At 39.9% G+C, this 288,358-nt stretch overlaps 3 protein-coding genes across 8 annotated transcripts; 2 read left to right on the top strand and 1 right to left on the bottom strand.

The window, feature by feature from the left end:
* Nucleotides 1–46,449: 46,449 nt before the first annotated feature.
* ttc36 (tetratricopeptide repeat domain 36) lies at nt 46,450–53,163 on the top strand. Of its 4 annotated transcripts, none has more exons than XM_030067102.1 (4): nt 46,450–46,504; nt 50,984–51,093; nt 51,323–51,511; nt 52,806–53,163. In XM_030067102.1, exons 2-4 carry the CDS (start codon nt 50,988–50,990, stop codon nt 53,072–53,074), a joined length of 564 nt encoding a protein of 187 aa, XP_029922962.1. In that variant the 5' UTR covers nt 46,450–46,504; nt 50,984–50,987; the 3' UTR covers nt 53,075–53,163. The 4 variants fall into 4 exon arrangements, with proteins under 4 accessions (XP_029922962.1, XP_029922961.1, XP_029922963.1 ...); XM_030067101.1 differs by lacking the exon at nt 46,450–46,504 and adding an exon at nt 46,673–46,801; XM_030067103.1 differs by lacking the exon at nt 46,450–46,504 and adding an exon at nt 46,847–46,867.
* A 249-nt stretch (nt 53,164–53,412) lies between these two features.
* Nucleotides 53,413–58,128, bottom strand: LOC115369767 (F-box only protein 40). Its single transcript, XM_030066434.1, has 3 exons — nt 58,123–58,128; nt 56,065–57,948; nt 53,413–54,611 (listed from the first exon to the last, which is right to left on the bottom strand). The coding sequence occupies exons 1-3, from the start codon at nt 58,126–58,128 to the stop codon at nt 54,432–54,434; spliced, it is 2,070 nt and encodes a 689-aa protein (XP_029922294.1). The 3' UTR covers nt 53,413–54,431.
* Nucleotides 58,129–134,576: 76,448 nt separating this feature from the next.
* cntn5 (contactin 5) lies at nt 134,577–272,954 on the top strand. 3 transcript variants are annotated; one of them, XM_030067794.1, is made up of 24 exons: nt 134,577–135,154; nt 176,150–176,268; nt 196,457–196,666; nt 208,026–208,149; nt 208,240–208,415; nt 216,287–216,382; nt 222,108–222,311; nt 230,026–230,128; nt 236,602–236,783; nt 240,911–241,047; nt 241,214–241,343; nt 244,139–244,283; nt 249,272–249,399; nt 249,807–249,982; nt 253,277–253,397; nt 255,446–255,604; nt 258,468–258,617; nt 259,310–259,380; nt 267,509–267,743; nt 267,880–267,989; nt 268,142–268,328; nt 268,502–268,614; nt 271,371–271,539; nt 272,077–272,954. In XM_030067794.1, the coding sequence occupies exons 2-24, from the start codon at nt 176,214–176,216 to the stop codon at nt 272,178–272,180; spliced, it is 3,285 nt and encodes a 1,094-aa protein (XP_029923654.1). In that variant the 5' UTR covers nt 134,577–135,154; nt 176,150–176,213; the 3' UTR covers nt 272,181–272,954. The 3 variants fall into 3 exon arrangements, with proteins under 3 accessions (XP_029923654.1, XP_029923653.1, XP_029923652.1); XM_030067793.1 differs by having other exon boundaries at nt 249,807–249,994; XM_030067792.1 differs by having other exon boundaries at nt 249,807–250,006.
* Nucleotides 272,955–288,358: the final 15,404 nt, after the last annotated feature.

Genomic DNA, 288,358 nt, shown 5'->3' with positions numbered 1-288,358 from the left:
ATTGTCCTTATGAATATTCAACAGTATGATACTGTGTGTATTCACCTAAAACTGAGTCTGACTAAACTGTCAATCTGCCATTTTCATGTCCTGAGTTTTCTTCAGTGTGTATAACAACTGAACCAGAAACATACCATATACTATATCTGAGACTTCTGAAATTGCTCCCAGCACTGTTTCAGTTTTTATGAACCAACCGACAGTGGTGAACATTTTAATTAGTTTCCTTAAGGTTTTTATCACCAAGCAGTTTGTGTCTTGTTCCATGTCTTTGGTATTTATTAGGATTAACCTCTTATTTTACATCATGAAACCAAACTGAGTGCTAGATCTGCTGTAGGGTTTTAGGTATGTAAGAAAAGGTGCAAACAAATGGACTTGCAGTAAATATCTGTCAATTGTAATGTGAGGGATGAAGAGATTTTTGATTTACATATTTACATATTTATATTATGCACCACCTCAAGTGTGCATCCTCTAGGCCACGCACAGGTTTGGGGTTGGTATCAATGCATGTTGCCGTGCATGTAAAAACAAGGAATTAAAGAATAATTCTTGAAATTTTGAACCTTATTGATCATAGAAATTGTCCTTACTTATCCAGTTTTTGTCATCATCATATTTTAAGTTTTAATTGATTTTTGGTTTTGACTATAGCAGACTGTCTTGGCTCTGTGAGTATGTGCTAGAGAGGAACACTTCTGGCAAATCGAAAGTACTTAGAGCCCTAAAGTGAAATAAATGATGAAATTTTGCACACAGTCAATAATCATGATGGCAAAAATTGGGAAAATATGACCCAGGTAGAGAATAAGTGGTACTTTAAAGCTGCATTAGAAATGATTTTTATGTACAAACACACCCTGTTAGGAATCAAGGGTTTAAAATGTTCTTGGCAGAGCAGTAAAGATCTACCCAAAACAAAATGGCTTCGCAAGGATGCTTTGTTGGTTATAAATAGTGCCCTTTTTGGAAGAGGGAGTTCTTCACAAATTCTTTGCAAAGTGAAAGAAGATGCGATTGACCAAAAAAAAAAAATCAGTCATTGTCATTTTCTACTCTGCTGTCTGTTGACTTCATTTTGAGAGCAACCTGTAAATGTCAACACCAGCCATTAGAACAAGGCTGCGCCTTCTGACATGTGTGAATTTCTACAGCTTAATGGAAAATATAATGTGTTTTTATTCAATGCATCACGGGGCATTTAAAATACTGACCTTCAACAGGTATTGACCTCTGACCCTGAACAGCGAAAATGCCAACTGAGCCACACTGACCAGCTGAAGGTGATGTAGTGGGTGCAGTGGTTTTGGCATTTTAACTTGAGCAATGGCTAATGGCAGCACATGAGCTAAAAAAAAAAAAAAAAAAAAAAAAAAAAAAAAAGTGCTTTAAATAGAAAATGACTCCCTTTCTTATTTCTCACACTTTCTCTTACTCTAGTTTTACATCACAGTGCACTACCATGTGCTGCTGTGCATATTAAAATAGCCTGTCATGTAGCCTGAGTTTGTAAGTATCAAAGCTCTATTTCTACAAATCAGACTTCATGCAGGATTCATCTGTAGATCGCTATTAGGGAGTCCTCTGTAATACATATATCATGGCAGAGAGATCAGGAGCACTGGAGCTCACATGGGATCCAAAACTCTCACAGCACAGAGGTTATGATGGTTTTGGAAAACATGCGCTCTAGCTACATGACCTGCCTGTCTCAAGGTTTGAGGAATGCAAGAACAATATTGTGGTCAACATATTTCCTCCTCCACCAAGTATGTGGGGCATGTAACCAATCAGAGGAGAAATTTTGATCCGCCACATGTATGAATACTATTAGAGCCGGGAAACTAGATCTGCCAAAGGAGGAAAAGAGAGAAACAAGGTGAGTTTAATCTAACATGACATTTCAAGCTAGAGTCCGACAAAAGAGTGGCTTTTAGAGAGGACTGCTGTTGACTGATAAGTGATTATTTTTTGTACAAATGTCAGTTTTTTAGTCTCTTCTAATGTGACTGCACAACATAAGGTGCATATTCTTTTACCATTCATCTTAAGTCCCTTTCTTGTTCATACATGGTAGGAGCTTAGACACCCTCACCTGGTGTGCTCAGGACGTCAGCGTGCAGCCACTAACCATCTTTTTCTGCCCCTCTTTGCCATTACAGGTGACTTGTTGAAATCCCCAGATGAAGAGGATCTGATGTGCAGGTTAGATTGCTGCTTTAGCTGCTCTTGCACTATGACATAATGAGGAGTGTCAGAAGTTTCCAGAAAATCTAAAGAGCCACTCTGATCCAGTTGGATCACCATGAGAGAATCTCACCACCGTCTTTGTCTTTTCTCAGACTCCATAATAAAAAGACACCTCAGTAACATTGATTTTGGCTGTACTATTGGAAATTGCTACACAGATTTTGTAAAAAACATAAAATATGGAGCAGATCTTGAAAGAATCTTTATACCAACCTTTTACAAATAAAATATACACTAGATCGACTTAATCTGAGAATATTGAAGGTGCATGTATGCAAAATTGCCTGGCAAAAAATATGAAAGAGGCATGTAATTTATCAGTGAGTCAGACTCATAATTAGAACCATGTGGACTCTGCCACTAAATTTGATGCTTATTCCCTGTTGTTGTTGTTTTTTGTTTTTTTTTTCTCAGTTAAGTGTAAACGGTTCCCCACGTCATTCGAACCTGCACAGTTTTACACAGTGCACCCAAAGGGCTTGAAATCTCACAGCTGTAACACAAAATCATCAATTCCCAGTCAAAAATGAGGAAAGAAATGTTGCCTTTCCTTTGCTATCTCGACAGAATTCAAGGTTTTATTGTTTAAAAATACTATTACTTATTGACAGACATTGTTGCCCAAAGCTGTGGACTTCCAATACGGCTGCCAGGGATTGTTTTACGTAATTGGAAAGCCCTATATTGGAAAAACAAAAAAAGGCCAATACAGTGTATTCTCTCTGCATATTGTTGCCAAATGTAGTCTTCTGGATTTAGATTGTTCTACAAGAGGAAGATCACAGTCATTTCTAAAACATCTAAGAACCCTCCACCAGGCTGTGATAGCACAGATGCTAAGACGGGCTGCGACTGGTCATGGAGTGTCACTCATACTCTATTTCCAAGTGCCCAAGTGCACTCAGTCCAAAATCCACTCCAATCATTTTTCTTATTTTATCTCCATCTCCTCATACCTGGGCTGTCTGAAATTCTAAAGGCAGGCCTTTAAAAACCTTGACCTTCAGGATGCCTGTTATCACTGTACAGAGATGTGGGTGCACTAATTGAGTTTTCGGTACACCTCAAGGTTTACAAAAGTTAGTAAGGAGACTGTACGAAAAACTTGAATGAGAGATTCTCTAAATGTATTGTAAAAATGTGTTATAATAATGACCACTGGACCTATTTCATGAAGCTTGTTCTCAGTGTTGGCTTTCAATATTTTCCCTTCCAAATGTTTAATCATGTCCCCATGTCACAATTTGTCATATGTGACTTGCCAGTCTACCAGCAGGATTTTGACACCTTTCTGTGCTAGCATTAGAAAATGTTTTTTTGTTCACTAGTGAATACTGAAGTCTTTGTGCTGGTGTGGAGAGCTGTGTGAAAGCCTGTGTGATGTTGAAGAAAACTTTTCTTATCGCAGTCCTTTAGAGGAATGATACTGGAGAGGACATTCTTTACTGTGATTATGGGTCTGACAGTGATGCTGTGAGGTATGATGTGCTTGTTCTGACTGCATCAGCATCGCCGCTGCAGTAAAGGACTTCACCAAGGATATATAGCTTTTATGCAAAGGCTATCGATGCATGTGCGCTGGCTGAAAAAGTTTTCTGCTATGTTGCGTATGCATAAAAATATAATCATAGCAGAAACCCAGAGAGGTGGAACACTAACTGATTATTCAAGATAGGTTAGCAAATGACCAGGTTGGATTTGTTTAAATGATGGTAGCCGTGCTGCATATAGTAGCTATTACCCTCAGCTAATACACTTTGTTTGAAATGGAGGGGCATTATATGGAATGCTCATGTTTTTGTAAGGAAAAATGAATGAGGGGCATGGTGCTAAGCATTCTTCATACAGAAGTAATTTCCCTCTGCACAACGCATTTAGAATACATAACATCCCAGCCTAAACAGATTGTAGATGATGTCTGCAGCCAGGCATAGCCAGCAGTGCCGTCTCTTCATTGTTAAATGGGGGGAGGATGCATGATCCCTCATGTGATGTGGGGAAGTAATACAATAGCAGGTACAGTACACCCCAAAACTGCATGGATGATGATGCTGCATATTTGATGCTGAATATTTGATGTGGACTTGTGGGGGCAGGATGGCAAGGATGAAAAGCCATGTCCATGCCTGGAACCTGGAATTTGATCATCTTATTAATGCATAATGGTGATTATACTTTGTCTGCAATACCTCAAGGCCGGACAGTTAATGAAAAAAAAAAAAAAAGAAAAAAAAAAAAAAGACTGACCTTCCAGCCAAGCAGAATCAGGGTTTTTTTTGTTTTTTTTTAAACCAAAAAATTTAAAGTTCCATATCAGCATTCAATCTTAAAATAAAGTCCCATTCATTTACATAATTAGAATTAGGATCACTAAAGAAGTCCACCCATGCACTCTACTTTTCACGTGCTGCAGGACATCTGAAACCTCCATAGAGGACAAGTGCGAGGTATTTTAAAAGGGAGATGAGGCACCATGCTGCAAAAGGACTTAAATATGACTTCAAACCAAAAGCATACACTTTTCTGGTGAGAATAGCTGATTTAATATAGCTACTGGGGAGAATTTACTGTCTACCCCTCGCTGTATATAACTGCTGTATAATTTACCTGTCCTTATCTACCCATGTAGCACATGCTGATCTCAGATAATGACAGTGTTTGATGAGACGACCAAGAGAGTAGACCATTGAGATGTAAAGTACATCCTTCAAAGACAGAAATATGGGGGACAGGGCTCTTTTGCATCAGGGGACAATGCGGAGAGAAATTGCATTAATAATTTGTATCCATTGTTTGCTTATACTGTATCTCTGAAATATAATTTGGATTTGTGAATTATGGACTTGCATTAATCATAAACCACATGTCTGAGTAGATGGAATGGAAATAGGTGCACCTCCTCCTCACCCCGAGGAATACTGTGCAGCAAAGTAAATCATGTACCAAACCACCAGTTAAGGCAGGTACAATGATTGTGCTGTGTGTAACCCTAAAAAATACATATACTACAGATATTATGAGCTATGAGTTACAGTTGCACAAGAAGTGAGGCGTGTCATATTAAAATGGAGAACAGCAGGGTGATCTAAGCGCTTTTCCCCAGCTTTATTTTGATGTCAATTTATGCAAATTAGAGTCACTCCACCTTTCCAAAGATATAAATGGAATTAATGAATTTCTGAGAGATAGCCATATGGCTGTTGAAATAACACCCGGTACACAATTCATCATTCCATTAAAAGTGCACAGAATTCAGGGCAGATGTTATCAAGCAAAGTTGAAAAAAAAAAAGATGATGTAAATCAACCCAGATTGATTTTATGAAACCCTTTCACTCCAGCATACCACTGGGTCAGCATCATTTTTGTTCCCTCATGCCTCATGTTGTAGCCTTTCACTGTTGCACAGAGTGAAACGGTGCGTCATGCTTAAGAAAACATTCAACCAGATAAATCATACATTTGATAAAAAGAAAACTCATTAGGAAGGGAATTTCGCAGCATAATGGTCTTGTAAAACACATGCAGAATATTATTGCCCTGTTATGAGTGATTGCATCTGTAATACTGATATGGCCTACTGAACTAAAGAGATAACAGCTGCATTTCAATACAGACTCACTGGAATGCTGAGGTGAAGACAGTCGATTTGGTGGTACCACTTTGATACAAGTGAGAGAGACAGAAATTACAACAATGCTTCACTTTCTAAAAAGGAATTAGGGCCTCTTTTCTAATATTCCCAAGCAGTGCCCAAAGCACTGAAAATATCACATTGACAGCAGGGTGGGTATTGGTGCGATATAAAAGGAATTTTCTAAACTGGGTACAACATTTCCAATTCCATTCTGTCACTGTTATCAGGAGTTTGTCATATTTGTGTATCATGTTCCAATACTCTTTAAGCCCTTGTGACAAGGTCTGCAAAATGTACTTCTTTACTTTTTCCTCTTATTTCTTGAAAGCGGCACACGCTGAGAGCAAGGAGCACAAACTGTGACTCACATGTACTGGCATTAGATGTGGGCCTTTCATTTATTGCAAGTTCTCTGCTCTACCCGAGCCTTGAGACTGACAGACTCAAAGTGGGGAAAAAATATCTTGAAGATTTTGTTCTATTTAGTTTTGGTATCTTAAATTACAGTGTCAGGAAAGTTTCGATGTTTTCAAACATTTGAGCTATCATTTTTATTTCAGTGTAGGATATTTTGACAAAGGGTGTGATGGGCAGATTATTATCATGGTGCAAGAAGCACAAAAGTGTGGGTTAAAAAAAACACACACCAGCTTTATTTGGGGGTTAAAGAGCTAAACATGATGGAAATGCTCAACCATTCCAATCCAAATGAAATGACTGTCACTATACCCTGTAGATATTTACTGGTGTATTATTTTTGGGAGGGTGAGGTTTCATTCATGGACCAAAAAAGCAGAGAAATCGTGAACTGTTGGACTTGGCAAGAATGACTAATGTCCCAGACAGTTAGAGAGGTAACCAGCACTTTAAAATGCAGGCTAATGAATAATGACTACCATCTAAACTACAGAGTTCATTTTATCAAACTGCAAACAGACTTACCTTTCCAACTGGAAGGAACAGCTGACCAGCCTGGTCACATCAATCTGTGTACAAATAACACAACTTTTACACTTTGAAATTACGGGCAGTGCATATGCAAAAGTCCAATTTTACATGCTCTTGACATGCCAGTCCTTCCCATTAAATTGATATGAACAGCAGATGAGCAATATTTGCATATGTGCCAATATTAGCTCATTAGCTCAATTAACTGAACTTAATTACACGGTTAAGTTCCGAAAAAAAGGTTGGGGTTATGGTTCGGAAAATGTTATGGTTAGGGTTAGGCAAAGGGTTAGGGTTAGTGTTATAGGGTATGACCTCCACCTAAAATTGGACTTTTGCGTAAGCTATGCACTGAAATTTCAAAGTGTAAAAGTTGTGTTATTTGTATACAGATTGAAAAGACTGGGCTAAGCTAACAAACTAACTTTTGTGCTAACTCATACCACATGAACCGACTGTTCAATTGAAACTGCATCACCATTGATCAAAAAGTAAATTAACTTCAAGTCATTCACTGTATGTGTTGCCGGTTAATTTAATTATACATGAACAGTTGGTAGGCCTGTATCTACGATAGATCTGGCTCACTTCATTTCTTCATTCGGAGACAAAACAAATGATCAGATCATAAGTCTGCCGTCTGCAACGTCTCACCGCTCTGGATGCTTCCTGAAGTTTTGCCCCCAGTGTTGACTGTAAGGCAGCACTGCCTCCCAGGCTGTGGTTAGGGTGAGGGTTAGGAAGTGTTGCTTTACAGGCAACTTTCAGGGTAAAGACAGACTACACTCCACCACTCTGTATGGTTCAAAGGGGATGATGCTCAACTGGAATTAACTGGAATAGACAGGGGTTTGATTACACCCAACAGAATTCTTCATTGGAGTCACGTTTTTAGAATGAAAAAAAAAACAAACAAAAAAACTTGTTTGTACTGCCATTGCAATTGAATTGTGCAATCCAGTTTTATTTTTTTGTGCAGAAAATTTTAAAAGGGTGCATATGCCCCCCTTGGTTTGAATGGACATGACACCACTGGTTCTATAGCAAAGTAGGGGTGGAATACATATGACAGTTTGTGCCGAGAAGGGAAATATCCCACCACACTCACATACACGCAAATGGAGCACAAAGTGTTGCTGAAGTGTCATTTCAAGTGTCACATCTAAAGAGCTGTGTTTCTTTAAAGAATTTACAGTGCACAAGATTTCCAAATCTTGAAGGTGCAGACAGTATTCCCATTTTTAGGAGAAACACATGGAAGCAAAGAAACCAAAGGGCTTTGCAGCTGGTCTGAGAAGATGAATCTGTTTCATCCAGCAAAACAATCCCTGGCTGTGTACAAAGTGAGACTGGATGTTCCCAGATATCTCGTGTGTTTGGGTTCCACTATTCATCACTTCAAACACGTCCTCAGCTCACTGCCAATACGCTGCCTCATCCCCAATGCAGCTCAACAGTGTGACTGCCACCGGTGCTCTCAGCCCCGGAGCCACAGCCAGTGATTTACTATCTAGCTGTATTTTGTCTCACTTGGGTGCACACCGCTAGCCACACTGTTGCCCTGTCACAAGCTGCCTCGTCATATTTGTAATTCTGTGTAAAGCAGTACCTTTGATGGTATCTCCATAGCATTCATCAGAGGACGCTCTAATCTGGTCCTGTCTGCACTCTGCCTCTGCTACAATGAGCAAGATGAGTGTTATGAGGCAGAACCAACAGAAAAAATATTTTACATCCAGCTGATCCGATAAAGCATTCCAATTACCTGCCAGGGAAGTTGTCTCAGTGATTTAAGCTGTTGTTGGTCCTTTTACAACCTAAAGAGATTTAATCACAGATGAAAGTAAGATGGTTTTTACTTGATGGTGGACGTTGGCACAGAATGGTCAGAACCATGACAAATGTGCAATTGACTAGATAGAAACATCAAATAGATTATCCCTTTAGACATGATAAAAGTAGCCTGAATATCGCAGGGTTTGAGATATTTATGGAAAGGAATTGATGTGTGTGTCTTTTCGCATGTCTGCAGCAGTGGAGGAATTTCGTCATTTCAGGAACAAGGCCATATGGCCTTGATTGCCATCAGATTTCCAAGGGCACAAAAACCACATGCCAGCGCAAGAAGGCCATTAAGTCAAATATGACAATCATGAATCCAAGGGTAGAGATAATCATATTTTAACTGTCAGGGGATAAAACATTATGTAGTATTTACCATTAATTCTTCATTTGATTCCTGTCCTACACTGAAAGCAGGACACAGTAGCCTTGATTTTCTATGTTCCACCATTTCCTGAAAAAAAAAAAAAAAAAAAAAAAAAAAAAAATCAGAGTAACTTAAAATTTAATTGTTATTTTTTTCCTGATAATTCACTGGGAACCTCTCTGCCCAACTCATAAATAACAAATGGGGCAAGGCAAGGCAGAAAGGTAAAACTAGAAGATGGCCTAAATTATGGATTTCTGAAAGGCTTTTAACGTGTGAAAAATTGCAGGAAAATACAGAGGATAAGGAAATGGACACATTAAACACAATAAACACACCATGTACAATGCTAAAGGAGAGTAAAAAAAATCTCACTGTCTGTTTTGACATGGTCATAGTAAATTGCTTTTTAATGATTTTATGTCAACATTACCACTGGTGAAAACTGAATGAAATGAAAAACACATCTGCCACAATTGCCCTTTATTCTAGACCAACTAAAGCAATTGTGGAACTTCAGCAAATAGATCCCATGTTATGTTGTTGTGTGAAGTGTGGTGTTTTTGACGTACCCCTCACACAGTCAGTCATGACTCTAGTGTAGAGTGAGTTATTGTTGGGTTTTTTTTTTCCAGACAGTAGAGGGGCCGAATGAAAAAGCCCAATTGCAGGACACAGGGCGGTGCAGGCAGCAAGGTCACCATGGCTGCAAGGTGTATTATTTTTAAGGGGCGCTACGTTCAAACTGAAGGGCAATAGCGGTCGTGACCATTGAGGCCACCATTAAATTCCACCCCATTGCACAGTACGTGATCTGCTTTTTGTCATCTCTCAACCCTTCATCGTGTTATGTCTCCTTTTCTTTTTTATGGTAATTGGTAGCCTGAGCAAATATACAAATGAATGCATAATGGAGGTGCCACCACCTGTTTCTGGAAGGTAAATGTTTTTTTTTGCACTCCAAATTGCAACAACAGATTTGAAAATTCCATTTTGTGCATGAATTTATTGTATGTGCATTTGGTTAGTGGCTTATTTAAACCTGCAAAACAATTCCAACATACAAAGGAACAAGAAGAAGAACAAGAAGTTCCCTTATAAAGGAGCACTTCCTGGCTCCTTTATAAGGGATGGTTTTATTTTGCTTGAAAGTTTCTATTCACGTCCTGTAGCTGCAGAGGTGACCATACAATCACCAGAAAATTATATTTGATCAAAATGGGCAAATTTCACAGAGGCCCAATTATGGGAGCTGGGACACTCTCCTGTATTGCAGTCCAACAGTGTCATTTAGTCTGTCAAGATGGGTGCACACTTAGATCTAGATGGGCAATCTAGAGCCGTGAAAGGTTCTTTGACACAGGAGAATCCCTTTGGCTCCAGGTAAAACCATTTTTGAAGGTTAAACTAAACACTCTCATAGCCATAATGCATGCTTCTAACAAGAATTCAGAGTAAATTGTTACATCTGGAACTATGGAGAGTCCATCAAAGACCTTTCATGTGTGTTTCAGGTTCTAACAACAATCATCCCTTTGGGTTCATTTCAGGACTCTAGTTAGTCTGTAATGGGAGTATTCCTACAGTAGAGTCCATCCACGTACCTCTATACAGAACCCCAGTTTATTCAGTAATTCAATTTGGAACTTTTTCTAGGAGATTTCAGATCCTATTTATGCTCTCGAAGTTCCTCTCAGAACCTCCTGGGGCTTCTGTATGCCTATACTCTATTATTTTTTACAAGTTCCTCTTTGAATACTTGTTTGCGATTCTATCAAAATCCCTGTCACATTTTGTTTTGTTTTACATAATCTGTGCACCAATTACCAGTAATACAGTCAAAATCAATTTTACTGAGGTGTTTGTTTTATTATGAAGACTGAGCAATGACAAAGAAGGTTGAGAGATTCTCTGAAAATGAGCCAACTGGATCAGAGTGCCTCCTTAGATCTTTTGGAAACTTCTGACACTCCTCATTATGTTGTAAATAAGCACAGGAGCAGCTAAAGCAACAATCTAACTGGCACATCACATCCTCCTCATCTAGGGACTTCAAACAGTCCCCTGTAATGGCCTATGCACCAACAAAGAAAGAGCAGGAGTTTAATGTGAAGAATATTCACATTATGCTGCCCAATGACAGCAGAATAGAAAAAAAGAAAAAAAAAGAAAAATTAAATCTGACATTTCTGTGGTGCAAAAAAAAAACTCTAAAAACAAACAAACAAACAAACAAAAAACAATAATTTAAATAGACTGTGCTGTTTGAACACACTCCTTTACTAGACTCAAGCTTGGAGTTTGATAGAGCTCATGTTTCTCTCTTTTCCTCTCACTGGAAATCCAGTTTCTGACTGTACGTGGATAATTAAAAATTTTCCCTCTGATCGGTTACATGCCCCACATACTTGGTGGAGGAGGAAATATGTTGACCACAATATTGTTCTTGCATTCCTCAAACCTTGAGACAGGCAGGTCATGTAGCTAGAGCGCATGTTTTCCAAAACCATCATAACCTCTGTGCTGTGAGAGTTTTGAATCCCATGTGAGCTCCAGTGCTGCTGATCTCTCTGCCATGATATATGTATTACAGAGGACTCCCTAATAGCGATCTACAGATGAATCCTGCATGAAGTCTGATTTGTAGAAATAGAGCTTTGATACTTACAAACTCAGGCTACATGACAGGCTATTTTAATATGCACAGCAGCACATGGTAGTGCACCGTAAGAGAAAGTGAAATAAGAAGGGGAATCATTTTCTGTTCTCCCTGTTCCAGCTGAGGCTTTTTTGGGGGGACTTTTGCCTGCTATGTGGGTTAGGTCAGGGGGTGTCCTCCTGTTTTATTAGTTGAACTTGTGGGCCTGTAAAGCCCTTTGAGAATGTAAACAGTGATTGAGGTTTTTTCGAAATAAACTTAAACTTGAAACTTGAACTTGAACTGTGAAAATATTTAGGGAACCTTTTTTTTTTTTTTTTTTTTTTTAGCTCATGTGCTGCCATTAGCCATTGCTCAAGTTAAAATGCCAAAACCACTGCACCCACTACATCACCTTCAGCTGGTCAGTGTGGCTCAGTTGGCATTTTCGATGTTCAGGGTCAGAGGTCAATACCTGTTGAAGGTCAGTATTTTAAATGCCCCGTGATGCATTGAATAAAAACACATTATATTTTCCATTAAGTTGTAGAAATTCACACATGTCAGAAGGCGCAGCCTTGTTCTAATAGCTGGTGTTGACATTTACAGGTTGCTCTCAAAATGAAGTCAACAGACAGCAGAGCAGAAAATGACAATGACTGATTTTTTTTTTTTTTTTGGGTCAGTCTCGGCTGACTGAGCTTTCTGTCAATCTCATCTTATTCCACTCTCCGAAGAGTTTCTTAAAAGGGTTCTAAATATAACTCTCAAAGTAAGAACCCTCAAGGAACCCTCTCAACAAAAGGGTTCTTCAGAGATAAATGGTTGTCAGTAGATCTTAACCCTCTTCCAATAATTCTTTGTACCTCTGATTTCCAACTGTGTGCAGTGCAGCTTTGAAGCATTGCTGTTTCTGATGGTTATTTTCATCAGGGCCTTATTTTCCTTTCCTTTGCCATTATGACTAATGGCTGCATTCACAATTTAGTCATTTACTTCCTTGAAAAGCTTTGTACACTTCCAGTTCAGCTGGAATGTTGCTCTCCAGTTCACAACAAAACAGCGATTAAAAAAAAACATCAAATGGCAAACCCTGAATCAATAAGGCCTATAAAAAATAGATTTGCTATGTTCTTTTACATTTGATATTCTTTTCTATTTTGTTGGTATATTTTTATTCAGTATGCAATTTATTTGAAATACTGTGCACTATGTATTTTAATTCAGTACCTGAATTTGCACTCACATTTTCACTAAGGCACTGGATCCTTTTGAATGTTTTTTATATGTTTTTAATAGGAGAGATACTTTATTTTTCCCCGTGCAAGGGTGGATATTCCAATTCCAATTGTTGGAACTGTTTTCCAAAGTTACAAAGAAAATTACATCACTACAGTCATTTCACAATCAGTGAGAAAATAAGAATATACCTATAAACTATTTATGTGACGTAACTCTTATAAACTGTAGAATTGTTACTGCTACCATTTATAAAACAGAGTATTTTGGTATGAAAACAAAGCAAACTGCTTGAAAATTGGCCAAGAATTGAAGGAGTTGTAAGGACGTCACACAATTCAAATACACACAGTGAACTGTACATCAGCCAAGAAAATTGTTTGATTGCTGTGTGTTTTGTTGCCTGTTTGAACTGACAGTGTGCTTCTGCAAACATGTCCGAACCGGTGAATAAGAAAAAAAAATACTGTCACACAAAATTGAACTTCATGAAGAATGTCGGGATTCCCAACAGGCAGTGAACGCCCCACAAGGTCTCGCGATGCTGTTGTCACCGGCGCGCAGTGCTTTCGGCTGGCAGCGAAGGGGGAGATCTGCCATATGAAAAGACTTTCTAACTTGATATTTGAGGAAACAAACGTTATATTAACTGGGAAACCAACACCTGACCTTTAATCCAAAGGAAGGGACAAAAAATTTGAGGACTTTTCAAACGGATTGGTACAAAAAGAAAGAGCAGGTTGTGTGGATGTAGTCAAGGTAGCAAGCTGTTGTGCTTTCCGAGTCTCCTTTTCTTGGCGGGTAGCGGCAGTGTCTGGCTGAGATGCCCCTTTTCCACCAAAGAGGTTCCAGGGCTGGTTCGGTGCCAGTGCCTGACTCACCGGTTCTTTGTTTTTCCACCGCCCAATCACTCTCGCAGGTACCTCACTGAAGTAAGAAGTGATAGTAAACAAGTTCACCGGTTCCGCCATTGTCTTTTGTTTTGAGTATCTGTCAGAGCGTTTGGACCCGGAAATAGTATTTTGAAAGGGTGTTACATCACACTTAAAGACCGAATAACTATATTTTTGACAGCAGCGACTTGATTGACCTTGCAGTGGTTTTAATATTGAGGTCTACGAAATATATACATTTACTATGCGATTTAAGCTGTGGCTGATCCTGCCTACCCAGCCACACACACATCCACACAACACCTTGCACAGGTAAAGATAAAAACAGAAAAGAAACATGGGAACCATGGTTAGCATAGGGGCAAAGTCCTACCCAGACCAGCTGGCCATCCTGCTTAATTAGTTACACTTAATGCCTGTTTAAAAATGTAATGGCTTGTGGGATACGTGAAAATTTTGATCTGTTTTCAGTGAATAGCAATATTGGGGACAATATTGTCATTCAGATGGCAACAGTTCAAATGCAGAGGAGACAAGACGATGCCTGTTGTCGCCCACAACGTCGTTTTCATAAATCTGTCTCTGTGGATGCATTCTGTACTTGATAACGTGAGCCCTAACAGTTTACTGGGCATTGTAACCATTTTTCTAACAGACTTTCTCTGTGTCATAGTGGCATTTTTAATGTATGTTTCGCTCTCTGGATTTTCAGAGAAATGTAATGTCGCTCAGCTGTATCTGTATTCATAAATGGATATGGTTTGAATGACAAAATACATTTGAATCTGAATCCAAATCTAAGCGTAAAGGTGAAAATTACTGGAAATTTTCTCTCAGTGCTTTTCAGTGGTGTCTAGGTTTTTTCTGTGAACGCCACCATGCACTGATTCCAACATTAGACCAGTTTATGGCCCACAAGATGCACACTTGAGGTAGGACTTATGTAATAATGTAATTCTGTAAACATTTAAATATATGAATTAAGGGCCTTCTACCCTCACATTACACTTAATGGATGATTTCTTCCTTTGTTTCTTTATTTAACTTAAGTGCACTTGTGTGCTTAGAATAGAATAGAATGAAATCATAGGAAAAGACAACACTCTGTGAAAAATCAACAAGCACAACAAGGAGCAATGTCTTGCGTTTGAGCAGTTGTCATTAACCCCTCACCATTGCAGCCCTTTTTTGGACCCATTTTAGTGCGTGGGCAGGGGCTCTTCAGGAGGAAATAGAAGGTCAACAGTAGATGCCCCATAGAAGTTGTATACATTGTGAAAACTGGGTATCTAATGGTTTATTTGAGATGCAGCTAAGCACTGTGTGTCAAGTTATTATAGTCAGAAATCTGTAATAAACATGTTAATAAACATGTTTTGGTTAGATTCCTATTTATTTATTTATTTATTTATTATTTATTGAGAGTGTATTAGGGTTAGAACATTATGATAGGAGTATATGATGGCCATTCCCATGTTCAGTTTCAGTTCAGAAATTTTTGAGTTGATAGCCATTGTTACACAGATTTAGTGCAAAATGTAATCATTTTTGACCATTTGAGAGTTTTAAAAAATTGAAAATAATCCCTCTGAAGTTCTGCATTTGGATATCAAGACCTTAATGAACACGACAGAAAAAAATCATGCTGTGATTTGGTGTCAAAAACTTTTGACATTTGGAGACTTCTGTAAGAACCGCATTTTTCGGCAATTGGATGGCGAACGTTGTGTTCTGCAAATTGCTTAGAAGCTGCCCTTTATTGACAATATATCTGGAAAACCAGACATCCCCCGAATGCCCTCGCTGTCTAGTTTGTGGCTGTAAAGTTTCATGAGGCTGTGATTATCCTAGAGGTCACTGTAGGTCATTTATACATTGATGTCAAGCTCCAAAAAATGGTCTAATTACAATGAAAGGGCTGCTATGGGGGCGAACATCATCACACATGAATCAAATGTGGCTCATTGAATCTACAAGAGTCTCAGCTTTCCAGTCAAACCCAATTTATTCAACTCCCAAACTGTTTGCAAAAATATACCATTTTAGAATAGGGGGAAAAAAACACATTTGTACTGCATGCAAAAGCTTGTATGGGATTAGCATAAGGTGGGCATGTCTGCAAAGGAGTGACCTGCGGTGCCCATAGAGCCCATTTTCATTCAGATATGTGGAAGTCAGAGGTCAAGGGATCACTTAGAAAATAGCCATGCTAGTTTTTCCCTTGCCAAAATTTTGCCTACCTTTGCAGCAAGATGTAGCCTGCTGGCTGACAACCCAGCATAAAATACTTGACTTCAGTCAATTGCTTAGGTTGTCTAGTTTCATATGATACCAGTATCTTCTCTCTAGCTTTAAAAGCTTTAAAAGCCCTCTACAGCCTCTGGACGACAGTAAGTTGGCCGGGCCCACCAGCAGGCAAATTACGGCCCAGCAAAAAATCATTCCAGATTTTGTAATGTAGATTTTATGACATTGATATTCATGTAATATCCCATGGGCATGTTACAAATTCATTTTTTTTGTGTGTGTGTGTGCTGTTGTCCTATGCAAAAGTGAACTAAAGGCACACTGTATCCAAAGGCAATGCCTCAGCCAAAATACATGAAAAGGAGTAAAGCCCATGGCCCTATTTTTTCACCTTACCAAAGGGAAGGATAAAGAGATTTTGAATAAGCATCTGTGCAAGTAAGGGCAAGCCTAAAACACTGCAGCAGCTGTCTGTCTATCTGTCTCTCTGACTGACTGACAGACTGTCTGTCTCTCTCTCTGTCTCTCTCTCTCTCTCTCCCTCTCATATGTTAACCTAGGACATATGCACTTTATCGTTTCCATATTATATGTATTTTCTTCATCATCAGTGAAGTGTATTGAATTGAACTGAACTGAGCTGAACCGAACTGAATTTAACTGAATTGAACTTAATTTAACTGAATACAATATAACTAAAATACAAATAGTCAAAGTCTATGGAACTGTGTGCCAGAAAAAAAGACTTAAACTTAAACTACTTAAACTTACACCATATAAATAGCCTAATCTAGCATCTGATTTGAACAGATCCATATTAAATATTATTCAGTGCGTCACATGCTTATTTTAACAAGGGACATCTGAGCAAAAACTACATTTCTGACACATCTGTGGGTAAAATGCATGATTTGAAACTTTCCAAGAACATTTTATTTCAGCTGAGGTTAGCCAGGCTTTTTGGAGTCACTGAGGGGATTCCCAGGAGTCCAAGTGAAATGTGGTATACATTATTTTTCACAGTAGTGTAATACAGTTGAAACTAATAACAAAGACAATTCTTATCACACCCTCGCACCCAGTGCTATTAACTCTGCAAAGTACAAGGCAGGGACATATACTATTCATTACATAATTTAAATAAATAATAAAAAAAAACCTTCCAATACGAGCCCCTGAGACAAAATGTGAACTAACAGCGTGTCTGGTTTAATGTACATCAGGTGAGAAGTTCTTAATTTTTTGAGAGCACTTTCTTCCATTACCAGCCAACATAGAAATATAGCCACTGTGTTTCTCTCCAAAGACTTTATATTATCATGGATGCATTTTTTTGTCAGACATTATATTATAATGCATATAAACGAGCTCTGAATTATAACAGGCTGTATATCTTCAGCTGTAGAGATATAAGTCTGCTAAGTGGTACAAACTCTGTGAAGAATTAGCCCCAGTGCCAGGAAGAGAGCATCCTTGTATCCTTTCCCAGAGGAAGCAGTGGATATTAATAATAATAATGATAATAATAGTCGAAGTAATAGCTCTAATGCTAGCTTTATTCATGTGGTGAAAATGGTTAGTGTAGACCTTTGAATACGTCTGATTGTGCGAGTCATATAATAACTATTCTTTTAGACAGGATCCTCCACCACAAGAAATATATTCTCTTTTCACCGCCTCGTTGCATAGCATGACACTGAATGTCTCTTTTTTTTCACAGTGAAGGATTCATGATGAATTTCATGATGAGGGGTTCAGACAACACAGGCCAGTGCCACTGGGTGCACAAGTGGCTTCCTGTGGATAGGTAGTGCACAATAAGTGTTTCAGAAAACAGTATTCATCCTTGCTAAACTGAGGAGGAATTGCTGTCTACTGTGCTGCACAAAAGTCAAAGTTGAGATTTGTGGAATGTATCTTAATGATTTATAGCCTTTGTAGTTGTTTTAAATGCACAAGGTCTTCCATATGAAAAGCTTTCCTTTCAATGTTTTTTTTTTTTTTTTTTTTTAAATAATTAACTCGAGTTGAAATGTACATCAAATACAGAGACTTCAAAAGCTTGACATGGCACATGGCTAAGACTTTAAATCATTTCTGCTGAATTGCCAGAATTCAATAAAGGGCATAAAGTGACAAGGTAGACACAAATTAATTCTCTGCAGAGTAACCTCATAGGACATTTTGATGAAATTCAGTAAAATCAGCAACATGTTTAAAAAAAAAAACAAAAAAAAAAAAACTGCAAAACCACATATTGCATTTCCCAATTATATTAATAACTTCACTGGTTCATAGTCGATTCAAAATTCAAGCTTGCCTCTCCAGATAATCTCAGAGAGAGCCCAACTGTTTGAACTGATAGGAGCCAAAAACCACCAGGGTGTCCTTGAATAACTGCAGCTTGCTGTATTAGCAACTGTCTTCCTTCATTAACAGGTTATCACACACACACACACACACACACACACACACACACACACACGCATGAATGTTAGCAGAGTAAAATGGGCATTCAAAGAATTTTGAAAACAAAATATCTGTTGGCCAATTTAGGCAAGCTGAAGGAAGGAAGTAAGGAGAGAGGAGAAAGAGGGGGAGAGATTGTTTTTCTTTGTAGTTAGTTTTGAAAAGCTCCAGGGTCAACTGCCACTAGGTAAAGAGACACTGGGACTAGCATTCAAGTATTGCCAAGCGTGTTTCAAGCTTCTGAGGATGGTGCATCGGGTGCGAGCAGCTCCTCTCCAAATTCTCCTGAGAGCTTATATAATTTTCAAAATGCTGACGTGCAGCTCTTGCTTTCACGGTTACAGATGGCCTGGGATATTAAAATGAACACTTCCATCCTGAAATCTATTTACTGGCTGCTGATCTAACGCAGTCCCACGACTGAAATGAATGTGTTCCCGCACCTTCAGGAAGATTCAGCACAATGGCATTAAGTGTCACGTCCCTCTGTTTGACCCCTTCTGGTAAAAAATGACGGCGGCATGCCAGCAAGTTCCTGCAGAGATGCAGGGGCTTTGTAATAAAGGTTCACTTTGCTCTGCATCATCCAGGGACCTAAACTCGGCACTCAGTGTTGGTCTGCTCTCATGATTTTACTTTACTTGCTGAAGAAACTTTGATATTTGTGACTCACTTCTGTCATTTCCTCTTTTCTCCTCCTCTCCCTCTCTCCTGGTTTACCAAGCATGAGGAGCTCCTCTGCAATCTCTCTTGAGAGCTTATATAATTGCTCCACTACGTTAAGTCGAGCTTGTTTTACCGAGCGGTCGAAACATGTCTGTGGGGTGCACACCTCAGGTTTCTGACACCATTTCTATCACCTCACAATTTTACAACCTTCCCCGTGTTCTGTGTCTTCAATGACCTTTTAGGAGCGTGACAAACAGTGACCTAATTACATTCTAATTTCATGCGCCCTATTCTGATTAGACACAATGATAATGAAATACATGATGCATTAGATTGTATTGACACAGATATTCAAAGAGAGAAAACCGATTCATTGGTGTATTGTATATCCTGCTTGGGAAATTACTCACAGTCTCAGCCCTGATCTGATACAGAGCTGCGGAGTTAAAGTGCCCTGACGAGGTCACACATGAGCGAAATGCACATTCGCCGCCAATTCGCTTCCGTCCTGCACAGGAAAAACAAAAGCGTGTTAAAAGTTTGTGGTCCTAAAAAGCATAAGTGAGTTAGTATTTTTGAGCAGGCACACCTCCAGGGATCTTGGGATTTGAAAAGACATATCAGTCAGGCCCCGCCTCCCCAGGCCACACCTCAAGAACCCAGTTGACCCATTCAAAGTTTTAAATCGCCTAACTCTACCTTTGCAGGCTTGCAACAGGGACTGCTGATTTAGTATGAATAACTTGCTGAAAGTTGTCTGCATTGATTAAATGTTAACAGAAAGATGGGCTAAATGTAAAGATGCTGTAAAAAGTGACTAATGTTAGGAAAGCAAAAGGTCAGTCGAGAGGCTCTCTGAGTTTTATGTCTTTGCTGAAAAGAAAAAAAGAAATTTTCAGTTTTACTAGTGAAATATTCTATAATTAATGAAAGGTTAATAATTTAAAACTGAAAAATTAACCCTAACCTGACATTCAAATAATTTTTTAGGGTCCCTGTCAGCCACGGTCCTTGGAAGCGTCATAACTCCCACCGCCTCTCCTGGATGGATTTCTAATGTTATTTTGTTTTTTTAAATAATTCACGCAGACACTCCGCTGTCAACATCAGCTTAACAGAGTTTGACGTTTTAATATATGATAAAACTTACATCCATCAACACCTCAGTTGCAAATTTTTGAGCTGTTATATGCTTTAAAAAAAAGTAAATTGCTTTCAAGTTGCTATACTGAGACTACAACAGCTGTTTCATCAACACAGTAACTCGCACTCTTGCTCTGCTTTCCTCCATGTAAAGTGTTTTTCACCCACGAAAACAATCTTTTGGTCATCTTTAACAAAACAAACGTACACTCTACTCTCTGGTGACACAGGCATGACCAGCTGGTAAAGGTATACAGTACAGGTTTGTGGATTAGAAAACACAACTTATTGTCTTAAAGTTTTGAAAAACCGATGGGAAAAGAAAAAGTTGAACTGGTACAATTTCACATCAGCAGGATGGCAGAGGCAGCTCAGTCCGGTAAGTTTCACAAAAGCCCTGCTCGCAAGTTTGTGTGCAAATGAAACCAATGAAAGGCTAATTAAAACTGCAAGACTCGCTGTTGTGGGCATAATAGACTAATAATGGCTAAGCTCGCATGCGCTCCAACACTATGTAATTTATTGTTAATTTCTCTAACTAGTTTTGCACATCAATACTTTGTTGAGCTAAAAAAACATTGGATGAGTTGTAATGGACTGCCTGCGAACATACAGGCTATTATAAGCAACCACCACAATTCGTTTTGTGGGTTCTGATTCAAGGACTCCTATTTATTCATGCAGCTTCCTCATTTAAGTTTTGCATTGTGTAGTCTCTTGGCTTTGGCATCAGGCTTGCCACGTTCAAAGATTAAACATTCCACTATAGGCAGCAACAGAGTGTCGATTAATGGCAGCTGAAGAGTCGACTCCAGTGCCTTCCGACCTTGGAGTCAGAGGGCCCTATCTTGTACCACCCGCTACCCGCTGTCACTACCCGCTACCCGCAAATTGCGGATTTAGGAACTTCCGCTATCCCTAAACGGTATCTTGCGCCACCCGCTACCCGCTATCCGTTATGCCGACTCCATCATTTGCGCCTGGAGGTGTGTCCGTGGGCGTGTTTCATGCGCTATCCCTAAAGTTGCTATCTTGCGCACACGACGGAGCCTCGCCACGCACACGGTCGGACTGATACCAGGACGCCGCCGGAATGGACTGAGCATATTACTCATATAGACTGTTTAGAGGAAAGACTGTTTTAATTGGACACTTACGCCAGCACGTTTTATTGTCTTATCATAAGCCAGCAGCTGCGCTATATTTTTATTTTTAATATTTTATTTGCCCAATCTACCTTGTCAATAAATTAGTTTACACATAGTTCCACCTCTGCCTCTTGTGTGTGTGTGGTGTGACCCGGGGATTTTACTCAATCAGTACAACCTTGTGACACGTCCACTTGGACACATGTGGCTCCATCTCCCGAATTAACTCGCCTATAATATAATATATAATATGTATATAAAGCCAACTTGCTTTAGCCTCAGTAGAACCCCTGAGAAAATCTACCTCCCTCTCTCCATCGCGGGTTTAGGATTTAGGATTTAGGATAGCGCATCCTGCCCTTAAAGGCAATGGCACCTGGCACACTGATTGGTTTAATTGGCGTAACGCCCAAAACACGCCTATGCATAATATAGCGGGTAGCGCAGGTGTTTTGCGGATAGCGGGAGGTGCACAAGATAGCAACTGTTACGGGGGAACGCCTCTTGCGCAACCCTAAATCCACAAATAACGGGTTTAGGGAGTCTGGCGCAAGATAGGGCCCAGAGTCTTGGAGGCTTTTACTCTGAAAATCTCACTCACTAGAGCCAGCAAGGTTGCTCTGTGGCTAGGAAAGTGAAGAACGAGTGTCTTCACTAGATGAGATTTTTCACTTTTTCATATTGGCACAAAACTTGAAGCAGTGAAATCATACTCTCAACCAATGAGAGAAGAGGAAGAAGTGGGGTAGCTGAACGCATTTGGTTGTAGTTTTCAAATACAGACTCATCATGGAAAACCTCTTAGAGTTAGCAGTGTCTACAGCCCGTCTTGCACTGTGTAACACAGCCTCCTCCTGCCCACGAGAAATCTTTTTTTTTCCTTTTTTTCTTTCCCCCTTACCAACAAAAAACGCCAAACTCCCTGTCTAATCTTTAGAAAACATTGAGAAATCATGGCAAAAACAGCAACAATTCAAGCAGACTACAAACCATCAGACTGTTTTCCGTGCATGTCCCATCCTGGAACGCCCACGTTCACCACTCCAGGAAACAAATTTCATCTTGGCAGGCGATGCACATTCGCCTGCATCCACTCATTTGTGACCACATCTTCAGGCCTTGATCAGACAGGGTGTGCTTTTAGCAGCAGGATGCACATTTTCCTAATTGTTTTTCGACGAGTTTGAAGCGTTTCACACATTGTTGTTGTGCCCCAGCCTTAGACTAGACTTAGGATTTAGGAACTCTACTATTAGACAGTGACCTCATATTAACCATGACTGCAACACTAACATGGAGATTTCATTTCATATGCTAAGAGTGTGTTTGCAGGGTCAAGAAACCAACTGAACATAAACATTAATTATATAGGAATGATGGGTTTGGGTGTAACAGCAAGTTGAAAATCTGTTAAGTGCTGGCAGAGGTTTACATCTCCGGCTGCCTTCATGCTGTCGGATTGACCCGAAAGATGAAAAGACATATATGTAAACACTCATTACAAGCAGAGGCAGCAGCAAAGCGCTTCTCTGTCTTCATTGTCTATGGCCTGCTGAGCAAAAGGCAATTTCTTTTCTTCTTTTTTTTCTGCTCTCAGGTGTAGCTCGATACTATATTGCCTCACAGCGATGCTGCTCATGGACAAAAAAAAAAAAAAAAAAAAAAAAATGAGTGCCAGATAGAAAATGAGATCTTGTAGACACTGAACTGTAACATTCTCATTACCCTCCTCCTCTATTTCCATATACAAAATACAAGCAGAATTTGTTTTAAGACAATAAAAACACTGTGAGGTAGACATGTCCATTCCAACTAAACCCCACTGGAAATTGCAGCGAATGGTCAAATGCCCAAAGAGGTCACAACATGGTAGAATGGTAGACACCCGGGGGGGGGGAGAAAGTGCTTTTGCAATTACTTTCCCACAAACCTTGTTAATCAGGGAAATTGGGAGCAACGCTGCATTAGCTTAGTGCCTCTGGAATTTGAAAACAACAGCTATACAGAACATAGATCATTGTTTCATAAGAAAAAAAACGGTTTAATACAATACACTATATAATGTAATGCTGCCATTTTTAAACTTTTGAATTAAAGTATTAAAGTATTTTGTGCACATCTAGCAACTGTATTTTTTCATCATTTGGTCTTTTTTTTTTTTTTTTTTTTTTTTTTGCGATCCCACTCACACACTCAAATTTGCCACACTGACACAATCGTGGAAATGAGAGCTGACAATGCTGAAAATGGAAAGAGATGAAAATTAGCAAAACATCTAAGAATGCACTTTCATCATGGAAACATTGCTTTAATCTCAGAAGAGAGGATGTTTACGGTAGCTATGCCTCGAACCACTTTTCATCTTATTAACTCAAATGGAAAATTCTGAAAGCGAGATCTGAGAGAGGGTTCCCACAGAAAGATGGCAAAACATTGCACATCAAAAGAACAAAAATGACAACGCGGCGATTATTTCACGACGAGTCGTCCAGGTAACAGCGCACGACGCCGCCGCCGCCGACTTCCACCGGGATGCTGAGAGGCAGCGGTTTGTACAGGAGGCACGCACATTTTCAAACTCCGGTCATCATCTTTTTAAAAGCATATTGTGTCTTTGTACCAAACACTGTAGCCTGCAAACATTCACTGGCGAGGCGCTTATTTACGACAGGTGACAGCACCGCACGGCATTTTTTTTTTTTTTTTCAAATCAGGTTTGATGGCTGCGTTTTGTCGCCTGAAAATGTGCTCAGGGGAAACACGGTTGGTTCAAGATTCAAAATTTATTCGTCACATGCATGAATGTACAGGTACAGCAGCAGTGAAATGTAATTGCAACAACTCCAGCACTGTGCAAGTAAAAAATAAAAATAAAAAAATAGAAATAATAACAATAATAACGATAATAATAATAATAATAATAAAATAAAATAAAATAAAATAAAATAAAATAAAATAAAATAAAATAAAATAAAAATAAAGATAAAATAGAAAGAATATATGACATTCCTATATACAATGAACAACCTGTATGCAATATACAACAATATACAAAAAGTACAAATAAGTAGAGGGTTACATCAGTTTCATGTGTCACAAAAAAAAAAAAAAAAAAAAAAAAAAACTGCCTGCTATGATCTCTTAACTTTTTAAATTGTATTTCATTGTAGTTCATTGTATGTATGTGTCGCTCTGATTGCAAATCTAGAGCCGTTTAATTTGTTCTTGTCATCTGTCATCCCATCTCTCACGGCTCACTCCGATCGGGTGCTGGAAACGTTGTGGAACTTAATCTGCTCCCTTCGTTTGTCAGTGTTTCGAATTAGACTTGCAAATCTTCATTGTCTGTTAAATGTGCTATATGTATGCTTGGAGGATGTGAGACCGGAGAGGAAAAGTTAACATTCACAGATGAGGGCCCACTATTGTTCACATTTTCAAATTCACCACGAGAGCGCTCAGATAAGCCTTCCCAAAAAATATATGCCTGAGATATTAAGGGAGCAAATGTGCCCTCTTGGATTGGAAAGTAGAAAGCAAAAAAAAAAAAAAAAAAACTTATTTCAAATAACCTTTATCTTTCACTGTCAAAACTGAGACACAGTCAGTCCTTTGAAGTGTAAAATTTCCCTTAGAGTGTAAACAACTCTCTCCCATCCATGACGTTTACCTCTCCTCTTTGTGCTCGCAATTTTCTACATGAATAAAGAAGCTGCTCCTTTCTCCCACTGGCTAGACCCTGACTGGAGTGCAATCTGTTATAATATCAACTCAAGCCCCCATTGGCAAGCATCATTAGCCTCCGTTCCTTCTTGCATATTTAGTGCCGGCACAATCCATGTGGCAATAGACGGCATTACAATTGATTCTGCACACTAAGATGATTAGCGCTTCAGAGTATGATACTGTTCTGCATTTTCCACTCCCATCCCAAACCGAAAAATGAAATAATCGGTGCAAGGATCTTTTCTGCTTATTAATAAATACCGAACCTCACTTTTTGCTCTTGCTGTTTTCTCAAAGCAAAGCACTGACACACGGCTGTTTTTGACATTTTGATCATACAGGAACGGTTATTCCCTTTAATAAACTCGCACAACGTCGCAGAAGAAGAACGCTATGACAACGTATAAAAGCGAAACACCTCTCCTCTGCCGTGCGGCTTACTGCCCCTGATATCACTGATGGTGGTGTTGCACGCGCTACTGTGTAGTTAGGGGTTTTGAGGAGAGGCTGGTTTAAGATTTCACACACATCCCTGTCATGAAAGATTGAGCATGTGGGAGTCATTGAAATGTATTCATGCTCACAATGTAGAGGAAGCACGGGGCCACAGTAATGGTTGTCAGGGGCTGGTATGCCTCAGTGAACTGAAGACGACATTTTCTGTCTCACTGGCTGCAGGGATGTTTGAGTTATATAACCCTGCAGGAAGCCACAGATGAGAATGTCACATGTGAGCCATAATATAATGCTACATTTACTATGTGTGCCATGGAGGAGCCACACATCGTCTTTGTGATTAAATAAAAGCTGCGTTTTTTTTTAAATGTAATTTGTGAGGGAGCATGCTCTTTGTGTATAGCACTACACCTGGCGTAATTTTACCGTGGCTCCTCACAGGCTATTAACTCGTGTCTGTTTGTGAAGCTAAATCGATATGATGCTGGTTAAAGCTTAGAAAAAGGCACAATACAGAATGTTTAGAAATTGGGCATATTATTGTAAAATGTCAGCGGGAGTCTGGACAAGTTTTGACCTTGAGGGGAGCGTTTGAGACTATGAAAGCCCATTTGAAGTCTGTTTTCTTCCAGGACCAGTCCTCTTTAGTTTGCGAGTGCGAACAAGGTCTCCGATAACGCTCATCTTATCATTTGCAGGATTCCACAAAATTGCCGCTTGGGTTAGGGTGTCCTTTTCAGAGATGCAAATGTTGTGAAAATGAGATGGATGCGTCTCTGCGCGCTCCAATTACATTAATGAGGAAGAAAAAGGCAAGCAATGTCAATGGAAAGTTTGTTGTGAAGCCTGGATGAAGGAAACTGTCCACCGTCCCGCTGCACCGCACAGATGTTATGCAGCTTGGTTAGGGAGGAAGTGCCAATGCGCTCACATTGTTTCACAATAACCAGGGCAGATTTTCTGTGCAACTGATATTTGATTAAACATTGCATAGGTGTTCTGCATTATCACTACTGGTGTATTAGAGGTGCACTGTGCAAAATTGAGGGTCGATTCAAGTGAGGACCACTAAGCCTCAACTCACAAAAACTGTGGAATAAACACATAAATTATCAGTGAGTCAGGCCAGATAAACGAAGAATCATATAAAATCAACCATCAAATTTTGCACTTAGTCCACATCTTTTTGTCTGTGAATTTTAAACAGTCCTCATTTCAATCAAACCCTGGCAATTTAGCATAATGCACCTTTAATAAGAGCGGTTGTGGTCCTGGGGACACACAGCTAAATATGGATTAATAATATCATTCACTTTGTCTGCGAGTCTGGCACAATAAAAGTGGCTGTTAAAAATAAAAAATGGACAAGAAAAGCCACTAACTTGCTGTGCCTGCTCTTGCAAAAGAGGATGAGGAGCCGTTTCCAAGGTAGAAAACAGAGCACAGAGACTTTTATCATCTCAACCAAGAGCTGGGCATCTCCTGTTTCAAGTGCTATTTTTTGCTCTGCCTGGCTAAAGTTGAGACGTGTTCACCTAAGAGCACTCTGCTCAGCGCCCCAAAACACGCTGCGTCCAAAACACCGCCACATCGTTTGGAGGAGCGTCTCTACTTGGATGTCCTTGACATGAAAAAGTTTAGGAACCCTTGATATACCCGTGGGAGATACCATTATAAGCTGTTTTCTTCAAAGCCTCAAACACTGTCTGGTATCTAGGGTGAGCAAGAGCCCTGAAACTCAGTATGTGATATGAATGTCATTTCACTTGAGGAACAGTTTTACAGTCTGCATAAGGTCCGCAATTGGCTCTGGAAAGCCTTTTAAGGGAAAAAAAAAAAAAAAAAGACTTCCCAATAAATGTAAGTCCAAATGATGCAGAAGTTCTGCTGCAGCATGAACTCAAAATGTTTAAAAAGTGACAAATTTCTTGACATTTTTGCTCAGTGCACTTATCTCTTTGGATTTCAGCTGAGAACGTGAGGCTGAGTATATGGAAGTCAACTTCAATGTAAGGGCATTTTCATCCATACTGCAAGAACAGTTAAAGATCTACCACATTTTATTTGCATGGCGCTTCTATTTAAAGTTGTCAAAAATATGTGCACGGAATCAGTTTCTTGGATTTGTGTGTTATTCTCTTTGCCTAAGACAGTCCAATTAATAATATTGATTCACAAAAGTCACAAAATTATATATTCAGAGGCTGAGAATTCCAGTGGAAGCCACACAACAAACCCACAGCTTTAGGGACTTTATTGTTTAAAATCTGCATTATTTTGATACTGCTAAATATTTGAACACTCTGTCTTTTCTACTTTCCTACATTTTCTTGTACCTTTATTAAATATTTCAGTGCTTGTCGAACCAAGGTTTACAGTTAACCTGCCTTTACGTTTTTCAAAATCTCTAAAATCGATCCAGCATTGGAAATCTTCATCTGAGATAAAGACATAGGTTGAAGGAAAGTGGATGCGCCTCAGTGACAGGTTGAAAATCTATACCACTCAGGAAACCCACAAACAATCTTGTTTTGCTGAACATGTGACAAAATGAAGTGACTTTGTTTTCGCAAGTTTGTGTCAACTGCTGTAAAACAGAAATGTACCTTTTCTATTTCCAGTTGCTCTGAGGCATTACAGGCAGCACTTTTCTGCTGGGTTGTTGAAGTACAAATGTATTACACTGCTGTATGTTATTTTGGTGCAAAGAGCCAATATTGTACAAGGCAGAGCTGCAACATGATCCAAATCAATGCAATAACTGCTGGTGCTGAGGCCACACTGATCCCACTCTCATTCTCATTGTTCAAAATGCAGTACAGAGATCAAATAAAAAGGCCAGCCTGCTCTGGGACTCAAACAGGGCAAACAGTTGAAACTAAAGCTATATGCGAGCAGCAGAGCTGAAGTGTGGTGATTCCCAGGCGAAAAAAGACAATATCAAATCCATTAGCTTTCACACTAACTGCTGGACACCACGGACACAAAATGACAAGGTAATAAAGATCAGCAGATTTACAAAAAGAGTCGTGTTACCCTTTTAAATATTGTACATTTGACAATATTAATTAAATGTTACCTGCTGCCCCAAAAGGTTAATTAGAACACTTTTTTTTCATTATTTAATCCTAATTTCCTTATTTCCAAACCTCTCATTTTGCATCACATTATATTTGTCAGTCTTAGTCAAAACAATTTCACTAGGAATAAGAATTAATTACAATAGAAGAGATGGAATGAGTGAATAAATAATTGAATGACTGACTGAAAGAATGAACGATTGAATGAATGAATGAATGAATGAGCTGCTTCCTTTTTGACCAACATTAATTGCTTTTATTTATAAGACACTGTGTCTGGCTTTGGACTTTTTCATATTACATTCAGTGATGCCATAATTTCATAGATTTTGTAATTACGGCCACATTCACTGACTATAAAGCCGAAAAAAGGGTGGAAATAAATTACAGCTCTCATCATTTCTGTTCTCTTGCGTCATCCAGAATGTATGTTGGATAGGGGGAATTCACTGGGAAAAGGTTAAGGAATATTCAAATGGAGCAAAGCGCAGGAGGGTTTCACTGAGGCTGGAGCGGGCTCTCAAACTAATTTCTGCGTGTTACATTTCCTCTCCCAAATGATGACTCCACTAAACTGTCTGAGCAGAGGAACTATTGATTTGCGTTCACCATCCAAAAGGATTTAAATCTTTAATTAGCTCAGTGGCATGTGGCCAAATGTAAATTAGATATCTGACTCGTTATCATGTCAATATGGTGATTAAAGGTTCTGACATTGGCTTATAGTAGAAACAGTATTGTCTATGGTGAAAATAAATCTGATTACCCTAATTGAATTGTAGATGTGTGTGTGTGTGTGTGTGTGTATGTGTGAAGGCGTGGCAGCCAAAAAGATGCATCGTTTTGGTACCAAGTCTCGACAAATTAACAGGGGAACATTGCTGCGCTGGTTGGACCCAAAACACATTAATGCAAATCCAATTCCTCTAAAAGCTCAGATTAATTTGTTGATCAACTCGGTTGTAATTTGTACAATTTGACTATACTATCGACTTGAAGATTTTACATTTTATTCCCAAAAAGTGAAAGAGCGGTTCACACAAAATACATAAAAAGGTATTTTCCAACTTATTGGCAAACCATTTCTATCCACCCCAAATGAGTTTATATTCAAAATTGATTCAGTGCAGTTTAGCAGTGCTAAACTGCACAGGAAATTGTTCCCAGCAAAACTCTTCACCCCTGAAATTTGTGGATAATGCTGAGTATTTATGTTACTGTTTTGGGAAAGAGTTTGCGAGTTTTTCATATCTAAAAATTTTGATGGTTTGAGCTCCACAAACAAAAACCCACCCAGCCCCACCGTGCCTGAGTGAAGGCAGACAGGGAAGGCAGAGGCAGAGTGGAAACCTCAACAGGAAACACAGAAATGATCTGGATGGACAGGTTGCACTGGGGATAAGTGGGAAAATATCTTTAGGAGAAACGACTCCATAGGTCGCTTGCACAGCAGCTTATTACAACCTATAGCGTCATTTTAAAGTTAAGCGACCTCTAGCAGACTTGGAAATAATGATGCAGGGACCAACCATGTTGCAGGAACAAGCCACAGTAATATAACTGCAAAAACACAGAACACAAAAAATATTTCCAGGTTTCAGGTCACATGTGCACATAAGTGTGTTTATGGAAATGTGACCATGTATGCAACAGTTAACTTAATTCTCAGGCTTTTTTTCCCTCATAATTAACTGATTTTTTTAAGCACCGCAAGACCCTTCAAACTGAGTTTGTTGTGAGGAATGCCAACACCGCTTCCTGCCCCTCCACAGAGACAGCAGCTGGTGACAGACTGACAAGAGAGAACTGACAAACAAATGTTACCTGACACACTATTAAAGGACTTTACAGAACTAAGTGTTGTTTTGACACGAGAACGGCTGGACCCCAGCCGCTCAGCCCATTTTAATCAAACCCCAAACCCTCACAGGCTTAATAAATGTCCCTGCCAGGTTTCATAAATGGAGGATCAATTATAATTGATTTCATAGTCTGATACATTTATTAAAGTGACATCCATTTATGTACGTGCTTACCTGTTTTGCCATCAGCTCCTGGTTCCAGTCGCTGAGAGAATGAGCTCACCGGTTAGTACCACATACTTTGTTGGAAGCATCGCCTTTATATTTCCGTTACAATGAAAATAATTGCAAGACCTCTGAGACATATTTGTTATGTATGGAGCGAGCACTTCATTTTTCACACTGGTCAGCCTACAGACGTCTCCATAATTTGTTAACTACGTGACGTGTGTTACTGTATGTGCAACAGACAGACAAGAAATGGAATTTCTCTTAAGAGCATAAATTAGTTCCACGGTGTCACCCCCTGTCACATTAGGTGACGTCCCCTGCAGATGAAACCTGCCACTCAGCAGAGCAGGAAACCAGCGGTGATTATCTTGTCTCACCATCGATGTCGCCAACACGCTGCGACAAGTGATGAGGAAGGGGCCCCTCTTTGGTTGACTGGTAGATGTTTGCTTCCTTATGTCCTCCAACTTTTTTCTATTGCCTAAGGTCAAAGAGTACATGAATGTGTGTGTGTGTGTGTGTGTGTGTGTGTGTGTGTACTACGTGTGTATCTTTGGGTGTGTGGAGGAGGTGGGCATCGATAAAGCAGCACAGCCAGCAGCCATGTGAACGTCTGCAAATATTTACCTCAGCTGGGCAGAGACGGCTTTGACCAGTCGAATGAAGGAACAAAGTTTTTTTTTTTTTTTTTTTTTAAGCCGTTGAACTTGTTGATTTTCCCTTAAATATCCCTTTAAAAACCTGTTTTTTTCTATTTCAAAAAACAATGCCACTTCCATATTCTATTTATATTGTGTATCATTTGTACACATTTCCCTGTAATGTCCCTCCAGGACATATTTGGTACTTTGGAAATCTTGGGATCTCCAGGAGAATGTAAAATACAGTTCTGCAGGTTTGAGCATGCCTTTGCAATGACAAATAGTTGAAGAAGTTAAAGGGTCATGCCATTAATTGGCCTGTTCTGCATGGAATTACAAGACTCCTTCAAAACACATGATAAGAAACAAAACACATTCATTTATACAAAAGCAAACAGCTTGGGGCTGCGCCGGTGGCTCCTCTGGTAGAGCACAAACCACGTTTCAAAGCTAATCCATTAATCAATTTGCAAGCCTAAAAATCTCATTTCAGTGATAATGATGATGACGATGATGCTGACGATGATGATGATGATGATGAGAGGTATTTTAATGCTGACAATAGTCATTAGCATTGACTATCAATGCAGGATAGTCCAAAATGAAACCAAAATGATGAGTAACTTGTAAAAAAGAATCACCCCTTACATTTCAAATATGATTGTTTGTAGTCATTCCTGACAAACTGCAAATTGCCCCCCTCCCACCCCCCTTCAAACTTTGATCGACAGAATATGATTGCTTGATACAGAAGCAATGTTTCCATAGCTGAAGCAAATTTAAATCAGCAGTGACTAAGCTCCTGCAGATAAGCATACATTGTCAAAGATTGAAAACTGAGCTTTCCCATTACCAAGAAGTGAAGCAGAGCACAATGCAATGCTTCACTGATTTCCAGATCAGTTTTCTGTTTGACAGTATACATTTCTCTACTCTACACATGTCCGACTGAATTTTCATTTTCTCCCTTTTCCCAATTACTGTACGCAAGACAATTGTGAACGAGATATTTTGCCCAGAAATTTGTAGATATTTGTATGTGAAGACCTTCAAGAAGTGGACTTATGACAGGAAGGATTTTGCTTTGAATTCACAAAAAGCTTTGAGATAAATGAGAGCTCTGCAAAAGAATATCCACAATAACAAGTCATTTTATCTTGTATTTAGTCTTCAAAACTAATTTTCTTACACAAAGTGAAAAAATGGGATGAGATGATCCCACTGTTTCCAATACAGTTTCGCTTGTTTCATTTTTCTTGGAAAGAGCATGAATGTGTTTAAACAAGGCAGACTGAGGCAAATCAGCTCACTAGTATCAAGAAAATGACACTTGATTGAGGAAAATTAAGGAAACAAAATGATTTGCATTAGAAACAAGTGGGACTTCATTCCACTGGCATTTTTTTTTCTCTTGTTCTAAGAAAAAAAATAAATGACTTGTTAAGAGTTTTTTGCAGGGAAATGGACTCACATCCCTCAATAACCATTGTCTAGGTGCTCATGAGCAAGGCGTTGATAACTGCTCACTGCTCAGTTGTGTTGGGCAACTCCAAGTTTGAATGTGTGCAATTGCATGACAATGTTTTGTAAGTGGTGGGCGGACAAAAAAAAAAAAAAAAAAAAAAAGTATGCATGCTCAGTCAAACCTACACAGGTGAAAAGACAAAAGACAGTGGAGCTGCTGAAACAGGAAACAGGATGGAGTCAGGTAGGGATGCTGGCTCGCTACAGTAAAATGGACAGAGGTGTTGAGGGAAGAGCAAAGACGGATTGCATGAAAGCTGGGGGTTCCCTCTCCCAGGTCTAGCCTGTGCCATTTATGAACCTCTCACTCCTGTAAGGTTAATGGTGTGGGACGTTGCACTGCTCTGCTGATTAATTAGAGCTGGACCGAGGTCACTGCCTCCAACCTTTAGCTGAGACTGCAGCTCATAACAAACAACTGTATTTACATGGGAGCATTGAGGGGGCGGAACGCTATAGCAAGACCTGAGCCAGATAAAAACAGAGCTGCCTCAAGATATAAATGTGATGAGTCACCGAGGAAAGAGGCCAGTAAATTCACCGTAAATGTTTTTCCATGTTGTTTCTATTAATACGTTGTTGACCTATATTGACGGAAAGTGCCTCGGAGTTCTCAGTTAGAGACATTGCTCTAAGTGATGAGCGCTCGACGTGGCTCAAAAGAAAAAGAAATCAGATGCAAGTTTGGTCAAGACAGTGATGAGATGAAATGGTGATGCTGTTGTACCGCTAAGGGCATGTGAGGGGTATCATGTTTTATTTAATGTTCACGCTTGAACCTCACAGAGCAAGAATCCCTTCGAGTGACCTCCAGGACAAGAAAGCTCTGTCTTTGGGCTCCATCCTTTGGTCAATATGCATAACTACATCAGCAAATATGCTAGTTGGGTTTTGCTCCTGGATGGTACACAGCAAAAAGCATCTTGTGTTTTGTGGTTGCTTCTTTCTCTTATACATTGTATTTGTCAGAGCCCTTTTCACAGCTCTGCAGAGGAGATGAAAAGTGAACAACACCTCTTTGTAATGAGATCCTCTTTTATGCAAAACAAATTTTAGTCTCTTACACATTTATGCATAGTCCCTCAAACAATCCAGCCTGAGACATTAACCAACCACTTTTGCACTCGGCGGACTGTCTGACAAGAGGTAATGTACAAACCATACAATATTGCGGCCGATTAGATCTCACACATCACTCTAAGGGACTTTTCATTTTCCAAATGAGTTATCCCGCCTGCACAAATGATGTAGCCGCATGACATCAAGTGTTAAATAAGCTTTGGACCAAGGCTATCCATTCTAGTTTGTGGCTGAATTGTAATGTCTGCTCCACCGTAAAAATCTTATTTTCTATCCAATGCAGGTAAACGATCTCCAGGGATATTCATGTGCTCATTTAACTTTCTAATATATGACTTTAAAGACATGCAGATAGCTTCTCACAAAGACCAGATAGGCCCTCTCAAGTGCATCCTGGCATGAGAACAGTTGACTCTAAAAAATGCATGAGAAATGTGCTGGTAGGTGGATGCGTGCTTTCCAGGGATGAATGCAAGTGGGCCAGCATTTCATATTTCCTCTCCTCCTCTGCTGGTGCATTTATGATGTAATACGTTGCAGATAATAACTGATGGTAATTCATCTGATTATTTGCGTTCGATTATTTGCCAGATTGCCAACGGTCGAAACTAATCTGACACCTTGACGTCTGAACCACGAGCTTCTCCACCGCCGCTGAATGCAACTGAGAATTAGTGGACTGACAGTAGATGTAATTGTGCTGCAGCACCCTGACACCCTGTGTATTTCAGGGTGCTTTCAGTTTTACACCAGAAAGAGCGGCTCTGTCTCCCAAGGTTATAGTGAATACTGTCCGAAAAGTGAGTTGCTCCTTCATCCTCCAAGGGGCATTTTGATGTTTTCCTTCAGAATGACATTTCGTATTAGTCATGTCTTTCTTTTGGCGTGCTGTGGGAGAGTTTTACTCATGCTCATAAATCCAGACAGAGTGGTCGGTTGACCAGACAAACAACACAGCTGTGGGACTTCTGTTTCAGGAAATGTGTGTGTATGTGTGTGTGTGTCTGTGGTTGTCTGTGTGTTTGTGTGCTATCAACTCGGAGCTAAAAGATTAAGCTCAGCTCTATGACACACACATATCGTAGAGGAAATCAGAGCTGAGGGACATTTTCCACTAACCCACCTGATACCACGCAGCTTATAATTTTAGTGACTGTGATGTTGTGCTGTTGTGAACGGGGCTGGGCTGGGTAGAGAAATAAAATATAGGTGTGTAATGTGTCCTTAAGTATACACTATGTACTATGTACAGTGTACTGGGCATAGAAATGTACACTATGCCATGTGCAACTATGTAAATCATGTGCATTGTGTACAATGTCCAATGTGCACTGTAACTGCTGCAACAACATAATGTCCCTTTCTGGAGATCAGTAATGTGCTTTATCTATCTATCTATCTATCTATCTATCTATCTATGTCTATCTATTTAACATTCTCATTGAGTTTTATTACAACAGCATTAGCATGAGGCACTGAGTTAACAGTGCACTAAAATGTAACTGTCTTTATATGAAAGTGATGCATATAAGCAATATATATTGATACAACGGGTAGAGGAATCAATGCTATATTGCAAAAAGTAATATTGTAGTACTGCTTGGGATCAGTTATTATTATTTTATTTATTTCTTTATTTTTGCACAGGTACAGTTGGAAAGGCTGTGACAACCACACTGGCATCAATAACATCAACATCTCTGACAACTATACTTTACCTTACATCATTATGCAACAAGAAACAATGCGGCAGAAACAACAACAACATCATCAATAATTTCAACACATAGACCAATACTGGTGCTGAGGATGATATACGGTACTGGAGTTCAGAATAGAGTACAGTATGGAATGTTTTAAATAATGCAATTAATTCGTAAGTATATCGAGAATAATATCACATATGAATAAAACATCTTTGATGCCAAGTGTACAGGCTAGAGTATGCATTGTTAGCGGCTCATTTTGTACTCATACTACTACCCGTATTCATTTTTTTTGAATAGACAAATGGTAATGGTACTGTTCTGTGAAACAAGCTGCCCTGCAAAGCCCCAGTAGCTGATATGATATGTAGCCCCTGCAGGTTCCACATGCAGGAGTATTACCTCGGATCAATGTTAACAAGTTTTAGAGTACAGGCCTTGCCAAAGTAAGCGCTGGCAGCCAGCTTAACACACTCGTATGTGTTGTTAGAGCCAAGCACTCTGGGTATTGTCTTTTCCATTGATTTGAAGAGGAAAGCCTCCTTGGGAACAAGTGGTGGCATCTCTGGCCCAGATGGATGAATTTTGAATTTACTTTTTCCACTCGTTTCCTTGAAGTTTTTTCAATATTAGGAGAAAGAGGAAGAGAGCAGTGTGCATACAGTGCACTGTACAAACATTTATTTTGGCACTGATAGGACAGCAGTGCCTAAAACAACATATAACATATCGCCTCACAGAATGCACATTCCATCTCACTACAGATACAATCTGCTGCTCTCTGCCAAACAGTAGTCTGAGAGTAAAAGGCTTTGTTCCATAAACCATTTGATATTGCCAGCTTTATTGGGATCAGACTCCGTCATAACTGTTATGGTTATTAATGTTTTTGATTTCTGCTACAGGAAAACATAGATAAAGCATAACCTAAACATAGATGATAACTTTACCCAAATCGCAATTTGATCTCAGTAACATAGTTTTTATTTGTTCTGCATGTCCAGAGGATTCATGGATACATGTGCATCATCAAGAAAAAAAAATCTGTTTTAATAATGGAATAGATGTGAATGTGTCATCCCTTTGTGCACAGTGCTAGGTGCAGATGACAATGTATGACGACCAGCAAGGCCAGCATGGAAATGTCCCAACCTGCTGAGTTTGAGCAGGCGTGTTAGCGATGGGCAGATACATGGTCAGAAAATTGATTCAGACATGCCAGTTTATTTTCCAACAAACAGTTTTGTGGAAAAATGTGTGATTTGTCTGTCTGATTTGCCTTGAACTGAAGTCGAATGCTGCCTGTCTGGCATAACAATGGTCATGATTTTATGAGATATGAAAAATAAGTTATTAACCTCACCTAAAAACCCACCAATGGCTTATGACTGTTGCTCCTCCCACCCCACCGCATAAATCAGATTTCACTCAACAGTTCAACACCGACAAAGCAAACTCTAAAAGGCCCCAGATGTGCATTAGCCTGGGGAAATCTATAAAACAGTTTGCCTCACCAGTTTTAGTCTTGTTCTAGCCTTTTTGGCATGTTGTTCTCTATCAGCCAGGGACTAAAAAAAAAAAAACAGCTCCACTTAAATTTCTATGTTTTGTCCAAGTAAATCATAAATCATCCATGGCTCATTATGACAGTTCAGGCCACGCACCACCACTTTACTTTAGGAAAACATCGCAGTTACATGTCCAGATATCCCAAATCCTAAAATTGCTATTGGGTCTGTTTTGTTTCTCCTCAGTGCTTTGGCTGAAGCAATCATGGTTTTAATCACTGTTGGCTGGAAAAGCTGCTTGAGTGAGTGAGCGTGTGTGTGTGTGTGTGTGTGTGTGTGTGTGTGTGTGTGTGTGTGTGCACTGTATATTTAGCAAGCTGAAGTGGTAGAGTCACACAAACATTTTTCAAAGGCAGACCTGCTCTGGAGGCAGAAATAATCTTATTGGTTATGTTAAACTTCAAATAGCCGCAGCTTTTCAAAATGGAAGTTAGCTACTAAAAGATGAATAATGCAGAAACCAGTGACTTTTTATCATTCATTCATAACCATGACCATGTAATGTCAGCAGGCTAGCTCACTAACTTACCTTGACAAGCAGAGATTGTGATAATAGAGACAGACGGCACACTCAGATGCCATCTTGGGAATGCCCTCAGACAGTAGGATCAAGACCAACTAAGACTAAGAGCCTGTTAATATGGAGTTGTGGTGTGTGTTTTATCTTTTGCCTTTCATATTTAGAGACATTGTCAAATTGTGCACAAAATGGAGTCATAAAATTTGTTCAGAAGGACATTAGTGTCACACAGCATGACTATGACATTCTGTGTGGCGGCAGCTCCTGTCATCGGCATGTTAACTGTAAGCAGCCGTGTCAGGTCAAGCCACAGAGACTCTCTTAAAAACACATACATGCACGTTTTACCTGTATCGATTCCACACTCGGGCCAATCGTTTTCTTGTCAGGGTTTGTCTAAGTTTGCAGCGTTGAACTCTTGTCCTCCACTTGTGCGATCTGTCCTGTATATTGGAGCTGTGTCAGCGGCGCCACCATCTTCAGCATTTCAGATTTTCACATCAGAAACTGAGGGAGTGCACTGTGTCCTCGTAAGAACTGCCTCCGCTACAAACCTCAGTGGCTCTGGTTTGAATTTGAAAGGTCAGTGGGTTAGCCAGCTGACCAAGACAACATAATATGCACTATGAAACCAGACAACCAGAAACAGCCTTAATTATACCTTAATCTACGACTGAAATCATACCAGACCCCTTAATCTAAATTAAGTGCACCTTAAAAACACACATCCAATGAGACCAATAATTTGAAAGGACAAACCCGGGATGCATTAATTTTAAAGTCCTCATGTATCAAATTAAGTAGTTGTTAAGGGGCACACAGAGTTTTCCTTTAATTATACCTTAATTTGAAAATTTTGAAAAACAACAAATAAAGAAATAAATATCAGTTTAAGCATTATGAAGGGGTGCATTTTCAATTTATCATACCTTAATTTGAACTGGATATTAAAAAAAAACAACTTAATTAAAGGTTTAATCAGTTATTAAAGACTAAATGCAGTTTTCAGTCATATCAGTCATAGAAGTATCAGGTCATATGAACTCTTGTAAACCCAACTTAAAGGATATACTGAATTAATAAGGGCGCTTTAAGCTATCCCTGGAACATAATTTCAGATTCATTATTTTTTAGACTATTCCATATTAGATAATATATGGATGAAGTGCATTTTTTTTCAGTTAGTTAACAAGTATGCATTCACTGTGCTTCTGTCTAAATGGGCTGCCAATGTCACATTCAGGTCATATCATGATATTTGCGATGAGTGCCATTTTATGATTTGAAGTGTTTACGTCAACATCCAACTGGTAATTATGACTAGAGGTCTCCTAATTTTCTGGAAGTCCTGACATAAATAACGTGGAAGAGTCTGGAAGGTGATGTCCTGACATTCATATCCCGGCATGGGAATGGTAAATAAAACCCACTTTAACACAGGTTTTATCGGTCATTTTCTTTGGTAAATCACAGGGTTGCCAGGTGTACGATAATTATCGTATTTGTACGATAATTTGGCCCTCTGTACGGTGTACGATCAATAATCCCCAAAAAGGCCAAATGTACGATAATTTGACCATTACAAATTATTGCCTGCCGTAACTATCTGTCGGAGAGTTTTTTTTTTGTTTTTTTTTAAACCCTGAAGGCATCTATCCCCATGTGACATGTTTCCAGCCAATCGTGCTTTGCTGAGTGTGAGATACGAGTGACGTCTATGCGTTTGTCTCAGAACAGCAAATTTAGTTCCCTCGTCCTTGCACAGGTGTACGATAATTTCCCTCAAAATACGATAATTTTGAGTCTCTGGTGCGATAATCCTACATTTCCCACCTGGCAACACTGGTAAATCATGTTCAGTTTTCCAACTGATGCAAGCATTTGCAAGTCATAGTGATGGAAAACGTTCCCACGTTCCTTCCAAATAGCAATGTGAGATTAAACAAAGAAACAGCAGCTCTGTTGCCCCGCCCTTTGATGTTTAACTCAGCCAATGAAATGACATCTAGCTCTAGCAGCGACGTCTCAAGAATATTTGTGAAAGTAAGACTTAAGCTTGTGTATATGTCTTTTGGTGTGTATCTGCATTTGAGGCGCTATTGTGAGAGAGATAGAAAGTTGTAGTTGCGGTGCTGCAGCTAGGAGGGTGTTGCCAAAGATTTCCCATAAAAGGAGCGCATTGTTTATTTGCTTAACCTCTGGCACCTCTGCTGTTATTCCCTGTCTCTCCACAGAGCGGATTACTTTGTTCTAATCCAGCTCAAAGTGCCCCCGCACAGCACGCGATAGTCCCTCGTCATCGTAACGGGCCAGGTATCGACACACGCGCCCCTGTTTACCTCCGCAGGGCAGAAGGATTAGGAGCCCAAGCTTTGATGTCAGATTCACAGACAGCAGCGAGGCAAAGCCAAAGCCTCTCAGGGTTATTATGATATCCAAGTCCCTTTCTTCACCAGACGTTATGAAGCAACGCTGCAGCCGGGAAAAGAGAGAAAAAAGGGAAACATGGAGGGTCATCGACAGTAGCCTCAATTTCATTATTTATCGTGTAATCTTTTTATATACATACGATTCTGATGTGTTATTTATTATGTCTGCAGTAGTGATAATCACCGCCATTTTCAAACTTGACTTTGTGTTGATTAATAAAAAGAGAAAAATAATCAAACCTAAATTTCTCTCTATTGTTTAATACCAGCCCTTTAAAAAAAAAAATTCTAGAGGATGTCTGCCTCCAAAACAGCTAATGAGTAATTATCTTGTCTCATTCACTGTTAGCAGTTCAGTAAATGCTGTTCCATTATTTAAACTCTGCTGTTGCAGTCAGATTTAATCTATCTAGGGTCCCAGCTTGTAAACGCCTAAAGGAAACACAAAAGAATGTCTTTGTTATTATATGTGTATGGTTTTAAGCTCTACAGCACTACTAACACAGAGGTCAACTATTCTTGATTATCCATTAATTTCCCCCTTGGCCTACAACAGAAACTACTCCATCCATTCAGCTCTTGGTTTTGGATTCTGTGAACATTGCCTCTGTTTCCCTATTGACATAATCAGGTTGAGTGGTGCTGATGCAGTGACATTTGCAGTAATGGGAGACTGATAATCCTCACACAATTGCTTCTCCAGTTTTACACTATAGGGGTGGCCATGGGGGACACACTGTGCTTCTGCAGAAAATCTGCTGCTTACTGAGTGACCGTGAACATGATAGCCTAGCCCTCACTCTTTAACTCTTATTACCCTGTGGAAAATGGGAGTCCTGCAGGATCAAACTGTCTGTGCTGACATGGTGAATAGGGAAGAGGGGCTTTGGCAGAAATGAAAGTGGTGAGAGCTCTCTCAAGTGGTGGTAAAGAAAACTTCTCCCTACCCAGCAATCATGAAGCTCTATTTTAATCCTCTCGGATTTTTATCATCCAAGCAAATAACCATTCTGTCTAAGTTTTTAATTGCCTTTTTAAAACCTTGCAGTAATTTGTCCAGATCAGATTTTCTTCTCACAGCTAAATTAGGTCTGGGCATGGCGACAGAATACAGAATTTGCAGCTGCACAGCAGCAGACATTTAAATTAAATACCTCAAACTTGCAGAATTAGTCAAGCAGGTGTCATTAGCATGGGTTACAGCTTCCATACAGAATGAGATTCTATAATATCAAACTCACAAATCCTGAACATGCTGCGCAACAAATGAGCCATTTCAAAGACTGATTTTCAGTTGGATGAGGCAAGAAACTCCTCGCAGTTCCTCACATAAACTCATATCACATATTGCACCAGTGACTCCTGCTGAGGAACTTTGACCAGAATGTGATCCAGGTCCAGACACCAGTGTTGCAGGTGTCATTCATGCTATTAAGGACTAGAGTCTTCTCGTTGGGGGCATATTTTTCCCAACTTGAAGCCACAAGTACTGTCATAGGTCTTGAAAGACCAAAGTAATCCAACTCCAATTAAACCATTTGCTCTACACCGGCTTTTTGGGAGTTATGCCCATTACTCACCTTATGCAATACCTGGCAAAAGGATTTGCAACAATCATGTCCTTGTCTCCAATAGGGAGTTCTGTTCATTGCATGCTAATGTGTGTATGTTAAGTAATTGTACCAACATATTACTAGCAATTTTATGAAGAAAAGAGTTTGTATGTGTTTTGTCCTGGAGATTTGTAATAGCATTGGGACATAGTGTAAATCCTCCTATCAACCCCCACTATGACAAATATTGCCCATCCCCAATGTATTCACGCATGCCCCGGATAGAGGATTTACAGTCTAGCAGGAAGGAAAGAAACCTTTGAGTATATTTTCTGAATCAGCCATTTAAAACAACTGTGTTAAGCAAGGTGGTAGTGGCTGACAAACGTAGATAATAAATGACACGCTAAATCGAGGTTCATTGTTTAATATGCAAGGCTCAATAAACGTATACAGTTGTCCCTCGCTATAACGTGGTTCACCTTTCGCGGCCTCGCAGTTTCCCGGATTTTTTTAGTGCAATTTTGCATGCTTTTTTTTTTTTTTTTTTTTTTTACAGCGCATTGTCTTCTGCGTCCTGATTGGCTAAGGGACTGTAGACCATTGTCAATCAATCTCCTCCGTGCCGCCGTGCCGTGTCTCCTGTACAGTACAGAATGCGTTCATTCTATAATACTGGACTTATTTTTCTACCAAGGTTTGAACTTCGAGAGTTTAAACAAGAGAGAAAAGAGAGAAAATGTTAATGCCTGTCTGAGAAAAGTGTATAAAGTGTGTAGTGAGGGGTTTTACAGCCTTAAAACATCTATAACACTGGTCAACAACAAATTTATTGTTTAAGTTTTTTGAGCTGATTTAGGATAATTTTGGTGTGCTGAATCCAAAAATCACATTGGTTTTGCTCAATCAGGTCAACTTTCTGAACTATGCTACATATTGACTTTTTAACATTTTTGCTTACATTTATGGGCATTTTCACGTCATATGATACAAAATTCTTTCATATTTCTTGCAATAAACAAATTCTGAAGATTTTACTTTTGCCAATTTATGATTAATGTTTTTTTTAATATTACGAAGTGGAACTGGAAGCATGGAAGGCTTTTGTTCTGGTCGTGAAGAACTTTCTTGGCAACAACAAGGCCAGGAACTATGCAGACCTTGTCACCAATATGCTGACTGCTTTCAGAAACCTTGGATGCAACATGAGCATCAAAATACATTACTTATTCTCACATATGGATCGGTTTCCTGAGAATCTGGGATCAATGAGTGATGAGTAGGGAGAGAGACTCCATCAGGACATAAAAGAGATGGAGGCCAGGTATCAGGGACACTGGGATGCAGTCATGATGGCTGATTACTGCTGGACTCTGAAGAGAGACATCCCTGCTGCTGAGCATTCGAGGGGTTCGAAGAAACGAAAGTTCATGCCCTGAATTTTGCTCAATGACGACTTAATGTTCAATTTACATGTACTTACCTTTATCAGTGTCTATTATTCAATTTACAGGAATTAAAGTTTGTAACACTTAATAAATACATCCTGTTAGAAAATGATTTTTTTTCTCTTAAAACCTACTTTGGGTGAGAACTATATAAAAAATCAACTGATAAAGTCACAAAAATGTAATCAATTTTGTGAGAAGATCAAATTTTTCAAAATCAAATTAGCAAAAAAATCTGACCTGATTGAGAAAAATAGATGTCATTTTTGGATTTAGTGGTGCAAAATGGTCCTAATTCAGTTGAAAAAACCTAGACAACTTGCAAAAAAATTTTTTTGTAACCCAGTGTAATAATTGTAAAAAATAAAGCTGACTACTTCGCGGATTTCACCTATTGCGGGTTATTTTTAGAACGTAACTCCCGCGATAAATGAGGGACCACTGTATATCAATAATATATACAAGAAGGAAGGTACTGAAAATCATTATTTGTGTGATGATGATGTAAGGTCATGACAGAAATAATTTGTTCTACTAAGTGAGCAAAATTCCAACATTTCTATCTGATAATTCTGATATTATGTACAGTATGTAACATTAGTTGAAGCTGTTAAAAATGTCTCACACATTGTGATATTCTTCCAAATTGTCCTATACTGGAAATAATGTCGTTTTGTCCATCAGATACTGCAGTCAGACCCTGTGTTCGTCATGGCTTTGGTTATAATAAAACTAAGAGCATAATTAATAAAGAAGATTTGGGTTTATAAGGGTTTGACAGTTGTGGCCGGGTGTGTTTTTGCCAGAGAAGATCTTGTGTTAGGCCACATCTGGAATTGCCAAATAATTTATATTGGCAGATACTGGCATGGAAATTTGTGTTAAACCACATCTGAAACTGCCAAATAATTTGTATTGGAAAATGCTGGCAAGGAAATATTCCAATGACCCAACCATAATTCATATTCCTGTAACTTCTGAAAACAAAATCTGAATCTTTAGTATTAGTATTAGTCTGTAAGAGTGCAAAAACATCAGTCATCTGCCTAACTTTGCTCACTTCATCTGTAAAACAAAACAAGACATGAGGGAAGTAATTATCTTATCTTATCTTATCTTATCTTATCTTATCTCATCAAGTCTTGAGGTAAGACGGAAAATCTGCCATTGAAAACAGTTCCCAAAAAATGCATTCTTTTTACTGAATTTTGTTTATTTTCACCGATACCCCAACAAAACCTTACAGTTTTAGATGCGTCCCTAAAAACTGTCTGCTAAACATTAAGTCCAGCAGACAGAATTTTTGGAGCTTTTGCTGATAGCGAGACAGTTCCTACAATGTGTTTGTTATTGTCACACGGTTCATTTCTTCACCCCTCCTTCACGATCCCCATGTGGATGTTGCACTAGGTTGTGAAAGATGACGTGTTGATTGAACGGGGCCTTTCCCAGCCAAGACATGATAAGACAAGACCATCAAGATAAACAGGAATCTTATCCTGTTTTGACCCATGTTTCCAGGAGCTTTATAGTCTTATTTTCTAAATTCACTGACTTTTTTCAGTTAAATACCCACACAGTCTCCTTGACACTAAAGTAGTGCCCTAAATTGATTGTACCTTAGCTCATATCTGTCAGATTTCTAATCTACAGCTAAGAGTGCAGCTTGTCTTTCCATATCGGAGCCACTCATCTCAGACCAAGTCAGACATACTCGCCCTAATCTAGAATACCGTCCCCCCAGGCGTATGTTGATATGATTAGCAGATAAGTGACACTTGCTTTTTGTTTTCCTCTGTCAAGTGGCTATCCTAGGTGTTCAAAATGTTGGCTTGAACAAGTTTCAAAAAAATAGAAGAGATTTCTGCCAGGTGTATCTCCCCTTTTCCAGACAATAGGCTACCTTATTTGCTGAGCAAAACGTAGGAGAGTCTGAGCAGCCAATTGACCCATTCTAAGTGCCACCGCCCGCCAAATGCAAACCAGTTGAATGTAGCTTAGTAGTTGAGGCTCAGACACTAGATGGAAAATGTGTTGGACTGCCTACACATTACACTAATAAGAGCTTATCTGACATCCCATTCTACATCCATAGACATTAATGTGGAGTTGGTCCCACCTTTGCAGCTGGAACAGCTTCCACCCTTCTGGGAGGCTTTCTACCAGATGTTGGAGAGTGTCTGTGGGAATTTCTGCCCGTTCATCCAGAAGAGCATTTCTGAGGTGAGACACTGATGTTGGACCAGAGGGCCCGGCTCACAGTCTCTGTTCTAGTTCATCCCAAAGGTGCTGGATGGGGTCAAGGTCAGGGCTCTGTGCGGGCCGCTCAAGTTCTTGCACACCAAACTCACCGAACCATGGAGCTGCTTTGTGCACTGGGGCTCAGCCATGCTGGGACAGAAAAGAGCCTTCCTCAAAATTTTCCCACAAAGTTGGAAGCAAAGAATTGTCCAAAATGTCTCGGTGAGCTGAAGCATCAAAATTTATCACTGTTAAGCAGTTTCTGCTTATTGCTTTAAAAGTGCTCTGGGAACAACAACAACAACAACAACCATCATCATCATCATCATCATCATCATTATTATTATTATCATTATTATTATTATTATTGTTTCCCTTCATTGGAACTGAGGGGCCGAGGCCAACCGCAGAAAAAACAGCCCATAGTGTTATCCCTCCTCCAGCAAACTGCACAGTCGGCACAATGCAGTCAAGCAGGGAACGTTCTCCTGGCGTTCCCCAAACCCAGACTCGTCCATTAGACCGCCAGATAGAGAAGTGTGATTGGTCGCTCCACAGAACACGTTTCCACCGCTCCAGAGTCCGGCGGCGCCGTGCTTTACATCGCTCCATCTGATGCCTGGTGTTGTGCTCGGTGATGTGAGGCCTGCATGCGGCTGTTCGGCCATGGAAACCCATGTCATGAAGCTCCTGGTGCTCAGTTTCTGTGCTGATGTTGATGCCAGAGGAGGTTTGGAGCTCTGCAGTTACTGAGGCGGCAGAGCGTTGGCCACTTTTACGCACTATGCACCTCAGTGCTTGGTGACCTTGCTCTATAACTTGACGTGGTGCTGCCCCCTGGTGGCTGAGTCGCTGTGGTTCCTAAACACTTCCTAAACGCTTCCACTTTGCAATAACCCACTTCCAGTTGATGGTGGAATATCTAGGAGGGAAGAAACTTCAGCAGCTGACTTGTTGCAATGGTGGCATTCTATTACATTACTATTCCAGTACCATGCTCAGATTCAGAAAGTTCTTTATAATGAGCCATTCGTTCACAAATGTTTGTAAAGGCAGACTGCATGGATAGGAGTTTGATTTGATACACCTGTGGCAATGGGACTGAATGAAACACCTGAATTCAGTTATTAAAAGGTGTGGCCCAACACGTTTGTCCATATAGTGTACATCTGTCTCCATAGACATGAATTAAGTTTCTCTAGATGTTGAGGTGTTTTCAGAGGTTTATGCTGCTGCCTTTCAAAAAAAAAAAAAATCCCTGATGTTGTGCCTGGGGTTCCTGGGGTCCTCTCCTCTGGATACACGTGAGTGTCCCACCACACAGACTCATGAATATTAATTAAGAATAGCAAGCACTAGTTGAAGGTAAGGTGTTTTGGATTCATAAAACCACCGAGCCAAGGGTTAACTTTACAGTTGGAGACTGAACTGGACTGAAGCCCTGCCATACTAGCTAACTGGATAGCAGGACAGCTAATTTAGCATAGCATAGCCAAGGTGACGTCGACGACCTCCTGCAGACGTATGGTAAAAAGAAGTGCAGTTGCTTTGACCATGACATGTTTAGATTCAGCAGAAGATGCTGATAATTTTGATGTATAACATCACATTTTTGATTGAAACTGGGATCGAACACAGAAAGAAAGAACCATTTAAAGTGTGTGTGTGAGTGTGTGTGTGTGTCTTTGACATGGTGGAGCCTTTTTGAAGGTCGGCCTGTTAAAAAATTTGTTGCCAAATTGCCCTACGACTCAGCCATGAGATGGTTAGACTGAGCAGAAAACACTGAAATTATAGCATGTGTATATATATATATTTTAACTGCAGGAACAAACACACTGAGTAGCCTATCACTGAACTTTCTCCGTGGCTGAGCGCATAAACCTTGTCTGACCAAGCAACAGCAACTGAGAGAGGCAGGATTTAAGATTAATCATTTTTATTGTCAGTGGCTACAAATGAAATTACTTTAAATAATTCAAATTGCCCTATAATACAGTACAATATAGAAAATATATCGTAAAACTCTCTCTGCATGTATTTTACCTCATCACACACATTATACCAGCGGTTGGAAATGATTACTAAAGGTCTCTCTCTCTCTCTCTCTCTCTCTCTCTCTCTCTCTCTCTCTTGCTATCTCTCCCACAAACACACACATACAAATTAGAGGCAGAGAGTGTGCTGACATATGAAACATGCCATGTCTGGATGTTTTATATGTCATTTTCACAGTCTTGACACATGTTGCCTAATTTGACTGTCGCTCTGAGACTGTCAGCATGTTTGCATGTCAGTCCCGTGTGCACATCCTGGATTTTTTCACCCACGATTGGAGCAAACATGGCCACGATAGAATTAAAAAAAACATAACAAAAAAAAAAAAAAAAAGAGAGAGTGAGGGAGTGATGTGTTAAGCCAGGAGTGTGAGAAGAGAAAGAGGGGAAGAGAATAGCAGTGGTCAAGCAAGCTAAACTGTGAGAGAGAGAGAGAGAGAGAGACAGACAGACAGACAGACAGACAGACAGAGAGACGATTTTGAGTCAACATTTCTGAATCACTGTAACCACAAGAGGTTCTTCATCATACTGTCATAACTAGGCACAAAAAATTTTGGCTGATAGACCCAGGAGTTTGCAAGCTGCGGACAGACAGACACACACACACACACACACACACACACACACACACACACACACAGAGTCAGACAAGCACAACTAAATACATGATGTCCTCTAGGTAGGAGATAATAAAAAAACAAAAATTGTAAAGTAAATAATGTGCTTGTGATAGGAACTATAGTAAAATTAAAATATGTTTTGTTTATTACTATTAGTAGTAGTAGTAGCAGTACTATAATTATTGTATCAGCGACCATGCGGACAAGAACAACCATGTAGATCCATGCATTAAATTACATGTTTATTCTGGGGATCAGCTGAGTCTGAACAGTCCTCATGCAAATGTCCCTCAGCAAATTTGGTTTACTGCAGCTTTAAGTTTACATTAGCTGATGATGTCTTTAAAAATGAACTAAAATACAGGAGAAAATTCAAGAAAAAGAAATTAAAATTCACTGTTTGCATTGCACAATAACAACTGTACCATACATATACTAAATATGTGTTTGAATATCTACCAACCCTGCCAAAAATACTAAAACAGGAACTATACAGTGGTGGAAAAAAGTTTTCGGACACCCCATGCATTTGTGAAATATTGCTTTGAGAATCACTCTTAGGTCTTCAAGTGCAATTTCTTTTAGTACAGTCACAGCCAAAATACTCAACAAATCCTAAAAAAGCCATTAAAAACTTCAAATTGGTCGGTTCCATAAAAATACATAAGAAATTTTGAGTATTGGGTCATTTTGGTACCAGTGATGAAGGTCGTTCTTTTTATTAAAAGACACAATTTTTGTTGCCAAGCTTCATGTCTATATAAAGCCAGCACATCTGAAAGTTCTTCAGACACAAAAATGGCTAAAACAAGGAACCTAACGCAGGAAACACGCCTGAAGAGAAAGATTCTCAGCCAGGAAGGGTACAGCTGCCGCCAGATAGCCAGGAACAGATGCAGTCCTTCAGCAGTTGGATCCACTCTGCAGAAATACAGACGAACCAACAGCTTGGAAGACAAACCAAGATCTGGGCGTCCAAGGGTTTCTTCAGCAAGAAATGACCGCATCCTGATCCGCATGTGCAGGCAAAACCGCCGAATGGCATCACAGGAGCTTCAGCAGCAGTGGTCAAACCAAACTGGTGTCCAGTGTTCCACCCGCACTGCACGTGACCGACTTTTAGATCATGGCTTAAGGTCCTACAAGGCTATCAAGAAGCCCCTGATCAATGAGAGACAGAGGTTAGCCCGGCGTCGTTGGGCCCAGGCACAAGAACTGGACAGCCAGGAACTGGAAGAAGATTCTGTGGTCAGATAAGTCCAGTTTCCAGCTTTAGTTTTGTTAGTTCTTCTTGTAAACAAGAAACAAAAAAAATATAATTTGTATTTGTTTGTATCTGTCTAATGCAGCCACACCTTTTGAAACACAAAAAAGAGTTTTCCACAAATATTTCATGATAATATTTGAGATTGTGTAAAAATTTTAAGGGTGTCCGAAAACTTTTTTCCACCACTAAATCAAACTGAAGTGAAAACGAATCCCTCTAAAATAAACAAGTAAATAGCAAAAACAAAATGCAACACATACAAACTTGGCTATAATATCCCTGTACTCAACAAACTTTGAATTTTAACTACTACCTTCACTAGATGTGCCTCATTTTTCTAAAAAGTCCCCAAAGCCCATACCTCTGTGAGCCGATGCTTGTTCCAGATCGCTGCTTCCAGCAACTGGAATGAGCTGAAAAAGGCTTTGACTTGGAACAATTTTTTTTTTATCTCTGTGACTCACTTACACATATTTCCTTGAGATGCTTCTCTTGAACCCAGTGACAGCTCTGACAACCCACTGTCTCCATGTTGTATCTCAGTGTTTTGATCAATCTTACCTGTATTTATATCGCTCACTATGGCTGCTATCTGTTTGTCCTTGCGGTGATATCTGTTGTTTTTTTCCCCACTTTTATCTGCCTAATGTTAAATGTACGTGCAGTGCTTTCAGAAGCCATGATTATTATTATGTATGGCCTTATGTCTGAGTGTGTTCCACATAGATGCCCTTCATTTTACCATTGTAACACTCTCTGTCTTTGGTTTATTGTGGAGCAGCTTTGTCCTGATTCTTTAATGTCCTCTTTATTTATCTTTATCTTTATTTCATTCACGTCTACCAGGCTTCCCAAAACATATTTTGTCAGGTAGTCATATTGCATCAGCACCCCCACCCCACACACACACACACACACACAAATAACGTGCCTGATGTTATACCAAATGAAACAATCCTTCCATATGGGATTGAAATAGTTAAGCCAGCTGTGTAAAGCACTTCAGAGCAGGACACTATAATGAGCTATGATGCAGATGCCACCTTGAACTGCAAAATTGACTGAATTAGTGTCACTGTGACAGTATAGAAATATGGAGATGAAATCAGATGCTGGATGTTGGATAGATTTATCTCCTACAGGGCACATGTACTCCATATGACCCACTCATTTGTCATATGCAGCAATTGCATCAGGCAGGAATGATCCTATCAAACATCTCTCCTGCAATATTCCCTCTCCCTCTCTCTCCCTGTCTCTCTCTCTCTCTCTCTCTCTCTCTCTCTCTCTCTCGCTGTCACTCTGTGAATGTAACAGCAGATTCCCAGCCTCCTTCCCTGGCCTGCATTTTTGAGTTAACCAAATACAGATGTGCTCAAAGCAGAGAAATCTCAAAGTCCACTCCCGCTTCCACCCCCTACTCTGATTGGCTAAAAAATATGTAAGAAGTAAGGGGGAGGAATTTTCCACCACGCTGTAACTTGGATGTAATGGTTTTCCTTATGTGCCTTCTTTGTTCTTTTTCTGCGTAAACATCAGCGAGATGGCCTCGGCACATGACAGAGCTGTTCTCCAGGCTATATTCAACCCCAACAGCCCTTTTGGAGACATCCCTGGCCTGAACCAAGAGGAGGAATTAACTGATGACGGTGAGCGTGAGCTTCTGACTTGATGTGTCTCTACATATCATGTCAGAGCTTTTAAGTTTATCATTTCATAGCATATTGAATTTATTTGAACACATTCCATTCCTGGTCTAAAAAAACATGACATTTTAATCCAAGTTGAGTTCTGGGTGACATTTCTGTGTTTTCCTTGCCACGGTACCTGTCAATTGAGTTTGAGTGCTTTTTCAACCTGTTTATCTCCTTCTGCCAGACAGTGGCTTTGACACAGAGTTGCTGAAGCAAGTGAAAGAGTTGGAGATGCAGGGTGTCTCAGCGGCAGAGGCTGGGGATTTGCAAACTGCACTTCAACAGTTCAGCCAGGCAATCCAGATACTGCCTCAGCGAGCCTCAGCCTATAACAACCGGGCACAGGCCCGGCGGCTCCAAGGGAACACAGCAGGTACATGCCACAAATTCCATAATAACCCTCACTTTAGACTCACCATCACATCTAACAAGGACTCCAACGATGATCGCTATCCATAGACTCTGCAGTGTGCCGTCACATCAGACCGTGATGTCTGAGGCCAACACAGTGCCGCACATCACGGCTTTGTCTCGCTGATGCAGGTTGTCAGGACTCTTACTGTATTTGTGATGTTGTTTGCTGCTGGCGCTGAGCTAGCCTTGTTTTTGATTCTCCTACCTGCCTGTTATACAACGCTTGGGGAGTACAGAGGATTTCATACATTCTGAAAGGCCAAAAGTATGTGGGACATCTCTCTGATGTTGAGTAACACACACCTTTTGCACGATCCTTGTCTCAGCTGTCTCAAATCTTAAAAATCCCTCATCTGCTTCTCTTCATCTTATCCTTTGTAACTGGTAGCCTCTTGATTTAGTGAGGGAAGCTAGTTAAGAGGCAACAGCTTTTACCTGGAATCACCTCATCAGTGTGTACGTAATATTTTGTACAGTCAAAAATGAATTACAGTATTCTCAGTACAGAAAATATCACAGCAGTTACAGCCAACGTACAGTTAATCAGTTAGGATGTTGCAGTGGTAATCCATGAAATTTGTATTGCTTTGAGTTTGGCGACATCTTTGGTGCCAAGTGCTCATTGCTGTGGATTTTGCACTCCACTTCTCCAAACATGACTGTCAGTCAATCAGTGTGAATAGAATGTAGTTTCTTTTTTTTTCTGAGGGTTTTCTGCTAATTAAACAAACCACCATTGTTGCCTCTGGTAATAAAAATGCAACACGTCCTGTGGGCATTGTTTACAGGAGTGATTAACCTGACAGTGTTTTAAATGTTAAATGAACTTATTATAGTTTAAATTGCTGCCATGCTGGATCAATCAAGAGACAGTGGCCAAACAGATTTTTATTCATATGAAGATGTCATAATTTAGGGCATTATTTGGAAAATATGTGCTTTCCTAACCTCAAAAGTAACTGAAGGGAATTAAATTCCATTTTTTTCCCCACCCTTTTCAATTTATTTAGTCATTATTTAACCAGAGGAGCTTCACTGAGATTAAAAATCTGTTTTGCAGCACTGTCCTGGCCAAGATCAGCAGTATATTATTACTAACAATAAGACACAAGACAACTACAAGACAGAAGTGATGACTGAGATTGAATATAGCTAGTTACTGATCAGAATTTTAAGTATGGAATATGTAGTTATAAAAAAAAAGCATTGTGAAGATCAGCTTTCCAATCACGTTTGCCCCTCTCTTCTCTCAGGTGCCCTTGAAGACCTGGAGCGTGCCATCACTCTGAGCGGTGGCACTGGGCGAACTGCCTGCCAGGCACTGGTGCAAAGGGGCCTTTTACTCAGGCTGAAATGCCAGGATGATGAAGCCAGAGCGGATTTTGAGAAGGCAGCTGCGCTTGGTAGTGAATTTGCCCGACAACAGGCTATAGTACTTAATCCGTATGCCGCCCTGTGCAACCGAATGCTGTCAGAGGTGATCAACAAACTGCGCAATCCTGAGGTGGCAGAGATGCAATAGTTAGATAATCTGATGTAACAAAGCTTTTCCTTGCACACATTTTCTGTTCTGAACTTTCAGTCAATAAAAGAAATGTTATTTTAATGTTATTTTTATCCCATGTGCTTGTGTGTTGCAGTATGTGTAAAAGTTAATCACATCTATCACAACCGGTAGGATGGCTGCAACAGAGATCAGAGTTTTCTCATTTACCTGATCAAAGAGACTGTCTATGTTAGAAAAGTGGCTTTCTGTATGGCCATTATAGAGCATGTATTTCTGCAAGGTATCTATCATAATCTATTTGTAATACAAGATCAAGTTTAACACTCATGGACCAATTACATTTTATTGTGTGAGGTTAATAGTCAGCACTCAGGCACTTCATTTTTTCTCCAATAGATGTCAGCAGTGGTATTTTGAAAACGAGAAACAATGTATATCAGCAACATTTCTTCTAATGGGTATGTTATTGTAGTACATTAAAACACTTTTTGTTACCACAACAACCAACTATATGTTGGAAAACACAGAGATATGCATGTTATATATAACACAAAGAAAATGAGTTCATATTGGTAATTATAATGACCTTGTTTTCCCTCAAACATGGCAATCAATTCATTTGTAAATACCAAATTTCTCTCTAGGGATTATTAATATTTCATCATCTGTATCTTATCTCATCAACACTCTCTCAGAACTTCACAAATATATAGACCAATAAGTGCATAATTTAAATAGGCTTCAACAAATTAACTACCAGCTAAGGAGAAACACATTCCTATAAATGGACTCATTTGTTACTGTTCATAACTCTAACTTTGACCAAATTGCTTTGCATGCCTAAGCCTAATTGATCTCTTTTATGCATGTAAAAAGTTTACCAAGTCTCTGATAATGATTTGAGCAAATGCAACTGACAATCAACTAATGGGGAGTTGACATAGATTAGATAGTCTGTCGAACAGTTGCTGAGAGTCAACTAAAAATACCAGATAGTCTGTCAAAATAATTTTTTTTGGCAGTCAGAAGACAAATTGTTTATACATCTGCTGATACACTGTTAAGAGTCAACAGTGGACTGTTAACAAGAAGTGATACCAAAGAGATTTCATTCACAAGTGACATTACAGGTTAAATACAAGCTGAGCAAATCACTCAGTAACTCACTCATTAAATCGAATTAAATCAAATCAAAGCACACACAAACTGCTGTTTATGTCAAAGTGAATTTGTCACACATATAATAACTATTTTGTGCTGAGGCTTTATCTGCTTTACACGGCTATGGGTGCATACAAGTCTCATCCCTGTGGCTCCTACCATGATGCTGTCAGTGTTGCAGTCTGCCCACTGAGCTATAAGACCATGGGCTTTATCTGTTCTGCTTTACTGTTCCATTCTCTGTGGCCTCTCTTAAGCAAGGCAAAGCCACCGGCTCGCTGTGTTCTTCTCTCTGGTAGAAAGAGCAGGCTTTCAGGTGCTCTGACATGGAGGGGGCGTTGCGGAAGCTCCATCTGTCCACAGTGGAAAACAGACAGCTGAACTCCCATACCTGGAAAAGACAGAGAAAGAGTTGAAGTAGGAGTGAAGTGCTGCGGCTGCTGTCATGGCATCTATATAAATTTATGCTGTGCCTAATGTAGACAATGGTTACATCATGATGACACATTGGTAATAATGATGGACTCTCCTAGATCTAGAACACAACATCTTAGATTTACAACACAGGAGTGTGTGATGTTATTTCCGCATGTATCCATTACAAAATTATACAAATGATACCTTTCACTGGGGAACAAATGCCTAGCTGTCACCCACAGTGTTATCAACATCCTGTGTTTCTGTGAATGATGGCATATCCAGCTTGTTTTGGTACGTCTATGATTACTGGCAGCAAGGCCTTAGTGGCATTCCAGATCACTGATATCATCGGCATGTTATTTGCCCCATGATGAATGCGTGCAGCACAGAGATTGTCATTGTTAAACTAGTGCTGTCTGTATTTATACTGCATCTATGCTGCAGTTGTTGTTGTTGTTGTTGTTGTTTAATGTTATACTGTAAAGGGAAATAGATATGTTGCAACACGAAATTCTAGTGTTTTTGAACCTGCTAGTTACCAAACCATTTCCCTGTGTCCCCAGTGTTAGTGGAAAAAAAATAGGTGTTTTCCAAACAATTTCTCATGGTGATGGATCCAAAGATTGACAGGTTTTTTGATGATGCTGCAGTGCAAAGCCAGAAATCTACAGTGGCTGCAGATCTGTAGGTACTGTACACATTTGTTGATGCCAGTGTGGCTACCATACAGTTTAAAATATTGTAAGAGGAGACTATTGAGAGTGAGGAGGCTGTTTACAATGCAACAGCTGTCATGCTGCATGAATGAATGAAATTTTCCAATGACAGCTTCCAGAATGCTGCCAGATACCAAAGGGGAACTGATGTAGCAGTTTGGCATGATGGTAAATTTGTCTTTACCAGGTTTTAGCTGTACTATATGTTGAGAAGTAATAGATTTGATGAGAAGAGGGAAAAATGGTTATTTTACACAACATCAAGTAAAGTGGCAACATTCTCCCTCCAAATAACAGTGTGCCAAATAGATTAAATCATTTGTTCCCAAAAGAAACATAAATCAGATTATGTTACTGAGTTGGATTAATTATGTTAATGAGAAATTACATGACTGATTAACAGTACTGATTAAACTGGGAATCAGTAATTTCATTACTAGTTACAGTTTTGAGCAAGTAATAACAAATTTGTAATGGATTATATTTTGAAAGTAATCTCCCAAACCTGTATGGCCTATTTGCAGTTTAATTAAAATGACTCCTGATGCTCAGTAATGCATGAGCTCTTATCAGCTCAGTTAACATAAATCAAAAGGTTTAGCATGGAAGCTGATCCAAACAATCAAGCCAAACAATCAAGCCAAAACTCCTCACTTCCAGAGTAGCAAGACACAAAACAACACTGAAAGAATTTAAAAGGTTACTTGCTTTCTTTCGACATTTCCAGGAGGTTCCCCCATGGGAATATGTCTTTTTCTCCCACTTGAGAGAGACCATCCCTCTCTCCTGTAGCAATGTGCCACACACCTCTCTCATCAAATGGGAGACCTGGGATAGCTGGGATAATGTAAAACTGTCAAGGTAACCAGCAATGTGCCGAAGGATCTCAAAGGGCAGTCTGCTCAGGGGATCTAGATTACGTGCACCATTTTGCTGAGGGCTGAAGGCTCTCGCAGCTTCAAAAAGGGATGAAGGCACCATTGGCTGGAGGGCAAAGGTGCTGAGATCTCGGCAGTATTTGATTGTAGCTTGGTGACCAGCGGGTTGGAATCTTGTCTGGCTAAAGGTGCATCCCAGGTAAGCTAAAGGGCACCGTTCTTCAAACCAGCCATTCAGACATGCCTGTATGTCTGAATGCACATTCTTAAAGTGAGAGTGGTACTCATCACGGCGAAAGAAGTGGCCACAGCTGTAATTGAAAGCCGAACTTGTTTTATTGTGTCTTCTGGTGACAGATTCTGCTTGAATATGTACATGGAGATTGCAGGATTTGTCTCCTATGATGTCAGAAAGTGTTGCATCGGTCTTGAACGGAGCAGAGGCAAAGTTATAGGTCTGCGTCCCTACATCTATGTAGAGGCCATCCGTTCCCACGCTCTCCGAGATCAGATGCCCTTTCAGTTCCTTTTCTAAACAGCATAACAATGTTGCATTCACCTCATCACTCTTTGGAAGATCCTCAGCTGACACACCTAAGTCTGCAGTGTCAACACTTTGGTGTATACTTTTGATTTTTCTTGTGGGGTCCTTCAGGTGATGTCGTTTTGCCCGGTAGCTGGTGGGAACGTTGAATGATCGGATAGTTTGAACCTCAATGGGCTCCAGATTACCATAAACAAAATCCTTCTCTCTTGGGGTGCAAGCAGCAAGTTGGCCAAAATTAATTAACATTGCCCCATTGTGCACCAAATACATGTTATATTCGCCAATGTTTAACTCCTTGCCTACTCTCTCCATGACCCCATCATGCCATGGTGCAAGACCAGTTGCACCGTTCATACTTGCAGTTGCAGCATTCTCCTGAAACTGGTGTGGGTCTCTCATCTCTCTGTGACTATTTGATGATGCTTGCTCTTCCTTCACACCAGAGGAACCTGCTTGTTTATCCAGGCTTTTGACAGTCTGCTTGCATGCCTCCATCTCCTTCCTGAATATTCCCTCCCAGGAACTGTAATTCTGAATACTCTCTAAGTTCCTGTTCTTGGCCAAAGCATCCCTTTCCTCTTGACTCAGCTCATTTTCCACCAACCTCATGCAGCCATTTTCTGTAAATTCACCACAATCAAAAGAACCGGCAGCTCCATCTGCGAGACCGGTGCCCGCAACAGCCATATCTTGAAGAGCAGGTTCCTCGATTACCTCCATCAGTTCAGGAAAAATGTTCTTCATTTTGATGGACCTGAATAGCAGCTCTTGGTCCCTGAGAGCCATCGCGACATCTAAGTGTTCTTGAATCTGTGAGGCTCCTGACACATTTCTGTAGAAGTCCAGGTCAGTGTCTGAGATAGGCCATCGGTTCCAGTCCTGAGAGCAGTTGACCACACTGGCAGGACAGACCTCCAGGTGCTTGGCAAGCCTGTGGCGGAGCATGGTGAAGGGACATCCATAGTCAGCATTGAGGCAGTGGACCTTCTCATTGGGACAGAGAAGCAGGTGCTCCTCTTCCTTGCACTTATGCAAAACGGCACCACAGTTTTTACGGCACTTAACAACCATGCAGGAGACAGAGATCTGCACTGGGACTTGACAATGAACATTGTGACACTTATTACAATGCTCATGCTGTCCCATTGGGGTCTTCCTGCTCTTCACCTTCAGAGAGAAAGAATGACCCAACCAAAAGTTTGAAATGCCACTTGACTTAGTATAACTAAAAAAGCTATGATGAGACACTAACAGTATTTGTAAAGAAGGCAAAAAATATATTTTATATTAAATGTTGAAATAATTTTGTTTACCTTAAATTCAAAATAGAGGAGCACTTACCATCATGGCTCATAGGCAGAGTCTATGACCATCTGGAAAGAGTTTCATGCCACAAACACTGTTATAGGACATTTACCAGTTTTGCATTTCTACACAAATAAGTATAAGATTAAGATAAATATTTAATCAAGGAATGATATCATATTACATGTCTGAAAAATAATTAAAATTAAAAAGGGCTAACTGGTGAAAATTTGCTGTGGCATACAGTATTCAGAATTTAGAAAAAAGTAATAAACCTTTATTATCTACATTACCTGGAACAAATAGAGAGGAATTACATATCCACTAGATCAAGTAAGAGCCTCTGAAAAAAGCTGAAACCTGTCTGTTGTCGCAGAAAACAGAAAAGTCAACACAAGGATCAACACCAAAAATTTCTCACCCTTTGTTCCACTGTTGCTGTCACCTTGTGTTTGCTCGCACCCCTGAATAACCTCTGCACTGTGTCTGGATATTATAAATAGACACAACAAAAGGGGGCAGACAGGCCAGTGGGACGGGGCACCATTGTCACACAGCCATTAAGAGGCAAGGTCAAGTTACAGCCTCCACTATCACTGGATTTGGAGTGTGTGGTGATAATATGACATGCATTGTAATCAAGGTCATCAACAATTTAATTTGGGTTCAAATAACTTGTAGCACTCCTACATTTCCTTTTATACAGGTACATATGTAATATTTACTACATCATTTAGGTTTTGTTTTTCCTTTAAAATAATTTCCACATAGGTTTGAGTGATTTCCTTCCAAAACTGTGCAGTCACTGTTTGAGAATAAAGGCACTTTGACTGAAAAAAAAAAAAAAAAAAAAAAAAGTTTGTGCATATTAGTGCATTTTATTGCATTTAAATTTATTTTCCCAACAAGCTCCTGTTTTGTTGGATTGCATTTATAAAGATTTTAAATTATGAACTTGCTTCATTGTTTTATTTGTGTTGAATCACACTTTCCACTAGATGTCAGTGGCAGACTTTAAAAAAAAAAAAAAAAAGCCTGTAGCAAGCCCCTGCTCTTCCAGCAGGTGTCTCTGTTGTCAGGAGATGGTTATTACCGTGATTTGTTTAAACTGAGGCAAGAGAGTTTGGTCAAGGTGAAGGGTTTGGGGCTAGACAAACTTGGAAATAAGCCTAAGCATCTGTAGAGCATCTATAAGTTGTTGTTTTTTTTTTTTTGTGTGTTTGTTTGTTTGTTTGTTTGTTTGTTTGTTTGTTTGTTTGTTTTGTTTTGGTGGGAGGAGCAGCTTGTTGTGTGGACATCATATTAAAGTGGCTTGCACAGTGGCTACTGCACAACAAGCCAAATCATCTGATAGTCTTCATGCGAGTGTTTTTTTTCCCCCTTCACCTGGCACAGATTACAAAGAACAGCTTGTCAGAGGCAGCTGTTTTGCTTTCTATAGGCTCTGTAATCAGCATACATTTCATCAAGAGACAATGATTTCAGGGAAGAAAAAAAATCTTGCTACTTGAAATGCCTCGTTACCATACAACAGCAGTACAGCTGAGACTGGGGAATTCCACTGTTTGGGGTTAGATTAGTGGTGTGCTGCTTTCAAACTGCCTTCAAGCAGGTGTGCTGATTATAAGACATTTCGGCAAAACAGCTTTGTTTATTTTGTACTATTGTTGTCATATTTACCAATACCCTATTTACTAAACTTATGTTTCACTTAATTGGCTGGTAATGCTTTTGTTTGCGATTGGTTTGTTTCCAAATCTTCAATACTTAAAATTTCCATAAGATCTAATTAACTTAAATTGGTTTTATTCATACTGTAAGGGCAAACCACCATTTTTGTACAGTTTGTACTTCTGTACAAATACAGTTGGAATATTATTAATCAAGGTTTATTGAATCTACAGCAAGATACTTAACAGACAGATTTCTTTATTAGAGTATAACCTTGTAAGGTGTTATAGTGGAGTTTTGCAAAATAACAACATGTTTAAGAGAATAAGGCGACCTCATTCACTGAAACCTCAGTTTGAACTCTTACACAACCTGGCATTGAAAAAGAGAGTAATTATAGCTTGTCCAGTTTCTGTACCAGAGATGTGAACACTTCAGAGGGCTACAGGTTAATGATTCATGCAATCTCCAGTATATTAGTATGTTATGTGTCATTTAATTCCATTTTTGTGTTAAAAATGTGACCAGAAAATGTCACATAGAGAAGAAAAAAGTGAAATGTGATTAATATCCCTTCAAAAACTGTGAGCACACAGCAAGACTAATACAACACATTGTGGTTGAATTCCAACTTTATTTTGAAAGTGCCTCAGCGCCTCAGTACACTAATGCAAAAGGTACAGTACATCCTCAGATCCTACTAACACTGCACACCATAAATCTCACCCAATTTTCTCCGAGATTTTCCATAATATTGTCATTCCTTTTAAGGATCACCCCTATTTTTGGATTTCCATTCACATCTAGTTTGGCTGGCACAAACATACTTATAAGCACAAATCGTGGGGATGATATACAGAAGAATGTAGTGCTGCCAAAAAAAAAAAAAAAGAAAAGAAAAAAACATAGGAAAACAGCATCACGGCAATTGTGTTTATTAGAAAGTTTTGCCCAGTGTGGTCCTATAAATAAGCTTTTGAAAGCTATGAAAATGTATGTTATGAAAATGTACTAAACCCGCAGAAAGCCCAGAAAGCTGTGCTTGATCAACAATTAACTTTTAACCGATTCACTTTTAGGCTGATAAGGCAAAGACTGCATCTTTATTACAGCTGATTGTATTCTTTGGCAGGTAAAAGCAGTGGTAAAAACAAACAAACTTTCAGTCCTCAGAAAGCCTGTCCAGGAATGTATTGCAAATGTAATTTTTTTTTTTTTTTTTTTGGCTTGTCTTACTTCTTAGCAGGAATCTTAATAACTAAACTCATTCAAAACCAGAAACCACAAAATCACCCTCAAGGCATTAAAGCCCACATAAGTTGTGGCTGCAAATGACCCCGTAACTACAGGATATGTTTTACATTATATGCCTTTGGGTTGGTGTGATACCGCTGGCCCCTTCTGGACAGCACATTTTAACATATGGTCAGGCAAAAAATGCCTGTCCACAGTTTCTCTCCTAACTTTAGTTTTCACCAGTTTTCCTCATTATACATAACCATCAGGCATTTTCTCCCTCCCTCCATTTAATTAAGAAGGTGTCATACACATTTTCTTTTAAATCCCTGTGCAGTTCCACTCTTCTAGCCTCTTGGAGGACCTGATTGAGGACGGGGATTTAGGCTTACTAACCTAGCCAATGAACTGCAAATGTTTATGGGCATATCAATTTACCTTCCAGCCTTTCTGAACCCAATATTCTGCTTTTAATTACAAGGACTAATTAAAACTACCTTGTAATGATGTCTTTATAAGTCCCTCCAGGGCAGGGTCTCAGTTTGCAACATTAATGAAGAATACATTGACGAATGACAGAATCTCAAAAATTCTAAATGAGGCATTTGACTTAACTTGTTTTCTTAATGGCAGGGGCTCATGGCTTCTGAAAGAAGGAATACTTAGTAAAAGAAAAGTTGCCAGCACCATGTCATTCCATGGCCAGAAAACAGCCATAAAAAATGATAGATCATATAAAATTCATGAAAGTAGTAAAACAGCTTGTTGTAGACAAGTTAAATAATAAAGTGCCACCAAAGCCATTTATCAGGTCTCTCTCTTGTCCCAGAAGGAGAACCTTTATTATGTGCAGTGTAGCACTTTTGTTCAGGGGTCTCAAATGCAGTAGAGATGAAAAATAAAACATCTAAAATGTGTGTGTTCGCTAAACCTCAACAAGGTTTGACTTACTGCTGGTTTCATGTCCAGTCCAAAACCCAGTGGCCTGGGTTTATGTCAGTGTGTGTGTGTGTGTGCGTGTGCGTGTGCGCGTGTGTGTGTGTCTATTTGTTGAGTGTAAGCTGCATCTGTCTGACTTTGACAGCGCTCTGCCATATAAACATCAACAGCCTAGAGGTATGCAGGCATCGAGATGAAATGTGGGAGGAAACCTGTTGAATATTTGTCATCGTCTTATTTCATATTTTATCATTTTGAATACTTTTTGTTTGCTGGCCGGGGATTTGCTTTGAGTGCCTACTTTTTTGGTGACATTTGATTGTTATATGCTATATTATAGTTAGGCCACAAATCCCCTTACAACCACCAGGGTCAGTAATGCCCAAACATGAAACCAGACAATAAAAGAGACATATGTGAAAAAGACGGTCTTATAAAGTTAGATTTTCTTCCAAAGTTAATGTGAAACTGTCTTGTCTTTAGCCCTAATTTCTGATCCAAAGCAACGTATGCAAAGAGCAAATGTAAGAGACCAGCAGGCTAATTTTACCAAGCAGTGCTGATATTTCTGTAGCCAGTGCAAACACTAGATTCCACTGAGATCCATCCGATGTTCCTTCACTGTATTTCTTCCAAACTGAAAACAACCCAATGTTTCCTTAACCCTATATTTTCCCAACAAAAAATGAACTGTAATTCCCAAACAACTGTGATAGCAAAAATGCATAATGGTGATGGTGTTTATTCAGTAAATAATATTTGATATGTGTGTTTATGGTCAAGCTGCCCCCCAAAATAATCTCTTACACAAACACAGGTTTTTAATTAACATTATAAAATATTACCAAAGTTGGCACTTGTATTAGCATGATCATTAGCCACATACAGAGCAATACAATACAACCCTATGTTTTGTCAGCATAAAAATAAGAAGACTAATGTCTGTAATGCCCATGTCCCCTAGTGTATTAACAAAATGCTTAATCTGACAGTAAGTTCAATAAATAATACTGAAAATGTTTTTGGAAAATGGTGTGTGAAACATTATTGTTGAGGGAATATACAGGAGGGCCCTGGGAATACACACTCTGCCTCTTCTACACAACTTGTGTGCAAATCAGATGCTACAGTAAGATAGTGATGGTTAGCTGAGATACTATGATACGCTGAGCCGACAAACTCAGAAAAATCTATCAGCGGCAATCAATTACCAGTCAAAAAAAAAGTCAGCACAATTATATACTTCTTGAATTTGCTTGAGACGGCAGGCTCTGTGTTCAGAGACACATCAGCTATTCTCAGCCATTGTTGTCTAGGAACTGAAGAGGATGTGTCACATCACCTGCAAGCCCTGTATATGGGCCCATGTGGTGACTCAGTGGTGTGACCAATATGGAGGCAGTTTCCTGATGAAAGGATATAAATGCAGGATTCAGTCTAACATCTAATTCTGCATCCCAGTGTGAACTTTGTATATGCGTTATTGTGTATTTGTATGCAAATAACTCTTTTGTCACTGCCGAGTTCCAACTTACTCCCTCTCAGTTTCTGTTGCTTGTCTATAATAATGCATAATTTTATCTGGGATTGGCAAAAAAGCAGCAGAATGCCATACAACAGACACAGATAAAGATAATTTTTTCTCTGGTGGCGAAGCTAAAATAGTCTCTGTGTGTTTCTGCTGTTGTGGGGCTAGGTGATAAGGACCAGACACTGATAAGAGACCTCAACAGAACAGCGGGATATCACTCCCATGGCTACCCTTGCACTACTTTCCCAACAAGTTTAGTAATGCATCTCACAGGTGTGTGTTGTGCGTCTGTGTGTGTCTGTGTGTTTGCTCATATACACAATACATGTGTTGATTTTATCATATTGAAAGGACAAATGATTTATATGTTGCATTTGTAGCATTTTTGTGCTTGTCCCAACTGTGACACTGGTAAGATAGTTAAATACAGCAGTGAAATATCTAATTCTGTATATCAGTATTTCAACTGGTTTGACATTTCCCTATGTACGTCGACTGTCTTTACAAACCAAAACAGGCAGTAAACTCACACATAGGGATGAAAATGAAGCAAACAAGTGCGGATGAAATAGGAAAAGACATGCTTTAATGTCTTTAATGGGTGGCTAATGATATTGATTCAGTCTAATTGCAAATACATGACTAATGGCACTTGTGTAGACAATTGAGTTGCACTTAATCGGAAACTGCAAAGTGGACAAGAAAAGATAGTTGGGTCAGTGCCATGGAAGCAAGCCTCTGTAGTCACCTGCATCCGCATATGCAACTCTTGCCTAAAAAAAAATATATTCAGCAATTAAATCTTTTTATGTTAATATAAAATGCATGTGGAGATTAAGTGTCATGGAGGGGGACTCATTAAATTCTATATGAAAATTTCAAAAACCGTTCTTCCTTTTCAACTCAAAAACAACACTGCCAGGATGAGCCGCAGGGATCAGGAAAGTACAAACCACCCCGCTGTGGCTCTCCAATTACTGCCACCAATGTTTACCCCTCTCTTGGCCTAGGTTTTCACAGCATGCCCTCTTGGTCTTGGTCTCTCAGAAGTGATCCCTACAGCTGCTTTCCAAACGGGGGCGTGACTCAGCTACACAACTCCGGAGGAACTGCCACTCTCATGCTCCATTAGCTGCCGCATCCCCAGTGGATGAAGAAAAATGTATTCACTACTGGAATAGTGCTACCGCAGACATCTAAATAGCAACCATTTGTCCTTTCCGTTGCGTCCCAAGTGCTGAGGATGACCTCATAGCAGGAAGCACACTTGTGGTTAAGTCAGCAGAGAGGGGAGAAAGTTTGGAATCACAGCGTGTGAGGATCACAGGTGGGCACTGATTCTTTTACTTTTAAGCTCAAAGATTTACCGTGCAGGATTCTGCCAAGCACAAATGACTAAAGTTGTGCCCTCACCTCTATATAACAAACATGCAACTGAACTCATCTTTACAACAAAGTAAAGAAACAGCCTTCAGAAATACAGGACTTTGGAGGGATTTACCGCAGGAGTCAAAGTGATGCCGGTGTCAGTGACTATGTAGATGCAGAAGTAGCCCTATAAACCCTGTGGATTAGCCATGGCTAAATCCAGGGGGAAATCATGGAGTTGTCTCTGTCAGCCAACCCTCTACTTCTAAATGGGATGAATCACAGAGCAAACGCTCAGGTCACTGCTGCAATATTGATTACCAATGGAAGATGTCTGATTCTCTTTCTCAACCCTCACTCTTACACCCCTCCATCCCAACCACCCAGTCTCTCTCCCTCCCTCTCTTTCTCTCTCGCTTACACACACACCCACACATGCAAACGCACACACACACGCACACACACACACACACTAAAATGCACATGCCCACATCTTCCCTAGATGTTATCTCTTGTCGATTACTCATCCCCTGCATCAAATTGTAATCACTAGCAAATTCCACTGGAATGCTCAGACTCATTACTCTGATTAATCTGATTGTTTTCACTTACTTTTTGATTGCTAGACCTCTGAAATTAGCACTTATTCCAATTAATAATTATGTTGGTGCGTGTTGTAATGTCACAATCTAGATATCCTTTCCTTTCCACCTTGTTAATGCCCCATTTTAGCTGTTCAGATGATGGCTGATCAGTATCTGTGATCTGACTACAAGATGTTTTCTCTCTACTTTTTTGTCAACAAATTGTTACACTACATCTAACTCCAATTTGTTGTAATAAAAAAAAAAAACCCTAACATGTTACTATATTTTATTTTACTATTGGATTGCTGTAATCATTTGTATTTGTGTCTGATTGCTATTTTCTCTCAATCATTTTATTAACAAATTGTAACAATTCACAGTTATACAATCAATTGTAGTGTGTTAGTATACACTTAATATACAATTATCATTGTATTTTGTTACTACTGGATTACTGTAATCCATATACATGCAATTTTATTCAAAGTAAAAGCTATCGAGGTTACATGAACTGGTTTGACATTGGTTTGATATATATATATATATATATATATATATATATATATATATATATATATATGTATCTATATTTATATCTATCTATCTATCTATCTATCTATATATATATATATAGATATAGATATATACATAGATATAGATATAGATATAGAGATAGATAGATAGATAGATAGATAGATAGATAGATATACACACACATCAAACCAATATCTATCTATCTATCTATCTATCTATATCTATATCTATATCTATCTATCTATATCTATATCTATATCTATATATATATATATATATATACATACACACACACACACACACACATATATACATATATATATGTATATGTATATATATATATATATATATATATATATATATATATATATATATATATGTATATATAAATGAACAGCAACAAACAGCAGCATTACAAGCTTTCATGCTTTCTTTTTCACCTGAATTCAGCATTTGGACATCACATGGGTGTATCCCAAAGTATTTAAGATATGGACAAGCTGCTAAAACTGGCTAAAACATATCCAGTAAATGTTACGTGCATTCCCATGTATGTGCATACATGACCACTGCTTGTACAGGTTCATTTATAATTTACAGTGGAAGTGTTTTTCACTGGGAATTTGTTCAACATACAGTATCATTCATTGTGCAGACATTATGTTTGAAGGCTTGGTAGGGTGCTTATTGAAGTGCTGACCCCATCCTCCGCTCATTAAATTGATTCATGAATTCAATAAGTGGGGCACAGGCAGCAGGTGTGCATGTCGGTGTGCGCAAAAGGCTCACATGCATCCATCACACTGATCAGGTATCTTTAACTCTGACTCCTTTCAGCGCTCTCACAAGACCCCAGCAGATGTTGCTGGCTTGCAACCTGGCCAAACTCACCATATATGCACAAACATACATGAGAACACACCTACACACTCACACAGAGACACACATGCAGATGCAGACACACAGAGATACAATAACACACATATTTACACACCCGATGCTTTTGCTCGTTCAGGCCAAATGCCAATTTGGGTCAAGCTGCCTTTAGAAAAGAAATCATTCATGTTACAAGAGACACTAAATATCCTGTCCACTGGTCCTCAACTGAAACACAACATGTGACTGACGGCACTTGATTGACACAAAAAAAATTTAACACTTATGTGAGTATTTAACGTACCATTATGGTTAGCTTTCACCCATGATATTGTAATCAGAGTACAACCGATGTGAATTTAGACAAATTGAAGTTTAATACTAGAGTTACAAGGATTTCCACAATGTCTCATCTGTAATGTCATGTCGATGTAATGCTCCATTGAGAGTGAAATGGAAAAGATTGAAAACGTGACCTGGACAAAATTATTTGAGGGAAAATTAGCACAGTGCCAGGCAGTTGTATTATATTGCCTCTCTGGTCAGATAGTGAATAATCTAAAGCATTTATACTGAAATCAGTACTTTCTCCTACTCTATTTTACTAGTAAAAAAAAATAACCCATACCATAGACACTGTACCACGAGCTTGCTCTATTTTTGACTCATTAGCTTTGCAAAAAAACAAAGGTTTTTGGCTTGCACCATCTGTTCCCTTGTAAATACCTGAGGCTCTGACTCATGCCTGAAAAAAATCATTCAAATCCCTCAATTAACACAGGCTTCTTATGTGGTTGTAATATTGTTTTACCACCTGGCAAATAAGGGTCTTATTAACAGTCTTATTATCAGCATGTCAACGTACTCACATTCCAGTGGGGTTGTGCTAACAAGCCTTGCTGTCACTGTCATTGTCTATAATTTGTGTAAACTGTGTAAAATGACAATGGTATGTTACTTTCTCCTAACCATGTCACTATCTCCTCACTAGGTCCTCACACTATGTGCAGACAGAATGAAAATAAATAAATAAATAAATAAAACATCAATGTAGTGTAAATAGAAGCAAAGTGACATGGATGCAACGTCGCTCAATCTGAGGCAAAACAGCATCTGCTCTGGTTTTTCAACCTGAGCAAGAAACTTGCCTGACACAGCAAAGTGTAAGGCAATCAACTTCAGCTACTTCTTTCCAAAACGGGCAAAGCTTACTGAAGCAGCATGTGGTCTCCCTGCAATCTATAGCACAACATTATTTACAGAGACGAAAACAAAAAGGAGAGGGCACGGCGAAAGGTCTACAAAATGGTTCTTTCTAAAACTGACAAAGCTCACTGTAGCGACGTATGGTCTCTTTGCACTCCATGACACAATTTTATATAGAGAGACAAAAACAAAAGGCAGAGGGCACGGCAGAGGGCCAGTAAAATGGTTGCAGTATACTGTAGCTATTAAAAATAACCTTTTGGGTTTGAATATCTCACTCAGTACAAGCATAATATAGCATCAGTGAACCACTGGAAGCATTTGTGTAACCTTGTACATTTGTACATTTTTTACTTTCAAGCTATTTCAATGAAAATTTAAGTGGCAATTCTGAGTATAAGACAAGAAAGATGTCAGTCAAAACCACTAATCATAGTGGCAGCAGTTTTAACCATGGCTGTTTTAAATGTCAAGTGGTCCTCCAGTGTGCTTGTGTGTCATCATGTTAGTTTTTTGGACTATGTTTCAAATCAAGAAATCAAAATTATATAAAGCATTGCATCTCATTTTCTCTCCTTTCATGCCATAAGAGCCAGCGCCACAACAAACGGTGTGATCCCAAACTTGTTATCTGGCTCAGGCTGCAGAGATTATGACAAGTGGCAAATCCCACAACTAATTCTTGTAAAATCACATCCTCCGTGTTCTGTGTTGTTTTGTTGTGTTGCCTTGCACTCCACAGACATATGACTAACTAATTAAACCATTTTATGCTTCTGTTTCGACATGTCTGCATGTTCACTGTTGAGCTTGTGCATGCTAGTTACCAGCAAGCTTTACTGCTATTGTGCTCTTGTGTTTATACTTTGGCGCAGTGATGGTTTGTATTAAAAGATATTCAAATTTATTTTCATCTCTAGTTTTTTTTTTCTAACACACAGACACAATGAGTCAGTTCAAGGTCTTGAAAGTAAAGTCTGTTTAAAGAAGCAATGGGGGACATATAAACAAAGAAATTAAAACTCTTACCCTGACCTCCAAAGCATGATGGAAATCCATGCCTTGTGAGTCCTCTCATTCATGTTGGGCTGCCAACTTCACCAGAAATGATATTCTGCTCCTCGACATGGGGACTCTACCGCACTTGGGAAGCCCTGCACACATAAGATGGATCTCAAGCCCCTATTTTCTGTATCCTCGACTCCATGGTTCTTCGTCCTCCTGCTTGCGACCTGGAAATCAATCTCTGCCCGACATTTTTAAGGACGTTTCAATTCACTTAATGTCCTCTGAGGAGAGAGGAGCCCTCCAAAATGAGCCTTGAACGTGGAGGACACACAAGTATATCCTCAGTGAGGCCTCTGGGGAAGTCTTTCTTTTTTTTCCAGAGGGAATGAAGACAGTTTGAAATCCTATTTGAGTAACCAGATCCGATTTTCAAAAACTGCATTTCATGTGATTTTTGGCCATCTACACTCTCTAAAATCGGTCTAGATATGCCAAAAACAGAGTTGGGCCTGGCAGCCTGAGCAAGGCCTTACACTCCCTTGCGTTAATCATGGTTGAGATCCGAGACTAAGAGAGCACATATAATGGGGATCTTATGGTCAGCTCCCCGGAGCATACCTGAGGAGAAGCTATGGAGAGTGCTTGCTCCACAAAGAATAAGTGGACAATGCAAAAACCACAGCACAGCAACATCATTGCACACAACTTTAGGCAGGCAACTAACTTCAGCAAAGTCCCTGAGAGTGCATAAAACACACATGCTAAGAGTTTAAATTTTCCAAAAGTGCAAATGTGTGGTGTCCTGGTCGCACTCCACGACAGGATTGATGCCAAGACCGAGCTGCCCTCCGCCAAGGCAAAGCTACAGTCAATTAAGAGGAGAGATATGTGAGTTATTGAATTGTCAGCTGTGATTAGGCTCATGGGGAGACTTGCTGTGGCCAATGGGAGCTGATAGCTCTTCATACAGAACTGATCCAGTCAGCCTACCCAAGAGAGGAAATGGCGCACAGTCAGCTGTGGTGAAGATGAGGCCAAATCCTTCTCTACTTTTTGACTAAGTTGTGGAGGACCCTCTCCCACTCAACAGTTTTGTGGTACTAGAAAGACATGATTATAGCAAAGACTACATCTATCTCAGTGGACATATGAGCTCCCACCCCCAGCTTGGAGCCAGCCCAAACAACAGTTTAAAGGAGACTGTATAAAGTGCATTCTCACCATCTGCCCAGCACTGTTGCTGTCAAAACTGTAGTATACTTCCTAACTTCTCAGTGGTGGATCTACAAATGGCAGCACAGACTCTCCAGGGCTATTGGAAACACCATCACTGGCAATGTAGGACTCTGCCTAGACGTCACCTTTTGTTTACTGAGAGCAAATGTTTTTGATCCAAATGAACAGTTTTTGCCAGAAATCTTAGACACTTCTTGATTGTTCACAAACTAAATTTGGCACAGCAGTCACAATCTGTGCAACATGATATTTCCTGAATATTGCCCAGATCATTTTAAGATCTTTGTGCGATAAGACTTTTATCCTGAAAAACATTTTGTTTCTCATGGAGCAGACTCCTTTTCATGACAAAAAAAAAAAAAAAAAAGCTTGAGGTAAGTATCCCACTGTGCCCTGCATATTACAGCTGTTGCCAGGCTCTAGTGGAGGCCTGGTTGTCACATTCAGTGTTTGTTTCTGTTGTCATCTAGTGCATGTTGTTCCTGTCTCCAAACTGTACGCGCAGATGCTTAGATTCAGACCTACCAAGTCAGTGCTGTGCATTTTGATCTACTCTCCTCTTTGCACAAACATTGCCTTTCTCAGGCAGCAATCACACTGCAGTTATGAAAGGGTCAGCCAGCAGGGGTGGGTCGAGTTCCAGATAGTTGTACTTAAGAGAATAAGACTACAGCTACTCATCTGAAAACATACTTGAATATGAGTAAAAAGCGACTCTGTGGGAAAACTGCTCTAGTGAGAGTAAAAGACTGTTCACTAAAAAAAAATTACTTTGAGTAGCACTTGAGTTCTAGTTACATTTTTAGTTTGGTGTATTTTCATGTCATATGAAAATAGTGATGTTTCTAGTTTGAATCAGTTACTATTGCATTTTTTTATGTCATGGAAACAGAGCATCATTAAATCAAGATACTTTTACACATGATAAAAGCCATGTCGAAAAGTTTGTTTTGGTGTATAGCTAAAGAGTAACGTGTGGCTGTCATCTCACAGTATGAAACTCATAAGCTTTCTTTTAAAGCATCACAAAGGGAGAAACGATTGCAAGGTAACTTATTTTGTGAAATTTAACAAGAAAAAGAGCAGATTAACGGTCTAAAAAATTATTTGAGTAAGCGTAATAATTACAAGCCACAGAAAATATCGAGAGTATTTGTTCCTAAAAAATGGTACTGATTTGTGTGAGTCCACACACAGATACTGACACCCACATCCAATTTGCCCCTAAAGCTGCGTTCGAACTGACAGTTTCAATGGGAGCAGTGTATATCTCACTCTGGTTATTAGTTAACAAGTGGCTCATCACCATTAAAGGAACAGTGTGTAGGATTTAGCAGCATCTAATGGTTACATGGCAGAATACAACAAAACAGCTGTAACCTCCACCCCTCCCCTTTCCAAACATGTCCCCCAAGGCTACGGTGGCTTGCAGAGTCCACCTTTCTCAATTATGGTAAATCAATACATTGCAATCTGAGATGACAATTTTATTTGGCATTTTACAAAGTTATTTAGGTTATCTCTTTTGGTCTAAGTCCTACTTATCTGAAAGAACACAGTGTGTGTGCTATAATAATATTACATCTAAATTCTCTGATGTTAAATATGGTGTACCTCGGGGCTCGATTCTTGGTATTTCTCTCTTCATATTTTGCCTCTACGCCAAATTATATGCAGTCATGGAATTAATTTTCATTGCTATGCAGATGATAATCAGCTGTATGTGCCTATAAGGGCTGATGATCATACTCAAATTGCTAAATTAGATGCCTGGATGGCTGCTGTAAAAAACTTGGATGTCACTAAATTTCCTGCTTTTAACCTCGGATAAATCTGAGATGGTGGTTGTTATCCTGCTAAATACAGACACCAGTCTGATAAAGTCACAGTAACACTCGACAACTGTGTGATTTCACCAAGTGTGGCAGCCAAAAATCCTGTGTTAGATTCTCCTTTGCTACGCACATTAAAGAAACCACCACAACTGCCTTCACTTACACAAGCCTATCACTTACATAACATTGCTAAAATTCCAGTCTTTCCTGTTAATGGCTGATGCAGAGCCTCTAATACATGCACTTGTTTCATCCAATCTCGATAACTGTAATATTCTGTTGTCAGGTCTGCCACGTGCTGGTTCTAAAAGTCTTCTGATGGTTCAAAACACTGCACCTACAATCCTAAAGAAAGTAAAAAAAAAAAAAAAAAGAAGACCATATTACACCAATTCTTGCCTCCCTTCATTGGCTTCCTACCCATGTTAGATCAGACTTTAAGGTGCTTCTGCATCTGACTTTGAAAATCCTAAATGGGCTTGCCCCATCATATCTTCCTGATCTCCTTAAACCTTATATGCCATTTGAAGCTCTCTATTCTCAAAATGCAGGGCTCCTGTGTGTACCAAAAGTTAAAAAGAAGCCAGCAGGTGGCCGGGCCTTATCCTATCGGGCCCCGCTCTCATGGAATAACCTCCCTGCTGCCATCAGACAATCAGTCTGAGTCTGTTGAGTCCTTTAAATCCAAACTTAAAGCTCACATTTTTGCCTGAACCTAGAATTAGTTGCCTTTCAGCTGAGCACTTCATGACCTTGTATTGCGTGGCGGTCAGTTTCTGTCTCAATGAATTTACCAAGTGCTGTCCTGCTGATGAAACTTCAGAGTATGGGTTGCTGATTATTGCAACTTTCCTCTTCTCTCTCATGTGTTTCTCTCTATGTGTGACGTCTTTATCCTGCTCTCTCCTTTGTGAATAATGTTTTTTTTTTTTTCTAATCTCTTCTCCCTTGTGTGTGAATGGTGTGATATGAGTCTCCCCTGTGTGTATGTGTCCTCCTGACCGGTCTCCATGGTGATAGTGGTCGCGTGGCTCAGGTCCTGAACTGTTCCAGTGGCTCCTGGACACCACTTGGCATCCTCTTCATCACATTCCTTATAAATCTTACATATGCATTAAATGATCATTTTGTCATCCTTTTTCAGGAGATCAGGTTATCCTGTGGCTCAGCCTGAGGTTTTTACCTATTTTTTTTCTCCCTGTTCAAGAGGTTTTTTTTTTTTTGCAACCAGCTGGCATGTTAGCAACACCCGTTTCTATTAGCCACTCACATGACAAAAATGTATTTGTCACAAAGTGTACTTTGCGTTAGTTTGTCCTGTCTGAGCCACTGTAGACACTTTTCATACACTAATTAAAAGCATATCTATGACTATTTTATTCCATATCTGTCTTCGATTCAGTTTAAATCGTACACACTGCACCTTTAACTTGAGCTGCCCCTCAAGACATTGCTCACATGTGCTAAGTCCCTCCCTAACAGATTCTGAAACCCACTTTTGCATTTTTGAAGAAGATTCTGGCATTCATCAACGTTTTCTTATTTGACATTTCTTCTTGGGTAAGAACAGAATCTACACACACACTCAAGAGCTCTCTTATGCACATTTGAGTGCTGACATGTTTGTGCAAAATAACTGGCTGTTGTGTTTTCTTCAATTCTATAGATGCATAAAAATCTAGGATTTAACTTACAATAACATTAACAATTATTTTCATTATATTACAAAGCATTTTGGTCTGTAAAAATAAACACAACACAAAGACTTGTCTTCACTTGGTTTGGAATCACATTCTTGCACAATAAAAAAAAAAAAAATACATGACAGGTTGTTTGGTGTTCACTTCCTGCCGCAGTACGTCCATTTCAGAGCTTTTATTTTTTAATGTCTGTTCAATGTCTGGTGCTGAACCCTCTTTACACTTGTGTTTGGGCGTTCTTGACTTCTCTCAACTTGATCAGGTTCTGTGTGTGATTTGTGTGTGTGCGCACAGCCCTGCAGTCTCATGCCCTTTCATGGGGACTGGTTATCTGTGCTAATTAGGGTCAACTGGCACACACTTTCAGTTTAGAGAGGCAGTGGGATTCATCAGTGTCAGAACACAGGTGCAAACAATTCTGCGGTTTAAGAACACGTCATGAATCCCATGCAGACCTTTCCTCGAATCTTTCTTAAGAAGAAATTTAAGAAAAAACTTAGGAAGGTACTGGGGAGTGAGGCCTGTTGACATCAACAGACGTCCCCTTTTGAATTTTAAGTTGAACCAAATTCAAGTGGAGGCTTCATGGAATCAACACGCCACTCTCAGCTCTGCTAAGGAATGTTTGTGTGATCAGCCACACTGCTCTGAGGCCGTAAATAACAATGGGAAAAATGGCACTGCCGCCACCTTTTCTCAGTGTGATCACAGCCTTATTAGTGCAGTGACAGAAACAGGCAGGGAGGGTTGACAAAAAAAGGTGCATGCACCAAAAACAAACAAACAAACAAACAAACTCCTCAGGGAATGCATTGGATGATTAAATGTAGCAGTGTAGGAGTATCCAAGAGTAGAGTTATATTTTAAATGTAAATATATCTTTTTTTCATTACTAGTCAATTGTTTGTGTTTTTTTTACATCCTTAATGTTCAGATCTAATATTATATTTTCCTTCAGTAAAGTAAACCACTGGCTCATTGTGCACACATGGTTAGCCACTTCAATGGCGTATGCTCATCAACCTTGGATGCTTCTCCAACCTTGAAAACCAGATTAGCTGCAATAATCAATACACCTCCATGGCTTAATGACACAGCAGAGATACAGCTGGCCTATCTTAATATAACCATTTTTAATAAAACTTTCGAGAAAGGCTGCTTGTCATTATCCATCTATAGTAGTTTCTGAAGACCAAAAATGCTTTTGAAAAATTCCAAAAGGGTTTAAGGCCACAGCGTAGCAGAGACAGCCTTTCTCAACACAATTAATGACCTTCTTGTAAGAGGAGATGCAGGAGATTGCTTGGTTCTAAGCCTTTAAGACCTTTGTGTGGTTTTTGATGCAGCTCATCATGCAATTTTAATAGACTGTCTTAAGCGCTGGGTGGGGTCAAGTCAGAATCAGAGTCGAGTCAGATCCACACAAACACAACCCACTCTAGGCTGCTGTTCGTGCACCGGAGGAGTCCCTCATGGCTCAGTTCTAGACCCCATCTTGTTCTTCCTTTACATATTCCCACTTGGCAACATCACATTGCAAACAAACAAAAACCTAGTGACCCAAACTCCACTGTTAAGCACTGCCTCATAAGATATAATGTTGGAAACCTAGAAGAATTGTTTGACAGGTACAGAGAGAGGTGCAGTCTTCCTTCCTTCAGTGAAGAGGCATAATAATAAAAAAAAGTTCTTTACATCCTCTATAGATTAATACGATGCAGCAGCTAAAATTTTAACTGGTACAAAACAAAGAAATCTCCAAGCAGCAATAGCATCACTCCACTAGATACCGGGTAGATATATAATAAATTTTTAGATTTAACAGATCTATTTTGAAAGCATTGCTGGATCTGGCCCCTTGTTATACTGAAGTACTCTTTGTTTTGTTATGATTCTTTTTTATTATTATTTTTTTTTATTTGAGCACATAATAAAAACACAAAGAAAAACAAACCAAAAAAGTTTAAGATACAGCAGCACAGAACAAGAGGAAGGACAAAATGAAAAAAAAAAAAGAATTGCCATTTTGCTCAGTCTTTGAATGACCTCTGAAATATTAAATATATTGAAATATATTAGTAACATTCATAATTTTTGCAATCTTACGGTCATAGTCACCAGCCTGTTGATATAAACCAATGTCCAGTCCAGTTCCTTTGAATGCCATTCCATTCCCTAACAATAATAATTTCATTTCTAGAAAGCTAGAAGGCTCAATACACCATTTTGCTACAGTATACAATAGTTACACAATAAAGAAGATTGTATATTGTTTTGCCAACACAATTCAGTCACTAACCTAAAACAAATGACAAACATTTGTGTCTGTGCTCATGAATGTGAAGACAGCCGAACTGTGCTTCTCTTTCACTGAGAAGGATGATCCACATATCCACTTTCCCTCCACCTACCTTGTCCAGCTCTAAATTTGTGATTTCCGCTTCCCCAGAATGATTAAAGAAAAGAAAAGAAAAGAAAAGAAAAGAAAAGAAAAGAGATGTCGTCTTACTTGCTGCTCCATGAGAGTGTAGCAGATCCTCCAAGTCTGGCCTGTCAGCTTCTTTCCTGTCACATGAACAAAAGCACACAACATGATTTTGAGCAGCAACCCAATGCTAAAAAAAAGTTTTGAAGGATGTACAACAAACCGTTTTTTTTTTTTTTTTTTTTTTTTAATTAATCATTATTGATGCTCTTTCCTGCCCCTTTGCTTCCAAAATGGAGGAAGCACTTTCTTTCCCGTGACTGCCACTGTATCATGATGCTGCTCCAGAGCATGTTGTTTGCTGGTCTATGTCGACTTCATTCATTTTGGAGCTTCTCTGATAACTCCTCACTGCACAGTCCTCGTTGATGAGAGCCCTGGTTTGGTTTCTCACTTTGTAAGAAAGCTGTTTGCTTTACAAAAATTCATTCAGCAAAAGAACATAAAGGAATTCCTAAACTGAGCCGTTTTCCTGAAAAGCTTAAGTCAAGCCAGTCAAACTGTGTGGTTATACCAAATATGTACAGTATATGATGAAAAGAAAATCCTGAATGGGAGATTTAATGAGAGTATTATATTCAGCGGGGTAATCACATTCATTTCTTGCTCATAATGACTTTGTTTGGCATTACTGGAACTCCTCAGTACCCTTGAAATGCCACAAAATGAATACTGAACATTGATCATGAGATTTATTTACACAGCAAGCTGCATCACTGCTGTATCATGCTCAAGTGTATTTATTATTGTAGCTGTTATAATAACTGTATACTGAATGCACAAGTGTTTTTCAGCAATTTCCTTCAACAATTGCCTGCTAATGGGTACCTTGAATCTGACACTAACTGCAGATACCTGAAGGGAGACAATCTTTCATCCATTTTTCTTATCCTGACTAAGTAACTCGGCAGCCTTTTTGCATGTAGGTCTATAGTGCTTAGTTGTTCTTTTACTGTATTTCAAATTGTAAAGCTGCTTTTTAAAGAAATGTCACACATGAACACGCTCTATGAGAAAACGAAGACAGCACAGATGTGATCATTACAGTGATACAATCATTCCTTCTCTTCCTCCTGTCATTGGTACCACTTGATGTTTATGGTACTCTGAACACGTCTTTTTGGAAAACAGATGGGTTTTGCCTGTAAAGTTTTAGATTTAATGGGGCTAAGTGAATATGTGAGCAAGGAGAAAAAAAAATAACCTCTTTAATCTTACCAGCCCAAAGGCATGCTGCACAGCCAAGCTTTGTTCAAATTTGCTGAACTTTATTTTAAAGTTCCAAGGTTTCCAAACATGCCGATTATGCCCTCCTGACTTACAGGAAATGTGTTTAAAATGTTGCACAAGAAGTGTGTGTGTGATGCAGCTTCAGTGAAGTGTGGCAACAATCAGATGTGTACATACACTACTCACAAAAAGTTAGGGATATTTGGCTTTTGGGTGAAATTTATGGAAAATGTAAAATGTTCACGCTACAGTGATATTATATCATGGAAGTAGGGCATTTAAGTAGAAGCATACACTGGTGATTTCCTCATCTCAAACTATTTCTTGAAACAAAAGCCAACAACAGTGGTGGATATACCACAACAAAAAATGTCAGTGTCAATAACTTGTCATGTGCCCTTGAGCATCAATTACAGCTTGACAACGACGTCTCATGCTGTTCACAAGTCGACTTATTGTCTGCTGAGGCATGGCATCCCACTCTTCTTGAAGGGCGGCCCTCAGGACATTGAGGTTCTGGGGTACAGAGCTCCGAGCCTCTACACGGCGACTCAGCTGATCCCATAGGTTTTCTATGGGATTCAGGTCTGAGAAAGTGCAGGCCACTCCATCTGAGGTACCCCAGTCTCCAGCAGCCGTTCCCTAATGATACGACCTCGATGAGCTGGAGCATCAAACACCTGATGTGAATTTTACCGTTAAACTCCTTGTTAGAGAACAGCAACTTGTGCAAAAAATACTGAAACATTGAACAGTTGGACATGTGCATTCAAAAGTTTACAGAAGGTCACATTAAGTTCACCTGTAAAGGTTATAATGCATTTTAGGTTCATCCTGAAATTTCACCCGAAAGCCAAATATCCCTAACTTTTTGTGAGTAGTCTATATATAGTACATATACAATTTTTTCCTAACTGCAAAGCTCCCTAAGGGGAAATTTAAGGGAAAATCAGAGTTCAAAAGCTAATAAGCTACATACATTTTGCATTTGTGAAGGTGGCGCATACAGACAAAGAGGTGTTTTCTTATGCTTATTATCAGTCATTAGATCATTAAGATATTCTAGCACATTCTTTTCCGTTTCACAAAGAAACTGTGAACTGATGCATTTTTCTTCATTAATTACAGCATATGCATAGACTCATGCTGCAGAATTAAAAATAAGCGCTCATACTATAATGTCATGAGGTGGTTTCTAGGGTTTCATGGAGATTTTCAACAAATACGATGACGTGATATTGATATTGTATGAAAGACGGATGCACCGCTGCCACATTAGCAAATAAGTTGAATAAGCTGAACTTTGAAGACACAGTTTGATATTAATATATTTATTATTATGTGTTGGAAACTCGCAATCACCAAAACTTTTTCATCCACATACCACTTTTTAACACCATGTTTTATTCAACAAAGTTCAAGCTAAGCAATGAGAATGTACAGTTGAATATTCAGGTCCATCAATATTCATGTACTGTATATTCTGATATTAATCACATTAATACCAGATAACAAATTACTATATCTTTGATAGATATGATGAATTTGGAATAAAAAAAAAATATATATGTATTTTAAAAATCTTAGGCCATTACATGAATAGAACATACTCAGATGAATAATGAAGAAGAAAAGATTTCAAAAGCTTACAGTATAGCAGCAGTAAATTATTATTTAGTGGCCCAAGGGCCCCTATTATCAGATTTCAACTTTTCCTCCACGATCAAAGATGGTTAATGTAGACATGAAAATTTGATTTTTCTCTAGTAGTTTAACTGAAAATTATTGTATTTTGAAAAATCTGTCACTTAACATGCATTTTCAGACCACGTCCAGTCGGCACATCGCAGCTCCACGCCACTCCATGTGGCAGGTTTAGCTCACCTGAGTTAAAGGAGCTGATTCTGCCAACTAATCACGTTCTAGTTTTGCCTGTGAAAGCTTAAGTCTTCAAATCCATTCAGTAAAGACCCTGATACTGAAATTACACACATGTGCAAGCTATCATGAAAAGCGCTATTCTCATAGTCTTCAATAACTCTTAGAAAGCAGAATCATGAAAACTGAATTATACGGAACCTTGAAAATAAATGTGTAAAAGGGTCGCCCTCTGCCTCAAACGCCTCATTCCTCATTCCACTAACTGTAACATAAATGTCTATATGACCATTATGGTTATTGATGGCTGTGATGGGGGTCATTATACATGCTGTGGGCAGCATATGCTCTTTCAGTGCTCTTGAAAGTCTAGTGGGGTTTGGAGGACTCCCAGAAGGACGTGTGTCTAGACCTCCATGTTTACACCGAACCAATTATGTGCTTCTATTCTCACAGGCGAGCGTGTACAATTGCATGTGCATTTTCAGTCAATATCCAAGTAGGGCATTATCATGCCGCTGGATTCATTGAATTGAGCTGTGCTCACAGAGGCTAGCATTGGAATACCCATGGCTAACAGCAAGCTAATTATGTGATCAGTAGTCAGATTGTGTACAATAGTCAGCATGAGGGGAAAATCTACTATTGTGGTGTAGCTAACAGCATAAAGCTATTTAAAAGGGGGTTTGTACTTGAGAAACCGATGACGTGTGCCTCAGTGTCGTGCATTTCCATGAATCCTGCAGGGAGTTGAAAAAAATGTAAGTAGGATACCATTACTTCACTGTAAGCTCCCTATAGACACACACCTCACCGTAACTGCTAATGGCACCATATTGACTTCATCTTAGATATGCAGAGTGATATCAGTGCATTTTGCCAAATAGTCCTCAGACACAACAACAATAATGTAACTAGAGGATATAAAGTTTCTGAAGAAACTTTGATGTGCTTGCCTTGCGAGCGCCTGGACATGTGCTAAATCAGCAGCCCTATGCTGTTTGTGGGCTGTGTAGTGTTGTGGCTCTTGCCCAGGCGGGGAGTTGAACCCTGGTCTCCTGCATGGCAGGCAGAGACACTATCCACTGTGCCACTGGGGCTTGTGTGGGCGGAGCCAGAAATGAGGCTCTATGAAGCACACAGCATGAGTGACAGTGCTGCTTCTGTGAAAAAGCACCTAAAAGTAGTGGTCAAACTACTGCTTTCTTCTCAATGACAGTAAGTCCGAGCAGAAAATAAAAGGTATCATGAGAAAGGCAAGGCTTTGGGCTTTCAAACTGTGTCAAAATTATTTTCCAACTCCCAAAAATGCCCACCTTAGAGCGAGTTGGAAAAGTGTGTCATTCTGCTTCTCTCCCGAGACTTTGCATTCCAGATATAATGGGAGTCTATGGGGGAGAGAGCTGGCACTCCTGCCTCGTTAAGGGTCACAGTTTAAAAAGTTGAAGCTACTTTGCTTTTGTATTTACATTTTTCAAAGCACAACTAGTTTTCCTACTACTTTCCAAAAAATTATGCATGTGGAGTGAAAATTGTGGCCAGGAGAGCAAGTAAAAGACAAAAGTTTTAGGCGAATTTTAAGGGCTGCTCCACTCTAGCCCTCAGGAATGCCACTCTAGCTCACGCAATACACACTCATTCAATAGTCAGAGGCGGCTCAAAAATAACTCCAAACTTAAACTGTGTTTTATGGCAAACTAAAACAGACATGAAAAATTGAAGATGACACACATAAAGTTGAACATCTGCTGAGTCATTTAAGCTTTGAATGGAGTCTGTGAGCCAAATAATGAGGGAGCTGTGAGGCTTTGAAAATACATGAGTGTCTGCCGATTTCCCATTCTTTTTCTATGAGGGCAAAATCGTGATTTAAATTGTGAATTATGAAAAATCCCAAAGTCTGATCGGTTTGAAAATTGACACACCTCTTCTTCTCCACAAGATGCACATTTTTCGTATTTGATGCGTGGACGCAGGTCAAAAGCTCTGGGCCCCGGAGCCTTCTGAAGTTTTGGCCATTCATTTCGGATGGCCGGAATTTTCAGGAAAATTGGAATTTTGAGAATTCCGTGGGTGGGATTTCTTATAAAAGTAATAGCACACTTCTCCCAATGGGGCCACACATTTTCCCAATTCATTGTGTGGGCCTAAAACCAAAGCTGTAGGAGGAGTAGCGCGCCGAAAAAAGAGTGGAATAATAAACTATAATAAAAATAACTAGAAGATAGAAAGTTTCTGAAGAAACTTTAATGTGCTTGCCTTGCGCATGTTGGGTTACACGCAACATCACCAGAGCCTGTCTACTGTATTAGAGTTTCTCTGATATCACGCGCCTCAGCTTCAAAACAAACTGCTGCGTGCTGCTCTCTCTCTCTCTCTCTCTCTCTCTCTCTCTCTCTCTCTCTCTCTCTCCTCGCCGCTCTACACACATCCGTGATACTCAAAGACACGCGGTGGTTATGTCATGCACAAGCACATGCACGGTCGGGCACGCGAACGTGGATACGACGTAAATCATGCAGTCCTCCTCCCTCCGCAAAATCGTTTAATGCGAACGGCGGCATTGCGCAATCACTAATCAACCGATAATAATAATCAACCAGATCCGGCAGACCTAACCAGGTGGCCACACACAGCGTGAGGTGCTGGCCACAGACTGTCATATAGTGTAGCACACTTGCAAAGGACGACGCTTACAAGGGCGTTGTGGTCGAGACGAGTTTACTCTCCATCTGCCAATCATACATAACAAGACACACACATTGCAGCCTGGTTCATAACCGCACGTGCAGCTCTTCTGATGATTACAGCCGAATGTAAAGAGCACGAACACAACAGGGGATCAACATAAAAACAAAGGCGACCGTCATGTGCACTGTGCTACGACATCAAGTAAAGGGGGCAGACTATATTAGTTACATTTTGCACTCCATAATAATAAACATCACCCACCGTCTGTTGACGTTAGCTCCGGGTCGCGGGAGCAAGCTAAGGGTAATTAGCGCTTAGCGAGCGAGCTAGCCATAACAGTAAGCTTACTCACGTCATCAAATAAATAATATATGTCCTTCGTGAGTCTCTTTGATATGTCTCGCTACCCCACTCACATACACTATTTCACACACACACATTTCCATTAAACTAAACAGTCTGCTTACCTGTCAATCATACATCACAGAAGACGCACACATTTCAGCCTGGTTCATAACTGCATGCTGAACTCTTCTGACGATTACAGCCGAATGTAGCCGAGCACGGCGTCTGGACGGACTGTAATTCTTGTCTTAGCGTGCCCTCTTGTGATAAGAACTGGTATCACCACAATAGACAGTTCTCCCTTTCCCACAATGCACACTGGAGGTAAGTCCCACAATAACAGGTATTTCTTATTATGAATCAAAAATAAAAATAAAAATAAAAAATAAATGGGGGCTCCGGCTGTCAGTTGGACAAAGACGGAGGAAGTTACCTCTGAAACTGTCAAGGTAAATAAACACCCCTTAAATGAAACAAAACGTCTGTTAGTTAAAAGGAAGACATGATGAATGTATGTGTGTATTTCAATGTGACGTGCATACCGAGGGCAGTCGCGCTGGAGCGCGTTTGGGCTTGATAATGTGAGTGCAGGCCAGCAGGGGACTGGGGAGGGGGGAGAGAGGGCGGGACACAGCCATGAAAATGTAGTTTTCAAATTGATTCGTAAATAACTTCAAATATACAATTAACCTTGCTCTTGTGTTGATTTCATGGTAACACCCCCGGTGTTAGGCTCAGTTTTGACCCGTGTTTTAAATCAGCCATAAAATACCAACAAAAAACAATTATTTTTCATCCAATGTGTTTCTTATCTCTTGGTTACCTTGTTAGGCTTCCTTATCCATCCCTTATCTTAAAAAATTCCCCAAAAAATCCCAAGAGAATTATATAGATAAATAAAAGGTTGTTATGCTACCTGACTATTACTGAGGGATATTAGAACACATCTCAAAAATGTTCCTAATTTTTTGATTATTATTTTAATATTATTAACTATAATAACATCTATTTTGTATATATTTACAGGGCTGCCAGTAGAGGGAGCTCACGCTCTTTGGATGTAAATGTAGATACAGTCACAAACAGAGTTAAGACTGGAGATCAGTAGAGTGGGTGAAGACTGGAGATAAGTATCACATTCCAGCATATTTATTTATTTATTTATTTATTTAACTACCGTCAATCAGTCACAGTCACACAAATAGGCTCCATATTATTTCTTACCTTGATGCAGAATTAGTGTTGAAAGTTGAAAGTTCATAAGCAGCCAAATGTTGCCAAAAGCAGCCCAATTTTGAAGTAGACGCCCAACGTGATTGTTCCCTGCCCAACGGAATTAAAAATAGCCCAATCTGCCAATCCTGGCAGGAGGAGAATTGAACTCCGCTCTCTGGCATGAGAGGCTGGAGAGGTTACCGCTGCGCTACTGGAGCTCATGGGGGCGGAGCCCGAAATTACTTTCTATGAAGCAGACAGGAGCAATGACACTGGTACTGGTGATAAGATCGCCGAAAACCACGGGTCAAACTACCGCATCTTTCTCCGCGATAGTAAGTCCGAGCAGAAAATGGATTGCACCACGAGAATCCTAAGGCTTTGAGCTTTTAAACCATGTTTAAATTATTTTCCAACTCCCGAAAATGCCCGATTTATGGCGAGTTGGAAACGTGTGTGTTTCTGCTTTCCTCCCGCGACTCTGCTTTGCCGATATAATGGGACTGAATGGGGGAGAGAGCTGGGACTCCCGCCTCGTTAAGAGTCGAAATGAAAAAAGTTGAGGCTATTTTGCTTTTGTCTTTACATTTTTCAAAGCACAACTATTTTTCCTACAATTTGATCCCAAATTTATGCATGTGGAGTTAAAATTATGGCCAGCACAGCAAGTTTAAGAAAAAAGTTTTAGGCGATTTTTCAGGGCTGCCTCCCTCTAACTCTCAGGAATTCGAGCTATGCCGCTCTAGCTCAGCCTACGTACCTCTCCCATTCGTTTGTATAGAGTCTTAAATTTCGACTTCAAACTGGAATTTAGGAAAAACGGAATGTCGGATCGGTTTGAAAATTCGCAAGCAGCTTCTTCTCCACTAGACGCAAATTTTTCTAATTTGGTGTGTGGACCTAGGTCCAAAGCTCTGGGCGCTGGAGCCTTCGGAAGTTTTTGCCCATTCATTCGAATGGGCCAAATTTGCCATAAAAATTGGAATTTTGGGAATTCCAGATGTTGGATTCCTTAGAAAAGTAATAGCACACTTCTCCCAATGGGGCCGCACATTTTCCCAATTCATTGTGTGGGCCTAAAATGAAAGCTGTAGGAGGAGAAGCGTGCCAAAAAATTTGCAGAATAATAAAATATAACTAGAGGATAGAAAGTTTCTGAAGAAACTTTAATGTGCTTGCCTTGCGCATGTCGGGTTACACGCAACATCACCAGAGCCTGTCTACTGTATTAGAGTTTCTCTGATATCACGTGCCTCAGCTTCAAAACAAACTGCTGCGTGCTGCTCTCTCTCTCTCTCTCTCTCTCTCTCTCTCTCTCTCTCCTCGCCGCTCTACACACATCCGTGATACTCAAAGACACGCGGTGGTTATGTCATGCACAAGCACATGCACGGTCGGGCACGCGAACGTGGATACGACGTAAATCATGCAGTCCTCCTCCCTCCGCAAAATCGTTTAATGCGAACAGCGGCATTGCGCAATCAATAATCAACCGATAATAATAATCAACCAGATCTGACAGGTGCGCCGCGCACACAGACTGTCATATAGTGTAGCACACTTGCAAAGGACGACGCTTACAAGGGCGTTGTGGTCGAGACGAGTTTACTCTCCATCTGTCAATCATACATAACAAGACACACACATTGCAGCCTGGTTCATAACCGCACGTGCAGCTCTTCTGATGATTACAGCCGAATGTAAAGAGCACGAACACAACAGGGGATCAACATAAAAACCAAGGCGACCGTCATGTGCACTGTGCTACGACATCAAGTAAAGGGGGCAGACTATATTAGTTACATTTTGCACCCCATAATAATAAACATCACCCACCGTCTGTTGACGTTAGCTCCGGGTCGCGGGAGCAAGCTAAGGGTAATTAGCGCTTAGCGAGCGAGCTAGCCATAACAGTTAGCTTACTCACGTCATCAAATAAATAATATATTTCCTTCGTGAGTCTCTTTGATATGTCTCGCTACCCCACTCACATACACTATTTCACACACGCACATTTCCATTAATCTAAACAGTCTGCTTACCTGTCAATCATACATCACAGAAGACGCACACATTGCAGCCTGGTTCATAACTGAATGCTGAACTCTTCTGACGATTACAGCCGAATGTAGCCGAGCACGGCGTCTGGACGGACTGTAATCCTTGTCTTAGCGTGCCCTCTTGTGATAAGAACTGGTATCACCACAATAGACAGTTCTCCCTTTATCACAATGCACAAGGTAAGTCCCACAATAACATGTATTTCTTATTATGAATCAAAAATAAAAATAAAAAATAAATGGGGGCTCCGGCTGTCAGTTGGACACAGACGGAGGAAGTTACCTCTGAAACTGTCAAGGTAAATAAACACCCCTTAAATGAAACAAAACGTCTGTTAGTTAAAAGGAAGACATGATGAATGTATGTGTGTATTTCAATGTGACGTGCATACCGAGGGCAGTCGCGCTGGAGCGCGTTTGGGCTTGATAATGTGAGTGCAGGCCAGCAGCCATGAAAATGTAGTTTTCAAATTGATTCGTAAATAACTTAAAATATACAATTAACCTTGCTCTTGTGTTGATTTCATGGTAACACCCCCGGTGTTAGGCTCAGTTTTGACCCGTGTTTTAAATCAGCCATAAAATACCAACAAAAAACAATTATTTTTCATCCAATGTGTTTCTTATCTCTTGGTTACCTTGTTAGGCTTCCTTATCCATGAAAAGATTGGTTTTTAATATTTTTGTAGTGCCCCTTTGTGGGCCTTTGTTTTGACACCATACCTCTTGCTTTCAATATTAAAAAATTCCAAAAAAAAATCCCAAGAGAATTATATAGATAAATAAAAGGTTGTTATGCTACCTGACAATTACTGAGGGATATTAGAACACATCTCAAAAATGTTCATACATTTTTTTTATTATTATTTTAATATTATTAACTATAATAACATCTATTTTGTATATATTTACAGGGCTGCCAGTAGAGGGAGCTCACGCTCTTTGGATGTAAATGTAGATACAGTCACAAACAGAGTTAAGACTGGAGATCAGTAGAGTGGGTGAAGACTGGAGATAAGTATCACATTCCAGCAGATTTATTTATTTATTCATGTATTTATTTATTTAACTACCGTAAATCAGTCACAGTCACACAAATAGGCTCCATATTTTTTCTTACCTTGATGCAGAATTAGTGTTGAAAGTTGAAAGTTCATAAGCAGCCAAATGTTGCCAAAAGCAGCCCAATTTTGAAGTAGACGCCCAACGTGATTGTTCCCTGCCCAACGGAATTAAAAATAGCCCAATCTGACAACCCTGGCAGGAGGAGAATTGAACTCCGTTCTCCAGCATGAGAGCCAGACAGTTTACCGCTGCGCTACTGGAGCTCATGGGGGCGGAGCCCGAAATTACTTTCTATGAAGCAGAGAGGAGCAATGACACTGGTGCTGGTGACAAGATCGCCGAAAACCACGGGTCAAACTACCGCATTTTTCTCCGCGATAGTAAGTCCGAGCAGAAAATGGATTGCACCACGAGAATCGTAAGGCTTTGAGCTTTTAAACCATGGTTAAATTTTTTGCCAACTCCCGAAAATGCCCGATTTTCGGCGAGTTGGAAACGTGTGTGTCTCTGCTTTCCTCCCGCGACTTTGCTTTGCCGATATAATGGGACTGAATGGGGGAGAGAGCTGGGACTCCCGCCTCGTTAAGAGTCGAAATGAAAAAAGTTGAAGCTACTTTGCTTTTGTCTTTACATTTTTCAAAGCACAACTATTTTTCCTACAATTTGATCCCAAATTTATGCATGTGGAGTTAAAATTATGGCCAGCACAGCAAGTTTAAGAAAAAAGTTTTAGGCGATTTTTCAGGGCTGCCTCCCTCTAACTCTCAGGAATTCGAGCTATGCCGCTCTAGCTCAGCCTACGTACCTCTCCCATTCATTTGTATAGAGTCTTAAATTTCGACTTCAAACTGGAATTTAGGAAAAACGGAATGTCGGATCGGTTTGAAAATTCGCAAGCAGCTTCTTCTCCACTAGACGCAAATTTTTCTAATTTGGTGTGTGGACCTAGGTCCAAAGCTCTGGGCGCTGGAGCCTTCGGAAGTTTTTGCCCATTCATTCGAATGGGCCAAATTTGCCATAAAAATTGGAATTTTGGGAATTCCAGATGTTGGATTCCTTAGAAAAGTAATAGCACACTTCTCCCAATGGGGCCGCACATTTTCCCAATTCATTGTGTGGGCCTAAAATCAAAGCTGTAGGAGGAGTTGCGCGCCGAAATTTGTCCAGAAAAATAATAATAATAACTAGAGGATAGAAAGTTTCTGAAGAAACTTTAATGTGCTTGCCTTGCGCATGTCGGGTTACACGCAACATCACCAGAGCCTGTCTACTGTATTAGAGTTTCTCTGATATCGCGTGCCTCAGCTTCAAAACAAACTGCTGCGTGCTGCTCTCTCTCTCTCTCTCTCTCTCTCTCTGTCTCTCCTCGCCGCTCTACACACATCCGTGATACTCAAAGACACGCGGTGGTTATGTCATGCACAAGCACATGCACGGTCGGGCACGCGAACGTGGATACGACGTAAATCATGCAGTCCTCCTCCCTCCGCAAAATCGTTTAATGCAAACGGCGGCATTGCGCAATCAATAATCCACCGATAATAATAATCAACCAGATCCGGCAGACCTAACCAGAGGGCTGTACTACGAAGGAGGCTCAATATAGCCAGGCTTTGTGTTCACTATCAGGCTCAACAAAACCTAAAGCTCCAGTCAAAGTTAAGTGGTATCACGACGGCGGTTATCATCAAGGTTTGTTAAGCCCGGCTGTCAGCTTTGTGCTCTGTGCGCATTCACAGAAAAGGGGGCGTTTTGGCATCATATGATTCTACTTCCGTGAAAAAAGGACCGTTCACGGGCTGCATAGTTCACGCAAGAGGAGCAGCTTGTCCTATGAAAGCTATGAGCTATGAAAATTTCAGAAATAAAATTAATGCTAAGAGCAACACTGTGGCCGCAAATAAGGCGAGAGAGGAGAGCTGGCGATTAATTTCAAAGGAAGCACAAAGGTTGGGGATTCTGTCACTGTTATAGCCATTTTAAATAATTGCTGCAATATTCATTCAGTATTATGAATTTTAGTTTAGAAATAGGTAACTTCAGTAGCCTTATGGGAGTGTTGCCTAGGAATTGGAGGTAAAGCCTGAGGTTAAGTCAGGTGACTGAAGGTGTGTGTGGGTGAGTCTAGCAGTGTCGGACGGAGCAGGCGGTGGTTACCATGGTTACATGACAATTTTGACCACTATTTACGCTGCTTAGAGCCACTTGTCAGTAGTTTCAGATAATTGTTCGTTACATTTGAAGTTTAACTTGAATAATGGAGCCATTTCGGTTGATGTTTGTTTGCTCCTTTTTTGTTAAATCTTTCTTTCTAAATCGAAATAAGTGGCGTTTGGAGTGCGTTTGAATCACCACTGGCTGCTCCCGTCCAATCATCATGCCATGACAGTCACCGTTATAAGGGGTTTCCTTTAAAAAAAAAAAAAAAAGTAGCCTACTATAACAAACGTGAAGTCTGTGCACCACTAATAGTATACCTGCATTGTGCATATGTGCCACCAAACACCGGACAAAAATTACTTTTCGTGATTTCACCTGGGTGAGATAGCGCCGCTTTTATAGCCGGGCGGGGTTAAACTTAGCTCATAACCTGGTCGGGACCAGGTTATGAGTTAAGCATAAGTTACCATGGTGATCTAGCCGGGTTAAAAGAGAGCCACCTTCGTGATACAGGAAAGCCTGGCTTTAGACTCAACATACCTCGCTAACCCACTGAACCTGCTTCGTAGTACACCCCTCGGGTGGCCACACACAGCGTGAGGTGCTGGCCAACACCGAGCCGGCACCGCGCACACAGACTGTCATATAGTGCAGCACACTTGCAAAGGACGACGCTTACAAGGGCGTTGTGGTCGAGACGAGTTTACTCTCCATCTGTCAATCATACATAACAAGACACACACATTGCAGCCTGGTTCTAACGGCATGTGCAGCTCTTCTGATGATTACAGCCGAATGTCAAGAGCACGAACACAACAGGGGATCAACATAAAAAACAAAGGCGACCGTCATGTGCACTGTGCTACGACATCAAGTAAAGGGGGCAGACTATATTAGTTACATTTTACACTCCATAATAATAAACATCACCCACCGTCCGTTGACGTTAGCTCCGGGTCGCGGGAGCAAGCTAAGGGTAATTAGCGCTTAGCGAGCGAGCTAGCCATAACAGTTAGCGTACTCACGTCATCAAATAAATAAAATATGTCCTTCGTGAGTCTCTTTGATATGTCTCGCTACCCCACTCACATACACTATTTCACACACGCACATTTCCATTAATCTAAACAGTCTGCTTACCTGTCAATCATACATCACAGAAGACGCACACATTGCAGCCTGGTTCATAACTGAATGCTGAACTCTTCTGACGATTACAGCCGAATGTAGCCGAGCACGGCGTCTGGACGGACTGTATTTCTTGTCTTAGCGTGCCCTCTTGTGATAAGAAGTGGTATCACCACAATAGACAGTTCTCCCTTTATCACAATGCACAAGGTAAGTCCCACAATAACATGTATTTCTTATTATGAATCAAAAATAAAAATAAAAAATAAATGGGGGCTCCGGCTGTCAGTTGGACACAGACGGAGGAAGTTACCTCTGAAACTGTCAAGGTAAATAAACACCCCTTAAATGAAACAAAACGTCTGTTAGTTAAAAGGAAGACATGATGAATGTATGTGTGTATTTCAATGTGACGTGCATACCGGGGGCAGTCGCGCTGGAGCGCGTTTGGGCTTGATAATGTGAGTGCAGGCCAGCAGGGGACTGGGGAGGGGAGAGAGAGGGCGGGAGACAGCCACGAAAATGGAGTTTTCAAATTGATTCGTAAATAACTTAAAATATGCAATTAACCTTGCTCTTGTGTTGATTTCATGGTAACACCCCCGGTGTTAGGCTCAGTTTTGACCCGTGTTTTAAATCAGCCATAAAATACCAACAAAAAACAATTATTTTTCATCCAATGTGTTTCTTATCTCTTGGTTACCTTGTTACTTCCAAAAAAATCCCAAGAGAATTATATAGATAAATAAAAGGTTGTTATGCTACCTGACTATTACTGAGGGATATTAGAACACATCTAAAAAATGTTCATAATTTTTTTAAATTATTATTTTAATATTATTAACTATAATAACATCTATTTTGTATATATTTACAGGGCTGCCAGTAGAGGGAGCTCACGCTCTTTGGATGTAAATGTAGATACAGTCACAAACAGAGTTAAGACTGGAGATCAGTAGAGTGGGTGAAGACTGGAGATAAGTATCACATTCCAGCATATTTATTTATTTATTCATGTATTTATGTATTCATTTATTTATTCATTTAACTACCGTAAATCAGTCACAGTCACACAAATAGGCTCCATATTTTTTCTTACCTTGATGCAGAATTAGTGTTGAAAGTTGAAAGTTCATAAGCAGCCAAATGTTGCCAAAAGCAGGCCAATTTTGAAGTAGACGCCCAACGTGATTGTTCCCTGCCCAACGGAATTAAAAATAGCCCAATCTGCCAATCCTGGCAGGAGGAGAATTGAACTCCGTTCTCCAGCATGAGAGTTACAAAGCTTACCGCTGCGCTACTGGAGCTCATGGGGGCGGAGCCCGAAATTAGCTTCTATGAATGACACAGTTTGACTGACACTGAGAGATCGCCGAAAACCACGGGTCAAACTACCGCATCTTTCTCCGCGATAGTAAGTCCGAGCAGAAAATGGATTGCACCACGTGAATCCTAAGGCTTTGAGCTTTTAAACCATGGTCAAATTATTTTCCAACTCCCGAAAATGCCCGATTTATGGCGAGTTGGAAACGTGTGTGTTTCTGCTTTCCTCCCGCGACTCTGCTTTGCCGATATAATGGGACTGAATGGGGGAGAGAGCTGGGACTCCCGCCTCGTTAAGAGTCGAAATGAAAAAAGTTGAAGGTACTTTGCTTTTGTCTTTACATTTTTCAAAGCACAACTATTTTTCCTACAATTTGATCCCAAATTTATGCATGTGGAGTTAAAATTATGGCCAGCACAGCAAGTTTAAGAGAAAAGTTTTAGGCGATTTTTCAGGGCTGCTTCACTCTAAGTGTGACGTCACTCACTCTAGCTCTCTCCATATGTGTATTGCGTCAACTTCGAACCGGAATTGCGTAAAAACGGAATGTCGGATCCGTTTGAAAATTCGCACGTAGCTTCCTCTCCCAAAGACGCAAATTTTTCTAATTTGGTGTGTGGACCTAGATCCAAAGCTCTGCGCTGTGGAGCCTCGGGAAGTTTTGGCCATTCATTTTCTATGGGCGAAATTTTCAGAAAAATTGGAATTTTGGGAATTCCAGATGTTGGATTCCTTATAAAAGTAATAGCACACTTCTCCCAATGGGGCCGCACATTTTCCCAATTCATTGTGTGGGCCTAAAATCAAAGCTGTAGGAGGAGTAGCGCGCCAAAATATTTGCAGAATAATAATAATAATAATAATAAAAAGAATAAATATGAGCAACAATAAGATGTGTTGCCTTTCCAAGGCAAGCACATAAAAATAAAAAATATGCACAACAATAAGATGTGTTGCCTTTCCAAGGCAAGCACATAATAATAATAAGAAGAAGAATAAATATGCACAACAATAAGATGTGTTGCCTCTCCAAGGCAAGCACATAACTAGACTTTATAAAGTTTCTGAAGAAACTTTGATGTGCTTGCCTTGCGAGCGCCTGGACATGCGCTAAATCAGCAGCCCTGTGCTGTTTGTGGGCTGTGTAGTGTTGTGGCTCTTGCCCAGGTGGGGAGTTGAACCCTGGTCTCCTGCATGGCAGGCGGAGACACTATCCACTGTGCTACTGGGGCTTGTGTGGGCGGAGCCAGAAATGAGGCTCTATGAAGCACACAGCATGAGTGACAGTGCTGCTTCTGTGAAAAATCACCTAAACGTAGTGGTCAAACTACTGCTTTGTTCTCAATGACAGTAAGTCCGAGCAGAAAATAAAAGGTATCATGAGAAAGGCAAGGCTTTGGGCTTTCAAACTGTGTCAAAATTATTTTCCAACTCCCAAAAATGCCCACCTTAGAGCGAGTTGGAAAAGTGTGTCTTTCTGCTTCTCTCCTGAGACTTTGCATTCCAGATATAATGGGAGTCTATGGGGGAGAGAGCTGGCACTCCTGCCTCGTTAAGGGTCACAGTTTAAAAAGTTGAAGCTACTTTGCTTTTGTATTTACATTTTTCAAAGCACAACTATTTTTCCTACTACTTTCCAAAAAAATATGCATGTGGAGTGAAAATTGTGGCCAGGAGAGCAAGTTAAAGACAAAAGTTTTAGGCGAATTTTAAGGGCTGCTCCACTCTAGCCCTCAGGAATGCCACTCTAGCTCAGGCAATACACACTCATTCAAAAGTCAGAGGCGGCTCAAAAATAACTCCAAACTTAAACTGTGTTTTATGGCAAACTAAAGCAGACATGAAAAATTGAAGATGACACACATAAAGTTGAACATCTGCTGAGTCATTTAAGCTTTGAATGGAGTCTGTGAGCCAAAGAATGAGGGAGCTGTGAGGCTTTGAAAATGCATGAGTGTCTGCCGATTTCCCATTCTTTTTCTATGAGGGCAAAATCGTGATTTAAATTGTGAATTATGAAAAATCCCAAACTCTGATCAGTTTGAAAATTGACACACCTCTTCATCTCCACAAGATGCACATTTTTCGTATTTGGTGCGTGGACGCAGGTCCAAAGCTCTGGGCCCTGGAGCCTTCTGAAGTTTTGGCCATTCATTTCGGATGGCCGAAATTTTCAGGAAAATTGGAATTTTGAGAATTCCGTGGGTCGGATTCCTTATAAAAGTAATAGCACACTTCTCCCAATGGGGCCGCACATTTTCCCAATTCATTGTGGGGGCCTAAAACCAAAGCTGTAGGAGGAGTAGCGCGCCGAAAAAAAGGTGGAATAATAAAAATAACTAGACTTTATAAAGTTTCTGAAGAAACTTTGATGTGCTTGCCTTGCGAGCGCCTAGACATGTGTAAAGCGCCAGCCCTATGCTGTTTGTGGGTTGTGTAGTGTTGTGGTTCTTGCCCAGGCGGGGAGTTGAACCCTGGTCTCCTGCATGGCAGGCAGAGACACTATCCACTGTACCACCGGGGCTTGTGTGGGCGGAGCCAGAAATGAGGCTCTATGAAGCACACAGCATGAGTGACAGTGCTGCTTCTGTGAAAAATCACCTAAAAGTAGTGGTCAAAGAAATGCTTTCTTCTCAATAATAGTAAGTCCGAGCAGAAAATAAAATGTACCATGAGAAAGGCAAGGCTTTGGGCTTTCAAACAGTGTCAAAATTATTTCCCAACTCCCAAAAATTCCCCCCCCTAGAGCGAGTTGAAAACGTGTGTCTTTCTGCTTCTCTCCCGAGACTTTGCATTTCAGATATAATGGGAGTCTATGGGGGAGAGAGCTGGCACTCCTGCCTCGTTAAGGGTCACAGTTTAAAAAGTTGAAGCTACTTTGCTTTTGTATTTACATTTTTCAAAGCAGAACTAGTTTTCCTACTACTTTCCAAAAAATTATGCATGTGGAGTGAAAATTGTGGCCAGGAGAGCAAGTTTAAGACAAAAGTTTTAGGCGAATTTTAAGGGCTGCTCCACTCTAGCCCTCAGGAATGCCACTCTAGCTCACGCAATACACACTCATTCAAAAGTCAGAGGCGGCTCAAAAATAACTCCAAACTTAAACTGTGTTTTATGGCAAACTAAAGCAGACATGAAAAATTGAAGGTGACACACATAAAGTTGAAGGTCTGCTGAGTCATTTAAGCTTTGAATGGAGTCTGTGGGCCAAAGAATGAAGGAGCTGTGAGGCTTTGAAAATGCATGAGTGTCTGCCGATTTCCCATTCTTTTTCTATGAGGGCAAAATCGTGATTTAAATTATGAATTATGAGAAATCGCAAAGTCTGATCGGTTTGAAAATTGACACACCGATTCTTCTCCACAAGACGCACATTTTTTGTATTTGGTGCGTGGACGCAGGTCCAAAGCTCTGGGCCCTGGAGCCTTCCAAAGTTTTGGCCATTCATTTCGGATGGCCGAAATTTTCAGGAAAATTGGAATTTTGAGAATTCCGTGGGTCGGATTCCTTATAAAAGTAATAGCACACCTCTCCCAATGGGGCCGCACATTTTCCCAATTCATTGTGTGGGCCTAAAACAAAAGCTGTAGGAGGAGTAGCACGCCGAAAAAGTGCAGAATAATAAAATACTATAATAATAAGAAGAAGAAATATGCAAGATAATAAGATGTGTTGCCTTTTCAAGGCAAGCACATAATAAAAAGATTAAATATGCAAGACTTTAAGATGTGTTGCCTTTTCAAGGCAAGCACATAACTAGACATGTGTAAAGCGCCAGCCCTATGCTGTTTGTGGGCTGTGTAGTGTTGTGGCTCTTGCCCAGGCGGGGAGTTGAACCCTGTTCTCCTGCATGGCAGGCAGAGACACTATCCACTGAGCCACTGGGGCTTGTGTGGGCGGAGCCAGAAATGAGGCTCTATGAAGCACACAGCATGAGTGACAGTGCTGCTTCTGTGAAAAATCACCTAAACGTAGTGGTCAAACTACTGCTTTGTTCTCAATGATAGTAAGTCCGAGCAGAAAATAAAAGGTATCATGAGAAAGGCAAGGCTTTGGGCTTTCAAACTGTGTCAAAATTATTTTTCCAACTCCCAAAAATGCCCACCCTAGAGCGAGTTGAAAAAGTGTGTCTTTCTGCTTCTCTCCAGAGACTTTGCATTCCAGATATAATGGGAGTCTATGGGGGAGAGAGCTGGCACTCCTGCCTCGTTAAGGGTCACAGTTTAAAAAGTTGAAGCTACTTTGCTTTTGTATTTACATTTTTCAAAGCACAACTATTTTTCCTACAATTTGATGCCAAATTTATGCATGTGGAGTGAAAATTGTGGCCAGGAGAGCAAGTTAAAGACAAAAGTTTTAGGCGAATTTTAAGGGCTGCTCCACTCTAGCCCTCAGGAATGCCACTCTAGCTCACGCAATACACACTCATTCAAAAGTCAGAGGCGGCTCAAAAATAACTCCAAACTTAAACTGTGTTTTATGCCAAACTAAGACAGATATGAAAAATTGAAGATGACACACATAAAGTTGAACATCTGCTGAGTCATTTAAGCTTTGAATGGAGTCTGTGAGCCAAAGAATGAGGGAGCTGTGAGGCTTTGAAAATGCATGAGTGTCTGCCGATTTCCCATTCTTTTTCTATGAGGGCAAAATCGCGATTTTAAAATTGAATTATGAGAAATCCTAAAGTCTGATCGGTTTGAAAATTGACACACCTCTTCTTCTCCACAAGACGCACATTTTTCGTATTTGGTGCGTGGACGCAGGTCCAAAGCTCTGGGCCCTGGAGCCTTCTGAAGTTTTGGCCATTCATTTCGGATGGCCGAAATTTTCAGGAAAATTGGAATTTTGAGAATTCCGTGGGTCGGATTCCTTATAAAAGTAATAGCACACTTCTCCCAATGGGGCCGCACATTTTCCCAATTCATTGTGGGGGCCTAAAACCAAAGCTGTAGGAGGAGTAGCGCGCCGAAAAAAAGGTGGAATAATAAAAATAATAACTAGACTTTATAAAGTTTCTGAAGAAACTTTGATGTGCTTGCCTTGCGAGCGCCTGGACATGCGCTAAATCAGCAGCCCTGTGCTGTTTGTGGGCTGTGTAGTGTTGTGGCTCTTGCCCAGGCGGGGAGTTGAACCCTGGTCTCCTGCATGGCAGGCAGAGACACTATCCACTGTGCCACTGGGGCATGTGTGGGCGGAGCCAGAAATGAGGCTCTATGAAGCACACAGCATGAGTGACAGTGCTGCTTCTGTGAAAAATCACCTAAACGTAGTGGTCAAACTACTGCTTTGTTCTCAATGACAGTAAGTCCGAGCAGAAAATAAAAGGTATCATGAGAAAGACAAGGCTTTGGGCTTTCAAACTGTGTCAAAATTATTTTCCAACTCCCAAAAATGCCCACCTTAGAGCGAGTTGGAAAAGTGTGCCCTTCTGCTTCTCTCCTGAGACTTTGCATTCCAGATATAATGGGAGTCTATGGGGGAGAGAGCTGGCACTCCTGCCTCGTTAAGGGTCACAGTTTAAAAAGTTTAAGCTACTTTGCTTTTGTATTTGCATTTTTCAAAGCACAACTATTTTTCCTACTACTTTCCAAAAAATTATGCATGTGGAGTGAAAATTGTGGCCAGGAGAGCAAGTTTAAGACAAAAGTTTTAGGCGAATTTTCAAGGCTGCTCCACTCTAGCCCTCAGGAATGCCACTCTAGCTCACGCAATACACACTCATTCAAAAGTCAGAGGCGGCTCAAAAATAACTCCAAACTTAAACTGTGTTTTATGGCAAACTAAAGCAGACATGAAAAATTGAAGATGACACACATAAAGTTGAAGGTCTGCTGAGTCATTTAAGCTTTGAATGGAGTCTGTGGGCCAAAGAATGAGGGAGCTGTGAGGCTTTGAAAATGCATGAGTGTCTGCCGATTTCCCATTCTTTTTCTATGAGGGCAAAATCGCGATTTTAAAATTGAATTATGAGAAATCCTAAAGTCTGATCGGTTTGAAAATTGACACACCTCTTCTTCTCCACAAGACGCACATTTTTCGTATTTGATGCGTGGACGCAGGTCCAAAGCTCTGGGCTCAGGAGCCTTCCAAAGTTTTGGCCATTCATTTCGGATGGCCGAAATTTTCAGGAAAATTGGAATTTTGAGAATTCCGTGGGTCGGATTCCTTATAAAAGTAATAGCACACTTCTCCCAATGGGGCCGCACATTTTCCCAATTCATTGTGGGGACCTAAAACCAAAGCTGTAGGAGGAGTAGCGCGCCGAAAAAAAGGTGGAATAATAAAAATAATAATAAAAAGAAGAAATATGCAAGATTTTAAGATGTGTTGCCTTTTCAAGGCAAGCACATAATAATAAAAATAATAAGTATGCAGGATTTTAAGATGTGTTGCCTTTTCAAGGCAAGCACATAATAAAAAGAAGAAATATGCAAGATTTTAAGATGTGTTGCCTTTTCAAGGCAAGCACATAAAAAGTATGCAGGATTTTAAGATGTGTTGCCTTTTCAAGGCAAGCACATAACTATAACTAGAGGATATAAAGTTTCTGAAGAAACTTTGATGTGCTTGCCTTGCGAGCGCCTAGACATGTGTAAAGCGCCAGCCCTATGCTGTTTGTGGGCTGTGTAGTGTTGTGGCTCTTGCCCAGGCGGGGAGTTGAACCCTGGTCTCCTGCATGGCAGGCAGAGACACTATCCACTGTGCTACTGGGGCTTGTGTGGGCGGGGCCAGAAATGAGGCTCTATGAAGCACACAGCATGAGTGATAGTGCTGCTTCTGTGAAAAATCACCTAAAAGTAGTGGTCAAACAAATGCTTCTTTGTCAATGATAGTAAGTCCGAGCAGAAAATAAAATGTACCATGAGAAAGGCAAGGCTTTGGGCTTTCAAAGTGTGTGAAAATTATTTTCCAACTCCCAAAAATGCCCACCTTAGAGCGAGTTGGAAAAGTGTGTCTTTCTGCTTCTCTCCCGAGACTTTGCATTTCAGATATAATGGGAGTCTATGGGGGAGAGAGCTGGCACTCCTGCCTCGTTAAGGGTCACAGTTTAAAAAGTTGAAGCTACTTTGCTTTTGTATTTACATTTTTCAAAGCACAACTAGTTTTCCTACTACCTTCCAAAAAATTATGCATGTGGAGTGAAAATTGTGGCCAGGAGAGCAAGTTAAAGACAAAAGTTTTAGGCGAATTTTAAGGGCTGCTCCACTCTAGCTCTCAGGAATGCCACTCTAGCTCACGCAATACACACTCATTCAAAAGTCAGAGGCGGCTCAAAAATAACTCCAAACCTAAACTGTGTTTTATGGCAAACTAAAGCAGACCTGAAAAATTGAAGATGACACACATAAAGTTGAACATCTGCTGAGTCATTTAAGCTTTGAATGGAGTCTGTGGGCCAAAGAATGAGGGAGCTGTGAGGCTTTGAAAATGCATGAGTGTCTGCCGATTTCCCATTATTTTTCTATGAGGGCAAAATCGTGATTTAAATCGTGAATTATGAAAAATTGCAAAGTCTGATCGGTTTGAAAATTGACACACCTCTTCATCTCCACAAGATGCACATTTTTCGTATTTGATGCGTGGACGCAGGTCAAAAGCTCTGGGCCCTGGAGCCTTCTGAAGTTTTGGCCATTCATTTCGGATGGCTAGAATTTTCAGGAAAATTGGAATTTTGAGAATTCCATGAGTGGGATTCCTTATAAAAGTAATAGCACACCTCTCCCAAAGGGGCCACACATTTTCCCAATTCATTGTGGAGGCCTAAAACCAAAGCTGTAGGAGGAGTAGCGCGCCGAAAACGTGCAGAATAATAAACTAGAGGATTGTGCAGTTTCTGGGGAAACTGCGTGGGCAAGCTGGAAGCGTAACCGCGGCGCGCGGTTTCCGAGCAGAAAATAAAACGTATCATGAGAAAGGTAACGCTTTGGGCTTTCAAACGGTGTCAAAATTATTTTCCAACTCCCAAAAATGCCCGAGAAACGGCGAGTTGAAAACGTGTGTGTTTCTGCTTCTCTCCCGAGACTTTGGATTCCAGATATAATGGGAGTCTATGGGGGAGAGAGCTGGCACTCCTGCCTCGTTAAGGGTCACAGTTTAAAAAGTTGAAGCTACTTTGCTTTTGTATTTACATTTTTCAAAGCACAACTATTTTTCCTACAATTTGATGCCAAATATATGCAAGTGGAGTGAAAATTGTTGCCAGGAGAGCAAGTTAAAGACAAAAGTTTTAGGCGAATTTTCAGGGCTGCTCCACTCTAGCCGCTCAGGAATGCCAAGAATGCCACTCTAGCTCAACTCCATTAGTGTGTATTGCGTCTGGAATTCCAACTTCAAACCAGAATTGTGGAAAAACGGAATGTCGGATCGGTCTGAAAATCGAAACCCTGCTTCTTCTCCACAAGACGCACGTTTTTCGTATTGGTGCGTGGACGCAGGTCCAAAGCTGTGGGCCCTGGAGCCTTGCAAAGTTTTGGCCATTCATTTCCTATGGCCGAAATTTTCAGGAAAATGGGAATTTTGGGAATTCCGTAAGTCGGATTCCTTAGAAAAGTAATAGCACACTATTCCCAATCGGGCCGCATATTTTCCCAATTCATTGTGTGGGCCTAAAATGAAAGCTGTAGGAGGAGTTACGGTCCAAAAAAACGGACCTATAAATAAAGAAATAAAGAAATAAAGAAATAAAGAAAGAAATAGTAGGAATAACATGAGTGTGCAAGCTGCAGCTTGCCCACTAACTATAATAATAATAATAAAAATAATAAGTATGCAGGATTTTAAGATGTGTTGCCTTTTCAAGGCAAGCACATAATAAAAATAAAAAGTATGCAGGATTTTAAGATGTGTTGCCTTTTCAAGGCAAGCACATAATAATCGTCACAAATTTCACTGCATAATCATATCTTATACATTCAAAATTATATACACAGCCATAAGCGCAATTATAAATGATACATATGCATTACTTAATTGCAAAATAAATAAATGTATTTAATTGAGGTCCAGCTTTATATAGGTGGAAACTAAAATGTGTCACAAAACCTCTCATTCATTACTGGATAATATGTCTTTGTGCCTACTTTCACGGTTACTGATTTTCAAACACTTACTCCATGGGGGGACAAAAGACACAACAATTTCAAGCTACATTTATCACCAGTGACTTAAAATAGCTGTGATGCTGTCATGAGTGAGTGCTGTTTAAGGAGGGATTTACTGATGTGCCCAGAGCATCTGTTTTGGTCAGCTCTCTGAACTATCTGTTTTCCTCTGATTGAGACGTCACGAGGTGAAGCATCTAATGGATCAGGCAACGGTGAAGGCTTGGGAGAAGTGTTTCGGTCTGAAGTCGACGAGGGAAAAGGCAAAGTGGTCCCCAAAGTTTTGGTACGCCGTGATTTCCCGTTGCTGTGGGAGCCCCACGCAGCTGTTGTTTTAGTATACATTTATTCATAGGCCTCCTCACAGGAACGAAGGCTTTGTGGAATAAAGCTGTTTTGGGATTTCTTGTTTCCTCAACCTGCGGAACCTGACCTGATTTCTTTTTGTATTTGGATTAAAAAAAAAAAGGCCATGCGTTTTTGCTGTAAAATAAAGTACTAAGCTCTTTCTCATGAATAGTTTTTATCATAAATATGCAATGGGAAAACACAATCACTTTAATAATAACCTGGTAAAATCATTGTCAATTGATTTGTCTTTGTGACGCTGGCTTAGATGCTTACTGACAGCTTCAAGAGTTACACTGCACAGACACACAAAGACATAGCACACCACACAAACTGCAAAGACATTCAACTTTAAACTTTTGTTTGTATTTCTTCTATACAAGCTTGTTTCAGTGTTATATGGTGCAAATTTGAGCTGCCATACAGCTGACCAGAGTGGGATGCTTGGAAAAATATTTTGTAGAATTGTTAGGATGTCACTAGTGTGGCTGAAAACTGTCAAGCGTCACGCTGGGTGTTCTTGTAAATTAAAGCTAAAACTCGGAAGAAAAACGTCGTGTCAGTAAAACAATGTTGTACAATGAAATTAAATTTAGGCTGAGCCCTTGTGACAAAGGCAACTGAAATTATTTTGTCTAATTATCTATCTAATGAATGTAAAATAAAAGTATGTGTGACATGTTTCTAGTTTTCATCTTTTTTCTTCTGTTTTTTTTTTTTTTTTTTTTTTTTTGATGCAGGATTGGTTAGGTGACCTTGCCTTGAGCAGGGAGGCCCTCTTCATTAGACAGGAGACATTGTTGTCCCATTTGCAATTACCAGTGAATCTCAGTGCTCCAGGTTGTCCACAGGATGCCACGACACAACACACAGTCTGATCTCACTCCCTGTCTGTCAGATATACCGCTTGAGCAGCAGCCCTTGGCGTCAGAGGTTAGACAGTGCAAGCTCAGAATAGTCAGGGAGGCATTTTTCAAATATGTTGCTTAACCCTCCTATTATGTTTGGGGTCAATTTGACCCCATTCAGTTTTTAACGTCTCTAAATACATACTTAACATCATTTTTTTTGCTTCATATTTTATGACTTTTCCTAATTTAGTGGATACTACCGGGTAAACATGAAATTCACATGATAATATGTTTTCAGTGTCCTGTACGCATTTTGCACGCATCGGTGGTGTTTGGGGTCAATTTGACCCCAGGCTGTTTTAGCTGTAGAAAACACCGTTTTACACATTTTTTTTTGGTTGTTTTGGATGAAAATGAGGTCACTGTAACATGCAATTTGATAATCTTCAAAAAACTTCCCTCTGCTTTAGGGCCCTGACCTAACATAACCATACCTGAAGTAGTACGGGAACCACTGACATGGGTGGATATGGGCAGAGATACTGGGGAGGGGAAAACATAATACCTACAAGAACTTCGATATTTCCCGTGCTGTGAGGGTGGGGAAATATGGTTCCCACGAGGACATTGATAGTTCCCACCACATGGGGGAGGAGCAAACATATAGAAGCTTGCACAACAGTCTTCTAAATTATTTCTCTTGTTTCTCTGTGTACTCTCACTTTATAGATAGATAGATTTTATTGTCCTTTTTCAGGATAATTGTTTTCACTTCCGTACAGCCACGAGGATTACACAAACAACATTACAGAGGGAAACACCAACCAATACAATACCATACCAATACAATGCCACGGCGCATACCTGCCACCATACATATACATATACATTTCGCTACAGTTACATGTCTCTCAGTTGAATATGAGCGCTAAGCAAAGGTTTTCTGCCAGTGAGGTTTTGTCACAGCTCTTTGACAATGAAAGTGACACAGAGGAGATTTTGTCTGAGACAGAGGATCATGTTGAGGAGGACCCTGGTTATGAGGCATCCTCCTGTGATGAGAATGAAACCCTCAGTGTTGACCCTCCTGTTGTCTCTCAACCACCAGCAGACACGTTACCTTCCAAAAATGGAGAGGTATCATGGTCCCTCTCCCACATGAACAACAGGGTAGACTTGGTGCTGCTAATGTCATCAAAATGGTTCCAGGCCCCAGCAGATACGCTGCCAGCCATGTCCATGACATAAAATCAGCATTTGAGCTCTTTGTGACACCATCAGGCAGGGATATACTTGTGATGACAAACTCAGAGGGGAGGTGTGTGTGGGGACAGTTGGAAAGACTTGGATGTGACCCATTTGCAGGCCTACATTGGGTTACTCACTCAGAAGTTGTGTTTCTTTTTCCTGGGGTCAAATTGACCCCGAACATAAGACATGTTACTATCCTTGATAATAGAAATAGATTTTCTTTCCAAATGTTATAAATAACAAAAATCTGTTCTTAGAAATAATATATAGCCATTAAAATATCAAAAATATATTTCTTTCCAATTTTAGGTCAATCAGTGAGATTTTATGGTGATTTGCATATTTTTCCATAATCGCGTAATAGGAATACTGGATGTATAAGTGGGGGTGGGGGGGAGTTATGTTTTATTTAAAGGACTATTTAGGTAGTCAACAAAGAAACATAAAGTACCTGACACATAAACTTTGGTAACAATTTTAATTATAATAATTTTGTTGAGGTTTAAACTGCTGGGGTCAAATTGACCCCAAACATAAGGGATGTTAGTAAAATTTGAACATAACAGGAGGGTTAAACAAATACGCTACAACAATCTCCACATAACCTCTCACCCAACCATAACCACAAACATTAACCAAGTGGACATACCATGCCCTGAACTCTGGTGATACCAATAATAGCATTTCCTGACTAAACCTAACAGAATCTACACAGTCTGAGGGTCCCTGAGGGTAAAGATTTTAAGGCTGCTTTCAGCGTCTAACCTCTGACGCCTGCAGCAGCTGTAACTGATGAGTCAGGAGTGAAACATGTTGCATCGTGGGCTACTGCGCATCCACACAAGGACCCAGCGTGTGAAGTGATGCCCATCAAAGTGATGTCATCTGCAGACCTGAGTCGTCCGATGGTCTACAGTTGCTGCTGCGGTGACAGGATGATTTGTTGAAGGTGGCACTTGAGTCAACAACTTTGATCCAGATGAACAAGCCGCCCCGCCCGGGCCTCCATGAGAAAGTGCAGACCACGGTGAATCCAGCAACATCTGAACTTTTGAAAATTTGCCCTGTGTCGGGAGTTCGAGGGAGTTCTTTTTAAAGTAGGACAGAAGTACCACTGTGTCAAGCATCACTAGTCAGTATGTCATGTTTAAGTCTGTGAGGGAAATACATTTATTGATAAGAACAGAATTTTCTATAAGGGCATGTTCTCGATATATTCCAAAAAAATATACAGCTCTCCTCACCTGTGGAAATTTTCTCAGCTGACCCTCCTCTTGTTTCTGAAAAGAGCTCCAGTGTCCTCCCACGTCACTGACTTAACTTTATAAATGTAATAAACGTCAACAAATTAAACTGGCACACCCAAGACTTGATTTCAGGACCTTTTGTCGCTGGTGTAACTAGAATTTGTATACTTATGCTGTCCTGTAGTGGCACGTAGCTGCTCACCACACTTCAAAACTTACAATCAGCACATGCTTTCTTTGCACTGTGCGCACCCACAAGTGCTCCGCTTGAACCTCACAGTGATTTTTCTGCCCCTTGGGATCAAGGGACCAGCTAATGTCCTATACAAAAATAAAAAAAATATATAAATAAAAAATAAAAAACAGACCCGACCAACCAAATTCAAGATGTATCAGAGCCAGGGACAAGAGATCCTAGCTGAAATCTCTGACAGAGCTGGTTTTGAATTTAAACTCAAATTTTGTCTAGTTCACTTTTTGGTGGCAAGGATCCGCAGGGGTGATAAGGCCTATCACACCCTGGGCCCTTGGCCGTCTAGCTCAGGCAGTGTACTGAGCCTGTTGTTATTTTATGTTACTGTATTTTATTATCGCTATCATTCTAAATTTCTAAATTTCTATTTCCATTTTTTATTAACTGTTTTTATTGTTTTAAATTGTGTCTTGTTGCTTTTAACGTTTCTGTAAAGCACTTTGAATTACCTTGTGTTGAATTGTGCTATATAAATAAACTTGCCTTGCCTTGCCTTGCCTTGCCTAATTTCATGGCCTCTTGAAAGTAGGTTACTTAAAAATTGCTTAAAAAACTGATAGATGTGCAAATTATTACTGCCATGTTCTTCCTGATGTTGTAAAGGAAAATACACACCAAATACATCACCGTCCCCCTTTTTGAAACATGCCCCATACCCAATAAAATGACCGAGGTGCCGTTGTGGAGAATGGGAACAAAAGTGAGGTGAATTTAAACGGATAAGGATTTGGCAGGACTCCGTGCATGACAGTGGAGAACGTGGCCAGCTGGTTGGCGCAGTGTCTGAGGGTATCTGGTGAGGGTCCATCGAGTCCCGCAGCTTTCCTAACAAGTGCTGCCAGGAAAGTCTATCACTCCTTCTCTTCTGTGAGGAAGCCGGGCTCTTGCTCCAAATGAAAAAACAGGTGAAGACAGTGTCTGTGTAGATGTAAAAACACTGACGCATCTGAAGGCCTCCCACTCTGTCATGCTGATCCAGACTTTAAACTCTTCAGCTGCCTCTGGTGTCCACTTTCTGATTGTGGTGTAAATATATGTGCTAGCCAACAGGTTTGTCTGTAGGTTGAAAATATCTGGACCACTACATGTTCAAAACCTCCGAAGTAGGCTGCCTTTAAAGGTAGAGTACAATTTTTTTTATTTCTGCATATCCACAGTGATATATACTATTAGCTCACTTTGAAATGAATTAATAGTGAAAACAAGCTGAAAGGTAAAAATGGGTAAAAATATAGAGGTGTAGAGGATGTGGTAGCACGGACTGTTTTGTCAACAGTACTTCAAAGACTTTTTAAACCTTGTTTTTGAAACTTGCGATATAAATAATTTATAAAGAGTACATCTCAGTCAAAATAACTGTTGACTTGCCTTATCTGTGCTAAAAAAAAAACAAAACAAAAAAACAAAACAACTCTTTAGAAATAAACTCTTCTAGCTTTTTTAAGATTCTTTGACAAAGTTTTTTTTATATATATATACATTTTCCTCAACTGTATGTATGCATTCACAAACATAAATGATCATCAGAACAGAAGAATAAAAGAAGCATACAGACAATCCACATCCCATCCTCACACACCACCTCCACATTTTGAGTTGCATATGCTTTTTTTTGTTCTGTTTTTTTTTTTTTTTTTTTTTTTTTTTTTGTTGTTGTTTTCCATCAGGCAAAAGTCATGGAAATCATCCAGTACCCAGTATTTTTTTTTTTTTTTTTTAATTTTTTTTTGGTATCATCTCTATCAACGCTCCAAATATGCTGAGTCATTTTCAAACTCTCCTGTGTTTCTCCCGTATTTCACCACAGAATTGGCCCTGTCTAATGTAAGATGAGAGAGACAACTGACAACATGTGATCTGTATGTTAAAATATACAAAAGAACAACAGCCGCCAAAGGCTACAACCACCAATATGTGATGCCTGAGGTAGAGTATGTTATTATTTTGGAGGTGTGTTATTATATCAGAGGGCTATATTTATGTTGACCATTATTGGTTATGCGCTTGCATTTGTTTCCTTAATGACGAGCAGCAGTGGAAACCCAGCATGAGTAATTATTTGCTAAAACTGAACCTCTAACATCAGGAGGTCTACACACTGTAGTTGAAATACACATTGAGGCAGAGAACGAGAGGTTCCACTCAGCTATCAGAGTCTAACACATTAGCAAATCTGTTATGTAAAGTGGCAATCAGAACTGTATGCTTTAACAGCACTCAAACGTTTTGCATTTCTGACTTTTGTGATATTTATCAGGCTTGACCCAGCATACAACCCTAACATCTAATATTTCTGAATTGCTCAAGATGTCGCCTATAAACGAATAAGGGGAATCCTTAATCTTATTGTACTTACGGGAGGCATGAGTCATAGCTCGTTTGTCTATAGTGCATCCGCAGCAAAAGACATTTTTCAGCATTTGGCAAAGTGGGACAGCAGGTTGGAAAAAGTGGGACACTGTCGTATGCCATACTCAAATATTTAAGTTCACGTCCAAGTCCAAGTTAAAGTAGACTATCCCATAATTTATGTAAATTATTCTGTTCCAATTTGCATAGCCATCTCTGATGAAGTGAGACAACTCTAGTCAAAAAGATTTTCAAATTTCAAACGCCACACTGGCACTGACAATATTACAGTCAAGTCGAGTCAGCTTTATTTTTGTAGTACAATTTCATAAATTACAAATTTGCCTCAAGGGGCTTTAAAGAAATACAACAAAAAATAAAACCTTTAATCGGGTAGTGGGTCAGTAATAGTAATGCTGATTTTCACACATCAGTCCAGAAAATATATGCAAAACAAAGAAGGGAGTAATATTATAGAGAAGCATAAAGACGTGGAAGCAAGGAAGGAGGAGAGATTTCTCATAAGAAAATGGTCCAGAACACGGCATTCCACTTTATTCAGTCAGAATTTGGAAATTATGTTGTCCCACTTTACCAAATGCTGAACAAGGCTGTGTTATGCTCCCTGCAAATATGACAACACAATAGGTCCTTCTTATTTGGCTCACCCACGACTACTTGGCCATGAACAGTCTCAACACCGTTATTAAGTTTGTGGACAACATCACAGATCACAGATGGTGATGAGCCTGCCTACAGAGAGGTGGATGAATCCCTGGCAATGTGGTGCCAGTACAGCAACATTTCTTTCAACACCAAAAAAATAAATAATTTAAAAAAATAAACCAAGCAGATGACCATGGTCTTCAGAAAAACAGCAGAGACCGAGGTTACAGGCCTTTTCACATCCTAAGGGCTGCAGTAGATGGGATCAGCGAGTTTAAATTCCTCATCAACATCACAAAACACCAAACCTGGTCCCACCACAACGGCACTGTGGTGAAAATTGCACAGCACCTATTTTACCGCTGAAGCACTGAAGAAATCTGGCATGGCTCCCGGTGTTTTCATCATCCTCCACAGATACACCATTGAAACTATGCCGTCCGGCTCCATCTCTGCCTGGTATGGGAACTGAACTGACCTCAACCGCAAGGCTACTTAGGCAGATGTCTGCTGAAACCCTGGTCTGTCACCTGGGACCACAGCCACCCCAGCCACAAACCGTTTCCCTATTACTGTCTGGCAAACAGCAGGAAAGCATCCACTCACGGACGAGCAGGTTCTGTGACAGCTTCCCCAACGCTTGAAATCCGAGCATCAAACAAAATGCACTCCAAAAATCTCTGTTCAGGCTGCGATGCTGAGTGCGAGGCCCATTTATTATCTCGAAGAAGAAAATCAAAATACTCCCACGCCCTCAAAATTCAACCCCGCGTCTTTATTATGTTGTCTTGATAAAGGTCGGATGACTGAAACGTCAACATAATAAAGAGGCAGAGTTTAGTTTTGAGACTGCTGGAGTAGTTTGGTTTTCATCTTCTATCCCCAAGCCGTATGACTGTTGAACTCCCTCCAGACCTCTACCAAGCACCACAGCATAAATATAAATCTTATAGCTCTCACACACAAACATAAACACACTCACACAGCTGAAAAACTTTTAAGACCGTTCAATACTACTTTTTTCACCCCGTATTTTAATTTAAGTTCTAATATATGCTTTATATCTCTAATACTTTTATCTTGGTTCATTAAAATATGTCTCTGTTTTTAATGCAACAGCTTGTAAACAAAGTATTTCACTGCGAGCAACAATAGTTTTTGCAGGACTGTTAATGCACATTCAGCAAATCAACTTTAATTTGATTTGAACATCTAAATGGATGCAGAAATGCCTAATGTCTTGGGCAATGGGGTATGTTGGATAGAGGCTGTTAGTTGTCACACAAGTCACAAAGACAGAGAGTGGCCCAATTATGCTGAACTCACCCAAGCAGCAGCCCAGTTTTGTTTGTTTAGGTTTGGTTTTGTCTTCTTTTTTTTCTTTTTCTTTTTCTTTTTTTTTTTTGGTGGTGTCAGGGGAGGCTCTGGGTCCAATGGCCCACTTCATGGTTGGCCCAGACGCTTTGTCTCCTTTCCCCTCCAGGTAGGGTTTTGTTGTATTTTGAGATTATTACACGCAAACTGGGATCGGAGTTTTATAACTTGGTATGCTGAGCTTGTGTTGGAGCTGTGGTTTACTGAGGTTGCCATTTATGCCGAAGACATGCTTTGTGTGTGGTTTGAAATATTATCCTGGCTATGAGAACTTCATTTCAGCAGTTCATCCAAACAGTAGACTTCCATTCCTCTCGGCTTCTCGTTAAAAATCCTTTGACTGTCCATGAACATAAGGTGAATCGTGCAACGTTTGTGATTTCGACTCACAGTGGCTTTCAAAGTAGCTATTGATTGCATATTTGTTGTTTTGATACCATTAAGTGTGGTAACATTTCAAATCCAGTTGAGGTGTGATGGTTTCCAAAGAGTGGCAGATTTATCCTCCCTTGCCAACATAACTGAGGTCCTATTTTCTTGTTCAGTGAAGTGGAAGTGGGTGGTTCAGGGCTGTTTGCCAGTGTAATACCAAATAGCTCTCATACCAATGCAATTAGAGCACTGTTTGATTCTGTTGTGCATAAAATTGATTGACAATAACATTGGGAGGTAGCATTAGTGAGGCACATTCTGCAATTGTAATAGCGATTGCTTTCTTTAGAGGAGAAAGGAGAGGTGTGCCTGCTGTGAAGGTGAAGACTTATCCTCAAAGCAGTGGGTTATTATGCTGCAAAAATAATCTGTGAACCCCCATGGGGTCTTAGCTTTACAATGCCTAAAGCAAATATCAAACTTTTGCCCAAGTCCTACTGAATCATCACATCAAGGGAGTGTGAATATGGAAAAGAAGATCATAATACGCTGAATTGTTAGTATGCTGGCAGTCACACATATATGTACTGTATAGAAAGCATTCAGCTCTATGCATTCCTAGACACACAGACGCACACACATACACACAAAGCATTGTTATACTGTAAAATGGAATGTTTGAAGGACAATGGGAATTGCCTTGCTCTCTGTTCCTTGTGCACTTTCCTCACTTCATTTTCACCACACTTGACTGCACAATTTGCATGGGGGCTCAAAGCCCCCCGCAGGCTGGCTCTTTGATGTCGGTCAGCAGTTGGAGGTAGCCCACTGATACATATATTGATTGCAGTGTACCACAAGTATGCATCCTGCTGTTCTGTACTTTTTTCTTTTCTTTCTTTTCCCAGTTTAATCTTGATATTGATATTTTGGGGGGGAAACAGTTTGGACTTCACATAGAGAAACCATTTTGTTAGCATTTGAATGAAAAGCCATTTCTGTGAAGCGCGTTGTGTGGTATGATTTTGCGAGCCCTTTTTGTGCGCTTAACATTAATGGACAGAATCTTAAAAGCGGCTCTGTTTGTGTTTATAATTTCATATTGCCAACTTGTTTTTTTGTCTGCACTTTTTTTGGATGTTTTAGCAGCTCTGTGTTTTCTGTGACAAGGGTTGTTGTTATCACATAGTTCTTTTTCATGTCAACTTCATATTAGAAAGTTATTAAGCCTTGTCAAAACTTATACTTCCTATCCCTCACAACAACCTTGGGCTTCATTAACATTATGAACTTTGGTCATGTTTTCTTCTCGCTTCACTGACTCCCTCTATCAAAGACTTTTTTTTTTTTTCCCTCCCTCACTTTCATGCTTCCTTGGAATAACTGTCCACTGGAAGTTGGATAAAAATGTGTAATGTGTTTTTACCCATCATGTGTAGAAAAGTTGGTTCTGCAAGAGAGTTGATTATTGATGCAGTGTAATAAACATCAGTGTGAAAATGTGTCACACTCTAGTATCACAATCATAATGTGACTCATAAACCAGCAACATCTGCACTGGTGTTAAAATGTCTCTAGGCCTGCTGTTTCAAAATGTCTAATGTAATTGAGGCATATACATATATTGCATATTTATTAACATTTTTTAAAAAAAAATAAAATAAATAAAAACCATTACATAGCATTTACCATTTACCACATTTACCACAACCATTACATATCTCTTTTTTAAAGCTGCACTGAGCAACCAGTTGACTACAGTATACAATATACAGTACTGTATATTGGTCACGTAGAATGTCACTGAAGCATATATCCATGCATAATCACTAATGACAGGGACACAGCACAAATAATTGTGGAAGATTTATCACTTTTTCCGAATATTTAACTGCCCAGCAAGCTAATCAGCTATTACCCACTGTCTCTATTAGCAAGGTTTTAGACTAAAGTTAATTTTCAGCTTAAAGCAGCACTAAATGATTTCTGACCCCTGGAGGGTGTTGAGAGCTTAATCTCAATTTGTAAACATACAGAGTCACTCCTGTTTCAGTGTTCACGGTAGACTGCTTGTACAAAACTGAAAGTTAAGGCGGAAAAAAAAAAATACAAGGTAAGCTGCTTTCGGTGAATTTTTTCTGTCACGACATTGCTGATTGACGGAGGCACTGCTGTGACTGATCTGAAATGCGGATGTGTTTATCTGCAGAATCTTATCTGCGGTTTCCGAGAAAGTTGAATGAAGCTGAAGCAGCGCGAGGCTGAAGAGGAGGGCACAGCAGGAGCCGATACTGAAATCGACAACAGGGAGAACTGAGAACTTAAATAACAAGTTGTACGGTGGAAAGAAGACCCACAGTCTCACATGGCAAGCGATCTCTTTATTGTAAAAAATGTTTGTATGTTGCTTAATGTAGCTTTAATTCATATTCACATAGACCATCTCAGTCAATCAATCGATCAATCAGTTAATCAGTAATCGGATGCACAATAGCTCTATTTGTATTTCAACATTACCTCACTCGTGGTTATGGAATTCATTTGTGAGGTAGTGTAATATATGGAGACTGCAAAAGGGAGCACAAATCGATATTGTTACTTTAAAGTCACAGACAGCATTTGGTGGTCCATTTCCAGCCAAGGCAAGTAATGTTTGATATTTCAGCTCAATTACTGCTCCCAATGAAGAAGGTCACCATGTCATTTTCCCCCCACCAAATTTAGATCTCCAGGTAATGTGAGACTTATCTCAAGTCAAACATTTGCCTGCAGATGCTGTCAAGGAGAGCAAAGAGCCACAGGATGATGAGAGACAGCTCTCTGCAGGCCACTCTGTTTGCTCTATACTCATGGGAAGTCCCGATACACAAAAGTCAATAGTGGAGGAAGCGCCACGCCAGATATCTGCTCTGACAACACGGCGGGGTTGGGTAAATGTCTTTTGAGAAACAGTACTCCAAAATGTCAAATATTTTCAACCATGTACAGGATTGTCCACTATAGTAACATAAAAAATGGAAAATATTAGTTGCAAAGTTTGAAATATTGACACTATGCTCTATTTTGAAGGAGGTAGGTAGGAAGGTAAGATAGATAGATAGATAGATAGATAGATAGATAGATAGATAGATAGATAGATAGATAGATAGATAGATAGATAGATAGATATTAATCCTAGAGTAACAGTAGACCTTTTGGGGTGTAGTAGACCTGCTTCAAAATGGAAAGTAAGTGTCAATAATCTCTTCTACACATAAATAATGTTGCCCAAAGTCTACTTATTCAGCAATATACTATCGTAAGGGAGTATGTCGAGGAAGTACGGGATTAATGCTTTCAAACCTTGGCTCGGGAGACGAAACAGCGGGCCTGAAATGAGCTCCCAACCATTTGATAAATCATTCATGCAGCCAGACCAATGCATTTAGTGGTAGAGCACTCAGTCCTAAGACCCCCATGTGGGGGAGTTCATTTGTTTAGTTTGCTTTCCTGAAAAGCTATAATATTCTACAGGAAGAGCTATTTAAGGAGAGGAATGGCTAACAGCTGCCCAGGGGTTACGTCGGACTTCAGGGATATTAGAGTGTTAGTTGAGGGTGTTCCTCCATCATCTTTAAAAGAAGACTGGGCAAGGAGATGTGTGTGAGAGTATCCACTTTAAAAGAGAGGAGGGGAGAGGAGATATTGATTTATGGCCTCCTGCAGCTCTCCTCCCTCATTCATCATGCTGTCCCTGTGCACGTTACCGTCACTCCCCAGTAGGGAGCTTCTCTTCCTCTCAGTGCAGCTGGCCACTCATGCTCGTGTCTGGGTAACAAGCTGTGTGTTCGACTCCAGACCCCAGACCCCCCCACACACACACACACCCTCCGCCCCTGCTTCCCTCACCCCCACCCCCCTTCCTTTCGCGTAGAACGACGACACTGACTGTCACACTCCTACACCGGGAGATGCACCATGACAGGATTACTCAAAACACGCTAGACACTGAAATATGGAGAAGCCCGATATGCGCAGACGAATACCTCCTGTCATAGCTCATCAAACATCCCTTTAATTCCCAATTTGGGTTAATGTTTGTCTTTGACAGGCATAATAAAATGACTGTTAATAATTTTTTAAAAAAAGAAATAAAAGGAGCTCTTTGTTATTCCTCCTGAAATGTAGCTCAAAGCAGGTTGCACATAACAATGACATTTGCACATATGGCCTTTTCCGGAGAGCAGGTATGACATTCCTGCACAGATCTTAGAACAAGAAGTACAACCCTTGAAACAAGTGTCAGCTCCTCCATTATTCAACAAAACAAAGTGACAATTGCACCTGCGTGATATTGGCTCATCTTATTATGCTGAAGTAGTTTGATGCTAATTAGCACCATTTCTCGCGGTGGGTGGTCTAAATAATTTAATTGCTTAACTTTATTGCTGCATTCCTTGCACTGTTTCTCTAAAAGGATTTATTATTCTGTCACAATTTAATGACCTCCTTCAGAAAGTCATGCACTTTTATTGCATTTTTACTGCTGCATTCATTTTAAAAAACATTTTGTGCTTTATTAATGCATTCAAACAGAGGTCCGCGGAACGAGCTGTTTATGAATATTCAAATCAGGCTTTGCCCTTTAATAAAGGAGGGGAAAAAAAAGATGGCACAGCCTTTAGTGATATGCTGTCAAAGAAAAAAAAAAATCGATTCCTCCACGAATGTTGTGCCACTGGGCTACATGCTATTTTTGACTTTTTTTTTCTTTTTTTTTATATCAAGTTTCTGTTTTGTTATGCCTTAAAAAAAAAAAAAAAAAAAAGACAGCATCACAACACAGAGCAAGGTCTGAAAACATCAGCATTCTTGTGTTACTGTCATTTCACTTAGGTCAGATTTTCTGATGAAAAGCGGAGTGTCATCTCAGTGCGATGTTGCGCTCTGAATAAGGCCTTCCTTTTCTTTTCCAGGGATGCCACTGGCTAAGGTTGTCTGCCCTTCACCCGTGCAAGGGCTCCATGAAGCTTTGTCACCTCCTTCACCCAACATTACTATTGCCTCTCATCTTCCATGAATATTATCCTGCAGCATAGCAACAGCACATTCTCATTCCATTCCCTTTCCCTTCCTTCAAGGCCCTCACAAAGTCAACCCCAATTTATTCGCAGGGGATGGACTCATCATCACCCTGGCCTGCCTCTCTCCCAGCCACAGTGTGCACAGGGATAACAGAGCCCTGCTCCTCATTCGTATGCAGCCGTACATATTTCATACATCTTGAAGCTGAGTCACAGTGAGCCCTGGTCAGTCAAAGTAAATTACAAACAGCAGCTGGGATCCAAATGAATAGACTATTAATAATTAAAATGATCCTGAAATGTTAAACAGTGTTATATATTTGAGGAAATATCACATTGCCGCTTTATCTTGTTATTTATGCGATAACCCAATAACCCCGGTGAAGGGACAACAAATGCACATTTGTTTTTATCTTGTGGGGAAAGAAATGTTGAATTAAAAAAAAAAAAAAAAAAAAAACTGTGACTGAATAAATCTGTTTATATAACTCTGCTTTCAGCTTTCACTTCTATAGTTTTGTCCTGAACTCTCTAACTTTCCATGTTCTCACTCGGTGATGGCAAACTGCAGCCGAGATGGGGGAGTATCTCGTATCGAGCGGTGAAGTTTGAAAGTAAAATGATGTAAATATATTGATGCAACAGTGTAGCCCGTTCACATTAACTGGCACGATGCGCTTGACTCAGGTCGTCCAAATATAAGCGTTTCCTAAATTAGTGACGCATATGACCCACAGGAGCCACAAGCTAATGTTCGCCAATGAAAGTTAGCCTGCTGGTTAGCAACCTAGCCACTAAAAACACTTGGGTGAGGTTAGGAAACTTATTGTTAAGGTTTTTTATAATAGTTAAGGTTAGGAAGAGGTCAGAGTTAAGGTTATGAAACATTAGCTAACTTTCATAACTCATATTATTGAACATTTTCTAATATTAGGGGGGTCGTTCTTTTAGAGATTTACCATAAACCAACATACACAATCATATGATAAGGACATACTGATAATGCATTATTCTGGATTTCAGCTTTAGGTTGACAATGCAGCATTTAAATGTATCTGCTACAGTGCAGCTTATAACCCTTTTCACTGTCCTTGTAAAACTGGTTGTGCAAAAAGTCAAAAAAAAGTTGTGTATGTGTAACTGCTCCACAATGAAAATGCTGTGTTTTTTCTTTCTCTGTTTGTGAGAGAGCGGTACAATGTGAAACAACCTGTGGGCCTCTCATTGTTATATTTACCTTTACAACAAAGTGTAGTTATTTTCATCTACACTGTGAATAGTCATGGGGATGGGGAAGAAAATATATTCTGCAGGATCAACCTCCATGGTTTATAAGGAAAAAATAAAATAAATAGGGGGGTTATTTTTGTTATTACTCCACACAGAAACATTTACTATCAGTGAAATCTTTTCATGAGCGTCCACAGAGAATAACAATGAAAATGTCAAAGGCAGAGAGTTTGTTTTTGAAGAACGAATTCTCCCATTTTGTGTTTCGTGTGTGTCTCACACTGTGAGCATTGTCGGCTTTTGATATTTCAGACTGAATAGCATCAACCCGGGCTAGCATCTGCTGCTTTTGGATTTGCTTCATTGGCTGAATGATTCCTATGCAAAAACGCTCAGATCTTCCCCTACGTTTTACTGCGCAGGCTTTGTGGCTGCATTCCTTTTGATGTGTTTTATTTCCTTCAAGTACAATTTACCTAGGCTTGCTAATGAAGCCAAGCTGATTCTGATGCAGCCAGGCTGCACAAATTGAGCACACGACCATTTTATTCCTACTTCTGTCAGGAACATTGTACTTGTTAAAATCTACTTTGAGATTTCCTTTGTGCACTAATGTGTGACTGGGTGCTCTTCTTTGACAGGCCACTGAAACCAAAATGAATATGTTAGCATTCATAATTTTAAAAAATAAATAAATCTTCATTGCAGTAGGTTAAAGGGGGGGAGCATGATGCCATGTTTTTCAACGTGTAAAATTCACAGATCGTTGAATCATATCGTGAGTGGATCAATTTCAAAAGTGTGGTTCATCCTGTCCACGCTGCAGTTGTCCCTGGATGATGGAGAGCATGTGTCTGTGGCCACGCGTGCTGTTGAGTGCTCCAGATCTCCCGCTGCAGGCATGACCTTCCCTCTCTTGCTGCTTAACCTAATCAATTATGGTTCAGAACAGAAGCCAAGAGAGAGGGGAGACAGAGAGCCCGCGACCTTGTCAGAGCCCTGAGGAGACTGTGAATAATTCCCTTTGAGCCCCATAAAGAAGGTTTCCATGGCAGGAAGGGAAGAGTAAAGGTAGCTTGTCGAGCAAAAGAGAGGGAGGCAGAACAATAGCAGGGTAAGCAGTAGAAGAAGAAGAAGAAGAAAAAAGCAAGATTGGGAGCTACTCAATACAAAACCACAAACCTGAATCAAGTCACCTACTTGGGTCTTGCAGAGACTATAGAAATTGCTGAGGGTACAGTTTTTTTTTTTACTGCACCAGACCTTAACTTACCTCAAGAAAAAACACAGAAAACATCCTTTCCATTTCAGCATCGTATGTATCTGTTCCACGGTACCTTTTATCTGTTTGTGCTGGCCATTTTACAGTATGCTGTACATGACAGTGCTCATCCAAATGCATACAGCATGCTTTAACAGCTGAACTGGCAACAAACTGGCTGCAGGTGAAACTGAATATTTCTTGTTTTCATATTGTTTCTATCATAAAGGTTCAATAAGCAAGAATTTTATTGCTCCGTATTGCAAAATGAGCTTAATATATCTGCCGGGATTTAATAGGTTTTTTGGTCAATACCAATGACTCACCAATTGCTTTGCCATGTGCTGTTATTTCTGGCTTACAAATAATTGTTGCAATTCCTTGGTCTCTGACAGAAGTCGATTTTAAAGTCATAGATTTCTTAATGTCCATCTGAAATAATAACAGTTCAAATAATCCCACTCTAGGTAAGAACTGTGCCTTAGAAGAACAGACTTACAGAGAAACAACACCACACAATGTCAGACCCTTCTGCAGAAATCCTGTTTTTAACAAGATATTTGAAATGTTAATGTTGTTGCAGCCCAAAGCTTAGAGGCTCTGGGCCGCCTCTTGTCTCTTGGCAGTGCCCTGAAAGTCACCCTGGATCACCACTGGGCTGCACAGCCATGACTCTGCCTGCCCCACAGACAAGTGCAGTAATTAAACTGTCTATGCTGAGCTGAGTGTGTATTAATGCGGAAGCTCGCATGATGACTAGGAGTGTGCAGAAGATACATTTCTGATCGGCAGACAGCGCCTGGCAATGCTAATGGTGTGTGCTCGAAAATCTTCAAATTACTTTACAAGGCAGCGGATCATCTGGGGAGTCAATAAGTGAATCATTTTTCAAAGATGGTGAGTTTCATTCTACACTATGAGTATTTACCTATTAATCTTCTAAAATCTAGCAACTTTATTGTATGATTTACTGTTTCTAGTCAATAGTTTTTGCTCAGTAATCATTGACAGATCAGCATTTTCTTGTTGCCATTATTGACGTAACCTAATTATTTCTACAGCGCATTTCATTTTTCCACAGTAGCCAGTGTTCTTGTACTTAAATATTTAAAAAAAAATAAATAAATAAAGAATTTCTATCATCGCTTCACATGTCCGGGCAGCATCAATATCAGGCAGTTAATATGAAAATAACATGAGCATGTGTCTGGACGCCGATCTGAGCATTCAGCACCAAAATCAATCAAAAATATTTTAGAATCGTCCAACATTTATTTTTATCGAGTGAAGGTTTTCTGGGCGTGCATGCACATTTTCAGCACCGCCTTGCCTCACATTCAAGCAGCTGCACGCCATCACATCTGGAAACTGCCCAGCACCACCACCGTCTTTGGGGGAGAAGAGCATGTGGTTTGAGGAAACTCGTGCTCACATCAGCGATTATGGGAGTCGGTGTGGAGATTTCAACCAGCAACCTCTCCAATCCCCTGCTCTGATCTCTAATCTCCCATCCCTCGCCTTTAATGTAATTATCTATGAGAATCAGAATCAGAAATACTTTATTGATCCCTAAGGGGAGAGTGGGTTACGCTGTATTCAGGAAGCTTCAGCACTGAATATTTATCAGACTTTTAAAGCTGCGATATGCAAAATTGCTGTGCATTGATTGAGCGTAGGACTTACAACTGACAGAAAACATAAAATAAACATGTCATTCAAATCTACATCGTTTTCATCATGATGCATTGATAAATTATTTGTTTTTCGCCATTCTTAGTCAGTGGCACTTAAAGCATGTTAATGCAACTCATATGCATCCAAGCTATTATACCTCATTATAACTCTTATCATTATGGTAACTGTGCAAGTTGCTTTCAGAACAGAAAAAGGCAAAATGTTGGGCTACATTCTTGGTTTTTACACAATTTCTGTCTATAAAGGCTATTGTAAATCATCAGTAAATCACCAAACAACAGTAATACCAAATCTAAAATGTGTTTCAATAAGTAGTGCAAGCACAATGTTTTCCTGGACTTAATTGTGCATTCTTCTGTTGGACATATTTGTATATCAGGATAGTCTTTTTTCCAGTTTATTTCTGCTTTGTTTGATAGTTTAGAGTGGATAGAGAAAGGAAAAATGGGAGATGACACACAACAAATTTATGTGTAAAATTTGTCCCTAGCCAGAGTTTAAGTTACGATAATGTGGAGTGAACCTGAGTTTCCCTATTGGATATGTGCTGTGGTCACTGTGCCTTCAAAAGCTGCAAACCCACCTGAAAGAATTTCATTAGCATGAATTTCATTTGAAGATTTTATTGTCCCATGATGACCTCAGTTCTGTTTCAGAGGCTGTATTCACCATGCTAGAAATATAATTGCGGGCGAAGCACTCGTTTGTGCTCTTGCCAAGTAAGCCACCAGGACACCTCGCAAGCACAAACACATCTACACTGAACTTTTTAAATCGTTTTATGTGTGATATCATGTCACAAAGCATATTTGCTCCTGCCTAACTGCTATCAGATCCCATCCACTGAAAGAACCCAAAAGGTGCCGACAAGAAAAGGTGTTTATTAAAGAGCAAACCACATGTGAATAGTCCGTCCTTGGGTAGACGGTGCACATATGGTGGAGTGAACGAACGCGCCGGCTGCTTGATTTCGCGGTAGGTTTACCCGCAGTTTGTTTGGCTTCCATGCCGATCCAGGCAGCATCCTACGCTAACTTGTTTATTTCTAACACATCAATCTTAGTCAACTCCTAATGACTTATTCATTAACTCCTTCAAAACACACATCTTGATGATGAGACTGGAAGGAGCATGTTTCAAGAACCACTGTTGAAGCGTCGGCAGTCAGCGTTTTGTGGAATTAGAGCCACTATTAATCAATTTTAGTTGAGCTGGAACAGATCCCATATGCATGATCCTAACAGCAAAAGACTAAAACGTGTGCTCTCTGTGTGTGTATGTGTGTGTGTATGTGTTGAGAGAGAGTTGGGTTTGTCTGTGTGGAAAGGAGGAGGTGGCATATGCAAATACTTATAATGCAATATGCAGTTTAAATTCTTAGAGAGAAACATAAGATAGATACTGCAGATAGAAACATATCGTATTTCTTATGATGCCTGCCTGCATGTCAACCGATTTTCTTTCTCTAAACGTTTATTCTGTTTTTGAGGGAATGTTGTTGTTAGAGAAAGGCCTTGATAAACACACATTTTCAATGTTGGTTATGCAGTTTAAGGTTATTCCACTGCCGCACCCCTTTGAAATCACTGCGTATTAAAGTTTCGGCTTAAAACACTAAAACTGAAACGTCGACCGTAAATGGCCCCTCACAGGATGCTAAATGTGCAGTGATTGGCACCATAGGAAGCACCTTACCTTGCAGTTTATGTTTTTCATGTGCCGAACCAGAGATATTGCTGTGATCATGGGTAGATTCAAAGCATAGCTCCAGGATACAGAAAGCCTTTCCTGTGCCTCCTGCAGGGAGAGGACGGCAACATGTGTCCAGCTGTCAGGCACAGCTGCTGGTCTCTGAAGTGATGCCCAGGGTGGGTGCAGCCTGCACTGGGTGGTGGCAGCACAACTCCTTGGGTGGCCCATCAATTGAGCCATGACAGCACTGCAGCTCCAGTGTCACTGAGTTTATGCTGCGGTACTGCTGTTGTTGATCTTAGATACAGTAATAAAAACAACATTTTAGTTGCAGTATTCTCTCCTGTCAAATAAAGGCAAATCATCCCATACAAAACAGAGCTGAGCATATACATTTAAAGAAGGGGAGGGGGAGCTAATTTTGTATAAGATTCATGCGTCAAAACAGCAATTATTGTATTTTGTTTGTTTGCTTTTCTTAACCCCAGGGAATAATTGGTCAGTTTTCTCATTTGGAGGCAAGTAGGAGATATATATATATTTCCTGTAGGGACACAATTCCTGTTGTTGAGACATTTGGCACAAAACCAATTTTGCACTGCCTTCAGTTCTGAAAAACAGAACTGAGACCACTTGACTGATACACTCAGCTCGGTGAAACAAGGAACAAAATGCTTCGAGTGAAATTACTTTTTCCCACTTCAACAATGATTGTCACACATTCTTTGGTATATGCTTGGTTTATTATCTGTGATTTGAAATGGAGTCACAGGTGGAGTGTGATGCGCTTCTCTCATTAAAGAGGCTCTTGGCTGTGCCGTGACACATGGATAATCCAACAAGGAATCAATCATTACATAGTTACTGAGGTAATAGGTGGGCAAATATGTTTCCTAGTGGCTCTCCTTATTATTCTGGGGCTAGCGGACCCCCAGGAGACAGTAGAGCCAGATGGAGTTGAGGTGTTGTCACTACTGAGTGAACAGGTAATGAATTACTCCAGGACAAATGGGCTGCCACATGGGAGATGAAGAATCCTCCCACAAAGACGCAGACAGAGAATGGATGGCAGTGTCCACTAACATTTCCTTGGCAAAAACTAATATCTGATGAAGTACACACGTATATCTATATCTATTTCTATATCTATATCTATCTATACACAGAGAGAGAGAGAGAGAGAGAGAGAGAGAGACAGACAGACAGATTTATTGATGAATCAGTGAATTGCTGGAACAACGAATGAATGAGTGCCTTTATTCCATTCATTCATGCATATACCTCTGTGGGTACAAATCCAAAAATCCAATTTGAAATCAAAGCAGGAGGATCATGCCACAGATGAATGACTAGGAGAATGAGTGAGTGAATGAATGAATGAATGAATGAATGAATGAACGAACGAACGAAGGAGCTCAGTGTCATCTGAAAATCATCTCATCTGTAGAAAAAAAAAAAAAAAAAAATATTTTAAAATCCTATTTTAGCATGGCAAGCCCAACCAAGAGGATTGTGACACAGATGAATGGGTGGAAGAAAGAAAGAATGAATGAGCTCATCTCACCTGAGCTCAGACTAAGTGTAGAAGACTGAGTTCAGTGCATCTGGGAGAGATAAGGTAAAAGCTCTTCAGACCTATTTTGGCATGGCAAGCCCAGTTTTGAATCCAACCCAGGGGATGGTGACACAGCTTTTGTCAACTTGCTTGAAATTACATGATACATGATATTGAACCTTTCCAATTATAGAGTCCAACCTTTCCCTCCCCCTCCTTTCCTGGCTCCTATTCTTGAAACCAGCTGATTTGTTATGACATTAGAGTAATGGTATTTCTCTGGTGACAGTCATTGCTGGGGGATATGATTACACTGTGGTAATTATGATTGTTATTTCCAATCACAGCTGAATGGAGTCGGAGTATGTTATTTCAGCTCCACAGTCAGCACCAGAGTGGCTATCTGCGCTAGATGAATCTGATGGGGGCGATTTGAGATACAAGCGTTCTGCTGCTACAAGCGCTGACAAATGCATGCAATATTTTCTGCAGGGATACAGCAGACTAACTCACATCCTCTGTAGGTGGATCCAATGCCTGCTGTGGTGGATGCACGAATTTTATAACACTTCTCCACCGAGGAGAGGCATAGAACATCCTGCAGTCATTGGCAAGCCTAACCTGAACAGCAGTTAAAGGGAAGAACATCGGGTTTGCTCAAATGTGCCATGAATAGTAAATAGCACATAAACATAAAACTTGTGTAGACTTCTCATCCTTTGACTCTGTACTTTTACTCCAAGAAATCTATAAGTTCTGAATAAGTGAATACACTTCTTCATCTTTTAGGTAAGAAGCTAACTATTCTCTATAAGACAGGTATATAGCGCTGCTTCATACATAATCAAACAACAGTATATAATACAACAATCTTATTAACATTTTGTGTATTCTGGGATTTTTTCAATAATATTTTTGACAGATTAATTCAATATTTAAAGCAAAATTGCACTTGAATGTTGGTTTCTCCATGGACTAATAATGCAGAATACTGTATTCATGTCTTTTCATTTACTTCCAAAGCGCGGCCAAACAGAGCCCAAAATAACACTTTAAACACAGAAACAAACACAAACAGAGCGGATTATGCCAATCTTGAAAACAGCGAGTTCTGGTACCCATTTTCTGTGGAAATCAAATGCCTCTTTTCCTGTTATTAGAATTGGAAAGTACATCTGGCAACTGTAGCATCTGCAGGAAACTTCCGATAAGGCCGGATGATACTTTCACAAATAATAGTAGTTATGTACACACACACACAGATACACAAAATGGATAATGGGATGTATTATTTTTATATCGGCTTCATCAGTTAATGTAGTGCTTCAAATGTTATTTTGGGGCTGTGCTATGGATATGGATGGAGAGATACAAATACTGTATCTGGATTAGCAGCCCATGGGAGCGCAAAGCAACACATGAGGACATTTTGCCATTATTTGGACATCATTTGCCATCATTTAGACTCAAATCAGTAAGTAACTATACAACCCCACACTCTATCAAAATTCAGTTTTGCTTTAAAGGCACTAATGTGTCCCAGAGTTCTCCTGACTGCTGATTATATGGCTGGATCACACTTTCTTAAGGACCAGCAAATGCACCAAAAACAATTTTATTTGGATGTTCTTCTAAGGAAAGTTTTAGCTGCATATGATGTCTGCAGTTTCAGACATCTGGCTTGTTCATCTTTATATATTTAACTTATTTTTAAGTAACCATTATTTAACCAGAAGAACCTCACTGAGGTTACAAATTTTTTTTTGACAGGAATAACTATAAGAAAAAAAAGTTTGTTGAAATGTACAGAAGAAATAGAGTGTAATTAGTGTCATGGGTGTGGGGTGTGACTGTGAATAAAAATACAACATTTCTCTACTGGGGAGGTGTGCTGATTTATTTACAGGCTAAAGCACATATTAAAAAGAAATTCTAAAAATGCAAGTCCAAGTCCAGTAAAAGAAATAAAAATCACTAAAAAGACAAAATGCCCCAATTATTGGAAAGTCCAAGCTGGGTGATGGTGGTCACCCCTCTCCTAAGCAGCTCACCTCCACACTCGTCCTTGCCTCTCTAATTATCTGTGATCAGAGAGGTGGAAAACACCACCACAAAGCCCAGGTCACCAGTCACAACCCCCAAAGCCCACATGTCCTTCCAGGTCAAAATAAAATCCCACGAAAAAACCTAGAGAGTCCCAGCACCAAGACAGCGCCACCACCAGGAACAGCCATCCCACACATACATACACCATCTCCCTGCGACATTAGCATTAGGTAAATAAAAACAAATGAATAAACTGAATAAAACAAAAAATCAACACCAACATCAGTGCAGTCAATAAAAAAATAAACTGCAGGCAGGCAGAATTTATCTTTTTTTTTTCTACAGCCAGTGAGTTGAACAACCATGTCACTTATCAACCTTTTAAAACGGTCTAAGAATACAAGGTCTTGTAACTTCAGGCTTTATTGACACTCATTCCAATCATGAGGAGCAGCATATTTGAAAGCCTTTTCATGTAGATCAGTGTGGACAGGGAGGACATAAACAGAGGAGTGAGCGATACTGTGGATTCTATTTTGTCAAAAAAAAACAAAAAACAAAAAACAAAACAATTGTTAAAGAAGTCATCAGAGGTTAAGTTGTACCTGTGGCAGAGCTTGAAGAGAATATTTTTGTAGAGTTTAAATGCAATGACCAAGAGATTTTGATGCTGAGTTTAATTTATAGGTCTGAAAGCAGTGCAGAGACTAACAGTGGTAATCTTTTGGTTCTAATAGAGGAAGTGTCAACTAGGAAGTGCTCACATTATTTCTGGGTGATTTGGTTTGTCATGTATAGAGTAGAATTTAACCGATGCAAAGGGGAATAATATTGCAATATTACATTAGATAATAGGTTTATGAACTGTACGCAGAGCATGCTATTCAACATGCACAAGAACCAACAAGGCAGCGAGGTGGTGACACACCATGTGTTGGATCTTTTAGTTACAAATGAGGAAAATATGACAGATGGCATTCCATATTTAAGCCCTTTAGGTAAAAATGATTATTGTCTCTTTATTTGTTAGGTTATTTGTTACAAAAAAGTTAAGAAATGAAGTTGTATGAAAAATTTACAAGGTGAATTTTGAGGAAACACGTAGCAATTAAACACTGATTGAGTACATAACTATCTACAATACCTATGTTATGACATGAAAACAAATGGAGACTAATACAGGCTAAGTTATACAGAAGAGGACAAGTTTGTCAATCAGAAAAATCAGGCATGTGAATAAAAAACATAACTTCCTCGTGGATAGCATTAGAAAAAGGACAGGACAGTGATCAGGATAAATATTGTTGGCCATATGAAGTCAAACAGATTTTTTTTTTTTTTTTTTTTTTTTTTTTTTTTTTTTTAGCAATAAACAGTATGGATTTGTATTGCAAAGACTGACTCCACCTCAGCTTTTTGCTTTTGATACAGTTCCTTATAAAAGATTACTGTCTAATTTAAAATTCTCTTGCATAGATGAAATTACAGGGCTTTTTACGTCAGAGGAAACAGCAGGTGGTGGTAAATGGTGTTACCGCAGGCTGGAAAGCCGAGATCGCTGGAGTTCCTCAGGGATCTGTGTTGGGCCCTATACTCTTTGTTGTCTATATAAATGATTTGCCAAGTGTGATGAAATCATATCTTTGCACATGCATGCGGATGACCCAAAAATATTTAGAATTATTACTAAGGACACTGACACAGCTCATCTTCGGGAAGATCTCCATAGCATGAATAAGTGTGTGACTGGTGGTTACCGAAATTAAATCCAGAAAATTGCAAACATTTACAAATTGGGAAATCAAATGATAATGTAGTTAATCATCCAGTCAGAGAACTGGTGGTTCAGCAAATGGATGTAGATATCAAGCTGATCCTTCACTTGAATTCCACACACACACATTTCAGAAAAAATCAAAACAAACTCTGTGCTAGTGATAATCAGAAGAACTTAATCAAAATCAAAATTTAAGCAAGGAAATATTTCTACCATTGTATGAATCTTTGGTGAGATTTCATCTTGAATTTGCAACTTCAGTGTGATGTCTTTATAAATTAGACTAAATCAGTTAGAGTAAATCGTGATGTGACTGTGATATTTGTGAAATTTATATCCTGAGCCAGAAATTTTTCAATAAATTTCAATTAAAAAAACTAACTGTCCAAGGCTGAACTGTTCAGTTATAGTAATATTTTGAGTCAAAAGCAAACCTTAAGTAATGGTATCAGTCATTGCTTTAAGTTTTGTACCCAGTATAGGTACCAGTGCTGAAAAACTCATACGGATGCATCCCTAGAAAATATAATATTAAGACACTCAGTACTGGCAAAATATATTGGTTATTGGCAGTCTCAGTACAAAAATTTGGTATCAGCATTGTCTTTGAAGAACTCAGCTTTACTCAGTGTTTCTAGGCATCAGCAGCTTCCAGAGGTTTCCTGTTGGCAAAGCAAAGTGCACAAAACACAAAACTTTTTTGTTGTTGTTTTTTAAGTTATATGTGACTTCAGCTCCCTAACAGGATTGAGAACTCTAATTAATCCAAATTGCACTCTATTTCTGTTGTGGGGTCTTTTTCTCACCCTCGCTTTAAATAGACTTCCTATCTTTTATCCCAGAGAGTCACTTTATGCTGCCACTTGCATGCATAAATACTCCATCCAGCAGATGTCGGCGCTACCAATAATGAAAAGCAGCAATCTACAGACCAAATTATAATATACCACTTCTATCTAGTCAGCATCTGCTCAGCAATAAATATAAATTGCTCATATTTCCTAAGCATGTTAATGTAACTCACCATCTGTACTAGTATACCTTTATGCTTTCTCAAAGTTTATAGCAGGACTGTGAAAACCACAGATGCAAGGCATATACTCGTGCATATATACATATATACAGTACATGCAAATGAAAAGATACAGACATTATAGCAACACGAGGTAGTTGTGATATTTTTGCTACTATTATAGCATGCATTCCACTGGATTAACATTTACTGATGCAAATATTACAATGTGATTATACAGAAATACAGGTTAATGCAAGTTTCCAACTTAGAATTAGAAGGTGGTGCAAGACATGTGTGCGGCAGTGGAAAGTGGTAATCAAGTGGAAAGCCGTGCAACACAAAGCACCTTTCAGAGTGTGTAACGAAGATAAATTAAGACTTTTTTGTTCGCAGATAGGGCCGTGTTGGTTCAAATGGTGAGGATTGCCATCTCTTTAGCCTTTTCTTAGGAGATTAGGATTCAGTGAGCTGCACCATAATCACACACCACCTTGCAAGCCAGATGTCAGACACTTGTGTAACAATTTGGAGGTGAGAACCGTTTCCCTCCCACACTCGAAACAGAAAAATAGACAGACATGACTGAAGTCTGATTATGCAACAGTTTCTGCCTTGCAATCTGATTGGTCAATGATGTGTCCCATCCATGCTTACAGTGCCCATAAGCCATCACCAGTATAGCTTTGTTTAGTGTTTTTTTTTCCACAGATTTAAATCTTGAGCATTCTCCTCCAGAGAGAACTTTTTAGCCGGTCTGCATGATTTGCTAACCACCGGGTAAAAACTATACTGTATGTTATTGAGGGTGTTCTTTACTGTGATGTACCTGTGCCTCTGTCACTGCATGTAACTGCAGTTCACTGATTTTACATTCATCTTGAGCTCAGTGGTGACCTATTCAAAAGCCAGGAGGAAATCTTTAACACATAGTGACAGGATGCGAATGTATCCAGGAACATACAGATCAGACTGTATGCAATCACACTTTCAATTTCATAGCTACATTTAAGGATGCACTTTTTTTTTCTTAGACTGATACCCAATGTCTTCCCACCCATAACCACTGATACAATGCCAACATACATTTTTGTAAGAATCATAACACACATGCAGGTGCAAAACAGGCTAAGCTTTTCAGACACTTAAGTGCTTCATAAACAAAATATATTAGTTTTGCTCTGTTGCTACTTTTACAGTTGTACTAAGTAAGACAGTCCTAGAAAAAGGCCACACAAGTTCCAATTTCAAAATCAGCCAAATACTGGAAGTAAAAATAATACTGGATCAACACCAATATTACTTTTCAAAGCTGATATCAGACGATATGAATAGTCTGCATATACATTGGTGCAGCCCTCGTTAAATGCTGAAGATGGATGGCTGAAGATGCAAATTTTCATATACAAAGACACAGTACATTTGTTGTATCATAAAAATATATTCATGCAGTTTGTTTTATCCAGTGAAACCCTACATTGAAATAAGATCTGGACTTCCAAGTGGCACTGGTGACAAGCACCACATGGATGCATACAGTATATGCAGCATATGCAGTGAATGGTGTTCTTAAAGTTTTCTCTGAGACATTAAAAGTAGGAACGAAGTAAGAAACCATCACATCAGATCAAATTTTTCTTGGTGTCTACACAGTGTGTGGTCAATCAAGGTTTTGAATATGCCACATTAGGACTCAAATTCAAGTAAATGCATGTGAGTTGCAGCAGCATCTTGAGGTTGTTACGGCTGCTGTGCCTTGGACGCGCTACATCTCTGTTGTACCCATAATGACAGTAAAGAATGCCGTCTCAGGTATTACCACTGTAATGACAGTCTAACACCTCTCACGAAGAGCAAATTGTGAGCTGAGTGGATGTCCCTGCATTAGATATTATAATATATAGTCAAATCTCTATGTTGGTGTGAAGCAAAAACATTGTGGCTATGCACTGCTACGTGGCTCCTGAACAGCACGGCTAACTGAACATTCTCTACCTCCCACAGCCGGAAGAGCTTTCTACACCGGCAAGCATAGCCCTGAACTACCACTAAACTAAAGGTAACAGTTTACTGATGCCTGACCTTGTAAGCTCATGAGCAATTTGCCGATTGGTATACATCTACAGCTCCAACTCGAAGCAGTGCTCTGAAAATGTCATGAATTCCCATATCGAAAGATCTGAAAATGAAACTTAAAATGCTGCTTTTCAGAAGACTGCATCTAAGAACAGATAAGAGCCCCAACCACTGTAATGGATCAATTGCACAAGAGGAGGAGCACTCAGACATGGGTGCTGTTTAATTAATGATGGGGGGTAGAGATAGGCTGTTAGCTCCATGCTGTCATTCAAACACTCACAGCAGAGGGTGGCAATATGACCTATGTAACTGATATGTGGAGCAGAGGAGACCTAATCTAAACGCCCCAATCCAATACCATTATGTTAAAGGACAAGTTAGCTATTTTGAAACATAGGCCATATTTACAGATTATGTGGCATCATCCTCAGATGTGGATGGTCGAATCAGTACTGAGCCTGACATCAGTGTGCTGCAGGCTCCTGCTGGGCTGCAACAGCGACCAAAGAGACAATTGTAAATGCAGGGCTCCACTAACTTTTTCCACAAGTAGCACTGGTGCTCCCTACTGAAAATTTTAGCAGCGCTAGCACAAAGGAGGACCACTTAAGTGCATCCACATGCAAGGCAACACATTCATATTTTTTAAATAACAATCTGCTGTTTTATTTTCCTTCACAATGTGATAGGCTGTATTGAATTTTATTGTCATGTCAGCCTCTTCGCACAACAATTAGCAGATTCCTGCCTTCGACATGTTGTTGGCAGAGGTGCTGCAAATGTAGTTTTCAAAATGTTGGCCCACACAGAGAGCAGCGCATACAAAAAATGGTGTTACTTTGCAATATCTCAGCCACGTAAATTGCATGAGCCATTCCTTGTTGGAAAGAGTAGGTTTTTTGCCTCTTTCAACATGAGCTCAGCTGCTGATTCCTCATCTGAATTGTCCTCATCAGAAATTTGTGACAGTTGTGGCACAGAAAGGTCTGAATGATCTTTTCTTTTGAAAAAATGAATCAATACTTCATTTCATTGTCACCAAAAGGCCAAGCGAAAGCAAGAGCACTTATAGACCGGACACAGGTAGATGACATGTCTTACAGAATTATCCCCATCAGTGCTGCTGGGATCCGAAGACATTAGGGGCTTAGCCCAGTGAAACACTGGGTGTGGCCATAAACCTTGTGATGCTATACACATAACAATACAGATGCCATGATATGATAGGCATCACAATACACATACACACAATACACAGACTTTGGTATAAAAGCTATTTATTATAAACTCTATACCACTCAGCAATATTAACACACTGAACGCTGCAACACATGGAATAATAATGAGGAAAAGAGAGTGACTGGCAGAGCTCAGTGCTCTGAGGAAGTTACACCTGAGTTGAAACGTCAGCTTCTTCAGCAAAGGAGAAAGTTTATGCTTCTCTTTGATGTTGTGATGACTTTTAATTAAGATTGCTCCTATGGCACAGTGTGTATTTTACTATTTCCTAGTCCAGTACAGTCATTACAGTACAGTACAGATTTCTGCACTGCCAAAAATTTGCACACACAATTTAAAAAAAAAAAAAAAAAAAAAAAAAAAAAAAACGATCCTAAACTTTTGACCAGACTCGCCCAGTGCAGTCTGCCAGACACTGCCTTGTGTATAAGAAAAACAGAATGTTAATATATATGTAGGAATAATTTATTGGGCCTATATGTTGTTCATTCTGCTAAAATACTAAGGCTATATATGGATTTCCTTTTTAAAAATCACATCATTCTATTTTATTGCCATCATTCAGAAATTTGAAAATTGGCAAGAGATATATGTAGTTATTGCCAATTTTATTAGGGGATGTGTGTATCTGTGATAGACAGGCTTCTGTCTCCAGCTGTTTCTTGACTGTTGTGAGGCATATCACAGCAAATAGAGACAATGAGGGATATGGCTCCATCAAAACCAGAATATTTAGCCTAGTGTTTATTAAAAGGCTTTGGATAGACACACACACACACACACACACACACACACACACACACACAGAAACAAAGTTCTTCCACATCAGGTCCCTGATCCACCAGCTCTGCTGACTGCACCTCTGTTGATAGAATGCAGTTTTATAATCAATACAGTGCAATCATTTATATATAAAAATGATGATAACATACACCCCTAATGAAAAAAACTGTATTTCTGTAATTTGCCTTTCCTTTGTTTAAACTTTTATGGAATTTGTTTAACTTTAATCTGTTTTAACCTTTATTTATACTGGGTAGAGCACACATGCAGATTTGCAGCAAAGTCCTGCTTCAGAATCTCACATCTATACATACTCACACACACACACAAGGACATGTGTGTGTACTGTGGACAGAAAAAGAGATATGATGAACAACCTGCTCTTGACAGAAAGTTAGTTTTAGTTGTGCTCCCTAGCTTTTAATGTATTCACACTGTTAACTAGTAACCTGTCACACAAGGGAAACAGAATATTATACAGTGGCGGTTCTGCCCATGTTGCCGCCCTGGGCGAAATTACTGCCTTGCGCCCTTCCGTTCTAGCCGCGCGCGCGCGCGTGCGCGCGCGCACAGCGACAACTTCCAAGCAATAACGGCCGCTACCGGTGCCCCTCTGGCGGCTACACGCGCCCCTCCCAGAGCAGGGGCGCCAACACCTGCACAAATACCTTTTTTGGAAAAATACTTTTTATATGGACAAAATCTTGTTTGTATAAAAAAAAAAAATAAAACCCACCGGTCAGCATCAGGCGGGCCGGTCGCGGCACCGGCTTGATGCTTACAGGTGCCGCGCCCACCCGGTCAGGTCTGCCGGATCTGACAGGTGAGCGGCGCACACATACTGCCATCCTCTCATTATAAATCAACTTTTGTTCATACGCGGCTGCAGCAGCACAACGGACAATGACACAGACAACATGGTTGATTATTGACTGCGCAATGCGGCCATTCGCCGGTAATTGCGGCATCAGGCGAGCCTACCTACTGGTTTATATGCAAGCACAATACATGTGTATTTGCTTAGACCCCAATATTAGACGAGGGCGTTTTTTCAGGGCATTTTAAATGGAAAAAAATATTGTCTTATATTCAGATGAATACGGTAATAGAAAACTGCTTTGCAGCAAGGATGATTTTTTTTTTTTTTTTTTTGCGCTCATGCCGCCCCCCACGTGACATGAAAATATGCCGCCCCGGGCGGCTGCCCGCTTCGCCCGTGCCTAAAACCGCTACTGATATTATATATATATTATTGTAATTTCTAACATCATTTTTTGAATTCACATGTTTGACATATCAAAGTGCTTGGCGACCTTTACTTTTCTTCTTTAAAAAGTTGTGAAGACTATGGTCTGTGTCAGCGGGAGTGCTTGTATTGCTGTTTTGTGCACCACTTTATCACGCCCCCCTCTCGCCACAGCGCCAAAGTAAAGTTCCACTCTGCTACATTAAAATGCCAACTCTTTCCAACCAAACACACATTTGGGGCTGGTATTAAAACATCCGGGGCTGGAGCCCACTGGATGTCCGGGCCTAACGACACCACTGGTCCCCATCCTGTATTGTGATGGTGACGAGAGCCTAGTGTTAGCTCTCCACTCTAATCTCTAACTCTCGCTCACACTCACACACACATACATGCACACACCAATTCTCACTACATCCTGGTGTTTCACATGATACACGATGATGATTTTACGAAACAAAACAAAGCAAAAATAATGGGGGGCATATTTGCAAGTCGCACTGGTGCTCCTAGTAGCACTGTCTCCAAAAATGGTTGCAAAATGCAAATAAAAGGTTGCAGTCTGGAGCCCTGAAAAACCAAGATAATAGTTTTCCAAAATGGAAAGACTGGTGTAGACTCTTACCAATCTCAGAATGTTCTCCTGAAAGAGGTATCACAAACCGAGCATCTGGGAACTTGTTTTAGCTGCTTCTGCATAGGATTCTGCTGGCTGGACAGAATGTAGTTACAGCGTGGAACTTCACAATTTGAAAGCAAGTGCTTGATTTTACTGTTAATTAAACTTAAATTTTCCAAGTGGACATTTTTTTCGGATTTGGGCCCAATTGGACATTTTTCAGACTATTGCAGTTTCTGAATAATGGGCCTCCAGACCAATGGGCAGTCCTCCTGCGTCTAAGGATGATGCCAGACAATCTGTAAATAGGTCCAATGTTCCAAAACAAAGAAATTAAACTTTAAATTAAGAGGCAATGAGGTGCCACAGCATGACACACATATATTTTTCCATTTCTTCTGAAGGCAAAGGATATATTAAAAACCATATTTAAGAGAACCATATTGCCAAAAAGAGCCATCAGTACCCCTCAGTAGTATCCAGAGAGTACTGAACTGGACTGAATGGAACGTGTGTTTGTATCTATCTATCTATCTATATACATATATGTATAGAGAGAGAGAGAGAGAGAGAGAGAGAGAGAGAGAGAGAGAGAGAGAGAGAGAGATAATATAGGTATAGATAGATTAGGTATTTGAGGTGGCCACAGGTAAATGAATGCTGAACAGAAATGTGTGTGTGTGTGTGTGTGTGTGTGTGTGTGTGTGTGCGCGCGCGGGGGAGTTATCACCTTTTTTGGCTGACAAAAATCTTGATGCAAACTCACAGTACACATAAAAATCAAACTAATGGAAGTTTGATTAAGATAGGGCCCTTTCAGAGACAAAATACACTTTTTCTGAGAACATCAAATTATTACTTTTTTTCTTTTATGTGTCTGACTAACACTTATCAAACTCTGGAGGTTTGCGACCTATTTATTTACCACATTCTTGTCACCAGGATGCAGCTGCTAAATGAAAATGTTTCTTTGAGTAAGAGCATAGGCATTCTCGTGTATGTTTGGTACTTTAAAACAACCAAACAGTCCCATACCAAGGCTACAAATGGACAAATCAGGAAAAAAAATCAACTGAAGAAGTCATCTCAAGTTTGAAACCAAAGTTTCCTTCATAAAAAGACCTTATAAATTTAGCTGTGAACTCCAAGGGGGAAGGTAGAGTGGCCTCATGATTGCTGGGACCTTCATGAGGGTCGAAAGCCAATTTGACCATTAACAGTCCTATCAAAGTGTCCTTGAATAAGGCTCTAACTCCTTACTTGTCCACTCCCTATAAGTTGCCTGGGTTAGATAGCTGGTATATGCCAACTCGGGCAAAACACCTGACTTGTAAATTGTAGCTTTGTCTGGTAAATGATGATTTGAAAAGCATAACAGCGTCAAGCCTAACCCACAGAGTAAAAATATGAGCAAGGTAATACTCTGAAACAGTTTTCTGAAATACCGTACCTCCACGTTTTTGGTCTTATAACCCTGATAAAATAAATGCCGTTAAACATAAACTGCAAAAATTAATAACTTGGCAGTAACCTAGTGAATGACAAACAGATATAAAAAGGTTGCAACAGCACACCAAACCAATAGACTCATTCCTCCATTTGAACAAGGCATTTCTACCAATACATTGTGAAATGTGCAAAACCTCAGAAACCCAATTTCCCCTTGGGAATCAGAAAAGTATTTCTAATGCTGATTCTGATTCTGAAATGCAAATTATATGTAGTGTAAGCCACTTATGTGCCTTATAGCCCACTTCCCTCTACCACATGACAAAAGCAGGGGTTTGACATGTCATTTTCAGCAAAGTTTACCTTGCACAGGTAAACCAACTTAAAGGCTGGGCAACCTCAGTGATTTAGTAAATCAGAATAGCTTCATGTTGCTGTCATGACTGCAGAAGAACTGCAAACTTTCCGCTCAAATGCCAAAACTCATTTGGATGAGTCTGGAATTCAAAGTTAATGCACATCTGTGCTTTCCTATTTCAGTGTCAAATGTGCTCCATGTTTGTAGTCTGGCTTCTCCTGCCGCCTCTGGTGCACCTCAGGCACGGAGCGCGTGAAGGGCTTTGCATTTTTTATAAACAAAAGGGAAAATGCTCATTTTACGTAACCAGGCTGGAAGAGAGAGGCACTAAACTTTATCTTCCATGTGGACTCAGTCACCCAGCACGTTTTAAGTTCACCCAGACAGCGGCAGAAACTGCAAGGGGGAAACGCCACTCCTCGTAACTAAGCGAGGGCCACCTTTCTCCTGAGCGCCAGTGGGATGAGACACTGCGCTGCAGAAGCTCAGCCGGCTGCTGCGGTGGAGACCGACGAGAAGACAAGAGGAGGACCGAAACCGAGCCGCCCGCCGCCGCCGTCCGTCCGCCGCCTCTCTCACGACGCACGGCACCGGATGAAAGCTCCGCAAAGTGGATGAGAAAGGGGGGTCACTGGCACTCGGAAAGGAGCCGGACGCCAAAGAGAAATCGTTTGAGAGGATGTACTGTTCATGTGGGCTCACCACCAGATAGAGAGGCACAGACGAGGAGGACCCTCACTGGATATCCCTGTTTACCCACTGCCATTCCGCTGTAGAGAGAGACCGCTTTCTCCACACAAAGCGCAAAGTGAGACGAAACGACTTTTCTTATTACTATTCCGTAAGTAAATTGATACTTTACTTCCTACGGAGTGTTTTTTTCTTTCTGTTTTTTTGTTTCTTGGCTTGGGCTGGAATGCGAGTGAACGCAGGTTGTCCAGAGAAACAAGTTCAATGGGCTGAGCAGGCAGAGCTGCGGTGTATTTCTACAAAGATAACCGTGATAACACAAAGCGGTTGAGTAATTTTATATGCTTTCATTTAGACCAGACTGACTGTTTGTGGCTCGCCTCTTGCTTTTCAGTGGCCGTTTACCTACCGCTCCACGTTGTTTTAATAACTTCTCTATTTCCTGCACCTGGATAATAAGAGTGCAGAGTCGCAATTAAGGCATGCAGTATGGTCGAGCAGTCCACCGTTAACATGCTCAACACGCTGCAAAGTGCCGGAATGAAAAGCTATGTGTTACTTGGAGTCGCTTTAAGATGAAATAACCTTTCCAGGTGCAGCTCAAACGAGAGGAGATCCTGCCCTGAACCTCAGCAGCCTTGGAGGAGAGATGCTTTGAAACGCCTTCACGGTGAAGTGGGTTTGAGGTCTACCTGCTGTTTGATAGGAGCTCAAAGGGATGCATGCAAACATTTTATAAGAGCTTCTCCTTTTTTTTTTTTACATTCTTTTGCAAGGGCCAAAACAGGGTTTTTGTTTTTCCAGAGTGGATCATCAGGCTAGCAGAGCAGGAGGCTTCTAAGGCTCCACTTACCACACAAATGGACCCACAGGAATTATCTAATCAGAAACATGCAAATTTACCAAATCCTAATTTTGTGGCTTTGTTGCGGTTGAATGTTTCCTACAATTTTATAATTTGAAACAGTAGCTAGTGACAGTTGTGCATTGTGGGCTCATAGAGTGTTTCAGCTCAATTGATTTGCCTTTTCAGGGCTGTTTTAGGAGGATGCACAGGGAGCAGGGAGGCACAGGAGTTATTATTAGTAGAATAGGCCATTATCCCGTTAGGAGCATTATTTTCTCTTTTTGTTTAACTTTGTATTAGATTTTTATTAATAGTATGAATTGGCAAAATGAGGGACAGTAAGAAATACTGACAACAGAATATAGTGCCTGCTGGTAATACAGTCCACAGTTACACTGGATATCCCTCATTTGCAATACAGGCCTACATTCAGGGACACTGAATATGCATCATCCCATCCCATAATATCAAGGCTAGTTTCTAATTTAGTCATTAAGTCATTAAGTATGCCACTCCAAGGTTCAAGACGTTTGAAGATGTAAAATATGAAGATGTGAAGTTTTTTTTTTGCCTGTCTAAAAATACAGAAGCTAATTTGCAATCTTCAACGCTTCATTCAGTCCAAAATTTGTCACAATTCCTGTTCCAGTGTAAGCAATAATACCGGCTTGAATACAGCAGCCTGAGCACTTCATTTCTCCTAAAATGCCAACAAATCCATTTTGGAATCCCTGTGCCTACATATTGTAGGTCTGTGCACGTAACAGACATTGTGTGTGTGTGTGTGTGTGTGTGTGTGTGTGTGGGCCAGAGACTGAAAAAATATACCTCTCTGTCTTTTTGTTTTAAATATTGTGAATTGAGCATCTACCTCCATATATCATTCAGTAGTTGTACTGTGTAGTCTTGCAATGCAGAAGAAATCAATATTCAGTTAACCTACTGTGGCTGATTCAGCAAAATCATTTTGCAAATCACTTTATGTATTTACACACTTCACCTGTTTGTTTTTAGGGAAATGTATTGTCTACACTCATTAAATTATGATCACTAACATTTTCACTTTACTGTGAAGTGCAAGGCAAAAGTCAAACAAGTAGAAGCTGCAAACAAAATCAAAATACATGTAAAGTCAGTGGATCTTCAGGCCCCAGCTCTAACCCAGTGACTTGTATTAAAGGACAGGTGAATAAAGCTGAATTAATTGGTGTGTGGCTTGTCAACAGCATGACTAAAAGCCGTTTTGCATATGTTACCGTGCAAGAGAAATTACCAAAAGGTCAGGGTTTGGATACACATAGATCAAGATATTTCTGTTAATTTCACCTATGCATGTACTTGTTACTGTAAAGCAGCGTTAGAAACACTTAACCTATTGAGTCATGGTCTAATGCTAACATGGTTTCCTGTTAGTGTTATACAGCATCCATTAAGATTTAATGGTGGAAGCATAACTTGAAGGCATGCTTGTGATTTCAAATGGACTCTCATAATTTGCCTGAATGTAAATCCAGACATATATTTCAAAAGATGTAATGTGCTTAAATGATTGTATGGTATCGCCCCCTCCAGTGACATCAGCTCTTAATTTAATTTTCTGAGATCATCTGAAAATGGTTTATCTCAAAATGGGATGTATAGTTAAAGCCACCAGACGCAGTCCTAATCAAAAGGCGCTTCACCTGCATATCAGGGGAATAGATGGAGGGAATGAACAGCTGTGCCTGTTTCACTTGGCAGGAATCAGAGGTTACCACTATCCTTATCCGATGTAAATCACTTATTTGCTTGCAATACATGTTTCAAAATGTTTGTGCATCCACTTGGGGGTGGGAGTGTGAGATGAAATGCAAATTAGTAGATGAGCTAACCTAGATGGAAATGGAATATGTTGTGAAGTTACAGCTGGCCCATCCCCTTTAATGAAATGATTATTGACATGGGCCAACAGGCATGCATTTAGGGTATCACTAATTGAAAATGACAACCCTGGTGAAGGCTAGCCCTTGGGACATGTAAAAAAAAAAAAAATTCTATCTCAGCAGTGACAAGAGAGTGTAGGGAGAGAAACTGTCTTACCAAGACAATGGCACCCAAGGGAGTCCCATTTTCACCGACAAATCTGTGACTAATAAAGTGAAAATGGACAAAAATGTCTTGCAGATCACACTTCGCACTCAGCACGTCCCTGAAGAGCCTCTCTGTCTGAAGTGTCAAAGATATTCATAGCGATATGGTATTATACTTTAATGCCTTCAGTATATAGTGCAATTTATAGTAATTTGCCATATAGTGAGGACATAAAAATAGGTAATATAACATTTCTGTGTGTCTCTTGATGTGTAAACAACATGTGTTTGCCATTGTTCAGTGAATGCACGGGCATGATTTTGTTCTCAAAACACCACAATGACTAGAGATGTAGGTCTTGCGCATCTTCCCTTGCTAGACTGGAGATGACATGCATTTGCTAGATTAAAAAATCTTTTTAAGAAATGTTGGTAATCTTGACAGTGGCAAACTCTTCTTGGCTGCCTTCCTATTAATGCGCTCTCTTTGGAAGGGAAGCCCATTGGTCTTGCATAGCCTGGAAGACAAACATCCCTCAGGATCCATCTGACAACTTAATTTATATAATTGCTTGGAAGCATCTGCCTAAGAAAGACTGACTTTCAGCACCCCCTTCCACTTGTCACTGTTATGAATGACTTGGGTTTGATGTCCAATGAGTCAAAGAGACATTCTGAAGTCACTTTGATGTTGTCATATTACAGCACGTGCAGACAAAATATGTACTTCATGGCTGTGGGTCTCTGTTGATTTCATTACAGTGTTTCACTTTTCTAACGGAGAGCAATGTTCGTCAAATCTTGTATTTGTCTCGTGCTCTGATTCCTGATCTTTCTTTGTCTGGATGTAGCCATTAAATTATGGAAGAAATCCTTTCAATATAACATAAGCTTAAATGTTAAGTGGTAATGTTATTACCATGATGGAGTACAGCATCATTGCATGGCTTTTTATTCTTGATTACTGCCAATAATGCTTCCTTGGGTAGTTATCAGTAAACTTGCTATCCTAGTAATTACTGTGTGGCTGAAAATGTGTAATTTGGTTGCCTAAAATGTCCTGTGGCCACAGGTTGAGAATAATGCAGTTTCCTTATCTGTTTGTCTTTGCTGCTGTCTTTATTTTGTTAGCCTCAAGCAAATCATCTTTAGATAGCCAGGGGCGTTGTCTCCCTTTGACTGCATCTCTGTTAAAATGCCTGGTAGGGAAAATGTTGCAGGATATTAATTGGATGCATGAAATTAGGCAGTGTGTCTTAAGTGTCTGAAAACAAGAGGACTGTGTGGGAAGGCAAGAACCACAAACAGGTTCGGGAAATTCAAAGATGACAAATGAACAAATTATTTATTTTTTTTCCTTTTAGTCATATTGCTGATAACGTGTTACAAAATAGGTGGTAGTGGATTTGATTTGACTGTGGAAATACTTTGTCACTGAAGTGAGCACCAAGTATTTGTAGAGATGCTGGGGAGTAGCGATGATGGTGATGGTGAGCAATAGCCTGAGGATGGAGTGTTTTTCAGGAGGCAGCTCCTGATTTTATGTGACAGGGCAAGGCCCTTATCTACCAGGGCCATGATAAAGCACCACACTCTTTGATTTTTTTATCTTCCAAATGTCTAACAAGCTCATGCCCTGGAAAGATTAGTGAGATGAAGGTGTAATAACGGGCTGTGCAGTTTCTGGGGAGTTGAATAGAGCGAAATACAGGGTCCAAGGCTATATCTGCATCATGCTGATAGTCAGAAGAGAAAGATTAGCTCAAATTACAGAGGTACCTCTGATCTTCAGGTTCATGACAGTTGAACATTGTGATTCTTCTCATGGCATGGTTTTATAATTTCTACATTATTCAACAGTAGTAGACAGTATGGTAAAACGTGAATGGGAGAGCGACAGATAAAGGGTATAACATTCAGAAGTGTACAGTATTGTCCAGTCTATGGGCAGTCATGCTATTGCACAATATTTTGCAGAAATTAAAAAAAAAAAAAAAAATACTATGACCATGGCACTGCCAAATGAAATCATTTTACATTTACTGTACCTGTCTATCAAACTTTAGTCCATCTTGTGGGTATTGTCAAATTAGAAGATAAATTTGTACTACAAAATTCACACTTGTTAATTCAGCTTTGGTTCAAATCATCAACATGTTTGGACTTGAGACCAATAAATTAAGACCACTTTGTAACACAACTCTGTGACATCTTTCAGACACTCTTTGGACATGCTCCATTAACAATCAGTGGGGAACTCGGTCTGGGGACTGACAGAACATTTATTTCTACTCTTGACTGCCAACTGACACTTACTGCAAACAAGTGCTAGCATTTCCGATCAACAGAACACACCAGTATTCCTGGAAAATTGCTCTGGGTAGTGTCAACACATCCCCAGAGTGATTTTCCCATTCATCAGTGGAACGGCATGAGAAAGGGTCTCACCGCGTCTGCCTCCCCAGCACTCTGACTCTGCAGATCATTGTTTTTTGTCGACCCCCTCTGACAAGACATTGGTTTCTAAGAGAACCAGTTGGGGGGCGATCTCGACGCCTCCAAAACCATTCTTGACTCATGCTCTGCTTTACAAAATCCTCACTTATTTTATTGGTGTCTAAACAAGTGAAACCCGTGACACAGATGATGCTAGTAGCCTGTGACATTAAAAATTTTCATTCATCATTTGTTGATGAGTTGTTGATGCATCATTTCATTTTCACACTTTGAGCCTCAACACTAATGAAACAAGTCTTCTTGTGTCTTTGGGTAATAAGCCCTCCAGTTAGCTTATGGAACTCAAACTACTTCTTAACCTCTCGTAACAGGTAGCCAGATTTTTGGGAACATTTGTGATTTGCTGATAAATATTAAACACAACAGGCATATTCCAGATACTGACAGAAATTACATGCCCCCTTGTGAAAGCCTTTCACAAGCATTTAAACAAGCATTATAGAATAGAATAGAATAGAATGCCTTTATTGTCACTATACACATGTACAATGAGATTAAGAGCAGCTCCTTTTAGTGCAAACATGTAATAATAAAGAACAAAATAAATAAATAAAAAAATGAAAAAGATAAATTTCAATATAGATAAGAATAAGTAAGAATAAAAATAAGTTATATATACAGTAAGTAGTTCTATATACAGATTTAGTGGTGATATTGCACATTTAAATAGTGTTCACAGTAGGTGGCCAGTAGGTGGTTATGAGGCCAATGCAGCATTACTGATGCGGCATTTAAATATATTATATATATATACTTATTTGCTAATGACCTTTTTCCTCATGTTTTTGAACAAAATCAAGGGAATTTGATTGATGTCGACCATTGACCCGGTGTCACTGATCTGACTTGTAACTTGTCCAAAGTCTGCAATTTGAGGATCTGTCCAGTCCACTTTTAGCCTGTTATGAAAAAGAAAACCTTACTCTTCCTATAACACAAGCTCTTAAAGCGACATACCCACATTGACAAGCAGGGTAGAATTATTGTGCTCTTGAGATTAAAAACTGGAAAATGCAACACATCAAATCAGGGGACAAGGCATGCAGCAAGGAGTAACATGCAGAGTTGGTTTCCAATTATTTGTTGAAGCTGAAATCATTGTTACCTCTTGACTGGGACTTTCTGTCACCGTTTTCTATACCTTAAGTTGAAAAGTAAGTTTGCAGTCTCTCAGGAGTGTGCTGTTTTTGGTTTCTGTTGCCGTTGTTTGGCTTGGCTTTTCCCTGCACTCAGCACCATTCTTGCCATTTAGGGTACTGTTGGGTCTGTCCGAATGAGAACAACATCTCCCTGCAGCCTTGAAAGTAACCCCTGAAATCAAAACACAGTTCAAAGTTCCCCAGACTTTTTTCATTCAGTGCCTCTCAGTGTCCGCTCCACTGCTGGTGATGCTGCATAGTGATGTCTCTTGCAACCCGCCGGGTATTTTTCATTTTTTATTTTTCTAAAAAGAAGGCAGCGATACCGTACTTAAAAACCGAGGAGTCACCTTTATACATTTCTAAGTTATACATCCTGCAGGCTCATGATGAGTTGTTACGTTCCACTCTCATGCCTCCTTTCTCCCGAGAGATGAAATGCGTTTGGAGATGTCTGTCAAAATACAGCTAAGAGGGCTGCTACGCTCTGCTCTGGTTGTACAGTAGCTTCCTGTTCATTCTCTTGTGACACACAGTGCATTTATTCCAAGAATGCAAGGTAAATCTACTATAATTTATCCCGTTGATGATCTTTGAACAGGCCTGTGCAGTGACATCGTGGTTATCTGAACTGACTGAATGGTTATTGACTGATTGATTTACCAGTGAGGGATTTCTCAGCCCTACTTTTTGTTTTTTGTTTTTTTTTCTGTTAAAGTTAAATCTAAACCGGTGTTATATTGCTAACAACCACAATTTGATACATTAACGCTCCGGCAACTACCAACAGCTCAGGAACGATGCAGCTTGAATACTAACTGGAAATATTAACTATAGAAAACATCAATACACAGTATGCATGCTTCATATCAGTGTAAGACTTCATACAAACCATGAAAATGATGTGAGGGTTCATTAGGGGGTGGGATGGGGTAGAATTACTGATGCATTTTTAAAGGACACAAAAGCAAAGGAAGCTGCACTATTGAGCTTTTATTCAAAGCCACTATGTGTGTGGAGTGCTAATGTTTGACATCACATGGACCGCTGACACCATTAAGAGGCAACACTTTGTCATGGGAAGCATTTACGCTAGTGACTTGGCTAACAAAATGTATTAGTATTAGTATTAGTATTTGGATTATTTAAAAGATTTCTGCTCTGTATTCGATTGTAGCTCCACTAAAGATAAAGACAGGGTGCAGATAAAACATCATATTGTCATTATTTGAATGCTTATTGTATTAGATATAGTACAAAACCGTCAAGTCTCAGGACTCAGTTTTCCTTGTGACAAAGACAAAAACACACCTTCACTGTAGTTCAAGGCTTATCTACAATAAAGCTTGAGCTAAAGTAAAATCAGGCATTTTTGAAATGACTGAGATTTCCAGACAATAAGCAAGCCTGTTGAACATCCACACATCCACACACACACACTGCCTTTGTTTCGACCCATGGCTCTCAAATGGGGGTACGCGTACCCCTAGGGGTACATTGGAGTACTACCATTTTTCTTTTTTTTTCTTTTTCTTTCTTTTTTTTTTTTTTGTACTGGTCAGTGGGTACTTCTCTGTATCTTTTTTTTTTTTTTTGTCAAAGGAACACCTTTATTATGTTTGGATCATATAACGATGGAACGGCACTTTTCTCCTTGTTTTCCTACCTTTTGACCCCAGTGGTGCTTTTATTGAGATTCTCCAGTTTGTACTTCACTGCACACTTTGTTCTCATCTTACAAAATGATTATTCCCAAAGCCTGCCTTAACAAAGTGAAAAGATAAGCAACCCGAGGGCAAGAGGAGGCACTAAATTGTCTCATTTTCCGACAGTCCGGTAGATCAATAAATCTAATAGTCAACATAATGGGATATTAATGGGAGAAATGACAGCAAGGGATTATGCCATAGCAGTGTTGGCTGATACATAGATCGTAGTAATGAAATCAAGCCTGTCAGTGTTAAAATAACAGACCATTTGGGCTGGAGCCTGTTTAAAAAAAAATAATAAAAAATTAAGCATTCAGCAGTGGAGCTGTAAAATTTTCTAAAGCACTTGCTATTCTTCCTTTCTCCTCTCACCGCTGCCTCTATCGAGCAGCTTCTGATTGGTGAACAAATGGAGGTTACTAATTGAAGAGCTCCTCGCCGTCTGCACAGGAGAGAGTGGCTTTCCAAGAGACACATTTCTGTATAACAAGTTGGTTTAATAGATTGTGTGTGAAAGAAACAAAAAAGGTTTATCGAAACAAAAAACAACCTTCAGATGTTTAAATACTACTTTCACTTTTAATTAAACTAATCTCATAGACCTTTTACTGCTGATGTTGTACATCTGTCTAAAGCAAAACAAAGACAGGAGACAAAATGCCATACAGATGACAGTGTTGCTTGTGCAATTAATATGGATTAAAACGTTTTTTTTTTGTTTTTTTTTACCTCAGGGACCATATTTAGCTTGAGCTTCTTTGTAGCATATTTCAGAACAAAGCACACTGTTGTATGCCAAGGTCATGGGATTTCTGGAAAGCCGTGGAATTTTGGTTCCAAACACGGAGAGTCAGGTACAAGTCATGTAATATTATGGAATATTATGTAAGGCAATAGAATAGAAAAAATACCAAAGGGTTACGTCATGTTATGTTTATATTGGTTATGGAAATTCATCATTTTAGTCCTCCAGCAAGGCCTCTAACCCACACGGCCACATGGGTTGTTTGTTTCACGCACAGGAGCATTTCTGTTATGAGGAAGGTAGCAGGACCAAAATTCTGGAGACCAAGCAAGCAGGCTCGCAAAGTTGAATATATTTAATATAACTAAAGCAGGTTAGACACAGAGACTCAGGAAACAGGCATGCATAAACCAATACAAACAAGAATGCACCGTCAAAGAACTGAACTGAGAGCAAGACTTAAACACTAACTGAGCCAATCAGCTAGCCAGACACAGGTGACGAGGCTGGAGAACATGAGGGGAGCCGACTGGCTGGGAGAACACCGCGAGCGGTTCAGGACTAATGAGACTAAACTCGGCAGGTGTGGAGCCGGAAAACAAGCAGGGCTGGGTCTAGTGAGAGACATGAGGGACATTCAAAGCAAGGCAAAAAAAAAAAAAGGCAAAGTGCTGAAACATGCAAACCACCGGAAGCACAGGCAAGCAACAGAAACACACAGACAGGGATCAAAACACAACTATGACAGTTTCCTCAATTAGTGGCACATGTGCGCTATACTGTTAGCTGTACATGGTAAATGTAATGATAAAGTAATGTTAGGGGCAGGTGTGTCGTCATGGTTAACCCTCCTATTATGTTTGGGATCAGTTTGACCCCAGCCAATGTTTACCATCTCTAAATAAATGATTAACATCATTTTTTTTTGCTTCATATTTAATGAGTGTTCCTAATGTAATGGGCACTACTGGGTAAAGATGAAATTCCCATGATGATATGTTTTCAATGTCCTGTACACACTTTGTAACGCATTGGTTATAAATAACAAAAATCTGTACTCAGAAATAATATAAAGCCATTAAAACACCAAAAATTAATATTTCTTTCCAATTTTAGATCAATCAGTGAAATTTTATGGTGATTTGCATATTTTTCCATTGTCGCGTAACACGAATACTGGATGTATAAGTGGGGGTGGTTATGTTTTATTTAAAGGGCTATTTAGGTAATCAACAAAGAAACATAAAGTACTTGACACATAAACTTTATAACAATTTTAGTTGTAATAATTTTGTGGAAGTTTAAACTGCAGGGGTCAAATTGACCCCAAACATAAAAGATGTTAAAAAATGTGAACATAGCAGGAGGGTTAGGGTTAGGATGAGGGAATGGTTACCATTAGGAAACGTTAGCTCACATTTGCTACTTGTTGGCTAGCTTAACAGTAATGTATTCTCCATAGAGAAGATGAAAACTGATGATCAACTAGAGAGTCAGAGAGTTTAGATCACATTCAAGTAAACTGATTATTAATTAGTGCCACCAATGTAGGAAGGGGCTTGTGACAGAGAAAACTTGTGCCATGTTTAAGCGTGGCACAGATGCTTTCCATCTGTGGCCAAAAGTAAGAGCGCTTACTTCTGTCACAACATTAACAAATTTCTACAGAAGCCACTTTTAAAATTTGAAAGATTACCAGGCTATACTCCTTTCTACCAGCTCTAATTCTATGGGCCATACTATCGTTCCCATAGCAACTTGTGCCCCTTGATTTGAGCCGGTGAAATCAGGTCACATTATTGCTGTGTTGATGGAACCTTTACTCCACCACACATCTAATAGTTGGTTTCCTCTTCCCCACCTGCCACTCAGTATGCAGCTCTGCCTCTTACCTCAATTGTCTGTTCTCAGTCTGATGTCAGCGTATGAATTAAAATATGAATTTTGACCAGGATTAAAAGCATCTTGGTTAATCCACAATTTATGAGATATTATCAGCAAACGGAGACATTGAAAAAGGGCTTTTGAAAGACCATCTGTGCCTTCACGGTTTCTCTTTGCTTTCTATATGTCATGAGGGATATCTCATTTTTGCATCTCTGCGGCTCTGCTTTTTACTTTTAGGGATGTAGAAAATGGGCTGATCATTGGGATCCCATCATGCGAATATAAACATGTCCAGTTCGACTTTGTTGGAGGTTTGTGAAACATACTAAGGATGGAAACTACTCTGACAAGCAGCCTGTATTTTCCAGCAGCTAGCGTTTGAAATTCCTGTGCCTCAAGTGAGTAGCTGTGTTTTTATGTGATAAGTTCTGATTTTATCTGTTATTCTAACTTGCCATTACCACAAAGGAAACCTCGGGCACAAAGGCACTGATAGCTGTGATATTTCTGAATCTGTATTCTTAGATATTCCCAGTGAGTTTGGTGTCTCATAATATAGTTGAGCTTCCGTTACATTACATTTCTGAACACAGCAGTAGTTAATCAGAGAGGTTTTTTGTTTAATATGAATATCCTATTCAGCATTATCATTGACATAGAGTAGCCAGTATACTGTGCTAAAGCATCACTGATACTTTGTCAGATTTACTAAATTCATTTTTGCTCTTTTAAGGGATTTATTACCATTAAAACTGGGCAGTCATTTCTGCAGCTAGTAGTTCAGTATTCATGCACAAGTGGATGTGTTAATTGTGCTGACCTAAGCTCTAGAGATCTAACAGTGGGCCTTGAGACAGGCACCTCGTATGCCAGATCACAAAGTCATTAAATCTCAATTTTCAGCTGAGCTCATTTTAAGCGTAATTGTGTGACACATAAAACCTGTGTTCTATTGTGTCCTGCACAGAGAACAGATTGAAGCTGAAGAAAAGAGCCGACCCCCAGGTGTTGAACAGTGGTACAAGTGTGTGTGTGTGTGTAGCCTAGGATGGTGTGCACTTATAAATATGAAATAGATGCATGTAATATACACCTAGTGGCCACTTTTTTTAAGTCCTGCTGTACAATCTAATGCAGCAGCTCTGCCATAAATTTTACCTTTTAACAAAGTTTATAATGTTCATTTCTTGTTGACATTGTGGAGAATGTGTAAATTTAATTCCATGTTCATTACTGAGGTTGTAGTTTGTAGAGGTCTTGTACTGGACTACATCATATTGAGGTGTTTCTGTTTTTTGTTCTCCCTATTTATATACACGAGGGGGACAGAATAGTAGAAACAGCTCTCAGTAAAATGCAGTCCAGTCCATCAGCAGCACTAACTATGAGCTCAATGCCAAACATAGAGGTGAATCAGCATCTCTATTACTGTGACAACAAGAAAACCTGAGCATTATTGGCTTCAGAAAAGGAATCTTTATGGCAGAACAGTTGGATTGGATTGGATTAGATTGCATTTGATTGGATTAGGTGCAGGTGGACCTAATGAAGTGGCTACTGAGTGTATATATTTGTGTGTGCATTTGCTATGTGTGCAGGTGCAACTACTGTATAAGCATGCATGTAGTTTTCCAGACAAAAGCTGCAGTTAAAAAGAAGCTCTCTCTCTCTCTCAAAAAAAAAAAGCTCCTATTGTCCCTCAGGGCTTAGGGATGGAGGTTTTTCTGGCTTGATGGGTCATTTGGTGCGTGCCACCCATTTAGTGTAGCAAAACAATCTTTTGTCAGTGATCAGTTGATGAATTCAGATACAGTTTGAAGACCTTGGGGTAGCTTTACGTAGGCTTTGAGGTATTGTGCCCTTGGGCACACTTCAGTGGCTCACTGAGGATGTGCTCCATTTGTGGAGGCATAAAGTTTTTGGTTCAACTGTTAAGTAACTTCAAATGTCAGTCATAACCAGCTACCCTGCACAACTTACAGATTAGCCCGCAGTGTATAATCATAAAATATTTTGTGGATTTGCCATTTAGCATGGGCAGATGTTTAGATGTATTCCCACAAGCCACATTAGATCCTGTAAGTTGATTACATTGCATACCATGTCTGCCCCCCACTGTCAGAGGAGGCTTGGAATAAAAAGAAGGCTCTGTCAGCTTTGAAGGATTAGGTCTGTTGCTGAGACTTCCAGCGAGTGACACAGGCTTACATCTTTCTCACACAATAGCTTGATATAATTAAGAGCAGTTATGTCATAGGGGTAATCAAGTGTGCACTTGCCATCATTATTGTTTGGCTGAGTTTGGCCCTTGAGTGTTTCACATAAAAGTCTTTCAGCCTTGATGCCACATTCACAACATATTGGAAGAAAAGGAAGAGTAGGATGACATTCAGCGCACAAAATCATTTTAATTTCCCAGTGCTAGAGCTGCACGATTCTGGATTAAATGCAAATCACATACTGAGATAATTGTTAATGAGACACAATTCTCATGAACAACATACATGCATATACATGTATGCATATAGATTCTTTGGGTTTCACTGGTAAACAGAAAATTAGCCCTTTTTTTTTAACTCCCATACTTCAGCTTTGCTTCTTAAGGCACTACTAATATAATGAACAGTAAAGATGAAATAGGGCTTTGTGGTTCCTCTGGACCATAGATCTGTTGGAGCAACAAAATATTCTCTTTCAAGTCAGTTTCAATTGCTCCTTGAGCCTTTACTACATAGAGTTGGCAAAACAACTTTTGAAAAACAGTTGATAGAGGGAATTGTGTAGATTCATCAAGGACATGGATAGTTTTTTTTTTTTTTTTTTAATTATTATTTCATTTTTTATTATTATTATTATTTTTTTTTTTATTATTGTTTTATTTTTTGGTTTAAATGGGAGCCATGGCTGTTGACAGGTGAAAGGTGATAATGTCTGCAGTCTCCTGGTGCCTTTGCGAACAAAAAATGCTGGCTGTATTGAGCTTTGTGTCATATAGTGGGAGTGTGGTTGAGCTCGAGTTTTCTTTGACTTGAATATCTCCCTCACATTTTATTTACTTATCTGCAGTGTTGCTGCCATCATTGTAAAACTCTTTCCCCACACATTCCTCTGAATATCGTCCTCTCAGATAAAACCATAAAAGGTCCATATGCGCGGTAATACGATGGTTTAATCACCTGGGTCTTGGTTGGATAAAGTTTTTCTTCTTGCTCATTCTGATATGTTTGATTTAATCATGCAGGATTCAACTAGCCTACATCTCAATCATTGCTTTCATCCATCTCAATCACTGCTTTCATTGCATTTTGGGAGCATAATCTGAGACAAGCGTCCACCAATGTCCAGTATCTTTTGCTTTTATTAAGTTGCAGGCTTTCATTTACGTGGCACACTGTCACTAGTCGCATTAAATGGAGTAAAGGGGATGCTAGGTTTTTTATGCACATGTCCGAATGCAAATGCTGTAAAATCGTTGCCTTCATTATTGAGATTGCTTTGAGAAATGAATGGAGATCACTATCATGATACAATTAATTGTTCAGCCTTTGTGGATTCGCTGCAGTGTTGATCCTGTGTTGACACACTTTTGCAATTCATCACACCAAGAAGGATATACAAATAATACCTCAAGTAACTACTGCTAGGAGGCTGATATAAACAGCTTTTCCCTGTTCACAGCTCGCATTTACAGCAAATCTGACATAATTTATCTGTGGCATAAACTACCACCCTCTCTGCTGTGTGGGCTGCTTCGGGCCACAGAGGCCTGTGGTCCTTTAGCCCATGGTCGTGCATACATGCCAGTTTCTGAACAGCTTAGCACTCTCATTCAATTCTTTAGGCCTAGTTATCCTGTTACTATCTGATTTCTGGGGCAGTGATGTTTCTGAACTGCTGGATGTTTTTTTTTTTTTTTTTTTTTTAATCGACCAGTTACGCTGTCCTGTCAGCTTATTGTTGTGTGGATGAATGCACAGGTTCAAATTACTTCCTTTGCAGCAGGGAATTTTTTTTTTCTAGAGAAGATATCCCTGCTACCAAATATTTATTCATATCCCTTTAATTCAACGAAATAACTGTGATAAAAGAGGCCCTCTTAGTAATGATATGCTTCAACTAAAATCCAAGAGATGTTTCTGCCAAGGTATTCATGGTTTCATAGCACAAGGGATAGTTACATCAGATCCCCTGTGCTAATTGAGGAATTTCAATGAGGGCCTGCAGAGGTAGGTGTCTCTACTGCTACTTCTTCCGCGTGTCTGATTTGCAATATTGGGGATTTTCCAGTGCAGTTGCCACCTTTAAAACTGCTTTGCTGTCTCATAGTTGGGAAAGTAGTCAGATAACTTGCTAACCACAAAACTGACATCTCAAAAGGAGTGAGAAAGTATGACCTCCTCAGTTGGATTCTCTCTTGCTCGCTTCTGAGACTCTCTAATCCTTTAAACAGCTGAACGTCCTTGGTATTCAGTGATTTTTGCTCGTGACATTTCAAGGAAAATTATGCTGGGTAGTAATAATTGCATTTATATGAGTGTGGACTTGACATCGAATCGTTCATCACTGATTGCAACAATGACTTTTTTTCTGACCTCTATCCTGTGTTCAGCGGCAATACTAGTGTCTATAATGATAGGGCAGATGCCTCTGTCGACTGAGGTTAACAGCTGCAGTTATCCTGTCTTGTCCACCATCTGCTACCGTCCAACTTTTTTTGGAGGAAATCATAAACAAGTTGACAAGACAAGCAGTGTGTCCTGGCTGAGAAACATCATCTCACATTCTGTTGAATTGCATAATGGCACCTTCTATCTTAAATGTGAACTTGTTTTTCAAGGCATCCAGCAGAAGGAGAACACCGAGCCACAACAGGTCGTGCAAATACAATAGTGCAGCAGTCTGTTCACTCCAATCAACAATACAAACACCCTGTCAAAAACAGGGCCGTAGCCCATGTGTTCCCAATCTTTTTTCATGTCACTAAAATCAATGCACCATGCCATATCACAGCTGTATTCTAAATGGCAGGGGAAGCAGTAGCTGAAATGGTTTCAGCCAATGGTTCAAGTATTTTCGTTAAAGCTGACAGCTATGGGGAACAGAACCCATGGAAGCTTTACCCAAGCTAGTAGTTCTGAAAGAAAATGTGAAACAATGTGAAATTAAATATGTTCCTTAGACAAGGTAAAAACTACAGAAAGCATTTTTGTTTGTTAGCTTTGTAGTTTTTCCCCCCACTTTAAAACCTATAAATTAATTTAAGGGTTGCATTCAAAGCAGAGACATGGCAGCATGACAGCATGACAGCAACTTCCAAAATAAGCTACAATGGGAAGGTGAGATGGGTATACCTATAACAAATACATAGTGGGATGCTGCCCTTAAAAATAGCACTAAAATATCCAAATGCATCAGATATAAAATTATGCAAGTAAAAATAATACACAGAGCATATATTACACCGTGCACATGAAATAAAATAGACCATAACTTATCTAAATTGTGCTGGCATGGTTGTGGAGAGAGGGTACATTGATGCACCTGCTGTGGTACTGCCCTCTTGTAAAACAGTTTTGGTCAGATGTTACAAAAAATTTATCGTGTCTTCTTAAAATAGATGTTAAACCATGTCCCATGTCTTGTATTCTGGGGGTGAAACCTCCCACTGTACAGTCAAAAATTGTGCACATCATTAAAACGCTGGCCTCTCTTTCAGCCAAGCGTATAATTTTGATGAACTGGAAACAGCATAAACCAAACTGTTTTAACATGGAAAACTGGTATAAGGACTTTACAGATTTGCTATCGATGGAACAAGCTGCTCTAATTCTCCAAGATGATGTCATACCTGATGAACTTGATGGTCCCTGGGATTTTATTAGATCTTGTCTTGAGAAAGCTTAAACAGATTCTGATTTTTTTTCAAATTTTCTGCCGTAATATTTTGTACCAACCCCCTACCCCCTTTATTATTTCTGGTCTTGTCTTGCCTTTGTTCTTGTTTTCCTGTATTTGATTATTTTGTTTTGTTTTGGGTGTATTGTACTATTGTGGTCTATGTCTTTGTTCTTATGATCATAAAATGTTAATAAAAATAAAAAAAAAAACAGATGTCAAACTCAATCACAAGAAGGGCCACATCAAATAAATAAATAAATAAATAAAATTTAAAAATGGGCCTAACATACACACATATGATTCATGCACACATAGGTACTTTACATGACAGATATTATTCTTCAAGCCCACCGTCGTTCAAGATCGATCGATATATTCTCCCGCAATGAGTCATGAAAAAAAGAAGTTAAGCAGTTTGATGAGTTGTCAAATAAGTGTGAAGATGCTGATATTGTGTCCAGTATTCGGAGTCCTGACTGTTGAGGCATGCATACTCTCCTGCATCATGTTTAAGAATAGTGCAAGGTCACTCTGCACTGTGGTGAAGCACTAAAACTATTCAGCTTGCTCAGAAGAAATCAAATAAAGTATGTGCTCATAACAACATTTAGTCTCCAGAGTAAATTAATACTGTTGCTTTAATAAAAGTTCATTGACATGATGTATTTCAGTGGCTGAATTTCAAATTTCCTTTCCCCTTTAAGGCAGATAAAAGTTTCTCTTATTGAAAGAGGATTGAATGTCTAAGCAAACAAGAAAAGTAGTCACCAGGAAATATACAAATAGTAGTAACAGTAAACATTACCTTCCAACTTGTTGTCTGACATCATGTGTACATGCTTATTAATAAAAAGAAATGAACAAAACCTTTTCTTTTTTCCTGTATTTCAATGTCAGAATCCCCTTTTACTTACTGGAGAACCGTGTATTGTCAAGGTTCTGTGCTTTGGACTTTGGTTTAACTTTGTCTTTTGATTTTCCCCTGGACTTTATTTTTGGACTTTGTGGATTTCTACTTGCTCTCTGTTCTGTTCTGCTCTGCTGTGTCACTCATCAGTGTTTTCACCTTTGTCATGTTACTCGGTCTTGTTTGCCCCTCCCAGTTCCACACCTGCCCTGAGTCTGTGTGATCAGCCCTGATTGGTCTGTTCCCTCCCAGGTGTTTCCCTCAGCCAATGTTCTGTTTCCTCAAGTCTTGTGTTCGAGCCCCTACCCCAGGTGGGTCTTGTTATCTTGGTAGTCTCTGGTTTATTGAAGTCTGGTTTTCAATTCAGTCTTTATTTGTACATTAGTGCGTGTGTTTCCTCGTGTTCCTGAATTACCTACCTAGTCATATTAAATTTATGTTCATATCTTCAAGTGTGCTTTATTGCCTGGCAGGGTGGGAATTACACAGTTTTAGGGGCAAGGCCATTTGGCCTTTGGTGCTGTCAGTTTTTCTAGGGCATTAAGGCCACATGCCAGGGCACCAAGGCCATTGAGTAAAATGCGTGGACTTGTAACCTATGCTATGAATAAACATCATGACTTCATACAATTAAACAAAAAAAATCATACAAAATACAATGCGATTATACAACTATTACCAACAAAATTAAATGTATAATCAAAATGTATTCATACTGTGGGCATTTCGCTCTCAAAATATTAACGTTTTTTTGCTAGTATTCTCTCCGTTTCAGCGGAAATACATGAGATCTGACGTATTTTAAAAAAACAAAATAAAAGTCGTTTTTGTCTTTTTTGGCTGTGTAGGTAGGCATGTTCATGTCCCTGTAAGACGCTGTACTACGTGTACAGCGTGTGTAGTCACGTGACTCCGCCCCTCCAGTCTGCAACAAGAAGGGAAAGAGACGCTGAGGATGCTGGAATTTCCATCAGCAAGATAGCAAACTAATTAGCCAGCTAACGTTAGCTAGCTCTAATGTTAATTCCAGCATGGTCTGCTTGTCTTGCTAACGAACGTTAGCCATTTAGCCTGTGACACTGTCACCTTTTTTACTGTGAGGAGTTTGCATGTCTGACTTCTGTAAAGACAGCAGTTATAGCAAGTAGGAGGCATACTGTCAATAAAACTGGCTGTGGAGCAAGAAATTATGTTGCCATTGACCCATCTAGTGGCAAACGGGAAAAACTTTCCTTCCATTGCAATAAATAGGTTCAGGGAGGCATACTGTCAATATCAATATCACTGTCAGTACCGAAATGCACAGCTCCCCTCTGACCTCAGAGGTAAGAGATAGGCCTAGACAGTAGCAAGGTATTACGTTACACCAGGGGATTTAGAAATCCCAAAGGTATGATTTTTAGGATGGTCATAAATACACAGATGCTGTATTGAGGTGATGTATTGTAGTGCACAGCATGTGCCACCAGAGGTCAGTCTCTGGTGGAACAGGCAGCTGAGCTGAGAAGGATGCTGACTGAGTGGTGAAAAATGCCCCTCTTCCCCTGTTTGGGACTATTTTGGATCCGTGTATCTTTAAGTCATTTGATTTTCCTTTCAGATGCGGGTTTTAAAAAACATAAATGAGTGTTCATTTGTTTTTCATTTTAAAATACAAAAAATTACTTTTGAAATACAGTGCATTTATGTATTTTATGATCCAAATGGGATGAGTGAAATTTAAAAAATGATTTGATTTTCTATTTCAAATCAGTAGAGAACAGAGATGCAAAAAGGCCTGTGATTTCATATTCTGAGGCCGGATTTGGTCATTTACAAGGCAGGAGCGCCAAATGGGGGCTAGGTGTGCTAGTGTTACGTTAGCCCGGGCTAAAATGTCTTTGAATCCCTACTCAGATGTGATCTTAGACATGCCAAACCAGGCCTGTCAGCCGCAGAAATCTCTGCATACATATCACATGAAAGTGGGGGAGCGAGGAGATTTTGTGCTGGAAATGGCTCAAGCTTAGGCGACTCCCTGATGCACATTTGGAGTTAGAGCTGGCAATAGCTATAACCTATGGCCCGGCTATTTGTGTGCGTGTGTGTGTGCGTGTATGTATGTGTGTGTGTGTGTGTGTGTGTGTGTGTGTGTGTGTGTGTGTAAAAATGACAGAGAGTGTGAGAGCAAACGTGTACATGTACAGTCTATGTCCCACATCTGGAATTTCGTTCAGCTGGTATTTTTATACTCACTTATCATGATCATAAATAACAACAAATTGTGAATAAATCATGATAAATGCCCTTATTTGTAAGTAATCACAGTTAGCATAAACCGCCACAACACTTACAAATCCTATTACACAAGCGCCTACATGCATGCACACTTCATAATAAACATATATCAGCTGATATGACTTTGGAACGTGGAAATCATGGTAATTAGCTTGTAGACGGGACCTACATATGAAAGAAGGATGATGAAGGGGTGTCTCGCTATGAAAGGAGAGCATGCTACACAGCCACAAATTAAAACAAGCCTTTTTTGTTGCTGTTTTCTAGTTATTTTGGTTTCTCTTATTTGAAATAGAAAATGAAAATCAAACCATTTTTTTTTTTTAATTTTGCTCATCCCTTGTTCACCATGAAAAAGAAAAAAAAAATGCCTTGTTTCAATTTCAATTTTTGTATTTTAAAACCAAAATCAATCACATTTCTGAAAATCTGAAAATCAAATTACCAAAATATACATACACCATTTTCAGTTTAGTCCGGATGATTGCCATATTTAACTTTATCTTGAGATGACGTCTTCCAACTACAAAAGCAGTTTATTAGCCACATGATTTTATTCAACCGCCAGTCTGCCACCACCACCCACAACTGCTGCGTCGGTATCCACGGCAACAAGTGTCACTGGGTCTTTGGAAGAAGCGATTTCCTGTTTCCATTATTCTGTGGGCCATAAGTCTTTGCGCCCATCCTGACTTGTCTAAGGAGGCTAATTGCACAATAGACACACAATATTCTAGGCGAGACAGTGTCATATATATATAACAATGTCTTGTATCAGCAGCAGCTAAGATTTTATGCTTTTCTTTTTTCACACATACCACAGTATACCGTATAGCCCGGTAAAATGCAATGGAAGGTATGAAGGTATGAAAGTGAGATACGACCCAAGCCTTGGAAGAGATGGCATTAAGCACTTATAAAAGAATACTTCTGTTGAGCAGTGAGGAAACGTTTATTCCTTGTGGAGTCTGTTTGATTTGCAGTAAGGACGGCAAATTGTTCGTCTTCCCTTTTGAGGCTTTTTCTCAAATTTCCTGCTTGTGAACACGTAACAAGTTCTTTACTGTATCTCAGCCTTTAAAAACAGGAAAAGATGGCCCTTTCCGTATCATAGTTTCAGATGATGTCTAGTTATATAGCGCAATATTGATAGAAGATCAGCCCTAGTTCTGTTTGGGTCTCAGTCGAGTTGTTACTATGGAGCTTTGATCTGTACTGAGATCCAGTAAATCTCAGCTTGTCATGTGTTTGCTTGCACTTTTGACATAACAACAATGTAGTGCTGTCACAGAAAACTAAAGATAAAGCTGTACATCTCTGTGGATTATGTAAAGCTGTGATTGAGAGGGCACTAAAGTTTGAGAAAAAAGAAGTTGTATTGCCAAACAAAGTGGGAGTGCATAGTTTTGTTGGCTTTCTGCTTGTGTATTGGCTGCATCCACTTTCTGTTTCTGCAACACTGGTGTTTGTGTTTTTTTTTTTTTTTTTTACAAATGTCAGTTGCCTCAGCTGCAGGCAAGATGCTGTTTCAAAGACAGCTCATCAGGATGAGTGACAAGTGTTGGAATGGGAACTTGACCAACTGCGGAGGAGGAGGAGGGCGGGACTAACAACACACACCTGAATCAAGATGTGTATTGTAGCTTTTGCTGTATTTTCAAACCATTGCAAGTCAGAGGGAGAGCGTTCGTCTGATAACCTGAGGGTTCCCGGTTCAAACCCCGGCCCGTCCAGAGAGTGTGGCAAAGTGTCCTTGAGTGTCCTCGAAAACACATTACAGGCAAATGCACAAAATCAAGACATACAGTCCTTACACAACCAAACAAAAGCTGATTCCGCCTGCTGAGCTGGTGGAGGAAAATTGAGGATCCCTCAAACCGCTTGTTGTATTGAAAGCCTCCTCTGACTTTCAATAGGAGACAATCCTAGACGCTTACAGTCTAAACAAGGGGCAGCATTTCACCAATATGATGCATGATATGATATGATAATGTTTTATGCTGCCTTTCTGTATGATAACTATATGACTTCTCTTGAGACATGGTATACTCCTGAAATTAGAACAGCCACAGCTGCAGCCTCCACTGGAGCACCAACGTTATCCTGCTACCCTTTAGGTGGAAGTGACCCAGTGTGATTGCTGGGAAGTGTGGTCATTTCTATCTAATCCCCATTGTCTCAGATACACACACACACACACAAAAAAAAGGCAAAATAGAGAAAACAGTGCAAACTCAACAAAAATAACATAGCCTCGATTAATGCTGAAGTCAGGAGTCTTTTGATACCTGCATGAGGCAGGTCAGAGGTTTGGTGTGCCCCGTTAGTGCGTTTGGACAACCAGATGAACAGACAGACTGTTATCCAATTGCAGTACTAAAATAAGATAGTTAAACTACTTCCTATTCCTATTTTAATTTCTTGCAATTCCCCTTTGGCCTCTTACCAACAAGCTATTCTTTTCACCCACAGAACTGCCGCTGGCTGGATATTTTTTGTTATTGTTTTTTTTTTCTCTTTTCTCTCTTTTCCTTCGTAAACCTCAGACACTGTTGTGTGAAAAGCCCAGGAGGGCGGCTGTCTCTGAGATACTGGAATCAGCGCGCCAGGCTCAAATGATCGCAGCACACTCAGAGTCGCTAAGGTCACTCGTCTGCCTCCTTGACATAGCAAACCTTGTCTGGAGGGTCAATCAGTATCCGTAGGAACAATGTGCTCTTATGAAAAGGCTGGAGTATGAACGATGGCCAGTAAGTGTATAGCAAAATAACTTCCAAGTTTTAGACATAGTGAAAATTATATCATTGTGCTCTTCCGGCTGGCATCGGTCAAATGTTTTGTAAAAATAAAAACTTACTTGTGCATCAGTGTGATAAACTCTGACCAACTGCGGGGGAAGAGGGTAGGACTGACAATCCACTTCCTTCCTATAATTGTCCTTTTTTTCTTGTTATTGTCATCACATTGAAATAAATTTCATATCAAAACTCATAAATCACTTCTATCCTCGGCTCAAAGCTATTTCTCAGTCAGGTAGCAAGCTGGCCATGTGTGACTGTTTACAGTTGAGTGGCTAAAAAACCTCCCCATCCACGTAATCCTGTGTGAAAGCTAGCTGGCTTTATGATGGAGACAAGTTAGATTGTCTGTCTATACCAGGGGCATGAATCCTCCCCCCTGACTGGCTGTGCTGCAGAAAACCCACGGAGGACTAATTGTTTTTCCGAGGATATAACCTTCAACGAGAAACCTGTCTCACAGTAGTTACATGCCTTGAGCATGTGTTGGGAAAATGGGAGGTTGAAGAAAGTCCGTCATTAAATTCCAAAGTGAACAAAGACGTCCTGTCGCTCTTTTTTTTTTTTTTTTTTTTTTCAAGTTGGCAAATTCGGTGGATTAAAACATAATACTGGCCTAATTCCTTGAGCATTTCTGATACCAAGAATACTCGGATCGCAGCTGTCTTTCTGCAAGATTCCAAGGAAAGAACACACAAACTCGGAAACCGCTGCCCAGAAGTCTTCCTGGGCTCAGGACCAGCCTTTCTGCCATGTTTCATGCAAATCCGCTCACAACTTTTTGAGATATTGTGGTAGCAGGCAGACAGGACAATTACATTACATCTCTGGCTGGCACCATTAATAATTAAATGAAATATAGACTATTACTTTACCCAAAACATTTAACTGTTATGTAATTTGTGACCCCCAACAGGCATTACGATGAATCCCAGCAGAGTTCTGGGCAAGAAACGTCCCTTTGTTAAGGTTAGGGTTAGGTTTGGGTATGGGCTTATGGTCGATTAATGTGCAATAAGCTGACATATTTTATGACCAGTCTCTGATGGAAGTTTCAGTAACACCCCCAACACTATCATATATGATCTGGAAAAAATAAAAAAAATAAAAATAGCTTTAAATAAATAGGCTAGCTTTTAAGTTCTCTTGTATTTTAGACAGTCTGCTAAAACAAATATATAAATAAATGAATAAAAAACATTTGGAGTTGCAAGTCTTGGGGAAATAGCAAATGATATGCCACTTTTTAGCCTCTCACAGGCTGTATGATGGCGTGTGTGCTCGCCTGGCAGCTCCTCTGCCTCAGGTCACTGTAATTCCCTGCCTGCTCTCTGCAGCCGATCTCCTTTCTAAATGACTTGACACGCCAGTCATTTCAAGGGAATTGTTTGTCAATAGCACATTGTTTGGGGGAAGGGGGCGACTGGGACAGCCCCTGAAAGTGTTTGCAATTAAAAAAAAACACATCATTTGCCTTCCTGTGTTACCTTCTTGTGTGTTTCTTGTTTGGGATTTTGTGCTGTTAACGATCGCATTTGATTCTTTCTTGTAATCTCGTCAGACAGACTCGTGCCGGAGATGGTAGCCGTGCACGACCTGACAAGACAGGTTAAAGTGGCTTTTTAAAAATGACCTCGCTCAGCCATTCAGGCTTTGTTGTTGTTGTTTGATTTGTCCGCTGAGATTTTTAATTTACAAGAGCACTGTTGTATCACAATGCAGCACGGTGTAGGCATGTTCCCTGTGCCATTAACAGCAGCTCGGCTCACATAAAGGGCGTACATACAGAGAAGTAAACTTAATGGAAGCGGCCACATTATCCTCCAGTGAGACCATTTTTGGCATTTCTTATTTTTTTATGACATGGGCTTCCTTTGTCTCTTCTTGTATACACAAAATAACAGGCTACCCTTTTCTGCCATCCACACCAGCTGCAGAGATGATAAACACTTTGGAGGCATACTCCTCCCTCAGTCCAGGAAATGACTGTCATTTCATCAGGCTCAGTGTGCATCCCCGTATTGATTCAAGAAACGAAGATGGATGTTAACGGCGACTTCAGACAGTGCACTTTCTCATGTTCACGGAGCATGGCTCATTGTTGCTGCAGGGATAATGATCAACAGTTTATGAAGCCTGTTCCAGAGATTTTACAAATTCTTTGGGGAAAAAAAAAGGTTGTATGCTTGCAGTCCCTCTTAACCTATTTTTCAGCTCATCTCAGCTTGGCCTGAATTCCTCTGCATCACTTGGTGTATGTCTGTGTGCCACCTTAAACCTTCGCACCCTCCTCTTTCCCCTTTGAAGTGTCAGTTTCTCCTTATGCTCAGTCTACCTTAAGGACACATAAGCATCTCAGGCACATACTTCATGCCCACTTCTTCATCACGACAGCCATCCCTGGCTGCACATATAATTTTACCACTGCAAAAGGTGCTTGCTCCACTCAGGTGTGCTCTATCTCGTGGCGACGGCAATAATTGCCTATACTGCCCTAGCTTTGGTAATTGTCTTTTGATTGAGGTCATCAGGACAATTAAAGCCATTGAGGGGTGAAAAGCAGCAGCACAAGAGCTGAGACAGCCATGCTTAGAGGGGGAGCGGGTGGGCAAAAGCTATACAAGAGATAATTGTGCGTGGGGAGACCTGTGGAAGTAAGGCTGGATAACACGCTGTGTAGAAATGGCTTTGTTTACCCTGCTTACGCCCTGTGGTAGCAGCCATTAAACTATCATGTCATGAATCTGGTGAAGATAGCTGGGTTACTCTTTTTCTGACAGTGTCATCAGCGATTATAGGATCTTCATTTCCTGATTTCAAGAAGCTACGGCAAATGTCAGATATTATTAAGTGCAAATGCTGTTCATTTTAAATTTTCACTCACAATAATAACATCACCTTCCGGTTTTAATGAACTTGAACAATTCTGCACCAAACGCAGAAGCCACAATCAAGACTGTTATCTGTGATGTTGTGCTAATATAAAAAATGGAGCTGCTTCACTGACAAAAAAACATCACACTAAGCAGAAAAAAAAAAAAAAAAAAATGTCGCCCACCAGCAATAGCAGCATTCCCTTTGTTCCTAAATCTGGAAAATGCAGCTGGATGTGTCTGTGAGGAAGAATTGCTCATGATGAATTACATCTATAACAAAAAAAAAAAAAAAAAAAATGTAAAATGTCAAACAAGACAAGAGATATGCTTTCAGTTATTTGCTCTATAGGGCCCCTGAGGCCAATCATTGTAATTTTGTGAAATGCTGGTTCTTAAGGATAACACACATCCTTCAGCCAAGTTTTGTCAAAACTGGGTCAGTAGTTTCTGAGATGTCACGTGTGACTAAGGAGATAGAGACTGTTCCATCATTCACATGATGAATAGAAGACTAATTCTGTGTTTGCCTGGACTTCAGCATTCAAATGAATGTCAAGCATGACATCAAATATAGAAAAGGTGCACTTTTCCCTCTGGACTTTCTCCTGTATAGTGTCGCAATTATATTTTCCCTCTTCACCGGGTCATTCACTATGAAAATGCACTAGTGATATGGGGGAGGAACATGATTCCCTTTTCTGGCTCTGAGTATGGGAGACAGTGATGAATCTGCACTAATACAAACTAACTAAGTAGTCTGAGGGCAGATGAGTAACATCTTTCAGAGCTGAAGTTTTGTGGTTTTCTAGTTGTGATCATTTGTTGCAAGGCCCCCAAAACAAGCTCTTGACTGTTTCTGTGACACACAGTCACACCCATCACGTTGCTGGCACTTTCATTCCAATTTACGAGGTTCTGGGACATGATTTGACACAAACTTCTAGACATCCTTTCCAGCTGAATGGAAGGTTAAGCATCAAAAGTAGCAGGGAGCAGATAAATGAATATATCAAATGGAAACAATTCACCAAGGATTTTGAACAGAGTGCTGATTGTTATTACATTGCACTTATCTTAAAGACCATGTAATTAGCAGTATTTACCATAATTAAATTTTTATTACCCACTTGAATAATCTTCAGTGACCCTCTTTTAATTGGCAGATCCCCTGGGTTGCACTAAATGTGACTATAAGGAGATTGAGAGATCAAAAGGAGTAGTCTATCTGGAGAAATGCAAAACTGCTGTAGATCATAACAAATGGTCACGTAAAGTATTTTGTTAATTTTAGGATGCCAGTAAACGCTGAGTCATGCATGATTTGAATGCAGATTGCCTAACCAGCTGCAGGGGGATCTCTTCAGTGTTTGATTGATAGGTATTGCTTACCACAACCAACTGCAAAAATCAAAGTGGAGGCAATGAGTACGGTGGGTATCGACAATGTGAGTGTAATTTTAGCAAGTAACAATGTCTAGATGCACTATAAATGATTACCCTGTGATTATTGCCACTGGTAACAAGATGAGAATAATTTGAAAAATTGTTAAATATGTAGAGGAATAAGGCCGAGTTAAGAATTTGAAATTCCATCTATGCTTCTGCTCATCTCTTTTTTAACTTGATTTTTCTGTCATGAGAAAATTACGCAGGTCTACCCTCTCGCTTCCAATTTTTCAATTTGCTGTTATACATTATCAGTCTGTATCTGGCAGTGACACTGTGGGTTTATGCCAAAGTCTCCCCATTAACCTGAATTTGGCTTTTCGGCGATGTCTGGGACATTTTTAGGTGCGTATCACTGGTTTCATATGGACACATTCAGTGGTGAACTGGGCTGTGGCCATCAGCAGTCACAGCACAGTGAAGTTATAGCCATAACAATAATGGTGGAAAGCGGCAAGAAAAAAGAATGTGGTGGCTAAACATGCAGCAGACAGTGTTCGTTCAAAACCAAGGCAAACGTCAACATAGCTTTTTTATTTTTTTTTTTTTTTTCCCCTTGCAGATTGGCTTCGTTCACCTGCCTTGTTGGCAACACTTGTGGTGGCTTTACAGATGCTGGTTGTCTCAGCCTCGGGCTGGATGCCGTTTCAAAGCAAGACAGCTCATCATGATGAGTGACAAGTGTTGGAGTGGGAACTTGACCAACTGTGGGGGAGGAGGGCGGGACTAATAATACACTTCCTGCCTCAAGGCAAAAAGTTGCATATTGTAGCTTTTCATCTATTTTTAAACCTTATTTTGGTATCGAGTGAAGGTTGAGCACGTATGCTGTGTTTCAGCGGTGGCCTGCCTCACATTCACACTGCTGCACACATGCACATGTGTACCGCCCCAGTGCACCTACGGTTTAATACTGCCGGCCACTGTGCAGCTCTGCTGGAACAGATGGTGGTTAAATGCCTTGCTCAAGGGCATCCTCGGTGGTATTTGTTAAGGGAGGTTAGCGATGGGAGGGAGTTGCGCATTCATTTTCCCCATCCAGGTTTTCTCTGCTGGTTCAGTGACTCAAAATAATGAATTTCCAATCACCAGCCCGTTTCTTGAACTCCTACCGCTGCGCCGTCTCTTGCTCGTGTTCTCAAGAGTTCGCTGTGGGTTTATCATGACCTAGCAAAAGGCTAATCTGGAAAAGATGTCCTATTAACAGAGGGCTTGGTTTGGTCAAGGAAGTGAAGCTGTATTCAGTGTAATCCCCGTATTATCATGTTTTAAGTTTATCCCTTAGAGCACTGGGATTAATGCCTCCAGTGTGTGCAGCAGGACTCATTTTAAAGAGCTTAGTCGCCTGCAACAGCTTCAAATTCAAAAATATCACTAAACAATGTTTACTGTCTGTTCTCCCCACACATCCTGCAAAGCTCTTTGATTTTGCACTGTAATTTGTTTTGTTATAACGCGAAATTCATTTTAGTTTGGAGAAATTCCTGAATAGAACGGAATGAACTGCATCGGATAATTAAGTTGTACAGCTCGACTGCTGCTGAAACTTACCTGCAGAATTAATTTGCATTGAATGTTATGTGTCCTACCTATGCAGTTCATTTTTGATCCATGCTGATCAAATTAGCAAAGCTGTTATTGCAACAAACAAAAACAGGACTTTGATAATAATTAAGGTAGCTCTTGTTTTATTCAGAAATGCTGCATATGCATTTTGAAAAAGAAAAAGGTCAAAGAAAATCATTACCTGACATTCATCATTCACTCAGGTTGTCAGGGCTCATTTTGCTTATGCACCATCTTTACTCATTTGGTTAGGCTGAATGTCACTTCTTTGAATTGTATTTCCATGTTTATATCGAGGATACAACATATCCTAATCTGAGTTTATCCTTTGTCCCTCATGATAAAGTCATGGGCAAACACAAGCAGATCTGAATCATCAGCGATACCTTTTTTGAAATGTTTACCTGTCGTCTTATTTTATTTTATTTTTTTATTTTTCACCGATCCCTCTCTGACTACATGCATTTCTCTTTTTTTTTTGACATGTATTTTATTGCTCCTGCTCGTTTTAGCCTAGAAGCAATGTCAGCTCTGATTCTGCTGCCGGTATAGGATAGAAGATAAAAGTGGAAGAGTGGAACTGTGGAGGGAAGTGGGGAAAATACTCGCACGCTGCTCTGTTAGTCCCTCAACTTGAGATGAGTAATCTGGTTGGAAGTGTTGTCAGGAAGCTAGCAGAAGTAGCTGAAAAACACCCAGTGTCCTGTAGCACTCACGGCATCGCTTTGTGAGGTGCTGTTGTAACAGGTATGCATGTTGTGTGTCAGCCGGTACACAGCCAGCTAATGTATCAAAGACAAAATGCTCAAAAAATAATTGCAGTCAAATATAATGAAAGGGCACATGCATGGGATTTCTCTATAAATGTGAAACGCACTGAGTTGTATGCAATTATAAGTTTACTTCCCTGGACGATGTTTGACACATTATTATTATGGATGATAATGAACAGAGACAGCGGGCGTTTTACATGCATCAAGATGATAAATTAGACATATAGAGTGCAGATTTTAAGTTGCTGCTTTGCATACACAGTAGCCTGTTGTAGCTGCTGCATTGTTGAACATTTTGTGCTAATGCTGTGGTAAAAGCTCACAATGCATACAGTTTAGTTTCAGTGAATTTTACATCATTATGCAGCGCTGACATCTTAGTTCACACTGAACAGAGGATTATTCATCTTATCACAATGCAGGCCTAATTAACTACTAAATGTCATTTCAATCTAGGAGATCTATACAAAAGCAGCTCTCTAAAAGTTTTTCTTGTGATGTATATGAGTGGAATTGATTGTGATTGAGAGAGTCCCTTTGTGCAACATATCTCCCTGATGTATGCCCCTGTCGTCAAGACTTCCTGGAATAATTTCCACAATTCAGTGAGCAATAGCAGCAGACAAGAGCGCCGTGGAGAACCGTGAAGTGTCGTTCTCACACGGCTTCTCACGGTACACATTATCGGCGTGATTGCGTTCAAATGGTGACGCAAACAAAGGCAAAGCGTGTACGACTCCTAGCTGTATTGTCTCTGACGCTGCTGCACTGCTGCTGTTACCAGCCCTGCTAGTCCTGATGCCACTGTTTTAAACCATCACACAGTTACCAATACACACCAAGGATAAAGAAGTCATATTCTGGATTAATTTTATTATAGGAGATAAAATTAAACACCTAAAGCAAGAAGAAAGGAGAGTTAACTTAGAGAGAGCAACAGGAAGTTTTATCCACTTTCCTGTAGGCGTTTCTATAGTTCTGAGTTCAATTACCTTATGCAAACATGACAAAAGAAAAAGGAAAATTATAAAGAAGGAAAATTATAGATTATACAGATGAGGCATAGAAAAAAAACTACAGCAAAATGAAGGAGATGTGGCTTGCTAAAACATTTTGTCTCAAAATAAACAACAGTAAAGCTTAATGAGGAGGAAAATGGTATAAAGACAGCAGTTAAATGAACAACGAACGACTAGAGAGGGAAGTTAATTTTCTTTTGCCATTTTTTTTTTCTTGCCTACTTCTTAATCTATGCAGATTCCAGCTGAACTTGAGCAGAATATGAATGTATGAAATGCGGTTGTGGAAGTGACATGCTCAGGCTTACGCTCCTGTTGCTAGAGTCAAGAAACAATATAGCTACAGAGTGTATGCTGTCAGTAAGCATTTGGTATGATAGTATGATAACTGCTTAACTTTCTGGTCTCATCCTTAGATAGACTTACCTTGTTGCACAAGAAGTATGCTAATTGGAATCAGTGACAAGGTGAGATGAGGGAGTGTGGAAGGTATAATTGCAATCAGGATTGGGCTATATCTGGGTATTATATCTGTCATCGCTGCCTGTGCTTGGCTTCATGACTCAACCTTTATCCCTCCGATTCCTTTCTGGAAAAAAAAAAAAAAAGGTTTAGATCCATGTAATTTGTAATGCTTAAGCAGTTCCAGAGAAACATGCATGGTTATTGCTGAATATAGCACAGTTGGACTGCAATATTACCAACAACGTCTTTGAGGAGATACAGTGATTTTTTGCACTACCATGCATGTGATAGTCACAGCACATAATAGAATGTGTACAGCAGGCTCTGGGGAAAAACTTTACCCTTATTTTTTTAATGCAAAGAAAAAAATAGACTAACTAGGAAGGACTCAGTAGAGACAGTGCACGCCTCCACCAACGTATGCATTTATCAAGATATGCACTTCCACATGTTGAATATTCAATAAAAGTCAAGCACACCCACTGCTGCACCTGTTGCTATGAAAAGTGCGGTCTTACTTGTCTCGTGAACATTTCCACACAAGTTTTATGATGTTCGAATCTGTTCAGAGGTTGCACTGCACACATTTTTTATTTTATTTAGAATTGGTGTGAGAAGCTTATCAGCTCTTCCTTGCCCCGTGGCCAAGCTTTCTGCAAAGTTTCATGCAAATTGGTTCATTTGTTGGCAGATACCCTGACAACAAAGGCCTTGTTCAGACCGCAGGCAAGTCAGATTTGTTTCTCAAATTCAGATCTTTAAGACAGACGGTCCACACCGTTATGTGGAAGTGATCAGATACGGATTTGTGCGGTCAAAGACCTGACCAACGTATCTGCCTGGGTTGCTATGGTAACAATGCAGGCGTCAGATCCGTCATCTTGCCCTCCAAATAATCGCGCTGTCAAGACGTGGTGCAGAACATCTCCGTTGTACTAGACAAATTCAGCACCGGAGGAAGCTGATATTACTTAACGTATCCATGGTAACAGCAACCGTTATCATGCTGTCCCTTTACCTTGAACTGATGTTGTCGTTCTGTGTCCAGAGCGTCCGGACTGAGACGCATCGGTCGAAATCCAATTGGAACCTCATTTGGTTTGGCCATGGTTTGGATCTGATTTGCAAAAATCAAATTCTGTGTGTTTTTTTTTTTCGCTGTCCAGACTAAAATCAATCAGAAAACAGATCCCCACCCACTTTGGAAACTTTGAAAATACCCTCTGCACCTTCCCACCCCTGTTTCTTGTGAATGATATTATTACACTAATGAAATTACAGTGAGCTACGTAATGGGAAAAGTTTGAATAAGTTTTACAGCTCTTTAAGTTAGATGTTGTTATAGTTACATAGGTTGATTCAAAACCTTATGGCCACTGTGGGAATTTAGAAAAGTGAACAAACTTGAGCAGGACTGTGTACTTGGCATGGCTTGAACACACACTCAGTTTTCACTCCGACTTGGTATAAATGTAGTTTAATACGCAGTATAATTAGTTGGAATTAGACCACTGTAAAGTGTTACCCAGATTTTGTCTTGGCTCGTACTGCTCAAAACCGAGAGCATGAAGATGCACTAGAATTAATACACAAATCATAAGTCTCATCAAAATATCATTTGTACAGTTCCATGCATGAAATATTAATGCTAAGTTTTGTCTAATTAGCATGAAGAAGCCTCTCTGCTCAGCCTGCATTCTCATACAAAAACAAAGCATGTAATGAATTCCTTTCTCTGTGCTCATCACCACTGGTAAAGCAAAACCTACTATCAGGAGTGTGATGAAATATTCTCTTAGAAAAATAAAATAAAAAGAACAAGCCTATGTTCTCGTAGTCGCCTATGCATCTGCAGTCTTAAAAAGGAAGTCATATTCAAAACATCTATAAACGTGTTGTTTTTGCTGCCCACAACAGGTGCGTCATCCCAAAGTGGACACACAGAGGTGCCACAGGCGACATGTTTCATTACCTGAGAGCTGACAGTCCACAGGCTAACATATTCCCTCTAAGCACTGTGCTGATATTATTACCAACAAGTGAAGTATTCGATTCTAAAAAGGATTTTTTTTCAGAGACCCAAACAATCTCACAAGGTTGATGTGTCCAGAAAGTTTTTATTAATTCCTCGAAGGAGGCACTGGCTCCCCTATGCATGCTGTAGTATTTGAAAAATGTCAGAATGCAAAATCATCAGCACCGAGGGCCCAACACTGATATGTGTTTAGTGTGTATATTTGTTCTGACTAATGCTGCAAGATTAGCCAGTTGGCAACATGCTTGTTCCTGGGTAGTTTTATTTTATTTTATTCATTTTTTTTTCTGTAGTATTTCCTAGGGATGTAGAAATATTGAAATTTTGAGCTGACTCTGATTTTTCAAAAACCATAATCAGTGGTTAGGCCAAACAAAAAAATACCTTGGGTTCTGGTTCCTTGTCATTTAAGGGCATGAATAGGTAGGGAATTTATTTTGTTTTATTTTTTATTTTATTTAGCATTTTAAGGATGGGTAGGGGGGATTTATTTTATTTTATTTATTCATGGGAAGGATGGGTAGGTAGGGATTTTATTTTATTTATTTTTTTTTTTTTATTTTCGGAAGCGATGCATGGGTTGCTTTTTAAATATAATTAATTCAGTATTTGCATAAGTTACCACCTTTTTAACGGACGGTGCAGCGTTATTACTAGCAGAGGGAGGTGTCTCTGGCTCGCATCGCAGCGCTAGGTACCTGAAGTCGAATACACCCATCATGCCCTCTTGTAGTCGGATTATTTTCACTGGTGGTTTGCGAGGACAAATCACACACACCGTGCGGAAGTCCATTCTTTCCAGCCAGTGCTGTCGGTGGCTCGTGATTCCATGAAGTTATTTTCCAAAGTTATGCGAGAACACAAATAAGGCGAGTGCAACATACATCAAAATAAAAGCCCTGCTTAACTTTTGACCAATGCCAACAAGGTCACACTCGGTCGCATAGAGCCTTTATTTTATTTTTTTAATTTTATTTTTACACAGAGGCCAATAAAATAACCTGACGCGGGGGTTAAATGGGACACTCGGTCGGGAACCGGAACCCAGAATTTTTTTTTTATCCGGCCTTACCAATTCTTCATTTATTTATTTCTAATCAAACTAATTTTTCACCTCATACATTAATGTATAATGCACTCCCTTAGGCTTTGCAGTGTCTGTAGATTTAAGGATGATCCCTCTGTTACATATGGGAATGTGAAGGCATGTCGTCTTGCTCTTCCCTAAAACACACCGCCTGTTGTGCCGCACTGTCCAGGGGGCTGGCAGCTCCGGCTGCTGCACATCAGCTGGATTAAACAGACTCACGTGAGGAGCATCACACTCCGGAGGACTGAGCCTAATTGATATTGTGTTGTTCCCTTTACATTCTCCCTGTGTTTTGCTTAGATCACTGGATCTATACAATTGTAGGGGAAGCACTGCAGGTTTTAATTGAAAAGTCAAGAATCACAAGAACAGCACAAAATGCTAAAAAGCTGAATCAAAAGAGGTTAGAACAAAGCAGGGAAAAGTCCTTGCCATCGCCTCATGTAGTACGTACAAAGATCCAGTAATTAAAATTTAAACTCTTTCCAAAAGACTAGCAACAAGTATTTTAATTTAATTCCTGTTCCTATCGGCTACTGATGTTGGTGGATTTAAATTAATTGGCTGATTTGCCAGTTGCAGTCACAAACAGAAAAATTTACCACTTCCAATATTCATCAGATATGTTGGTGCATACCTAGTTTATCTGTGTTTTCAGTCAAACCTTGCAGACAGTATATCATCGTAATTCAGCCCAGTGTTAAAATATTCAGCCTAGTGCCACAACAGTTTCAGATTCACACTGATCGGCAGAGGGTATTTGGTAGGTACAGCGGTTGTGTTTTGTTTCGTTCACTCAAACTCTGTTTTCTATGATTGTTAGGAACCTTGCAACTAAAAGCACCTTACATCTACTGATAAAATAAAATACAATGGAGAGTTACTGTAGCCGATGGATAATGTGATAGCGTGATGCGTTATCACTGATAAACACTGATACTTTCTTCAGTAAATGATTCATTGTGCGGGATGAACACGGAATAATTTTGTCTCATGTTCTTAGTTACACATCCCTATAATGATCAACTAAAAGAAATTAGTCGATCCCAGATATTCCAGAGATCCTGAGGCCCTAATAGGTTCTCAGTATTACAGTCCATGTTATAATGAATTTATAAGGAGTCTAAATCTGTGGTTTCAAAGCTCACCACTCTACACCATCCTCCCCGCTTCCCCTCTTTAATGTTTCAGCATCAGTTGGACAAAACAGACACTGCTGAGTGAGATGAAAGTGGAAGTGTAAATCTGGACTGTCTGAGTGAAGTTTGCTAACTGTAAATATCACTTAAATGCTTTTATCCAAGTACTGTGCAGGGTTATTTCAGACAATAAAAATCTAATTTCAGAAGTTGCATTGGTCTTGGTATCTACCAATACTGATACCAATCAGCACCTGTATATTCGCGGTTAAGCCATTCATATGCACTTAGCTGAAGGCAGCTGCCTAAAAACAGGATGCAGAAATAGTCAGAAACTTAAATCCTGTAAGTAAAGACACAGTTCATAATGAGACTCGGTTTTACAGTGCTGCTGCTGCGCCTTTTATTTGGCTGAACTCTCACAAAATGAGTTTTAGCAGCATTTTTAAATAGCTGACAGCTTAATTTAAATGGATAAAAACAAACAAACAAACAAACATACAGACAAAAACTAAGGCAAATGGCAAATTTGTGCAAAATTCAAATCTGACCAAAAATGACAAAGCTCATAATCCAACTGTAAAATGCTGATTAAAAACTGACTAACATCAGTGTTTAAAACCTTGATAATGACAAACAGTTTGTAGCAGCAAAGCCACTTGCAGTGTACAAATAAGTGTAACTTAACAAATAAATAGAATTTAAATTAGTTGAATTTAAAATATACTGTCAAAAGACTTACATAGAAATAAATGATGATTATACTGAAGACAGTTCCAGTATAAAATGAACTTTGCATCTTGTAAAGCTAACAAAAATCCTGCGCTATTACAAATGAGTACAAAACCATGTAATGGACATTTCTCTTAACAGCTGAAGTGAGTCACACGCATTCATTTCCATGCTGTGGTAATGAAATGTGCCTTATTTATCAAGCACACTATTTGCACTGCAGTGTCATTTATTTGATGTTTCATCAGATGCTGTTCCTATCATTAACACACTTTTTCACTCTGTAATGCTGTTAGGACTGTGGGCTTTGTGTGGTTTTGCTTTCACTGCTGCAACAAAAGCGAGAGAGGGAAGAAAGAAAGAAAGAAAAATCTGAGCCATCCAACTGCACTGTCTTCCCTCCTGTGAAGCATATGGTTGACTGGAAAGCGAAGGCTGAGTCCACAAATGACATGTCTGGCAGAGTTGTGTTTGATGTGGAGCAGTCAAGTGGGATGAACTTTGGGTAGCTTGACTGCAGACCCACTTTATTTGATATACACCAGGGACCCACACTCTCACAAAATGGTAAATACTTGGCAGGCGACAAGAGCCATTCACCTCCAGCCAGCCAGTTAAGTCACAGGTAATTAAATGAGTAGTGCCTTCATGATTTTATAATACGCTCTCTGACATTCACTCACTTTATTTTCTCTGTATATTTACCCTAAACATGACTGATATGACACGACTGATGCACTGTTCAGTTTCGGAAAGTGAATCTGATGCTAAAATTAAATGAGTTGCTCAAGGAGAAATTACAAATCATCATCTAGGCACGTATAAGTGTAAAGTAGGTGAAAAATGGCCTTGATGTTTAATGCTCACATTTTCTTTTCATTTGTCAAATTAGGACTAGAAGAGAAATGTATTTATTTTTTATTTCTGTTGCAAACAAAAATGCTTATACATACAATTGTTTTTTGTTGGCATACAGGCGAGGTAGACATTTTGATCAAAACATTAGCAGTGTTAATATTCAGTGTTTGTGGAGAATAATGATGTCAGTATTTAAAAAAAAAAAAAAAAATCTCTGTGTTTAAATAATGAATTCCAGTCAGCTGTTATCACTGAAGTCATAGCAGCACCCAGGGAGATGTCTTCACTTTGCATGCTCATGTTTTATACAGCACATCCAGGGGTCAAAATAAATCCAATTCTTGTCCCGGTAAATATACTAAACATGTTATCTCCGCTTTCTGCTGTAATTTACCTTCTGCGGTGTTCACACCGCTTGCGAACGCATGAGGAAATAGCAGAATATGATCACTAGGCGGGACTGTGGTTTGCCCTCGGTAAATTTTGTTATGCAAAGCTTTCCGAGCATGAGGATCTGTTGGCTGTCAGATATCAACATCTGTTTCCTTTTACCCATAAAACCTTGTGTTTTGGATTCGTTTGGTGTACTTGGCTTGTATTACATTCTCCCGAGCTGAAGTTCACTTGGAACACGACAGAGAAATGCATTTTCAGGTCTCAGTGCAGATTTATTGTCGGCACCTGAGTTTGAATGTCATTGTTCTCACCCGCCCAAAATGGTCCAAATCAAAGGAGCAAATTCTCCAGAGTGAATAAGCCACTCTAAACATGCGTGGTATAAATGCAACAGTCTGGAAATCACCTTGCAGAAAAACACCCTGCAGCCCGCTGTTGATAAGGCCGAGGAGCTGCTGGTGGATTTCTGTGGGAGGAGTAAGCCTCTGACTCCAGTGACCATCTGGAGGGCCGATGTGGAGGTGGTCCAGTCCACCAAGTACCTGGGGCATCGTATGACAACCAACTGACCTGCACGCCCAACGCTGAGGAAAGGACAGAGGAGGCTTCTCCTCCTGAGGCGACTGCTTTAATGGCATATATTTTAATGTATGCAGTAAGCTACTGCTCGACTTCTGCTAAACTGTTATGGCAAATGCTATTTTTGTGCTCCTGTATGCATCTGTGAGTTGCAGGAAAGGTCACAACGAGGTGAAGGAGGGTTAGAACCTCTTCCAAAATGGAGAGGAGTTTTCACTAGGCTGCACAGCCTGCTGTGGAGGAGAGCTTTAGCTGTCCATCCACTAACAGTCGAAAGAGAGTGTTAGACGAGAGAAAGCGACTGAGAGCCTTTGACACCGTTTTAAAGTTTTTATTTTAATCATTCACTTGAGCACAGGAAAACACATAAAGGAGAGGAGCAAATTGCATTTGTGCACATTAGCTTAAAAATAAAAATAAAAACAAAGAAAGAAGTGCAGCAAAAAGAATTCCAGTCCCTAAAAGCACAACTAAACTGTACTCAGTAGCTGAAGGTAAATGACAGTAAAAGTGAAACCTAAAAAAGCAAATAAAAGGTGTAACAAAACAAAGAGCATCCTTCGTCTGTCTACAGTATTCATCTAACTACACAACTAAGCACCTTCTAATTAAATCCCTAATTATTTTAACCCACTAACATCATTGACTGTATCTGTAATGCTGTTGCATGGTGGGAGGATGGGGAGCAAATGAGGTGAGGCAAAGACAAGAAGGCATGAATGATGAATGTGGGAAGATTCATGCTGGGTCTGGACATGCTTCCCTCAACCCTCGGAGCCGTCTGTGCCACTGCATTAATGATCTAAATGACAGAGACAAGCTAAATGGAAGACGAGGGAGAGTGTTAGTCAGGCCCAGAGAGACACACAGAGAGAGATTCATACATGCATTCATACATTCAGACTGAATATATCAGATAGATAGAGAATTACTGCTTTTTAGGAGGGAGATGGCTCTAAGGGAGAATAACAAGGTCAACGATGGATAGCACACATACACTATCAGCAATGTAAGACTGAGGAGATTATAATGTGGCCCATTAGCACTGTTTGCAAATAGAATTGCGTCCCCAGTAGGGGTCCCGCAATGGATTTCACCTTTTAAAATGATGGTGATATTAAGTGTATGATGTAGTTTTTGGAGTAATTTTGGTATTGGTTTGATTCCCATTTTGGTAATGTTTCTAGTACAGGTTGTATCTGTAAAATTATTCTTGTTTTTACAATTCATATGATGAAAGCACTAATAGTAGGATTTGGTCCTATTACATGGGATGTTGGGATAAATTGCGGTGCTACTTTTCATTTTTATATTGTTTGGTGTGTTGGGGTATTTTTGCGCTTTGGTGAAGGCCCAACAGAGAAACACCATAGTGAGGGTTTGAAACACTGTTGTCCCTGCGTATAGGACAACTCATGCAGATACCTTTTATGCTGTTAACCCATAGAAAACTGGCTTGAGTGCAAGAGGAAAAGCAGTGGGGACTGTCAAGTATGCCGTTATTAGATGTTTAATTGAATTTGGCAGTAAGTGCAGCAACTTCACAGGTGTCAGCACTGGCCAACATTAGTGTTTGCCAACAACTACAGGCAAGACTGGGCAAATGGAAATGAGTAATAATGCAGAAAAATCTAAAAATCTGGTATGAGGTAGTTTTTTGTTACCTTTTTTGTAGTTTTTGTTACTGTAAGGCTGCTTATACAGCAGCTAACATGGGAAATCCAGGGACTTCAGTAAATATTTTTTTCCGGCATTTATCTAATCTAATCTAACTAAAATGGAAGGGAACCTCGGTATGTTTGTCCTTCGAATATCTCGGCAACCATTCATCTGACCAACTTCACGCTTGATGGGTGTATTTCTGTGGGTCTGAGGAAGTGCAGTGTCAACTGTGAAGTTGTTTGGATGAGTGGTTCTCCAGAAAGCGTCAAGCAGCAAAAGGATATCTGTAAAGACAGTTTAGAGTCTGGTGAAGGTTGTTTTATCTTTTTCATGTTATGTTTTCGTCTTTGTATTTAGCTTTACTGCCTTTGCCCACCAGCACAAGTCCACCAGGATGTTTTATCATCATCTACTTTCTAAGTGTAAGGTTTCATGAGGCCGTGATAATCCCAGAGGTCGGACATGATGCCAGTGTGGTAGAAACACATTCAGTACAGCCACATTCAAAAGACTCCAGAGACCTCTTGTATGAACACACATTAATGCAACTGGGCTCTCTCTTAAACAAAGTCTGAGATATATAGCCTCACCCTGCGCATGCAACTTATGACCAGCATAAAACCCAGACTATGCAACAATACCCAGAAATATTATTTTAGGCTAGCAGATTTGTGTATGTAGGACAAAGTTGTAAAACATAGATTTTTGTGGTTTTAATTTAAACCACTGCCATTCCGATATTTTATAGGATACAGGGTCCCTACTCCCTAGAAAGTTGGCCTCAACCCTTACTTTGAATTTACGGTGAAGCAGTTGGTTAAAAAATAAAAAAATAAAAGTACTTTACTGTACTTGTACTGGACTACATTATATTTAGAGGTGTTTCTAATTTTTTGTCCTCCCTTTTCATATGCATGAGGAGGGACAGAATAGTGGAAACAGCTCTCAATAAACTGCAGTCCAGTACAACAGCAACACTAACTATGAGCTCAATGCCAAACATAGAAGTGAAGGAACACCTCTATTCTATTACCTCTCTAAAAAAAAAACAAAAAAAACATGAACATTATAGGCACATAAAAGTAAACTTTATAGCAGGACATTTGTATTAGATGGTACAAAATTGTGCAGGTGTACCCAACAAAGTGTCCCAAGTGTTAATTTGCCTAGATTGTGTATAATGTATCAACTTGGTGAGATTTCCTTGAAAATTAGATATCTGGCATCCACCAAAAAAATAATTAAACGAATAAAATTAAATGCTTACAAAATGACTGAGATCATAAAATTAGAACAGATTTGGGGCCCCTTTAAAACGATGTCCCATGTCCATGTGAAGATGTCCCATATTTGACTGTCCCAGACCTTCTGCATTTTACACATATTGAGTGAAAAATCTAAAGCACAAATTCGCAAAAATTGATGATAGTTGTATGGAATTTTAACAAACTCAAATAATTATTCTATCTTTAATAATATTGTTTTCTTGACGTAATATGTTCCCCAACCCATCAGTCTTTAAATAGAAGACAACAACAATACTACTACTACTACTACTAGAAATAACAGTGATGATAATAATACTGATAATAATAATAATGCTAATAGCTCATGAAAGATAAACGTGTAGAAGGCATGACGTGACTCCTGATCTGTGAAATAAGCGATATCCAGAGGTATATTGTCCCACTTTTCCTTTTTTCTCTGTGTTTTTCAGGTACAGCTTTAATGAAGAAGCGGACCTGCTAACATTCCTGCAGAAGGGACCCTCCTGAACAAGTATGGGGTCACCATGGAAACCACTTCTCCTCCTGTCTGTCATCAGTGGCCTTTCAGGTAGGAAATACAAAAGCCAGTGTTCGGAGATAATAGTAAGAAATAGTCTTGTGGGATAATCATCAGAGACGATAATGGCAAACCGGATCTTTTTTAGTGCTGATATTAGTGGAAATGGTACAGTGCACACTGAAATCTACAGTCATGACATGAATGTTGTAAATGTGACACAGCATGAGAAGATCGGCGCTCAGGGATGTGAAGGAAGGCTTGTGGTCTTTAATTTCACATTTCATGGAAGAAGGAGAGCAGATGAACAAAATGGTATAGGCTGCATTTAAAGTGACATTTCATTTTGGTGTAACATGGTTAATTTTCAGCAAGCACTGATTATTAACATTACAGTTTCCTGTCTCCCAAGGCTCTAATCTGCTTCTACTCATTGTCAGGCTTTTGCTGAAAACAGTAGATCTGAACTATAAACCAGCTACAGTGGGTAGGATTTTTTTTTCTGTCTCAAAAATTATGTTTTTTATGAGCGTATCAGCTATTGCTTTTAAGTATCTATTAGTAGAGGGACTATTTCTTTCAGGCATTATGTGTAGTTACATTAAGGCTTAATTTTACTCAAACTGATGTTGCTCTAGACAGTAAAGCAGCTATACATGGTAACAGTTTATTTTAATCCCCAATCAGGTATTTATAAATAGTTTAAAAACACTTTACAAATGCTCTCCAACACACTACATCATAATATGTCAGAGAGCATATGTTAAATGCATAAGGATATCATTCAAATCTCTAAATATGTTTTACATGGTAAAAACTCACAATTTTGGAGAGCATGGAAAACAATGCTTAGGAATATTAAATTTATCACTAATTTAATTTGAGTAATAATTTAAATTTAAAAATGTATCACGCAATATGGCAAAAAAAATGTTGTCACGATAAAATTGATCATATCTGTTGATATGATCAATATCTGAGATATCTGTTATCTCGATATGCATCAGATAATTATGTCGCATTTAAAGGCTACTTTTTGCATGAAATCTGAAGACAGCAGAATGCTAGTCATTATCATGCAACCAGAGCTTTCACTGTTCCTGCAACATTATTGGCAATTTGTTAATCATTGGATATAATTATATTTTGAATTTAGCGACATTTATTTATTGCTTTATATTTACACTGAGGAAAATGTATTGCGCTAACTTTTGTCATTGTTTTATTGCCCAGCCCTACTTATATGTTAAGTTTTATGTTAACATAAAGTGGAACTTTATATATCACATATCTAACTAAACATGTACTATTTATTCAGATGATCCGACTGTATTTCACTGAATTGCCAGTAGTAATGCGGTCTTTTTTTACACTTCGGAAAGTGGCTTGCACTTTGGAAAAGGCTGTGAAAATGAATGGTAGTGGATTAGTACCCCAGAAACCAGCAAGAAATGGGGATGAGGACAATGGATAATTGGGTGCGCTAATGAAGCTGGTACAGCTAAAAGCACATGCACATGGGAATATGGCTGCTGAAAAATATGTACGCTATAGTGAAACACCCCGTTGAGTATGAGGAGAAAAGAAGGAGCCATAGCCTGTTGAACATTGCTATTCTGGAAGGGTTTCGATGTTTTGCACTGATAGGGCCACAACACTAGTTTATGATCGGAACTGGAAACGTGGATGGCTGTGGTCTTACTCATATTGTGAAAAGCATTATCCGGCAAATAACTTCAAATACAATTAAGAAAGACATCAAAGTGTAGCCTATATAGTGGATATAATTATCCAGTGCAACTTACAGTACTATTAACGCTTCCATATTTAGCTTTGGTGACCCAGTGGGAGTGGAAGCTGACTCTGGCGGTGTTATTTTCATGCTTTATCCACTGAACCATCACTTATTCTCGGTAGCCTGGCTATCTTCACTCATGAGATCAGCAGTCAGTTCACAATCTTGAACTCGCAGATCAAATGTCTCCATTGGTCAGTCCAGCGCATGTATAGTGTATTTAATGGATTCTGCCCTTTTTAATGGTTCTCTCAACCCACCCGAGGAGAGTTCGTGCTCTCTGCGCCGCTCTCCAAGCTTCGTTACTGGGAGCTGAACAGACAGTCTTGTCCTCACTTGTCTCCTCGTTAAACCATACTATTAAATGCAACCAACTGTTTCTCAACTTTTGAGCCCTGTCTCCGGGGGCTGTTAAATTCTGAATAAATTGTGGCAGATTTTAGAGCAGAAAGGTTGAATTTGTCATGAGGTTGGATATCACACTGTCGTGAAGCGAACACCTAATATCAGGATTTGTCTGCAAAGTTCGGATGTATTTCAAACAAACGCTTGTGGTTTTTAGTTTAGCATTTTTGCCAGGATCTTCACTTGATTGCAGATTGCGCATTGCTGTCTGAAGATGTTGAAATCCTGGAACTTTGCATTACAAATGAGAGCATAAAACAGGCTTAATGTTTTCTGCAGAACTCTTCAAAGGTATGTCTGAGCCATACATGAAAAGATCAGCGGCGGAAATGTTAAGTGCTGCTGATTAAGCTCATAACACATGCCGGTTCAGGAGCATGAAAAACAATTATGCTACTGTTGCATATTTATTTATGCTTTCAACAATAGAACTGGTTTTAATTTTTTTTTTTTTTTTAAAAAGGGTCAGATAAAGTAAGCAGGCTTGTCTTCGCTGGCACAGTGGTAAACGGTTGAAGAAATGGATATCTATTAGTTGTCCCGTAAAAACCTTAACAACACAACACAAGGGATATTAAAATGCTTTTTGGAATTTACCTTGAAAGCAGCTGCCTTTGTGCTCCACTGTGCCTACCGAGTGCATCACAGCTTTGCATTTAAGATGTCAACCTCAGGTTTTGTGGCTAACAGGTTACATGCGAACCCATTTGGAATAATTATTTGCCTCTGTTGCCATGTGACACTTGTATTTTTCAAGTGCACCATTAAAATCACCAGTGGGAGTCATAACAATAAAGGAGCTGGTTGATTCTCTGGAGTTCAAGGTGTTTGGCTGTCAGACTGTCTGGCAGGATAAAGATTTGAGGGGTTTCACTCCAAAATGCAATATTCCCATTTTGGTTAAAAAAAAAAAAAAAGGCCGCCTGAAAGTCCTCCGTATTTTAAAAATGCAAAATAGTTATATTCACAGAACTGTTCATATGCAGATGTGGTGAGATGAATCATAATTTTACCTGTGAACCATACTGTGCCTAATTGTCATGTCAGTGATTATTTTTCTAAGGATAATCAGCAGATGTTTCAGACAGTGGATATTTAATGCCTTTTACCTGGTGGCATGCTGTGGCGGCTTGCACCACTGGGTTCTATTGGCTCATAATCACATGGGTTAACCATGAGTGATTTCAGTGCGCTGAAAACCATATTGTGCTACAAACAAAAACGGGAATACTGTTTGCTTGTGTGTTGCCTGATGAGGCCACGTCTCCCATGGTCTGGGACAAAGCTACGAAGCAGTGAAGTGCCAGGAGGCTGTGCTGCTGCTGCAGAGTCTCCTATCAAGTGTCACTTGATGTAATTAATGTTGTCATGGGCTTGTGCATCATGAATTAAGTTGGTTAACAGTGGTTATTAAGAATTTGTTAATCCTCCATCAGGGCTGGGCAATTGATGACGATATATCAACATTAGATCAATAATGTGATATGACACTAGATATCGTCTGGGATTTTGGATATCATAACATCATGATATGGCGTAAGTTTTGTCCTCTCCTGGCTCTAAAAGCTGCATTACAGTAACAATTTTCTGAAGTTACCTGACTGTTCTAGCTGTTCTGTTATTTGCCTTTAGCTGCTGGCATTTATCCAAAATCTCATTTATCAAAAATCTCATTGTGTAAATATTTAGATGAACCTCCCAGTAGTCATTCCTACAATATTGTCAAAATATCAATATCAAGGTATTTGGTTAAACATATTGTGATATTTGATTTTGTCTGTATCGCCCAGCCCTACCCCTCATATTTTCTGGTAGCAAGGGGAACTTTGGAGAAATAGTAGAACAGGGAGATGAACAACTTTATTTACAACTGATTGGCTGATGCCAGCTCACCTTTCTGTCGCCTGTCACAGCGCAGCCACGCAGCGACATGTGTCAGGCATGCATTTGTAGCTTCATGTCGCTGGCATCCATTGAAAATGACTCACTGCCTTTTGCTCCATCGCTCGTTATGTGAATGTAGCATGAGGCTTCTACATTGAGAAAAAAACCTGGACCGGGGCAGACCGAGGTATATTTTCAGTGCAGATTACCTAATATAACAATAGCCTGATTCTGTCCCTTTTTAATTCAATTACAGGAACGTCCTAGTGACAGAGCGAGCGTCAAAGTGATGCTATTCCTCACTGATTCTAGCAGCTGCTACTTTTTAAAAATTCCTCTGTCATTTACAGCACTTTCAACTCAACTTTCGACTTCTGATAGAGTCAGACACAGCACAGGACAGGATATTGTGGTGCGTTTTGGCACAGATCAGCATATTGCAGCGCTGGTGAAATGCTGTTGGTTTCTGTGCACTTGAGGCACCTCACGACGTGATGTACAGGAGCAAAATTTCATTCCGTGAAGGATTTAAACCACTGATGGCGTCTTTGGATTGTCTGTTATGCTGCCCTGCTAAACACCCAGCGAGACCCAGGAATGAGGCAGCATGAAAAAAGCCGTTTCCAGTTCCCGTGAATGCTGCTCATCATTTTAATTGAGGACATTTTAATTGAAGGTTTTACGCCAGGTATTACATGCAGAAATGCCTCCTCCAGTCAATGAAAATCAAGTATTGAACGAGTCTCTATAGAGTCAGACGAAGAAAATAGACTCTTGAACTGCACTGTGAAATACAATTATTATTTGATGTTTTTCATACCAACAGACACTCTAGGTATAAGTCAGAAATAATGTTTCAACTGGAGTGGGTGTATCTGCGCTGTGTGAGATGAAGGCAAAGGCCACGGCTGAATAGATGCAGTGATGTTTCTCCCAGCATCTTGCACAGAGCAGTAGGAAAATTGGATATGGAATCAACAAGTTCTGTAGAATATTTTCTGTGTTACACATTGTTTGCCTGAGAGTCAAATGTCTCTCAAATTCCATTTGATTCAAAACGACTACAGGAAACTAGTCTCATTGGGAAAAAAGAAATAGTCAGGGCTGTCCTTAGTCACAAGTAGCAGGGCAGTGATTGCCTGGGGCCTTGTGTAAGTCCAGAGGAACATCTACAAAAATGCTATTTCAGTTTCAGTGGATATTTAGACCTAAAATGGACTGATTCAGTTGCAATTTGTGTTATTGTAATAACATATTTGTCTTGAGTTTAATGGCATCCATTTGGATGAAAACAGCATTTCATGGAGTTCTTAAAAGTAACTCTGTCCCCATTATCCCACTTTATTTAATTATTACTATGGAAAAATGCCTTGCCCTGGAAGGCAAGGCATTTTTGACTCCTATGTAGGAGATAGTACCAAAAAAAAAAAAAAAAAAACACCTTGCCTTTCAGGGCCACTGCATGAATTTCTTTTTTGGAATAGGGGTTTTAATAGCCTGTGCTAAATTAATGAAAGTCTTGGCTTTATTTGGAAGAGGCAAACTTAATTCTGTCTTTCCCCTCATGAGAAATTACGACAATTAGGCTGTTTTCAGAGTAGCCTGTGAATGGCTTGCAGAATGAGGGGCTTAGTGCAGGATACAAAGGCCATTGAGGTTTAGCCAAATCCAGCATAAACAAGGTTTTACCTTCACACTTAACTAACTAAATAAATGTCTGCTGTCAACCATAATGGCACTGTGAGATCGCTATTAAAATGTTTTTATGAACTGTTCTGGCCATTGCACGCCGGGCAAGTTTCCACGTGAGAGCAGTGCATGGCTGCTCAGCCAGTATGAGCCACAGACGGTGTGTATCCACCACATTCCTACTGTAGGCGGTCTGTAGTGTGTGTGGTGTGTCTGTTTTGTGTCATGTGTATTTAAATGAAAGATTTTAAGATTGTCATTACATGACTATCTGTAATTAAATTTCTGTTTCTATATTTAAATATCACATTTTGTGCAGAAACCTGTATCTTCAGGCTCATTAGGCTGTATCTAATACTCAATGATCAAAATCAATCATATCCATAAAAAAAAATGTCTCGTGGATTTGTTCGGCCTGAATTTAGCAGAAACAACTACTCCCACATGTTTTTCAGCATATTTCAATTAGTAAAACCAGGCCACGTTTTGTGACAAGATTCAGAAAGTGTCTTACATTATTATTAAAAGTGGCATTCTGTAAATGAGCTGCAAACAACAAATATTTCACATACAAACACACACACACACACACACATGTACAGATAGATAGATAGATGTTGCTATCCTGGTGTTATCTGGGGAGGCGTATGATGGGGTTGGCAGGATAAGCGCACTCCCCACTACATGACGCACGCTGACATTTTTGTAATAGAAGAGATCAGACTGGCTTCTCTGGTCTTCCTCTCTTCTCTTCATGTGCAGTTCATGCAGAACAGACCCGTACAGCACCCAGACATGAATATATACCTCACAAATATGTCACCAGTATGTCCCCTGTTAGGGTGAATCTGTGTTTTTGGAGATGGTTTCAACTAATGATGATGGTATCATATATTTGAAGAGACTCTTCACACAATAACAGTGCAGTCACAGCAGAATTTGTAGATGGTAAACACTGACTCAGTTGTTTTGTTGGTTGCCTGTAATTTATTTATTTTTTTAATACAATTTCCTTAAATGAAATGCTTTCTATGTAGTAGATAGTACCTTCTACAAAGGATATATTAGGTCATGCGTACGAGAGATTATCTCCTACGTGGAACATAATAAAAAGCATTCCACCTTGTCTTTTAGGGCTTCTGCATATCACTGTTGTAACCACAGTGTTTCTCATTTACTCTGACCTCGGGCATGTGGCAGTCATAAAGTGCCCAATCTGTGAGAAAAACCCTAGACGCAAGTATTTTTTGTGTTTGTTTTTAATTTTAACACTACTACTACTACTACCACAGCTACATGTACTACTGCCACCACCAACAATAGTGATAGTGATAATGATAAAATGGTTATTATCAAATTTTTCTTAATTTCTTTGATTTAGCCTATTGGAAGTAATTTTGCCGCAGGAACCCTGACAGGTAAAGGTATGACACCTAGCTTTAGAGCTTTAGAGTGGTAATATTAAAATGTAATGTTTAAATAGTCACTTACACATTTATAGTATTGTAATAGTTTCTTATGAGTTAATTAATTGTGAAATTAAAGTATTCCTCAGTTTTCTGAGTACCCCTGGGGGTCCCAGGACCCTGCTTTGAAAACCCCTGCACCAGGCACCCCTCAAGCAAGAAAGCGAGACAGATTTTTCCCCAAAAGGAGGCGTTCCCTCACATCCCAAAGTGCTGTCTGATCTCTTCTACTGAGCGAGGTCTACTCTGGAGAAAGGGCAGTGGAAGTACAGCAACCATGCTGTGTTTTTGATTAGGCTTGCTTTCAGTGCCCACTATAAAGACAACAACTTCTTTTTATTCAGCTAGACTGATATTATACGGGGCATTAGCAACCTCTTGGCCTTAAGACATTTCCAAATTACAGCACTTGAGATTGAAATCAAATTAAATACAAAAATAGTTTAGCCTATTATGGGCCTAATGAAATGTGGCACAGCTTTTCAGCCTATTTGATCTTAGCTGTTTCTTTTTAGGCCTACAGAATTGATCAAAATCAAAGGCTCAATCAAAGTGCTTCTCTTAACTTACTCATGCCAGAAACCTGGCAATCCAGTGGACAGGCACAAGAGGGGGGTAATTTGAATATCCTCCCCTGAACTGCCCCAGGGTCAGCATAATGTTACAAGTCATATTACGAGTACATGCACCAACTACGAATGTGACCTCATAGGCAAAAAAAAAAAAAAAAAAAAAAAAAAAAAAGAAAGAATAAAGGGTTAAACACACCCCATCAAAGCAATGCTATAAAAACAGGTTTTAAGAAGCGATTTAAAAGATGATACCAATTCTTCTACGCTTAACGCCTCAGGCAGCTTGCTCTAAAGCCTTGGGGCTTTGATGGCAGAAACCCTGTCACCCCTAATCTTAAGCCTAGACTTTGGAGCAGCCGAAAGGACACCGACTGAGGAGCTCGGGCTGTGTTCTTTCTTATAGCGAATTAACAGATGGCGGCCACAACTAACTCTTTCTCAAAAGTGATCAGTAAAGCTTGATTCTAAACCTGGGGACTCATCCGTCGAGAGATGCCAGAATTACAGTGGTGTGTTTTGGCTTGTGTGTATCTGAGAGCCTTTCCGCTGCGTTTTGTTCAAGCTGTGATGTGATACTTTTGTCTGTTGCCAGAATTTAAAAAAAGGTTCCAGTACTCTGCCAAACATCTCCACCCTAACAAGTCATTCATCCGTCTCATATTCAGTGTTAAAAAAAAAAAAAAAAATGTTTTTCTCAAAACAGTGGGATGACATAATCCCACTTGTTTATAATGCTAATTTTCTCCAGTGAGGTGTCATTTTCTTGATACTAGTGCACTGATCTGCCTTGTTTCAATACCAGCTCCCAGAAAAAAATCCTGAAAGAAGTTAAACTGCACTGGGAACAGGTGGTGTTATCTCATCCCACTGGCAGATTTGTTCACTCATTTTAAGAAAAAACAAGATTTTAACTCTTAACACATGACTAAATGTTGAAATGGAGATATTTACAGTAGTCTAACCATGAAGAAACAGGAACGAGCACAGACCACACCACTCTATCAAAACTTATAGGTTCATTTAATATAAGCAGGGAGTATCCTTCTAGATATCAGTGAGCAACATGTTCATGTTTGCCAATAAATGACTGAAGTAACACACAGACAATCAATAAAGAAACATCTCCCCCTTTTTACTATGCAGCTTCAAAATCAAATGCTCTTATATTTCTTTAATCACATGTCAGAACTATGTCTAGAATAACATTACAATCTCATAAAACGTCCCGCACAAGCCGAGAGGAGTAGCTGTGGGAGAAACAAACTTGTCGTCATGAATAAATGAAGCTTTTATATACCATAGCTTTCTCTACCTTTATATTTATATATTTTCTTTCCCCTCCGTCGAGCTCTGCAAATGCCCGTACATTGCTGACGAAATCTTTATCTCTAGTTTCTGTTTTCTGTTCTTCAAGCACTCAACGGGTTTATCAAGTTTATAAACAGGCTCTGAGTGTTGTGGGCAGTTAATTTGTTTCTGCTGAGTCAATTCCGTCCATTGATTTTTCATCTCAGGATTCGGTCGCACACTGCCTCCTCGGTTGCATACAGTTGACAGCGTTTGCTCTGCTCGTTCGTTCCAGGTATCTCTTAGCCCTCTGTTACCATATCACCTCCCATTTTCTTCCTCCTTTGAAAGATAATTGCATCTCAGAAAAAATGCATGGAATGTTTCTCACAGGTACTATGGTGCTCTATTGGGGATTGATTTTTTTCCCTCTTGCTCTTTTCTCTTTTTGCTAAAGAGAAAATGGCAACAATATAGTATAGAGTATATTGATCTATATGGTTATAGGTTGCACTTCTTAAAAATGTCAGGAGTCTGTCGAAACACTCTCATTTCACCATTTCCCCTTTGAACCAAAAAAAAAAAATACCAATAGTCAGCTCATCGTTATTTTTATGTTACCTTTAGCTACTATTGCTGATATTAGAATGCCAATGTCAGGCAACAGCTAACATCATGACATCTCATCTGTCACAGTATAGCATTGCATATGACATTACAAGTGTAATTGAAAATAAAAATATCAGTGAACATCTTGGCCACATTTATTATTTGAAATTCACTAAAATTTGGAAGTAAAATGCACCTCATACTGCATACAGTGCAGCATTATCACTCACTACTGACACTAATAATATGTGATATAACAGTCATTTGATCCATGATGCATTTTTCCCCCTCAGTATACTCTTTGAACTTTGGAGAAATCGGTATGTTAAAACAAGTGCTAAAATCTCCCATTATTGCAGCCATAAATTAACAAAGGTAGAGTGATATTGCAGACTCTTTGTTTATTTTGTCATTTAGACAGTTATTGACTTAATGGTACACCAGCATGATCTGGAGCCAAGTGCGGTCAACATGTGCCACGTCGAAATGCATTAAGGTTGAGAAGAGCACACAACATTAAGATATTAACAAGATATTGATGTGAATTGGTCTGACCTGCAAGTCACTGTTCATTTTAATATCAACATTGCCGCCTGTCACTCAATACTGTATACTAAAGTGTGGTGTTTGTTCTCATGACATAATGTAGGGCTGCACTTATTAATCAATTATTCTTTAATATAATCAATTTAGTCTGTAAAGTGTCAAATAGAAAAAGGTCATGGGATGGTAGCAGAGCTCAAAGGGATATCTTATGATTGCTTCCTTATTCTGACCAGTGGCCACAAAAATAAAAACGAAACATATTATTAACTTCATAATGATATCATGATGTAAACGAAGAAAAGTAAGATGGTTTTAGTGTCTAGTGATTTTAGTGAAGCTATAATCAGCAAATAATTGGGATTTTTACTTTATCCAATTATCCAAAACGATTCTTTATCAGAATTATAATGGTTAAATTTTATTTCAATGGACATTGATTATTGATGGATCAGCACAAATATAACGGGGAAGTAGTCCAACAGGCCAACTGCATGAAAACTTGGTGTACTCCTGTAAGTATGATTAAGCACTGGGTTCATGTCCAAAACACTGATCAAATGATTCAATTAAAAGTTAAAACATAGACACTGCACTTAAATCTCACAGTGATGGTATCATTACACACCCAATTCACATCCAATTCAGTGGTATCAATACACATCATAGGACCATGGAGCAAGCATAGACAATATGGACAAAAGTATTAGGCCACATGTTAATCATTGAATTCAGGTGTTTCATTCAGCCCCATTGCCACAGGTGTATAAAGTCAAGCAGCTAGCCATGCAGTCTGCCTTTACAAACATTTGAAAGAATGGCTCATTATAAAGAGCTCACTGAATTCCAGTGTGGTGCTGTAATAGTAATGTAATAGCAAGCCACCGCTGCAACAAGTCAGTTGTGAAGTTTGTGAAGTGATTATTGCAAAGTGGAAGCATTTAGGAACCACAGCAACTCAGCCACCAGGGGGCAGCACCACAGAGCATGCATAGTGCGTAAAAGTGGCCAACGCTCTGCTGACTCAGTAACTGCAAAGGCCCTTTCCTGTCACAGCATGACTGTGCCCCAGTGCACAGAGCAGCTCCATAAAGGCGTGGCCGGCTGAGTTTGGGGTGGAAGAACTTGAGCGGCCCGCACACCTCCAACACATTTGGGATGAACTAGAACAGAGACTGTGAGCCGGGCCCTCTGGTCCAACATCAGAGTCTGAGCTCACAAAGGCTCTTCTGGATGAACGGGCAAAAAATTCCCACAGACACTCTCCAAAATCTTGTAGAAAGCCTTCCCAGAAGAGTGGAAGCTGTTCCAGCTGCAAAGGTGGGACCAACTCCACATTAATGCCTATGGGTTTAGAATGGGATGTCAGAAAAGCTCCTGCAGGTGTAATGTGTAGGTGGCCCAATACTTTTTTCCATGCTGTATCAAAACATACTTTGCTGTCCAACTATTTTGAAAGCTCGCTGTATACATTCACATTCCCTAAGACAACTGGAGCTCGTGTGGAGTCACGCCCCCCTACGCTGTCGCTGACCTTTAGGGTGGTAACTTGATGGAAGATGAACGTTTGCACACAAAATCCTAGAAAACAATTTATGTAATGTATTATCAGGATTACTGTGCCCATGGATGTGTTTCATCATGAAATTGCCCAGAACACTGATTAATAGCTGAAAAAAGTGAATTTAGGGCTTTATCCCGCTTCCAATATTTGTGCATACAAAATGAAACAACCCTCTTCTTTTAATTTTCCAGAAAACAGCACATATACATATTTTATCAGAAGAGCCAATGTGGGCAATCATTTTTCACATTCTGCCTGTTGTATGCACTGTATACGAGTCTGTTTATGAATTCATATATTTTGTATAATGAGAGCCGGGAAATGTAACACAAAGCAGACAAATGAAGTTGAATGGCCATCACATAGAAAGCCCAACACTTAGCCCGATACACTTCATGGATCTGTTTTGTCCTCAGGCATGTTGTTGTCTTCATAACAAGCAAAGACAGGCCTTTACTTTTGTTCACTGTCTTTTTTTTTTTTTTTTTTTGGCCTTGGGAGAAATATTCTGAGCTCATTGCTGCTGGGTCATTGTAGAAGGATGGCTCTCAGTGGACTTTTATCAGATCTCCTGAAGGAACTCTGCTCCCTTTCACCATCCGTCCACACACAGCTGAGCCGTGCCTCAGCAACGACCAAACCTTCAAACTGCTGTAAAACATTTTGCCGTCAGTGCTGCAAACAGATTTTTAAAGAACCACGGAAAAAACAAACAAAAAGAACAGTTTTCATCTTGTTGCCACCAGAATGTCAAGGATTTTGGTTCTGAGCGACTGTTGTTTGTGTTGCACGGTAATTATTTGACTAACCCCTGGCTATAGGTGTGAGAGAAGAATCCTTAAAATAGTTGTAGTCCCTTTAGATGAAACAGTGTAGAGCCTGTTTTTAGCCCGCACAGCTATCAGAAATGTTTCACCTTTTAACAAGATTGCTGCACTTCTAACTGGTTTTCAGTGTTATCAGCAGCAGGAGCCGTGAGCAGCACTTCCCCGGGCTGAGATGTGGTCTTCGTCTACTATGATACTTTTGACTGATGGCTTGTAGAATAGTCTGTTGACCTACTGTTCACTCTGAATGCTCCAAAAAGGTTCTCCTTTAGTACAGTAGCCCATCCATTCTGTTTCCCTCTCTACCCTTATCCAGTGTTTTGTCCTTTTTCTCTTCCGTACGTATTTACAGCACAGGGTAAGCAAAGAGGGCAGCACAATTAGATTTCTCTCAAGTCTGAAAGTGGGCTGGGCAGGCACGATGTCTAGGGCTATTTTTTCTCCCCCAGTCCACCTCTGATTGAACTACAACGTTGCTTAGAGTGTTAAGTGCGGTATGGTAATTCAACGGTGCCTAGACTAACTCTGAATGTATCTCAATATTAAAAGTGGGCTACGGGGAATATAGATGTGTAGTGCTGTATAAGTGATGCATGAAGTCATTTTCACCAAGGGCAAAGGAGTCATGCACCAGAAATATGGTTTCCTATGGGGAATTGGATGGGTATTTGCATGCAGTGCACGGAGCTGGACCATGCGGTGAATACATACAACCTGGCAAAATAAATGTAACAAAAAAAAGAAAAAAAAAGAAATAATAACAGAGCTTAAGTCATTTTTAAGACATAGTGGCTAGCAAAATAAATAAGAAGAAGAGGAAGAAGAATATTGAAGTTGATTGTCAACTACCTGTGTCTTTTGCACATACTAATTTCTCAGTGGCCCAAACATTTGATTCTAGTGTGATGCATTAATCAGTCATCACAATGCTATAAGGTTTTAGTATGTAAAGAGGAACCTGCAAAATCCAAGTTTGGGACCTGTTTTTGGGCTATGCACCAGAGCCTGATGGATATTTTCCAACTGGCAAGCAAACTTGAACAGTGACAGATTCTCTTGGGCTCACCACTTGGGTCCAGCAGGAGAAAAAAAAAAAAAAAAAACTAAACAAAACTGTGTTGATTTCTGTAAGCAAGAGCAGTTGGCCACAGCACCCAAGCCTTGGCAATCATTCTTGTTTGGTGTGTGCAGTGATCAACTCTTAAATCAATACCCAGGGATTTTGCATGCAGGCGTTTCACAGTACAGGAGTGCAATAATATGAGACTGAATGCTGCAGCCAGAATGTGAGAGTTAAAACCTTGCTGTCAAGTGCCTTTGCACCTTTAGTCAATCAAAAAAAAAACTCACATCTTTTCATTTGCTTGGGACTGAAGAAGCCGAAAACAGCCAAAACAGATCTGATTTAGTGATATTTTTTTGCAGGAGGAGTGCACTGTTCTGTATGCGCGACTCTCTGCGAGGATATCTTATTATAACGAAACGGCATTCATAAGGACAGGGCATACCAGCTAGAGAGCGCCTGAATCCTCCTTGTGAGACATAACAGCATTACCACCATACATCATATTACACTGTTGCAGTGTCATTGTTGCTCTGGCAAGGTTGAAGCAACTCATTTTGCACTCATAAAATCCCCACAGTGCACCAAGGATCAGGAAAAAAGACTGGGTTTTAGTAAGAAGTCGGCTCTGATAGGGGGTGAGGTGAGGTTGCATATGATATATGGATTGTTCTATCTGTAATGATATTCCGCCGAGTAAATGGTCTCAAGCATAATCAGCTTCAGTCAATATAATCTCCCTGTGAAGGTCTTCATTAATCTTACAGGCTATGGCTAATCATGTCCGTCTACTTGAGCCCCCATGAGCGTCTCACCTACTTATGTTATTCTAATTAATTTTCACACTACAGTCCGGAGGCTGCAGGCAAGCCAAAGACTCATACATTGTCTCCTGTGCTGTGACACTTGTATTACTTGCATTACCGTACAGTAATACAAGTGGATGCCATGGCCACAATGTCGCTCACTCGTGTCTCTGCCCATGCCGTGCCTCATGCCTCTGCTTATCCACCAGCTTCACCTTGTTCTCCTCTTGTTTATTCAATTATTCAAAAAGTCACTTGTCTCAAAGCAGTGAACAACTGACATGGTCCCAGGGCACCTCCTGTCTTCATTCTTTTTTTATCGTCTACGGTTAAAATTAAAAGCGGTTCTGGTCTGTGTTTGCCAATAATTTTTGCCTTGAAATACTGGCACTACTGACATCTTTTTAATATGTGTTTTATCAGCTTTATGTCAACAGAATATACAACAAATAAAGACATCCGCAGTAAATCCAGTGAAGTAAGGCAGTCAGTTTTGGCTTTGGAACTAGCTTGAAGCAACAATTTTGCACCGCAGTCCATTTTCCCACTCTTCTGGCAAGGTGATGGAAACCCAGCTCCAAATCACTTTGGAGGTCTGTGTGATGATGAAGAGGTAGTTCTTGGTTGGTCACTGTAATAACAGCAATCTCAAAATATTGTATGCCCAAGTTTGATGCTGTTGGATTCACATAAGTATAAAAGTTATCTACCCAGAAATATTCCCACGGGTAGACAGTTGGACGTAACACAGATCAGTGAGGGTGTAACCAAGTCCGCATTAAAAAGAATAAGCTGGGTCGCCGTGGTAAGAGCGCGCGCCACGTGTTAAGGCTGAGTCCTGATTGCAGCTTCCTGTGTTCAAATCCAACTTCAGGCCATTTGCTGCATCTCGCCGCCCCTTCCCAATCCTTTCCTGTCTCTCTCTACTGTGACTGTCAGATGAAGCAGAAATGCCAAAAAAAAAAAAAAAAAAAAAAGTTTAAAAATCTTTAACCCTATAAAGCCATTTGTATCATATATGATACACATTTTCAATTCCGTTTTTCATTTTCAGTTTAATCAATACTTGACCAAAATACTGTTGTATACCTTTGAACACTTCCCCTGTTCGCCCTGGACCATACCATTGGCACTTCAAGTACATATCATATGTCATACACCAGAAAGGTCGTGTAATAACATATTTTTTGCATTTTTTTAAAATATATATATTTTGTTATAGGACTAAATAAAGGGTTCAGTTTCAAAAAATTTGAATTTTCTGCCAATTCTTTCATAGTTCAGGCTTTATAGGGTTAAAAGAGTAAGACTTTGCCCATGTATAAAATGACCATTTCCTCCTTTGGTGATGTCATCATGAAAGCGATGTTAAGACCTGGAATGATGAGTCATGGCCTCGCTCCGAAACTCCCTGAAATAGAGCAGGATGCAGCTTTTCAACGACAAGTGTTTCCGATTTCGCACCCTCTGAAAGATAGGGATCAGTGAGATCTGCAAGGGTCATTGCTTTTATCAGATGAAGGTGACAGCTGGCAAGAGCGAGTGCTTGTCGGCTTCACCAGTCAAACAGACAAAAGACTCTTTCTTTTATAATATGCTGTATTTGTAAGGATTTAGCCCCAGCCTGAACTAAAATATGTTACTCCACCAGAAAAAGTCAGACATTTTCTAACTTGCTCCTGACAGAACAGTAGTGAAAAATGCTGGCTTGCAGAGGTATTAGCACAAATATCACATGACAATCAACAGAATAACCCTGGGCCTATTTATATCATATAAAGGATCGGAGGATAGATGAGTGTGCAGAATCAAATCATCAAGTTATGGCTTTCAAAGAAACGCCACGTGAGATGTTGAGAAGCCTCCTGCATGAAGAGGACAGCTAAAGCAGCTCTGTTTGTTAGGATGTGATGATTTCAATTTAATGCCGTAGGTTCCAAATGAAAAGTTTTTACCTTTGAGTGTTTTACCCAGACAAAACCACGAGCCTGTAACAGATTCATATCACTCCTGTTCTCATCTGTTTTAGAGGATCTGAAAGTAATTGAATGAAAAGCCCCAGAAAATGTGCCCACTATATCCCCAAATTACTGCTCCTTCAGTTGCAGTCAGCTTTTAATCCTGTTCAATTCATAGGTTCGCTTTGATCTTCGCTAAAAAGGATGGCTTTGTGTTGTGGACAAGAAACCTTGTCCACAACCCTTTTTTCTGTTAGCAAATTTCCTTTTAAACAACTTCAGTAGGTTTCTTTGTCCCTACAGAGACTACCACACTTCTGATACACAAAGCAACACAAACATTACAAGTACATATCAAAATTACAAATACAGGCATTGCATGCAGGAAATATACAAGGAAAACATGATGTGTACAAGAGAGGATCAGACAAGCAGTTGATGTGTACAAGAGCACAAGAAAATGGGCGTCATCCAGAGTTATAAAACAATAGAAACAATAGAAATTAACAAAAAAAGAATTAATTCAGACATACATGTCAACAAATCATGGAAAGAGCAGAGAACAATAGTCAGAATGAAGAGGCAGTAAAACCGATGAGAGCAACTAGTTTAAAAAGCTGTTTTGAAAGCATACATTTTGAGAACATTCATAAAACCATGTCTAGGGGCATTTTTTTTTCCAGAGATCGGATAAACGTTAATAATTTAATAATAATAATTTAATAATTTCTTCAGCATTGTATTACTGAGACATTTGTTTAATAAAATGTGCATAAATCACACCTGAACACGCTAGAATGTCCATTTTTGATGAAAAGCCTTGTTAATGCAGAGGTATCTCATTACTCTGAGAAGTTACTCCACTGGGACTTTCAGTGTATCGGCCTTAAAGAGGAAGGAATATATCTAATCCTCGGAGGCTGAATCGCTTATTATCTTTGTATGTACAGATTTTCCTTAATTTGGTTTTGGGGGTTTTCAAGCTGTCACATTTTAAGACAGCTCTGGCATTGTTCAATCAGTCATGGATATCAGCTCCAGGAATGCCTTTTGAACCTCGACTGAGCTGATTCTCATCAAGATAAATGACTCAGCTGATTACCAACCAATTACTAATTGCTTTGCTTATCAATTTTCAAACTCACAATACTTTTAATTTGAAGTAGAGTTCCCTATCCCGCCTCTCCCCAGAATATGTACAGTAATACAGTAATTGCCCACTCTCCATTTGCAGATAGCAGTGTTTTTGCAGCTGACAAATCCCCAGGGGCACGTAATTATTTCTCTCTTTTTTTTTTTTTTTTTTTTTTTTTTTTTTTTTTGGTTCTTTCATAGCATTTTATCATGTAGTGCAAAACACACCCCACACCCCTTTCCAGGCTTCTGATTAGACTCTTGTTGAGCTTCAGGCTTCTAATCTTTTTTCTTTAAGCACTATATCCTTGCAGCACAGCTTCGCTATCTCTAGGACTTGAGCTTTTTTTTTTTTATATTTGTTATTTATTATTATTATTTTGTTATATTTATCATAAAGGACAAGATACAGCGATTGCATTCCTCTACAGTATTAGAAGTGCCGCGTGACAGTGATGAGTTGTGACAGCTTCAACTGTAACTTACATTTCACAGAAGATATTATCGTGAACCTCGGTGGACTCTTTCACTTTAAAGGAAGTTGTTTCTCTCCTGTTCTGTTGCATTTACCGTTGTATTCAATTTGGGACTTTGATGACAGTGATGTATATGCGGTGAACCCGTGGTACCTGGAGAGAGGAGAATGTGAATGCCAGATTTCCCTCAGAGCTGCTGCTTCTGAATCTTGGCGCCTCCTTTCTCTTGCTATCTTCAATCGTTTCTGTGTTACTGTCGGATGAGATGCCTGCATACATAACTAACAGTATTTAGCTGCAAATTGCTTCATATTCATATGTTGTTGCAAATTGTTTTACACTATACTGAGCAAGACTGGGTGTAATGGAGCTCACTTCCCCCATGCCTTATGTGTGATTTACTCAAGTTGATGTTGGTGTGTATGCTGAGAGGAAGGTGCACATTCCTCTTGCTCATTTCATCAACAGGTATAAAAACTATGAACATATGATTGGGAAGTGTTTATTTAATTGTGTTAAGGACTCTAGTCGCTGACCTGCCTGCCCCTTTAAGAAGAAGGAGTGCACTTCCCCTTTAAAGTGCATTTGTTTGTATTTTCCTTTTGCCATAAAATCAGTTCCAAAGAATAGAATGAAGAATAATTAATGATATAACTGAAGATGTGTGTTTTTTGTGCCACCTGGAAGATTAATTTAAAGAAATGTCCTGTCAGAGTACTATTTAAGATTGTTTATCTCTAATGAGGGGAGAGTGATGCCACCTGAGATGGATCGGCATTCATTCCAGAGACCTTCCCTGATTGGCCAAAGCAGCAGCTGCCCAGGTATAAAAGGTTGAGGAAACTAGTAGACTGGTCTTTAGCCTGTTTCATACTCTCCTGGGAAATGGAGGGCTCTATGCTGTACTGAAGGCAGCAAAAATTTGTTGTTTTCCCCATTTTGCTTGTCTGAAAGAGACCGGATGAGACTGTTTTTTGTTCTTTTTTTTTTTTTTTTTTCGTGGCTGGCCTGAATAAATTGTTATTCCTTTCAAAATATACACCTGCTTGCTGGTCCATCCTTCCCACAAACACTACCTACCATCCTCATGTACAACACTGGGGCGTGAAGTTTTTGACCTTCTCTTTTTTTTTTTTTCAACTGTAAAGAAAACTGAATAATATATTTCACACAAGATGTGTTGCATTTTTTTCAGCCGTACCTGTTTGTTTGCTTGCATGTTTGTATGCCATGTTTTTGACCTGTCCATATGTCTTCATGTGCTTATGCTTTTACATTTCTGCAAATGTCTGTGCCCCTGCGTCTGTCAGTGTGTGCGCTGTCATACTTACCTGATTTTTGTTTGTTTGTCTGCATACATGTTGTACATATGTTGTATCCGCAAATGTCTGAGCCCCTGCATCAGTCTGTGTGCTGCCACCCTTACTTGATGCTTGTCTGTCTGCACACATGTTGCTCATGTTCATATGTCAGCTAACCTATGTGGTCAATGTGCTTGTTAGCTACTATGTTCTATGTATCTTTTATTTTATTTTATTTTATTTATTTATTTATTTATTTATTTATTTATTTATTTATTTTTATACCTTGTTTTTAACTAATTAATCTGCATGCTTTGTGCTTTCTAATTGGCTTCTCTTCTTTTAGCTTTTGCCCATTTAACATCAAGGCCCAGGGACTACAGTTGAAAATTAGCTTTGGCTAACACTGACACATTTACAGCCGTTACAGATGTTAATTAATGTGCACTGTCCCTGTTCAAATAAAGTCGAAACTGAAAATGAAACTACTAAGTTATATGATCTAAGTTTTCAGCTACCGCACATATTTTTTGTATATATCTTTTCATGGTGTACTATACATTTTCAAACACCTATTTGTGTGAAAACACCATCCTTTGGCAGCTTGTATAAAGTTAGGCTACTTCTTGAGCTTTCCCAAAGTGTTAAAGTGTTAAAAATAGCTGACATGCTTTTTGTTCACTGCAAGTGTAGAAGTAAGGTGGAATTTGCCTCACCTTTCAGCAGTTATGGCCGATTTCACTGTCAGAGCCCCTTGATTACTACCCATCAAGAGGTCAGACCTTTCTTCTCCGAAAAGCAATGGCATGACAACTCAACTCCTCACCGTGTGTGTAATTTTTTTTTTTTTTTTTCCCCAGACTTCGCCAAAGCTGTTGCAGCGCGGCCTGTATCATACGCAGCAGTGTTACGAATGAAAGCAGACAGCTCTTCGTCGTTGCTCAGCTCACGGAGCAGACCTCGACAAGACTACAGCGTCGGGCTGGTGACTCCTGACTGGCCGACTTTCTCCAGTCACCACCTGTCAGCCCTGAGTCTGCTCGGCTCTCAGGAGGACTACAGGAGTGAAGGTGAGAATGAGGGTGCGATCGCACCTACTGCTTGTTTTGTTTGGTCTGAAACGGTCGTGCTACAGCTGATTTTCTTGCATTTTGGTATTTGATTTGTATTTTGGTTTGTTTGGGTTCACACTTCCCAATTACAAGCACATCAGGGCTTGTAAACAAAAGTCATGTGGATTCACAAGCATGGCTAAAAAAAAAAAGAAAAGAAAAGAAAAGAAAAAAAAGAAAAGGCTTCTTCTGATTACAGTAATACCATTCACTCATGTATGCATTAAGCCTAAAATTATTTCTTTTAAATTTCACTTCCAAATTTGTTGAAGAATAATATTACCATAAATAGGTTAATTGGCTAATTTATTGGCTCATCATGGGCCATAAAAACAACCTTGTTTATTAAGATACACAACATGTAAAAGCTTAGAATTGGCTTCTGAAGTAAGCATTGTAAATAACTACAACTTCCTGGAAAACACGGAAACTTCATCTCATGAGGCCCAGTACTGAAAGCATTCAAATGAAATATTTATAATCAAACAGAATTTAAAAACCTGGTATCACAGTAACTAGGTGCTGCATTACTCGAAGGCTTCATCACTTAGTGGTGAGATGCACTAATGTGTCCAACAGAAGTGGTAGCCAAGGAGACAACTTGTATATTTTTTTTTCTCCATCAGATGAAATGAAAAAATAACATTAACACTATTTAATATTTGATATGTTATACAGAGTTCAAAGAAACATTTCAATTCTGGAATAATGAAATATGACCAGGTTTGAGAAACTTGTTGTCCCACATAGAGATATCATCCCTGTAGCTAAAGCTAAGCACAATGGACTGCCTTTACCTGCTCTGGTATCCATATCAGCTGAGAACACACAAAGAAATATCTGAACGTGAGCATCAGTCCAGACTGTGGTTTGTCCTCAGATCACTGTAGGTAACCACGAGCTATCAAATGTCAACTTCCCTCCTCTTATACCCATCAAACATGGTATTTTGGGGTTTTCTGTAGCGGGATTATATTACATTCTCACATTTTCATGTGGCCTTGGTGGAATCATTTGGTGCCTCTGAACTTCAAATGGCATATTTCTCCCCTGCCCCAGTGAACACGACTTGAGTAAAAACAGCATAGTTTTAATAAACAAGTCCAAATATGCCTGGTGTGCATGCAGCCCAAGCCGTCTTGGAGGGCAACACTGTCCGCCGTCTCTGGTCTCGGCCTTCAGTCTGCAGCCTTCCTGACTGTTTAGATTTGGTCTGGAAATGAATCTCACCTATCCATCATCACTGCGCATGGTCTGGAGTGACCAGGGTCATGCCCTTTGTGAAATTGAAATGGGATCATGGCAATATCCAGCTCTCTCTCTGCTCCTGCCAGTACAGAAACTATAGATATGATGGATATCTTTGTCAAAAGGGAAGATTTAACACTCCAAACACAGCAGGGAAACGGACTGTCATAAATCTACATGGGTCACTTGCCGTCTTGGCTTACAGTGTGAATAACTCCAGGGACATGATGATACATAGACGCTGTAAGATTTGATCAATCACATTATTTCTCCTTATTGAGCCTTGATCCAAACCAGTTGTTAAATTGGCTAATGGGATCTCAACACATGTTGAAAGCAAGGGGCTTTGCCAAATGAAAAGAGGACAAAACAGAGGAATGCATAATACACTGCATTCATCTTACAAGTTCTTTCTTTCTTTCTTTCTTTCTTTCTTTCTTTCTTTCTTACTTTCTGATCTTGTCAGTACTGTCACTGTGTAGCCTTGAACCCACGTACATCTATATCACCACGGTGAGAGTAATGCCTTTCCGCTGTCAGTGATGACAACAGCATTATACCACTATATTGGATTGACGTGTAGACTCAGATGCTGAAATGTATTGCACCTTTGCTGGCTTAAAGGGAATGTTGCCTTTTTCCTCTGAGACTGACAGATTGCTGTGATACTTGGAGCTGAGCGACTAAAGGAGCTTAATCGTGTCAAAATCCAGCTGTGTATTAGAGCTGCGCGGTATATTGTGTTGTTAGTGTCATAAATAATAATGTGCAATATGAATGCAAGTGATAAAAACATCACAAAGGGCTGTGATAGTTTGGTTATGGCACCTCTAAGTTTAAAATGAAACTGTATGTGGTCTTTTCATCCCTACTGTCCATAACTCCTTTTTGTTTCTGTTGTTGTTATATTGATACGTACTGCATTATTGCAAATACGTGTGAATGCTATTTCATGTTTTGTAGCCACACATGCAAGCATCTTTGTGCATTGTATTCAACACACATCCACCATTTCACCCCTCACCATTTGTCTAGTTAGGCTGTAGTTGTTCCATCCAGTGACTTTATTATCCTTTTTTTTTCTTTTCTTTTCTCTCTCTCTCATGTGAGTGCTCACAGTGAGGAGTTATTCATAGAATGCTGGCTTCCCACTCTTTATCTCAATGTCCTTAAGCAAGAGATCCTTACAAGAACTTAGAGCATGGCTGCTTTTAGTCAGCCCACTCTTGAATGCTTTGAAATAATAACACGAATCCTGCTGTAGGTGGGCAGTGCTCTAGTAAATCATTGTAGAACATATCAGGCCTAGAATAAAATGACCTATTCCACAAACACGACCAGAGGAGGGCATGTCGACTTTGCAGGTGTTATTGATGTTCAGGTGTTTCTTTTTTAGTTTTGTGGAGGTATTGTTTTTATTACAACGATGATTATTCCCAATAACTATCATAGTTACTACTACTAATGATAAATAGATAGATAGATAGACTCGCACAAACTGCTTTTATTGCAAATACTCGATTTCACCGTTTTCATTGGTGCATATGTGTTGCATTTGTACATGGAAATGTAGAGGCTGGCTTTCCTTCATTAAAATTTTTAGCACTAGCTGTTAAAGTGGTACATTTATTCTCCTTACACCAAATTGCTTTGCTGTATATTCACAGGAAGGCTTGCATCTTAATATTGATTCATTTTCTTCTACTGATTTATGTATTATTTCAAAAGCTTTTTATTTCCCTGTGGAGCGTTAATTTGCTGACAGTAGGTTGGCGAGATTACACATACCCCGAGGAGAAAAGCCATGGTTCTTTTTTTGTCGTCACATCATTCCTAAATTGAGAGAAATACTGTAGGTTGCCACAGACTTGATTCAGACAGACGTGGATTTAATTATATGCCACACAAATGTAATAATACCAGGCGAAGCTGAAGTGTGGTGACTGTGATGGCCTCAGTGAAGCTGCATGGTTAAAGATATATTGTAAGAACCACAGCCATTACAATGGATTGTGATCTCATTTGTGAACACAAAGAGCACAACACGGGGCCCAATCTTACTCCTGGTACAAAACGGCACCAAGTGTCTTTGCTGGTTTTCAACTGTCACAGTTGTCATTTTAACATCCAGCGACCAGGTTGTGCAAATATCAAACATACTAGCACCCACCTGAGCGCCCATGGGCATGTTGGTCTGTAGATGAGGAATGGTTGGGCACTTTGTTGCTATCTTGAAGCAGATGACAGTGATTGTGTGACTGACCAACAGAAAGCAGGTCTGAAGTCAGTGTCACAATTTTCTCTGTTATTTTCCGGTCATTATCCAAATAGTTATGTATGCCTATATCGGGGCTGCATGCCTACATAAGGGCTGCACCTTTGTGGGTGCGTTGGCACTACCTACCTACCCACCTAGGTGGGTGTGTGGCACCCAGTTGTTAAGCACACAGAGATGCATGCTTCACCCCAGGGAGCTTTGATGGAGTCCTGCTGTTGCTGTAGATGATCTGCTCGTGCGCTTTCACTTTGTGCACAATCAGATCCATTGCCTCTACAGAGAGGCTTCTTATCTGGCAAATGCACCATTATAATAGCAATCCGCCAAAGGCGCAAGCTGACCTGTCTTCTAAAGGGGATGGGAGATGGCACTCTGGTTTACTGCATGTGATGCCCAAAACACACCCATGATTAATGAAGAGACAAAGTAGAACTGAACAATGCACCTGGCACAGCAGCCCCTTTGTCTGCCGGTAAAATAGCAAAAGTGGACTTGGGACATGCCCTAAAAGCACTTGTGCCATGCTCTTCAGACAGTGCACTTAGATCATCAAAAGAGAGGCTGTGAACTTCATGTTCGCTGGGCTGTTGAAAAGTTCATTAACTCGAGAAGTACAGAGGTAACATTCTCCTGCAGAGCACAAAGTCCCTATGTTAACACAAGATTACATCAAAGGGTGAATTTCTCAGAAAAGACAAAAGAGAACTGCAGCAGTGACTTTCGAGAAGACACCAAACAAATGAGTGAGCGCATGGATATGTGGGTGTGTTTGTGTCGAAGAGAGCTTTTGAATTTGAGGAGATACACACTGGATGTGAGAACCAGGCAAAATCACTCATCTGGGCACGTTAGAACAAAGAATAGTGTGGACCAGGTTTTATACTTTACCTATGATCCAGTGTATTAAATAACATCATGAATTAAAAGCATTACTTAAGGAATTAACTTCAAAATTTTATTTGATTCCTACTTTAATGGCAGAGAAACATAAAAAATGCCACATAATCCTTATGTGACAGGATAAAATAATAATAATAATAATAATAATAATAATAATAATAATAAACTTCATGATTAAAAAAATAAATAAACTCGGATATCTATGGCACAGCATTGTTGTTGCAACAGTTCATGTCTTCTCAGACCTTCTTGGCAACTTTATTTTCCAAAAGCTACTAGCAGCTTTTTTCACAGAACATTTGGCAAAAGATCTGTACTGCTGCTGACCGTCTAATCTGTGGTCCTGGACTCTCGTCCATGCTTGGGGCTCAGAGCGCTGGTTTTCTATTTGCCAGGTAGTTTTCATTTTGTCTGTCAAATCGGAGACCCTTTAGATGTGGGACGACGGGTGAATGCAATTGACTAAGTGGCAGAAGTGAAAACTAGCAGCTGGCTGTGCCTTGAGGACCAGTTTGGGTCCACTGGAGACTCGAACCCGTCTGCTGAACGTGGTTTTTCACGAGGATTCACGCCAAGCGGAGACAGTAGAAAACATATTAATCAACCAGCGTGTGGCATCATACTGGAACAGCCAGTACAGTAGCTGTTTTCCTTGTAAGAACTGACAGTGCAGCTCACAACGTGATTTAAAGTTGGTTGTGCTTCTAAACATACAGTTTGTCCATCTTAACAGAATAAACACGGTTCAATTGTGCTGATTTGATCAAAAACTGATCACTTCACCGCTGATAACTAAATCTGATTTTGTGTTTACATACCAGCAGCATGTTAGCTAGCTAACAGTGCCATGTGGTCTGCAAACTATCTCATTAGATTTGCAGATTTGCCAGCTTTAGTAATCAAATGATAATGTTAATCTCATTTGCTTTGCTCAGTCTGCCGGTTAGTTAGATGGTTTTTGGCTTTGTGACATGTTTGTGTACGTTCACTAAGCTGGCATGCATCAAGCTGCAGCTCCTACCTGCAGCAAATCTACCTCACCAGACTATTCACTTTTACTTACACAAACATGCGTAAATATGCAAAGGGTCCCAAGGCAGTCCATAAGTACACTTGTGTTCATAATTCTGTTTTATATTTACTAATAATATTATTTTTAAATAGCTTTTTAAAACTATTAAGCGTATTACATAGTTTCATTTCTATTTCTAAATTATTCCATAGATTGACACCTTTTAACCGATATATATCTTGTTTTACATTTGTTCTTGCCTTTGTTTTTTTGAACATGCCACTCCCTCGCAGTTGGTATTTATTCATTCTGATCTGGAACATCTTCTGGATACTTTCTGGAAGCATGTTGTTATTCACTTTATACACGATTTGTGCAGTTTTAAAATCAACCAAATCAATGAATTTTAGGGCCTGTGAATTTATGAATAATATGTTTGTATGTTCCCAATAAGCAGCTCTGTTTATTATTCTTATTGCTCTTTTTGTAATATAAAAATTGGATTTGTGACTGTTTTGCAAGTGTGTCCCCAGACCTCCACGCTGTAAGTAATAACATTACTAAACTGACCTACAGCCACACGACTACATCTTTTAACAATGTCAGATCTCTCATTTCTTGCCTTGTTGTATAATTCTCCAGTGGACTTCATTCAGCTCTGACTCAAAGGAGATTATTTTTATGCAGCTGCAAAGCCTCCATAACGGTTTTTATAGACCCTCAAGCAAAAGTCACGCAACATTGTTTTTTAAGTAATTTGATTAAATCAGTTTCTAATATTTAATTTTCCGTGTCCATCATCTTTATGTCTCGCTGTCTGGTTGTGTAGTGCATGCAGCTTGGCGCTGAAGCAAAGGCTATACAGGACGGAAAATACTGAAAATAATTATAGTATCTGTATTTGTATTGGATTTTAGGAGAGAAGAGTAGTGTAGGTACAATAAGTCCCTCTAGATATAGTCCAAATTATTATTTGACGTTAAAAAATAAAAATAAAGTATCGATATTAGTGCAGTCAGGAGCAAAAGTAACAATGCTGAAAATCAGCAGTGGTTGGCTTTCTCATTGTGACAGGATTGAAATAAGCTGTTGTTCAGAAATACTCAGATACTGTTTGATGAATGATGGCATAGTTTATGTATTCATGTATAATGCATTTTCAGTGTGCTATATTGCATGTATTTGTATATTGTAATACCCTGGTAACTGCTAAGAATAACATGTTACTCAAGTAAATAAATAAATGAATAATAATGGGAGTGATGGTAATGAATAAAAAATTCAAATTGTCACTGACCCAAATGGGATCGTGCCGGGTGGCTAACATGCTTGCCGTAGGCGTGCTTTATTGGATATTATCTTGCCTGTAGAGCTTTGTTATGAAGAAATACAGTCGTGCCACAGATTTGTTGGAGAATGGCGCACAATGTTGGAGGAGTGTCAGGAGAAGGGAAAACTGTAATGTTGCCAGGACTTCCTCCCCGACAAAAAACAGACAATACCTACTTTCTGTGGTACGCTGTTCAAATCGTTCTGCACAAGAGGGAGTTAGATAAGAGAGGAAGAGATGATAACATTGCAGTTTCCCTATTGTTGTCACTCCCCCAGCAAGGTGGTGTGTAGCTCATAATCACTGCTTACCACTCTGCAAAAAAAACACATAGGTGTATAAAAGTGAAAAGGTCAGAGTGGGAAGCAAACTGGATGATGGCGCGGATGTACACCTGAATTACTGAGGGGCAGGCTGACTCGCTGAAGTAGAACCACATTTGAGGATTGACTCTAATGCTGGTGCAAAAATATTTACAGCAGTTGGTGTTTCAACAGCAATGCTGGCTTCCTCAGGGTCAGTGCAGCAGGGAGTACACAGTATATGCAATTTAAAACACTGGCGCTCGCTGAGGCATTACCACAGGCGTGTTCAGTACGTATTAGCAGAAAAAATGACAGTTTGTATAATTTACAGAACATGGTATCGGACAGTTGCTGTAATATAAAAGACAAAAAAAAAAACAACAACAACAACAATAAAAGAGCTGTTTCTCTGAGTCATAGCTGACAACTTTTGTGTCAGGTCCATTTTTTTTAAAGATTATTTTTTGGGCTTAATTTCATAGTGACAGGAGAGAGAGAGAGAGGGGATGACGTGCAGCAAAGAGTCTGGGATCGGACTTGAACCCAAGACGCTGCGGTAAGGACTCAGTCTTAACAAGGGAGCTTCCGGGACGCCCCGTTTCATCTCCAATTTTAATGAAGGTGCTTGTTCAGACAGCCCACAAGCTGCCAGCGCTGTCTGCTGTGGCTGATGTTTTTTTTAAATCTGGTTCCAGCCGCTGTGTAGCTCGCCCCGTCCGTCAGTCGGTTGGTCCACAAAAATTTCCCCACCCTTTGGCAGCTACAGTTTTTTACCCTAGGGGGCTGAAATTTGGCATGGAGGGAAAAGTGTGTGTGTGTGTGTGTGTGTGTATGTGTGTATGCATTTGAAGGTGAGGGTTTGTGTTCATGTCACTTGGATAAAAGTGGCATGACAATGTGAGTGACCTGTCACTAAAAGGCTCATAACAGCTAAAAGGTTTCACAGACTTGCACAATTTGTGGAAAACAACATGAGCAATAGAACAGCTGATTATCTGTTCACACCGGCTGGTAAAAAGGGGGTGTGGCAGTTGGAGTGGCATATAAGGAGTGTTCGTGAGGTTGTGTGTGTGTGTGTGTGTGTGTGTGTGTGTGTAAATGCATGTGCTTACTTCGTTGCAGCTCTTGCAAATTCACAATGGTTTCGACTTTGAGTCTATTTTTTTTTTCCACCGTCCACTGTGGAAAGCCACAGAAAAACACAACAAAACACCGGAAAATACACCATATACTGTTTTATATCAACACTGTAGGTCATGTTGCAGGTCAAGACTTTCCTCCTAAACTTGTATCTGAAGTCCATTGTGTTTACGCATGACCAAATTAATAATATCAATTAATTATGATGAATCATAAATTAATTATTCAGTTAGCAATTAGTTAATTATGAAAGCAAATCACGTACATATAATTAAATGTAAAGTTATTACACTCAGCCCAAGTTTTAATAAATGTTATCTACAGCATAGCCTGTGGCATTAAACCAGGCTAACCAGTGATGTTTCTGGGGAACAGTCAGTCCACTCAAGACTGTGACTTTCCAAGGGAGATAGATTGTTTATTTATTTCATTTCCTTGTTTTGCAATTATACTGTGGTCCATTGCAATTTTTATTAAGTGTAATTTTTTTTAATGGGCACCTACAGTGACATGGCTACACTGACCCTGATGAAGACAGAGTTGTTGTTGCTGAAATGCTGGTTTCTGTGCCTTGAGTAAATATTTTGTATCAGAGTAACAGTGTGCTGCTGTTAATCTTTAATCATAGTGCGAAGCGATCCATGCAGGTCAAACAGGCCATTCCTTAAAATATCATCACTGTAGCCGGTAGCCGCCATGAACGCGCAAAAACGCTCACTTGTTCAGACTACGATCCGTCAAATTTCGAAACCCAATTATCCGTGGCAAATTAAAGCAAAGTTGAGGCCCAGGGTGAAGACCCACGTTAACAACATTGTCGACTCATCAGTCGGCCCTAAAGGCAGACAGCAGCGGGTCAAAGTGCGGCCATGTAAAGATTTGCGGAAGGAAAATACCATTTGGTCGATGGCTACGGGTTCAAAGGTGTGAAATTCCTAAACCCAGTCACGCTACAGTGTTCGTATTTCACCATGAGAAAATTAGGCTCAGGTGAACCGTGCCCAGCCAGGCAATTGAATGATCAAAGGGAATACCACCGTAGTTAAGAATTTACATATGTTATTTCACTGGGAAATTTGTGATTTTTTTTTTTTCTTCCTAAAGCTAGAAACCACACGTGAGGTCACGCAGATCTGTAGCCTGGATGTTCTCCATTGAGAATGAATGGAAAACAGCTTTGAGGATTCCTAGAATGTTTCCCTGAAAACACGCAATTGAGTTTTATGTCAAAGTAATATTATCCCTTCACTGATTCTTGGGAATTTGGATAAAACAGGTTTTAATTTTGAAAAAAAAAAAAAAAAAGTGAGTTAAATTACAAAATCTGAAGGTATATCATTATAGGCCAAGGTCTTGGCTGTTCAGCAATGTACCGGTGCAACCTCCTCATTTTGCATTTTTTTCATAAAATAGGCGTTTTTCCAGTTATTACTTTGTTGTCAACACCGTCACCGTAATGTTTTTTTATTTGAAAACCATATGCATTTGCATTAAAAGAGACTATTACTTTAATAACTCAACAGCACCAAAGAAACATATTGTAAGCATATTCATTTAAAACCAATATAACTGCCTCTGACGGTGGTGACACTAATCTGACGGTGGTGACAGTGGCCTCATTAAAACATACATTTCCAAAATTTATACCACTCAAGTCAATGGCTTCTGGCTTAACAACTTTATTTAACTATTTGGTACAAAAAATAAGAATCCTGAGCACTGTTATAAGCATTTTTCAGACTTCAGTCATCACCGTCACACAGAAAACCTGACGGTGGTGACGTCTGACGGTGGAGACAAAAACCTGCTCTTTCACATGATCAGCATGAGTTGTTCACATTAGCCATCAGACCTCTTCTTAAAAAGTATACATTTATTCCATAATCTAATCTAATATTTTTTATACAAAAGAGACAGTGTTGACATGTTATGGTTGTGACAGTATCAGTGTCCAAAAATATGAAGAGATTTAACCCTATAAAGCCATTTGTATCATATATGAAACACATTTTCAATTCTGTTTTTCATTTTCAGTTTAATCAATACTTGACCAAAATACTGTTGTGTACCTTTGAACACTTCCCCCGTTCACCCTGGACCATACCATTGGCACTTCAAGTACATATCATATATCATACACCAGAAAGGTCATGTAATAACATATTTTTGGATTTTTTATATATATATATATATATATATATTTTGTTATAGGACTAAATAAAGGGTTCAATTTCAAAAAAATTGGAATTTTCTGCCAATTCTTTCATAGTTCAGGCTTTATAGGGTTAAGAGAAAATAGCAAACTTCCAGGAGCCTGAGTGGTCTTGAAGCATGCAGTAGAGCTGAAGGTTTGAAAAGGGCTCCTCAGGAATGTAATTGACCTTGTAGTTTTTTTATTATTATTTTTTAAATAAATATCTGACGGTGGTGACGAATATCTGGGACACATTTTGAGCAACCACAAAATAATAGTAAATATTGTTCAAAACTCATCGTTTGTAGTTTTCAATACATATTATGATGTACTCTTTCGTGTGGTAAATATATTATTCAATGAAATTATTACTTTTTGTTTTTTTAATCAAGTTGAAATGATTATCTCCTATCCGAGGACAACTGGTTTTGTAGGCCATGGGCCAACATATAATCATTAAATTAATACAAATTAAAAATAAACCTATAAAAGAACCTTACAAATGTGCAAAGGACCCCCTGATTATGCCCTTGATTCTTTTTATTCATTAAAATGTTGTTAATTTCCAACAGAAATAGCATTTTTCTTAGTGGGACATGATTTATCCAAATTCCCAAGAATCACTGCCTTGTCAAGCAGAAACATGTTCTGTTGTCTGCAGAACGTCATCCTAGTTATTGTCAGAAAAATATATATATATATATTTCCAACTCCAGCTGTCTGTGGAGTTGTATGCGTGTCATCGGAGAAGCCGGTCAAATCCTTTTTTCTTGTTTCTAGCAGTGGAACTTGGAAATGTGCATTTATAATGATCAAACTGAGACAAAGTAATTGAATACCAAACCTCAGCGGTGCTCTCCTTTGAGCGAGACAATAATTTCTGCAATAATCCTCCTTTTTTTGTCTATAGAGAGTGAAGAATTTGGGCCAGTCTTTATGCAGGAGCCAGACGATGTTATTTTTCCTTTGGAGTCTGACGAGAAGAAGGTGATGATGAACTGTGAAGCACGGGGGAATCCACCACCCACATACAGGTACGGCACCTTTTTGTCTGTGTGCTAATTGTGATTGATTGTCGCCGATTTATCCGTTATTGATTCCTCCCGTTCTTGTCGTGTTTTCAGCTGGTTCGTCAACGGGACAGAAGTAGACGCGGAGACGGATTACCGCTACAACTTTATCGATGGAAACTTAATTATAACAAATGCGAGTGAGATCACCGACTTTGGGAAGTACCAGTGCAAGGCAGAAAACAGCTACGGGATCATCCTAAGTCGGGACGCTCTTTTGCAGTTTGCCTGTGAGTAACCCTTTGATTTGTCCATTCAGCCATTTTCCCATTTCTACACAAGTCCATTAACCGCATGGCACGCACAATGACACGAAGCTCTTTGAGACTGTTTTGGGGAAAAAAAAAAAAAAAAGATATACATTTCAGAAGTTTGTGAGGGCCTCGGGCGTGCATAACGTGTAGAGACAACTCTTAAGAGATTTAAATAATTGGCTGCAAGCTCTTCATCTCTTTGACTTAAAATAAACCTGTTTGGTTGCAGGGGTAAATAAACACTATCTACAGTAATGTTTTGTTGCTGATTTTAGTTCCCACTGGCTGCATCTGATACTGTTGAATTGTACCGCTAACAGGGTGTATGTCCTCGAAAGTCTTGCTGCAGTGGTAAATGAGAGCAAAAAAGCATATTTCTTCCTCCAGGTAATCCCCTGGTGTACCTGCAAAACATCATCACAGGCTAAGGCAGCATGCATGGAGAGACCCGGGGCCGTATGCTCGGAGGGGAATGCATTGTTGGTTTTCATTACAGTTTCCTCAGGAGCAATGACCATAATAGCCTCACTGGCATGGCTACAGGGAGCTTGCAGTTCTCCGTGTGTGAACCACAGGTAGAAGGTATACTCCGTGGTGGAATGTGTTGTAAAAAGATCCATAGAAATCCAGAGGTCACATGTGTGGGTTTTTCATTGTATTTTATTTATTTATTTAGTTCGTTAGTCAGTTAATTTTTTGTTTTTGTTTTTTTGGTGTGCATGTTTTGCTTTTCTTGCAAAACCCCCTGTGTATGCGTCCATATCTCTTTAACTATATTCTTGATCTTTTGCACAATGTGAGAAGCAAAAGAAAATCTGCTGCGGGTCTGTCTTACATATAATACAAGCCAGGTTGTATTGGCAGGTTAAATTGTACAAATGGAAAACTCTCTCTCTCTCTCTCTCTCTCTCTCTCTCTCTCTCTCTCTCTCACACACACACACACACACACACTGTTCCAAAAAGTGTTGCTAGTTTCTGGGGGACAGAAGCTGCACGCTCGGCTGTCCTCTCAGCTCCCTCCATTCTTCCCACTTTTTAAGTGTCAGATCAGTAAAAAGGCCCAGGGGCAGTCGGTAGATTGCAGAGCTACTCTACGGCCTAAGATGTGACTTTTTCATTATGATACTGTATGAAATAACGTGAAAAAGTTAGTGTAAAATTCTGTGTTTCTTGACTGTATTATACAGTAGATTTCCAGTGCCCTTGAACTGATTATTTCTTTTTCTTTTTCTTGGGCAGCATCTTTGGTGCTAAGAGATCACTGAAGTGGTGTTTTTGCACTGCACCCTCAGAAAGATCACTTCTCCGCTGATTTTGTGTCGAAGTCGGAAAGTCTGCATAGGAGCCGCTCTTTTCTTTGTCTGCTCAGCCGTGGTGCCTACCGCTGCTCATGCTAACTAGTTTTTATTCTGTTTATTCCAAACAAGCCGCCGTTGCTGCCAGAACGATAAAACGAATCACTTCTTGTGCACCAGAGGGTTTTTTCCTCCAAAAGTCTTGACACCTGACACCGGCTGTTCAGAGCTGCAAAGTTTTCATGGACTGTTTTAGAATTAGGGGTGAGCCAGATAGTCGGCAAATTCGACAAACCAATGTTTTTGTTTGTTTGTACAAGCTTGACGGGGACGATATTAACGATCTATGCGGTCGTGAGCTCGTATGACCTTCTGGCGGCCTTTAAGATCAGTGCAGCCAATAGAGTCAAGATCAATTAAACAGACGGCAACAATGAAGGAAAGAGCTGAAGTGGTGGAACAGTGCATTGTCCATCTGCACTGTGTTTACTGTTTTGTTCCTCCGGTGTGCTATTATGCACTGAAGCACTGCAGCAAGCATTTATTACATTTATTCTGACTCTGAGTGCAATGCACCGGCTCTGGTGATAGCTGAAAAATAAATAAATAAATAAATAAATAAAAAACATGAGGAAAAATCTATCATGAGGCATCACTTATTTATTTTTCAACACGATGGACATGATATGCACATTAAAGAAGAGATGAACATATATTTTCGGAGCGCGGGTCATATTGAACTTCACTTAGTCTCTGCTATGGAGTGATCCAGCACCGGATCGAACTAAAATAAGTTTGTCTGCAGGATTATATTCATTAGCCTCAGTTATTTATTTTGCTATTATTCACAAACACAATATGAACACGGCTATTGAGGCTGGGCTTCTGGATACAGATTCATTCAGGCCTAATTCAATCACTGTGGTATTACATATATTATCAATAGCATAGGGACAATACAGGTGCTTAGACTATTGGACATTAACTGGTAATGCCTTGCTTGCACAAGTGTTGTCTATAGTGTAATTGTATTAAGATGGAACCATTTTCTTTACTGTAATATCTCGATGTTAAACAAGTGATTCCATTGGGAGTGTTTCCTTGAATAAACTCTGTGAAACTCTCCATGACATGATCCTCTGCGAGATCAGCGCTCGTCGCCACATGCTCCGCTTCTCTAAACCTCATTTTTGAAAGCCTGTCTAGTCATCTCATGCAGTACCTAAGATTTTTTTTATTTATTTATTTATTTTCACATCGTGCATGGTTGCTCGGTAGCTTATGCAGATGCGCACTGTCTTTTCAGCTCCGTGCAGGGCTAATATTCAGTAGCATCGCTCTGTAATAGTCTCATACTCAGTCTGCATTTCTTTAAAACGGGGCCCTTCAAATGGCTAGTCAGAGAAACAAAGCGAGGTGCCCTGCAGCATACATTTGGATGCAGAGCCTTCCCTCTCTCTTTCAGCATAACGAATGGTGGGTATTTATCATCCAGCTTGAAACTCGGGTTCCTTTGTCTTGTTCTTGCACATTCTTGCACTGATAGAAGTGACTACCCTGACTATGAAGTTCAGAAACACATTGGTAGATGCTGCATCTTACAAATGTGATACCTTTAAGAAACTGTAATATGCCATCCTGTCTCTGTAAGGACTAAGAGCGAATGGTGAAATTCTTTGAGGCGTGCTGTTGTACTGTGCAGATCCAAACGTCACACTGAATAGGCTCTTTGTAAAATGTCTTCCTGGGCTGGAAGTTCTTTCCTCCCATTATTTGTATCTGCAACACTAAAGTGCAGTTCACTATAGCCTCCAGTCCACTTGGGGTTGGTCCTGTCAATCTGGCGTGCTGGACCTGGCCCTGTTTCATGGCTCACAGGGAAGCACTAGAGAGGGAGGGTTGACCATCCAGAGTGCATCAGGAAAAGTGCAGCCAAGGCTTTCTATATTCTATCCACTGGTCGTGTACTCTGCCTCCAAAGATGTTTCAGCAGGGCCCTTTTTCTCTCTCTTTGTTTTGAAATTCTGAGCTGCTGAACTCACACTTGGGCTGTTTTTCAGCCGTGACTTTGAAGGCAGCAGGCAGAAGGGAGGCCTCTGATCTTTCTCCCCACAGAGTTCTGCTCTCTCTGCAGACATGCGTCTGGCTGAGGCTCAGGTATCGAGCCACTGTGAGCACTACAGTAGTAATTAGTCTTAGGGGCCGTTTGACGTGACGTGTAAAAGATTGTCTCCCTCCCCCCCAAAATGTTCTACAAAATCAGAAGTGATCAGACGTTGATTGAGATCGTCTTGAAATAATTAAGTTGCACTGAGCACCTGTTCTTGTGCCGTATTTCTGCAAGTTTCGTCAGTGCATTTCTGGCTTTGCAATATTTATATTGACATATGTTGACTTGTAATTTTTGAGGATGCTCTAATGACCAAGCTGTTTTTACATTATTAAAGAGTCATTAATATTGATTAGCTTACATAAATCTGTTTTACAAAGGGAAGTAATGGGGTCAGTAAGAGTTTCATTTGATCCCCATTTCTCGGCTCGACAAAATACATAATGATTCATTGCCTTTAATTTCTTAAATGACAGGAAAGCCTTGAAAAAAAAAAAAAAAACTCAGCTTGGCATCTATTGGACCCATTCACGAGATGGCAATCTGTGATATCCTTTACTTTCTTTGTCTTTTTAAATTTCATGGTATAATTACAACCAAATGATCGTTGTCACTGTTTTTGGAAAGAAATGCTGCTGTCAAGTTTTTTCACATGCAAATTTTTGACAATCGGAGCTCCACAAATGAATACCCAGCCAGCAGCCGACTGGAAGACTCGCCAGATCACACAGAAAAGATCTAGGTGGATATATTGCATTAGGGAAAATGTCTTTTGTCATGTCGTGTATTTCGAGTGAACTGTTCCTTTACTATATTAACGCTGCAAATTATTATTTTATCCAAGCGAGTTGTGTAAGAACACCTTCATCTCCATGTTCTGCAAGCTGCAAGAATCAAGTAAAGCATCATTAGTGTGGGTCAGCAAGTAGCTCTTCTTCAGCAGTTGGATGAACATCACCTCAACATCACCTCGACAATAGTTGTTTTTGTCTTGTTCATCTCAATTATTTCCTCGCTCCATTCTCCTCTCTGTCAGCAGGGCACAAAAATCTGTTTAAACTTCCCGTTGTCAATTTGCTCATTAGACTAAAGGAAAGGACATTGATTAGGTATAAATCATGATTTGTCTTTGAATTGAAGAAGACAAAGGTGTAGAACGTAGCCGTGGAGAAGACAAAAAGACGGGGTGGTGACAGCTGCTGGTGAATCAATAGCGAACATGGTGACAATCAGTGGCTCTCGGTTCCCAGTACTCTTGTGGCAGCTTGTTAGCACAGATAAATCAACACTCGTCACACATGGCAAATGGGCCAAGATGAAAGGATTGTATATCCCCAGTCTGGCGGTCCAAGACTTCTCCATAAACTGGCAAGTCCAGCACACAAGTCAAAACAGAAAACAATCTGGACAAGACAACAGCCTCCAGGTTTGGAGTGGCCCAGCACTGAACTGACAGTCCAGTCTGTGGAGAATCAGCTTTAGCGGAGAGCATTAAGGTCATGAAGGTGCAAAATCCCAAATCATCAATCAGTGTTATTTTAGAACTGGGAGCCAAAAGTAAATGTTGATAGATAGATAGACAGATAGATAGATAGATAGATAGATAGATACTTTATTCATCCCGAAGGAAATTCACAATGTAATGCCAAAAGCATTGCAACACATTTACCAGTTGTACTGCTGGTGACAATAACCGTGATATTTAAAAAATGAAATGTTGATATCATGTTAATAACACGCACAAGATAATATTGTGTAAATAATCCAGTGCCTGTTAAATAATTTCATTTTCTGTCCTTGCTCGCTTTGTCTCCCTCCCTCAATGTCACACACACACACACACCTGACATGGTTACAGACTCTCTTAGGGATGCACATTAATACCGACATGTTATCGGTATCAGTGAATATTGGCTTTAAAATGAAATATCGGCATCAAAAATGAAAATTTCTGTCGATATAGCATGCCCATATGTGAAACAGGTCAAATTTGTGCTGCTTGTGGCTGCTGTCAGGATCGTCTCAGGGGCAGAATCATCCAAGCCTGTTTAAACAGAATGAATCTTACAGTTCTGTTGGAAAGAAAACATTTTTGTAAAAATAAATATGGCCTGTTTTACGTCACCTACGTTGAAGTAGTTTTCTTATTTTGCCCAGTTGAATGCATACATTTTGAAAAGCATTGCATTTCAAGTCTGCATCTGCTAATGGGCCTTCACAGTTAGAGTGACACAATAATGTGTTAACTCCACTACAGGAAAGACTTGATGCTGTCTGCAATTTGGTGGAAAAAAACAAACAAACAAGCAAACAAACAAAAAAAAAACAAAACAGTGTGCATATATCGGTATCTGCATTGGCAATCAGCCAAAAGAGTTGGAAAATATCAGCATATTGGATATTGGCAAAAATTCCAATACCGTGCATCCCTAGACTCTCTCACCCTCCTGTAGTCATATTTTGAGTTTAATTCATTTGCCTAAGAAGAGACAAAATGCACAATAAACAAAGTTATAGATGAGTTTGACTGAATCATTATTATTGTTGTTGCTGTTATCGTTATGATTATTTCAAATTTTCTATTGATATCATGATGATATTGTTATAGTGAATTCTTTTGAGCATGATATTCGTGTAGTGGAAATGTGATATTGTTTAAGTATCGATCATTGTCTGGCCTTCAAATTCTGCAGCTCCCGACCTGCAGCAGCGTCCCAGAGCGTGTCTTGTCTGGAGCTGATAAAATTGTCCACTCTCTCTTCCAAACATAAGAAGTGGTCGGCTTGGCCAGCCGGATTTGTGTTGAAATGAAAACTTGCAAATCCAGTTGGCATGATAGGCAACTCCCCCCTCCCTGGCCGATGCTACTGAAAATGCAACAATCCCTATGAAATATTTATTCTCCGCCTTTATTCTTCCCGGACTTGGAGGAGTTATTCTTCTCACCTGCTTCCTATCGCTTCTTGAGAATATTTTATTTGATATCTTCCTTTTCATGGTGAGTCAGTCGGTGTGGATCTCATTGAATGGGGTTCAATGAGCAGACTAAGATGTTTCAGGAAGGCTGTAGTGTGACCAATCCCTCATCATTGTAGGAGCTGAAGTCTGTGTCCATCAATTTGCAATCACAGCTACAAACATCAGTAAGCCTGGTGTTAAATTGCTCCACTGCTTCTTTACCGACTTGCAAATGCACTCTGAGCACAGTAGGTTGGTGGTTTCACAGAAACCTCTGTGACTAATTCTCAATTTTTCCTTTTTCATCTTTTTTTCCTGAGATATATCTCAGGACAACCTGTTTAACTGTGCCAATATATACTGCTCAGATTTAATTTCAATTTGATTTAGAATGCATGTTTTAACCTTTTTCAGACATTTATAGTGTTGTTGACATTGTATGTGGCACAGGGGCATTCGTTGAGCTGTACATTTTCTCCAGTTTATACAAGGCCTTTGATCTTTGATATTTGAACAAAAAATAAAATACAACTTGACAGGATTTTGACTATGTGCTACATTTTGAGATAAAGGCCATGAACCTTTATCCTTCTTTAATGTGCTAGAAACTGAGAAGAACTGCTGGTTTCACCAGTCACTCTGAGGCATAATTAGGCTATCCAACAGTTACTGGGTAATGGTGAACATTTTCGATGGAATTAAAGTGTTGCAGACACATGAAACCGCCCTGGGTCAGCAGCCTGTCGCTTGATTTCCACACTTTGGCATTGGACCAGCTACAAATTCAACAGGCAGTTTAGGCCCCAGAAGACTAAGACTCTAGGATTGTTCTACTCGCACAGAAAAACAATCAGGTAAAACCACAGACTGCTGCACTAGTGCATTCAATAGCATATAGATAAAATGGTAAATTTAAAATCCAATAACGTTGCATTACATTACATTATTGCAGTGCAATGCAATTCAATATTGTAATGTAATGTAAATGCAGTTAAATAGTGCTGCACCTTCAGGGACTGGACTGTTCTATTTGTCTCTGTTCAAGAATACCAGGGCGGTATATCGATATTATACTGATATCATGAGATCAGACTGCATATCTGATCTCATGATATTGTTATATGGCATAAGTGTTGTCTTTTCCTGTTTTTAAATGCTGCGTTACAGTAAAAGGATGCAATTTTCTTAATTCATCAAACTGTTGTTGCGCTTTTTTTTTCTTCTTCTACCTGCTTGGTCATCATATCCACATTTCTAATGATTGTTTATCCAAAATTGTGTAAATATCTTATGAAAGCACCAACAGTCAGCTTATACTTAAAACTAAGAAGCTAGTGGCAAGTTTACTATTTTTAATTGGGGAGACCTGTTTGGTGTCTGCAGGGGCAAAGATGAACGTCTGTGCAGCATTAAAGTTATTTGCTTGAGTAAATATTTAGCTTGTCAGAGCCTGAGACGGTTTGTGTCTGTGTCCCGTTCCAGATCTAGGTGCCTTCAGTGCCAAGACCAGAGGGGGGGTGTCTGTGCGCGAAGGCCAGGGCGTGGTGCTCATGTGTACCCCTCCCCCTCACTCTCCAGGTAAGAGCCTCCACTTTGCCCGTGCCAGAAAGACAATATTTGGAGAGTTTCTCTGCACTGCAGCTCAGATGGTCAGAAAAGTCATTGCTATTCATTGCCATTCCCATGACAACAAGTAATGTCATTATTATTTCAGTGGTTGATTATTCTCATTATTATATTTTGGGGAAGGGGGTTGTGGTGGTGATGTGTGTGGGGGGGTGGGGTTGGTATTTATTCTGGTGGTTACTTAGTTTTTTGTATCCATCCACTCTTCTATCCATCCATCCGTGCTATTAAAACGCCGAGCGCAATAAGTTATGGAGACACAACAGAGCCAAGGCAGACTCTCCGAGATCAAATTTGCTGGATCATTAGAAATGAAAAGAAATCTTACACAGCCAATTATTTCAAATAGGCAGAGAAGCACACACTGCTTTTTAATGGCATATCTCGAATATCCCTCTCTGCAGTTGTCCTCTAATGTAAGCTCTTATGTGAGCCATGAATCACCCAGGTTTTCTGTTTGCATCAGCTTTGTCGTACCGCTGCAGTGCACCCGTGGGAATGTTTGCCAAGAGCTCCTCAGCACCAGCGCCCGTGCCTGGATGCCATTTTTTCCATGACGTGGTAGCAAGTAGAAAATCAGTGACAGGAGAGCTGGATGGTGGGGGGGGGAGCAAAAGACAGATGCGCTCACAATTAAGCATTACATAACTGACAAATTAAAGTGTTGCATCGACGATTTGCAATCTAAGGTTGTCCATTAATCTCAGCACAGGTGTTGCCTTTGCCCCAGGTGTCCACGGTTTCTTTACACAGGGTTTTGCAGGACGAGCTAACGGACACACGGGTTTTTCTTTCTGCATCTTAAGCATCATTTACTTTCTGAATGATTACCTCTGACATGAAATTAGATTCATTTCAGTGTTTGAGGTGAGGCAGTGGAATGAGATCAGCGAAATGCCAATACTGATTTTCCCTCATTTGAGGTTTGCTACAGTTTAAATGCTCGCAAGCAGTAAAAAAAAAAAAAAAAAATGAATCACGGTTGAAGCCACATTGACGTGAAACTCTGCATGTTTTATTGCTCGTATTAGTCTGATTGACTGGATCAATAGAGTAAATTCTGCCATGCATTTGAAGTACATTTCAGAATAATAAGAGTACATGACAGATAGCCTCAATAGCTTACGTCTTGTTTGAGAGCTATAGTGGTGATTTTCACTATAGCGGTTCATTTCATTACTGGAATGTTTGCATTAGTGTTTTATGTGTATTTGAATTAAGATGCTAAATGAATGGCGGCAGAGGCTGTCAACTCAGCACTTATTGACTCCAGTTTTTTTTTCTTCTTCTTTTTTCTTTTTGCCAACAATTTCTTTGCTGGCAGTGTGTTTTGAGCATTAGAAAGAGGAAAAATCAGGCCATGATAGTGTGTCTTTGGTTTTAATACAGATATATGAGTAAATGTGATTTGCATTATAGGGGGTCCATAGTTTAATCCCCAACACTAAATCTGTGAAACATTCCAGTGAAAAAGTTATTTTTATGCAACATCAATATTTAGTTTTGCAGAAATTACCAAAAACAATAAGCCATGGCTTTATGAAAGTTAGCATAGCATGAGCTAAGTTAATAATGAGGCCTTATCTGAACCAATAGGCAAACAAAATGATAACTAATTATATGCAACTCAAGAAGTATGAGTGAAATTATCATAATAATCTTAAACAGTACAACTCCATGCTTTTAATAGCTGTGTACTCTGGATATGGGCATAATTCAGAATAGCTACATTTTTAAACAGATTTTTTCTTCTTGTCATTCTAACATGGGTAATCCTGATAATAATAAGTGACTTGTCACTCACGGGTTATTACATTTCTGGAACATTTACTCCTGAAACATCAGCTGAGTGACAAGCCAGCTCACTCTCTCTTTTCCACACCCTGCATTTCCAATGGGCTGTGCAGCCTTTTTTTATGTTTATGTTGCTGGTTTACAGACTGTGCTCAAATACACATTAAAGGTGCAGTGATAATTCATACCTTCAACATTACTGTTTGTGACAAAAGGTGAAAAATGCCCTCTGACATCCAAAATAATAAAATGGCTTTGACATGAAATTTGTTGGTGTGATGAATGCCTGGTGAGTCAGAGCATGTCACCTTTGAAACTCGCCCTGTATGGGGATTGTTAAACAATGCTAGGGTTAAATGGGTTGTGGGAGGATTCAGAGACATTAAAATGCCACTTAAATTAGATAGGTTTCATAAGTGAAAATAATTTGGAATCACTGAGATGTGAACCGTTTATTATTTTCCATTTCATGGCTTTAAACCCATGCGATCAGGCTTTATGTGCGTCTTTGGTAAACAGTGTTATACTTGATGAAGTTACAGCACGATGACCTTTTGAATCAAATAGTTTGGAACTCCGCTGACTCTCTGCAATGAGGCTAATTCATTGTAGTATAAATTAAAATTATTGCAGTTAATCTTGTTAATTTATTTACAAACAGCCATGTGTTTTTAAATGTACCATCCCCTGTTTAGACGATTGAACTAACCAGAAATAGATGCAGGCTGAGCAGCTGTTATGCAGTGCAGTTAGCCTCATGTTGTATCTCAAACGCTGGAATATAACCCTGCTCTGTATTCTTGTTCTTATTTCATCGCTTCCTTCTCCTTAGTGCAACCAGTCAGTGTTATCTAATATGTCGCCGTCTGAAGAGATCAAGCAAATAATGTTGTCTTTGCTAATTAATCTGTTGACATACAGTGTTTGGAAAAAAAAAGGCCTTGCATTCAATTCAATTTTCCACATCGCTGCAGATGCTAACTTTGAGCTCAGATCAACTGTTGACTCGAGTTAAAATGTACTTTTAGATCTGAACATCTTTGAAGCAGGCGGCAGCGACTCATTATTTACCAAGGAGCTCTGAACGAATTCAAGAACATTTAGGAGTCCGTTTTCTTACCAGAACAGAGTCAACGAGCTATGAAATATTATTGTACAACAGTTGTGATTGATTTGTCTTCCGTCTTCTTTCTTCACATACACAGTCATGGATACTGCTGTCTAGAAATAAACACAGCAGGCACAAAGCACACAGCATAACATCAAACTGTCTGTCCCATGTTCACTGTATTCATATTTTTGCAGAATAATTCAGACAATTTACTTTTTCTTTCTTTTTTCTTTTTTCTGCAAAACCACATATTATTTTGTTCCGAGCAAACTGTGTGAACTCTGTTTTTTTTTTTTTTTTTTTTTTTTTTTGTCATTTGATTTGTATCTCAGCATGCATCACAAAGAATACTAAATTCACAGGCACATCTGTGCTGCCACGTCTGCAAGGGATAGGGAGTTTATTTTCAATACAATTCCACACAGTTTGTCGTGAATAAAATACAAAAAGACTCGACCTAGATGCAAATAGCTTGGTAATCTTTTAGCAATGTGCAGACATAAAGTCAGACAAAATCCCTTCCTGATGTCTCACTAGTTTGATATGATTAGACACCAGTGCAAAGTGGACCGCCCCTGTCCTTACGGGCTCCACTGGTGAAATTTAGTTTGCCCCCACCTTCCCCACTTCTAGTGTTGTTAGAGATTATTAAGTTTCATTTTTCCATCGTCACAACCTTCACTGTTACTCTCCTAGACATGAGTTGCCATATGTGTAGAAGTTAACCTATGGTGGAAATAATAATATAATTAATTCATTATTTGTCTCATTCCAATCATTTCTATTTGGTTCACTTTTGTTGGAGGCCAAGCAAAAGCTTGGCTGCTTTATATATGCCGCTTCCCTATTATTTCTCATAATTATTAAGTGTTGCGGTCCAACTATTCACCAGTGAGTAAGTGCAATCACATTGTCAGTGCAGTCTCATATTATCAATGGCTGGTGTTTTTCTTGATGGCATCTGTGTTAGAAATAACAGGCTTATCATAGTAGAAGTGTGTGCCAAACTTGCTATTGAATAAAGTACATTGGACAGAGCAAAAATACCAACTAAACTATGGGCCTTTTGAGATGCTGCCATGGAAACGTAGGTTTTTGGACTGCAATGAACCAAGTAATTCAAATACTACCCCACTGCCTGTTATAGTTGCATTTTGATGTGGCCTTGCCCTATTTAGCTCCAGTCTCAACTCTAAACAGACTGTAACTGGTCAGATATTAGGTAGGAGCCTTGAAATGGAATTAACATTCACATATCTTGTATGAAAGACAAACGTCTTCCTCCTCATGTGACACTGTTCTTGTCACACTTGTCTTTTAGTCTTGTCCCTCATTACCGCATGGTGTAGTGTCCCATCTTACTGTTACCTCTAACTGACAAATAACAGCAAAACCTCAAGGACTTGGTACAACAGTGTATTACTCTTGTTTGGGTGCCCTGGTGGCTCGTGTGGTGGAGCACGTGCCATGTCTCAAGGCTAAGTCCTCCGCTCTCTCTCCCCTGCCTTTCCTGTCACTCTCTCTACTGTCCCTATCGAATAAAGCAGAAATGCCCCCCAAAAAAGCCATAACTCTTCCAGAAGTCTCTGCCTCACCACAGTCATTTTTTTGCCTCTGTATCGTAATTTATTTTCATTACTTTTTTAAAAAATATATATATACACCTACCTTGCCAATTAATAACGGAGACAAAAGACAGCCAAACAGCCCAGTCCCCAAGTCGTAATATTGGAAACACCTGAGTGAGGACTTCACTCAGTGACTGTGCCTCTGCAATAAGCTGGAGTGCTTTTACTAGCTTGGTTGTCTCATCTGTAAAATGACAAGATTAATATGAGTCATTTCTCACATAAAAAAGTATATTATCATCTAAATGATACTGCGCAATCTGGACCACTCTCCCCTTTTTCCCTTAAATGTTCAAGAGGGATTACATATGGCTATGGAGAAAGTCTTGGCATATGGCAAACATTATAAATGTGGATTGTCACTCACTGGGCACCAGCTGATGCTGTATTCATAGGGAGATTGTTATCCTACCTAATACTTTAAGGGATGATTGGCCCCAAACCATCTCATCAAGTCCACCTGCACCAGGACCGAGCCACCAAACCCGTTGTGGAAGGACGTCCATGTTAGTATTTTATGCATTTTGAATCTGCTTTGCACTACACACTGCGAAAGGGACTCAAGAGGCTGCTGGAGATTTGTGTTAATCCTAATCATTGATTTGGAGACTGTTTGTAGATACAGAGAATTACATTACCACCCGGTCGCCAGTTTTAGCTTCCAAAGGTAATTATTATTTTCTAATACTATTCCCTGTAAATTCAAAAATGTGGGTCCAAGGCATTTTTCCCAGGGCTCTAGTCAAGATGACCAAGTCCAAATCAATTCTGGGACCAGGTTCAAACAGAGTTGAGACCAAGTCAGAAATGAGACCACAGTAAATCGAATCCCATCAGATAAAAACCAAAATGAGTAACAAAAAGTGAACATATTCGCTGAAGTAAAAAATAACGCTTCAGTAGTTTCAGGGCATAAACAGAGATGTGGCTCTACCTGCTTGAGCTCTGCACCACAACCTTCAGTATCCAACTAATTAATGCATCGGTTATTGACTAATCAATGCTCAGGCATTTTAGGACTACATACTGTACAGATGTATAATTCCTTGATTGCATGTTCTGCTGGGGAGAAAATAAACAAAGGTGGTAAGTACTAAAGCCCTGTGTTTTTCTCATCTGTATGTTGTGTGTGTTGCTTCTCCAGAAATTATCTACAGCTGGGTGTTCAATGAGTTCCCCTCGTTTGTCGCTGAGGATAGTCGACGCTTTATCTCCCAAGAAACTGGGAACCTGTACATCTCCAAAGTGCAACGCTCGGATGTGGGCAGTTACATCTGTCTTGTGAAGAACACGGTGACCAACGCAAGGGTCCTGAGCCCGCCGACGCCTCTGACGCTGAAAACAGATGGTGAGGCTCACAGACACACTGCACCGCTAGCAGGTGATGGGTCCTGATTTGGATAAATGCATTGGCCAGATCAAAGCTAATGGATTTCATTGGTTAAACCTTACAGTTTTGCCTTTGCTGAAAGTATCACAAAGTGCCCCCTCTTCCCATACAAATGATTTTCGAGATCTATTACTGTGCCTCCTCTATCTGGTCAGATGAAAATCTAAAAGCTGATCTTACATTCTGCTGGTGCTTTTTATTATATTGTAATGGGTTTGGGAAAAAAAAATATGAGTTCAGATGCAGTGTGCCGTTAAAGGTGTGGCGGTGTTTTTCCTGTTTTCTACAGAGTCTCATGTTGAGGGAAGGTGTTATGAATTCCATACACACCCAAAACAGATAGTGAGCAATGCTTTAACATTAGTGTGGGGAGCTTTCTTCACTCACAATGTGCTTTGGTGAAACTGGCCATCAGGGAAATCATTTTCCAGCATAAAATTAACTGAATCAATGGCCCTTGCTGTGGATAGGATTTCTCTCTTTTATACTAGCCTCTCAGGAGCTGTGCTGGGTAGTTGTTTGTCAGATTCAGGTGCAGGTTTCACCTACAGGCTTTTTACGTCTGACTACACAGAGAAACGTCCATCACCTTACACAGGTACCTGTCATTGTCAAGGTTTCAAAGAACCGCCGAGATTACATCCCCGATGAACTTGTGAAAGGGCCTCTGCGCCTAGGAACCACTCAGTTGCACTCAGTGTTGCAACACATATTTACCTCTTAAGGATTACATCCCTTCCAGCAAGATTCTTGCTCTGTATTTGCATAACCTTGTGTGCGAAATGGTCCTTAGAGACGAACATAATGTTAAGCACATAACCAACGCTAAATCATTTTTTCCTCTTATTAACCCAGGAGGGCGTGTGGTCAGCCTGCTTCAGTATCAGCGTTCTAATATGATACAGGCGTTAATGAGGGAACAGAGAGATTTTTTTCACCGCGGGTGGCAGGCGAAGTCAATTTGTGGTGGGCATATTGTGACATGTGGTTATGATGTGTGGGCTGAAGGAGGGTCCTCTCACCAGTAATGCAAACATGGCCAAATCAAATCTCTGCAGCTGTACGCCTATTATGCCAAAGAATGTCTTGGCAAGCTCTTTCTCTGCAAATCTCAAGGAAGTTCGACAACCTTATATATTGCGAATTTGGGTCTAAAATGATGAAAATTGCATTGGCACACCTCACTGCAGACATCCAAATGTTCCCAGGCTGCATGCGCCCCTCAGCCATTGGAGTCTGACCAATCAGACACCGCAATCTGTGCCCCAGTAAAAGTGAGTGATTATTACAGAGTAGATAGTTCAAGCTGGATCTGTGTGTGGCACACCACTGTCTGCTCCAGCCCTCACTCTTTTAATCAAAACAAGCATCTGGGCTCCATTATACCCTGCTGGAAGCCATTGATCTTCACTTTGCAATCCACGATGAGCAGAGCGAGGCTAAGCACAGATCTCTGGACTAATACAGTGTTTTCAGTCTGACACACATCTCGAAAACACTCTTGTCTTTGACTTTTACAAGTGGAATCTGATTAAAAAAGAAGCAGGATCTCTGTGGGTAGCGGGTGACGGGTGATTTTGAGATCAAAACGCATATGAAGTTTACATGTGTCGAAAACTATAGCTGTTATGGCAAAATAAAATTGCTTCAGAATAGAATTAGACCCATAAATTGGTTTGCCAACATATCAGGCCAGTACTGGGCTTTTTGGCTATTGTTAAACATCAGATGTTTGCAGAACCTGTCTTGCATCTCTGATGTGATGGAGGCTCCTCCCTGATCACAAGTACATAAAAACTGCTTGTGAAATTTGTAGTGCTTTTGTTGTTTTGACATTGCTTTGAATATTTCTGAAATATTTTATTTTAAAGTACTACTTTATCCCAGAATTACCCCCATCATTGAATACTGAGGGTGATGAGGGTCATACTGCCTTAACCCACCTAAACCCATACAGTATATACCCCATATAAATCTACTATACCTGCATAACCTATCCACACATACAAATACAATCCACTTTACCAAGACTGCCCGCAATACTACACCCACATTCACCTACATATACTCATACTATATAACACTACTTTATCCATATATCTATATATATATATCATAACCCTACTATACCCATATATACCCATTAAATATCGCTAAATATACCCAGATAATCAGTAACACCTATATATACTCACATTGCGTTACATTGGTATAAATTAGGGTTAAATTAGGGTTGCTAGTAGGGGTGCATGATATTGAAAAAAAAAAAAAAAAAATGTTTTTTTTTTTTTTTTTTCCTGCAATATATATTGTCATATGAGTAAATACAGGAAATTTTACCAGATGCATGCAGTGCGTTAGAATTTTAATCATTTGGGTACTTGGGTACTAACAAAAAACCCCTCCTACCACTTGGTTCAGAGAGTTGTTTGGGGAAAAACAACATATGTTTCTTAATAAACTTAATAAAAATCCAACAATCAAAATAGGCAGCGCTCATTTTCAGGTTGTTGTCGGCGACGAGTGGGCCTTGCTTCGGTCGTTTGATGAGCTGATCAGCCACGCCCCTTCGCCAGAGAACATAGAGAACTGATGGCTGTGCATGCAGAGCCTCGGTGACACTAGCAACACACTATGTGTATCCAAGAAGCCTTAAATCAGGGGTGTCAAACTGGTGCCATGGAGGGCCCAGAGGCTGCAGGTTTTCATCCCAACCAAAAACCCCACCAGGTAATTTCACTGATTTGACCAGTTTGACACCCCTGCCTTAAACTGAACAACATTATGCCGTATCAGATGGACTTCTGTTGTAGATCAGTCATTGAGGATGAGAGCCTTGTAAGTTTTCCAGCATCAAAAACGTTGTAGCATGACGCGATTGAGTTATTTTGACATTGTGCATCCTGCAGCATGACTGTGGCTCATAAACACTTTGTGATTTCAGTGCTGGAAAGACACAGTATATTGTGCAGACCTGTCCCCTAGCCTGAAAATTATGCCACTCGTTTGGGTTTCAGTGGATAGTTTTAGAGTCCTATGCTGCCAGTGCTGCCTCAGAGGCTTTTGTGGAGGGAAGTACAAATAAGGAATTGTACTAAACATCTAATTGCAAAAGCGTTAATATGCATGCATAAGTGTTCAGTTTGTAATTAAGGTCCACCGTTCATGTGCTCTGCCAAAGAAGGGCAAAGACTCATTCTTCAAACCAAACTCAGGCCACTCCTGTGTCTGCAGCTGGGACCAAAGCTCTGCTGGTGTTATTACTGTCATAAGACATTTTCCCTCACACACTGACAGTTGTATCAGTGCGGCATAATGTTTGCAGGCACACACTGTCCCCTCTGGGGCACGTTTTCTATAGTGTACTCCAAATTATCATTGAAGACCATACTTCAATAACCATAAAGGATGTCAGATAGATTTTTTTTTTTTTTTTTTATCCACCACAGTTTCATCGTTTCATTTAGTCAAAATAAACCATGAACGTACACGACCTTTAGCATCATGGCATCTAAATACACCAGTGACGTTTGAAAGAATTGCATAGCCAAAAATTCTGTCTGAAATGATTGCCGTGATTCTGGCTTTTAAGGCTTTCGAGAGATATAAACACTGGTTTTATTCCTGTTTTGGATTTATGGTTACTGTTGTCTGAAACAATGCAGCTATTGTAATCCACTCCATCTCCAAAAGCAACTGCTGCTAAAAAAAAAAAAATGTTTTGTTCACTTGTCACAATTGATTTCGGTCTGGTTACAAGTTAGCTGAAGCATGCTGGAGTTGGTGTTACACTACACTAATTTAGCTCTACTGTATAAAAAACATGCAGTAGAATGATGATGATGCAGGGTAGTTGCAGGGTAAACATTTTAGGGGGGTTTTGATCATTAATCCTAGAGATGAGGTGTGACAATCATCCATTTTGAATTGGGGAGACTTGGTCAGCTGTGCAAGGATTTTCTGCACCGATTCAAACATATTGGACCAGAGATTAATATGTCATTTATAAATTGAGTGCAATTGTACTTTTAACTGGGCAAACTCATTAGGCAGTTAAAATAAAGAACATGGATTTCTCCGTCTCCCCTCTCCTTCCTCTTCCCTCTGTGTCACACTCGGTTACTAGCTGCCCTGCCTCTGGAAAAGTGGCCGTAGTTTATGCAGCACTCACAGGATGTGGGAAGATTTCTTGGAACAACTTGACAGCTCAAAGCAATGACGTGGAAGTATTCAATGACTCGGAAATATTCAACGACTTGGAAGTATTCGTACATTTATGCTCAATTGCAGTCGTCAAAAACCACAATTGAAGTTTCCTGTAGATTTTGGCTGCTCACGATAATTATTTCAAGCCTTTTCCCTCTCGACACAGATGCAGTTAGTGAGCGGTGCAGTGCAGTTCTTGGGTTACAGAAAAGCGTGCATTGGCATTGGCATCCGCAAATATGAATAGTTGCATTCCATTGTTTCTGTCCTCTCACCAGAATTTGTCCGCATCATTTTATTTACAGAAATATTGTAACAGTGGTTGTCTTTGGAGTTTTGTTGAAGTGTAACGGGAGATTTTCATCTTTCTAGCAGTGGGTCAAATTTTTCCATTGCTGAAAGAATATTAAATGCGGGGGTCACACGGTTATTTTTGTTGTCAAGCTCCGGGGCGATATCAAACGAAGGTGTGTGTACTACTGTGTGTAACAATGAATCTGTGCGGCCGGTCGGCAATTCCAGGTATTTCATACAGGTGCGGTAATTAATGCCAAACACACATTAATGTTGAATTTTCTGTTCCATAACTGGGGAATGTTGATTAACCATACCAAACATTGTAGTGACCCCATGACAAATGAAGGACCCCATGAAATGGAGTCTTACTCTCTTGATTTGATGTGTTACGCGCTCTCTTATTTCCCGTTGAAACAGGATGATTGGGCGGGACAGAGTGCAGGAGAGGATCATTCACAAGTGTAAACCAACAGGACGTCCGTTTGGAAGAGAAACACATTTTATTTGAAGGGATATGTGGATGCGAGAGGAAGTTTGAAGATTTGTGAATGCTTTACTGGTTGAAAGGTTAATGCACACCCACTGGTGCAGGATGGTGCTACTATTTAAAATATTCTGCTTCACAGGACGTAGAGGTCGTGTGAGGTCATTTCTATTCATTCATTTCTGCCGGTAACTAGACTGAGATTCAGATCAAATTGGACGTAATAAAAACAACTCATATCCCTAAACTCTAGTGTGGTTAAGGGTGTCAGTATACATTTTTCTTAGAAATTACTTCTCAAGGAAAAGAAAAATCCTAGTTGACTGGGTGGAAATCTACCTAGTGCATATATATCTAAAAAGAATCCCATGTGTGTATTTCTGTACTTACTTATTTATCCCGTGATTGATTCATTCAAGTGATCATGTAACTCTTGTATTGTTTGGAACATAGACAATACGTGGTTTGACAATCAGCGACACAAGGATATCAGTCTCTTTGATATAAAGATCGGCTGGAAGCAACAACAACAGAAAACAAACACAGGTTTCAAATGGAAATGTGTACATTTGTGAATGTTTAATGAATCCATGATGTATGCTTTCATACAGGTGTTATGTGCTATAAATCTAGAAGATGTGTTTTGTAAGTCTCAAGCACTGTAATGAGTCACCAGTTTCAACTTTTGGTGGCATTAGTATTGCTGAGAGGCGCCTCCTTAAGACGTCCATCTGCCGCTGGATCAGAGGCCTAATAAAGCACCTTCTTTCTTGTTCTGTTCTAAAAGCTTGGACTTGCTGATAAATTTCAGAACACGCATCATATTCTAAAATTGGTTTGCATGGCTTGCTAGGAGAACAAAGTCGAACTAAAAAAAAAATAAAAAAATATGTGATTAATAAATGAAATTGGAAAATAAAACACAAAGCCACACTACAAATGAAATACTTTTGCATTTCAGCATGCCAAGCCTAGATACTGTTTCCAGCTCCATCAAGTTGAACCACTGCAGAGACTGAGTGTGATATTGAATATACTGTGACACGAGCAAGTGAAATACTGCAAATTCATTATATGTGAAGGGCTGCTTTGGAGCCATAAATGTTGAAAATGAGATTGAAATTGAAAAGTTCTTTGGAACAAATATCATAAAGTTCCTTTTTCCATACATAGCGGGCCACAATTCAATAACCCTGCTCCTTATTCCCAGCATTCATTTTATCACATAAAAAGTGTCAGGTACATGCAGGACGCATAATTATGGTTTCTCAAATGTCATGCCGGTCATTTGTCTTACTGATCATGTACATTACGGCGCACCTGGAGCGGCCCTGCAAATGGCCTGATATGTCTTGTTGTGAATTCAGAAAGGTGCCGGCTTTAGCGGTGTGTCCATCCGCAGTGCTCTTAAGCAACGCCTGTCTGTGTGTTTAAAATTCCTGTGTAAAGAGTAAAATGCTCATGCAATATTCATATCACAGTCTCCCATTTAATAAGACGGATAATGGTAATTAGATCCCGGATGAGAGTGTTTTCCTTTGTTACTGCAAATTTGCTCAATGCCATCTGACATATCATCCTGGCAAATGGATATAGATGGCCCCTTTACCACACAGATGAATAAACAAAGAAAACATGTCCTCTGGCTATGACTTAAAGAGGGGAGCTGTAACTCATAGAGGCACTTAGCAATACTGATAACATGCTATCACTTAACATGCCTTCAAATGTGTTTGTGAACTGTACAGTGGGCTGCGAATTCCTAAAACAAACAAGCAAAAAAAAAAAAAAAACTCCTCCCTGTTGCCATTTCTGCTCAGTCCTGAGAGCATATCAGCTAAAAGGTTTGTTCTTGTGACTTTTTTTTTTTTTTTTTTTTTTTTTTTTGGAGCACTTTGACCATTTCTTATAGGCTCTGGTTGTGTGGTGCCATGGCAATACACCGGCTCTGCAATTTCCAATTGACCTTGGCTGTACAATGTACCATGCAGTGCTTTGTGTTCCACCTAGCTAACCCTGTGTATGTATTATACACTTAATAGATGCCATCCATTGTGTGACCACACATTGGAACTCCAATTAAACCAAGAATTTAAAAATTAATACCTCTCTTGTTTTATGTAGAAATCAAAGACCAAAGTCCAACTGCTAAACTGCATTAACTCCATGCTCCTGAAACACCACCACTTTATCTGTTTTGTCCCTTTATACACTGTCTTCATATGATCTAATTAATAGAACACTGTGCAAAGAGTGAGCTGAACACACTGAGGTGGATAGCCACAGACGGTGTGTGTAATGTGCAGTCCCAGACCTGTAGACTGCATGATTTAATGTACCGTGTGTATTTTGAGAGCTAAGCAGGGCTCTTAACACCAGGACACCTCGGGCAATTTCGATTCGCTGCTACATTTTGTTTTTCAGTTGTTGCATCTTTGGCTCACATAAGCAAGACAGATTCCAGTGCCGAGGGGAGGGAGGAGGAGGGGGTGGGGGAAAGCATTTCCACCGCTTATTTATTTTTTTTTTTTAATTCTCTGTTCCTAGTCCCTGTGTGGCACTGAGCCGCTAAAAACGGGAAGAAGGCGGTGGAAGATGGGCTGGTCGGTCACTTTCAAAATCGACTTCATTCTATCATCTTTAATTCCTCTCTCTTACCTTTTTTTTTTTTTTTTTTTTCCCCAGGTATCATGGGTGAATATGAACCCAAAATTGAAGTGCATTTCCCTACGTCTGTTCTGTCTGCCAAAGGAGTCACTGTGAGACTGGAGTGCTTTGCCCTGGGGAAGTAAGTTAGCAGGGATTTATTGCACTTTTCTTATGCATTATTATTATTATTATTATTATTATTGTATAGTAATATCACAGAAATCACAGCAAACATCACTTGAAACACTATTAAAATGCAGAGAGAACCTTTGGATAATATTCCATGATATATACATATACATATATATATATATATATATATATATATATATTAGAGAGAGAGAGAGAGAGAGAGAGAGTTTTTTTTGTCTTCTTTAAATTACATTATTCCATTACCTGAATGGGAAGCAGGCATGTCTTGTCTTCAGGCAGGATGTTAAGTGAGTGTAGAGGAGTGCAGCATCGCAGCTCGTCTGTTAGATGGCATGTTAGTGCACAGGGGAGAGACGACTGAATAGGGAATTCAGCCCTGGGGAGCCATGTGTTCTGATAATTGAGAGCCCTTAATGTATCAGCATTTCCTGGGTGCTCGCAGAGTCTGTTATGAAAGTGGAAAGCCAAGGTTCTGTCTGCGAAAACATGAAATAGTAATAGTTGACTGCCAGGAGGGAAGATACACTTTTTGTCCACATAGTTCAGAGACACAAGTCTGGAGCACTTGCTAAAGTTAACCCCTGCTGGTTTCCTGTTTTACAAAGCAAAAACAGTAGGCATCAGCTTTTAATGAATTACATTCTTTTACATGGGTTTTTATTTGAAAAAAAAAAAAAACAATAATTGCAACAGCTAAATAACCGGTAGCCTACTGTGATCATAAAATAACCTTCATGTGTAAAATCTGAATATTCATGGCAAAAATAATCGAAAGGCATTTGCAATCAATTATTCTCCAAAGCAAATCTGAAGTGGTGTTTTTGGATTATGAGAAATAATTTTCATTTCACAACATAATCTTATATCATCCGTTCTCTGTTTTGTTTATAATTATTTGGTATGAATTATTCATTGCCAAATCCTATCTTAAGTGCAAACAGCCTCTAATCTGAAGATGACTAAAGACCTCATAATTGTTTACCATGATTTCAGGGGGTTCCTTCTGAGTAAAAGTCATTTACAATTAATTATCCACATTATGTTAAGTCATTTCCTAAATATATAGACACTGCATTATAATCTCTCGTCCCTTAATTTTCCTATCAAACTAAGTCGAGTTTTTGGATGCTCGTCAAACAGGCAAACAGCTTGAGACCTTGCCCTGTGGCTCCCTCTGTGAAGTAATTTGTGCATGATGGCTTTCAGTCAGATAGTGATCCCAGTGACTTACCCTTTTTACCTACAGATGAATGATTTATCAATGCACCGTATTAAGAAATGCCAGTCTTTATATAGCACCGAAAATGAAGTTAAAATGGGTTTTGTTCTCCTGCCGATCAATATGTATGATGGCCCCGCTAGCTAAGACGGGGCAGAGAGCTCTTTGTGTGTGAATGCCAGAGCGTTTTGAAGTGATTGTCTGTTGTGATATTTACCAGTGACAGCAGTGTGCGGGCCACTTCCAAGGGCAGTGAAGATGGAGATGCAAATTCTGCCCTCCAACTTTGAGGATGTTTACGATCTGTTGTGACTTGTAATAGCGTTGTTATCTTTAGCGATATCTGCAAGAACATGTATTAATTATTATTACTGTCATCTAATTGTTACATGGTGTTGAAAAGGGAGATCAGTGGGTATCACTCCTCCACAGAGTGACTGTGTATTGTTGTGTATCAACTTACTCCTTGTATTTCAAGGTTACAAGTGCACAATGGAAAACTGCACTGAAGTGAGAACTGTTGAGACTTCTTGGAGAAAAAATGAAATAGGCATGAAATTTGATGGTTGAGTCTACATGTCTTCTGACCCTCTAGACTCAGCTTGAAAACTTAAAATAAGCACAAAATTTGAAGGTTTGGTCCACATGGTTCTCATTGTTGACCAGACTCACTGATAAATTACGTGCATATTCCATGTTTTCTGTCAGTCGAATCTAGGGATGTCACGATTATTTGATTTCACGAATATCCGCGATTTTAAACGCCACGGTTAATTATTCGTGAAGGTTCCTAAACACTGTCACTTTCCTAAGATCATGTCGGACGCGGAACCATAGGCAGCGCAAGTCGCACGGAACCAAAACAACTGCAAACTGCGAAAAAAAAAAAAATCTGGGTTCGCCCAGATTTATCTAACAGACATTTCTCTAGATCCAATAGAAGTGCAGCTTTCGTTCTCAACCACACTAACATAGGCCTACTAGCCAATCAGAAGTAGGGCGGGGGCGGGACTTGGTTGTTGACAATCAGGCGGTCCATGTGCCGTTGAAAGTGAGCCTCGTGCCTTCAGTGACGCACATAGACATATACCTGTATGTCTATGGTGACGCACTGCAACCCACAGGATGGACTGCAGGTTCATGAGGCCCGGAGAAGACAGCAAAGACGGCTCTTTAACCGATGATGTCGGAGCCGACAGGATTCGGCATGCCTACTTTACATATAGATATCTTAAACTTAAAAAAACGTTGGAAACCGGAGAAACGGAGCTTTGTGCCAATATACAGGCCATTACGGTAACTCTGTAGGACTACTGACACTTCGACCGTCCAATCACAGAAGAGTCCTCGGTGTGTCACGTTTGTAATATATGAGCTTCTCATGCCGTAACTCCTGAACCAATGGTGCGACCGAAAAAATTCAGACGGTTTCTGAAAGCAGAGAACCGCAGCTTTCCGATGGTGTGCAAAAGCTCTCAGTCATTGCACAATTCTACAACCATAAAAAGCTTGTAACACTGTAACATTGTAACATTGTAATTTATTTTCACTGTTACAGTGTTATTTATGTTTCAAAGGGCAGCTAAGTATTATTTTTGTTATGTTGGCATGGAAATAAATGAAACGTGAATATCTATAAGGAGTGTTCATGTGATTTTATACATTTATAGTGTGAAATTAATTATTATATAATAATCGTAAAATCGTGATTATTTCTCTGACAATAATCGTATCAAGAAAATCTATATTAGTGACATCCCTAGTTGAATCTAAACGGTCCTCACTCGCAATTTGCAAAGTGCACCTTCAAGCTGAATTGTTCTGCACAACTAACAGAACCATGGAAAATTCCCCAAAAGCAGTCAGTCCCTCTTATCTTTCATGGCACATGAAAGATAATGAATGTGTCGGGCCTGAGGAAGATCTTGTTGATCGAAATGTTGCCCACACACACATAACCGAATCAAAGTGTTATTTGGTGGGAGCTTAATACAGTGTGCAGACTTTATTCCTATATATCACCGGATGCAGTGTTTTTTTCGTCCAGCACCTGTGAAAATTTCACTGGGTGTGTGTGCACACTTAGACCCTCTTTTGAACATTAATGAATGCACAGTCGACATGGTTTGTCTGAGCAGCGATTGCCTTCGTCGCTGAACATACAAAAGAGCGAAAACAGAACAAAAAATTTTAAAAAAATCTAAGGAGAAAGACATCTGCCCACTGTTCGATTGTCAAGTTATTTCTGGGAAGTGCGCAGCAAAAACACCACGGCAATGAGCGCTTGGCAACGGCGACGTTGCCAAGGTAGAAAATTAAGATTTCATGGACTTACATTTAAATATCTGTGGACATGAGCTGCTATCTCTTACCAAAGCTGTGGCAAGACACAAAAGAATCTAAGATGTAATGCCTTCAAAAAGACATTGATCCCCAAGACAGTAACTCCAGAGAGACTGAAACTCTTTAAACCCCTGCAGTTCTTCTTCTCGTCGAGCCAAACAGAACCACAAAGACCACGTCGTCAAAGGACCAGCAAGAGAAAGCGCCTCTTGATGACAACACAGATTACAGTCTTGACTCTAAGGTTAATATTTTTGAAAGACAGTTGTTTGTGTTCACAGATATTGATTGAAGGGTCCAATGGCGGTGTATCATCAGCTCTTGCTTAGGGGGGGGATTTCCCCTTAAAAAATACTGAATTAGTTGTTAAAGGAGCAGAGATGGAGAGCCTAGTGAATGAATGGAGGGATAATATCTGGGCTTAATGGTCTTAAGCACACCAATTCACGGTTATAAATGGATATTAGATTTAATTTGGATCCTTTATTATTTAATTCAAAAGCGGTACAAGTACAAAAAGTGGGGACTTTGTATGGAATGATGATTAAGATGTGACCCACACAGTTTGCCTATGGGAACGTTTTTAAACAGAAAACGGTAACGCCTTGCTCAGTTTCTAACACATTCATAATATCAGGTGGTGCAATACTCTGTATGTACAATTCTTCAGTAAAGAGGGAGCAGGACCGGAGTTTCTCAAGGGTTTGTGACAGAAATTTCACAATGACAGAAAGACTTTCTTTGTTTCTACATCGAGTTAGTCCATTTTCTCCTGCCTGCTCCCAGTCCTGTGCACGCACACACCCACTGCACGAGGCCAGTAGTGATTATTTAGTGTCCAAAGAAATTCCTCCCATGGACAGAGAGAGGAATATGCACTCCCATGTTCCAGCCCCTCAAGGTACTTGTAGATTAGTTCTTTGCTCCAGGCAGTCAAGAGTAAAGTTGGAGCAAAAAAATCTTTGGTACAGAATTCTCCATCTGTACCGTCTAAGGAAGAGCTCCATAATAACTGCATGCCACAGCCATACTGATCTGATCCAGTCCTGTTTCCAGCTTTCAGCCGCATGTTCGTGTCATTTCGTATTATTTAGGAAAATGGAGGGGGCTTTGCTTCAAAGGATGTGTTTTGTTGCATAGGTATCGCATAAATATCTTGAGTGTAGTAGCTCTTGCTAATATTGGTTGTATATTGATGTGTGGCTAAGTATACAAGTGTCATAAATATGTAAAAAAAATAAAATAAAATAAAATAAAAACTTGCTAAGCAGATTATTTTAGAATTTTTCTATATCCACATCCATCCATCTATCCACTGTTGGTGAAGCCCCCACATTTGGCGACACTAAGATTTATTTAGCTCCTAAATTACTGTGGAGAAGTTCAGAATCACTATGTAACAAAACATACAGCAAAAAAATACAATAATAAAAATAATAAATCAATACAGTAAAACAACTACATTAAAAACATCCATATGCCATGTAATTAAAAGAAATAGAAACATACAGCAGGAAAATAAAACAATAATTAAAATTAAACGTTCAACACATTAAAAACAGTCATGTATGAAATTAGTGACTCTTATGCCTCCATAGCCTTGTCTAGACTCAGTGACGTATGAAAGTCTGATAAAGGTTTTTAAAGATAAGGAATAAGGTTTCCAAACACACCAGGTAAAACAAAAAAAAAGAAAGGAAAGGAAAACAAACAAACAAAAAAAATGTTTAAATTAGTCCAAATAACAGTTCACAAAAAAAAGTCTTGGATATGACAGAGACGTCGGAGCCCGGTGTGAAAAGCACCCTTTGAAAAATGGGACTCCAGTCTAATACAGAAGCCATTTTGAGATGTTAAGGCTTTGTTTTATGTAGAGCATGCTCTGAATCCAAATTTGAGTTCATTGCAGCCAAGAGCACTTCAACGTCCTTGTGAATTTAGAATAGATAAAAAAGCTAGGGGATGTAACATTTCCATCCTGGCTAAATGATTGATGGGTGCACCAGAGGTTTCCGTGGTGTCACATTTCCATCTTTCAGAGACCTGTCAAATGTAGCTGTCATACAAGAGCACTACTCAGAGCAGATAGTAAGACATTCTCTTTCTGCATGTGCAAGCCATCTATCATAAGGATCTATAGGGGCAATCCATGAACAAACAGTGATAGATGACATTGCGCAAACACTAATCATAAAAATCTCTCCGGCTAGTGTAATAACCTTATTTGAATATAGTTGGCATCCCTCTGAAACCTTGGCACTCGTACGCATCCTGTGCGCCTCGCCGAGCAAATTCATCACAAGTGATTGGAAGGTCAGCGGTTCAAATGCAGAGCGGAGCGAACGTGAAAAATGGAATCACGCTATATCAATAAAAAGGACCGGGGCAAATTGAAGCCTTATCAGATCTGAGGAACAGTGCCGTTGCTTGTTGCCAGTCAGATGTTTTTATTTTTCATCTCTGCTGGATTGAGCATTGACTCTTTGCTGGAGCGGTGCACGAGTGTAATCTGAGCAAAAAAAAAAAAAAAAGAGCCTCCGCATTGAAAAAGGATTTTAATCGCTCCTTAAAAGCTTTTCACGGAGGCGAGCCGGAGAACACATGAGGATTCCACGTTGGCCCCTTCTTATTTAGAGTGCAGTTACACATCACAGTCTCAACGGCTTCACTCGATTTGAATAAGGTCACATTCAAAACACTGGAGAATGTACAGATATGTAATTTATTTCGATTTCTCCCCAACGTAATAGCAATTTTCTTATTTTTTTGATAGAAATGAGTTGAGTCAGTGTCATTCGCATGAGGGATGCAAAAACAATCTACACAGTCAGGCTCCCTTTTATATTCATTTCAAATGGGCAAATGGGCTGCTCATTGTAACTCCTTTCTTCACTCAGTCCTGTCCCGACCATTACATGGAGGAAGATCAACGGCAACATCCCGAAAAAGGCAAGACTTCGGAAGTCGCAGGCTGTGCTGGAGATTCCCAACATTCAGCTGGAGGACTCGGGAACGTATGAGTGCAAAGCCGAGAATCCGAGGGGAGGCACCGCTTTCAAAGGCCATCTCCAAGTCTACAGTGAGTCTGGCTCTTGTTCTGGCTGGTTTTCTTCATCTTTTGCTCGTACAGATCCGCCTTACATTATCCACAAGTGACCTACATCTATGCACATTTTATACACTTATGCACACGGTTTTTTGCACACTGGGTTGTACTTAGATCTTATTCTGTTGTACTTAGATCTTATTCTTTATTTTTTATTTTTTAATCTGTAATCTGTGGATACTGCTGAAAAACTGCGAATTTCCTTCGGGATGAATAAAGTATCTATCTATCTATCTATCTATCTATCTATATCGGCACGAGGGAATGGGTTTTTTCTGCTTGTTGAGAGAGGTGTGAGTCTCATAATGAGATTGCTGTGCTTTGCTGATGGGTTTTACTCACCTCTGGCTTTGTTTTAGCTAGCTGTTTTGTTCATTCTTTGCCCTTTCCAGAGATTAATCAGGATACATAATTGTGGCAAGTTTTTCTCAGATTCAGTACCTGCCCCTTTGAATCTGCTGAGCAGTCCTAGGGCTAATTACCTCTGTCACTACCAACACGCAGCTATCTGTCAGCACATCAGCACAATCCTCTCAAATCAAATCACATATCAATCACTGAATGGTCAGCTGTTGGAAATATGAATAAGTTGGACCAAAAAGCTTAATCAACAATATCAGTCCTCACTGTAGATTAAATGTCATGTATACTATGCCGTGTACAGTTGCATAGTTTACACTACAATTATTTCTATTCTTGCACACTTTTATACTGGCTAAATGTAGGCTTATCACCAGTTATACTAGTGGTAGTATCTTTATATAGTCTGCTTTCATAGATCTAATGTTTTTTTTTGTTTTTTTTTTCCCTCTGTGTGGTTATGTAAATATCATGCAAATAGCAGACATCAAATGCCTTGTGATTTGCATAGTGCAAATAGCAAAGAAAGCTTGGCTATTAGTGCACGCTCAGTGTGATTGTGTACATTCCTCAAGAGTACTTCACAGAGAAAGCATTTCCGCAGCATTAATGTTACCCTTCAGTCGAAACACAGACACCGCAGGGATTCAGACTCAGATGCTCCATGTGAGGCAGTGTGCTGCTGCTCAGTTAGTGCCAGGGCATCAGTCGTGAAAGTCACAGCCAATTGTCCTCCTGTAATGCCGAGTGCCACCAGAACTTCAAATTGATGATGAGCTGGTATTATTTGGTTGATAAATAGAAACAAATTATTAAATTCAGAAGTCATCATGCATAGAGCTTAGCAAGTGTTGGTTTAAAAAAAAATGCTACACACGGCCATTTTTTTTACCACAACCACCTTTTTACAGAAAATCCTATCAGTAATCAATATCAATATATATCTTTATTTGTCCCCAATGGGGCAATTAGTTCCGCAACAAAGGGAGCACACACAACAAAAAATACAAACACGCATGACATAGGAAAAAAAAAAAAAAAAAAAAAAAAAGCATAGCATAGATTGAACAGCAGTCAGTGGGACTTCTTCCAGAAAATCAGCTGTCAAAATGATTTTTAATGTACTGGACATTGATGAAAAATGCCAGATGGTGGTTAAGAAAATACAAATTTTTATGCACTTAGATAAATGAAATCTGGAACCATTTAGGGGGGAAAAAATGTTGTCGTTATTGTTGTTGTTTTCTTGTGATTATGCAATGAGTCAACACTAATCTCAGTGCTGTAGTCGAAATCTTCTGAAAATACCATCATTTTACAACCATAAATTCAGATATTTTGCTGTGTAACAGTGACAGCAATAGTCCAGTTACTCTTGAATATTTGGATTTTCGCCATATATTCTACTCTGTTAAGCAGTACTCAGCATTCATGGCCCCTCTAGCCCAAAACAGTGCACCGCACTTTTTTTTTTTTTTTGCCTCACCGCGGGCAGTAGCCGTGGTTCAGCCGACTCTCTCCATAGGCTTTGGTCTCTACTGTTTTGCCAGCTAGAAATGCCAGCAGTTAACTGATAACATTACTTCAGCCCTCAGAGTCTGCCTCTAAAGCCAGCACTTAACCCCACCCGTGTCAGGTTTAATAATGTGTACAGAGATTGTAAACAATGCAGCTAACCAGCTGAGCCAAGGATACAGTGTTTAGGTTACATCACTCGACCCATTGGCACAAAAAGCACTCGACTGCACTTTTTCTCCTTAATCCACAGCCTGAGTCATCATATGCACGGAGCTTAGCGGGAGTAATGGTCCTAAATACTGCCTGGTGTCGTTTTGCATAGCCTCATTTCCACCAGGAACTTCCTCAGGGACTAGGAACCTTTTGAGGAACTCACTGCGTTTCCACTGCAGGGACCAGGGTCTTACTTAAATTCTGGGGACATTATTTTACCCCCCAAAAAGGTCCCTATTCGAGGGGTAGTGCTTTCCAAAAGTAAAGAAACTGTGGGGGTGAGGCTTGCAGCCCTGAACATTTCTAAATGGTCCAGTATTTTGCCGCATTTTATTTCAACGCCATTTTTCATGGATATAAAAGTTACAAAATTAAATTCAGACTGGCTCAGGTTAAAGTATATCACACACCACACCTTGCCAGACCCAGCTGATTGCATATGGCACAGCAGTCTCTCGCACAGTGAGGAGCAGCAGAAGGACAGACGAGGAGGATCCCCTCGGCTGAGCGGCTGCACCGAACGTAGCATGCCAGACACGTCCTTCGCTACTCTTTGCATATGGCACCTTCGGTATAATACTTTTTTTTTTGTGTGGTTTGATTGAATGATTATGGTCAGGAAGGTCTGCCTCACAATGAAAGTTCAAACTGCCAGCTGACCTGTGTAAATTACAGTTAGCGTGAGGCTGCTACAAATTAGGCTCTCCATTCTCCTTGTGATGTCGACAGAATGGAAGTTGCCAAAAGGACAGGGCCTTGGAAATGTGTCCAACCAAGGCCGAGGCACTTCATTATCTTGGTCCTGTGCACATGGTATATATGGGGAGAGGTTAGGGGCTTGCACCCACATGGAGAAATTTGTGATCACAGGCAAAGGCAGTAATTCAAGTAATTGTCTGGCTACCACTGGCTAGACCGTCGAGAGATGAGTCGATCAGCAGTGATCAGACACATTTTTACTGTAAACAGAACACTGTTTTCATCTCAGGCACTTGGATGTTTTTTTTTTTTTTTTTTTTTTTTTTCTAAATTTAATATAATCACAGCACAAAGTGTGATATATTTTATGTAATGAATAATAAACAGGTGGAAATTTGTACCTTGCACAAAACAAACAAACAAAAAAAACATTATTTGCCATCATTGGCGCAAGTCACTGGCAGTTCAAAGCAAGAAACTGACACAAAACAGGGTTGATGAGACAGCTCCAAAGTTGCAAAGTGTTTCAAGCTTTGGCACTCTGCCTCCTTGGCCCTTTTTGTTGTTGTTGTTGTTGTTGTTGTTGTTTTTGCGCTTTATACAGTTTCCCACCTGTTCTGTTTTATGTACTCTAACCCACCGGGGACCTATATTTTTTTTCCGCCGTCTTTTCATGTGGATTCCTGTAATGAATAATGAAAATGTAAACATGATGATTGTTCACTCATTAAAGCAGTAATCTGTGACATTTTTCACAAAAAAATAAATATCTGTTTTGCTTCTCCAAGTGATGTAACACAGTACTGGTTCACCCTACAGTGCGCCCCTTTCATGGGAGCTTTTGCATTTGTTGTTTTAAACATCGCGTGGCGGGTAGGTCTTGTCTGGGAAAAATCCTCCGGAGCACAGCAAGGGATGCGTCTTAGGTTTCCAACAACAGCAACAGCGGTTTGTTTGGAATAAACAGAAGAAGATTTGGGTAATTAGCATAGGAGCAGCGTTAGCCTCCATGGCTGAAAAGATGAAGAAAAGCACCAAGTAGAAAAACTCAAACTTCTCTTCGCTGGGAAAGACGTCAGAGCTGGTCACACTGATTGTCGGTTTGTTGATTTCTAGGAAGCACCAACACACCATAGCACAGCAACCAGCACTTAGGACAATGAATATCGCACTAAGAATAACATTAATACTGTTAATAGTTATAATAATAATGTACCTTAACATACAGGTGACCATGCTTGTGCCTTGTGTTTCTTTCAAGGATATATTTCCCCTTCTTGAACCTTTTTTTTTTTTTTTTTATCTTCCAGCCCTCCCACAGTGGACCAGAATGATTAATGACACTCAGATGGATAGTGGAGAGAAGCTCCAATGGGAGTGCAAGGCCACGGGGAGGCCCCGGCCCACCTATCGCTGGCTTCGCAACGGTTCGCCCTTGACACCGCAGGTACTTACTTTACTGCACAGAACCCTGGTTGATGACACGGCCAGACATCTGAATTATCCCTACTGCGGCTGCAAACGTGTATTATGGCCAAGTATGGCGTCTACATGGCCGTATATCTGTGTTCAGACTAACAGGGTTTTCCTTTGAACTGTGTTTTTCTTAACAGAGCAGAGTTGAAATGTTGAACGGAGAGCTGACCATTCACAAAGTGCAGCAGACGGATTCGGGAATGTACCAGTGTGTGGCGGAGAATAAATACGGAGCCATCTACTCCAATGCTGAGCTCAAGATTTTAGGTAGCTATGTCCTCCATTCCAGTCACTGCAAAATTTTGGAAAGCGTTTCAATGAATTGATGTACCTTCGTAACTGAGTTTAAATAATTTGCCACAACCTCCTAAACCTAGCATCTAGTTCGTAATTGGGCTGAGTTGGAATGAGTGAAGTGGGTAATGGGTTTTTGCAGAAAACTGCCTCTTTGGTAAATTTAAAAGAGTAGCTTTTCCATTCTGCCAAGTTGATTTCTCAACACTCTATATAGAATGAAATTGCTGACAGAGTATTGGCATCTGAATAAGCTGCTGCTTGATAGGTAAGCGAGATTGAAATGCAGGTGGGGAACACTGAACTGATGCACTGATTGGCAATCAATGGTCCCTGATTTAACCCAAGCAGTGGTGGCATGAATAAAAGAAGGACCCTTGTGGTTATATTCAATGAGGTGTCTGCACACATCAAGTTGAGGAGAGCCTCTAACAGTCTCCTCATTCTGAGGAGAATGGAAAGCAATGCCACTTATAGATTTATACTAATGGGAAATAAAAACTAGAAGAAAGACATCCATTGTGTCTTCTGATGGAGTTTAATGACGAGGTTCTTATCTCTGCTTTTCCAGTTGCCACTAAAACACAAACTAGGGCACAGCCACTAATAATTACAAGAAAAAAATAAAATGTAATTGAGATATTCTCAGCAGTTTGCAATTGTCAATGTTAATCAAGGTTTATAGTTAAGACATTAGCTGCATATTTTAATTTGTGCCTTCAATCAAGGATCTGAGAGCAAAAGTGATGTTGCTTTTTTGTGCAATTTTTGGAGCAATGTGCTAACTGAAGAAACATCTTAACAGGGAAAAAGCACTAGAAGAAGTAACTTGAGAGTGTGCATATGCGTGCCTATGTTTATATTGTATTTTATATCAGTAGTAGTTGATATTGTTCCTCTTTTTTTTTTTTACATAAATAGCAATATATGTACATTTGTGAATTCAGAGGTTGTAAACACTAAGGACACTGTGCTCTTCGGCCAGAGGGCTCCAAATAAGAAAACACAACAGTACCACCAAACGTCTGTCCACTACTCTGCGTTGATGCACTATTTTCTCCCTGTCACCTCCAATACTGGGACACATCTGGTGACACCCTTTTCTGTTTCCCTGCGGGACAGTTTGATTCGCTGTCTGTGTGGCATGCCCTTTTTTGAAGGGGACTCTATGGCATTTTGAAAAAGCTTATCATAAATGGGCAAATATTTTGTGTGGAAAATGTATAAAATGTTTTCTGCTGTTAATCCATAACCCATCAATATAAAGTGGATGTAAAACAGCCGCTCCCTTGTTAAAATTCATGGTGTCTTGCAGAGTCGGAAGGCCGGGATTCTAATCAGGTTTATCCAAGTTGACGAGGAGGTGCCTTCGCCCTCCCTAGAATAACAGTCACAATGATGATATTTGGACGCTGGTGATGAATGTTTTCATAACTATATCCTCCAGGCATCTCTTCCCTGTGACCTGTGTCCTTTGGAGATGTCCACAAGCAAACACTATCAGGACAGATTACATGGCTAATAACAGCCTGCAGATGAGCGATCACTGGAGGCTACACGGGGGCAGCGGCTGCCCCCATGCCTGTGATCTTGTCCCAGATCCAGCTCGTCTGGGAGGGTGGCTGGGGAAGCAATAAGGGTACTGCTGCCACCAGCTGCAGGCTGGCTCTTATTTTGATTAAAACAAACCCGCACAGCCATGGCAACTGCTCTGTTTTCTGCTGGTTTTTGTGTCTAGAGGGACCTCTGCCACTCAGGCGACTACCAAGGCTCAAAGACACCAGTGTTACAGGAATAGGGGTTGGCCTGTAGCCACACATGGGATTGAATTGTCATTGTGGATAATGTCACCTATAAAGCATCATTCAATATTTGAATAACGAGCCCTGACAAAGCCTTGCAGCCTATAAATGGCCTCGATGTGTAATACAGCTGTATACACAGTGCCACACCAACTTTTTTGCCTGCACACTCATCTTTGCTGTCTCTGCGTAATTCTCCCTCATAGGCAAAAAATAATAATGAACGCAAAATATTTTTTTATTCTTAATTATTTACCCAAGCACCCTGGTTAGATATAGGCTAAAGAGGAAAAAATAAAAATAAAAATAACAACAACAACAAGAAAAAGGAAATTGCTCTTCCACTCTCGTGTGAATCATCCAACCCTGTCATCATTAGTGTGATGACAATTATTTGGTAATTAGAGTCTGGTTACACAATGCAGTGCTTATTCATTTAATTACGGTGTATACTGAATTGGCACAGAAATGTATTCAGACGAAGTATATAGTTTCAGCTGGTTTGTTTTTATAAGCGTGCTTTGTAAGGCTCCATGCGGGATTTAGTAATTACTTTGAAACTAATTCTTATTTTGATAGAGCATCATCTGAGTCATGATGTGTCAGTCATAACCCTCTAGCATTTTTGCAGTAATTACTTTCAAATGCCAGAGATGAAGGGGTGGAAAGAGTATTACTTTTATAAATGCTGAAATATTTAATTTTCTGCAGCCACTCAGCACATGCAATTAAACTACCTCAGCAACTGACCATCCCTCACAAATAAAATAATTTTAAGAGGACGAGGTAGGTAGAAATTAATTCAGCAGCATCTGGCACAGTCATTTTTGACAAGCGTCCACTGGGGAAATTATGAATCACATACAGTACAAATATTTGTGTGATGACTATGATTTGACATGGTGTCTTTTTTTTTTTTTTTTTTTTGGCAAAGCAGAAATGAAATTATGTTTTTGTCCCACACAGCATCTGCACCTGTCTTCATCCCCAATCCCATGCGCGTCATCGCCACTCTTGGAAAAGACGTCTCGCTGGAGTGCAAACCCAGGGCTTCACCCAAACCACGGATAACCTGGAAGAGAGAGGACCGAAGGATACAGCCAAGTAAAAGGTGAAGCCGCTCTTTATTGCAGCGCACTCTTAAAAAGCGTGCCCTTTATACATGTTATGCACAGCAGCAATTCATACCTCAGTTTGTATCTGTCATTTACAATATGTGTGCGTCACATGAGTGATATATCGCTTTACTGCTCCGTATAAGGAAGTGCTTTTGCTTGAAGCTGCCCCCGGAGCTAGTGAGGATTTACTCGAGCACGTTTCAGTCATGCAGATGCATAGTGACACGGAGGCCTGAACCCACATCCACCAGTTGAAGCTGACAGCATCTACTATGTAACGCATCATTATGTTAACAACAACATATATTTGCACGGCTGACATAAATAGCAACAGTATTTACGTAGCAGTTGTCACAAACTACATGCGGATCCTTTCTGAAAAGTTTACATGATTGGTTAAACATGAAGAACTTTATCTCATTATTTTTTTTAAAAAAAAAGTAATAATAATGTGACGGTGACCATAGCAGACATGTTGAATGTGCTGGAGATGTCGTTATCTGTCCTGGTTAACATACAAAATAGCAACATTTGGTAGAATAAATAATAATGCTCGGCATGAGACCTGTAAAATATTTCCGACTTTTAGTGAAGATTAGCTTTGCTTTTTGCATTTAGATAGACTATGTGCAGTACATTTTATATGCAGACAGTGGTACAGTTACTGGAGCACTGTATTATAAATACAGTGCAATAAGGGTTTTTTTCCCCTTTGCACAGATTAGAGAGTAAAATATTGTGAAAGAAAGTTAATTGCCCTGTAAAATATGTATGAAACATTTTCCTTCCCTTGATATCGTCAGGTCATATTTCATCCCAGCCTCATGACATAAACCCAGGTTTTATCCTTCCTGTGCAGGCCCTCGAGGAATTGTTTACATGTCTTGTTTTAACACATCACACTTTCATTACTGTAACTGAAATTAAGTGTCACTGTTCACATAAAACACCTTAGGTTCCAGCGGAGCTCTGGAGACTCATCCTCAGCCTCACCTCCTGCTCAGGCTCACGCTGACAGTTTAGATCGCACAATTGCATTTGGAATTCGCATGCAGTTGGATGCATCATCTTTTATGAGAAACATCTCTCTGCTGCGTCTGGAGGGGGGCTGAGCGGAGCGACGGCGCATCAATCACACTGAGCGACGGCGCTGAAATTATCAGTCACTGCTGAGCATCCCAAGTCGAGAAAGCGAGAACAGGACCTTTTGTTTATCAGCCGAGATCCAGCAAGCCGTTTCAACAACCTACCGGCAAGGGCAGCCAGTTGATAATCAGATCCTGCGCGTCCCTCCTTCAACAAGGCGGCGGCAAGTCGCACTGCTGCTAACAGGTGGCGGAGACGGGGTATTCAAGAATTTGTTTTAACACAGTCAAGTTATGTCTGTTGTAAATAGCATTGGTTCTCAGAGGCAGATTTTGAGCGTGTTATCTATTTTCTGTAAAATAGCTTGCTCCAGTAGAACTGACGGATGAGGTTGGGTTAGTGAGTGTGTTGCCCTAAAATGGTGATTAATGACCTCGGCTTGTCTAGATCTGATTAAGCATTTGAGGTATTTGTCAAACGCCCGCAAATCTATTTTTCAGTGTTGTCGGCACACTCCAAGGGGAGATTCATACCTGCTCTCACACCTTGATCTTGTTGTCATCTAACTTTAGATAAAGTGTGGCCTCAAGGGAGCAGAAAATTGCTCAGCAAATATTGACAAAGTAGTTAGTTAATCTGTGCTGTTAGAGTAATTTATCATTTGCTGTAGGCATGATATAGTATATTTACACTATATGGTTCATTTTCTTCATGATCTCAATTAAAAAATAATGTGTATCCTCAGTACTTTTTTTAAAATCTTGAACTTAAGTGCAAATCCAGTTTGAGTTTTCTTTAATAGACTGGTGGTATCAAACTTTATGTACAGTAGGAATGAATGAACAGTGTCTTCCAGGGAGCCACTGTTCATTATCGCCTGGTGGAGGTTGAGCTTCCACTGGAAACAGCTGAAATAAACAGGAGGGTCGTGCAATTTCAGATTTCAGATCTCAGGCAGGGTGACTTCTGCGAGGATTTTCCAACACTACCTACAGTATGGAGGAGCAAGGAGTGTATGGATGGAGAGACATTCAATTCTGGGAAGAACAGGGGCGGAATCGAAACAGCTTCACGTTTATCTATCATTGACAGCTGTGCTGACTTAATGAACGTTTGTAATTAACATGGATTTCCGCTAATGTTCAGGGCTTTTGTCTCTTAAATAGAAAGTATTAATCCCATTAGTTTGAAAGTACATGGCAGACTCAATTGAAACCGAAAGCCTCTTTTTTTTTTTTTTTTTTTTTTTTTTTTTTAATAGAGGCAGACAAAAGGACAGCATAATTTGGCAAAATGGAATGTTCAAAAATGTCTTATAATTATTCAATATTTAGATATTTGATTTTGCCTCAGAAATGTCATTTCACACATAAAAAGATTTCCAAGTGCTATAGGTTGGTGTGATTTTTTATTTTTTTTTTCAACATATTTCCTAAGGTTGAATTCATTTGCATATTTTGTATACCCAACAGCCCCTATCATGTGTCCTTTCTGCCTGAGCGTCCTTGTCGGATGTGGATTCCCTTCCTAATTTGAAAAATGTCTCCTGGCTGCAGATTGCCTCTAAATTGTCTATGTGTGGCAAGATTTTGTCACGCCTTCGTGAGTTTCTCTTTGCCAATTTCAATCACCTTGCCCATGATGAAGGAGCTTAGTGCTGTAAATATGAACGCCAAACAAAATGAATTAAATTAAAAAGACAAGAGCCCCACCCCCTTTCTCCCCCATCATTCAGATTGTTTGATTTGGGAAGAAATTGAATTTCTAATAAAAAATAACTTTGTAAATATTCATCCCCACTTCCGCAGCCCCGGCTCAAATAAAAATGTAATTATAAATATTTAGATATTAAATGGAAGGAGTTGACATTGGACACTGGGGGGAGAGCAGTGACTTGCTGTGATTCACAATGCAATACTTTAACTTGATTCCCACTTTGCAGCCATCTGCTTCCCCACCTGCCTGCAGTATTTTGGACTACAGTCAGATCCTATTCATTACCTAACGTCCAGCACTTTATTCTACAGCTGTTATTGACAAGTTAGAATGAAATTTTAATATAATATCGGTGGTGTCAGTCAGCTGAATAGGGGTGCTGTTGGCAAATGCAGGCTTGGCGTTTATCATGGGTGTATTAGGTTTGTTTTTCCTCTCTATTACACTCTCGTTTCCCAAGAGGACAGCTGGGTGATATGCATGTCTTGCTTTGACAGCTTTTTGCTTTCAATTCACTGAATGCAGCAGGATTCAGGATTTGACAAGTGGATACATGAGCACTGCGCAAGATGAATGCACCATTTAGACAGATTTTTCTTATGTAAAGTTTAATGCAGAGGCACCGAGACTAAGGAAATGTATTTATCAACACTCTATTCAAGTTGCTCCCACGCCGGCATGCTCACTAAATTGTGTCCCAAAAGTTGCTTTCCATCAAGTTAAAATTGCGATTATGCAGATTGAAGCCCTGCTTGTTCTGTCAAAGGCACCAGGAACAAAACTCACTGTACCGAATAGTGAAATTACCCTTTCTTTCTGTTTTCTTGACATCAATACTTGAGCGAGGCTTTTATTTTTTCTTCTATTGAACATTTGTCCCCAATTAGCTTAATCCTTATTGCTAATAGCATCTGTGTTTTAATCCTATTTGAGATAGGGCTATTTAATGGTATCTGGAAATCAGTTTCATTAACGCGTTTAAATTGTGGATTGATCTTGACTGGGTTTGTTGAGCAGTTTTCCTTTCTCTGTTTTCATGTTACCTTGCTGAAGGTTGCACAGCAAGTGCACACGCTGCTGTTGACTCTCCTCAGCTAAAGCCCTCTCAGCTTTTTCACAGCTGAGACAACTTCGTCTGAGACACTGTTTGCCCTTCAAAATCAGTGACATAAACTTGTTACACATAAACAGAGCTTCTCCTAATTCTCAGTTTCAATTCTCTTGTGGACTCTTGCTTGTTTGCCAAATATCTCCGTTCTCCTCAGCATTTCTGCCACCACTCCCCTCGAATGTTTTAAGTCACGGCGACAAACATGCAGCCTCACACTGCAAAAACGCAAAATCTTACCAAGATTATTTGTCTTATTTCAAGTCAAAAATGTCTTATTTCTTGTCAAAATATCTCATTACACTTAAAATAAGACATGATCACCTCAGAAGTAACTTGTTTATAGACAATTTTCTCTTGTTTCAAATGAAAATTCACTTGTAACAAGTGAAAATTTGCTTGTTTCATTGGCAAAATTTGCCAGTGGAAAAAGTGAAAATTCACTTGAAATAAGTGAAAATTAGCTAGAAACAAGAAACAAATTTTGCCAATGAAACAAGCAAATTTTCACTTGTTTCAAGCAAATTTTCACTTGAAACCTGAGGCGGATCTACGGGTGGGCCTGGATGGGCGTAGGCCCACCCAGATTGACAGCTTGCCCACCCTATCAGATTCAAGACCAAAAAATAACTCACTAAATAAATAAATGTTTTAATGTCCTTTTTCCAACGTGTATTTTATGCTCGTTTACAACCTCTCGGCTCGTTTACCGAGAGTTTTTTTTTTCTTTCATCATATCATTTTATACATGTCTATCTAAAAAAATAAACAAAATGAAATAACAGGCCCATCCAGAATTTTTTAGGCCCACCCATTAGCCATGTTCTGTATCCGCCACTGCTTGAAACAAGAGACAGTTGTCTATAAACAAGTTATTTCTGAGCTGATCATGTCTTATTTTAAGTGTAATGAGATATTTTGACTAGTAATAAGACATTTTTGACTTGAAATAAGACAAATAATCTTGGTAAGATCTTGAGTTTTTGCAGTGCACACCCTAACATGCAGTGCGACTGTTCATATGTGAATTTGTTTTCATACCTGTATCGATTTCCGTGTTCTCTCTTGCAGGATTATGTTGTTACGGAACAACACTCTGAGAATTGTTAACTCCAGCCGAGCGGATGAGGGGAACTATGTGTGCCGGGCAGAGAATCAGTTTGGCTCGGCGGAGATGACTGCCATGCTGTGGGTAAAAGGTAAGTGATGCCCAGGGGGGCTTTATTTTCTGCCAAATTAGCACAAGTCGGCCACCAGTAAACAGTCCCCAATGTCATTTTTCCCCCCCACCTTTGCCCGGGTGCCAGGGAATTTATTGAGCTTGCTCAACCGTGAAGCAAGGGCTTTCGCATTCAAGAATGATATTACAAGGACGCCCTTTAACGGTGTAAAGGCCTGTCTCGTACTGTAGATTCACTCAGCACAGTCCAGATCAGAGCAAACCAGGATGTTTTTATGTGACAAAAGGTGAGTGTGTTTTTTTCTCCCTCGACCCCGGCGCCGGCTCTCCCGATCCGCCTGGCAGTAATGTCACAGTCGAATGCAGCTGCTTGACGCTAGCTTTGGGTTATCCTGAGATGACAGTGCAGCAGCTTTGTGCTTCCAGAGGCCATGCGTGTGGAGCTTAGCCCGAGCAGGGTGGAGGTGACCGTGGGGGAGAGCGTGGTGCTGAGCTGCAAGGCGACACATGACACGTCGCTGGATGTGGCCTTCCAGTGGCTCTTCAACCAGAAACCAATCAACTTTCAGCAGGACGGCGGCCACTTTGAATACATCCAAACAGTAAGAGCAAGAGTAAGAGCAAAAGTAAGATTAAGAGTAAATTTATCATAATAGCTGTTTTGATCAGTCTCTATCTATCTATCTATCTATCTATCCGTCTGTCTACATCTGTGTGTATCTATCTGTCTCTGTCTACATGTATATATGTCTATCTGTCTCTCTATCTGTCTATATGTGTGTATCTATCTATCTATCTATCTATCTGTCTATCTGTCTGTCTGTCTACATGTGTATCTGTCTACCTGTCTCTCTATCTGTCTATATGTGTGCATCTATCTGTCTATCTGTGTATCTGTTTGTCAATTTGTTTGTTTGTTTGTTTGTTTGGCTGTATTTTTGTCTGTTTATTTACCAGGTTCTTCATTGTTTGTTTCTTGATTTCATGGCCTGCCTGCCCAAAAGCAGTTTAATCTAGCAGAAGCTGAAAATGTCTTTTGTTGCCTTCAATTCCACTCTGTAATTACTGATTTTAGGCACAGCCCATTGCACCACACACTTCTTAAACTTGAATAAGAATCAATCCCGTTAAAGGTCAGACAACCCCCGGTGTCATCGTGATTAAAGACCCGCAGTGAATCACACGATCATGTTTATCAAAGTCTCCTCGAGCAGACAGATAAGCCCGAGCACATGTTAAGGCTCCTCTGTGATTTATCTGTCGGGGTCGCGGTGTTGTACAGGTGCAAAGATCACGCTGCTACCAGATGGCACTGACCGAGGTTTCGCGGGTCACGCCGAAGACCTCGTCTTTTGTTTGCCTCTGAATGGCACCGCCGAAATCATTCGCTTTTGTGGAAAAGAAAAGACGAGCAGAGGTTGCCTTGAAAAGAGGTCAGCTGCTGATTTAGAATGAGCGATGGGAAGATGAACGAACTATGAAACTATGAAAATCATGCGACATATGAACCTTCACATTGCTTATTATTCCCTGTTCTTGCTTATTAATGCTTATTATTACTAATGTAGGCTTGTAGCTCATTACACTGTGATTATTATTTGTATTGGATATGTTGCTTTAAAAGAACATGCTACTCATACACGAACACCGACTAGATAACAGGTTTTCTTTTTCCCCTATTTCCTTTTGCACCTTTTCCACTAATTAATCACATTCGGTTTACGTGGGAAATGTTTCCAGCAAAATATAACCAAGTTGTACTGCTCTGTTCTGTATAGGAGGTTGCTGCATATTGATTAGGAGATGTACCACACTTGTTGGTTCATTAGGATTGTGTCTGGTAAACAAACACGAATCAAGCATAAGACCGAAAGCCTGGAAATAGAGACCAAGACTCTGAAATAGGAAACTTTTAACAGAAACGTGGAGTCATTTCACATTCTGGACAGCAATGCCATGCCAGATGTCAGTCTGAGGTTGCATACAAACAATGTATTAAGCTGATCTGTTTACTTATGCATATGTATGTATATAGCAGAATTCAGATATTAATGCTGTGATCTTGGACGCTACACTTTGTTAACATGACACTCTTTCTCCCAAGAGCACAGAAATTCAAAACTTACATCTTTGATATCATCAGGTGAGACTTTGAAGTTGCTTTAATGAATAAATCCACACTTGTCATCCAGACTGTCGCAGGGCAGAACTCGATTAACAGACTTGGTGTTGCTACCTGTCTACCATCATACCTCTTAGTATTTCTTTGACTTAAAAAAAAAAAAAATAGGCCAGGAAAAATAAAAAAAAGTACATACTGGCTTTGATTCACCAACGATCTGGACTTCATGCACTGCAAAAACACAAAATCTTACCAAGATTATTTGTCTTATTTCAAGTCAAAAATTGTTTCAAGTGAAAATTCACTTGAAAATTTGCTTGTTTCATTGGCAAAATTTGCCAGTGGAAAAAGTGAAAATTCACTTGAAATAAGTGAAAATTAGCTAGAAACAAGAAACAAATTTTGCCAATGAAACAAGCAATTTTTTCACTTGTTTCAAGTAAATTTTCACTTGAAACAAGAGACAGTTGTCTAAAAACAAGTTATTTCTGAGCTGATCATGTCTTATTTTAAGTGTAATGAGATATTTTGACTAGGAATAAGACATTTTTGACTTGAAATAAGACAAATAATCTTGGTAAGATTTTGAGTTTTTGCAGTGTGTGGTATGAATGGTACTAAAGTGTGGGCCAAGTTGTAAGCCGGCATGTTTTTCTCACTTACCGTGTCTCTTCATTTGCACCTGTAGGAGACCTCGTGAACTCAGTGAAGACTTTTTTCACAGAGGTGTTAGCGAGGCTGACCCAGAAAAATGTGTTCATACTCATATACATTCAAACGAGGTGTGATGGGATGTTGACAAAATCAATATCCGCGTGAGCTGAGGGCTGCACATGTTAACATTCAGTGTTAACAAGTATCAGTGTCAAGAGTGTTGGCGCTTCTATTTCCAGGCTTGTGCAGAAATCTAGACTAGAGTGTTATAAAAAAAAAACAAAAAAAAAACTGTTGTGTTTTGTTTTGGGCTTTTTTTTTTTTTTTTTTTTTTTTTTTTGGCTGGATTGCAACAGCAGCAACGAGCCTACAAACACAAATGTCCATCACTGACTCACTGGCTGAGTGATGACGTGACAGTGTTGGTGGGCCGCGCGTTGGAGCCTCTCCATTGGCCGTCGCTCTCTCGAGATGAATCGGCATGAACACTTTACAGCGGTTCCACTCACTGACAGCAGCTCCAAATTTATCACACATAATACGACAATCCCTGTAGCAAATTGGCCACAATTTCGCACATTGACCATACATGTGCAGCCCAGCCATATACTAGTCTTGCTTCTGTATATTTAAAAAAAAAAAATCTCATTTTCAAAGCAAAATCAGTCCTATCCTTACATGCAAAAGATGAAATAAAGAGAAAGTTTACAATTGAGTTCATTCCTTTGTTCCTCAAAAAACAGTGGATGTTTAAATCACATCCATGCTGATGCTTCTCCTACCAGCACCCATGTTCAGGAGAAAAAGTATTTGCAGTGACAATCCTTTACAGGCACAACAGATTCCTGGCTGACGCATGGTTTGTAATTTTAATCAGGTTCCGTGCTAAACAGCTGCCTGTAGACCTTGAATTATTCCCAGTCTTGCCTTAGGCATTTCTCATTTCAGCGGAGAGAAAATACTGGTAGCAAAAGACCGAGCAGCAAGCAGGCAATTTAACAGGGATCTCTCAAGCCACATGAGCTCCTACAAGATGTAAAGGCATCAAATTTTTTGGGGTCAAGCATGTTTAGACGGGGTTTATATCTTACTTTTTCATTCTCTGCTTTCCCACTTGCAGCAGTCCTCAACAGTGGATCTCATGATTAGGAGCATTTTGCTGAAGCATGCTGGGAAGTATGGGTGCCGCGCCCAGACCAGCGCTGACACCGTATTCGCCGAGGCTGAACTGCTCGTTAGAGGTTAGCTTGTTATCTGTCATTGCACCCTGTTCTCCGTAACATCTCGGACATTATTTCCTCAAGGCATCAACTCTTCACCCCTCACTCAGTGCAGGCCAGCCTCAGCGGACTGCACGTGGTCTTTGTGTTGTATTTCTGAAAACTTTTGTCAGGCTTCATGGACATGAGCAAATCTTTGCCAAAACAACAAACAAAGACAAAAGGATTTATGATGACAATCACAGAGAGACTTTTTGATTAGAGACCACCTAGACAGACACCATGACAATGCCCAGTTTCTCAGAGTGAAATTAACTTCATTTATTCGGTTGATCTAGAAAATGATCCTCCTGTTTGTTGCAAGTGGAGCAGCTCCAGGAAATGTTGGTTAATTACATCAGAGATTAGAGACTTGCTCCTGGTGAGGACAGTCGCTGAATGACTATTGCGCAAATTATTGGACACATTTGGCCATCTTGACTAATGTCTTTTATGGTCACTGCGAGTACGACACAGTCTGGACAGACGGTCGGTCTGCATGACCAAGTTTAATGCTAGGAGTTCGGCAAATTGGCAAAAACGTGCAGTGATCTGCTTTAGAGTCTATTATCATCAGTGGTTATTTCTCATTATGGCTACCAATGTAACCGTAATGATTATTAGTCATGCTGCTCCTGGTCAGTATTGGACTGGCCTCCTGATGGATACAATTACCTATTGAGACCGTGACATTTTCAGTCAGTGTGTGATTCTTCTTTTCACATGGTCTTACAAGTCTTTTTTTGGAACTCAGTGTCCACCGTCTCAAGATGATCACAGTCCTCTGGTGTAGCTGAAGCCAGAGTTGTCCAGGTTTGCAGGTGTTGATTGAATTGTCTAAGATCATGGGAGCCAGAACAGGAAAAACAACAGAATTTTGGATCAGGGTGCATTAAACCATAATCCATGTAAGACATGGTTGGCAAGTCAACCACGTCCTTTTCAAAGAATAAGGAAGGGACAGGTGGAGAAATGAGTCAATCTACTCGCTGCCTTCAGTGAGTCTCCTTTTAGTTTTAATTGTTTATTGGAGTAGTGTAAAGGAATGTCAGTAGTCTATAAGAAATATGTGCAGCATGACTCTTCACAATTTCATTTAATAATTTCCCACAGTATTATTTCAAGGATTAAATATCTTGTTAAACTAGAGCTTGCGAAACAGTGAGTACCAAACACTAAATTGAACTCAATGGTGCTTAGTGATTTCATCCTGTCATTGACTCTGCAGTTCTACAGTATTTAGTTTAATAGTTTTAATGAGGGTTGCTGAGCCTTTTAACACCAAGACAGGCCAGCGTATTTCATGGTGTCCAGACTTGAAAGAGGGCGCTGTTCCTACAGTGATGCAAAATGCATATTAATGTCCTCGAATGCAAATATATGTTTCAATGCAACCTTCTAATGGGCACTTCTTGGGGACACAGTACATTGGTTTTCATTGAGCGTACCAGCTGCCAGCTTTTCATTTACAGCTGTTTCCCCTAGAGTCCTCAGACGTTTGCTGCACTTGCAGATTACATTTACTTCTGAAGGCTGAGGTAAACATATGTTCAGCTGTATTAAAACAGAGGAAGGTCTACCGCGCAGTTATGCTCAGCAGAACTGGCAAACTGCCTCTGAAATTTAAAAAAAAAAAAAACAACAACTCCAATATCCCTTAATCAGCATGAAATCCTTGGCAACAGATCTGTGTCAGCCCAAATCTTGGTTCAGTTTCGTACGCCGTCGTGTTTTTGTCTCTTGTTTGTTTGTGCTCAGATTACAACGGGGAATTGAAGTTTTCACCATATGCACACAGTCTCATGTCCTCCTTTATTCATGCATGACTGCACCCACTGGTTTAGGTAGCAGCAACAACAGATGACGTGGACGCTGCAATATGCTCAAGCTCAGTCAGAATTCATCCACTCAGCAGAGGAGATTGTTGTTGTTGTTTTTTTTCCCTTGTCTAAGCCTCGGTACAGCATTAGTGCTCGAGCCATTTGAACCTGTAATTCAGCTGCTGTGTCTTGGGCCTTTCCTTTCCCCAGGTCCCCCTGGACCCCCTGGAGTGGTGATAGTGGAGGAGATCACAGATACCACGGCCACTCTGTCCTGGACTCGTGGGCTGGACAACCACAGCCCTATCAGCACCTATAATTTACAGGCCCGCAGCCCATTTTCATTAGGCTGGCAAACCGTCCGAACAGGTAATCAATAAGGAGCGAAATGTGGCCTCTACATCCAGGATGGTAGATGCTGAAGCTGTATTCCCGAGCCTTAATCCTTCACAGAGCCCAGCCTGTGCACGGTTACCATTCAAAGAAACATAATATACAAGTAAAAATACAGTTGGTGCCGTCCTCTCATCATTTAATGCAATTAAACTTGTAAAATAGCGGCCAATGGAATGAGCCGTCTTCAGCCCCTTACTCTGCAGCGAATTCGGAGTTACCTGTTGGATGCCTCTATGAAAAGTTGAAATGCTACCCCCTTTTCAGTTGTCATTTTGAACTTGGCTGTTGTTCAGAAGGGCTTGGTAAAAAGTCAGTTGAGCTTATATTAAATGTCAATGGTATGAATTTTATTCACTGTCATCTCAAAGGTTAATGGGAAATTAACCTCTTTTGGCTTGAATTATAAAGCTAATCTGTGTTCATCCAATATGAATGCACCCCAGAATTTTTTATGCCACTGTCAAAAAGAATGACTAGCTTTTTTTTTGCTTTTTTTTTCTTTCTTCTTTTTTTTTTTTTTTGGTACCTTGACAGAAAAAAAAAACATCCATCATTATCATTTAGTGTTAAAGGATGATGGCCTGCAAAGCACTGTGTGTAATCCATCCTAATATGCCATGTAAGAATAATAGCACAGTGTAAGGTGTGATAATGATTCATCCCCACAGATAGATAAATCACACTTTGCATACATTCCACTCACATCATGTCTGTTCAACAACATTTAATTTGATAAAGCACAATTAGGCCTCCGTGATGCATTGTAAGTGTTGAACTTGTTAAGATTAGCATAAAGGGAATGGGGCTTTTAGCTCCCACTCCTAGCAAACAGAGTTATCAGCTCATGTTTGAAGAGCAGCTTGCTCGACAGAGTGGCCTCATTGTGCTGTGCCTGTGCATGATAAGACCGCGAGCTCCACTGGCGTGCCGAATGTATGGCCAGCAGTTAGCACAGAGAGACGTGCAGCTCATTTGTGTCACGGATATGCTTCCAGTGAAATGTTTATTTATTGTTGCAGGATCAATATTGACAAAACTCGATTATGGCAACCCTGGAGAACCTTGATTAATTTGGCTACCTGCTTGTAATTCAGTTCAGAGCACATTCATAAACCCTGATCATGAGGTTCACAACAGTAATATTGCACATTCATGAATGTCGATTGAATGCCTAAATCAGTATTCATAGAGAAGGATTCACATAACAATGTATAGATCAGAGATGTCTGAGACACGGACCCTAAGATGTTTGGTGGCAAAGGGGAAAAACACAAACAAACATGATTTTAAATTGAAATATTGATCTTTTTAAAATAATAAAAATAAGGGATTTCCATGATAAATTATTAAGTTAATGATGAATGATAAACTATGATTAATTAATTAGTCTTAGCCCTTCAAACTATCCATCAGCCGGAAGTAAAGGAAAGCCCAGCAGGCTAGCTGCTGCACGTCTCCGTGTTATGTTAGTTTAGCAAACATGCCATCAAAAAAGCAAAAAGCTGAGATGGAATGTCGAATTTTTCCAGAAGGACGGAGAGCGCGGTTATTTTCTTCTGGGAGGTAAATTGAAAATCGATATGCAGTATGTTTGTTACATTTCTCTCTTCTGCTTTATGTAATTCTACATTATGTGTTATTTTCATGCACCAACATGCGAGTTCTCATTTCCTGGCAGGCTACAAACAGATTGATTTAAAATAGTAAATCAGAAAGGAGCCTAAAATATTCATGTGTTGACTCCAGTCATATTGATGTTAGCAAAAAAAAAAAAAAAAAAAAAATCCGGCCCCCTTGAAGGTCTCGTTTGAACGAATACTTAATGAGTGTGACAGCCCTGGTGTAGATTCTACAACATGCAACATACAAGCTGCCATTTTTCTCGTCAGGCATTTAAACATTGGAGTTTGCCTTTCTTGACCAATGCAGTTTGTAACTGAATTCTGAGTTTACTTTGATTTGATTTGATTTGAAAAGTTTATTTTGAACAACAATAAAACAAAGCAACATGAATAACAACAGACAATGAAGTTATGTTCAAAAAGGAGTGGGAAGAAGTCGAAACCCCGTCGTAATCCCACCCCCTCTACTAGTACCTGTACAAGTACCTGATGGATTTATCCTGCTTCTTAAATATTACTACTATCAATAACCATTATATAATAATAATAATAATAATAATAATAATAATAATACAATAACAATAGCAATAGCAATAATAATAATAATAATAATAATAATAATAATAATGAGAATACTTTAGCAGGAACGGTTACATCAATGTGGCGGTGCAGGTATTCTAGTGCTCATTAGTTACAGTAGTTTGTATAGTAGTAATCTGGTACTAGTATTATACTGGACTAACTTCCCAGTGACTGTGAGTAGAGCTCCTCACACTTGTCAGTGCACAGCAAGCGAGCCTGGCTGCTACCTCTTGGATTTAGATTTGCTTTACCACCTTTTGGGAAATACTGAATAAAGACGAAGCACCAAAAAATGAAATTATCATCAGATTCATGTAGTGACCATCCCCAACCTCACACTACTATGGCAAAACAGTTTCCAGAAGCACAGCATTCAAGGGGAAGATATCACTTGTGGTTCTTCTTTAGCTCTAGCCTGTGACATAAAACTTTAAAGCTCTCTGCTATAAGACGCTGACAAAATAAATTGAAATTAGCTTCCATTAGCTGTTGTTCAGGCATTAAGAACCTGTAATGAACCCAGTTTCAAGTAAATTGTTAATCATCATTGTCTTAATAGTGCTGTGCAGATCCGCTGAGCCACAGTGAACCCCCGAGGCACATAAACACACAAGCGATGCTCTCGTCCACAGACCCTGACCCGGTCACAGGGGACATGGAGTCAGCCATGGCCGTGGAGCTCAATCCCTGGGTGGAGTATGAGTTCAGAGTCGTGGCCAGCAATGCCATCGGGACCGGAGATCCCAGCTCACCCTCGAGAAGCGTTCGGACTAAAGAAGCAGGTAAAAGCCCCCGGCCTGCAGGCGCCGGATACACAACATTCAAGTCACAACATGTCGAAAAACGCAGGAGCTTACTGTGGAATATGTGGAGAGCACATTCCAGCCGATGACTTCCAGTGGCTCGAGAGCTTAGTCGGCGCCTCGACACACCACTTCATAACCGTGTTATATTCCCATTGTCAACATGCTCCGTTTTAATTGGGCAAGAAGTTGAAAATAAGCTGCTTACATGAATTTTGACAAGTTTAGTGTTTCAGCTAAAGCAGCCGGGCCTTCGTGCCCAGAGGCAAAGACACAGCAGAATAAACTATTTATGGTGAACAAAAACTCAGTGAGACAGTCAGGATCAAGAGTGCTGCCCCACTAACTGCTCATTTCTCGTCTATAAAATGTAATAATTACAAAGGTCAGTGGTCACTCGGAAGTGGCTTATTTAATCTGTCCTATCTCCTCGGCGTAATTAACAGACTAATTACTGTATCTAGTAACAGTTTGGTTAATCCATCCTAAGGACCATGTGCTGAATGCTAAACCATGGGCAAACGCCTGAGAGATGATGTTTTGTCATTTTCCGTATTTTCCTCTTTTCCGCGGCACACAAAAACGCATTGAACTTGGCTTTTGTGCTGTGAATTCAGCCTGTGGTTCGGCACAAAGCTGATGCAGTCTCGTCCTTTTGTTGTTTCCCGCAGTCCCGTCAGTCGCACCGGCAAACGTCAGCGGAGGAAACGGCCGGAGGCATGAACTGGTCATCTCCTGGGAGGTAAGACCTGTTGCCAAACTCACTCCAGAGCACAAGTGTGACAGCACACGCTCTCTGAAGTGTTTGTGTGTTATTCGGCCAAATAGATCCTCATCAGTAAATGAATGGGCCCGAACACAATGCCCACATTCTGGCTGGAGCTTTTAGGGCCGTTATCACCACGGAAATACTGTGCTGTTAACTGAGGGTCAGCGTTTTTTGGACGTCTGTTGAAACGCTAGGTCGTATCTTTTATGTAGGTTTTTGTGGGAGGAACACAGGAGGTTGTGGAGGCATTTTGACTATGACTTCAAAAACATCACTCAAAAATGATTGTCCATGAAATTTGAATGTGGGATTCTTCAGGGATTTAATGTTGCCATGTGCTGCATATCAAAGGAGTCTTTAAGATTCTTTAAATTCATGATGAAAACTGTGCTAGGAAATTCAGGAGGAAAATTTTGCTGATCATATGTTGATTATAAGGTTTAACAATGTTTTCTGAGTAAGATTTGAAGTTTTTGTTTATTAACTTCCACCATCTCTAGTCATCTATGCCTGCTTAGCATGCATGCAAAGAAATGAATGCTATTGATTAGCCCCTAATTGAAAGGCTGAAAAGCGTGCTGCACATTTCAAAATGCTAACGAATCTTTTCATTAATATGCATGAACGCTCACATATATCATGAACCTGTCATGAATGTCTGTGTGAAAGGTCCTTCACACGAGAAGCGATATGTAGTGATGAGGTTGCTCTCTTTTCCAGGGAAGTGCATTGCTGTATGAGGTTACGCATAAAAAAAGTATCAAAAATAAACCTTGCTACTTATTTTTCCTTTTGAAGCCCAAAGTAAGCTGTTAAGGGAAAAACAATTGTGCCTTTTCAGTGGAAGCAATCAGAAAAGTCAGCTGTTCTTGTCAGTTGTTCCAAAAAAAAAACCCAAAAAAACAATCAACAGATAACATGGAGGAGGAATTTGAAATATAAACTTTGTTCATCTGTCAAAAGTAAACTCGCTTTGACGGGTTATTCTTTGGAAAGTAGTGAGCAAACGTGTGAGATGAATTTTAAAAACCGAACATGCATTAAATGTGACATGCCATAGCAAAGTAGCGCATGAGTCACCCCTGGTCCATCGGTGAAGTCATCTTGGCCATTGTGGGTCACTTTTTTTTTTTTTTTTTTCCCCAGAAACAGTGTTTTGAATATAGTAAGTATCCACTAGTCCTAACTGCAGGTTTGAATGCAGTTTATGAAAATATGTGAAAGAAGCATCTAAAAAGGCTCGCTGGTCATGCGGGGGGCACTGCCTGAAAGGGAAACCAGTGGAGTTAACAGCTGTGCTCACCAGCTCAAGGGGACGCTCATGGCAACGCTGCACAAGCCCAAACTTCATTTCTCTCTGATATGAAACATCATTTTCTATCATTTCATTTTCAAAAACATGAGCTCTATAATAAGCTCAAAAATAAGCACAATGCCTCGCCAAGTCCGTAAGCGCACATTCCTCATGCTGTGATGTATGCATCTGTGCTTTTGAGTCAATGTCAAAAACTCATATCCTGTTTTGATTCTGCGAGCCATTGTTCCTCAACCTTTTCTGCTTGTGATCCCCCCCCAAAAAAAAACAAAGCAGTGCCTACAGCGCTCACGACCCCTTGTTGCAGGCATAAATGCACAGAATGATGATTATTTCCTTTTTGCCCAGGCTATTTTACATGATTAAATATTGGTAGAAACTTGCAGGCTGCAAATATTCATCATATACACCAGAATAAAAGGGATTTATCACATAGATTACACCCATGATAATAAAATTGTGTGTTAGAAATATCGTTTTTCAGATACCATTCATCATCTCACAACACTTCCAAGAGCATTTCCTGAACTCCCCGTGGGGCCCGACCCTCACATTGAGCACCACTGCTGTAAGCCAATGAGTGAAAACAAGCTCACCAAACGGGGTTTGTTGGAAACATCTATATTGAAACTACAGCCACTGTTCCCCAAGGACTATAACTGTCACCCAGTAATAAATCCTGCATGTGAATGTGAGGTAATGATCATGTAGAGGTTCCTATGTGCCATTCATTAAATACTTTCACTTTTTGTTGCCTGGGAATACTTGTCAGACATTATTAAGAGGATAAAGCATGGTTGATGGACGATGCTTGTCTGTCTGGCTGAGCCTGATGGAAACAGTGTAATGACGTAACAGACGATACAGTCGGCTGCACTCACTTGAGGTGAGGGATGATAAGTGGCTGCAGGATGGCTCCAAAAACTTTATCCTTTTTTTTTTTTTTTTTTTTTTTCATTTTAGCCGTGTGGGCTGGGAACCGGGGATTTTTCGCTCGCCGTCCTGTCTTCAGCCTCATCAAAGTGGGATCTAATTAAAACATGGAGCAAAGTTTCACCAACTGAGTCAAGTCAGAAAATGTCGAGCAGAGTCGGGAGATGTTCTTAAAATGGAAGGAGACAGAAGCGTTTAGGGAGTTGCTGCAATATTTAAAGAACAGGGCCGAGTCGAGGAGGACAACATGGCAGAGTTCAGAGGAAAGTCAGACAGTTCTGCTGGTCACTGGCGTTCACTCACCCACCTTTTTTATAGAAATAATACACACAATTCAGCCTAAACCCTACCCCAGATGTACTAAAATGTTTTTAATTGTTCAAGTCAGTGTTAAGGCTTCTTGACCAGTCAGGGGTTATGTTGTTGGGTTTTGACATGCTAAAAGTTTTGGCAGACATTGAAAGTTTTAGTAAATCGGGGCCTAGATCTTCCAGTGCACAGGAAGTATTATGTGTTTCGTATCGTTATTTATTTGTAATAAACATAAGACAAAGACAAGAGCGGTGCCTACAAAAACTTTGAAAGTCAAAGTCACATCTCTGTGAGGGGCATTTAAAAAAAAAAAAAAACACCACAGATGTGAATCTCAAGAACTACCATTTTAAATAAGGGCCAACTTGTTACAACTCAGTGTTGTTTGTCAGCATGATCTGCAGCTTGTTACTGTATGATGTAGTCAGAGGAGCCCTCTGAAAGTGACTTCATGTACTGTATCTGTCTTCTTTAATTTTCCAATGGATTTAGGCCCAGAGGTCAGGCCCATTTGTTCTTAAGCAGGTCTGAGTCAGGAGCAGTTTGCTTTCGGGTTTGCTTTCATTCAGGATATTTTAAGAAACGTTTTACGTGTGAGCTCTTTAAACTGCTGTATTTAGCACACCTGGGTGGTTCTTGGATACCAGCGTTAGTTTAAATAAACCAATTACAGCCTGATTATCTGAATTGCCTTCAGTCATCATTCCCTTGCAACTGTTAATGTGCTGCTGAGAGATTTTTCAAAAGCTGAATAATCAAACGTGGTCGTTTTCAAGTTAGGGCTGGCAGTCTTTGGGGTACACAGCCAGTTAACAATGCAGGCCTCCATAATGCCGAAAAGCATTTGTACTCTTCCACAATTAAGAGGCACACTGTTCTGCTAAGGAAGGGAGTGCGTGCCCAGACAAAAATCAAAGCTGTCTGAAACTGTAATGTTGCCACTGTAGCAGTCCTGTTTGAGCAAATGAACCAGTCAGCACTACACCTGTAGAGACGGAGGCGTTCAGACGAGATGGGACTCTTTTCGCCGCTCTGTGGAAATTATTAAAGAAAGAAACTGGCTGTCTCTTCGGAGTCATCAGTGCCCACATGTGTGATGATGCTTGTGGTATTATTACAGCCTGCAAACACAGTGAGGACACAGGCATAGATGTGCACAGCCCAGACACCTGGGAAGCAGTAAATCTTTCCTGACAGAGCAACGTGCGAGACAGTCGCTTTTTGTCAGTGGGCTAACACAAAGGTGGGCATTATAGTCTTCGTCGCAGGTTCCTCATGAGAGCGGGACGTGTGACGGGGCTTTAGGTGAAAGTCTATCACAAGGGCAAAGTGGCCTTAGCGCAATTTGCGAGAGCAGAGACAGAAGACTGTGCCTGTTGCAGTGATATTTCACAGGACTGTTGTTTCACAGGACATTTGTTTTGTTTCTGACTTGCTCCCATGACTTCCAGCTCAGCATGGAGCTGAGGGGGGTTGGAGCTGGTTGAGCTGGGTAGAAAGGTTTCCACTGTTCCAGCGGTGGAGCAAGCCAGAGGTAAAAGTGGTTGAATCCACTGAGGTAGGATGGTCTCCCATGTAAAAGAGAGGCAACTGTACGAGATGTGATGAGAGATGAAAATTTAATGGTCCCCAGAGGAAATGGGGTCAGTGCTGCGGCAAAGAATACAATATAGGTAAGACTAAAATAAATAGAGCATATTGAAGAGAATACAGCCCAAAATAGCATTCAAGGTTAAGGTACACTCTCTTGTCGTCATGCTATGAAGCAGCGGTACGAAAAACTCTTACAGATTCTCATTTGTAAATTACAGAACGCCCCTTTTGTCAAAATAAGAAGCTATGTGAAAATCTGTACCCTGACTTAATAAATCTGTACACAGATTCATGAACCATACACTTGATTTACAAAGCCAAACCCTCAGATTCGTAAACCATGACTCCTGGGGGGTCTGTTACTGCAAGCTGCAGACACTGAAGTGTCCGTTACACAATTAACATTATCTACATTTAGCATTAAATACTAATGCAAATCTAGATGCATTTTATTTTCCCTCACTGATGCTTTGTCAACATCTGAAACTTGAATTGCTCCATGCATGCAGTCTGTTTTCTTTGAAGAAAAAAGTAGGCTAATTTAAGTGCAAATCTTACAATATAGGCTTCTTAATTTTAGGGTAAAGTTTTCAGATCACATGGTACTAGCTCGTAATTTGCAGGAGCACTTTACAAAGCCGAACCTGTACCCTACAGATTCATTATTTGAGGATATGATTTACAAATGTGTTTACAGAATTGCAAACCGACAGAACAGATTTGCACACGGGTTTATTTTTGTAGCCTGTGATTCCAGGCGGGGCTCCTTATAAATTAATACATTTGCAGTCTTCAGGTTGACAAGTTAGCAGCACAGGAAGGGTGTGCAACCATTCATTACTGGCTCTTCACAATAATAGATTTATAAAGCATACTGTATGTACAAGTGTTGTTAGCTGCACTGGTAGTCATTAACCACGAGGTCACAAGCCCCTGCTTGATCATTAATAATAGCACACAACAAGACCTTTAGATCACAGCTGTCTACATTCAAAACAGCATTTCATTCATATCATTTTATTCAGTTTGAAATTTGTCACCCATCCAGTGTTCTGGCGATTGAGGGAACAGCCTGTTGACAATTGCAGAATTTGCTGATAAAGCTCAAAGGCGGCAGGCTGGGCTCTGTGTGTTATACAAAGCTGCATCAGCCAGGCAAGTGATTAAGATGTAGTGAATTTTAAATTTGGTCCTACAAGATTGGCACAGTGATGATTCATCTTCGGTCTCTGAACAAATCCCTATAAATCCAGGGCTGTTTTTTAAATATCTGTTTGTAATGTCAGCCTTCACAATGATCGTGCAATATGTAAAGTCTTGTGCCAACTTAAAAGGTCATCAGTGTGAACCGGTTGACAGTGGACAGTGTGGCTCCCAGCCAAGTTGAGGACACAACATGTACAGAATCATTATGAACAAAGCAGCAGGATTTGCAATTGAGATCAGTTGAAGGATATATTAACAGGGGAGCACTGAACAGATGTGGAAGCCACTGACAGTTATTCTTGTAGTTATTAAGTATGGGAGCCCAACTGTCACTGGGAAAATAACCTTCACATGAGGAGAAGTGCACCTCAGTGGGGCATTATGGGGAATAATGTCCATTCCAGATGGGATGTTGTTTTGGTGCCCGGCTACTTTGCCATTTTCTATTTATAACCTCTCAAGAATGTCATTAGAGTAGCCACTATAACACAACTCTGTGCGTTTTAGAAAAAAAAATGCAGTACCCCTGGTGAAAGAATGCTTACAACAGAACACCTATAATGACATGAGAACATGCACGGTTTATGGTTAGACATGAGACTTTGCATGTTTTCAAGCAATTATAAAAAGGCTGCTGGCTGTAGCCGTTCTTTAATAAAACTTGCTTGGTTACAGTTGGTATATCTGCAGTTGTTCGGTTACAAACGCTTGTGACTTGAACAATTTATTCAGCAACTGCCTTTGTGCAAAATGAGTCTGAACAGTATTTACGGTCATCGTGTGCACTTTTATGCTGCTATTTTGTGGGTCGATTCAAGTATCGCTGCAGTTCGATTAGGCCTCCAACGTGCAACAGTGAAAAGTTGAAATACAGCATAGAAAAGATGTCTCTCCTCTTGTGGGGCTGCAAAAATTGGTCATCGATCAATAAATCCGTCAATTTGTAGGAGCGTCACGAGGCAATGTTCAGATGCTTTCGCTGGATGCAGTGTCCTCCTTTTTGCACTCGCCATTTCAAGTCGTTTTAGCTCTGCCCTACATCTTCTTGTTCCAGCTAAATGCTTTTGGAAATAAATCAGGGCTCCATCAGTGATCAATGGAGATGAATATTAAAGGAGACGGAGCAGGAATGTTAGCCCTTTTTGGCAGTCAGGGCATGTGAGCACATGGCAGTTCTGCTTCTCCAATCATCTGTGGAGGGTTGTCAGAGACGGGATGGCCATGGTGGGCAGGGTTATTAAGCAGGATGAATGACTAAACAGTCTCAGCAGCTTTATTCAGCCATCTCATTAGAGTCGACGGGTAGAGACTGCTTTTTCACTGGGAGCCATTGGGAGGACCATTAGCGATGCCCCCACAGTCACCGTTGCCGAGCCCAGCAGGCCCCACGATCCCATCCAGGAGAATTACCTCAGAGTTATATCTGTCCTCTCATTCTGTGTCTCACCATCTATGTCTATCTCAATTCCCAAAGCTGCGAGTGTTACTAGACTTCACCAGCTAATTTGGTCATGCTGTTTTTAAAGACCCATATTCCGTGGCATCTCTTTAAAAGCCTTGCCAACTCAGATAATAAGTTTGATGGAAGCTAATTCATTTTCACTGATCATCCTTGTAATTAGGCAGTCATGGTGATTGGTCGTTGTTGAATGAAATGCGAACTACATCTCCATCCACCAGCAGTCCCCCTGAAGACTCGATGGCTAATTTGGGTGACGCCTTTAGGGGACAATATTACTTTGAAGCCTATGCAAATCGACACATTACAGCATGACAGACTGATTCGTTGCCAAACACAGGTGTACAGGTGTTTATCATTTATTAAATTTACCCAAAGATTTAATTCCTGCAGCTCATATTTTAATTAAATTCGAGCTCACTTAATAAATTGCGTTTGATTTGATTAAGTGCGGAGCAGCTGTTTTGAGACAGCTCCCAGCATCACCGCTATACGAAAACCACAGATAAGCAGCGCAGGCAGCGCGGCAAACCTGTGTGTGTCCCAAAAAATCCTCCAGACATGGCAAGATAAATAGCTACATGATGGGCACAATTAAGCCAGATAGGATTTGTTTTCATTACTCAAGATTGACTGTATCTTTATTAACGTTGGCAGGCGGCTAGAGCAACCGGGGAGGAAACGGAAAGCTCACCATACAGGGCTACTCTACTCTCTGTGGGCAGACATATGCATCTGTTTTTCTTGTGTGTAATATCATACAGGTGTGATAATGTGCCATTTCAAAATAATGCATTCATACATGTGCGTAGAGGTGCGGAAATCACATCAACTGTGCTGTCGTAACCCGCTCACACCTCAACCATCTGTCTGGTGATATCTTACTGATCACGGTCAAAGTGGTTTCTGTTTGGTGATCCCAATTTCAAGTGTTGTTTGTACTTGGTGATCCCAATTAACAGATGCATTCAAGCTTGCTGTGAAAGCGCATGACATTTACATGTAATTTGGTTCGAAAGGAACAGACTCATCTGGCGCTTCCCTTTTTCCTGAAGAAGCTATTTGCATTGCCAGATTTGCAACTAATGCACCGTCAGTTACAGAGCTGGAGCACTGGTAAGCCAGGATGCAGCGTAATCTCTTAGAAAAGGGACTCTTGGGTAATTGTTTCTATCTCTTTCACGCGTAGTCAGATAAGGTCAAGGTTTAGTGTTTAAATAGCCCACCTTCTGTATCTTTTCATACACTGCATGTTTGTTTTGTTCCTTCCTCGCTGTTTTCAGCCCGTTTCCGAGGAGTTTCAAAACGGCGAGGGCTTCGGGTACATAGTTGCTTTTCGTGCCAACGGAACCCGAGGCTGGAAGGAGAAGATGGTGACTTCGGCGGACTCCACCACGTACAAGTACAGAGACGAGACCTTCCCCCCCCTCACCCCCTTTGAAGTGAAGGTGGGCGTGTACAACAACAAGGGCGACGGGCCTTTCAGCAAAGTCGTCACCGTCTACTCCGCTGAAGGGGGTGAGCTGGTTTCGAGATATTCTGGCTGCGCGGATTTAAAGAGTACACGGGGAATCGCTCGCAGCGTTTTAAGAGGGTCACCATTTCGTCTGTGCATTGCTAACGCTCTCTGTGTTCTCTGCGTCCTCTTGCTCAGAGCCCAGGGAGGCCCCATCCGACGTGAAAGCTTCCAGCATTTCTTCCTCGGAAATAAGGGTCACTTGGAAGCCGCCCAATCCTGGCCCTGGAAGACCAAGGGGATATGAGGTTTGTGCAGTGTGTTTGTTTGGACGTGTCTGTATGTGTGTGTGTGTGTTCACGTATGGCATAATTGCTTGTGCTTGCATGCTCTTGTGCATGTGTGAAAGTTCAAACATGAGGCCAAATCCTTTTTCCAAGCCTTTCATTGATGCTCGTAGGTCAGCTACTGGAAAGAGATGGAGCAGGAAGAGTCGGGAATAAAGCGAAGAACTGCGAAAAACGAGACCTCCATGGTTTTAACGGGACTAGAGGGCAACAGTGTGTATCTCATCACAGTGAAAGGCTTCAACAGCATCGGCCAGGGTCCCGCCAGCGCCGCTATCACAGCCAAGACCAGGAAAGCCCGTGAGTACCGTGCTGACACTAATCATATGATGCTATATATGGAATGGAGGCTACCTGTTAAGTTTGCTCCAAATCCCCTTGTAAAAAGTGTAGTAATTGACCTAGTTGGTTGAAACTCAGTCTCAATTTGCAGCTTTAAGGACAGAAGTTTGAGCTGTGCACTCTCTTCTCAGCTCCGGCCCAGCCTCCAAGCAACCTCATGTGGATTCAAGAGGGCAACAACGTGTCGCTGAGCTGGGACCCAGTGAAGGCAAAGGACAATGAATCTGATGTCATCGGGTACATGGTAAAGATCCACCGCCACCCAACCACAATGTCTGTTCAGTTTCAAGGATTCAAGGATTCAAGATTCAAGGAACTTTATTGTCATACCAGCTCACATTTACATGCTAGTGGTATAAGCCTAAATAAATAAATAAAGCAAGGTAAAAAGAGAAGTGTAAATATGGAATATAAGGTATATAAGTATAAACAGTATATATAAACAATATTTGTGAATATAGACAGTATGTATAACTATAAACAGTATATATAAATAAATACATATAAAATATATATAAACAGCCTATGTATATAAGTAGTATATGTATAATAAATATAAAATATCTATATAAACAATAAATATAAAAATATAAAGAAAAATATAAACAGCCTATATAAATATAAACGGTATATATATATATATATATATATATATATATATATATATATATATATATATATATATATATATATATATATACATACATACATATATATATATATATATATATAATATAAACAGTGTATATGACAACCATAAGTCACAGAAAAACAGTCATGCAAATTTCTCATATCACCAGTCATAGACCCTCTGTTGTTTGAGGCACATTGTTTCATTTCATTGTGTTTTTTTTTTTTTTTTTTTTTTTTGCGTTGTTTTTAAGATAGTAAATGTGCATTATAGCATCACAATGTGTAGTAGGCAGACCTGCTGCCTGTAATATTCCTATAATATTTCTACGGTATTTCAGTGGCATCGCAACTGTTGAAAATTCACGTCATGTACCGCTATAAGAAAAAATATCAGAGAGAAACACTGGAGGACTGCGAATTTAGGCTTATTTAGGGCTAAGCTAGATTTTTAATAATTACATTTTTTGCACCTCCTTATGTTTAAAAAAATAATGATAAGTTGTAAGAGCTTCATTTAACCACACAAACCTGTGCACTCTCATTATTCTGTCTCATTACTCCAATAAAGCCACACGGTAATTCACCTTGGCCGGCAATTAAAATCTGTATGGAGCTGTGTCGATGAATTTTATAGATTTTAAATGCGCAAAATCATGTTTGTACGATGGTGTTGCATTTGATTATGATTGATTATTGTTGCTTGGATTATTATTAATACGGTCCATCAACATTGAAATTTGATTGCCAGAAAACCTTATTAAAGACCCTTTCCACTTAAAAACAGGTTGTTTTTTTTTTGATACTCTTGGAAGCTTGACTTTGACTATACAGATTGGTAGTGGTGCCAAATCTGCCACTGCAGCACCATTTTGACATTCCTCCACTGAGCGGGGGAGGCTTATCCTGAAACTACATCCTTATGAAGCTGAAAACCGCGCAGGTTAGCGTTTTTGGCAAAAAGCTGTTCACTGTGGGCAGCAGATGAATGCCAGCCGTTGCCAAACTGCTGGCGTCACGCAGAGGCAACCTGGCGAATGGTGTGAACCTAAACCTATATAAATCTCCCGCAAAACAAACGCTAAAACCAAAGCTGCAGCCAACATTCAGTCAGTCTACCATAATTAATGTGACAGTGTGCCTGAAAGTTGCAGGCTGACAGTGATATAAGCAAACTGACAAATCTACCATTCAGAAATATCCGCAAGTCTCCAATTTTGATGCACAATAGGCTTTTCTTCAGAATGAAAGTCTGACTGAGGCTTAAATATGTAGGGCTGTATTTTACCAGCTGCCTGTCACCATCATGGGCTCACCTCTCGACTGCACTGCTGTAATACTCTGTAAATTGGGCTCGCCAATTTCACCCTTTTCTCGTCTGCAACTGTTCCACAATGCAGCTGCTAGACTTTTAACTGCCACAAAGGAAAAGACAATCCATCACTCCGGCCCTTGCTCATTTACATTGGTCGCCGGTGAAATACAGAATTGATTTTAAAGTTACTGGTCTTTAAGGCCCTGCGTGGATTAGCTCCGCGACACATCACTGATCTGCTAATTCAATATTCGGCCCCCGGGGGTCTTAGGTCATCCTCACTACAGCTCCCCTCAGTGCCCCGCTCACGCCTCACAGCTAAATGTGACCAGGCCTTTTCTGTCACGGCTCCCAGGCTCTGGAATAGCCTCCCATCCCAGATTAAGTCCTGTCCCTCCACTGACACTTTCACATCAAATTTAAAGACCCACTCCCAAGTCCATTCTCAATTTATCTCGTGTGTCCTCTCACTGAGTTTCAATCTGTTGATGGTTTTATTCAGTCATTATGGTTTTATCAATTTCCTCTTAGTTTCTTCATTTCTTACTTTAATCCTTGATTTTGGTTTTACCTTTCTTTTTCTGCAATGCATTTGCTTTTATGTGTTGCCCTTTTAATCATGTACATTTGTATTGTAACATACCTGCTGTTTTTAAACGTGCTATATAAATAAAAGTTTCTTGAGCTGACAGTGTTTAATGCCTAGTTTACCTGAGGTAAGGTTGAGCCGCAGGGGTATGTCTGGGGGCGCTGCAGATTTGTATATTCATAGATTCTTGCATACACAGTAGGAATTAGGTAGTAGAGGTGCTTTTAACCCATTTTCAGCAGTTTATTAAACATTTTTTGTGGGATAAACATGTAAAACAATTATTTAACATCCATCTCTGAGTCAGATAGGCTACAGACCTCTAAAGAAATACTGTTACCATTCCAGGAGGAGAGGCCTGACACTATTTACTGAATGTTTTATGTTATTAGTTTTGTGACCCGTTGGCCATATACGTTCTTAAGGCGTGCATGTGTGTGTTTCTGTGTGCATTTGTGTCCGGCAGGTGTTAGTGCGACAGGAGGGACGAGGCCACAATCAGGTGACAAGAACCATCAACCCGTCCACCATGCTCTCACTGCCTGAGGGAGGCACCTATATCATCGAGGTGCGCGCAATCAGCGAAGGGGGAGAGGGAGCAGTCAGCTCCCAAATTCGAGTCGTCACCTCCTCTGGTGAGCTTGGAAGAGTTAGCGGCCTCTCCTCCCAGCCATCCGCTCTGTTACCTGACCTCTAAAATCCAATCTCCATGCACAGACTGTTTTCCCTTTGTACCGATCTTATGTTCTGCCCTTAATTGAGTCACCACAGCTGTTGTGTGAGCCAAGTTTTCTTTGGCTAATACTGTTTTAATTACCTCGCCCACACAAGCCTACCTACTCTTGCACAGCCAATTAACTTTCAAGCAACAGGATGAAAACAAAGTTTAGAGTCATTTGTACAACATGACCAACTGGCTTAGCAGGGCAAAGGACTGCTGTTTCCATCCTTCTCTCCTTTCCTTCTCCATCCCCTTTTTGCTTTTCTTCTCGGAGAAAGAAATACGATCCGTTCACAGCTCCGGTGTCACTGTGGCCAATGCATCCAAAAGATCAATGGCGTTATTCAGTATTAAAAATGAATGCAGTTTTGGCATTTCGTCGCGCAGCTCCTGTGTTTTTTATTCTGTATTGATTAAAATGTTTTGTTGTCTCTGCCCCGCTTTCTCCCAGGAGTTCGAGCAAAAAGCAGCCAGTGCTCGGTGCACTGCCTGCCACAGAGCCTAACATGGACAGCACTGCTCGTGGTTCTTCTGGTGCCTTCAGCTTCCTGGTGAGGCCGCTGTGCCACCCTCTATGGAGGGAGCCATCCAGTCCTCTGCTCCCTCATTCCCTCAGACTGTCTGCTTGTTTCGGCCTTACCCGTCCCAAAGGGCCCGAGGCCTGCCGAGGGGGTTGCGTCTGCCAATTAACAGATGGTTTTTCAGAGCTCATCACTTTATTTCCCTGTTTCTTTTTGGGCCCCTAGACGGTTGGTTTGCACAGTTCTTTCCAACATCACTGTAGTGTTGTACTGTAATGTACATTGTGCGGAAAGATTTGTTTAATCATTTACTTTAACTTCATGCGTTTTCCCATTGACTGGCATCTAACTACTTCCAGACGGCTCCTACAGCTCTGGGGCTCCACAGAGCATGAACAATTCCTCGAAAGCTGCTGTGGTAGTAATACAGGGATCAGCCGGGCTGCTTCTTTTCATTACTTATCTGCATCAATTTACCCCTTGGCTGCCTAACAAGCAATGCAGCAGAAGCTCAGTAGAGATAAGTGCATTGTTTTCTTATTCACACATTGAGAGAAAAAGTTTTTTATGGTACCAAGAATCTTACTATTTCCAGACTTGCTTTTTGTACATTGTGTTACCTTTAGAAAACAACAGTGGTGTGTGTCAGCTACGTCAAAGTTTCTGTTTTTTGGTAGCGAAAAAAGCAATGCTTGGTGATATGTTGACTGTTGGATGTATGGAGGTAGAAAACAGGTACTTACCTGTAGTGCCCAAACACATCATTAGTCAAAGACAAACTCTGTACGGACTCATGGTGTCAGTACAAATAAATGTGATGTATATTTTTTAAATGCTTGTGGCTTTTAATTTCTAGGTTCGTGATCTCTAGGACGGAAAAAAAAGGCATTTCCTGCAACATATATCGCTCTTAACGGCACAAATCCATTGAGACACTTTTGTCCTATATTGCAAATGTGAAAATTTGAAAAGATGCTCACCATACAGTTCCACACTTAGAGCAGCCATCCCCTTGTGTGTTATGTAAGGTAGGAGCTTGATTGGATTTCACATGTGACACAAGAGGCCGTTAAACTTTGTGTGATAAAAGAGCAACTGCGGAGCCAAATAGGGCAAAATATGTCTCGTTCCTCTCGGCCTTCACTCTTGCCTTATGTGCAGTAAAGCTTATCTCTCACCAGGCAGAAATCCAAATGAATTTGCCTCAAGTGTAATTAATGTAAGAACGGAGATCTGTAGCCCACAGAGTAGTCCCAGCGCCTGCTTGCTCGAACAGACCTTTTCCTTCCTGTGCCTCCAGCTCCCTGGACTCTCCATTACGGGCTCAGAGTAACCTGGCTCACCCGCTCAGGTTCAGACAAGGGTACCTGTTCCACCACAAGAGATAGGACCACACAGCCGGATAGAGGACGAACACAGCTCCAAGCAGTTTCTATCCCATAGATACTCCTCTTCTTTTAGACCTCTCTGTTTTGGTTAATTCAAAGAGCGAGGATGGCGAGGTTGCTCCCCTTTTTTCAAGTTGTACATCATTTCCGTCAGTAATGCAAAGCATTAAACTGTTTAATGTGGATGGAGGGGTTTTTGCAGTGCTTTTAGACTGTTCAATGACGTTGGCTCAAACACATACCTCCACACAAGTGCTAATGTACCGACCTTTAATTATTCATGCAGCACCTGTCTGTGTTGGCGCATCTGATTTATGATAATGGATTATGTACCCTGCAAGGGGACCCATTTGGTTCAGAGAGCCAGAAGCTCTAGTGTCAGCAATTAAAACATGAACTCCCCCTAGGTTAATGTCAGTGTGTGTGTGTGTCTGTGTGCGAGTGTGTGTTCTGCACGTGAGTGTGTGTAGGTGTATCCTTTTTTGTCATTTATGTTATGTTAGAAGATTTGGAGCTTAATGCATATTGTTACAGATTAATGGAATGCATCGGTTATACCATTTCAAATATTTATTTTATTCAAAAAGATTATGCATACGAGCATAAATATAAAATTTTTGTATCATGTTTTATATCATAATTCAAAACAAAAACAGAATCGTGTTACCTGGTATCTGCTGTGTGTGATACACTGGGTATTTTCAGCCCAGCAGTGTGAGTGGTCAAAGGCACGTTTCAGCTGTGCTAATAATCCCATGAGGTAATCTCTTTTGGTAATCTGGGAGTTAGCAATCTTTCTTGTTCTCTTGTGTTTTTTATTCTTATATATTTATATATAAGAATATTCTTATTCTTATATATAATATTCTTATTCTTATATATTTATATATCACTGTGAGGCAAACCTTTCAGACACAACACACATCGGAAACCAATAAGCTTGAGGACATTCCTCCCTGTGATGATGAGCACTTCAGTGCTTCATCACTGTCATATCCATGATCAGATAGCAAGATGTTTGTTTGTCTGCTGTATATCACATCCGTTTTTGTTTTGTTTTGTTTTGTTTTCTCTCAGACCTGAATCCAAAAAGCGCTCCTATATAAAGGAATTTATTGTCAGTCATTCTGTTTCTTTTTTTTTTTTTTTTATCTTATGTCCTCTCAGCTTCCTCTCATTCCAAAGCTTTCACTGTAAAGGAACATAGAACAGAGTGAGCATGAGCGTATAAGCAGTCCCTAAGTTCAAAATGGAAGGTATTTTTTTTCCACAGGGTCAGCGATGTAAGAGCATTCTTGGAGCTGTTATGCACTCAGTGCCTTGCTCAAGGACACATCAGCAAGACAGATACTTGATGCCACAGGGGTCTTCAAGTTGAATGGAAGGATATTCTCATGATTCAATGCATCCCCCTGCATGCTGCTGAAAAAATTGAGAATCCAGAATGCAGTAGGTAAAAATAAAGTTATTTTCATTTGGGTAAATGTAATAACCAGCGTGACTTTACACTGGGAGAGGGATTATTTCTTTTGAAAAGGTGTTGAGGGGACTAGGTTTGAAAGCATATGGCAACTATCCTCTCTTTCCTCTCCATTTTGAGTGTACTATCTGAAAAGTAAACCATACACTGATGGAGGCTGGCTCATCTGAGCAAAAAAAAAAAAAAAAAAATCAAATAAAACATCCTAACAAGTATCAGTTAATACTACCTCTATTTCTAGCCATTCCCAAAATGTCCTTTTGCCTTCTAAAACTTACAAAGTCAAGTATTAAATTGTCTCAGTGGCATTGTTGTTGGAGGATTCTCCCTGCTATCGAGAGCCGAGTTGTGGCTTCGCTTCTCAGGCGGTTCACAGTTAAGTACTCATCATGAAATTGCCAGAGGAGTAGGGCCCTCCAACAGTCCTGACTGGTGGAGGCACATCCCCTTATACACAGAAAGAGTAATATACAGCAACTGATTTTATGTGCAATGTGGGATTTACTGTCAAGTTTTAACCATTTGCACAAGAGAAAAATCTCACCACTCACAATTTTTCGATTTGGCAAGTAATTTGCCTGAGTTTAGTCCTTCCATCAAAGCTGAAAAATAACTAAAAATTGATAAAGATGTTGAATGTTTTGCCTTCCGGGATAGGGTGATATTAAGAGGCATGTGTGAACTCACTTGAGGAAGATTTCATCCAAAGAATAAAAAAATAAAAAGATACGGTGTGTGTGCTTGTGTGTGTATGTGTGTGTCTGTGTGTTCTCAGGAGTGTGCTTCCTTGTGACAACTCACAGGCTCAATTGGATAAAGCGTAATTGTAGTTTTACCCCTAATTCAATTTTGTGTGCAGTTTTTTTCTCAATGAGCTTTAATTAATTGTCCCTCCATTCATTATTTTCAGCCAGTGTATGTCTGGTGAATAGTTCTACTGTATAATTATAAGTTTATGCTTGACAAGAAACTCTCTACTATAATGACATGCACTCCAAATAAGATTATGTTACAGCTGTTTAATTATGTGGAGTTCTTTCCCACATTTGGCGCAGTGCATAACGTTCACCCTTTTTTCTTTTTCTTTTTTTTTTTTTTTAAATAAATCTGTGTCAAAATTCGGTCATTGGAAACACTGATATAGCTTGGAAATTTGTGTTTGCTTTTGGGGGTTTCCAAGATGTTTGAATTTTTGGCCTGTGGGTCCCTCAGGGCACTGGCAGGCATGACAGAGAATGTGAATTTGGGAAGTGTGACATGTATGCCAAGATGCTGAACAGAGGGAATATAGGAGCGGCATCAGAGAGAATCCAATCCGGCACTTGTGTTGCACCAGTTCACTAATTATTGAAGTTATAATTGAAGTTGCCTTTTGACATTTAAAGTCCAGCGATAGTTATGATGTGCTGTCAGAAAGCCACAGCGGGCAGCATGCTGTGCCACTGAGCTTGGTGTTGAGTCAGAATGTACTGTCTGAATCAAATGTGTTTCCAGAATAACCTCTAAAATGATGTTTCTTCAGTTTTTTGAGGGGCTTTTGTGGATGCCTTATAGAGGCATCAGTATTTGAAGAACAGGTGAACACTCACTAGATGCCTTTTGCGGTACAGGTATCGCTTCTGTTGTTTACAGTGCCGCAATTGTCACATTGAATGGTAAGTTACTTCTGTAACCCTGGTTCTTTGGAAAGCTCGAGTCAGTTGTCTTACGATGCGATATGCCTCCTTGTGTTCTCAGACACACTTATTCTCACTTTTTTCATTGTAGGATATGGTGAGTCCCTACAAGTACAGACAAGCAGGTTTGGAAACAGGGAACAACCTCTGTACCCTTCTCATAAACCAGCTAAATAAAAACGTGTTGACCCATTGTCTTTCCCCAAAAACTAAAATGGCAAACAACAGAACACTGGGAACACTGAATACTGTGCCTTAGCGCCATTCCTCAAACACCCTCCACTTAGACAGTCATACAAGAATCTGGTGGAAGACGTCCTAGCACACTCAACATTCCCTGTAGTTCTAAACCTAAACAACTCACAGGCCAGGTTCATCAAGCAAAACACTCTGGGTTCACCTGGGATACATAATATTGGGCAGACTCATGCCCATAGAGTGTAATTTGAAGTTACTAATTTGTGATTGTTTCACGATTTCTAGTGAGACTGTGTTGCCCGATAAAGGTGATTGCCCCTGGACAGCAAATCCTCCCTGATATTCTCAGCCCCGGGGGCGTCTGTTTCCACAGTTTGCATGTCAGCATGTGTAACTGCTTGATGGCTGATATAGGTTATTATGTTTAAATTGTTCATCCTCACTAGCACATGATGGCCCTTGAGGAATGGGCGGAAGTGTTTCAGTGTTAAAAGGACTGCTAACATCTGTTGGCAGATTATGGGCATTTTGGAGACAGCTGCCCCAGACCCCATTCACTGTCGTGCCTTTGTATATTCCCCACCAACCCATCAGCCTGCTATAAAGTGGTAATCACTTTTGAGGACAGGACTGTGCCCACTGGTACACCCACCATCAGAAACATACCGCTGTGTCCCGTGGCACAATGCGGAGGCAACCACTAATGGAAAGGACACTGTGAGGCATCGGGGACTGCCCATTGGTTCAAAGACCCATTATTACAAAACCCCCTGTAGTCCAAAAAAGTCTAATAGGACCAAAAGCCCATTAGTCCAACTGCCCAATACTTCTGAGCTACCAATGAATATCCTGTATGGACTCATGCAAGTGATGTCTATGACAGACAGATGCAATCATGACCATTGACAAGTAGTCAAAGTAGGACTGGTATTTTCATATTTAGAACTCTTACAGGCTGTTTGACTATCACCTGGGGTGAATTTTACAAGCTATCTCAGATGTGTTGTTACGTTGCTTGCTGTAGTGCAGGGGTGTCAAACTCGTGCCATGGAGGGCCAAGAGGCTGCAGGTTTTCATTCCAACCAACAACTCCACCAGGTGATTTCACTGATTAGTCCCGCCTCTCTGTTTGGAGGTAGGGTGAAATCACCTGGTGGAGTTGTTGGTTGGAATGAAAACCCGCAGCCTCTTGGCCCTCCATGGCATGAGTTTGACACCCCTGCTGTAGTGAGTCTGACGTGGATGTCAAGATAGCTGGGAGGTAGACGCCGCTGAAGTTTAGTAGCAGCTGGATTAATTCAGGACAGGCTATAGTTTAATGTGCCAAGGCAAGGAATTTTGGCAAGCAGCGTTAGGACAAGGAGGACAATTCCAGGGAATACTAGCCCGGGGTGCCCGGGCAGTTAGCCTGAACAGAAACAAAAGAGATATAATATTCCAAACTGAAGTAAGAAGAGGCTTCAGAGCTTACACATCGCTACTGCCAGCCACTGAGCACTGAGGGCTGCTGTAATGCAGTGAGAGCTCCTGAGAATAGGCATTGAGGTGTATCCTATAGCAAGACAATGGAACAAATGCTATCAAAGGGTACAATAGATGGTTCTTTGTCATGATATAATGGTTAATTTGGGACATTTCTACATGTTTCCTATTGTTTTTAGTTGTTTGTTGCTAACACAAGCAAATCTCTGGAACTTTTACATGGATCGCAAACCCAGTTAAAAATGAGGATTTTATTATATAATATTATTCTTGGCTATTATCGTCACTGTCCACCAAAAATTGAAAGTCCCTGAAAGTAAATAACTATTAAAATGGAGTGTTAGGTGTTGCATTTCTAGAGTAATCCATTCTACTGCAGCTAAGTGAGCGTTCGCCTAGACTTACATTATTGTTTCCACTCTGGTAAAACCAACTGTGGTAGACCTAGCACTACAACAATATTTTAGCAAATGTTTTCATAGAGAACACTGCTGCTAAAAACTTAAAATTAAAAATAAATAAATAAATAAAGCAAGATATTAGGCTACTTGCAGGCATATTTTGGAATACTGGAATATGTTTTCTTAAAATGATTTTGATTCTCATAAGCTCTCATGTTACATAATTTAGGTAATATTTTTTTAAATCAATATGTAGCCTTCCACAAACAAATGCTTGGTGTCCACACTGTGTCTACATCCCACTGCACTTCCTCATTTTGCACACTGGTCAATAGAGTGAGAGCACTGGCAACCTTTGTCCCTATATTATTTTCCCCTCACTTCCCAGGGTCTTATGGGAACTTCAGAAGCTCAGTGCCTCCCTTTTGTACAGTGAACAGTTAGGGGTTTCTGACATTTTATTTTCTGCCATATGCCTTTTTTCCAGTTTTTATGCATTGTGTGTTGCTTGTATTTTTGGATTACATTTTAGTTCTAATTCACTGTGCCCTCACTGCCTTTGAGTGAGTGTTCATTATGTCTCAAGTGTCCATTTAGAGGTCCTGCCCTGGTGTTCAGTTAGCCATATTAGTGTATTAAGTATCTTATTTGGCCAATTGCATGAGTGTACGGAAAAACAAAGCCTGAACCAAACAGGGTGAAAAGTGTAAATAACAGAATTTGTCTTTGTCTTTTGAGATTTACATTTGAATGTGCTTCCCTAATGAGGACTCTCAGCAGGGCACTTTTAGTTTAATTTCTTGAGGGAGTGATGAGAGTATATCAAATTAGCTGGTGTTTGCATGAACTTCCCCCTTAATAGTAGACCATCTGCCTCGCTGAGGCAACAGCATTTATTTTGTGTTTTGTTTTGTTTTGTTTAAAATTACCAACTTATGTAAATATTAGGTCATTGCTGCCGCTTATAATACTGCATTATAATTAATGAGCAATGGTACCAGTTCCTTCATTGACAGAAGCCTCAACAGAGCAGAATGCAATGTATTTTGATGAAAAAGTATTTTTAGCAAGGGTTGCTTTTCTCAATTGGAAACTTACTTTCCTGCTGTTACTGTTGCTATTGGTGTTACTATTGCTGTGTCCACCTACACATGAAACCCAGCTGGATACAGGTTGTCCAGGCAAGCTCTCTGGGTGTTGTCAAAAGTCACTCTGGCAAATGCAGGAAATCATTACTTGGAAAAGGAATTTCCTGCAAACTGGATCCGGATTCACTTTGCAAGTGCTGAGAGGTTGGCCAAAATACAGACAGTAGAGGAGAAACAATTACCGACACCATTAAGTCTGCTTTTTTGGGTAACTTCAGGTTTTTGTGTGGACCAACAAAACTAAAAACTTGGGTGGATACATCACCTAAGTACAACACATGAACCACACTCAGAGTAAACAATATGAAGGACATGTTGTGGTACTTGACCAGCCAGTAGAAGATTGCAATAGCACTAGCATGTATTTAACTCTTAGAGGGCAGTATCTACAATTAGCTTAAATCGCTAATTTATTTTCTTTCTTTTTAATACAACCTGTATAATGCTCAGTAAATCCAAATGATTATTTTAAATTGTATTAGTCTTGTTTATAGTTTTCAGCACACAGTATTTTTCCCATTTGAAGAATCATACTCCACTCTGTAACTGTCAGTAAATCATACTTCAATTTTTTATTTTTTTTAATTTAATTTAATTTTTTTTTTTTTAGCAAAATCTCTGCAGAATAGTGAAGTTGGGGTCGAATTTAAAAATCCACACCACCCTCTTATTTAATGTGTGATATAATTGAATAGGTTTGAATATCTGGGGCTAACCTAGTTGTGATGTAGAATATACAAAAAAATGTCCAAGATAAACCATTGGGAGCTCTTTCTGGGGAATAACCCCATTGTGTTGTGTTGTGAACGCACAGTGGTAAAAACAAAAGAAATGGGCTCTCCAAAGTCACCAAGGCACATGATGGTCTTTACAGTTTACGAAGATTCACGAACATGTTTGTCATTCTATATAATTTATTAAAAAGTCAGTTAAAGTGTTTAAAGTACTGTTTCGGAAATAATTAAATGTGAAGGCACACTTTATTTTAATGACAGAATTTCCACATAGTAAGACATACTGTAACCAGGACACCACATTTTTATATCAGTTTGTAATTGGTCCAGTAGATGGCCAAAATGTACTTTGATCAAGTCAGCCACATTCAAGCTTTATCTAATTTATTTAATAAGCAGACAATGGAAATGACATCTCAGTTTGTTTAATAGAAAACTGAAAGAATTCTCGGGATTTGGGACAAATACAACTATATCATCAACATACAGCATTAGTTTGTGACATCTGTCACCAATTCTGATGACAGGAAATGCAGGTTCCCTGCAGATGGCCACTGGTTATGGTATACCATTATCCTTTTTAATAAAACTAAACGTGTTGTGTAAGTTTATATCACTACAAGTGTCTATCAGTACAAGGTTGTCTTGGTGTTTTTAAGTTTTACTTTTTCAGTCAAGCTTCATAATTTTGTTTGTCATGGGAATATTCATCTAAGAGCTTAATAACAAGTGGATCTGAAGATAATACCCTATGTTTTATTCATTGCTTTTAGTTTCAGGTGAATAGAAGCCTCATCAGTTCCTTTAATGCGCTGCCTTCTTTCTGGATTGAACTGGTCTGGCCTGTCGCAGAGACAACCCCCTCCTCCCCCATCTTCCATGGAGGAAGGAGGGAATGGTATATGCTGGGTTTATCTTCTGTCTGAAACCTGGGTGTGCAAGGGAGCATCCAGTTCATCGCTTGGCCTTTAACAGCTTCATTGCCTACTTTACTGTAAAGCCAGGTGCGGCAAACCTTTCACGGGGCTGACATATTGCCTGATTTAAAGATTCCCTGGGTGGCAGGCCACAGTAAAACCTGGATCAGTTGAGGCAATCTGAGGGTTCCCTCAAAGTGAAACTAAGTAATAAAACAGTAAAGAGGCCACCCTTTCCTCATCCCTTCGTTGCTTTTTGCTGTTTTGCTTTAACTTTGAATTGGCTGGATTATCAGAAAGCCCCATATTTGCCAATATCAGGCTGTGCAGTAGAAGAGATCTAAGAATTTCTGTGAGTGAAGGAATAATGTTGAAGCACTTTCAGACTAACTGCATACTAATTGATTATTTTTAATCCTAACCCTAACCATTTTTAGCAAAATGAAATGTGCTGACTCATTTTAATTTTACTTCATTATGTGCAATGTGCATCATTTTAATGCTCATCAATCAAAGTAACAGTGACTGTTTGACCATCATTCAGACATGATAGATATATGGAATGTTTAACAAGTGACATTTTTTGGCAAATACACTGCCAAGTGAAAAGGTATTCCAAATAATTCAGTGAAGTACTCTTTTATATCATCATCCATGCAATCAAAGTTTGTCTGCCAACTCACATTATCTTTCTAAAAACAGCTTAAAACACTTCTTCAGTCCTAAGGAATACAGGTATAAAAGACCAGAATTTATGTGTGTTCACTTAACAGTGATTTCAGTTCATTCACTTCATAATATCTGTGCTAGGATGGAGTTTTAGTGTAAATAGACAACTGTGCTTAACGTCTACTCCTCCCTGTCAAAATGTCTGGAAAGCCTAACACAGCAGTAACAATGGCCATAAGCTGAGCAAAAGAGAAAGAGAAGTGGGTACATCTGCTTGTACATGTGGTTGCACATATTGCATTGATCTTACAGTGCAGAAATAAATAAATAAATAAATAATTGGGCTCTGTTACCCAAAAGCATCAGCAGCATTTCTTTTCATTATCACACGTGCAATTACATAGGTGATATGGTTATTGAAATACGCACTGGAGAGACTGATTATTGTAAAGATCTGGATTGAGAGATCTATTATGAGATGTGGTTAGATGCTGAACATGGGAAATATCTATGTGGTGAACTGTTTGTTTAGGCTTAACCTAATTGCGTTCAGCATAATTTTCATCGCAGTGGCAGAATATGGCAAAATATTCTCGCGAAGCCACTATATTGAACTTATTGTTTAAAACACAACATAAACTGAAACTTCAGTCTCTCCGAGCACAGGGATATTCCACAGTAAAAACTATAGCAATAGCAGGTCATGTCAGTGTGTGTTTCAAATGCCCTGAAGAAACCCAACATCTAAAGGGTGGATACAACATGATACTTGGAGAATCAATGCTATTCGTCATTAACTTACAGACTGCAGATACGCTCAAGGCAGAAATCATTCACCTCTGATGTTTTACACAAGGCATTGTCAGTACCTTTTTCCTGTATGACAGTTGCATACCATCAAAGCCTATACTTGGTGTAGTCCCCAGTCAACCTACAATGTCCAACCTGACTGCTGATGGAAAAAAAACAAAACAAAACAAAACAGAAAAACAGAACTCTAAGTATATACACCTGCAACAAAATCAATAGACAAGGAAATGAAACAGACTTAGAGGTGATTGAGCATGTCTGCGCTGACGATGGTGCATTTAAATTGTGCCATGCATGTAAATGTTTTCCCTTAATTGGTAGCCAGAAGAAGTTTATCACCCGAGGTGAATACAGATCTGCAATACAGGCAACTGAAAAGAAATTCAATTCAGATTTAATGAGCTGTAGGCTGGAAATCTAGGTTTACACTCATAGCTTGAGCAGAGAGGCGCTTCTCTTTGTATTGAGATATAGAGATTTTTTCTTTTTTTAGACTTGGTGATTAATGCCTTATGTTTGACCTTATTGACTCAAAGCTCAAATAAGCAAATTGCTCTCAAGGGTAGTGCACTTTCCCCCCTCATCCAGACCAATATGTCACATGTGCAGATTGTATTTCCCTGGATGGAAGAGTGAGTTGACCAAATTGCTTATACTGCATAAAAGCGTAAGCCTAACAACAACAATAATAAACTTTATCTGTATGGCACCTTTCATATAAGAAATTCAAATATGTAAACAGACATAGAGAGAACACAAAAACAGGGATAGAATGCCATAAGTAATGTGACACAGGAAGGAAAATCAGCACGCTTTTCTTCAATACTGTATTTTCCTTTAACAACAATGATTTTTTTTTTTTTTTTTTTTTTTTCAGTTATTTCAAACAGCTGGGATGATTGAGCCACAGATGCCTGTATGTTCAGGTGATTTGATGGCTGGACATCAAGGTCTTAACCTACTGAGAAGGCCTCTTGATTAAGGCTGTCAGGGTGACAAATGACGACTTTAGAGGGCTCCTTTATATGTGACAAAGCATAGACAAAAATGTGAGACAGAGAAGAGCCACGGAGAATTCGACAGTAAACACACAAACACAAAGCAGATGGCCATACTGAGAGAATTATGATAAATTATCAAATAGTAGACGGAGCTGTCTGAGAAATCCTCTCCACACATCACAGCATGCAAATTTCTCAGTAAATGAGATGCCTCTCATATTAATATGGCTGGGCACACATGTTTGATCCTGCACATAGAGAGATAAGCATAATGTTCAGAGACTATTTATCCATTGAAAAAATGGAGAATTGTACTTACCATTGTTTGGCAAACATCTTGATTGTACAAAGAGAAATGATATGCTGAATGCCCTCTGTATTTTAAAATCTAGATGATCTGATAAAGTGACTTCATCATAGAGGCACAGCATAGAGATACATATATGTGAACCTGAGCCACTGATTGTTGATAATGACAAACAGTAGTTGAAGTTTTTAAACCTATATTAAGGTTGCTGGAGAATTCAAGTAAAAGGAGATTTTGCTTGAACTTGACATCGAGATGGCTATTTATCCTGTGACAACAGAACCACCGAAATCAATAGAGCCACCGACTTTACTTTATTGTGCACTGGCACAAAGTCAATGTAATATGGGTTTCAGAATATCCCGCTGGATGCCTTTACTTGTGCAATTGGTGGATAATCTTTAGAGATTTCCTTTGGGTTTCTTTTGGAACAGCTGTACAGTTTGTTCTAAGTGGTTCAGTTACAGGGCTTTCTGAACCATCAGAGCAACTGTGTGATTACCGCACACTCTTCTGAGGCTTCGTGTAGCCCGCTTGACTGCAGGAGCTAATCTCAGTTTAGCATTTCCACACAAAGACTGTCTTTGTGAATATTCAAACAATGGCAGACCACTTGAATCCGCAGATCAGCCCCGTTTTATGAAAACAACGACATGTAGCCTTCCATTTCAACATTTCTGAAATGGCAGTGGTACATGTAAGCCGCTAGTCAAGCACTCTCCCACCGGACTTCCCCCGAAGCCTTGATAGTGTCATGTCCAGAAATCACTCTGTTTAGACCCTACTAACAGAGTTGTCTCTCTGCATATGACTCATATAAAAATAGTAAATGCTAAAAAACACAGTTGCAAAATCTACAAAGTAGAAATAAAAAGATAAAATAATAATAAAGGGTAAGCAGCAAGCATAAGAACATAAAAGCAACACATACTGTGAAAAGAAGGTAACCTGATGAATAAATGAGTCAAATCTATAAAAGTGAGTTTAGCTGAGAAGTCAGTGTTCTGCGTGATGATTTAGTCAGACCGAGCTCTGCAGGTCATTCACAAGTCTTTGAGTCCTGATTGCAAATGCCTGATCACCTCTTGTTTTCAATCCAGCCTTTGAAACAGCCATAAGGGCCTTGCTCGCACACTTGATGGCTCCTGGTACTTGTGAAATACTTTGCAGGAGCTTTGCAGTTCCACTAGCACAATAATACAACATGCTTAGCATTTCCAGTGGGCTCTCATGATTTGCTTACGATTTATGCCATGCACACTGATGAATATACATCTCTTGTAACTGTCATGTGTGCTTTCAACCAGTGGATCCTGTGCTTGGCAGCTATTAGATTTGATTATATTTGATTCACAAATGAAAGCTGCTTTTTTTGTATTTAGAAAACTAATACTGAAGTCAGGCAAACCTCTGATCATAAGGTCAGATCTGACCTTATGAACCTGCAAACTGATATGTAGGTTTTTATCTCCTTTCACATACATTATCATCTCCCCAGTTGTAGTCAGCAAAGTCTTTCCAAACAATAGCTGGTCCAAAGCGCAGCTGCCAGACCGCTCGAGAGGACTAAAAAGAGAGACCATATCACTCCTGTTTTCGCTGCCCTCCTTTGGCTCCATGTTAAATTTAGGATCGATTTAAAAATTTTATCGATCACTTTTAAAGCACGTAATGGACTTGCACCTAGCTACACTGCTGAGCTTTTAATCTCACAGCCTGAGATCCCTGAGCAGGTGTCTGGTGTTTTACAGCTGAGCTAAAAGATCAGGAATGACAGAACCCTTTCAGCTATTGGAACGACCTGTCCAAGGAGAACGGGCTGCTCTTCGAAATCACTTTGAAAAACTTAAGCTTTCAGGTCGTGTGAAACTTTTTACTGATTTTTCTTGCTGCTGTTGCTATATATGTAATTGTTCCTTATTAAGTGTTATTATAGGACAAAGAACAAAATATCTAACAATGAAAACCTTTTCATTGAACTATTACTTGTGTACAAATGATGGTATTTCCTTGTTAATGTTCTTTGACAGCCTTGTCTGGGCTGGAGCGTATAATAAGCAGCGTGCACTGGTTGTGTTACCTCACATGCCTACTATGTGATATGCACTAAGTGTCCTGGGCTTACCTGTCATGTACATTGGGTTAATATTCAGTGTTTTATTCTTTGATTTTTTGACACAGCTGTTATGTGCAGTGGGTTCACGGTTTAGGAATTATACACCGTCGTTTACATAAAATGTTACAGCCTGTGTCATTTCTTTAAAGGTCACTGATAAAAGTGTCCATTTTACTAACACATTTGCGACTGTTCAGTACTCTTTGCTGAAAGAAAGCTGCAAACAGCCTATTCTTACGGAAGGAGCCAGCTTGCCTTGTGGACAGTGACCAAGTATGGTTTGGTATAGAAGTCTCTGAGGAGGGTTTGGGGGCCTGAGTGACTTTCATCCACGGCATTACGAAAAACAAGGCAAGCTGTCTGCGCCGTTAAATATAATACTGCAAAGAAAGACGACTAAAAACAAGCCAGACCTAAATGTCCCAAACACATGGAATACGAGCTTTGTTGTCAACCTTAAAAGTTCTCTTGTTCTTCAAAAGTTGGTGGGAAGCACAGAATATCTCAAAGCCAGTTTCGTCCCCGGAGGAGCTTCTACAGGCGTTGGAATTTTAATTGTATTCATACTACAAACATACAGTACAGTAACACTCCTCGCAACTAACATGTTATTTGAGACCAACGCAATCTGCAGCTTCATTCAAGTTCACTGATACTGATTCAACCCTCGTGTTAGCCTTCATGATTAATTCCTATGCAGCTATCGCATCTGTGTCTTGATGTATAGTTGAATTCGGGCTTACTCAGACGGTGGTGTGAGCAAGTTTCCTAACAACTGCATGGATAATTCATAATTCCGGTGCATGCCATATGTTAATTTTCATGCAGCGTTCATATGTCATTTTTAATATAGCATTGGAGCCATGCCTCATTATATTAAACTGCCGCATGTAGCAATTTTTAAACTTCAATGTATCATTGTCTGATTAATTGTGATACTATAGTGCAGTTATCACGAACAAATGAAACCGCATACAAGTTGCTTGGCAGCCTCGATCTCTGTGCTGTTGTGTAGAGTGCTATTGTTTTTTTTTAAATTAAGACCACATTTCCCCCTAAACTGGGTTGCCTCCTGTTGAAAAGATGATGTTACTACTTGCACCCTATCTCCCTCCCTGCAGTCAGTCCATGTGCATTTATTTTCGAATTCACTTTACTGAAGAGGATAAACATGTTGCAAGTGATTTTTCCATCAGCCGTTCACATGCTCCACCATCTGCCATTGCCAGAAACCCTGAAAGTTTTACCTCCATATGTGCTGTGAGAACAGCAGCCCTTTTCCTTTTTGTGCATTAAAGCAAAGTAGTGTTTTTTCTGCCAGAAAGCAATCCAGCAGATCCCGCCAAATCTGACCCAGAGGGTGCCTATTTGCTCAGCAATGGCTTCCTTTGTTTAGGGTAATTTATTTATTGATAATAAAATGCTGTGTGTAGCATTTTAACGGTAAATTTCAAGATAAATGTCCTCATGGAAATTGTCAGAGGCACTGGTTTAGCCATGAAAATGTGTAGCTACATGCTGCTTTATGTTTGCAATGCATCTCCTGTTGCTAAACAGAATTCTGTAACTCTATAATTTTTCTAATGGAAACTGCAAGCTATACCATATTGTCCTAAAACTGGGATTTAACAAACACAAACTTGCAAGTATTTTCAAAAACTGATTTTCATGTCCAACTTTCTTGTTTTTTTTATTGTTTACAAATTGAAGGTCTGGAACACCTTTTTTGGAGCAGCTAATAACACCGTGTCAGTAATAGGGAAATTCAATCATTATAAAATCATATTAAGTGTTTAATCTGCATTCATGATAAGGATAAATCAAGTTTTCAAGCTGTTACTTAGCTTTAACTCAGGCATTATGGATGAAAACTGGGCTTCATACA

The sequence above is a fragment of the Myripristis murdjan genome, chromosome 13, assembly GCF_902150065.1.
Source record: "Myripristis murdjan chromosome 13, fMyrMur1.1, whole genome shotgun sequence".
NCBI classification, from domain to species: Eukaryota; Metazoa; Chordata; class Actinopteri; order Holocentriformes; family Holocentridae; genus Myripristis; species Myripristis murdjan.
This window is presented reverse-complemented; position numbering and strand designations above follow the sequence as displayed.

What these genes read in the sequence shown, in the direction of transcription:
- ttc36 (XM_030067102.1), top strand. Translation starts at nt 50,988, where the DNA reads ATGGCCTCGGCACATGACAGAGCTGTTCTCCAGGCTATATTCAACCCC. An exon ending in GGAGGAATTAACTGATGACG is followed by an intron (nt 51,094 to 51,322) that starts GTGAGCGTGAGC and finishes TCCTTCTGCCAG; the next exon opens with ACAGTGGCTTTGACACAGAG. An exon ending in GCTCCAAGGGAACACAGCAG is followed by an intron (nt 51,512 to 52,805) that starts GTACATGCCACA and finishes CTCTTCTCTCAG; the next exon opens with GTGCCCTTGAAGACCTGGAG.
- LOC115369767 (XM_030066434.1), bottom strand. An exon ending in CCTGGAAATGTCGAAAGAAA is followed by an intron (nt 54,612 to 56,064) that starts GCAAGTAACCTT and finishes TGTCTTTTCCAG; the next exon opens with GTATGGGAGTTCAGCTGTCT.
- cntn5 (XM_030067792.1), top strand. Translation starts at nt 176,214, where the DNA reads ATGGGGTCACCATGGAAACCACTTCTCCTCCTGTCTGTCATCAGTGGC. An exon ending in CGTTCGGACTAAAGAAGCAG is followed by an intron (nt 258,618 to 259,309) that starts GTAAAAGCCCCC and finishes TGTTTCCCGCAG; the next exon opens with TCCCGTCAGTCGCACCGGCA. An exon ending in TCGAGTCGTCACCTCCTCTG is followed by an intron (nt 271,540 to 272,076) that starts GTGAGCTTGGAA and finishes GCTTTCTCCCAG; the next exon opens with GAGTTCGAGCAAAAAGCAGC.